We start from the raw sequence: 267,610 nt of genomic DNA on the forward strand, positions 1-267,610 counted from the left end.
TTTTTTTTTTTTTGGCTCTTTCAGAATCAACCTCATTGTGCCTCATTGGGCACCAGAACCGGCAGGCGGACGCCCCCTCCCAGGGCATGACCGGGCCTTTCCTCCAAGCTCCCCTTTGTTCCCTGGCCCTGGGGTGGTAGCTGCTGTCACCCTGTGTTACTTCAGTTCTCCAGTATCTGTTTAATTCCTTATACTAAATTGTGTTGAAATACTTAATGTGTAGACAATAGATATACTTGCACACATATGTATATATAAATGAACATATATACACATTTTTAGGTACTACATATATATTATATATATACTGCATATAAACAAATACTATGAGACAGATATTATCTGTATTATACAGAAGAAAATGAGTCTCAGGTGAGAAAAACTCCACAATATCATATAGCTCGTAAATGGAAAAACTGGGATTTGAATCCAAATATCACTGAATCCGTAATCTATATTTTTTCCACCATACCCTTAAAGTTGTTTGGACCTCAAAATCCGTTTTCCTCAACAGTGTCCTACATTACAGCTCAATCCCTATGCTAGTCCACAAACCTCTTCTTACCTCACAATGTAAATAAAATCTAACACTGATCTGTTTTTTGGTGATTAATCTGTAGTTTACAGAAAACTATAGGGAAAGCATACACATCCCTAATCTCAAGATACTTGTCATTCATTTGTTCAATTAATAAGATTTAATGCCTTGTGTTGCCTGGCAAATGTGCTGGGCTCATAATAGTAAGCAAAACAGACCCAGACCTTCCTCCAAAAGGCTTACAGTCTAGTGAAAGTGACAGTCTTTAGTTAAATAATCATACAGAGGAGAGGGATCTGGGCATGTCATACAGGGCTCTAGTATAGACTGGCTACATGATTACAGGACTGTTTCAAATGCTAGCCACCCCCACACACACACACACACCCACACCCACACTCAACCACTTGGCCTGTGCCCCTCTAAATGTCTGGGAAGGCATGCCCACTGTACATTTGTTTACCAGGAGGAGGCTGGTTCAAACCAAAGAGATCTTCAAGTGCTATCACAGCAGTAGACACACTAGAGCTAAGTAATGTTTCCTAAAAACCTTCCATTCTTTGGTAATTTAACTCCTCGCCTCCAACAAGACTTTCCCAGTAGCCTAAATGCACCCAATGACTACCTGACCCCTCTCTGCTTGCTACCACATGAAGAAGGAAGCACAAGACATGGCTGGACTGATCACAAGCAAATGGCCAGGAAGCTTTTTTAGGGGATGGTCTTCCAGAATTGCAGAAACGATAAATCTGAACAAACCAGAAGCTTGTGCACTTATCAGGGTTGGGAATCTGTAACCAAGAAGAGTTAACAAATAATTATGATTACTGAATCATTATATAGATGCCTTTTTACTTTCTAGTGTATTGTAAAATAGCCAAATATAAATATCTGAATCTACTGAGACTCCCTGAACTGTAACCCATATGCTTTAATCATTGAAAACGATTGTATCTTTACCCTATGACTTTAAAAGCCTCGTGATAACTCGTGATTGGACCCACTTGTACCCCCTTATCCTGTTTTTCAACTTCGAAGTCTTGTGATCACTAGACAGCCCCTTAATGTTTATTAATGAAGGAACTTGAGTCATCCCAGATTTAACCCACCCCAATTCCTAAGCTATCTTACTAGACAAACTTAGATCTAACCAAAATTGGCCGGCCTGACTTAAGCAATAGCTTAAACCTTAAACTGTAAGTGGTCTATACCTCATTATAATACTAAAAACATGCCCATCATCATATTAAGGCTGCCATTTTCTTACACATATTCCGTGACTGGCCATGTAATCAGTCTGTGCATGCTCAATAATTAGATCATCTCTAACCTTGTCATCTCGATCCATTGTGCTCATTATCCTAAAACCTACCCATCTTTTGACACTATAAAACTCTCAGAGTTACTATAATTCAGGGAGACAGATTTTAGGCCCACAGGACATCTGTTCTCCTTGCTTCATGCTTAGCAATAAACTCTTTCTCCCTTTGAAACCCCAAAGTCTCAGGAATTGGTCATTTGTGCACATTGGGCAGAGAACCCCTGCATTTGATCAGTAACAAATCTATCTGTTGCCCTACATGAGCACTACGTTTCTGAACTCCCTTTCTTGACTGCATTTTGTTAATTAGAAAACAAATTATTAGACAACTGTGTGGCAAAGAGAAAGACTTCACTGCAGTCAGGGTCCACTGATGAATGCTAAAGTTAGCAGGGGAAGCAGGATATTTGCATAGCCTCGAAGTACCACCCCCCAAATATTTATTAATTACTGTAATGGTTTGAACAGATGTCCAAAAATTCGATATTTCTCCCTTCAGGAGGTGGAATTAATTCCCCTTCCAAGGACTGTGGCTGGACTTACTGGCTGACTTCTAATGAATAGTGTGTGGAAAAGCGAAAATTGTACCTTTACAGTGACAAATGGCAGACAGCACCTTAACCAAGTGGTGAAGGTTAACATCACCAGTAATAACGTACCCCATGACATCAAGTAATGAGAAAAGCATCACCTGTGTGGTTTTCTTTCCCCAAATCCATAACCCCAGTCTAATCATGAGGAAATGTCAAATGAACCCGAATTGAGGGATATTCTACAAAATACCTGACCAGTACTTTTCAACCCTGCTTTTCCATGAAAAACAAGGACAGACTGAGAAACTGGCAAAAACTGGAGGAGCCTAAGGAGGGAAGACAACCAAATGCAAGGTGGGATCCTGGATCAGATCCTGGCACAGCAAAAGGATAGCCTGGAAAAACTGGTGAAATCCGGCTCAAGCCTGTAGTTTAGTTAAAAATGTTAATTTCTTAGTTTTGATAAGAATACCATGAGTATGTAAGATATTATCATTAGGGGAAGCTGGGTGACAGCTGTACAGGAACTCTCTGTACTGTTTTTACAACTCTCCGAGGAATCTAAGATTATTTCAAAATAAAAAGAAAAAAAAATCCACCGTAAGCTGGAAACCATTTCTACTTACACATATAGTACTTCTGCTGTTTAAGTGATAGGTAGTGGATTGTTACTTTTCCATTCAGGAGATTCATAAATTACTTTTACATTCACCAAATTAGCAACCTGGAGAGGAAAGGTTGATTGGTTACTGAGATTTGAACCTAATTCCTTAGCAGGCAGGCTCCCCTGGGGAAGATATAAGGTCTGAAGGAGGGGTGGGAAATGAGGGAGGGAAGGGGGAAGAGGCAGAGATTGCAAGGACTTAAGGAAGGGTGTTCTAGAAGGCGGGTCAAGGAGATGAAAGGAAGCCTTGGGGTGGGGGTGGGGGGTGAAGACCCAGAGCAAGAGGGAAAGAATGGGCTGTGGGAGATGAAGTTGGGGCAGGGAAGGTGGAAGTGCTCTGGGGGCTCTGAGGCCATGCTCAGCATCCTTAAAATCATTCGAGTGTGTTAAACAGATGGGTTTTTCTAAAGGATCCACTCTAACCATGGTATGGAGCCCGCCAGAATAAAAGAATGAACAAAAGCTGCAAAAGAACAAAGACTTTGTCTCTGTTCCCAGTGCTTAGAACAGTGCCTGGCACAAAACAGGTGATCGGAAAAGATCTGTTGAATAAGTGAATGAATGTATGAATGAATAGGTAGAATAGATTGGAGGAGGGCAAATGTCAGCATGGGGAGACCAGGTAGCAGACTTTTGAGGTAATCCAGGTAAGAGTTGATGGCTCTACAGCTTAAGGCAGGACTCACACGTGAAAGAAAGATTAAATACATGAGGGAAAGAGGTCTCCAGCCATAGTTAATTCTCCTGCATCCTGAACCATCTCCCATTGCCCCTCTTTTTCCTCAGCTGCCCCCAAACCTGCTCCTGCTCCTTCTCTCTCCTCCTGAAGTTCTCCAAGAATGTATTCGTTGCCGGTAGCAATAGGGAAACATGGTTTTATGTGTTTTCCTATGCTTCTAACTACCTCCTTACCACCTCCCCCACCCACACACTCTTTGATGGGCTGACATATTCAAAGGACTATGGTTAAAGAGTCATCACCACTGCAACATAAAACCAAGACTCAGGCCCATCTGGGGATTTCTAATGATAACAATAATTACCACCTATTCCAGGCATTGTACTCTTTTTTTTAAACAATGATTCTAAAGTATTACACGTTTTTGTAGAAAACATTTTGTGAAATGTTTTGCACTGTTGCTAATATTTTGCTTCCAGTTTTTCCCATGCATTTTTATGTGTATAATAAAAACTAGTTTCTTCTGTTTATATTTATTATAATTACTAATCTAGTTGGTCTTAATTTTGTCATCGCATTGTGTTTTCTATTTCCTATCCTTTTGTTTTTGTTTTATTTATTAATTTATTTATTTGATGGTGGCTAACATTTATTGAGTGCTAACATTTTTTTTTATCAGGCATCACTCTTCTTAGCACTTTAAATGGATTAGTTCATTCAAGCCTCAAGAGTGAGTGGGTGTTATTATTTTCTTCATTCTTGAGGAAAATAAGACTCAGGTGAGCCTGAGTCACAATACCAGCCCTGGACTGATGAGACCTGACCTTGTTTCATATACTTTGGATGGATTGTATAGTGTGTGAATAAAAGTGTTAAAAAAAAAAAAAAGTCCACTTTTCAAATAACACTAAACTGCTTTCCATGTCATGCAGGTACCTTATAATAAAGTATTTCCAATGCCTCCCTCCCATCCCTTGTTGTCATTCATTTTCATTTTCCACATGCTATAATCAGACATTGTATTGTTAGTTTTTATTTTCAGTTTAAACAAACAGTTCTATTTTCTATCAGTTAAGAAAAAGAAAAATTAAGATTTTTATTTTACCTTCATTTGTCCCTTCTCCAATGCTTTCTAAGTGGCAAGTACCTGAACTATATCATTTTCCTTCCACCTGAAGAAAATGTTTTAACATTCTCAGTTTTTTGCTTGTCTGAGAATGTCTTTATTTCTCCTTTATTTTTGAAGGTTAATTTCACTGGTTCAATCTTTTTTTTATTGTGTTTTTCCTCATCTTCCCTATCTTCTGTTGGACTAAGGAAGTTTTCTCTATTTTCTCATCTCTACTCTGATCATTTAAAAGTTAGAGATACTTTATTTCTGTTTTTTTCAGTGAATACATTTGTTTTTAACAAACACACTTAACTATCAAATTTTCTAACAAAATCTAAAATTATTCATCTAGATAATTAGATAATAAGGTCCTTTTATTCATGTAACATGTTACATGGTGCTCTTTTCTTTTAAAAAATGGTTATTATTGACCAGAACTTTACATTTACCCCCTTTTAAACACAAATGAAAGTTATTTTAATTTTACATTAATTAATAATTAAATTTACAAATATTTTTCTAATTTCTGTGCTCACCATTATTTCTTGTTTTGGATACCTTTTTTTCCTGATCACTTTTCCACTTGCTCAACTACAGCCTTTACTAGTTCCTTCATGAGAGTCAGTGGTAGTAAACTTTCTTATTTTATATATGTCTAAAAATGATCCTTGCCCATTCTTAAATGATCATTTCTCTGGCTATAAAATTCAAGAATATCAAATATTTTCCCTCAGGAGTTTGAAAATATTACCTTATTGTCTTCTGGCATCTGTTATCGCTAATGAGAAGGCTGCTTTCAATCTAATTAGTATTCTTTTGTGACTTGACTTTCGTCTGTAGAATCTTGCAAGAGTTCAATAGCTTAATGACTCTGTGTCTCTGCATAGATTTATCATTACTTATTCTGGCTGATATGCAAGTGCTCCTTTTATTTCCCTTTTTTATTTTATTTTTTTACATTTTTATTGTGAAATATAACATATATACACAAAAGTGATAACTTTCAAAGTATAATTTAACAAGTACTTATATAGGTAATTTCAAAGACTGTTATGGGTTACAGTTCCACAGTTTCAGTTGTTTCCTTATTGTGAAACATAACACATATACAGAAAGGTGATAACTTTCAAAGTAGAATTTAATGAGTAGCTATAGAGCAAATTTCAAGGAATGTTATGGGTTACAGGTCCACCATTTCAGTTACTTCCTTATAGCTATTCTAATACTCTGGCAACTAAAAAATAAATAAACAAAAATTTAAAAATTTATATAAAGATTCAGTATTCATAATCCTTGGTTAAATCTAATTTTGCCTGTTGCTACCTCTTCCTCTTGTTTAATCACTTTCTCGATCCTCATGAATGTCTAGGCAGTTGACTATCTTGTTTATATTGAAAAGGGGTGATGACATTATGGGAAAGGGGGACATAGCTGGGTGATGTTCTTGAAGAGGATGCTGCCTCTGGGTTTTGGGACTTATCTACCATAAGTTTCTGAAAAATAAACTTAGTGAAACTTTTATCGAGTCTCAGATAGGCAACCTAGGTATTCTTTAGGGTTTTCGGGACTACTGTTGATTTGGGCTTGTCCTACTGTGGCCATTTGGCATATCTAGCTGAAGCCTGCATAAGAGTAACCTCCAGGATAGCCTCTCGACTCTATTTGAAATCTCTTAGCCACTGAAACCTTATTTTGTTACCTTTCTTTTCCCCCTTTTGGTCAAGAAGACATTCTCAATCCCTCGACACCATGACGAGGCTTATTCCTAGAGTCCATGTCCCACGTCGCCAGGGAGATTCATTCTCCTGAGAGTAATGTCCCATGTTGGGGGGAGGGTGATGAATTTATTTGCAGAGTTGGGTTTAGAGAGAGAAAGGCCACATCTAAGTAATAAAAGAGGTTCTCTGGAAGTGACTCCCAGGCATAATTATAGGTAGGCTTAGCCTCCCCTTTATAGTTAAAAGTTTCACAAGAGCAAGCCTCAAGATCAAGGACTTGACTTATTAGGTAGGGGGTTCCTAATTTCACATAGCATATATTCTGTCCAAGAAAAACAATAAATATCTCACATTATCTTCACGTAGTTGTGTAATTATCATCACTCTCAACTATAAGCAATTATCATGACCCCAAAACACCCCAAAGTTCTTATTTATCCCTAGTATTTGTGTGGTATCAAGTGCCCTTTTGATATAAGCACTTATGTCTTCAATTCTGGAATATTCTCATATATAATCTCTTCAAAAATTGTTTCTTTGACACTCCTTTTGTTCTCTTATTCTGGAACTCTTCTTATATGTATGTTGAAGCCTGCCAATATATTATCGTCCACATATTTTTCATAATTTAAAAAATGTCTTTTTTCTGTGTTCTTTCCTGGATGAAATAGTACCATCTTTCAATTTGCTACAGTGTCCAGAATAGAATTTACTCTGTCAAAATTTCTTGTTCTTTTTAGATGGAAGCTGTTCCTTCATTTACCTCTTTTTGCGTGCCAAATACTGTTTTCATCAGACTGATTCATAAAATTCATTTTAAGTAAATTCAAGTTTGGATTATTCATTCGTATTTGCATTCTTTCTTAGTACTATATTTCATCACGGATTCTGGAATTGTGGTTTTCAGACTAATTTTGAATTTGTGAGTTTGGTTTTTTCCTTCTTCTTCAATGTATATGGTTTCCATAAACCCTAGTGGTTTTAAAGCTGCCTCTTCTTACCTTATTCTTCCCCAGCCCTCTAGAACTAGATCTTAAAGTGGTATTTTAATGTTCCTGGCTGGTGCTAGTAATATCCAATCACCAGGCCAGTTGGAAGCTTGATTCACCTCCAAGTTAGGGGTGAACTTAGATCTGCAACTTGTTAAAAGCCATGATCCCAGGGATTGATCCACATTCATTTTTTCAATGTCCTTTGCTAGACTGGTGGCAGGCTGGGGGTGGTCCTTTGACACTGGGTCAAAACTTTTGATTTCATACCCTCATTGCCACTACACCAATGCCCTGTGGGCCACTAACAGTTGCTTCTGGATCAGGAGCCCAATAGGCCTGTGATTTTGGCCCTTCTCATCACTCTGAATTTCTGTAGCATTTGGTCCACAGAACTGTTTGTTTAAGCTGGAATTTGTCTCTTTAGTTTTGCATTTTTTAGATTTATAACTACCATTGCTATGTTTTTAGAGCAAAGTGGGTGAATCATAGTTGATCTGAAGGCCTAAATGGCTTTACCACCTTCTCCACTGCCACAACTCTAGTTCCAGCCACCATCATTTCTTGCCTGTATGATTGCAGCCTCTTAACTGGTCCCTCTGCCTCTACTCTTTCTTCCCTCCAATTCATCCTTCCCACCACAGTCGGAAATAGTGCAATAAAACGTAATTCCACTCACATCACTATCCTACCTACAGTCTTTAAATGATTCCCTATTGCCACGATTATTAGCATAGATGGAGGAAATGACAGGCCCACCATGGACAAAGAAGTGCAAAATGCTGGCTTCTATTGCTTACAGGCCAAAGAACATTAACTAGTTCATGTCTGTAGATATTCACGACAGAAAAATTCCCAAAAGAATGAAAATATGTGTCTTCAATGGAATGACCTTAGGACAAGGAAATAAATCAGAAGGGTTTTCTGGATCCCATATAGAGCCAACAACTTCTTAGAACATGTAGCAGTCATTCAGAAACCAAAAACTAACGTGAAATTAGGAAGAATGGCTGGATCACAACAGAAGTCTTCAAACATCCATTCAATATTTGAATTTTTCCTACTTACAAGGCATTGAGGGGGAAAACAGAATGTGTAAGAAAAACATTCTACCTCCAAGGAGCTGCCAAGATAGTAGGCAAGGAGACCCACTTACAGTTAGTACCAAAATTATTTAAATATGTTATAAGCAAAATGGCATAACAGAAAGAAGAGTTCCTGGAAAGCTGATGTGATCAAGTAGAGCTTGTGGAGGACATGGTATCTGTACTGAATTTTAGCAGCATGATTTTGATATGTAGAGATGGTGTGAGAAGAAAAGTCTTTTAAATTATGTTCTTTCACATCAGTCAAAATTCCATCTTGAAGCCCAACCCTCCAAACCTGCCTCTCCACTAGTCCACCTACTATCCGCTTTAATGCCTGGAAACCAGTGTCAACTTGCCACTAACTAATGTGACTCTTAAGGCACAAAATCTGGGAGAACAGAATATTTTACATATTCTTTATTACGTCTAGCACTAGTATGCAGTAGTTAAATAATTATTATTTGTTTTTATTACCCTTGTCTTAAAGGGGGAAGTCTGCTTCACAGAGGTGTTAGTGAGCAATAGCTAATTAAAGCATCAGTCTAACCAAAATTGACACCATAGTAAATGCTTTTGGCCTTGTATTATGATGTCTTCATGGTGATGCGCCTGGATTCTATTATGATTACCGGAATTGCTTAGCCAGCTTCTCCAGCTGCCAATAAATTCTAGAATCTAAAAATTTCCAGTAGTCATTTGTGGGCTCAGCCAAGAGGGAGTCGTTTACATTCTCCCCTTCTGGCAATTCAACCTTAAATTTGGGTTTCAAGTCAAAGTGACAGACTCTACCCGGCTTCCATCCTAAATTTCGGACATCTACCGGCTCCATCTTCAAACAACGGAGGATTTCTGCCTGAAAAATGATCCGAGTTCTTAATCAGAAATGTACGTCAGACTGGTGGTTTGATGGGCTGAGCCCTCTACCATAAGTTTTACGCTTGGGAAGACGGTTGCTGCAAAGGAGAGGCTAGGCCTCCCTATATTTGTGCCTAAGAGTCTCCTCCTGAATGCCTCTTTGTTGCTCAGATGTGGCCCTCTCTCTCTGGCTAAGCCAACTTGAAAGGTGAAATCACTGCCTTCCCCCCTACGTGGGATCAGACACCCAGGGGAGTGAATCTCCCTGGCAACGCAGAATATGACTCCCGGGGAGGAATGTAGACCCGGCATCGTGGGACGGAGAACATCTTCTTGACCAAAAGGGGGATGTGAAAGGAAATGAAATAAGCTTCAGTGGCAGAGAGATTCCAAAACGAGCCGAGAGGTCACTCTGGAGGGCACTCTTACGCACACTTTAGACAACCCTTTTTAGGTTCTAAAGAATTGGGGTAGCTGGTGGTGGATACCTGAAACTATCAAACTACAACCCAGAACCCATGAATCTCGAAGACAGTTGTATAAAAATGTAGCTTATGAGGGGTGACAATGGGATTGGGAAAGCCATAAGGACCACACTCCACTTTGTCTAGTTTATGGATGGATGAGTAGAAAAATAGGGGAAGGAAACAAACAGACAAAAGTACCCAGTGTTCTTTTTTACTTCAATTGCTCTTTTTCACTCTAAAATTATTATTCTTGTTATTTTTGTGTGTGTGCTAATGAAGGTGTCAGGGATTGATTTAGGTGATGAATGTACAACTATGTAATGGTACTGTAAACAATCGAAAGTACGATTTGTTTTGTATGACTGCGTGGTATGTGAATATATCTCAATAAAATGATGATTAAAAAAAAAAAAGAGATTATACAAAAACCAATTCTTATGGGAACTACCAATACAATTTTGGTTCAGCAAAATGCCTCATTTTCAGAATTCTTCTGTATTCAAAGACATGAAGCTTAATAAAACTGTCAATAGCAACACAAAAAAAAAAAAAAAAAAAAAAAAGAAATGTACGTCAGAATCGTTGGAGGAGCCTTATAACAATATTCATTCCTCACCTGCACCCTGGCGAGTGGCATGGCTTTGTCATAGTTGAAAAAGCGCCCCAATTAGTCATGGTCCATTGCGCTCCAGGAGAGGGAGCTTGTACGCAGGGGTCAGAACGGCCCTTTCTATCACTCAGGGCCCACCAATCAGCCAAGGAATCATTTTCAGTAGCCTACCCTACCCCCCCTGAGCTTCGATGCGCAAGACATCCCTGCACTGCGATGACCCGGGCGCGCCTCCAATAGCTCGCGGCCAACCTCACCTGTACACCTGTGCGTCAACGCGGCGCCAGCCCGCCACGCGCCGTGGGCGGTGCCGACCGCGGGCCCCGCCCCCTGGAAGCCCGGCGCGGGACGGGGGGGGCCTGGGGTGTGGGGTGGGGTGGGGTGGGGTGGGGGCGGGACCGGGGTGGCCACGGCGAGGGGCGGAGTGTCGGCGGCGCCTCCGCCTTTCGCTTCCGAGAGCGCTTCCTTGGCCGCGGAGGACCCGGCCGAGGACCCGCCGGGCACGGCAGAGCCGCCGCCACCGGGAGTCTGGAGCTCCCGGAGGCCGAGGGACGCTGGGCGCGGCCGCCGGCAGCAGAACATGGCGCCGTGGACGTTCTGGCGCTGCTGCCAGCGTACGGTGGGCTGGGTGCCGGTACTCTTCATCGCCTTCGTGGTGGGCTGGTCCTACTACGCGTACGTGGTGGAACTGTGCGTGTGTGAGTACCCGGCGGCGCCGGCTACCGCGGCGGGGCGTGGGCCGGGGTCTGGACCACGACGGCGGAGGGGACCGTGGAGCCCGCGGAGCCGGCCGAGGGGCCGCTGGGTTAGCCAGGCTGGGCCTCCGAGGTCTGCGGCCGCCCCCTAGTCGCGGGCCTGCGCGCTTCAGGCAGCCGGGGTGGGTGCGAGTCTTGCCTCAGCGCGGGTCTGACGGGTGCTTGTCGTGGGGGTCGCCGAGACCTGCGCTCCCTGGGCTGTCTGAGGGCCCTTCCTTCTTCGCCCTCTTTGTTAGGCCCGCGCAGCTCGCGTGCAGGGCTGCGGGCCGCGACGCCCCTTCCCCGAGCCATCCCGCGTCCTCCGGGTGGCGGGGGTGGGATGGGGGTTGTCGCACGGCGGGACACAGACAGCTTCCTGGTTTCCGCTGTGGAGCCGTGACGTTCCTCATCTCTCATAAAGGACTGTGGAGAAAGATTTTTCTTCAAACGGGAGTAATCGAGCTTCGTAGAAAGTAGCGTTTTTTTGCTTTTGTTTATCTTTCAGAATAAAGAAATCTGTTCTTTATCGTTTTTTTTCTCGCGTCCGAACAGCGCAGAAAGGAACGTCTGTTACCGAAGAGCAGGCCGCCGTTGCGGGTGGAAAGTCAGTGTATCTTTTGGTGACCACTTCTGCCCAAGGGAGTTTAGCCATAGGGTACAAATCAGCACCCAGCCATGAATTTGGTTGGTTCTTGACCCCTGTTAAAGTTCATTACCTTCAAGTCTGAATCCATAATTTATGCCAAGTGTTGTTTTAAGACAGAATGGGTGAGACAATACATAGCCCCATTATCTTTTTCTTGGTTACTTACTAAGGCTTTCTCTTTGTACGAGATAGTTTCTTCCAAAAGGCAGCGGAAGAAGGGTCCCACGTAGCTCAGGCAAGAAAAATACCTGGCGCCCAGTAACTAGGCTTCCACTCATTTGAAGAAATCAATTGTTTATGATTAAGAGGCCCTCATTATGTCCGTCCATCCTCCATAACGTAATAGTTTTGCAAATTTATGTATAAAATCCCCCTCACTGGGAGTGACCATTGAAGACAGAGTTGGGTTTAAGTTAAAAGTGGTGGATCTGAGATAGTCAACTTACATAGATGATAAGCTGAGAACTAAAGATGAAGTGATTCGCGATATTGGTCCCTTGGTTTTAAATTAAACTGAAATCACCCTTTTATTTTTTCCCACAGGCTGATATTTAAACATATGAATTTAGTTATAGGTGGATTGACCACCTTTTCCTCTTTGGTCAAGAAACTTATTTTTGAGGAAAGTGCTAATTCAGCTTTACAGGGTTTCGGTCATTTGCAGCTGTTAGTAGATGTGTACCTCCTATTTGCCATGTAGAGATTCTTAGCGCTGAGGAGTGCCTTTATTTTCCTTCTGAGGAAATTATGTCTTGGGAGAGCTATGTGATTTTTCCAAGGATGGTTATGCCTTTGAACAGAAATATGTAGAGTGGAACTTTGACCCTACATCTCATACTTTGCTGTGTCTCCTTCATAACGTCTTCAAATTTAGAATGAGACAAAATCTATAATTTAACACCATCATTCAGCACACTGTCTTGACATAATTGATTCTGAAGTGTTTTATTGATTCCAGAAAAACCAGCTTTTATAAATTTTTCTCTATTGTGTTTCTGTTTTCTATTTTCTTTGATGTCTGGTCTTTATTATTTCCTTCTTTTCTTTACTTTGGATTTAATTTGCTCGTCTTCTAGTCTCTTAATGTGAAACCCTCTTTTTTTTCTTCTTCTTTTTTTTTTTTTTTTTTTGTACGTTCAGTCCTATAAACTTATTTCTAAGTACTGCTTTTGTCACATTATTTCATTTTGGATATGTTTTCATCATCGTTCCATTCAAAATATTTTCTGATTTTACTTTTGCTTTCTTCTTTGACCCATGGATTATTTAGAAGTATGTTATTTACTCTCCAGTAATTTGGGATTATCCGGAGATCTTTGTTATTAATGTCAAATTTAGTTCCATTGTGGTCAGAGAACCTATCTTGTATGAATCAAATCATTTTAAATATATGGAGACTTATGTTGTGGTCTATAATGAGGTCTCTCACGGCAGATGTTCCATGTGCACTTGAGAAAAATGTTTTCTGTATTCAGCAGTGTTATTTTGCTTTTGAGGTTAGACCATCAATCAGGTCAAGTTGGTTGATAAAGTTGTTTACGTTTTCAATACCCTTGCTGATTTTCTGTCTACTTGTTCTAGCAATTAACTATTGTGAGAGGTATGATTATAACTTTGGATTTGTCTATGTCTTCTTGCAGTTCTGTCATGTTTTTGCTTCATGTAATTTGCAGCTCTGTGATTAGGTATTTAAAACATTTATTATTGTTATGTCCTCTCAATGAATGGACCCCTGTAATATTATGAAATGACTTTCTGCATTCGCTGGTGATATTGTTTCCTCTGACATGTACATTGACATATATTAACATGGCCACTCACCTTTCATTTGATTAGTATTAGCATGGTATATCTTCTTTTGTCCTTATAGTTTTAACATGTTTATATTTAATGTGGGTTTCTTGCAAGGAACATACTATTGCTTTTTTTGCTTTCCTATCCAGTCTGAAAATCTCTGCCTTTTAATAGGGGTGTCTTAACTTGTTTACAGTGAATGTGATTATTGACATGGTTGGGTTTAACTCTATAGTCTTGCTATTTGTATTTGTCCCATCTGTTCTTTGTTCCATTTTCTCTCTTTTTCTGCCATCTTTTGGTTTACTTGATTATTTTTTATACTATTTATGATACTCTCTTTTCAGTATATCTGTGATAAAATATACAGAAAAGAGAGTTCCCATATACCACCTCACGCACATAGTTTTCCCTATTATTGATATTTTGCATTAGTATAGTACCTTTGTTACAATTGATGAAGCAATATTATTATAATTATACTATTATCTATATAGACCATAGTTTACATTAGGATTCACTGTTTGTATTGTACAGCCCTGTTTTTTATTTTAATTTTTATTTTAATAGTATATCTACCACCTAAAATTTCCCCTTTTAATAATATTCAAATATATAATTCAGTGATGTAATTGTGTTTACAATATTGTGCTGCCATCACCACCATCCATTACTAAACAGAAGCTCTCTACTGATTGAGCATTAACTACATTTCCTACTCCCACCCTGGCCCTGAGTAACCTGTATATTCTGGTTTCTGACTCTATGTATTTGCTAATTTTAGTTATTTCTTAGTGAGTTCATACAATATTTGTCCTTTTGTGCCTGGCTTATATCATTCAACATGATGTCTTCAAGGTTCATCTATGTTATCACATGTATCAGAATTTTGTTCTTTTTAGGGCTGAATAATATTCCATTGTATGTATATACCACAGTTTGTTTATCCATTCATCTGTTGATGAACACTTGGGTTGCTTCCATCTTTTGTCAACTGAGTAATGCCACTATGAACATCAGTGTGAAAATACTTGTTTAAGTCCCTGCTTTCAGTTTTTTTTTTGGTATATACCAAGAAATGGGATTGCCAGGTCATATGGTAATTCTGTACTTAATTTTCTGAGGACCAACCAAACTGTTTTCCATAGCAGCTGCACCATTTTACATTCCCACCAACAGTTAATGAATGTTCTTCTTTCTCTGCATCCTCTCTAACACTTGTTTTCTGTTTTGTTTTTTTTTTTTAATAGTAACCATTCTAGTGGGTGTGAAGTGGTGTCTCATTGTGGTTTTAATTTCCCTAATTGCTAACGATGTTGAACATCTTTTCATGTGCTGTTTGGCCATTTGCATATCTTTTTTGGAGAAATGTCTAATCAAGTCTTTTCCCCAATTTTAATTGGTTTCTTTGTCTTTTCAATATTGAGTTGCAGTTACATATCAAACCCTTATTGGATATGTGGTTTCCAAATATTTTCTCCATTCTGTAGGTTGTCTTTTTACTATCATGATGAAGTCCTTTGATATACACAAGTTTTAAAATTTGATGAATTCCTTTTTATGTATTTTTTTCTTTAGCTGCATGTGCTTTTAATATAAAGTCTAAGAAACCATTGCCTACTCCAAGGTCTTGAAGATGCTTCCCTGTGTTTTCTTCTGAATTTTGTAGTATTGATTCTTACATTCAGGTTTTTGATCCCTCTTGAGTTAACTTTTGTATGTTCTTTTGTATATAGGGATTCATATTCTTTTGCAGGGGGATATCTAGTTTTCCCAGCACCATTTGTTGAAGAGACTATTCTTTCTGCACTGAGTGGAGTTGGTGCTGTTGTCAAGAATCACTTGGCCATAGATGTGAGGGCTTATTTCTGAACTCTCAATTTGATTCCATTTGTCTATATGTTTTACTTTGTGCCAGTACCATACTGCTTTGATTACTGTAATTTTGTAATAACTTTGAAAACAAGGAAGTGTGAGTCCTCCAACTTTATTCTTCTTTTTCAAGATGGTTTTGGCTATTCGGGGCCTCTTACTTTTCCATATAAATTTGATATCAGTTTTTCCCTTTATGCAAAGAAGGTTGTTGAAATTTTGATTAGGATTGCATTGAATCTATAAATTGCTTGGGGTAGAATTGACATCCTAACAGTATTTAGTCTTCCAAGCCATTAACAAGAAATGCCCTTCTTATTTAGCTCTAGGAACTTTGTTGTGGATTTTTCAGAATTTTCTATATATAGGATCATGTGATCTGCGAATATGGAAAATTTTACTTCTTTCTCTCCAATTTGGATGTCTTTAATTTCTGTATCTTGCCTAATTGTTCTGACTAAAACTTCCAGTTCAGTGTTGAATAGCAGCGGTGAGAGTGGGTGTTCTAGTTTGCTAATGCTGCCAGAATGCAAAACACCAGAGATGGATTGGCTTTTATAAAAGGGGTTTATTTGGTTACACAGTTACAGTCTTAAGCCCATAAAGTGTCCAAGGTAACACATCAACAATCGGGTACCTTCACTGGAGGATGGCCAATGGTGTCCAGAAAACCTGTTAGCTGGGAAGGCATGTGGCTAGCGTCTGCTCCAAGTTCTGGTTTCAAAATGGCTTTCTCCCAGGACGTTCCTCTCTAGGCTGCAGTTCCTCAAAAATGTCACTCTTAGTTGCACTTGGGGTATTTGCCCTCTCTCAGCTTCTCCAGAGCAAGAGTCTGCTTTCAATGGCTGTCTTCAAAATGTCTCTCATCTGCGGCTCCTGTGCTTTCTTCAAAGTGTCCCTCTTGCCTGTAGCTCCTCTTCAAAACATCACTCACAGCTGCACTGAGTTCCCTCTGCCCGTCAGCTCATTTATATGGCTCCTAAATGACTGGTGCCATGCCTCCATGGAAATATCCAATCAGAGTCATCACCCACAGCTGGGTGGGGGGCATCTCTAAAGAAACACTCAAGGAAATCTAGTCAAAACTGATAAAAGTCTCCCCACACAAGATTACATCAAAGATAATGGCATTTGGGGGACACAATACATTCAAACTGGCACAGTGGGCTTCCTTGTCTTGTTCCCAATTGTTCAGGTTTCTAAAGCTACCATTATGCAAAATACCAGAAATGGATTGGCTTTTACAAAGGGGATTTTTTAGGTTACAGATTTACAGTTCTAAGGCTGTAAAAGTGTCCAAACGAAGGCATCAACAAGAGGATACCTTCACTGAAGAACAGCCAGTGGCGTCTGAAACACCTCTGTCAGCTGGGAAGGCATGTGGCTGGCATCTGCTGGTCCTTTGCTCCCTGGTTGTGTTTCAAAATGACTTTCTCCAGAATGTTTCTTGGCTTCTGTCTCTTAGGTTTTCTCAGTTTTCTGCTTGGTTCTCCTGGGGCATTTCTCTTTAAGCATCTCAGAGTCCTGTCTTAGCTTCTCTGGTGCAAACTCTGGGCTTAATCTCTTAGCTTAGCGTCTCCAAACATCTTCCTGACTGCGTCTGCAAGCGTCTGGGTCTGTGTCGGCTCTTATCTCCTTCCGGGGGCAAACTCTGGATTACATATCTTAGCTTCTCTCCAAAATGTGTCTCTCAGTTTCTCTGAGCTCCTTCTCTCTGTGAGCTCTCTAAAAGGACTCCGGTGATCTAATTAAGACCCACCCTGAATGGGCAGGTCACACCTCCCTGGAAATAATTGAATCAAAAGGTCTTACAGTTCGGTGAGTCACATCTCCATGGAAACATTCAGTCAAAAGGTCCCACCCCACAAGATTGGATTAAGGTCATGGCTCTTCTGAGGTCCATAACAGCTTCAAACTGGCACACTGATCTTAGAGGGAAAGTTTTCAGTCTTTCAACATTGAGTATGATGTTAGCTGTAGATTTCTCATATATGCCCTTCATCGTGTTGAAGAAGTTTTCTTCTAATCCTAATTTTCTAAGAGTTTTTATGAAGAAGAGGTGCTGGATTTTGTCAGATGCATTTTCTACATCAATTGAGACCATATTGATTTTTCTTTTATTTGGTTCTATCATTTTGGTGTATTACATTAATTTTCATTTGTGTGTGTGTGTGAGAAGTGATATCTCATTGTGTTTCTTTTTTAATTAGAAAAGTTATGGGTTTACAAAACAATCATGCATAAAATACGGAATTCCCATACATCACCACACCTCCAACACCTTGTATTGGTATGGAACATTTGTTACAATTGATGATAGCATTGTTTTATAATTGTACTATTTTTTTTAACAGTAGTTACCTTTGTTGCAATTGATGAAAGGTTATTAAAATTGTGCTGTTACCTTTCATTCATAATGTATATTAGGTGTATTTTTTACCATATACTACCCTATTATTATCACCTTGTATTAGTATTGTACTATTTGTATTCATGAGATACAACACTGTTAGTATTATATTCATGAAAAAACATTCCTATACTTGTACTATTAACTATAGGCCATCATCTACAGTAGGGTTCACTGTGTTGTACAGTCCTTTGCCTTATCTTTTAATTTTTATTCTAGTAATATATACATCCTAAAGTTTCTCCCTTTTAACCACATTCACCTCTAGAGTTCAGTGCTATTGATTACACCCGCAATAACGTGCTACCATCACCACCATCCATTTTCCACATAATGTTTTCAAAGTTCATCTATGTCGTTGCATGCATCAGGACTTTTTACAGCTGAATAATATTTCATTTTATGTATGTATCACATTTTGTTTATCTGTTCATCAGTTGATGGAAGCTTGGATGGTTTCCATCTTTTGGCAGTTGTGAGTAATCCCACTATGAACATTGGTGTGCAAATACCTGTTCGATTCCCTGCTTTCAGTTCTTCTGGGTATATACCTAGTAGTGGGATTGCCAGATCATGTGGTAATTCTATACCTAGCCTCCTGAGGAGCTACCAAATGACTGTACATTTTACACTCCCACCAGCAATGAATAAGTGTTCCTGTTTCTCCACATCCTCTCCAACACTTGTAGTTTTCTGTTTTTTTAATAGTAGCCATTCTGGTGGGTGTGAAATGGTGTCTCATTGTGGTTTTGATTTGCATTTCCCTAATAGTTAGTGAAGTTGAGTATCCTTTCATGTACTTTTTAGTCATTTGTGTTTCCTCTTTGGAGAAATGTCTATCTTTTGCCCATTTTTTGATTGGGTTTGTCTTTTTATTTGTTGAGTAGTAGGATTCATTTATATAGTCTGGATATTAAATCCTTATCAGCTATGCAGTTACCAAATATTTTCTTCCATTGAGTAGGCTATCTTTTCACTTTTGTGACAAATTCCTTTGATGCTCCAAAGTTTTTAATTTTGAAGAGGGGCCATTTATTTTATCTTTCCTTGCTTGTGTTTTGGGTGTAAAGTCTTAAGAAATCATTGCGTACCACAGCATCTTGAAGATGCTTCCCTACCTTTTTTTATGTGTGTGTGTGTGTATATATATATATATATATATATATATATATAGAGAGAGAGAGAGAGAGAGAGAGAGAGAGAGAGATTGTTCACATACCATACAACTATCCAAAGATCCAAAGTGTACAATCAGTTGCCCACGGCATCACCATACAGCTGTGCATCCATCAACACAATTAATTTTTTTTCAATTTTTAGAACATTTTCACTACTCCAGAAAAGAAATAAAGACAAAAAAAAAAAGGAAACTCAGATACTCCCATGCCCCTAACCATGCCCCCCTCCATTATTGATTCATAGTTTTGGTATAGTACATTTGTTACTGTTGATGAAAGAATGTTAAAATACTACTAACTGTAGTATATAGTTTGCAATAGGTATATATTTTTTCCCTATATGCCTCTCTATTATTAACTTCTAGTTATAGTGACATACATTTGTTATAGTTCATGAGAGAGATTTCTGATATTTGTATAGTTAATCATGGACATTATCCACCACAAGATTTCACTGTTTTATACATTCCCATCTTTTAACTGGCAACTTTCCTTCTGATGACATACGTGACTCTGAGCTTACCCTTTTCACCACCTTCACATACCTTTTAGCACTGTTAGTTATTCTCACAACATGCTACCATCACCCCGTCCATTTCCAAATGTTTAAGTTCACCCTAGTTGAACATTCTGAGCATAATAAGCAGCCGCTCCCCATTCTCTAGCTTCATTTCTATATCCTGGTAACATATTTCATGTCTATGAGTTTACGTATTATAATTAGTTCATATCAGTGAGACCCTGCAATATTTGCCTTTATGTGTCTGTCTTATTTCACTCAATATAGTATCCTCAAGGTTTCTTCATCATCCCATTTCTTTTAAGAAGGTTTTGTTCACACACCATACATTCCGTCCTAAGTAAACAATTGTTGGTTCCCTGTATAGTCACATATTTATGTATTGAGCACCATTGCCACTCTCTATATAAGGACTTCTCCGTTTCTTCCACAAAGACAGAGGAAGAGTCAAAGAAGGCAGAGAAGCAAAAGAAAAAGAGAAAGAGAGAAAAACAAACAAACAAACAAACAAAAAAACAAAACTTGATAGCCAGAAAGTGACAAAAAGAAAGATAGCATTAACCCAAAGTAGAATAAAGAGTCAGACAACAACACCAATGCCAGGAGTCCCATACCCTTCCCCTACTCCCAACTACCCCCATATGCATTAAGCTTTGGTATATTGCCTTTGTTATATTAAAGGAAACATAATACAGTGTCTGTGTTAATTATACTCTCTAGTTTGCATTGATTATATTTTCCCCCAATCTCATCCTGTTTTTAACACCTTGCAATGTTGACATTCATTTGTTCTACCTCACGTAAAAACATATTTGTACCTTTTATTATAATCGTTGAACAACGTAGGTTTCCCTGAGTTACACAGTCCCAGTCTTTATCATTCATCTTTTGTTATGGTGTCCCACATGGTCCCAGCCTTTGTCTTTCAACCATACTCACAGTCATCTTTGTTCAGTGTACTTACATTGCTGTACTACTATCTCCCAAAATTGTTTTCTGAACCTCTCACTCCTGTCTTTTCCTTTCTGTTTGCAGTGCTTCCTTTGGTGTTTCCTGTAGAGCAGGTATCTTGTTCACAAACTCTGTCGTCTGTTTGTCAGAGAGTATTTTAAGCTCTCCCTCATATCTGAAGGATAGTTTTGCCAGATACAGGATTCTTGTTTGGTGTTTTTTCTCTTTCAGTATCTTAAATATATCACCCCACTTCCTTGTTGCCTCCATGGATTCTATTGAGAAATCTGCACATAGTCTTATCAAGCTTTCTTTGTATGTGATAGATCACTTTTCTCTTGCTGTTTTCAGGATTCTCTCTTTATCTTTGATGTTTGATAATCTGATTATTAAGTGTCTTGGCGTAGGCCTATCCAGATCTATTCTGTTTGTGGTATGCTGCGCTTCTTGGATCCATAATTTTGTGTCTTTCATAAGAGAAGGGAAATTTTCATTGATTGTTTCCTCTATTATTGCTTCTGCCCCTTTTCCCTTCTCTTCTCCTTCTGGGACACCAGTGACATGTAAGTTCTTGCTTTTTGTTTTGTCCTCAAGTTCCCGGAGATGTTGTTCATATTTTTCCATCTTTTCTCTATCTGTTCTGTTGTGTGTAGGCTTTCAGGTGCCTTATTCTCTAGTTCCTGAGAGTTTTCTTCTCCTCTTGAGATCTGCTGTTGTATGTTTCCATTGTGTCTTTCATCTCTTGTATTGTGCCTTGCATTTCCATAGATACTCCCAGTTTGTTTTCCGAACTTTCAATTTCTACCTTATGTACGTCCAGTGTTTTCATTATACGGTTCAGCTCTTTTGCCGTATCTTCCCTAAACTTTTTGAATTGACTTATTATTAGTTGTTTCAATTCCTGTATCTCAGCTGAAGTGTAAGTTTGTTCCTTTGACTGGGCCATAACTTCATTTTTCTTAGTGTAGGTTGTAGTTTTCTGTTGTCTAAGCATAGTTTCCTTGGTTATCCCAATCAGGTTTTCCCAGACCAAAACGGGCTCAGGTCCCAGAAGGAAGAAATAGTCAGTATCCAGTTTCCCTGAGGGTGTGTCTTAGAAAATTGGTACACCCTTTGGGGCCTCAGGTCACTGTGCTTTTCTTCCCAGCAGGTGGCATCTGTCAGCAGATTTTATGCTATGATCTCGGGCATTCCTCCCAATTCAGGTTGGTGTATGATGAGTGGACAGTCACGTTTATCCCCCACAGTTATTCTGGATTATTTACTAGTTGTTTCTGGTTTTTTTTTAAGTTGTTCCAGGGGGGATTAACTAGCTTCCACTCCTTTCTATGCCACCATCTTAGGTCCTCTCCGCTTCCCTGCATTTTATTCTAGGAGTTTTATGGATCTGGTTCTTATATTTAGGTCTTTGATCCATTTTGAGTTAATTTTTATATAAGGTATGAGATAGGGATCCTCTTTCATTCTTTTGCATATGGATGTCCGGTTCTCTCAGTATTGCTTGTTGGAGAGACTATTCTTACACAGCTGAATGGACTTGACAGCCTTGTCAAAAATCTATTGGCCTTAAAGGGTAAAGGCCGAAAATGACTGTGTTTTAAAACTTCAGCTTCCATATGAGACCAAGGGAAGAGATGTTTATTTGGTGCAGGATCTATATTTTCTAAACAATATAACTTCTACAGTCAGTTTGTTCCAACACTGTAATTACATGGAACTTTGACTAGGAAGTGAGATGTGGTAGGTTTGTATTGGTTACAGTGAAATAGTAACACATCCCAAAGTAATTTGGGCAGAGAATAAAAATACATATGCAGGGCCCCCCTGAGGAGCTGGGGGAAAATGCAGAAGTGTTTTACTTCCTCACCTGGATTGTTGCTGATGTTCTCACAGACACTGAGGACTGATGATTTGGTATGCCAAGCCCTCTGTCTTGAGGCTTGTCCTTATGAAGCTTATTACTGCAAAGGAGAGGCTAAACCTGCTTATAATTGTGCCTAAGAGTCTCCCCCGAGTACCTCTTTCTTGCTCAGATCTGGCCTTCTCTCTAGCTAAGTCAACTCAGCAGGTGAACTCATTGCCCTCCCACTTATGTGGGACCTGACTCCCAGGGGTGTAAATTTCCCTCGCAGTGCTGTATATGATTCCCAGGGGTGAATCTGGACCTGGCATCATGGGATTGAGAATATCTTCTTGACCAAAAGGGGGATGTGAAATGAAACAAAATACAGCTTCAGTGGCTGAGAGATTTCAAATGGAGTTGAGAGGTCACTCTGGTGGACATTCTTATGCATTATATAGATAACCCTTTTTAGGTTTTAATGTGTTGAAATAGCTAGAAGTAAATACCTGAAATTATCAAACTCCAACCCGTAGCCTTGACTCTTGAAGATGATTGTATAGCAATGTAGCTTACAAGGGGTGACACTGTGATTGTGAAAACCTTGTGGATCACACCCCCTTTATACAGTGTATGGATGGATGAGTAGAAAAATGGGGACAAAAACAAAATGAAAAATAGAATGGGATGTGGGGGATGATTTGGGTGTTCTTTTTTACTTTTATTTTTTATTATTCTTTTGTAAGGAAAATGTTCAAAAATATTTTGGGGTGATGAATGCATAACTATATGATTGTACTAGAAACAGTTGATTGTACACCATGGATGATTGTATGATATGTGAATATATCTCAATAAAACTGAATTTAATTTAAAGAAAAGAGAAAAACAAAACAAAACAAATCAATTGGCCTTAGATGTGACGGTCTATTTCTGAACTCTCATTTTGAGTCCATTGGTCAGTAGATCTATCCTTATGCCAGTACCATGCTGTTTTGACCACTGTAGTTTTGTGATATGCTTTAAGTCAGAATGCGTGAAGCTCCAACTTTGTTCTTCTTTTTCAAGGGGTTATTCATGGGACCCCTTACCCTCTCAAACAAATTTGATAATCAGCTTTTCCATTTCTGCAAGTAGGCTGTTGGAATTTTGATTGGATTACATTCAATCTGTAAATGAATTTGGGTAGAATTGACATGTTAAGGATATTTACTCTTCCACTCCATGGACATGGAATGTCCTTCCATTTATTTAGGTCTTCTTGATTTCTTTTAGTAATGTTTGTAGTTTTCTGTGTAAATTGATTCCTAAGTATTTGATTCTTTTAATTGTTATTGTAAATGGAATTTTTTTCTTGATTTCCTCCTCAGATTGCTTATTACTAGTGTATAGAAACACTATTAATTTTTACATGTTGATCTTCTCAGTTTGCTGAACTTGTTTATTAGCTCTAGTATCTTTGTAGTAGACTTTTGGGGACTTTCTCTATATACGATCATGTCAATTTGGATGCCTTTCATTTCTTTTTCTTGCCTAACTGCTCTGGCCAAAGCTTCAGCACATTGTTGAATAACAGTGGTGACAGTGGGCATCCTTGTCTTGTTCCACATCTTAGAGGGAAAGCTTTCAGTCTTTTACCATTGAGTAAGATGTTAGCTGTGGGTTTTTTCATATATGCCTTTTATCATGTTGTTTCCTTCTACTCCTATTTTTTTAAAGTATTTTTATCAAGAAAAATGCTGGATTTTGTTAAATCTTTTCTCTGTATCAATGGAAATGATCATGTGGTTTTTTCACTTTCATTTTCTTAATGTGGTTTATTACATTAGTTGATTTTCTTTTGTTGAACCACTCTTGCATACCTAGGATAAATCCCACTTGATCATGGTGTATGATTCTTTTAATGTGCTGGATTCAATTTGTAAGTATTTTGTTGAGGAATTTTGCATCTATATGCATAATGGATATGGGCCTGTAATTTTCTTTTCTTGTATTTTTATCTGGCTTTGGTATTAGGGTGATGTTGGCTTCATAGAATGAGTGAAGAAGTGTTCCCTTCTCTTTAATTGTTTTGAAAAGTTTGAGTGGGATTGGAATTAATTCTTGGAATGTTTGGTAAAATTCACCAGTGAAGCCATCTGGTACTGGCTTTTCTTTATTGGTAGGCTTTTTTTTTTTTTTTTTAATCTTCATTTTATTGAGATATATTCATATACCATGCAGTCATACAAAACAAATCGTACATTCGATTGTTCACAGTACCATTACGTAGTTGTACATTCATCACCTAAATCAATCCCTGACACCTTCATTAGCACACACACAAAAATAACAAGAATAATAATTAAAGTAAAAAAGAGCAATTGAAGTAAAAAAGAACACTGGGTACCTTTGTCTGTTTGTTTGTCTCCTTCCCCTATTTTTCTACTCATCCATCCATAAACTAGACAAAGTGGAGTGTGGTCCTTATGGCTTTCCCAATCCCATTGTCACCCCTCATAAGCTACATTTTTATACAATTGTCTTCGAGATTCATGGGTTCTGGGTTGTAGTTTGATAGTTTCAGGTATCTACCACCAGCTACCCCAATTCTTTAGAACCTAAAAAGGGTTGTCTAAATTGTGCGTAAGAGTGCCCACCAGAGTGACCTCTCAGCTCCTTTTGGAATCTCTCTGCTACTGAAGCTTATTTCATTTCTTTTCACATCCCCCTTTTGGTCAAGAAGATGTTCTCCGTCCCACAATGCCAGGTCTACATTCCTCCCCAGGAGTCATATTCCACGTTGCCAGGGAGATTCACTCCCCTGGGTGTCTGATCCCACGTAGAGGGGCAGGGCAGTGATTTCACCTGCCAAGTTGGCTTAGCTAGAGAGAGAGGGCCACATCTGAGCAACAAAGAGGCATTTGGGAGGAGGCTCTTAGGCACAGTTATAGGGAGCCCTAGCCTCTCCTTTGCAGCAACCGTCTTCCCAAGGGTAAAACCTACGGTAGAGGGCTCAGCCCATCAAACCACCAGTTCCCTATGTCTGTGGTCATGTTAGCAACCATTGAGGTGGGGTAGGCCAATACCCCTGCATTCTCCACAGGCTCCTCAAGGGGGCACTACATATTTTTTTTCCTCTTTTTCTTTTATTTTTTTTTTTTAACCTTTTCTTCCTTTTTTAAATCAACTGTATGGAAAAAAAAATTATATTAAAAAAAAAACATACAAGAAAAGAACATTTCAAAGAGACCATAACAAGGGAGTAAGAAAAAGACAACTAACGTAAGATAACTGCTTTACTTCCAACCTGTTCCTACTTTACCCCAAGAAAGTTACATAATACAGCAACATTTCTGTGAACTTGTTCCTACTATATCCATCAGAAATTAACAGATCATAGTCATTTCTGGGCATCCCCAGAACGTTAAATAGCTTATCTGTTCTTCTTGGAATATTGTTCCCCCTTCCTTAATTGCTCTCTACTGCTAGTTCCCCTACATTCTACATTATAAACCATTTGTTTTACATTTTTCAAAGTTCACATTAGTGGTAGCATATAATATTTCTCTTTTTGTGCCTGGCTTATTTCACTCAGCATTATGTCTTCAAGGTTCATCCATGTTGTCATATGTTTCACGAGATCGTTCCTTCTTACTGACACGTAGTATTCCATCTTGTGTATATACCACATTTTATTTATCCACTCATCTGTTGAAGGACATTTGGGTTGTTTCCATCTCTTGGCAATTGTGAATAATGCTGCTATGAACACTGGCGTACAGATATCTGTTCGTGTCACTGCTTTCCGATCTTCCGGGTATATGCCGAGAAGTGCAATCGCTGGATCGAATGGTAGCTCTATATCTAGTTTTCTAAGGAACTGCCAGACTGACTTCCAGAGTGGCTGAACCATTATACAGTCCCACCAACAATGAATAAGAGTTCCAATTTCTCCACATCCCCTCCAGCATTTGTAGTTTCCTGTTTGTTTAATGGCAGCCATTCTAACCGGTGTTAGATGGTATCTCATTGTGGTTTTAATTTGCATCTCTCTAATAGCTAGTGAAGCTGAACATTTTTTCATGTGTTTCTTGGCCATTTGTATTTCCTCTTCAGAGAACTGTCTTTTCATATCTTTTGCCCATTTTATAATTGGGCTGGCTGTACTATTGTGATTGAGTTGTAGGATTTCTTTGTATATGCAAGATATCAGTCTTTTGTCAGATACATGGTTTCCAAAAATTTTTTCCCATTGAGTTGGCTGCCTCTTTACCTTTTTGAGAAATTCCTTTGAGGTGCAGAAACTTCTAAGCTTGAGGAGTTCCCATTTATCTATTTTCTCTTTTGTTGCTTGTGCTTTGGGTGTAAAGTCTAGGAAGTGGCCGCCTAATACAAGGTCTTGAAGATGTTTTCCTACATTATCTTCTAGGAGTTTTATGGTACTTTCTTTTATATTGAGATCTTTGGTCCATTTTGAGTTAATTTTTGTGTAGGGGGTGAGGTAGGGGTCCTCTTTCATTCTTTTGGATATGGATATCCAACTCTCCCAGCCCCATTTGTTGAAAAGACCATTATGACTCAGTTCAGTGACTTTGGGGGCCTTATCAAAGATCAGTCGGCCATAGATCTGAGGGTCTATCTCTGAATTCTCAATTCGATTCCATTGATCTATATGTCTATCTTTGTGCCAGTACCATGCTGTTTTGGCAACTGTGGCTTTATAATAAGCTTCAAAGTCAGGGAGTGTAAGTCCTCCCACTTCGTTTTTCTTTTTTAGAGTGTCTTTAGCAATTCGAGGCATCTTCCCTTTCCAAATAAATTTGATAACTAGCTTTTCCAAGTCTGCAAAGTAGGTTGTTGGAATTTTGATTGGGATTGCATTGAATCTGTAGATGAGTTTGGGTAGAATTGACATCTTAATGACATTTAGCCTTCCTATCCATGAACATGGAATATTTTTCCATCTTTTAAGGTCCCCTTCTATTTCTTTTAGTAGAGTTATGTAGTTTTCTTTGTATAGGTCTTTTACATCTTTGGTTAAGTTTATTCCTAGGTACTTGATTTTTTTAGTTGCTATTGAAAATGGTATCTTTTTCTTGAGTGTCTCTTCAGTTTGTTCATTTCTAGCATATAGAAACATTACTGACTTATGTGCATTAACCTTGTATCCCGCTACTTTGCTAAATTTGTTTATTAGCTCTAGTAGCTGTATTGTCGATTTCTCAGGGTTTTTCTAGATATAAGATCATATCGTCTGCAAACAATGACAGTTTTACTTCTTCTTTTCCAATTTGGATGCCTTTTATTTCTTTGTCTTGCCGGATTGCCCTGGCTAGCACTTCCAGCACAATGTTGAATAACAGTGGTGACAGCGGGCATCCTTGTCTTGTTCCTGATCTTAGAGGGAAGGCTTTCAGTCTCTCACCATTGAGTACTATGCTGGCTGTGGGTTTTTCATATATGCTCTTTATCATGTTGAGGAAGTTTCCTTCAATTCCTACCTTTTGAAGTGTTTTTATCAAAAAGGGATGTTGGATTTTGTCAAATGCTTTTTCAGCATCTATTGAGATGATCATTTGATTTTTCCCTTTTGAATTTTTAATGTGTTGTAATACATTGATTGATTTTCTTATGTTGAACCATCCTTGCATGCCTGGAATGAACCCCACTTGGTCATGGTGTATGATTTTTTTAATGTGTCTTTGGATTCGATTTGCAAGTATTTTGTTGAGGATTTTTGCATCTATATTCATTAGGGAGATTGGCCGGTAGTTTTCCTTTTTTGTAGCATCTTTGCCTGGTTTTCGTATTAGATTGATGTTAGCTTCATAAAATGAGTTAGGTAGTATTCCATTTTCTTCAATGTTTTGAAAGAGTTTGAGTAAGATTGGTGTCAGTTCTTTCTGGAAAGTTTGGTAGAATTCCCCTGTGAAGCCATCTGGCCCTGGGCATTTATTTGTGGGAAGATTTTTGATGACTGATTGGATCTCTTTGCTTGTGATGGGTTGATTGAGGTCTTCTATTTCTTCTCTGGTCAGTCTAGGTTGTTCATATGTTTCCAGGAAATTGTCCATTTCCTCTGCATTATCCAGTTTGTTGCCATACAGTTGTTCATAGTATCCTCTTATAATTTTTTTAATTTCTTCAGGATCTGCAGTTATGTCACCTTTTTCATTCATTATTTTGTTTATATGGGTCTTCTCTCTTTTTGATTTTGTCAGTCTAGCTAGGGGCTTGTCAATCTTGTTGATCTTCTCAAAGAACCAACTTTTGGTGATATTTATCCTCTCTATTGTTTTTTTGTTCTCTATGTCATTTATTTCTGCTTTAATCCTTGTTACTTCTTTTCTTCTACTTGGTTTAGGATTGGTTTGCTGTTCATTTTCTAGCTTCTTCAGGTGATCCATTAGTTCTTTGATTTTGGCTCTTTCTTCCTTTTTAATATGTGCGTTTAGTGCTATAAATTTCCCCTTTAGCACTGCTTTTGCTGCATCCCATAGGTTTTGGTATGTTGTGTTCTCATTTTCATTCGTCTCTATATATTTAGCAATTTCTCTTGCTATTTCTTCTTTAACCCACTGATTGGTTAGGAGTGTGTTGTTTAACCTCCAGGTATTTGTGAATTTTCTAAGTCTCTGATGGTTATTGACTTGTAATTGTATTCCATTGTGGTCAGAGAATGTGCTTTGAATAATTTCAATCTTTTTAAATTTACTGAGGCTTGTTTTATGTCCCAGCATATGATCTATTCTGGAGAACGTTCCGTGAGCACTAGAAAAGTATGTGTATCCTGGTGATTTGGGATGTAATGTCCTGTATATGTCTGTTAAATCTGATTCATTTATCAGATTGTTTAGGTTTTCAATTTCCTTATTGGTCCTCTGTCTGGTTGATCTATCTATAGGAGAGAGTGATGTGTGAAGTCTCCCACAATTATTGTGGAAACATCAATTGCTTCCTTTAGTTTTGCCAGTGTTTCTCTCATGTATTTTGTGGCACCTTGATTGGGTGCATAGACATTTACGATTGTTATTTCTTCTTGTTGAATTGCCCCTTTTATTAGTATGTAGGGGCCTTCTTTGTCTCTCAAAACATCCCTGCATTTAAAGTCTATTTTATCTGAGATTAATATTGCTACACCTGCTTTCTTTTGGCTGTAGCTTGCATGAAATATTTTTTTCCATCCTTCCACTTTCAATTTCTTTGTGTCCCTGTGTCTAAGATGAGTCTCTTGTATGCAACATATTTATGGTTCATTTTTTTTGATCCATTCTGCAAATCTATATCTTCTAATTGGGGAGTTTAATCCATTTACATTCAACGTTATAACCGTGAAGGCATTTCTTGAATCAGCCATCTTATCCTTTGGTTTATGTTTGTCATATATATTTTTCCCCTCTGTCTATTAATATCCTTTATTGTACCCATACCGAATCTCTTTAGTACTGAACCTTTCTCTAAGTCTCTCTGTCCTTTCTTTGTTTCTCTGTCTGTAGGGCTCCCTTTAGTATCTCCAGTAGGGCAGGTCTCTTGTTAGCAAATTCTCTCAGCATTTGTTTGTCTGTGAAGAATTTAAGCTCTGCCTCAAATTTGAAGGAGAGCTTTGATGGATAAAGTATTGTTGGTTGGAAATTTTTCTCACTCGTAATTTTAAATATATCGTGCCACTGCCTTCTCGCCTCCATGGTGGCTGCTGATTAGTCACTACTTAGTCTTATGCTGTTTCCTTTGTATGTGGTGAATTGCTTTTCTCTTGCTGCTTTCAGAACTTGCTCCTTCTCTTCGGTGTTTGACAGTGTGATCAGAATATGTCTAGGAGTGGGTTTATTTGGATTTATTCTACTTGGAGTTCGCTGAGCATTTATGATTTGTGTATTTATGTTGTTTAGAAGATTTGGGAAGTTTTCCCCAACAATTTCTTTGAATACTCTTCCTAGACCTTTACCCTTTTCTTCCCCTTCTGGAACACCAATGAGTCTTATATTCGGACGTTTTATATTATCTATCATATCCCTGAGGTCCGTTTCGATTTTTTCAATTTTTTTCCCCATTCTTTCTTTCATGCTTTCATTTTCCATTCTGTCATCTTCCAGGTCATTGATTCGTTGTTCAACTTCCTCTAGTCTTGTACTATGAGTGTCCAGAATCTTTTTAATTTTGTCAACAGTTTCTTTAATTTCCAGACGATCATCTATTTTTTTATTTAGTCTTGCAATGTCTTCTTTATGCTCTTCTAGGGTCTTCTTGATATCCTTTGTATTCTGTACTGTGGTCTCATTGTTCATCTTTAGTTCTTTGAGTAGCTGCTCTAGGTGCTGTGTCTCCTCTGATCTTTTGATTTGGGTGCTTGGGCTTGGGTTATCCATATCATCTGGTTTTTTTATATGCTTTATAATTTTCTGTTGTTTTTGGCCTCTTGGCATTTGCTGAACTTGATAGGGTTCTTTTAGGATGTGTAGACCAATTGAAGTCCTTATCTCTAATTTGTCAGATCTACAGCTTCGTGGAGTACACTTTCTCTAACTAACCAGCAGGTGGTGTCCATGAGCCACCTGTTCTCCACAAGCCAGTTCTCGCCTGCTTTGCCTTTGTGGTGAGTGGGGGAGTGAGGCTTGTGGGGTCCAATTGGTGTACGAAGCTTGCGTGTGTAGTTGGTGTTGCCCGCCCTGTATATGGGACATGTTTCTGGGCAGTCACGGAGTGGGGGTGGCTCTAACAATCAAATCTCCATGGTGATCCTGGAGTTTTAAACCTGCTGCAATAGTCTAATCCTTCAGTTCAGTCCTGCCACAGTTTGTCTCTGCCACTGACCCACAAGTCCTTGGTATTGGTGTATGGCTCCTGAGACTTGTGAGTGGTGCACCCCCTGGTCCTCTGTTGAGGGATGACTGTGCTATGTCACAGGTGAGTGCCGTCCCCCCAGGGCGGTTCTGGGCTGCTGGGCTGTGTAGGGAGGCTCCCAGTCTGCTCAAATAATGGCTGAATGGGGCTGTGTTAATTCACACTGCTCTACCTTCCCAACTCTGGGAGAATCAGCTGAGGTTGCAGGGAAGGCTAATGTCCACACCCAGTTTTGTGGTGTGTGCCTGTTATCTGAAGTACTTCCGTCACACTGGGTTGTCTGGGGCAGCTCTGGGCTATGGGGCTGGCGATGGGCAGGAGTGTTTCCTGTCCACCAGGATGATGGCTGTGAGCAGACACCCCCCTTTTCTTGGGAAGTTGTGGTGTTTAGTAAAATTTCTCAGCCACTGTATTATTGCCTTTTGTCTCAGAGCTCTCTTAGTTCTGCTCTTGTCTTGACCTGCCCAAATTGCAAGTCTTTGAAGCTTTCTGTATTGGGCTTCTTGGAGTAATTGTTTTAGAAAAAGAAAAAAGGATTAAAAAAAAAAAAAAAAAGGGCCCTCCTCACAGATCTAATGGGTTATTGAAATGCTAAGAGACAAAGCAATTAGGGCCATTAAGGAAAGGTCCACAGGGCAGAGAGATCAGCTTTTCTTCGGGATTTGCATATGAGCCTCAGGGCCTGAGCTCTGCCCTTCCCCTTTCTATGTTCACCAGAACTCCAAAAATCCTCCGCTTTTATTTTGGAGTTTTTCATGTTGTTTTTTTTCTATGCCTGTCTCCTCTCTGCTGGGCTGGCTGCTCTCAGATTCTCTGGTGTCTGGTCTCAGTCTATCTATGGTTGGAGTTTGGATCAGTAGAATGAGTTTCCGATAAGGGCTGCCACTGCAGTTCTCCCTTCTCCTTCCCGGAGCTGACAGCCCCTTCTCCCCCGGGACTGAGCCTGGCAGGGAGGGGCGCGGGTCCCCTGGCCGCAAAAACTTACAGATTTCGCTGATCTCAGCAGTTCCACGTTTTCATGAGTGTTGTATGAAGTATGCCCAAAGTCAGATTGCTCTGTGGTGCCCAGTCCACGCAGTTCCTGGCTTTCTACCTACTTTCCTGGAGGAATAACTAAAACATACAGCTCACCAGTCCGCCATCTTGCCCCGCCTCCCGGTAGGCTTTTGATTACTGATGAATCTCTTTACTAGTTAATGGTTTATTGAGATCTTCTATTTTTTCTTCAGTCAGTATAGGTAGTTTGTGTGTTTCTAGGAATTTGTCCATTTAATCTATGTTGTCTTATTTGTTGGCATACCAGTTGTTCATAGTATCCTCTTATCCTTTTTATCTCTTTGTAGTCTGTTCTCCCCTCATTTCTTTTTTTATTTCTTTAAATGCAGTTTTGTTGAGATATATTCATGTACCATATCATATAATCCATGCAGAGTATACATTCAGTGGCTCACAGTATCATCATATAGTTGTGCATTCATTGCCACAGTCAATTTTAGAACATTTTCATTACTCCAAAATAAAGAACGAAATAAAAATTAAAAAGAACACCCAAAACAACCCATATCCTTTACCTCCCCTATTATTTATATATATATATATATATATATATATATATATATATATATATTTTGTCTTTATTTTATTACTCATCTGCCCATACACTGGATAAAGGGAGTGTCAGTCACAAGGTTTTCACAATCACATGGTCACATGATAAAAGCTATATGTTGGTTATACAATCATCATCAAGAATCAGGTGTACTGGATTACAGTTCAACAGGTACAGGTATTTTCTTCTAGTTATTCTAATACACTAGAAACTAAAAAGGGATATCTATATAATACATAAGAGTAACCTCCAGAATTATCTCTTGATGCTATTTGAAATCTCTTAGCCATTGAAAGTTTATTTTTTTCATTTATTTTCCCCTTTTTGGTCAAGAAGACATTCTCAGTCCCATGATACCGGGTCCAGGCTTATCCATGGGAGTCATGTCTCACATTGCTAGGGAGATTTACACTCACTGGGAGTCACGTCCCATGTAGTGGGGAGGGTGAATTAATTTGCAGAGTTGGCTGAGAGAGAGAGGCCACATCTGAGCAACAAAAGTGGTTCTCTGGGGGTGACTCTTAGGCATAATTTTAAGTAGGCTTAGCTTCTCCTTTGCAGGAATAAGTTTTATAAGGGCAAATCCCGAGATTGGGGGCTTGACTTATTCAATTGGGAATACCTTATGCTTGTGAGAATATCAGGAATTTCCCAGGTGGGGAAGTTTAGTATTTCCTCATTTTTCTCCTGCCCCTCAAGGGGACTTTGCATGTACTTTTTTTATTTTCTGTCCAAAATACTCTGAAATGTATCAGGGTATTACATTAACCTGTACAGAGTAACAACTTCTCATTCCCTCTTCCAGGTTCCATGTAGTTATGTTGTTTAAATAAACTGACCATACATATTCAGGTAGATAGTGTGCTATAGAGAATGTAAGTTTTGTACCCAATAAACTCTCTTAAATAACAGTTAAAACTCAGAAATAGATGTGTCTGCTGTAAGAGCTTACAGTCTAGGAACCTTTACAGTAAGCCTTATTGAACATTTTGTACTCCTGCATCGTTGATTGCCACATTCTATCCCTGATAACCTATGCCTTCAAATTCCATTCTCAGCATTTGCTCATTATAGTCAGTTTATATTAGTGAGGCCTTACAATATTTGTCCTTTCATTTCTGGCTTATTTTACTCAACATAATGTCCTCAGGGTTCATTCACCTAGTTTCATACCTCACAACTTCATTCCTTCTTGCATCCACTCCCCCCTTCGTTTCTGATTCAGTTATTTGCATTCTCTTTCTCTTTTTATTTTTTGTCAGTCCAGCTGTGGGTTTGTCAATTTTATTGATCTTTTCAAAAGAACCAACTTTTGGTTTTGTTGATTTTCTCTATTTGGGGGGTGGGGACAGGTTACTAAATTTACTTTGTTTGAAGGTATATACAAATGAATGAACTTAGTATATTGATACAACTTACAGGAAAGTGAAAGGTAGACCCAACAAGAATGCATTGCCGTGGTGACCTCTGAAGTCTGCTTCGCGGCTCTAGGAAAGCCAGGCTAAGGTTAACTCTCATCATCGCTTTTTCCCTGGGTATCTTTGTCAGAGATTCACTTCCAAGCCAGATTCCTGGGCCCCAGTCTTGCAGAAGTTGGTTATGTAGCCACACAATTCTTTTATGGAGTTCACCTGTTCATTCAGGTCCTGTGTCTCACTGAAGTCATACAACTAGGGGTCATTTTTGTCAGTGGTCAGTTTTTGCAGCTTTTCCAGGTATAATGCATATTCCTTTGCTTTCAGCCTTTTCTCCCAGTTGTTGCATTCTGGTTTCTTGATATCCTGAAGGAAGATTCTGACACCTCCTTGGTTCTGCCACTTTCTAAGTTTCTCAATGTGTTCCCTCTTCTCATGAGATTGGGGAAGAAAATATTTGGCAAAGTTCTTCAGAGCCACATCATCATGAAGAAAGTAGTAAGACTTGGACTGGGAGACATAGGAGGTATAGGGCACCACATTGATCTGGCTGTTGATGGTGGCCTCCGAATCCTGGTTGTAGTTCTGGTGCACCTGAGAAGGAGACATGGTTGTCATGGCAAGCAACTGAGGAGAGTCAGTAGCAGTTGCTGTAGGGTGCTGGAGCAGTGGCAGAGTCTTTGGGGTTGTCCATGGGTGCTGTGAAGAGGTGGCAGAGGGCTGGCTCAGAGCAGCCAGCTGATGGGGGCGAGTGCTGGGTTCTGTTCAAGCAGTGTTGAAGCAGGAAACCACGGCCACTGTCTGCGAAGACGTCTCGTCTCTCTATTGTTTTTTTCTCTATATTGTGTATCTCCACTCTCATCTTTGTTATTTCCTTCCTCCTGTTTACTTTGGGTTTGGTTTGCTTTTCTTTGTCTAGATCCTCCAGTTGTGAGGTTAGGTCTCTGATTTGAGATCTTTCTTCTTTTTATTTTACTATTATTATTTAATTATTTTTTTGTTCTGAGATACAGTATTTAGAAACAGTTTGGCCTCTTGGGTCTTGTTTTTGGTTTTGTTTTAAACTTTTTATTAGGCCAGTTGTAGGTTTACAGAAACATCATGCAGGAAATACAGAGTTTCTGTATATCCACCTCTCACACACAGTTTTCCCCATTAATTAACGTTTTGCATTATTGTGGTACCTTTGTTACAGTTCATGAAACAGTATTATTATAATCACGCTATTGATTTTTTTTCATTACTCCAAAAAATAAAATAAAAATTTGAATAAAAAAGAATATCTAAAACATTCCATTCCCCTCTTCCCCCCATTGTTCATTTACTTTCTTTTTCACACTCATTCATTTCACTTTATCAAAAAATTAAAAAAGAAACAATAAAAAAACATTTCAAACAAAACCAAAACAAAGGAATAAGAAAAAACAAGTAACCTAAAATAACACATTGCTTCCAACATGTTCCTCCCCTACCCCAAGAAAATAAACAGACTATAACCCAACAAAGGAATAAGAAAAACAAATAACCTAAAATAACTACATTTTTGCAAACTTGTTCCTTTGATAGCCGCCAGAAATTAACAAACCATAGTTGTTCCTGAGCATTCCCATAACATTAAGTTTACCCTCCATAACTTATCCGTTCTTATTAGATTATCATTCCCCCTTCACTATTTGCTGTCTATTGCTTGGTCCCCTACATTCTACAATATAAACCATTTATTTTACATTTTTCACAGTGTTCACATTAGTGGTAACATACAATATTTTTCTTTCTTTGCCTGGTTTATTTTGCTCAGCATTACGTCTTCAAGGTTCAGCCATGTTGTCATATGTTTCACAACATCATTCCTTCTTACTGCTGCATGGTATTGCATCATGTGTATATACCACATTTTGTTTGTCCACTCATTTGTTGAAGGACATTTGGGTTGTTTCTATCTCTTGGCATTTGTGAATATTGCTGCTGTGAACATTGGCATGCAGATACCTGTTCGTGTCACTGCTTTCAGAGCTTCAGGATACATACCAAGAAGTGCAATTGCTGGATCAAAGGGTAACTGTATATCCAGTTTTCTAAGGAACTGCCAGATTGTCTTCCAGAGTGGCTGTACCATTATACAGTCCCACCAACAGTGAATAAGTGTCCCATCCTTTCCAGCATTTGTAGTTTCCTGTTTGTTTAATGGCAGCCATTCTAATTGGTGTGAGATGGTATCTCTTTGTGGTCTTAATTTGCATCTCCCTAATAGCTAGTGAAGCTGAACATTTTTTCATGTGTTTTTTTGGCCATTTTGTATTTCCTCTTTAGAGAACTGTCTTTTCATATCTTTTGCCCATTTTATAATTGGGCTGTCTGTACTATTGTCATTGAGATGTAAGATTTCTTTATATATGCAAAATATCAGTCTTTTGTCAGAATCATGGTTTCCAGGTATTTTTTCCCATTTAGCTGGCTGCCTCTTCACCTTTTTGACAAATTCCTTTGAGGTACAGAAGCTTTTAAGTTTGAGGAGTTCCCATTTCTTCACACTATTGATTTTTGCTAGCACATTGTTTATATTGTATACTTCTGTGGGTTTTGTGCCTGTATGTGTGGTAATTTATGTACAACCTAAAACTTCCCTTTTCAAATATGTCATTCAGTGGTTATTAATTATATACACAAAGTTGTGCCTCCATCCCCACCGTCCATTGCCAAAACTTCCATCACCGCAAGCAGAAACACTGTACCATTAACTCCCCTTTCTCCTCTCCTTCTTGGTCTCTGATAGCTTGTATTTTAGTTTCTGACTGAATATACTTATTTTACTAATTCATATAAATGAAATCATTCAGTATTTTCTTTTTTCTTTTTTAATGATAGCATTTAGAGCTATAAAATCTCCAACCACAACAGAATTAACCTAAAAATCAGTAACAGAGGGAAAGCTGGAAAATTCACAAAAATGTGGAAACTAAACAATTCACCCTTAAACAACCAGTGGATTGAAGAAGAAATAATAAGGGAAATAGAACAAAAGATACCAAAACTGATGGGATGTAGCAGCCTTTGCTGGGAAGGCAAATGTTCTATCCTTTTTTAAAAGTAATGTGTCAAAGTTTCCTATTATTAATGTAGAACCGTCTGTTTCTACCTCAAGTCTGTCAACATTTGCTTTATATATTTTGGGGCTCTGCCATTAGGGTTGTGTATGTATTTGTAATTGTTACATCTTTTTTTAAATTGACTCCTTTATCAGTATGTAGTATCCTTCTTTGCCCCTCATAACAGTTTTTCATTTAAAGTCTGTTTTGTCTGATATTAGTATAGGATAGCTAGCCCAGTTCTCATTTGTTTACTATTTACATGGTATATTTTTTTTTCCCCATCCTTTCCTTTTCAACCTACTTGCATCTTTGAATTTAAGGTGTGTCTCTTATAAACAGCATATAGTTGAGTCAAGTGTTTTTTAATCCATCCTGTCAATCTCTGCCCTTTGACTAGAGAGCTTAATCCAGTTATATTTAAAGTAAATGCTGATAATGCAGGACTTTCTTCTACCATTTTGCTATTTGGTCTTTCATATTTATTTATTTATTTTTTTGGTACCATTTTGAGTGCCTTCTCATTCTTTCTATATATATTTTTCATATTATTTTTTGTGGGTATCATGGGGCTTAAACTTAACATCCTAAATCGATAACAATCATGTTATTATACACATATAATATACCTATAATCTCTGTATCCCCTTTTTGTTGTACTTGTTACAAATCATATCAGTTGGATGTTCAAAACTATAGATTTATCATTACTTTTTATGTGTTTGTATTTTAGAACCTATAAGAAGTATTGTACTAAAAAATACAATGCCCAATAATTACCCAAATAGTTATCTTTACCAGAAGTCTTTATTTCCTTATGTCATTTGATCCACTGTCTAGTGTCCTTTCCTTTTAGTCAACATTACTCCCTTGAGCATTGCTTGTAGGGCAGGTTTAGTGGTGATGAGTGTCCTCAGCTTTTGTTTATCTGAGAATGCCTTAATCTCATTCCTCATTTTTGAAAGACAGTCTCCTGTCTATACAATTCTTGATTGATATTTCTTTTCTTTTGGCACGTTAAATATTTCATCTCTCTGCCTTCTTGCTTCCATGGTTTCTGATGGGAAGTCAGCACTCCCTTGTATATAACACCTTGCTTTTTTCTTGTAGTTTGAGAATTCTTTTCTTGCCCTTGGCAATTTGACTGTTTGACAACTGTGTGTCTGGGTGTGATCCTCTTTGAATGTATCCTGTTTTAGTTTCATTGGACTTCACTACCTCAGACCTCAGCTCTCCATTTGCCACTCTGCTTCAGCTGCACGGGCCTCCTTGCTTTTCATCTAAAGGTCATGCATGCTCCTCCAGAGGATCTTTGCTCTTTCTGTTCCATCTGCCTGGAAAGCTTTCTTCCCACATTTTTCCTGGCTGGCTCTCACTTCATGAAGGTTTCTGTTCAGTTATTTCTTAGAGAGACTTTCTTATCTTCCCTATATTAAAGTAAGTTCTTCCTCTTACACTCTGTCTCCTGACCCTTTCTTTTTCTTCATAGCTCTTAAACTAGTGCTTGACCTATAGTTTCTGTTTATGCTTCTGTCATGAGTACTATGTTCACCACTGTATTTCCAGACCCCAAACAGGGCCTAGTGAAATATGCACTTAATAAATATTTGTTAAGTGAATGAACTGATTGTTCCCATGCTTCTGAAGGGAATTGGACTGTTTTCATATCATGCATAACTCACAAGTATTTTTTAATATAGATATGCCCCTGAATTTATCTATTAATTAATTCATTGAAAAAACAATGGTGGCATACTTACAGTGCTCCAGGTGCTGTATTTTTTTAAATTCAGTTTTAATGAGGTATATTCACATACCATACAGTCATCCACAGTGTACAATCAGTTGTTCATAGTACCATCATATAGTTGTACATTCATCACCACAATTTTTTTTTTTAATTTTTATTGGGATTATTCAGATACCATACAATTATCCAAAGATCCAAAGTGTACAATCAGTTGCCCCTGGTACCCTCATACAGCTGTGCATCCATCACCGCACTGGATTTTTATTCAATTCTTAGAAGCTTTTCATTCCTCCAGACAAGAAATAAAGTGAGAGATGAAAAAAAGAAAGAAAGAAAAAAAAAAGAAAAGGAAACTCAAATCTTCCCATATCCCTAACCAACCCCCCTCAATTGTTGACTCATAGTGTTGGTGTAGTACATTTGTTACTGTTTATGAAAGAATGTTGAAATACTACTAACTGTAGTATATAGTTTACAATAGGTATATATTTCTTCCCTATATGCCCCTCTATTATTAACTTCTAGTTGTATTGTCGTATATTTGTTCTGGTTCATGGAAGAGTTTTCTAGTATTTGTACAGTTAATCATGGACATTGCCCACCATAGGATTCAGTTTTATACATTCCCATCTTTTGACCTCCAGCTTTCCTTCTGGTGACATATATGACTCTGAGCTTCCCCTTTCCACCTCATTCACGTGCCATTTGGCACTGTTAGTTATTTTCACATCTTGCTGCCAACACCTCTGTTCATTTCCAAACATTTAAGTTCATCCTGGTTGAACATTCTGCTCATACTAAGCAACCGTTCCCCATTCTTAAGCCTTGTCCTATATCTTGGTACCTTATATTTCATGTCTGTGAGTTGACATATTATAATTAGTTCTTATCAGTGAGACCCTGCAATATTTGTCCTTATGTGTCTGGCTTATTTCACTCAGTATATTGCCCTTGACCTTTTGTCATCAACCCATTTTTTTTTTTTTTTAAGATGGCTTTTTTCACACACCATACATTCCATCCTAAGTAAACCATCGATGGTTCTCTGTATGGTCACATATTTATGTGTTCACCACCTTCAGCACTATCTGTATAAGGGCATCTATGTTTCTTCTACAAGGCAGGAGGGAGAGTCAAAGAAAGTAGAGAGGCAAAAGAAAGACGAAAATAAATGACAGCTAGGAAGTAGCAAAAGGAAAAGTAACCTTAAATCAAAGTAGAGTAAAGAGTCAGACACCACCACCAATGTCAAGTGTCTAACATGCCTCCCCTATCCCCCCCCCTTATCTGCATTTACCTTGGTATATCGCCTTTGTTACATTAAAGGAAGCATAATACAATGATTCTGTTAGTTACAGTCTCTGGTTTACGTTGATTGCATCCCTCCCCCAATGCCTCCCCATTTTTAACACCTTGCAAGGTTGACATTTGCTTGTTCTCCCTCGTAAAAGAACATATTTGTACATTTTATCACAATTGTTGAGCACTCTAGATTTCACCAAGTTACACAGTCACAGTCTTTATCTTTCCTCCTATCTTCTAGTGGCTCACATGCTCCCAACCTTCCTCTCTCAACAGTATGCATAGTTATCTTTGTTCAGTGTACTTACATTGCTGTGCTACCATCTCCCAAAATTGTGTTCCAAACCATGCACTCCTGTCTTCTCCTATCACTTTGTAGTGCTCCCTTTAGTATTTCCTGTAGGGCAGGTGTTTTGTTCACAAAGTCTCTCATTGTCTGTCAGAAAATATTTTGAGCTCTCCCTTGTATTTGAAGGACAGCTTTGCTGGATATAGGATTCTTGGTTGGCGGCTTTTCTCTTTCAATGTCTTAAATATATCAGACCACTTCCTTCTTGCCTCCATGGTTTCTGCTGAGAGATCCGCACATAGTCTTATTAAGCTTTCTTTGTATGTGATGGATTGCTTTTCTCTTGCTGCTTTCAGGATTCTCTCTGTCTTTGACATTTCATAATCTGATTATTAAGTGTCTTGGTGTAGGCCTATTCAGATCTATTCTGTTTGGAGTATGCTGCGCTTCTTGGATCTGTAATTTTATGTCTTTCATAAGAGATGGGAAATTTTCATTGATTAATTCCTCTATTATTGCCTCTGTCCCTTTTCCCTTCTCTTCTCCTTCTGTGACAGCAATGATATGTACTTTCTTATACTTTGTTTCATCTTTAAGTTCCTGGAGACGTTGCTCATATTTTTTCAATCTTTTCTCCATCTGCTCCTTTGCATGTAGGCTTTCAGGTGTTTTGTTCTCCAGTTCTTGAGTGTTTTCTTCTGCCTCTTGAGATCTGCTGTTGTATGTTTCCATCGTGTCTTTTGTCTCTTGTGTTGTGCCTTTCATTTCCATAGATTCTACTGTTGTTTTTTTGAACTTCCGATTTCTGCCTTATGTATGCCCAGTGTTTTCTTTACAGCCTCTATCTCTTTTGCGAAATCTTCTCTAAACTTTTTGAATTGATTTAGCATTTGGTTGTTTAAATTCCTGTATCTCAGTTGAAGTGTACATTTGTTCCTTTGACTGGGCCATAGCTTCGTTTTTCTTAGTGTAGATTGTAGTTTTCTGTTGTCTAGGCATCTGACCTCCTAGGCCACCCCAGTCAGGTTTTCCTGGATGAGAACAGGCTCAAGTCACAGAAGGTGGAAATATTCAGTATCTGGTTTCCCTGATGGTTTTTCTTAGAGGTTTGATATACCTGTGCTTTTCTGCCTGGCAGGTGCACCTGTCAGCCTGTCACCAGCTATAAGAGGGTGTGGCCTGTGGTTCTCCTCCCCCAGGCTTTGGGGTCTGGTTCCGGAAAGGTGGGCAGTAGAGCTGGGCCTCTCCCTTTCCTCTTGGGAAGCTATGCCCCCTCCAGAGAGGTCATCTGCGTATCAATAAGTTCTTTGTTTCTCTGGCTCTGCTGATCAAAGTGTTTTGATTTTAAAATGGCTGAGGCTGTCTTTACTGCAAAGCCCTGTGGGGTGAAAATGGCTGAGGTTTTCTCCACAGAGAGAGAAAAGGACAGAAAAGCTCCCAGGTTCACCCGTCAGCCAGAGATAGCACCCGATCCTCTGGGCTCCCTGTCCTGAGACAGATATGTCCCCCGACTCTCCTAAGGTCAGTTGTCACCAAAAGCCTCTGTCTGCTTGTTGAGGATTTACTGTTTGTATTGAGCAGTTAACATTAAAACCCCAGTTGGAGCTGGGCTGAGACAGTGCTGCTCTCTAGCACCGTGAGGCTTCCATGAGGGAGGGGCTCTCGGCTCTCAGCGCGGGTCCACAGTTTTACTTACAGATTTTATGCTGCGATCTCGGGCATTCCTCTCAATTCAGGTTGGTGGATGATGAGTGGACAGTCACGTTTGTCTCCCCGCGGTTATTCCAGGTTATTTACTAGTTTTTTGGTCATTTATGAATTGTTCCAGGGGGTGCTAACAGTCTTCCACTCCTCTCTATGCCGCCATCTTCTGTTTTCTGTTGTCTAGGCATCTGACCTCCTAGGCCACCCCAATGAAATTTTTGAACATTTCATTACTCCAAAAAAAAAAAAAAGAATAAAAAATAAAAGTAAAAAAGAACACCCAAAACATCCCATCCCCTGTATTATTCATTTAATTTTTGTCTCCATTTTTCTACTCATCTTTCCATATACTGGATAAAGGGAGTGTGAGCCACAAGGTTTTCACAATCACACAGTCACACCGTGTAAGCTATGTAGTTATACAGTCATTTTCAAGAATCAAGGCTACTGGCTTGTAGTTCAGCAGTTTCAAGTATTTCCTTCTAGCTATTCCAATACACTAAAAATTAAAAAGTGGTATCTATATAATGCATAAGAATCTATATAATGCATAAGAATAACCTCCAGAGTGACCTCTTGACTCCATTTGAAACTTCTCAGCCACTGAAACTTGATTTTGTTTCATTTCTCTTCCCACTTTTGGTCCAGAAGGCTTTCTCAGTCCCATGTTGCCAGGGAGATTTACACCCCTGGGAATCCTGTCCCATGTAGGGGGGAGGGCAGTGAGTTCACCTGCCAAGTTGGCTTAGAGAGAGAGGCCACATCTGAGCAACAAAAGAGGTTCTCTGGGGGTGACTGTTAGGCACAATTATAAGTAGGCTTAGCCTCTTCTTTGCGGTAACAAACTTTGTAAGGGCAAGCCCCAAGATTAAGGGCTTGTCCAGGCACTGTGTTTGATGCTGAGAATTCAAAGATGTGTAAATGTCCATCATCAAATGCATTTTGGGCTTCATGCAGCCATCCCCGTCTTTAATATTTGTGTTGTTCATATGCATTTTATACGTTTTGAGAAAGCCTCTAGAATTAGATATGTAACTGTTTAGCCCAGTCTTTTCTATTTTTTTGTTTATTTTTAAGCATAGGTTCCTTTTTTCATGAGCCATCTATTTAAAATCTTTTAGAGTTAGATAACTGTTGACCTTTGGGAACAAGCATCATTGGTGGTGGAGCAGAGTATGGATGAGAGATCGGGATTGAAGGGACTGTACCTCTGATGAAAGGGCTGTTACCAGTAGATAAGAGGGATAATAGCTAATTCCTTCCACTTGCCTTTTGCTCCTCATAAGAAAAAGCTCAGCTGCCCGCTACAAATACATAGGAAAAGTCGTTTCATCTTTCCTCACTGCCTCTCCCTTTTTTTTGTTTTTGTTGTTGTTCCCATTAAGCAATAGCCTCTTTCCTTTTGAAACTTTCTGATTCCAAGAGCCAAGGTAGAACCCTAGGGTTTGGTTCATAGACTGGGAGTTGGGAATCACTTCCTTAGCACACCAGCTGATCTCTTCACCTAGTTTCTCCCTAGATCTACATAATTTCCATAACAACTAACCCTTTTTGATTTTCATTCTCCCTGTTTAGAGCCTAAAGCCTCAAAGTGCAACCTTGGGAGCAGGTGTTCCTTGTTTTGAGAAACAAAATTTTGGAACATAGGCTAACGATCAGATGATGCAGTCTAACAGTATGTGGAAGCTCTGAAAAAATGAAAGTTGGCAGATAATGTTTTAGTTTCCTCTGAGCAACATTGAAGGAGTCCAGAAAATGGTCATTATAATCCAAAATATTCATTGTGCACTTATTATGCACTAATTGTATTGTCATCTGTCTGTATTAATTTAATCCTCACAATAACTCTATGAAGGAGACACATAGTTTGTCCCCAACTTACACTCAAGAAATTGACTTGGATAATGATGACTGCCTCAATTCAGACCTTTTCACACATCCTCCTAAAAGCCATACAACTTAATAAGAGCAAATGAAAACTGCCAAAGCTCAGACCCTATGGTATAACTAGGACATAGAGAATTTTTAAAACTTCACTTTTTATGTGAGTGGGAAGGTAAACATCTGAAACTAGCTAAGAGTGCTCTAAAACTGCACCAGGGCTGAGAATGAGGAAGGAACTGTGTGGAAGAGTGTCAGGGTCTAGTGATGGTAGAACATAGGCATTGTCAACTAGGTTTATTCCCCAGGAGAGGACCCCACTTTTAGTGGGAAATGCCAAAAGTAGGTTTGGAATCTGGTAGATCAGAGCACTGGCGACTGGGGAGTCAAAAGAAAGGGCTTGGAAAATGTTTAGGATCAGGGGTGGCACTCTTGAGAAGGTACCCTTCTGGGGTAGAAGTTAAGATAGTATCAAAGAAATAGAGGATAAACAAAAAAGGCACTATCCAACTAGCAAAGAAACTGCTCCTCACGGAAGCAACGGAAGCAACAGAAGAAGACTGTCTGCAGAAGAAATAAGAAATCAAATAAGCTATCCAAATACCTCTTTCCCCCAAAAGACTACTTGCTAATGCCAGTCCATGAAAATCCCACATAAATCAGTATGAACAATGATTAAAACAACATCCATACAAATTTCCTTGATTAAAAACCGAGAGAAAAATGAGAATCAAGGATTTCAACAACTGAAAAGATGCCAATACAGACAAAGAAGCAATAGAGAAGAAACTATAATTCAATACCCTAACATAAATCAAATATAAATAGATAAGTAATTGCTGAGTAAAAGAACCTACCAATCACAAATTCAAAAATCTCAACAGAAATAGTAGAATGGGAACTGTCCAAATTCAGGGAAGAAATAGAAAATAAGACAACATCAGAAATGATGACTAAATTAAGAGATGCCCAAAAGGGAAGGGATACAACTGAAAGTACAGTGACGGGCAAAGAGGAAAAAATGAACAGGGCCAAGAAATTGAAATTAAGATAAAGGAAAAGGTAAAAGGGTTAGATGTAAAAGTGATGGATATTATAGACAGGGCGAGAAGATTCATTTCACCTTATTAATACATCCAGAAAGAAAGCTCATTCTTTCTATACATGCCAAAAAGATATTTGAAAAATTCAACATCCATTTCCTGATAAAAATACTTAATAAAAAAGCTGTAAATGAATGCATGTTTTTTAAACAAAACTGACAGGAGATATATGTGTATGTATACATATATGTATATGTGTATATTTTTGTATATGTATGTGTGTATATATGTATGTTAAGAAATCTATTATAAGAATTGGCTCATGTGACTAGGGGGGTTAGTGAGTCCAAATTCTGTAGGGCTGGCGACAGATTGGAAAAACTGATGAAGGCGATGTTGAATTCCCCAGGCAAAGCAGGCTGGCTTGTTGATTGTAGATGCAGTAGATGCAGTCAGCTGTAGATGTAATCAACTGATTAATGATATAAATCAAGCTCCAAATACCCTCACAGTAAAGAGAGGAGTGCTTGCTTGACCAAATAGCTGAACAACATAGCATTGCTAAGTTGACGCATGAAATTAACCATCACACCTGTGTTGATCCCTAGTGTTTTAGTGTCCTTGGCTGCTCAAGCAAATACCATGCAGTGGGTCAGCTTAAACAGCAGGAGTTTATTAGGTCATGGTTTTGAAACTAAAAGAAATTTCAAATCAAGGCATCATCAAGACAGTACTTTCTCCCTGAAGACTGTGGCGTTCTGGGGCTGATTGTCAGCAAATCTTGGTCCTTAGCTTCTCACATGGCAAGTCACATGGTGGTGTCTCCTGGTCTCTCCCTTCCCTTCCAGGATCCCTTGATGTTCAGCTTCTGGCTGCCCCCCCTGTGTCTTTCTCTTTGTCTGAATTTCTTTCCACTTATAAAGGACTCCAGTAATAGGATTAAGATCCATCTGATTGAGGTGGGTCACACCTTAACCGAAGTAACCTTATCAAAGGTGCCACTTAAAATGGATTCACACCCAGGAATGGATAAAGTTTAAGAACATGTTTTTCTGTTCCAACATACAGCTCCAAACCAGCACACTTAGTAAATCTCTTACACCCAAACTGTCTCAGCATTTGATTTCATAGAACCCAACTTGAGACAGTATCTTGCACCTTTTAGCACCTATTGCAGATTCTTGCCTGAAATAGTTGTGTTACTGTGCTGATTGCCAAATGATGATTTTCTAAATCCATCATTTCTTCTAAATTTATTAATTAGAATTCTGCTTTAAGGAAGAGCTTTTTCTCCTCTCCATTTATTTTTTTATTTATTTACTCATTCATTCATTTATTAAATCAGCACTTACTGATAGGTTCTTTTTCTATGGGTTATAATCTATCATTTATTTTCTTGCTCAAATTGTCCCACATTTGGCAAAGGAGCCCTCCTTCAATCTGGTGTCTATGTCTTTTTAACGAGACTCCATCATTTTTTTAGTACTACCTTATTATCTGGCCCAACAACATTTTTCATGCTCGTTTTTTACTTTCTGTGCCCCAGCCCTGGAATTGACCATTTCAAAATAAACCAAACCTAAATGTAAAAAAATGAAAAATATAAGTGGATGATCTTACAGCCAGAGAGTGAGGAAAGCTAACTATAACTCAGAATTGTCATGTCCGATGGGGGAAAAAAAGGATAAATGACACATACAGATAGTTCACAGGGGAGGGGGGGAAATAAGAAAATGGCTTTTAAATATATGAAAAGATGCTTACCTTCATTTATAAGATAAATGCAAAGTAAAATGGCTCTTAGATACCAAAAGTTTGAAAACACTTTGTTGGGTAGACTGCGGAGAAGCTGGCAACCTCATGCCTTGCTTGTAGGAGTGCGAAATAGTACAACCCCTATAATAGGGATTTTGGCAAAAGCTAAAAACGTGGCAGACAGATTTACTTTTTGGTCCAGTAATCTCACTACTAGGAATCTACACTGAAGGTAAAAGTTCGCAAGTTTGAAACAACTTACGAACAAGGTAATGCACTGCCACGTTGTCTGTAATAGCAAAAGATTGGGGGCATCCCAAATGCCTTATCAATAGAGGACTGATTGTGTAGCTGGAACACACACACAAAGGGATATTGTTCAATGGTTTAAAAAAAAAAACAATGGTTATCTATTTGAATTAGAAATATAAATATGAATATAAATGTATAATCCTACTTTCCACCTGCCCAAAGGGCCTAACGTTAACAAGGCACCACTCCTATGTGACCCCCCTTCTGCACCCCCAGCTGGGTGATATCAGAGAAGGTGAAGGCCTAGTCAGGAGCCTGGACTTTCATTCCTGCTGGGCAATAGTGAGGCACTTCTCCCCATTGCCAGCCAGCAGTTATGAGCCTTCTCCCCGTGGTGTTAGTGGAGGCCACTGGAGGCCATTTGGGGAGCAATAAAAAGGCATCCTTTCCCTTCATATCCAGGTTGTTTTAGCAGAAATCTAGTGAGGAGCCTGTGCGACTTCTCCCATCTGACAGTAACAAGGCATGGTATCAGAGAAGGTCTGCTAAAATTTTTTTTTTTTAACTTTTATTATGAATTTATTCAAACACATAAAGGAAAATATGGCATATATACATCAGTTTAAAGAATAATGATAATAATTCAGGGAGCATCCAAATATCAAACAGCCAAAATAAGCAATAGGACGTTACACAATTTTGACATTCCCTGCCCCAGTTGTACTTGACTGCCCCCAATGAGGCAGCCATCATTCTGAAATTATCATTTCTTTGCCTTTCTTTACCATTTAAACACATCATGTATGAAACTCTAAAGAGCATATTGTTTAATTTTACATGTTTTTTTCACATTTTTGTTTTTTTTATTGTTATCCAAATTTTATAGTGGTAAATTATAGTAATATAACCAGTAGGTACTGCCCCCTTGATATATGGAAATAAACCTTGAGATCCAAATGCTTTCACTTAAAAAATTTCTTTTATATAAACTGCTACTATAGTTGATTTTATAGATAATGTGCTATACATATCTAGAATATATATATTTTTTTTAATCTTCATTTTATTGAGATATATTCACATACCACACAGTCATACAAAACAAATCGTACTTTCGACTGTTTACAGTACCATTACATAGTGGTACATTCATCACCCAAATCAATCCCTGACACCTTCATTAGCACACACACAAAAATAACAAGAATAATAATTAGAGTGAAAAAGAGCAATTGAAGTAAAAAAGAACACTGGGTACCTTTGTCTGTTTGTTTCCTTCCCCTATTTTTCTACTCATCTATCCATAAACTAGACAAAGTGGAGTGTGGTCCTTATGGCTTTCCCAATCCCATTGTCACCCCTCATAAGCTACATTTTTACACAACTGTCTTCGAGATTCATGGGTTCTGGGTTGTAGTTTGATAGTTTCAGGTATCCACCACCAGCTACCCCAATTCTTTAGAACCTAAAAAGGGTTGTCTAAAGTGTGCATAAGAGTGCCCACCAGAGTGACCTTTCGGCTCCTTTTGGAATCTCTCTGCCACTGAAGCTTATTTCATTTCCTTTCACATCCCCCTTTTGGTCAAGAAGATGTTCTCCTTCCCACGATGCCAGGTCTACATTCCTCCCCGGGAGTCATATTCCACGTTGCCAGGGAGATTCACTCCCCTGGGTGTCTGATCCCACGTAGGGGGGAGGGCAGTGATTTCACCTTTCAAGTTGGCTTAGCTAGAGAGACAGGGCCACATCTGAGCAACAAAGAGGCATTCGGGAGGAGGCTCTTAGGCACAACCATAGTGCTAAAATATTTTAAGTAAGATTCAGTCTCATGATACAATAACCAATAAAATTGAAAATCATTTGACATGCCAAGAACTAGAAAAATCTCAGCTTGAATGATAAAAGACAATCAATGGATACTGACATAAGGTGACCCAGTGTTCAAATAAAATAGCAGTTTAAAATTTCCCCAATTTTGCAAAAGACATTAACCTATGGGTTCAAGAAACTGAGCAAACTCCAAACAGGATAAATACAAAAAAAATCTCTGCCAAGACACATACCAAACTTCTGAAAACTAAAGACAAAGGCAATATATTGACAGCAGTGAAAGAAAACACCTTACCAATAGGGGAAAAAACAATTAGAATAACAGTATATTTTTCATCAGAAATCATGGAAGCCAGAATGAAGTAACACAACATTTTTCAAATTCTAAAGAAAACAGCTTGGTATCCCAATCCTTTATCCAATGAAAATTATCCTCTCAGGGTTGAAAATCAGCAGTTTCAGATCCAGATAGCACATCCTCACATTACAAGCATCAAAAGAAATTATCCAGAAAGTGAAAGACAACCTACAGAATGGGAGAAAATAGTTGCAAATCATATATCAGATAAGGGCTTAATAGCCAGAGTATATAAATAACTTTTACAGTACAACAACCAAAGGACAAACAACTCAGTTTAAAAAATGGACAACGGACTTGAATAGACATGTCTCCACTGAAGATATAAAAATGGACAATAAGCATATGAAAAGATGCTCAACATCATCAGCCATTATGGAAATGCAAATCAAAACCACAATAAAATACCAGTTCACACCCACAAGATGGCTATTATTTTACAAGTGGAAAATAACAAGTGGATTTGGAGAAATTGGACCTGTAGTGCATTGTTGGTGGGAATGTGAAAGAGCACAGCCACTATGGAAAGCAATTTAGCGTTTCCTCAAATAGTTAAATATAAAATTACCAGAAGACCTGGCAATTCCACTTCTAGGAATCTACCCAAAGAAAGTGAAAACACAGTCTCAAACATTGTACGCTGGTGTTTATAGCACCTTTATTCACAATAGCCAAACAGTGGAAACAACCCAAGTGTCTGTCAACAAATGAATGGATAAAAAAAAAATGCATGCACACAATGGAATATTACTTGGTCATCAGAAAGAGTGAAGTTCTGAGACATGCTTAAGCATCGAAGAACCTTGAAAACATGCTCAGTGAAATAAGAAAGACAGTAAGAACAAAAATTTTGTGATACCACTTATAAGAGAACACTCGACATAGTTAATTCTCAGAGAGAGAAAGTAGATTAGAGGTTACCAGGGACTGGGAGAGGGTGGGTGAGTGTTTGAGGAAAAAATGTCACACATAAGCATTTAGTATGCTTAATAAATTTTGTGTTCTTGGTTTTGTCATTGAGTAGTTTAAAAAATACATTGGGGAGAACCTAAAATGGCGGCTAGGAGAGACAGGGCAAAAAAACACCTCCATGAAAAATACTAAATAAAAGCCAGAAAGTGACCCAGAACACCAGTTCCAGCGATGCACCAGCTGTACAAGGTCTGCTAAATCCCAGGGACCGTGCACTTGGTGAAACCAGGAGTCTGCATTCTGAAACGAGTGAGTAAGCTTGCTGAATATCTGGCAGCCACACTGCGGTGTGGGGAAACCGTGGGTCAGTGTTTGGAGGCGGACTAGTTCTTTTTTAAAAAACACAAAGGCAGCTGCAGATACGGCAGCGAAAATTGCACAGTGAAGTGCGGCAGGAACGAGCTGTGTGAACGCCTCAATAGCTGGCATGGAAGATAGCCTTTCGCACACCCGGTGCTAATTGTCTCGGAGCGAGGCAGGCAGAGGTGAACCAAAAGGGGAAACTAACCATGCCCCTTGCAGCCATCTTCCCCACGGGTTGGGAATACTCCTGCCCAGCACTGGAGCCACAGCCCAGAGCCACGCCAAAAAACCCAGTGTGACAGGAACTGTTTCCAGCAACACGCAGACACACTACAGTATCGGGCATGGACAGTAGCCTTTTGCGCAGCCACAGCTAATTGTCCCGGAGCTGGGAAGGCAGAGCTGTGTGAAAAGAGAGAAATTAACATGCCCCATTTGGCCATCCTCACAGCAGGCTGGGAACGCCCTACACAGCCCAGCAGCCCAGAACTTCTCTTGAGGGATGGCACGCACTTGTGATGCATAGCACAACCTTCCCTCAGCAGAGGCCCTAGAAGAGCACAGCTTGGAAGAGGGACCACTCGGAAATCCCAGGGAACATATGCCAATACGAAGGACTTGTGGGTCTGCAGCAGAGACAATCTGTGGCGAGACTGAAATGAAGGTTTAGACTCTTGCAACAGCCTTAAATCTCCGGGAACACCTGGGAGGTTTGATTATTAAAGCTGCCCTCCCTCCCTAACCGCTCAGACACACGCCCACGTTCAAGGTGGACAGCACCAACAACACACCCAAACTTGGTGCACCAATTGGACCCCACAAGAATCAGACCTCCATACACCACAGAGACAAAGTTGGGGAGAACTGACTTGAGGGGAATAGGTGACTCGCAGATGCCATCTGTAGGTTAGAGAAAGTGTACGCCACCAAGCTGTAAATCTGACAAATCAGAGATTAGTTGTTGAATAATCCTACATATCCTAAAAGAACCCCATCAAGTAAAGCAAATGCCAAGAGGCCAAAAACAACCAAACATTTTAAAGCACATGAAAAACCAGACAATATGGGTAACCCAAACCCAAACATCCAGATCAAAAGATCAGAGGAGACACAGTACTTGGAGCAATTAATCAAAGAACTAAAGACAAGCAACGAGAGCGTGGCACAGGATATAAAGGACATGAAGAAGACCCTAGAAGAGCATAAAGAAGAAATTGTAAGAGTAAATAAAAAAATAGATGATCTTATGGAAATGAAAGAAACTGTTGACCAAACTAAAAAGATTCTGGATACTCATAGCACATACTGGAGGAAGCTGAACAACGAATCAGTGACCTTGAGGACCACAGAATGGAAAATGAAAGAACAAAAGGAAGAATGGAGAAAAAAATTGAAAAAATAGAAACGGACATCAGGGATATGATAGGTAAAATAGAATGTCCAAATATAAGACTCATTGGTGTCCCAGAAGGGGAAGAGAAGGGTAGAGGTCTAGAAAGAGTATTCAAAGAAATTGTTGGAGAAAACTTCCCAAACCTTCTACACAATATAAATACACAAAGCATAAATGCCCAGCAAACTCCAAATAAAATAAATCCAGACAAACCCACTCCAAGAAATATTCTGATCAGACTCTCAAATACTGAAGAGAAGGAGCAAGTTCTGAAAGCGGCAAGAGAAAAGTAATTCACCATATACAAAGGAAACAACATAAGACTAAGTAGTGACTACTCAGCGGCCACCATGGAGGCAAGAAGGCAGTGGCATGACATATTTAAAATTCTGAGTGAGAAAAATTTCCAGCCAAGAATACTTTATCCAGCAAAGCTCTCCTTCAAATTTGAGGGAGAGCTTAAATTTTTCACAGACAAACAAATGCTGAGAGATTTTGCTAATAAAAGACCTGCCCTACTTCAGACACTAAAGGGAGCCCTACCGACAGAGAAACAAAGAAAGGAGAGAGAGATATAGAGAAAGGTTCGGTACTAAAGAGATTCAATATTGGTTCATTAAAAGATGATAAGAGAGAGAGAGGGAAAAAATATATCTAACAAACATAAACCAAAGGATAAGATGACTGATTCAAGAAATGCCTTCACAGTATTAATGTTGAATGTAAATGGATTAAACTCCCCAATTAAAAGATATAGATTGGCAGAATGGATCAAAAAATATGAACCATCAATATGTTGCATGCAAGAGACTCATCTTAGACACAGGGACACAAAGAAATTGAAAGTGAAAGAATGGAAAAAATATTTTATGCAAGCTACAGCCAAAAGAAAGTAGGAGTAGCAATATTAATTGCAGATAAAATAGACTTTAAATGCAAGGATGTTATGAGAGACAAAGAAGGCTACTACATACTAATAAAAGAGGCAATTCAACAAGACAAAATAACAGTCATAAATGTTTTTGCACTCTATCATGGTGCCACAAAATACATGAGACAAACACTGGCAAAACTAAAGGAAGCAGTGGGTGTTTCCACAATAATTGCGGGAGACTTCAACACATCACTCTCTCCTATAGATAGATCAACCAGACAGAAGACCAATAAGGAAATTGAGAACATAAACAGTCTGATAAATGAATTGGATTTAACAGACATGTATAGAACATTACATCCCAAATCACCAGGATACACATTCTTCTCTAGTGATCACGGAACTTTTTCCATAGTAGACCATATGCTGGGACATAAAACAAGCCTCAATAAATTTAAAAAAAAAATTGAAATTATTTAAAGCACATTCTCTGACCACAATGGAATACAATTAGAAGTCAATAACCATCAGAGACTTAGAAAATTCACAGACACCTGGAGGTTAAACAGCACACTCCTAAAATAAATGGTTTATAATGTAGAATATAGGGGAACTAGCGATAGAGAACAGTTAATGAAGGGGGAAAGATAACCCAATAAGAACAGATAAGCTATTGTGGGTAAATTTAACATTCTGGGAATGCCCAAGAATGACTATGGTTTGTTAATTTCTGATGGGAATGGTAGGAACAAGTTCACAGAAATGTTGCTATATTAGGTTATTTTCTTGGGGTAGAGTAGGAACATGTTGGAAGTAAAGTAGTTATTTTAGGTTAGTTGTCTTTTTCTTACTCCCTTGTTATGGTTTGTTTGAAATGTTTTTTTATTCTATATCTTTAAAAAAATTTTTTTTATATAGTTAATTTAAAAAAATGAAAAAAATACGCAGAGCCCCTTTGAGGAGCTGGTGGAGAATGCAGGGGTGTTGGGCTTCCCCACCCCTATGGTTGCTGATGTGCTCACAGACAGGGTACTGGTGGTTTGATGGGCTGAGCCCTCTACCACAGGACTTGCCCTTGGCAAGACTGTTCCTGCAAAGGAGAGGCTAAGCCTGCCTATAATTGTGCCTGAGAGCCTCCTCCCGAATTCCTCTTTGTTGCTCAGATGTGGCCCTCTCTCTCTAGCTAAGCCAACTTGAAAGGTGAAATCACTGCCCTCCTCCCTGCATGGGATCTGACACCAGGGAATTGAATCTTCCTGGCAACGTGGAATACTACTCCTGGGGAGGAATCTAGACCCAGCATCGTGGGATGGAGAACATCTTCTTGACTAAAGGGGGATGTGAAAGGAAATGAAATAAGCTTCAGTGGCAGAGAGATTCTAAAAGGAGCCGAGAGGTCACTCTGATGGGCGCTCTTATGCACAATATAGACAACCCTTTTAGGTTCTAATGAATTGGAATAGCTGGCAGTAAATACCTGAAACTATCAAACTACAACCCAGAACCCATGAATCTTGTAGACAACTGTATAAAAATGTAGTATATGAGGGGTGACAATGGGATTGGGAAAGCCATATGGACCACACTCCCTTCTGTCCAGTTTATGGATGGAGAAGTAGAAAAATGGGGGTGGAAGAAAAAAAAAAAAAGGAAGGCACCCAGTGTTCCTTTTTACTTTGGTGGTTCTTTTTCACTTTGGTTTTTATTCTTATTATTTTTGTGTGTGTGGTAATGAAAATGTCAAAAATTAATTTTGGTGCTGAATGCACAACTATATAATGGTACTGTAAACAATTGAATATACACTTTGTTTTGTATGACTGTGTGGTATGTGAATATATCTCAATAAAAATGAATTTAAAAAGTATATATTGGGAGCCTTGGCAAATGGAATAGTCTTGTCTCCCTCTGAGAGGTTCTGCTGATAGCCCAGTGTTGGCTGCTCCTAACCATGTCTTTGTCTCTGTAGATAATGGTTCAGTTAAGTACTGAGAGCTTGTTCCGTGCCATACACTGTTCTCAGTTCTGGTGAACCAATCATTTCTCCTACCTTTAAGAAAAATTCTAGACAGAATGACAGATTGTAAACCAGTAATTTTAAGTGTTGGGAATGTTACGAAAAGAAAGATGAAAGGTTCTGTGGGAATAGATACCAAGGAGAATTATTTAACCTGCCCTTGTGGTCTGTATAGTCCCTCTGGCACAAGCTTCTTACTGTAGATGGTTTATCCAGCTTTGTTGTCAGTATGGAACAGTTTTAGTGTTTTTGTTTGTTTGTTTGGTAATTACACAAATACCTTAGTGGAAAGTTGGAACAAGCAACAACAGAAACTGTTAGCCAGATGCCATTTTACATTGGAACTCTCCGCTGGGAGGAGTGTGCTAGTGCAGTATGCTATTAAATTTTCATTTTTGTCAGTAGGATTCTTAAAAATGGTACCAGTGTCATTTTTTTATGTTTGAGATGTTTATATTTTCTGTGTGTGACCTCCTTGTTCATATATACCTTGTCTATTTTTTGTTTGCTGTTTTTTTAATCTCTTATTAATATGTAAGTGCTTTTTAAATATTAGGGAACCTAGTTCTTAGTCTGTGATAAGAATTGTGAATATTTTTCCTAGTTTGTTGTTAGTCTTTTCACTTTAATCTAGTGATTTTTTCCAGTTATTTTATTTTTATTTTTTATGTAACTGAGTGTATCGCTCTTTCTTTTATGACTTTGAGTTTTATGTCATATTCTGAAAGAACCTACTCTGTTCCAAATTGTAGATATATTTTACATCCCCCTAGGTTCTTCTGGTACTTACATGGTTTTGGTTTGGGTTTGGGTTCTTGCATTTAAACCTTTGACACATTTGAAATTTATCCTGGGTGTCTATGTTGTAAGATATGGATCTAGTAGTTGCTCTTTTCTAACTAGCTATCCTTTTGTCCTAACACTATTGATTGGCTGTTTCCCACACTGATTTGAAATCTCATTTCTATGATACTGAATTCCCTTATGTATTTGGGTCCATTTTGGGTTTTCTGTTTTGTCTCACTGATCTATTCATGAGCCAGTACAACTATTTTAGTAATTGGAGCATTCATAATATTTTTAATGATATGCTTTAATATTTGGCAGTACTAGTCTACTTCATTATTCTTCTCTTTCATAATTTTCCTACTACTTCATGCAAGTTTGTTTTCACAAATTAACTTTAGAATCTGTCCAGTTAAAAAAATGTATCTTTTATGGGGATCACATTAAATTTCTAGATTAATTTAGGAAGAGTTGATATAATGATGACTGTATCCAGTGTCAATTCTACTTAAGTTAATCTCCTTCAAATTTTCTGTCCCTCAGAAGCATTAAAATGTTTCTCTTCATGCCCATTTCTTACATTTATTCCTAAGTATTTTATCTTTTTAGATGGCTTTATAAATAAAATCTTTTCCTGGGTTATAAGTTCTGCATAGTGGTTACATGTGTATCAGAAAGCTATTAATTTCTGTATATTCTGTATATTAGTTTTTGTACACCACCACTTCACGTCTCTTGTTTATAATAGCGTTTCAGTTGAAATTTTTGACTATCCGGGAATGCAGTCATATAATCCTGCACATATAATTTATATACAAAATATTTAATGGATATTTATTCACTGTTTTTTCTTCTATTCTAGTTACTATTTCTGGGAATGGAGAAAATGGTAAGGCACTTTTATTCTCAATTTAAAAAGAATACTTATGATGTCTTAATTGCAAAGCACATACTTTTTATTTATTTAGTGATGACTACATGTGTTTTTGTTTTTCAGAAAGAAAATACATATCTTTAAATTTTAAGTAATTTAAGACATGTAGTATTGGTTTTATTTCCATACATTCAATATATTCTTATTTGTGTTATTTCTATTAATTGAAACTACTATTTTTTGAAGCACCTAGTAAGCAAACTTCTTTGTATATTTATGTAACTATTTCTGCCTTTTATGTTCTTCAGAACCCTTTATAGTAGTAATTCAGAAGTTTTTATTATCAGTTGTAGCTTGAAGGAGTTGAGAAGGTGATTGTATTTCTTAGCAAAACCTTCCTACTAAATGGATTGAATTATTTATGCATTTTTGCTTTTTCATGATGTTCAAATTTTATTGATGCTTTTTGTTATACAGTTATTAAAAACAGCACCTTACTAATTACAGACATTTAATAAAATAACCAGACTGTAAATTGTTATTGTTAGTTCACTTTTAAAGGGAAAAAAAGTTTTTATGACTTGTCAAAGAGACTTTACCTAAAGGGAAAAATCATTTCTCAAAATTTCATCTAGATAAAAGAGAATTTTAGAAGTCCATTAATATCAAATTTCAAAAATGAAATTTGATTTGACTTACAAAAATTTAGGAGATTTCTAAAACAGTTGAACAGTTGGAAAGTATTAATGTTTATTGTTATTAATGGAGATAATTAGGCATTAAACATATAAATCTCAGTGGTAGTATAAATATAGACTTAGTATTGTTAGGCTTATTTTTCTTCCTTATTTTTCTTCCTAAAAATGTAGCTTATGAGAGGTGACAGTGTGACCGGGAAAGCCACGTGGACCACACTCCCCTTTGTCTAGTTTATGGATGGATAAGTAGAAAAATGGGGGAAGGAAAAAAAAAAGGCACCCAGTGTTCTTTTTTACTTTAATTGTTCTTTTTCACTTTTAATTTTTAATTATTATTTTTGTGTATGTGGTAATGAAAATGTCAAAAATTAATTTTGGTGCTGAATGCACAACTATATAATGGTACTGTAAACAATTGAATGTACGCTTTGTTTTGCATGACTGCATGGTATGTGAATGTATCTCAGAAAAATGAATTATAAAAAATAAAATAAAGCAGAGCTGTTTCCTATATGTTGAAAGCACAGATATAAAAAGCAGATTATTTCAGAAATTCTTGTAAAGGAATGTTTAATTTGTATCAAGTATCTCTTGGTGCTATTTTTACCATGTCTTTTAATCTTTTAAGTTTTTTGTCTTATTTTTTTTTTTTTACTTCAGTTACAGTCAGACTTTTTTATTTGTTAAGTACAGGTTTTTTTTTTTCTTTCAGCTTTGATTTAATTGCTTGGTTAACTAAGATTTTACATTATATGTTATTTGTAATCCATGGTTTATTGCATATATGTGTATATTTATATATATGAGCAGAAATTTGCCTGTTAGCAATCACATTAATTTGAACATAGTTAAAAGCAGTACCTTATATTATTCTCTGTTATTGTTTACTCAGTGTAATTTAATAATTACCGTTTGTTGAGTACTTACTATATTCCAGGCATTGTGCTAAGAGCTTTATTTTATTTTATTTATTTTCATTTAACTGAGAGTTAAGATTTTTTAAAGCAAATAATATACATTGTTTTTTGTTCTCATGGAGAACAGAATAGTCTAAAAAATCAAGTATTTCAAAAATAATATTCTAAGCGTATATTGTTTTATATTCTAGCCTTAGATAGCCAAGGTTATCATTTGCCTCCTACCTGTACAATAGGGATTACAAACATGTTTGAATATGGGGGTTGGACAAGAATATAAATAAGTGAAGTGAGCTAGGGGAAGACAATGTTGCAGATTCTATAAATGGCCTCCATGTAGGTGGGATTTAAAAAAGATAAAAAGATTTTACCTGAGACTTCAGCGAGTTTTCCGAGAACTGCAGGAAGAAGCTACATGAAGGCAAATAAAACAATGGTTCTCAAACTTTTTAGTCTCATGGCCCCCTTTACACTCTTAAAAATTGTTGGGGATCCCAAAGAGCTTTGGTTTATGTGGATTATTATATCCATTGATATTTACCATATTAAAAATTAAAACTGGTGTGAATAAAACTGTTAAAAATATTAAAACTGAAAAAAATTAAAAGATTAACTCATTTAAGAATAACAAAACCATGACATGTTAACATAAATAACATTTTTATGAAAAAAATTGTTTACTTTCCCAAAACAGAAAAAAAAGTAAAAAGTGACATTGTTTTATATTTTTAAATCTCTTTAGTGTCTAGCTTAATAGAAGACACTAGATTCAAATATCTGCTTCTGTCTTAGTCATCTACCTTCCAGGGAACTCCACTGTACACTTGGGAGAGAAATAAGAGTGAAAAAGGCAAATCCTATCCTAGTATTATTATCAAAAATGTTTTTCCCTTGTACCTGCGCTGGAAAGGCTGGGATCCTCAGACTACACTCTGAGAACTATTTAGATGAAGCTTTTAACAAACTATTATTTAAAGTTTATGCATTCTTTTAATAATCAGGCAAGTGCCAGGGATGCAAAAATTGCTGGTCCTTGTCTCAAGGAACTTAACAGTAAAGACAAACAGATAAATAAACAGGATGTGAAGGTTTGAAAATGTGATGTTGATATGTAGGGAATAAAGGAATACAGAAAAAGATTGATGAAAGAAGTTTAAGGACAGATTCCGAAGAACAAGTCAAAAGGAATACCATGTGGACAGCAGACGTAGCTCCATGCCCGGTCCTTGGCTCTGACCCTTGCTGGCATCTTTCCAGCTCTCAGTGGGGTGAGAGCTTTCCATAGAGGTCCACTCTGGTGCAGACCCATGTACAGTTTTTCATTTTTGTGGAAATGCTATGCCCATGGCATGGAGGCAAAAGGCTGATATGTAAAGATGATAGAATTATGGGTGATTTTAAGTAAATTTAAAATTTGCATTTTAAAATGAAATTTTCTAATAAATAGCATTTGCATTTTAAGTGCAAAATTGTATTTTAAAATACAATATTTTAATAGGAGGGTTTTAATGAAAATGAATAAAAAAGGGTGAATCATTGTATCAAATGCTGAGTGGTCAGGTAGATGGAATAAGGATTGAAATAGAATACTGGATTTAGTAATTAAAACATAATTGATTACCTTTGCTATAGCAGTGTTAAGTGCAAAACCAGATTATGAGGAAAGTAATTTTTTGGTAAGGAAATACAGGCCATGAGGGTATGCACCATTTCAGGAACTTTGGCCATGAAGGAAAGGAGAGATGATATGATACCTGATGAGAAAATTGGGTTGAAGGAGGTTTTTGTTTGTTTTGAAGAAAGGAGAGTTTTAAGCATTTTTGTAGGCTGAAGAGAAGGAGCCAGTGGAGAGGGAGTATAACATGCTAGGTGGTATAGGGGAGGAATAATTTTAATGGGGAACAGTATGCCAGAAAGGGGAAGGGAAGTGATAGGATCAAAAGCACCTGGAAAAGAACACTGTGCAGCAGAAGAGGAGAAGGAAAGCTAAATGAAAATGGAGAGAAGATTTAAGATATGGAAAGGGAATTTGGAAAAGTTCTACTGAAGTCAGCATTTCCTAAGAGAGAGGGATTCAAGATGGGATTAGAAATTTAAGAAGAGTAAGCAAGGGTAAGGCCTAAAGCAGCTTCTGTGGGAAATAAGGTAGGGATTCAACTAGAGATGAGTGAAAAGAATTGATAGACGAATTGAGCACCCAATTAAGGATGACCGGTATGAAATGTTAATGAGAAGAGGAAATTCTGGTAAGTGCCAGGTGCTGGGCTTTGTAAGAGAGGCGGTTCAGCCTGATCTTAAGATTTTTCTGCAACAATGCCCAGTGACTGCAGAAAATGGGGGGATTGGGAGAAGAGGTAGGATTTCCCCAGATCTGGGGGTTGGTAAAGTGCATGTTATAGAAGGTCAAGGGGAATCCAACATGATAGTCCAGTGGGTGGACCGTGGGGTTCAACATAGAGGGACCTGAGAGAATGGAAAATAGCAGATTTTGACAAGCCAGAATTTTCAGTGAGGGTGAAAAATCAATTTTATTGAAAGTGAAAACAGCAAAATTTGCAAAATAGGAGGAAGTTGTGTTTAGGATTTTATCTTGGCCTCAGATCTTGGCCCAAAAGTTGGATGTGACCATCAAGATGATGGTTAAAGCAGTGGGCAAAAATAGAGTTTTAGTTGCGATACAGTAGAAAAGGTAGCGGATTTTGATATCAAGTAGATATGGATTTGAATTCTGGCTCTGTCAGTTAGTAGCTAAGGTTCTTGGGCAAAATACTAACTTCTCTGAGCCTCAGTTTTTGCAGCTGTAAAATAAAAGAACTCCTTTCAGAATTAATGCAGAGTTAGAACTAAGGTATAGGTTATATATATCTTAAAGTAGACTTTCAGTAGAGGGGAGTGGTAGTTTTAGTAGCTATTATCCACAGTAGGTACCCTGAAGTCCCAGAGTTTCTGATGCGGTCAGAGTTATTTCCCAGGAATTCTGAAGCCAAGATGGAGGAGAAACTCTGAGCAATGCATTTTATTCTGGCCAGTGAGGTAGACTAGAAGCAAAAGAGCCCGGAGGCAAGGAGACCACTGGCTTTTGCAGTAATCCAGATGAGATAGGCAAGAATTTATGAACTATTGCACTGGCAGTGGAAATAAATGAGAAGTTCAATTTGAGGGAAATTTTAGAGGTAAAATTGGAGAACTTGGTGCTGATTAGATGTAAAATGCGGGGGTCACCTGACCCCTGGCTTCCTGTGTTGGCCGACTTTGTGGAGGGTGTTACTGTTCTGAGAGAAAAGGCAGTTGTTCCAAGAGTTTGGGACTTGCATAGATAAATATTTTGGGATCCAGTAAAGGCTTATCAATTTTTATCACTATTGTTTTACTTTAAGGAGAACTTTTTATAAAGCCAAAAATCTAAGGAAAAATAATCTCAGACCAAAGGAAGGCTAGTACTTTAAATTGAATATGTTAGTTTTATAAAAACTTCACTGCATTGTTCTCAGTGTTTCTCATTTCACTGCAGACCAGTCGTTAAATTTGGGAACATGGAATTAAGATGCCTGGGTGGAAATAATAATAATAATAATAATAATAATAATAATAATAATAGCCAACATTTATTGGGTGCTTATTGTGTACTAGGCACTATTCTAATTGTTTTGCATGTATTTGGTCATCAATATGAATCAACTAATTTTAATGAAACAAATTAGGTGCTTTGATTGAAGTATAAGCAAATTATTTGAAGAGTACAGTAAGAAAGGGTAATGAATTCTGAAAGTAATGGGGAAGGCTTTCATGGATGAAGTAACATTTGATCTGAACTTTAAAAATGCATAGAATTTCAAACTTTCATGTTTGCATGTGGTTTTCTTCAGTAGATTTATGGTGCTGCATTCCAAGCTGTGGATAGTTCTTTCTTCTTATGGAAACCCAACCCTTTTCTTTCAGATAGAAAAGCTACAGAACACAGCTGAAAGCTTTAAGTTAATATCATTGAGTTAACATTTGGAGATAAAGATATTGGAAAGTTACATTAATCTACTTGGGAAACAGTTATGACAGGGACCCAAAGGCGCTAGATTTTTTTCTTGTTAGCTTATGTTAGTGAGGATAAAATTTAGACACTTTTTCTGAAAAATACAGGAATTAAATTTTCCAAATTTACTCATTCATGGTGAGGGCAGACTTCTTTCTTTACTCTCAGTTTATAGTTCCTTTGATTTAATCTTCATAGTGGTGAATTCTTTTTTTTTTTTTTTTTTTTTTTGGCTTTTTCAATGGGGTTTTATTAGGTTATAAATGTACATTTCTAAGGCCATGAAATTGTCCACATTAAGGCATCAGGAGGAAGATACCTTCTCTGAGGAAAGGCTGCTGGCATCTGGGGATCCTCTGTCACATGGGAAGGCACATGGCAACATCTCCTGGTCTTTCTCTCCTGGTTCTGGTTTCAGTGGCTCTCTCCAAAATGTCTCTGTGTGTTCCTCTCTGAGCTTTCTGGACTTTTACTGTCTTGTATCTCCTCTTCAAGGAATCCAGTAAAGGAGTAAGACCCACCTTGAATGAGCTGGGTCACATCTCAATTGAAATAGTCTAACAGAAAGGTCCCACCCACAATAGGTCTGCCCCACAGGGGTGGATTAGAAGAACATGGCATTTCTGGGGGTACATAACAGCTTCAAACCAGCACCTGTAGCTATGTGAATTTAACCTTTTTGAGCCTTAGTAAAAGGCTTAGTAAAAATTATTATTGAAAGGGTATAATATCAAGTCTAGGCCTATGTTGAAAACTAAATAATAACCATTTATTAATGCTAATTCCTTCCATTCTAACTTCAGTTGAATTTACTTTCATTTTTTTTTGTACATATTGCTATGTCTTTTTTTTTATTATTAAATTCAGTTTTATTGAAATACATTCACACACCATACAATCATCCATGGTATACAATCAATTGTCCACAGTATGATAACATAGTTATGCGTTCTTCACCACAATCTGTCTGAACATTTCCTTACATCAGAAAGAACCAGAACAAGAATAAAAAATGAAAGTGAAAAAAGAACACCCAAATCATCCCCCCATCCCACCCCATTTGTCCTTTAGTTTTTATCCCTATTTTTCTCCTCATCCATACACTAGATAAAGGGGGTGTGATCCACAAGGTCTTCACAATCACATTGTCACCCCTTGTAAGCTACATTATTATATAATTGTCTTCAGGAGTCCAGACTGCTGGGTTGAAGTTTGGTAGTTTCAGGCATTTACTTCTAGCTATTCCAATACATTAAAACCTAAGAGGTGTTATCTATATAGTGCATAAGAATGTCCACCAGAGTGACCTCTCGACTCCATTTGAAATCTCTCAGCCATTGAAACTATTTCATCTCATTTTGCATCCCCCTTTTGGTCAAGAAGATACTCTCAGTCCCACAATGCCGGGTCCAGATTCATCCCCGGGAGTCATATTCTGCAATGCCAGGGAGATTTACACCCCTGGGAGTCAGGTCCCATGTAGGGGGGAGGGCAGCGAGGTGGCTCAGTTAGAGAGAGAGAGGGCCACATCTGAGCAACAAAGAGGTACTCGGGGAGACTCTTAGGCACAATTATATGCAAGTTTAGCCTCTCCTTTGCAGTAACGAGCTTCATAAGGGCATGTCCCATGATCGAGGGCTCAGCACATCAAACCGCCAGTCCCAATGTTTGTGACAACATCAACACCAGTCCAGGTGAGGAAGTCCAACACCTCCGCACCTTCCCCCAGATCCTCGGGGCTGGGGAGGGGGAGGCTGTAAATATATTTTTTATTATCTGCCCAAATTACTCTGGGATGTGTCACTATTTCACTCCAGCCCATACTAACCTGCCGTATCTCACTTCCTATTCAAAGTTCCATGCAATTGTGGTGTTTGAACAAACCGACTGTAGAGTTGTACCATTTAGAAAATTTAGATCCTGTACCAAATAGATATCTCTTCCCTTGGTCTCATATGGAAGTTGAAGTTTTAAAACACAGTCAGTTTCTACCTTTACCCATTGGACTGGCTTGCCCTGTTCTTAACGAGACCTGCTTCATTCATATCACTAATTGAAGTCTGGGCTCTTTTTCAGCTTTTTTTTTTTTTTTTTTTTTTAACAGTGGCTGTATGCACTAAAACTGACATTCATATCTGCCGAGCTCTAGCTCTGAGTTTCAGGTGTCTCAAAGATACACATTGTTCCAGAGGTGGTGAATTCTCTCTTAACTTTTAAATCGTATTTGAAATCTAACTTTTAGGGAGAGCTTGAAATTCAATTTGTGAAGGAAATGTTTTAATTTAAAAATAACCTCAGCAACTTAATAAATTCAAAACTTGCCTCAGGCTGCTGCAGTCTTTACTTATAAACGACACTGGTAATAAATGTAAGAACAGACCATTTCTTCATATGTAGTAATGTTATGTCATGGATCAAAAGGAGTTTATAAAACTTGATGTTTTCAGTAGGTATTAGTTAAATTTCTAATTGGATTAAGCCTCCTGAGCCTAAGTATTGTTTTTAATGTATTGCTTTTTCCTGTTTTCACCTGGATTCAATGAAATGTTTGTTTTTATTTACCAGGAAAGGCCGTTGTTTACCTTGTGGCTTTCCATCTGTTCTTTGTTATGTTTGTATGGTCCTATTGGATGACAATTTTCACATCTCCCGCTTCCCCCTCCAAAGAGGTAAATTTAATGCTGGTAAATTACCAAATGTTTTAACTGATTATGGAATTATTTTCCCTTGTGTTACCTTTGTTAAAACTTTGCATAATGCATTTGTTCTGTTTCCATTCATGAAATTGCTTGGTAACTGCACACTGTGAATGTGAACCATCAGCCTATTCTCAGGTGCAGTTTACTGATTTAGCATAGTAGAAAATTGATGACTGTGCCTATAATTAAGCTGTACTAATAGTTTTCTACTGTGCTATGTTTTCTTAAAATAAAGACATTTTATATTACTGGAGTAAAAAGTCTTTAAGGGGTAGAATTAGTAGGGTTTATTTTTTAAAAACGTGTTAAGAATCCTCTTAACATTTATATTTTCTCAAACCTGAACAGTTAGGCTGTAACTAAAGAAAATGTTTTGGTTGTGGGAAGCAAATTGTCTAGTCTCTTGCTTGTTACACCTTAATATAACAATGTTTCTTCTAATTGGAGATTTCACTTGGAAAAGAAAGTAGATAAACACTTATATGGAGCAAATGTTTTGCCTTCATATATAGACTGAATTTTTCCTTCACCTAAAATTTAGTATAGCAGTATGCCCAAGAATATAGTCTTGAGTTAGGATTGTTGGAGTTTGGTTTTCTGCTCTGAGACATTTCTTTATCTCTCTGAGCGTTGGTTTTCTCAAGTGAAAATGGAGCTCTCAGTAGGAACTACCTGTAGACTGTGAGAATTAAGTGAGATTTATCCATGTAAAGCTTTTAATATAGTGCCTGACATAATTAGCATTCAGATGTTCTGTGATGATGATATTATTTATTTTCATATTAAATCCATCAAAATTCATTAAAAACTATAAACCATAAGTCTTCTGTGGGTCTTTTTAATGAAGAACATCTATACATAAAAGCATACTTGTGCCCACTTGATGTATTTTCACAAACCAAACACCTTTGTAACCAGCATCCAGTTTAAGAAACAGAAGATTACTTTTACCCCATAAACCTCCTCCTGCTCTCTTCTAGTTAATTAATTATGAGAAATTACTGTCCTGCCTTCTAATAGCATAGATTAGTTTTGCCTGTTTTTGTATTTTATGTAAACAGAGTCATATAGTACATATGCTGTGTGTCCAGCTTCTTTAATTAACATTCTGTTTGGGAGATTTCTCCGTGTTGTTGGGTATAGTGTAGATCACTCATTCTTGTTATTGTTTAGTATTCAGTTGTTGTATATACCACAACTTATTTACTGGTCTACTATCGATGGGCGTTTGCATAGCTTTCAGTTTAGGGCTATTACAAATACGGCTGCTGTTACATTCTAGGGCATGTCTTTGGGGAAAGCAAGTGTATCCGGTTCTTTTGGGTTGATGCCTGCTGGTGGGATTGCTGAATCGTATATGTACATTCACCATTAGTATGGAACGCCAAACAGTCTTTTGCCTGTTTTTCCTGTTGGGTGCTTTTTGTTTTGAGGGGTAAGGTAAACCACAAATCAAACATAATGTTTCTTCAAGTATATTTTTCAGATGTTTGGTAATAACTAATCAATACCCTTAAATTTATGTTACACAGCATTTCTTAATCTTTAAGTTGAAAGAGAGCTAATTAATCGATTACTAGTAGTGATGGCTACATGGCACATGTAAGAGTAAATAATTCTCTTTATAGTGAATAAAAAATAGAATAAGAAAAAAATTGGTAATACTTTTGTAACACAGTATAGATAAGAAATATATGTACAAGTGCTTAGAAGAATGCCTGGCATATAATAAATGCCATCTAAATGTTTGTTTTGTTTTAGATTGTTGTTTTTGGCATGTTGCATCTGTTCGGCATTCAGTCCAGGGCTTATGCTTTTATATCTGCTCCACTCTTCACTGTCCCCTGTTCCTGTGATCTCAACTGACTGCCCAAGCCTGTACCTGGCACCATTCCTTTGGCACACTCCACTTACCCTGACATGGCATCTTGTATTGTAATCACATGTTTACTACTATGCATTCATTACCTTACTCAGTTGTAAATTCTGTGAGGCAGGGGTTAATTTTAATGTGGTTCCCTCTGTATCCCTGTTTTTCTCCCTCCAATATCTGGTACCCACTGGGGGTTTAATAACTATTGAGTTCATCAAGGGCTTCCTACCAGCTAAGCTGCAATAACAAGAATAGAAAGTTAAGGTTCTAGGTGAGCTTACACTTTGCTGACTGTATTACTTACTGTATCTAAGTAATTACAGAGCTGAGCGATAGTTACTGTTGTAACTGTGCTAAAAGGACTCTAAGCACAGAGGTTAAAGCAACACTTGGGGACCAAATCTAGAGGGCTTCAATGAATCTAAAGAGCAAAAACTCTAAATTTCAGGCAAACTAAGTAAAAACCTAAATAGAGGTTCATTCCCCCCCCCCCATTCTTTCAGTCAGCAAATATTCATTGAATATCTACTGTAAATCAGAGTCTGTTAGACTCTAGGAATAAAAAGAAGACAAACATGGTCTTTACATTTTTAGGGAGGAGACAGATGATAAACAAGTTAACAACAAAAATAATTTTTAATCTTGGTACCCACTAGAGAAAGCACATGGTGATAATGGTAGAGCTTAACAGAGTAAAGGCTACTTTAGATAGTATCGTCAAAGGAATCTTCTCTGAGGAAATGACATTGCTAAGACTTTCTAAATATCTCTTCCACTAAATTATAAGCTTTTCTTGAAGAAAGAACCTTTGCTTACTGCTGTATCCCCTTTGTGTAGAATCTGACATCATATATAATAGGCAGATTGAGAAATATTTGAATGAATGGTGAGAAGAAGACAGCCCTGGGCTTCTCTTGTTACCAGACACTTTCTTTCTGAAAAATAAAATTTGGTTCTATCACTTCTCAGATTATGGTCATTCATGGGTTGTCAGTCAGCCACAAGATGAAGATTATACTCATTAGCATGATACATAAGACTTTTTATGAACTACAGTGTTACACTAACTTCATCTGCATTGCTTCCTTCATGAAATTTTGAATATACCATATTCTTTTCACATCTTTGTGCTTTTCATATGTTGTTCTCTTTGCCAAGATTCTCTTTCCCTCTTTGTTTTCCTGGAAAATTCCTGTTTATCTTTCAAAACCTGGCTTAGGAACAACCTCCTCTAAGAAACTTTCATTGGCAACTATACCCCCTCCCAAGAGAGCTTTTATTATATCTTGCAATGTATTGTCAATGTTGTGTTTACTACCCTGGTTTGTAATTTGTAATTATTTGCATGGCTAACATTCCTATTAAACTGTAGTTATGTACTTTCTGAAGGCAAGGTCTCTGTTTTTATAAATCGTCTTTGAATCCCTGGTATCTGTGACAGTGGCTAACATTTTGGCATTTCATGGTTTGAATTCTAATTCAGTATTTTTTAATGAAAAATAGATTTTAGTATTAATTTCATTGATCTATTTTATGATTTTTGTTCATTCCTCATCTAAATTCTGATGTCTCTTGAAATTTTCATTTGGTTTAAGCTTTCCATAATTGATAACCTTAGTTCTTAAAGAAAAATAATGATTTTAAGTAGAAATAGTAGGATCAGACTGAGTTCTGGAACACTACTGAGAGCTAGGAATAGTACAATCCTGGGAAATCTGTTTACATTTTACGAGGAGACTAAAATTTGATCAGAACATCTTCTATCCAAATGTATATTCAGTGTCATACCATGTGATTTTTATACTCTGTGGTGTAAGTTACAGAGCCAGTTTCTGCTTAATGTGAGGGAAGAACTTTCTGACAAGTTAAAATTCTTTCAAGATAGAATGGGCCATCTTGTGAAGCAGGAAAATTCTTTGTCTCCAAAGAATTCGAGAAGGGGTGGATCTGTCAGGAGTGTTGCAGTGAAGAGTGGGAATGTAGTAGGGAGGTTAAATAAGTGACCTCTGACATCTCTTCCAACTCCAAGATTGTGTGAATCTTTTCCAACTTCTCTCTGTCCTGTTTACTTGTTTTTGTTGCTTCTTGTCCCTTAAAAGTAATTGGGGATTTCTTTTTTTTTTTTTCTTTTAATTTTATTAGAGAAGTTTTGGGTTTACAGAACAATCATGCATAAAATACAGGAGTCCCGTACCCCACCCCACCATCAACACCTTGCATTGATGTGGAACATTCGTTACAGTTGAATTTGGGAATTTCTTGTGCCATCAGGATCTGATTGTGGGAGCCTAGCCTTTAGCTGGGTAATACAAATATATCCTCTTCTACTAACTAGAAGGATCAGGTTAGATTAACAGCCTGTAAACAACAAGAGCATTTATCAACGTTAACAGTATAGAGGAAAACATGCTAGGCTATTTTAATATCAGTACTGCCAGTAATTATGCAATCATGGAAATTCCCTAGCTTATTAGAACTCAGAGCTTCTTTCTGCCATGCCAAGCTTTGTTGGTAACACAATAGACTATATTGTTATGCTAATACTGTTATTGATAATGAGGCAGCAAGAGTATGTGAAGTTTTGGTATTTGATAGATGGCAGGTACTCCTTAAATATGAAAAATAAAATTCCAGGTTTGATTCCTTAGGCCTTTTCAAGCAGCACCATAAAGATAAATAGAAAGTGAGAAAAAGTATCATTAAAATAGGAAACATGATCAAGACCGAGTCTCAAGTCACTTTAGTTAAGGAAAAAATTCTGCAAAATGAAGACTAATAAAAACTTAAAGCTCCTGGTTACATGACATCAAGGCATGGCCCCGAGGGCCTGTGAGAAACCAGGATGACATAGGGAAAGAACAACCAAACAAGTACCTTTGTAGGGAGATGCTACTAACAGAAACTAGCCAGAGACAAGCCACCTGGTGGGAACAAACACTAAGAAATAGAAACTGCAAACAACTCCATAAAGGTGCTCTCCTGGAGAAAAGGAGACTGTGCTCCTTGACAATCCTTGATAATTCTGGAAAAGGTAATCCTGTTGGCTAGCTTTTTAAAAGCTAAAACAGAATAGTTAAAGAATGACCTGGTGACCTCATTGAGACATTTGGCCAGAAAATACTTGGATCACATGTCTGTGATTTATCCTTATTACCTAGAAGCATGTGAATCTTTAGACAGTCTTTCAAAAATTAAAAATTTCTTGACAGCTTTCAGACACCAGAGTTTTTGCTAATAACAAGTATATATTAAGGTTTTTTTGGTGGAGGAATTTAATTTTACTGTGCAGTGAAACAAAGATGCAAAAATATTTAGTCCGTGTGGAGAACAAATATTTTTAAATCTGTCACAGGTATGTAGTTTTTATTAAAATATGGTTGATTTAACATCTTAAAATTTAAGAAGTTTGAAGACAAGTTTTGTCTTAAAACAAAATATTTTTGGTTATTTATTTTGTTCAGGATAAAACTGCTTTTCTGAGCATGGTAGTAAATAATCATTGGATAAAAAAAGTTAATAGTTCTCTCTCCTTTTACAGTTCTACCTGTGCAGTGCTGAAAAGGAACGTTATGAAAAGGAATTCAGTCAAGAAAGACAGCAAGAAATTTTGAGACGAGCTGCAAGGGACTTACCTATTTATACCACATCAGCTTCAAGGAGTAAGAAAAACAAATCTTAAGCTTACCTCTCCAAAGGATTTTTAAAATTTGTTCATTTCTGCCATGATATAAGCATGGTTTAACTATTAAATGGATATGATTGCCATAAATAACATCTGCTCTTGTCTTCTGCATCTTCTGTGGTAGTTTAAATGTAGATGTTTAGCAAACCATCATTTGGAAATTCTGGTTTGAATTTGAATATTGTGTGTTATCAATGATTAATAAAATTTATACTTAATGTGCTGACTCAGAATGGACAGAAACAAAAGACAAAAAGGGGAAGGAAAGTGTTCAAGGTCATAGTACTAAAATTCAAAGAGCTAGGATTTGAATCAGGTGTGTCTAGCTCAAAGCTCTTGTTGTTTTCCACTGAGATACATTCCTATAACAGTAACTTCCTTTTCTCAGCTTATATTCTTATGATCCAGATGAGCCTGTGAGTAGCCAAGTGGCTAACATTAATTGGTTCAAATACCAGCTAACAGTTATTCTGTTCTAAGTGTTTTATGTGTATGAACTCATTGAAACTTCACTGTTGTCTGTATTTTACAGATGAGGAAACTGAGGCACAGAAAGGTTAAATAACTTGTTCAAAGTCATCCAGGTGTTATGTGCAAAAGCAGGGATTTAAATCCTGGTGCTCTGCTCTATGCTTCTGAACTCTGAGGAAACAAAGGAGGAACTTTACCTTTGTATAACGATGTATAAATTGTGTTTTAAGAAAATGCAAAGTTTTTACAAGATTTTAGAAGGGGATATTTAACCTACTTTAAAGGTTTTATGCACTTAATGCTGTACTTTTTGCATAACTATTATGATATATAGTATATGAAAATATGCACTGCAGTCAAACAGCCCAAGTCAAAGCCCAGCTTTTCCACTTACTAGTACGGAGCCCTTGGACAAGTCACTAAAGCCTTTAAGCCCTGGTTTCCTTGTTTTAAAATAAGGATAATAATATCTACCTCTCAGAGTTAGTGAAGTATTAAATGAGATGATATATGTAAGACACTTAGTGGTACACAAGAATAAATTTTCAGTGAAAGGTAGCTATCATCATTAATCTTAAATAATCCTTTTTTATATTTAATTATGGCAGGTCTAGTTTACAATAATTGTTAGCAGTTGTAATTCTGTAGATTAGGTGTTTTAACTTGAGGTCTAAGATTTTAGAGAATTTATGAACCCTTGAGATTATGTGCCAGATTTTGGGTATATATGTAGTTTGGGTATATGAAGTAGCCTTTTCATGGCAAAATCATCAAATCAGTACATGTGCCCCCAAAAGTTAAGAGCCACTGATGTAAAAACTTTACTATATTACTACTTTTCATTCATTATAATGGTTTTCCTCTAACCTGAGTAATGCCTATTGTCTACTGAGTGAGTAGCTTACACTAGAGAGCACATTACCCCTGATTATTTAATCCTTATAACAACACTGAGTGAGACAGGTCCTATGCTTGTCTGCATTTAGAGATGAAGTGAGGTTTTGTCACTTGCCCAGAGTCACCGAGTGGCCTTGTCTCCTGACTGCAGGCTGAGCCAGTGCTCTTGAGCACAATTTTATATGACGTTGCTGCTGTTTAAAGTTCCAGACTTTGGGGGCTTTTTCCTTTACTTCTTTTTTTCTTATTACAGAAGTAATACTCAATTCTTTTAAGAAAGTTAGAGAAATAAGGAATATAGAATGTGGATCATCATATAACAGAGATTATATAACAGAAATAACTGAGCTGCCGTCAGAACAAAGGGGATTGTGAATGAATGTGTTCTGGATGTTCTCCATAATGTCTGTTAATACATGTTCTCATTTTCCTGTTTTTTTCTCCTTCAACCATTTTCCCCATCACAGAGCCTGACTTTATTTTTCCTTATAAATAATAATGATAGTTATTATTTTCATAATGATAACTGCATTGTTGAGAATCTGATAGGTTCCAGGAGATTGATTTTTAATTCTCACAATAATCCTTTAAGCTTGTCATTATTTGCTTAACAGATGAGGAAACTGAGGCTTTTAGAAAGTTAAGTTCTGACCCAAGGTCACAAGGCCCTAAGTGGAAGAAACATTACCTGATGACAGAGTCCTGCTGTTGCCAGGACCATGCGCTGTCAGTGCTCCTCTACAAACTGACTTGGTTTCAGTGTCTCTGACATTTAGATTAAGCTGCATTTTCATCCTTTCTTTCATTCATATAGAGATTGCTGACCTTTTTCTTCTCCATTGTGCTCTTAAAGTCTTCTTTCCCCATGTAATACATTTCTTCCCTCTGCTTTCAGGTATATTTCAAAGTAATCTCTTAAAAACAACAGCAAAATCTTGGGTCTGATGCTGTTGTAACTACCATTCTATTTTTCTCTTCTTGTAAGTGGTCTGTACCCAGTGTCTCCTTTCCCTCCCAGCCTTCCAGGCAGCTTCCAGATGGCTAGTTTCCATTCTCCCTAAGCAAATTCAGTGGCTTTTGTCATTCTAACTTCTTAAGAAGCTTCTTTCTCTTTGTGCTTTGCTCTTCTTCTGGTTCTGTTTTTGTGTCCTTAAGTGATTCTTCTTCCTACTTTTTTTTTTTTTTCTTTTTTTTTTTAATGATATTCTATTTCTTAACATTCCACAAGGGTGCCTTGCCTCCTCTTTTGTACTGTTTCTTCATCTGGATTTTAATCATGCTGTTGTACTACTGCAGTGTTGTGATCAAGTGTACTGTGTTATCAAGTAATTTTTTCCTCAGTAGTTTTCAGGATGAGTTACCTTTTCTTTATATGAATTAGAATAGATTCAGGGATATTCATAAGAACACTCAGTTGCATTCCAAAGCCCTTCTTTGGGTATAAGGCAACAGGTACAGTTACAGCTGGCACACAAGGCTCCGTCTTCACAGAGCAGCTGGTAATCTTAACAGTACTATGGATATACATGATTCCTACTGTTTTAGAGGAAGAAAAGCTTCAAAGCACCTAGTAAATATCAAGGCTTCTTCACTCATCTTGATATGCGACCTTCGATTCAACATCTCTGGCTCTCACTAGAGAGCTCCATTCTTGTATTTCTAGCTTCCAAAGGCTAGCTGTACTTGAATGACCTTTTATCCAAACCTTCAAACTCAAAACAAAACTGGATTTACCAATTCAAAACTTAATAACTTAATAACATGAGAATGAATGTATGAATTCAGTTCTCCAGAAGCCTGCAATTATGAGAGCACCAAGACAACAGTAGCAGCATACATTAGAATTTAGTGGGAAGCGGAGTTCAGAGTTTGGTTTCAAATATGTATTCTCAACTTCGCTATTTGTCTTGGAGGGTGGAGTTGGGGGGTTGAAATGTTGCTTTTTTTTTTTTTTTTTTTTAATAAAGCTACTTTAGAATTTCAAAACCAAAACGCCATAGGGTGTTATAAAGTTTAGCTACATTCATTTTGATATTTTACTAAAGCATAGTGATATTATTAGGGAAAAAAAAACGCTCGACTTGAGACTTAATTAGTGCTGAGTTCTGCTGCTGAACTAGGGGTCTGACTTTGTACAGGTCATTTATTTGCTTTGGGTCTACTTTTTCAACCAAATCATTCATGAACTACATTTCTAAGTTTCTCTTTATATCTCTTGATATTTTGATTTGAAATGCTCTCCAGTGCATTTTGATATTTCTTAAATTATTAGTTGTTTATAAAAGAAATGAAAGCAAGTTATGGTCAAAATAGTTAAGCTTCTATATCCTTCAACAGCTTCCTTTTCCTTCTTCAATGTAGCCATCAGATATTGTGAAAAATGTCAGTTGATTAAACCTGATCGTACGCACCACTGCTCAGCATGTGACTTGTAAGTATTACTCGTTTGATCTCATTTAAACCTAACCTAGCATTGGAAGTTATTGATGGGAGAATGGAAGGGGAAGGAACATTCTTTATGCTTTATAGTTAACAAAAACATCCTTTTCCATTATTAGTTATGCAGAAGGAGCTAACAAAAATATTTATATAAGCTAGAATATACCTAAAAGTAATCTTTGGTAACACTTCCTGTACCAATTTACAAAATTTTCTTCAACTCTAAATATGCTTCCTATACTTATGCTTAATGTAACATTAATGAGTAAGTAGTAATAATCCCTTTGAAAAAGATAATTTTGTTTCTTGGATTAAAAGGACAATAATGACAATTTTGGTGTTTTATTATTAATGTTAATGTTAAAACTAACAAACCACAAAAGAAATTTTATTTTTTTTTTCAATTACTGTCTGCAACATTTTTCCCAGAAAAATTTGAAAGGATTTACTCCTTGTGTACAGGTGAGAAGGCATGTGTTGAAGGAAAGGTCCCTAGCTTGAGAATCCCAACTAATCCTTAATTGTTAATCAGTCAAGGTACTTAACCTTCTGGGTATTAGTTTATTCTTTTGTTATATTATTGAGATATCTGTGGTCTAAATTTATACAAATATAGAATACATATACTTGGGATGTATTTTTTTTCTGATTATAAAACTATAGTGGTGCTTATCTGTTAGTGAAATTTTCTAAATTATATGGGAAAATAACCATCAATGTTCATATTTTGACATACTTGCATTTAGTGTTTTATTTTTATGACCTGCACGTGTTTAAAATAACACAAAGATCATCTATATTGTATTTTATATCCCTCAGCCAATTTGTAATATGAGCTACCTAGTGTACCAAGTGCTGTGCACCAAATCTGTATGTGCAGATGTCACTGGATATGGGCCAAGGCATCTCTCTATGCTCTGCTGAACGCCCAGGGAAAAAATTGTTATCTGTTACCTACAAAAGTACTTATGGAAACACTAGAAATTATCTCTAACCTAATGTTTATTGGGTTGGATCTCTAAAATGTATTTGTGAAGGGAAAAATTTAAGTCAAATAAAAGAAAAATATGAGAAGTTAGAATTATGGGAATTTTTCTACATGAATTTTCTTATGCTTATTTCTTTCTTAGATGTATTCTTAAGATGGATCATCACTGTCCATGGTATGTATTAAAAATAGAGGAAATTGCATATGGAAGTTGAGAGGACGGAAGGAAAGAATTTAATGATTTAACTCAGTTTTTCTAAATTTTGAAGGTCAATGTTTCATTGATACTAACTTTGCTCTCTCTATATATAGTCATGTATGTGTCTGTATACATATTTATATAACATGTTTGTCTTTTAAAAATATATTCTTATGTTATTAACACAAATAATGATTTATTTAAGAATTAATGTTTAAATTCCAAGTAAATCTCATCAATTTTTCCTTATAGAATATATCAGAAACACACATACATAATTAAGACATTTCTCCCTTTTACTTCTCAAATGACCGTTTGCAAGTAATGATGATTTGTCTCATTTTTACAGTGTGGCTTTCTTTGTTCTTCTAGGGTGAATAATTGTGTGGGATTTTCTAATTACAAATTCTTCCTGCTGTTTTTATTGTATTCCCTATTATATTGCCTTTTCGTGACTACAACAGTTTTACAGTACTTTATAAAATTTTGGACGGTAAGCCTTTTTTTCTGTCTTCAAATAATATATTTGAGACTTATAAAGATGTTATAGACCTAAAGAATTACTTCATTCTTTATTGCAAGAAGATATGCTTTATTCTAATCTTAGTCGTTAGAATTTATAATAAATCAGAGGGTAGACAGGGCTATAATTTATCTTCATATGCACATGTTTATTTGTAAATAAATATATATGAAACAGGATTTAGGGAGCTTCTCTCTTAGTTATCCAAATTGTTTCAGCCACACTTTAATAATAGATACATCAGTTTTAGGGAAGTAATTGCTTTTCCTTGAATCAGTGAGACTTATTTCAGTTTCACAGTAACAAAAGTGAGAGCCCTAGCCCACCACTAAATCTGTTGCCTGTCTCTATAGATTTTTACAGCATTGTGTTTAAATCAAATGATTAAAATAGCTCAAATGTCCATCAATGGGGACTGGTTAAACTACGATATATCTATTACAAAGGAATGCTATGCAGCCTTAAGAATAGTGAGGAAGCTCTTTATGAGAAATGATGTGAAATAATTTTCAGGCTCTTGTTTTCATGTGATATAAGGTGCAAAAGAATACATATAGTGTGCTACTATTTCTATAAAAAATAATATACAAGTGTATATTTGTATATTATCTCTGAAAAATTGTGTAATTTTCTCTGGAAGAATGCATTAAAAGTGTTCTGATAGTGGTTGCCTCTGGGGAGGGCAATTGTGTAGTCAGGGAGACATGCTTTTTACAGTTATCCTTTGAATGTGTATACCATGCACAAATATTAATTTACTCAAAATAGGTAATATAGTTTTTTTTTAATTTTAATATGGAAGTATATACTTTAGAAAAAATACTACTAAAATTGTAAGTAATTGCTTCTTGGGAGTGGGACAGAGAACTGCTGTTTTACATTAATATCTTTTGGTACTATTTTATCTGTGCATTTTGACAAAATTTAAAAATAATTTTAAAATAAATGAAAACTTTCCATCCCTTCATTTAAACTCTTAAGTTTCAAGATATTATTCAAAACTGATTTTTTTCCCACCCCTCTTCTCTCTCCTTATTCTACCCCCTGCAGCCCCTTAACTGTAGGCACAGCTCTTGGCCTCTCCATTATTTGCTCTCATGTGTTTTGGGGTGACACCCTGTCCTCCTAGGACACACACCCACTGTTCTTAGTTCTTGCTCTGACACTTGCTAAGCCCCAGCCCCCAGTTTCTAGGTGTTAAGCCACTGGACACAATGAAGGCATCATAACAATCTACATGTCTAAAACCAGCCTCGTTTTTTCTCTCTACTGTTCCTGTTTATCTGATTTAATGGGAACAAAATCTATACAAATCTGTCAGTGGCCAGGCTAGAAAATTAATGGCATCTTTGAGTTATTGTTATTTCCTTAGGAAACTTAGGTCTAGAATCAGGGGTGGTATACTAGAAAATAAATGAGGGCTTTGTTTACACACAGACAGTACAAGCTTCACGTGAGCAGTTTGTCTCTGTTGTTCATTGATGCATCCCAGCACCTAAAATACTGCCTGGCACACAGTAGGCTTTCAGTAAATATTTGTTGAATGAAGGAATAACCATGATCAATATACTTATCCCTTAGATTCTTTGTTTCTTCATCTTTAAAATTTGGAGTAATACCTTCCTCATAGGATTGATAGGAAGATTAAATGTAATAGTATACACACGTGATACCTGGAAAGCATTTAGTAGAAGTTTTTGTTTCTGATTTTTTCCAATTCAGTGTGCCTCAAATAATTCCTGGTCTTAATATTACAGACCTGATTTCGGCCCTTCAAAACCTAATTTTCTCCGCCTTTTTTCTCAACCTTAAGTGTATTATCTCCCAATTTATAAGCAAAACATATTTTATTTTACTAATGTTTAAGAGCGTACACTTACCAGCTATTGGCATGTCTTTTTTGGGGGGAACTTCCTATTTGTGTTCTTTGCCCATTTTTTTCCTAGTTTTTATTTGTGTGTATTAAGAATTTTTGTTATATTAAAGATATTAATCTTTATCCTTCACCTTGGAGTAGATGAAGGTTTCTTAAATTTATTTTTTAAGAAATTTAATTTTTAAGATTTCTTAAATAGGATAGAGGAATCAATCAAAAACCCTGCACACATGGAGCTTACATTCTATTAAATGAAGGATCAATAAATCGGACTTCCTAAAATCAAGAACTTCTTTTTATCAGAAGGCGACTTTTAGAGTGAAAAGGCAGACTGAAAGGAGATATTTTGCACTAAATACATCTAATGAAGGACTCATATCCGGAATACATAAAGAACTCGTGATGATATTAATCCTTTTTTTGTCCTAGATTGCAAATATTTTTTCCATATTTCCTGTTTATATCTCCTAACCCTATTTTGTTTTGTTTTTATCAAATAAAAGTTTCACATTTTTAAAGCTAGCTGGGGTTTTTTTTCATTTATGATTTTTTTCTTTAGTCTGTTCACTGTAAATTTACACAAATATTCACTGTGTAAATTTACACAAATGTTTTCTTCTGATACTTTTGGTTTTGTTTTTAAATTTACATTTTTTATTTTGAAGGGCTTATTATTGTGGTAAAAATACTTTTACTCTTCCTAAAAACCCTGTGACGCGAGATATTATTCTAATTTTCAGAACTGGAAACAGAATGAAAAAGTTATATAACATATCCAAGGTCATGTACTTAATACTATAGGAAGCTAGAATTTAAATTTCAGTCTGTCTATTCCAGTATCTAGGGACTACCACCATAACTTGCTACTTATATTTGTAGTTGGGAAGAACCTAATTAAAGCCCCAAGTCATCAAGCGCAATTGCTTTAGAAGGATTTTCATTATGATTTCATTAGATTTTAAATGTTTGGGTATTTAAAACCAGGGGGTGATGCTAGCACTTACAGTGCCTTTGTTCATGTTAAAAAAAGAACACCCTACCTCTGTGTTACCACTGCCTCATGAATTGGGGCTTCTGTTGTCCCCCTTAACTGGGCACCTTTTTCAGTTTAGTACCTACTTAACCAGACTCAGTGTCCCTATTTAAAAGAAAAGGATTCAGTGCCAAGAGAATGAAGTACAAATTATAGAATTTCATATTTTGTTTCTCAGAAACTTCAGCATTGTTGTAATTGTGTGTAATGATATATTAATCAAAGGATAACTATTCTTTAACGTTTTTAGATTTATTATGAGTAAAGAAACACTGGTAAACTTAAATCTACAGTTTTCTTCATTTGTTCAACAAATATTTATTGAGCACCTACTGTGTAATTGGCAGTGTCTAGGCACTTGGGATATATCAGCAAATGAGAGTCCTGTTTTTGTAGAGCCTACTTTTGAGCAGGGAGAGATAAATAATAAATAAGTAAATTATATTGTATGTTACAAAGCAAATGCTATTAAAAAAAAGAGAGAAGGGTAGGGGGGTTGGCAAGTGTGTGGGGGCAGATATAGCAGGGGCATGTTGCAGTGTTCAAGGGAGTGATCAGGGTAGACTTCAGTAAGGTGAGATTGGAGCAAAAACTTGAAGATGGTGAGGGAGTTAGTGAAATCTGGGAGAAGAGCACTTCCGGCAGAGAACATCTCAACTTCAGAGCAGAAGCCCAAAGGCAGGCAAGTCCCTGGCACAGTTGAGTAGCAGCAAGGAGACTTGTGTGGCTGGAGCAGAATGAACAGGGGAGACTAGTGAGAGGCCCAAGAGGTGGCCACACAGCATCGGGTTTTGGAGATTGTTGTAAGGACTTTGGCTTTTCCTCCAAGTGAAATAGGGAGCTATGGGGGGTTTCTGAGTAGAGGACTGACATGATCTGACTTAAAAGGTTAGCTCTGATTGCTGAGTTGAGAATGGATTGTAGAGGAAAAGTGAAAACAAAGTCTTATTTATATGTTAGAAGACTGTTGGAGTAATCCCACCTTGAACCAAGGTGGTAGCAATAAAGATGGTAAGAAACAGTGATATCTAGTTTTGGAAACTATTAATCAGAAGTTTAAAAGAAAAATCTGCTTGCTAAAAATTTTATTTTTATTCTTTCCCAGACACACATCTCAGTTTTAAAAACTGAGTGGAAAAGTATGTATTTAAAGGGTACCTGAAATATGCTTGAAAGAGCTTAATGTTATTGTCTATTTTCTTTTTCATATTCTTTGAGAAAGTATTTTAGATGGCGTTTAGAGAGGAACAGCTCAGTGTTTCTTCAAAACACAATTTATAAATCTAGTGTTTTGAATAACTTTGAATAAAATTTGGTTTCTTAATACATTGTCTCTGTTTGCACAAGCTTTGCCGCAGGAAATCTGCAGAGAGTTGTCCAAAGGTAAAATACATTATTGCCCTGGCATTCTTTTGTGACATTTCTGGTGACTATGTATAATAGTAATTTGCTTCACAAAGATGGGAGATATAAAAAATCTATTGTTGTGTTTAAAAAGTATTGCATTTACTCTGGGAGAGAAAAGAAAAAATGTCAGAATAATCTAATGCTTTCTTTTCACCTGTAAAGACTTTTTAAATCAAGCTGTACGGCCTCATGTTCTTATGGTGTAGGTGATTTGGCTATTCAGTTTTATTGACTGATTGTATTTATTTTTATGGTTTTATTTTAAGAGCTAACACTTAAAGGCTTTGTCCTCCAACTGTTAATAGATACTAATTTCTTTTAAGGTTAAGACTTTGCTTCTTTTGAAATGCACATAGCCACAGAAGAGATGACAGAATAAACAAACTGTTTTCATTCAGTAGTACCTTATGGTAAATTTCTCAAAATTGCACTTACCTACAAAGGCTCTTTAGAAATGTGTCAAAAGGAGAACAAGGTAGTAATTAAAGAAGCATTAGGGCACAGGGGCACCTTTGCAGTGATGTTCAGAAAATTGAGATTAGAAAAGCACAGAAATATGTATATCACAATTAGTTTCTGGTTAGCGCCATATATAATAAAAATAAGCCCAATACGTTGGCACAGATGAGTGAAAACTCTCATATATACTGAATGTTGACAAAAGCTCTTAAACATGCATAAAATGCAAAGAAAATTGTTGGCTGTAAGTATCCATCTTTTTCTTTCATTACTGAAAGTATTGCTAAAATGCTTTACAGCAGTTTTTAAAATGACTCTGTCTGACCTCTTATGTAATCAGGCTCCCTTGATAATACCAATTCTCTGCTTTAACAGTTACTGCTTTTGGATATATCTAATTTCATTATTCTTCATATCTGCCAAATTTTTTGGTGGATTCAGTAATCTTTGGGAAGAACTAAACGATAAGAGTGTATTTTAGAGATTGACTTTATCCTCAAAATTAATTTTTTTCTTTCCTCAGAATGAATTGTCAGATACACGTGCAAAATTCCACGTACTTTTTCTTTTCTTTGTGTCTGCAATGTTCTTCATCAGCGTCCTGTCACTTTTCAGCTATCACTGCTGGCTGGTTGGAAAAAATCGAACAACAATAGGTTAGTAGGTTAAAATAAATGATAACTATTTAGGAAAGTGAGCACAAATGAATATAAAATCTAGAGAAGGACAGTTTTCTCACTGAATATTTCTCTCATTTTAAAATCCTTAATTTTATGTTATCTATTTAGCTAAAACATCAACATTATATTTCAAATATGTACTTTGCTTTTTTCCTCAGTTTGATTACACAGTTGACCAGCCTGTGGTACATGACGGAAGCTAAGCATTAGTGCCTTTGACGTGTTCATTCATTCCCATCTTTGTGTCAGTTGTCAGTGAAATTTTGGTGTTGTATCACTGGTATCAGCCTTTATTTTCTTTTTTGCTCATTTTTAAAATAAAAATTTAAGGAAGAAGCAGTAAGGTATTCAAATAATTGGACAAACAGTTCCTGTACAAAGGTCGTGGCATTGCTCAAACTGAACCATTGGCATGCTATCAGCACCACTGTCCTATAATTGAAATTTTAATGTATTGGCTAATGTATGAAGATACAAATTAGGGATTTGTCACTGTAATGTTTTTAAGAAAGCTAAAGCCCACCTGCCATCTGCCAGGGGTTTGGAAGATGCAGTTTTTAATACAGAAAGATGAAAACCTCTTGGGCAAACTTTAAAATACATTCATATTTGGATAATTTTAATCTTAATTTGTTACTAAGGCATGTAAATTATGATGGGCTTCCAATCTAAGGGTTTCTCTGCTCTTTCTTGCCCAGCTCACCCTTTCACTGTTGAACACTCTTCCAATTCCATTGTGCCTTCATCTCTTCTCAGTGTAAATTAACTTCCTTGTATCTATTAACTAATTTTTTATCCTTTTCACAGAATACCCTACCATCTCTTTACCTTTAATCAGAGATTATAATAAAGGCAGCCTATGTGCTGCCTATAAGGTGATCAGCCCCTTAGACCTCCCACAAAATTTGAAATCTGAGAGATTTCACATGAAAAACTTGATTTCCTCTTTCCAAAATGGGTAATTCTGGTAATGATTGGCCTGTTTCCCCTTGTGGCATTAGTAACTTGGAGCTAAGTAGTAGTCAGCTGCTTTAAATGGGGCTTGGAATACTTTAATTTGCCACAGTTTCCACCAAGCCTGCTTTATTTGTTTCTTGCCCAACCCCTGCAGTATTTGAGAAACGGGCATCTCTTGGGAAATAATATTTTTCAAGCTTTTTTGCCAGTGACCGCAGTAAGAACCACATTTTATATTGTGATTTAGTATATGCTCACAAATGTAGAAAACTATATAAATAAAATAAGCAAAAATTTCACAAAACAGCATTAACCTCTACTATGCATTGTACTCTGGTATTTATTGTTTTAGTTTTTTAAAAAGAAATGCTGGTTGCAAGACAATAAATTGACTTTACAGCCTATAATGGGATTTTGCCCCACACTTTGAAAAAATACTGCCCTAATACTTCACTTCCTTAACAGCATCATCCCCCCTACTCCTGGTCTTCACTAGTTCTCCACTGCTCTTCTGTCCTTTGAGGGTTAGTTTATTCTGCTGTGTCACCTCTCCTGCTTCATAATTGTCGCCTACCAACCTTGAGATCATTTCCCCACATTTACAGAGAAAACCTAGTTTCTATATTCTCACTCAGACCCATCATCCCAGACGGACAAGCTGGTCACTGATTCTGGCAGCCTTTACCTTCCCTCTATTTCAATAAAGGATTCCCCTAATCACACATTGGGCCTTTTAATCACTTGGAACTGAAGACCCTCTGAAATCTTAAACTTGAATGTTCTATTTTCTGACCACAATCTTCTGCACTTTAAGCCCTCCCTTTTCTTGCTTTTTTAATATCGCTGAGTCCTTCATTCTCTAACACTTTTCTCCCAAGTTTTTATTTAATTTTCATTTCTTACCATTTTCAATTCTAGATCCTATGAAAATTACTTAAGCATTCTTGATGGCACCCTCAACTCTTCTGTCCCTAGGCTTTCTCCCACAAGCTATGATTTGATTCAGTCCAGCCATCCACTTTCTCTAACTGTTCAGGAGGACTATTAAAAGTTTGTGAAGGAAATCTCACTTGCATGGAGCTTGTTACAACTACAGGTTTCATGTCTCTGATCTCATTTAGACTCTTAACTTTACTTGGCAGTCATGCTCCATGTTTCTGATCAGATTCCTCACGTATTACCCATAGTACTTATTCCAGATTTTCACCATTCTCCCTAATCTATTTACCCACTTTGTGAGTCCTTCCTCTTAGAAAAACTAGAAACAATCACAAGTAAACTCTCATCTTCCTAAATTTATAACCCCCCACAAACATTTCTACTTTTATAGTCATCACTGTCACCCTCCGTCTAACTTCTGAGGAAAAGTGGTCTTTCTTGGTCTCTAAAGTTATTCTTTAGAACTGTCCTAGATGTCTTCCATCAATTTTTACCTTTCTGTATCAACGGTCTCTTCTAATGCCCTGACTTCTTATCCTTAGCTTATAAAACATGCTGAAATGCATTCTCTTTTTTAAAAGAGAAAGATAACCTTCCTTGCAAAATCTGTATCTTTCTCTAGTCCCCTCTCTACTTCCCTTAACAACCAACCTTGAAATAATATCTATAATCACCATCTGGTTTCTCACCTTTTATTCATAGTTCAAGCTCATGCTCAAGTGTCACTTTCTCAGTATTTTACCTTTCCTTACCAATAACCCCAATACACACATATACTCCTATCCAGACAAAGTTCTATTCTTTTATCTCTGTGATCTCAGTGTACTTTGACTATTCTTAAACTTATTGCACTGTATTTTTTTAGAATATCTTAAAAAAAAAAAAGAAAACCCAAGTAAGATGTTACATTGAACACACTTTACTAGATTTTCAATAATATTAGACGACTATTTTGACAGTCATTTTATAAGGTTGATGAAATATTCAGAGGTGATATATTTTCCCAAATAAGTTTCAGAAATTTATCTTTTAATTGCTACAAATATATTGTTTTGTGGAAATTGTTTTTATAATTTCTGATATCAAGATGTAAAGCAAGGAAACCGATAACTTTCCATCTCTCCTCTGACTCTGAAATAGATTAACTGGTTTACTTGCGATTTTTTTTACTAATAGAATCATTCCGTGCACCCACATTTTCATATGGACCTGATGGAAATGGTTTCTCTCTTGGATACAGTAAAAATTGGAGACAAGTCTTTGGTGATGAAAAGAAATATTGGCTACTTCCAGTATTTTCAAGGTAATTTATTTATGAGTTCAGTTTTCAAAAATTATGGTATGTCTTTCTCTCTCTGATGAAGTGCCTTAAGATTGAGACTGTAATATACAATGAAGTTCCTATTGGCCTTGATCAAATGTTAAATATATTTTATTCCTTTACATTCGTTATTAACTTGGGTAAAGGAGAATATGAGTATATGTTTAAATAGAAAGTAGAAAAAAGATGATTCATAAAAAAGTAAGAATTATTCTTTTTCCTTCAAAATGAAAATAAGAGGCGGGGCAAGATGGCGGACTGGTGAGCTGTATGTTTTAGTTACTCCTCCAGGAAAGTAGGTAGAAAGCCAGGAACTGCGTGGACTGGACACCACAGAGCAATCTGACTTTGGGCACACTTCATACAACACTCATGAAAACGTGGAACTGCTGAGATCAGCGAAATCTGTAAGTTTTTGTGGCCAGGGGACCCACGCCCCTCCCTGCCAGGCTCAGTCCCGTGGGAGGAGGGGCTGTCAGCTCCGGGAAGGAGAAGGGAGAACTGCAGTGGCAGCCCTTATCGGAAACTCATTCTACTGATCCAAACTCCAACCATAGATAGACTGAGACCAGACACCAGAGAATCTGAGAGCAGCCAGCCCAGCAGAAAGGAGACAGGCATAGAAAAAAACAGCACGAAAAACTCCAAAATAAAAGCGGAGGATTTTTGGAGTTCTGGTGAACATAGAAAGGGGAAGGGCAGAGCTCAGGCCCTGAGGCTCATATGCAGATCCCGAAGAAAAGCTGATCTCTCTGCCCTGTGGACCTTTCCTTAATGGCCCTAATTGCTTTGTCTCTTAGCATTTCAATAACCCATTAGATCTCTGAGGAGGGCCTTTTTTTTTTAATCCTTTTTTCTTTTTCTAAAACAATTACTTTAAGAAACCCAATACAGAAAGCTTCAAAGACTTGCAATTTGGGCAGGTCAAGACAAGAGCAGAACTAAGAGAGCTCTGAGACAAAAGGCAATAATCCAGTGGCTGAGAAAATTCACTAAACACCACAACTTCCCAAGAAAAGGGGGGTGTCTGCTCACAGCCATCATCCTGGTGGACAGGAAACACTCCTGCCCGTCACCAGCCCCATAGCCCAGAGCTGCCCCAGACAACCCAGTGTGACGGAAGTACTTCAGATAACAGGCACACACCACAAAACTGGGTGTGGACATTAGCCTTCCCTGCAACCTCAGCTGATTGTCCCAGAGTTGGGAAGGTGGAGCAGTGTGAATTAACAAAGCCCCATTCAGCCATCATTTCAGCAGACTGGGAGCCTCCCTACACAGCCCAGCAGCCCAGAACTGCCCTGGGGGGACGGCACTCACCTGTGACATAGCACAGTCATCCCTCAACAGAGGACCCGGGGTGCACGGCCTGGAAGAGGGGCCCACTTGCAAGTCCCAGGAGCCATACACTAATACCAAGGACTTGTGGGTCAGTGGCAGAGACAAACTGTGGCAGGACTGAACTGAAGGATTAGACTATTGCAGCAGCTTTAAAACTCTAGGATCACCAGGGAGATTTGATTGTTAGAGCCACCCCCCCTCCCTGACTGCCCAGAAACACACCCCATATACAGGGCGGGCAACACCAACTACACACGCAAGCTTGGTACACCAATCGGACCCCACAAGACTCACTCCCCCACTCACCAAAAAGGCTAAGCAGGGGAGAACTGGCTTGTGGAGAACAAGTGGCTCGTGGACACCACCTGCTGGTTAGTTAGAGAAAGTGTACTCCAGGAAGCTGTAGATCTGATAAATTAGAGATAAGGACTTCAATTGGTCTATAAATCCTAAAAGAACCCTATCAAGTTCAGCAAATGCCAAGAGGCCAAAAACAACAGAAAATTATAAAGCATATGAAAAAACCAGACGATATGGATAACCCAAGCCCAAGCACCCAAATCAAAAGATCAGAAGAGACACAGCACCTAGAGCAGCTACTCAAAGAACTAAAGATGAACAATGAGACCATAGTACGGGAGACAAAGGAAATCAAGAAGACCCTAGAAGAGCATAAAGAAGACATTGCAAGACTAAATAAAAAAATGGATGATCTTATGGAAATTAAAGAAACTGTTGACCAAATTAAAAAGATTCTGGACACTCATAGTACAAGACTAGAGGAAGTTGAACAACGAATCAGTGACCTGGAAGATGACAGAATGGAAAATGAAAGCATGAAAGAAAGAATAGGGAAAAAAATTGAAAAAATCGAAATGGACCTCAGGGATATGATAGGTAATATGAAACGTCCGAATATAAGACTCATTGGTGTTCCAGAAGGGGAAGAAAAGGGTAAAGGTCTAGAAAGAGTATTCAAAGAAATTGCTGGGGAAAACTTCCCAAATCTTCTAAACAACATAAATACACAAATCATAAATGCTCAGCGAACTCCAAGTAGAATAAATCCAAATAAACCCACTCCGAGACATATTCTGATCACACTGTCAAACACAGAAGAGAAGGAGCAAGTTCTGACAGCAGCAAGAGAAAAGCAATTCACCACATACAAAGGAAACAGCATAAGACTAAGTAGTGACTACTCAGCAGCCACCATGGAGGCGAGAAGGCAGTGGCACAATATATTTAAAATTCTGAGTGAGAAAAATTTGCACCCAAGAATACTTTATCCAGCAAAGCTCTCTTTCAAATTTGAGGGAGAGCTTAAATTTTTCACAGACAAACAAATGCTGAGAGAATTTGCTAACAAGAGACCTGCCCTACTGGAGATACTAAAGGGAGCCTTACAGACAGAGAAACAAAGAAAGGACAGAGAGACTTGGAGAAAGGTTCAGTACTAAAGAGATTCGGTATGGGTACAATAAAGGATATTAATACAGAGAGGGGAAAAATATGACAAACATAAACCAAAGGATAAGATGGCTGATTCAAGAAATGCCTTCACGGTTATAACGTTGAATGTAAATGGATTAAACTCCCCAATTAAAAGATATAGATTCGCAGAATAGATCAAAAAAAATGAACCATCAATATGTTGCATACAAGAGACTCATCTTAGACACAGGGACACAAAGAAACTGAAAGTGAAAGGATGGAAAAAAATATTTCATGCAAGCTACAGCCAAAAGAAAGCAGGTGTAGCAATATTAATCTCAGATAAAATAGACTTTAAATGCAGGGATGTTTTGAGAGACAAAGAAGGCCACTACATACTAATAAAAGGGGCAATTCAACAAGAAGAAATAACAATCGTAAATGTCTATGCACCCAATCAAAGTGCCACAAAATACATGAGAGAAACACTGGCAAAACTAAAGGAAGCAATTGATGTTTCCACAATAATTGTGGGAGACTTCAACACATCACTCTCTCCTATAGATAGATCAACTAGACAGAAGACCAATAAGGAAATTGAAAACCTAAACAATCTGATAAATGAATTAGATTTAACAGACATATACAGGACATTACATCCCAAATCATCAGGATACACATACTTTTCTAGTGCTCATGGAACTTTCTCCAGAATAGATCATATACTGGGACATAAAACAAGCCTCAGTAAATTTAAAAAGATTGAAATTATTCAAAGCACATTCTCTGACCACAATGGAATACAATTAGAAGTCAATAACCATCAGAGACTTAGAAAATTCACAAATACTTGGAGGTTAAACAACACACTCCTAAACAATCAGTGGGTTAAAGAAGAAATAGCAAGAGAAATTGCTAAATATATAGAGACGAATGAAAATGAGAACACAACATACCAAAACCTATGGGATGCAGCAAAAGCAGTGCTAAGGGGGAAATTTATAGCACTAAATGCATATATTAAAAAGGAAGAAAAAGCCAAAATCAAAGAACTAATGGATCAACTGAAGAAGCTAGAAAATGAACAGCAAACCAATCCTAAACCAAGTACAAGAAAAGAAATAACAAGGATTAAAGCAGAAATAAATGACATAGAGAACAAAAAAACAATAGAGAGGATAAATATCACCAAAAGTTGGTTCTTTGAGAAGATCAACAAGATTGACAAGCCCCTAGCTAGACAGACAAAATCAAAAAGAGAGAAGACCCATATAAACAAAATAATGAATGAAAAAGGTGACATAACTGCAGATCCTGAAGAAATTAAAAAAATTATAAGAGGATACTATGAACAACTGTATGGCAACAAACTGGATAATGTAGAGGAAATGGACAATTTCCTGGAAACATATGAACAACCTAGACTGACCAGAGAAGAAATAGAAGACCTCAATCAACCCATCACAAGCAAAGAGATCCAATCAGACATCAAAAATCTTCCCACAAATAAATGCCCAGGGCCAGATGGCTTCATGGGGGAATTCTACCAAACTTTCCAGAAAGAACTGACACGAATCTTACTCAAACTCTTTCAGAACATTGAAGAAAATGGAACACTACCTAACTCATTTCATGAAGCTAACATCAATCTAATACCAAAACCAGGCAAAGATGCTACAAAAAAGGAAAACTACCGGCCAATCTCCCTAATGAATATAGATGCAAAAATCCTCAACAAAATACTTGCAAATCGAATCCAAAGACACATTAAAAAAATCATACACCATGACCAAGTGGGGTTCATTCCAGGCATGCAAGGATGGTTCAACATAAGAAAGACAATCAATGTATTACAACACATTAAAAACTCGAAAGGGAAAAATCAATTGATCATCTCAATAGATGCTGAAAAAGCATTCGACAAAATCCAACATCCCTTTTTGATAAAAACACTTCAAAAGGTAGGAATTGAAGGAAACTTCCACAACATGATAAAGAGCATATATGAAAAACCCACAGCCAGCATAGTACTCAATGGTGAGAGACTGAAAGCCTTCCCTCTAAGATCAGGAACAAGACAAGGATGCCCGCTGTCACCACTGTTATTCAACATTGTGCTGGAAGTGCTAGCCAGGGCAATCCGGCAAGACAAAGAAATAAAAGGCATCCAAATTGGAAAAGAAGAAGTAAAACTGTCATTGTTTGCAGATGATATGATCTTATATCTAGAAAACCCTGAGAAATCGACGATACACCTACTAGAGCTAATAAACAAATTTAGCAAAGTAGCAGGATACAAGATTAATGCAGATAAGTCAGTAATGTTTCTATATGCTAGAAATGAACAAACTGAAGAGACACTCAAGAAAAAGATACCATTTTCAATAGCAACTAAAAAAATCAAGTACCTAGGAATAAACTTAACCAAAGATGTAAAAGACCTATACAAAGAAAACTACATAACTCTACTAAAAGAAATAGAAGGGGACCTTAAAAGATGGAAAAATATTCCATGTTCATGGATAGGAAGACTAAATGTCATTAAGATGTCAATTCTACCCAAACTCATCTACAGATTCAATGCAATCCCAATCAAAATTCCAACAACCTACTTTGCAGACTTGGAAAAGCTAGTTATCAAATTTATTTGGAAAGGGAAGATGCCTCGAATTGCTAAAGACACTCTAAAAAAGAAAAACGAAGTGGGAGGACTTACACTCCCTGACTTTGAAGCTTATTATAAAGCCACAGTTGCCAAAACAGCATGGTACTGGCACAAAGATAGACATATAGATCAATGGAATCGAATTGAGAATTCAGAGATAGACCCTCAGATCTATGGCCAACTGATCTTTGATAAGGCCCCCAAAGTCACTGAACTGAGCCATAATGGTCTTTTCAACAAATGGGGCTGGGAGAGTTGGATATCCATATCCAAAAGAATGAAAGAGGACCCCTACCTCACCCCCTACACAAAAATTAACTCAAAATGGACCAAAGATCTCAATATAAAAGAAAGTACCATGAAACTCCTAGAAGATAATGTAGGAAAACATCTTCAAGACCTTGTATTAGGCGGCCACTTCCTAGACTTTACACCCAAAGCACAAGCAACAAAAGAGAAAATAGATAAATGGGAACTCCTCAAGCTTAGAAGTTTCTGCACCTCAAAGGAATTTCTCAAAAAGGTAAAGAGGCAGCCAACTCCATGGGAAAAAATTTTTGGAAACCATGTATCTGACAAAAGACTGATATCTTGCATATATAAAGAAATCCTACAACTCAATGACAATAGTACAGACAGCCCAATTATAAAATGGGCAAAAGATATGAAAAGACAGTTCTCTGAAGAGGAAATACAAATGGCCAAGAAACACATGAAAAAATGTTCAGCTTCACTAGCTATTAGAGAGATGCAAATTAAGACCACAATGAGATACCATCTAACACCGATTAGAATGGCTGCCATTAAACAAACAGGAAACTACAAATGCTGGAGGGGATGTGGAGAAATTGGAACTCTTATTCATTGTTGGTGGGACTGTATAATGGTTCAGCCACTCTGGAAGTCAGTCTGGCAGTTCCTTAGAAAACTAGATACAGAGTTACCATTCGATCCAGTGATTGCACTTCTCAGTATATACCCGGAAGGTCAGAAAGCAGTGACACGAACAGATATCTGCATGCCAATGTTCATAGCAGCATTATTCACAATTGCCAAGAGATGGAAACAACCCAAATGTCCTTCAACAGATGAGTGGATAAATAAAATGTGGTATATACACACGATGGAATACTACGCGGCAGTAAGAAGGAACGATCTCGTGAAACATATGACAACATGGATGAACCTTGAAGACATAATGCTGAGCGAAATAAGCCAGGCACAAAAAGAGAAATATTATATGCTACCACTAATGTGAACTTTGAAAAATATAAAACCCAATGGTTTATAATGTAGAATGTAGGGGAACTAGCAATAGAGAGCAATTAAGGAAGGGGGAACAGTGGTCCAGGAGGAACAGATAGGCTGTTTGGCGTTCTGGGGATGCCCAGGAATGACTATGGTCTGTTAATTTCTGATGGATATAGTAGGAACAAGTTCACAGAAATGTTGCTATATTAGGTAACTTTCTTGGGGTAAAGTAGGAACATGTTGGAAGTTAAGCAGTTATCTTAGGTTAGTTGTCTTTTTCTTACTCCCTTGTTATGGTCTCTTTGAAATGTTCTTTTATTGTATGTTTGTTTTCTTTTTAACTTTTTTTTCATACAGTTGATTTAAAAAAGAAGGGAAAGTTAAAAAAAAAAAAAAAAGAAAAACAAGGAAAAAAAGATGTAGTGCCCCCTTGAGGAGCCTGTGGAGAATGCAGGGGTATTTGCCTACCCCACCTCCATGGTTGCTAACATGACCACAGATATAGAGGAGTGGTGGTTTGATGGGTTGAGCCCTCTACCATAGGTTTTACCCTTGGGAAGATGGTTGCTGCAAAGGAGAGGCTAGGCCTCCCTATAATTGTGCCTAAGAGCCTCCTCCCGAATGCCTCTTTGTTGCTCAGATGTGGCCCTCTCTCTCTGGCTAAGCCAACTTGAAAGGTGAAATCACTGCCCTCCCCCCTACGTGGGATCAGACACCCAGGGGAGTGAATCTCCCTGGCAACGTGGAATATGACTCCCGGGGAGGAATGTAGACCCAGCATCGTGGGATGGAGACCATCTTCTTGACCAAAAGGGGGATGTGAAAGGAAATGAAATAAGCTTCAGTGGCAGAGAGATTCCAAAAGGAGCCGAGAGGTCACTCTGGTGGGCACTCTTACACACACTTTAGACAACCCTTTTTAGGTTCCAAAGAATTGGGGTAGCTGGTGGTGGATACCTGAAACTATCAAACTACAACCCAGAACCCATGAATCTTGAAGACAGTTGTATAAAAATGTAGCTTATGAGGGGTGACAATGGGATTGGGAAAGCCATAAGGACCACACTCCACTTTGTCTAGTTTATGGATGGATGAGTAGAAAAATAGGGGAAGGAAACAAACAGACAAAGGTACCCAGTGTTCTTTTTTGCTTCAATTGCTCTTTTTCACTCTAATTATTATTCTTGTTATTTTTGTGTGTGTGCTAATGAAGGTGTCAGGGATGGATTTAGGTGATGAATGTACAACTATGTAATGGTACTGTGAACAATCGAAAGTGCAATTTGTTTTGTATGACTGCTTGGTATGTGAATATATATCAATAAAATGAAGATAAAAAATGAAAATAAATTGTTTGAAGTAGAGGGTCATATGAAATTATACTTATAGCCATACCTTCAAAGATTCCATCACAATAGTGAACTATGGATTCTGTTGTGTTTTAAATCAAAGAAGACCCAATATATTTACAATTTTTACCTCAAATCTAAATAGATTTTATGCTCAACATGATGCATAATATCCTTTTCTCCCCAATTCCCAGCCATTTTACCCATCTTTATACAAAAGTCATTTTAGGGAAGGGAGAAACATTTGAAATTCAAGTGACATATTTGTAAGAGTTAGGGTTTTTTTTTTTCCCCCTCAATTAAGTGAATTGCCTATTTTTGTCTGAAAATGACTGAAATTTGTCTTCATTTTTGGAAAACGTCTTTACTGGGTCTAGAATTGTAGCTTCCCTGTCTTTTGGCTTGCTTTTTTTTCTGGATAAAAGATTGCTGCACTCTTGTCTTTGTTACTGTATATGTAGTGTGGGTTTTTTTTGTTTTGTTTTGTTTTGTTTTTTTCTGGCTGCTTTTAAGGTTTTCTCTTTAACCCTAGTTTCTTGCAATTTGATTATGGTGTACCTTATAGTTTTCTTCATGTTTCTCGTGCTTGGGGTTGATTGATCTTGATCTGTGGTTTTATAGCTTTCATCAAATTTGGAAATTTTTTAACCTTTTTTTTTTCTTCAAATATTTCTTCTGTCCTCTCCTCCATCCCTGTTATTGCAGAGGCTCCAATTGAAGTCCTCCCCCAGCTCACTGATGTGCTGTTCATTTTTTGTTTAGTGTTTTTTTTTAATGTTTCATTTTGGATAGAACCTATTGTTTTATCTTCAAGTTTATGATTTCCTTCTGTGTACGCTATCCAATGTCCAATTTATTACAAAGTTTTTCCACTGTGGTTGTAACAGAATGTTTTCAAGAATATTTTCCTAGACATGGAATTTGAAGTTCACAGGTTTGTTTGTTTTCCTTTCTTTAAAGATATTCCATTATCTTCTGGGTTGTATTATTTCTGACAAGAAGTCATTCTTACCTTCATTCCACTCTTTGTAATATTCCTTTATTCCCCCTGGATCCTTTTAAGATTTGATCTTTATCATTGGTTTTAGGCAGTTGGATTTGATGTCCCTTGGCATGGTTTTTATCTTGCCTGTGGTTCATTTGGCTTCTTGGATCTGTGAGTTTATAGTTTTCATCAAATTTGAATAATTTTCATCTATTATGTCTTCAAAATATTTTCTGCCTACTCCCCCTACCCTACCCAGCCTCCACCTGCCCCAGGCTTTTCTGAAACTCTGAAGTACATATGCTGGATTGCTTAATAGTCTTTGCTATGCTGTCCCAAGCCCCAACCCTTGTCTTTTTTCTCTCTTTGCTTCAACATGGACAGTTCCTGATGCTATATTTACAAGTTCACTGAATTTTTTTCTGCAGTGTCTCATCTGCTGTCAAACCTATCTAGTAAGTTTTTCATTTCAGATATTATATTTTTCAATTCTAAAATTTCAATTTGTTTATATATATGTCTAGTGCTCTTTTCATTATTTTCAGTTTTCCTTTAAAACTCCCTGTTTGCTAGTTTTCAGTCCTTTTTGGTTCTTTTTATTGGGTGATTTTTCCCTAGATATGCATCACATTTTTCTGCTACTTTTCTTGTCTAATAATTTTTTGTTGGATGCTGTGTATTTTGAATGCTACTTTGCTCAGTAACTGGATTTTGTCATCTTCCTTTAAAGAAAGTTTAATTTTGTTTTGACAGTTAACTTAATTGTGTTTCATCTTGGTCTTTTTGAGGCTTGTGTTAAGCTTTGTTAGGATGGGTTATAATAGCCTTTGCTCTAGGGCTACTTGACTAAGATGTGGAGCCTGCTGGGATCTCTACCAAATCCCAGTGGTCAGTGAGATCTCCCCACTCTGGCTGGTCAAATTTGAATGCCTTTCACTTCTTTGGGAGTGCTGTGAATTGTTCAATTTATGTGTCCCAGTTGCTCTTTTCCCAGATTCGAATTTTTAGCTTCGCATTCCTCAGAAGACTCAGATACACCACTGTGCAGATGTCTCTAGTCCTTTCTCTGCATATCTCCCTCTTCTTCAGCTCCACTCTGTGGATTCAGGCCACCACAGCCTCCCCAAACACCCATCTCTGTCACCTCAGTTCAGTGAGCTTACCATGCTCTGCTTGGTTTTGCCTCCTGGTACTAACATCCTGGCAGAAAGGTAGAGCTCATTAGGTTTCTCTTCTTTCAGAGATTGCAGTCCTGTGCTGCCTGATTTGTAAACAGTTGTTTTATATGCTGTTCAGTTTTCTAGTTGTTTTACAGTAGAAGTTCAAGATTGCCAGTTATTCTAGGCTGGAAGTGAAAGTCCCTGATGTAAACGTTTTGATATTTTTAGAATGTGAAAGTAAGATGTGACTATACTCATTTTAGATTGTAAGCTTCTTAGGGCAGAGATTTTCTTCTTTTTTTCACTGTTGTATCACTAATGCTTCACACAGTGCCTAGAATATAGTAAATTCAGTAAATATTTGCTTAATCTTGAATTTTGATTCCAGCTTTAATGATGTCTTAAATGATTGTGATCAGCAAGTCATTTCTCCCAGTATATGAATACTTATGTTTGAGATACTGTACTAGGCATCATAATCTTACTAGTCATGTAAAACATTGTTTTTAAATACTATGTAAAGCATATTATTAGAACAAGATAATTCTTCTGCCCTTGCAAAGAGGATTTGCCATCCAAAGAAAATTATAAAAGAAAAGGGCTTGTTTTTTCAATGGAGGCAAATAAACCCTCCAAATTCTGAATCTTAGGAATTATTCTCTGAAATGACAAGTTATGGTAAGTTTTTTATCACACTTCTGAAAAATGGGTGTCAAATGTGACCAGTTTGATTTAACTTAATATGACTTTTTTTTTTTCATTATATAGCTTGGGTGATGGTTGCAGTTTTCCAACTCGCCTTGTTGGGATGGACCCAGAACAAGCTTCTGTTACAAGCCAAAACGAATATGCCAGAAGGTGTGCTTTTTGTCATTAACTTTTTCAGTATTTATTATAAATCAAACTATATATGTGTAATACATATATATGAATGAAATAAGGTAAATATAATAGCAAGTCAATAAACCAGTATAGATAGTGAAAGAAAAATTCTATTTAAATTTTTTGTTAATTTAGGATTAATATGTATATGAGCCTAATATGCTTTGGATGACCATATCATCCAAACCAGAAAACTTTGAAGCATAGGAAAGAGAATGCTTGCTATTAATAGTTGAACCAGGACAATCATGTAAAACTAGAAATATCTGGCCAACTGGGAAGCATGGTTACTCTAAATATGCTGCATCTTCCTAGAAACTAAGGTTATTTCAAGAACTGATTATTAGTTTACCTCAGTTATGTCTTTGATAAGGAATTTGTCATTTTATCTGGTAAATCTTGATAAACAGATTTTAACTTCAGTGTCAAAATAATATTAATGAGGATTCAAAACACAAATATAATTTTTTTTCTCAGTTCATCTTAGGGGAAATTTTCTCATAGTATTTGCATGGTAAGCAAACTGTTTCATAAATTCTGAGAAATAGTTCATATTAAATGAAATTTTAAAGAAGTTAGAGATACTTCTGTCAAAGTGAAACAGTTGAAATGTATTTATTACAAAAGTGGTGGGAGAGAAGGGATTACAGATTCCAAGCTAGCATATTTATATTGGAAAAGGATAGGCCTTAGAATTTAGAATCTAGAACCTAAGACCTTAGAGCTCTCACATTTATTATGATTCTGAGCAAGACACAAACTATCTGAGCCTCAAATTCTACCTCTATAGATTCACATACCTCCAAGGTTTATGTGAAGATTGAGATTATGTATAAAAGCACCTAGCACAGGGGCTGGCCCATATTAAGTACAGCACAAAAACTAGTTCCCTTTAGCCTGTCTTTCTTCCTTTCCTCCTGCTGTGGATCTCTTAGCTAGAAAAATAAGTCTACAGTAAATCACTAAATCATTTTTTCCCCTTAGATCTAAACTGCAGAGGTAGAAAGCAGAAAACTTGGGAAATGACAGGTAATTTTTTTGTACTGGCCACAGATGTAGATCCTCACCTGTCCTTGTTATACCTTATGGCTCTTGATTAACATATGCTAAAAGCATTTCAGACTGGCCTTGAAGCTTTTTTTCTTTTGTCTAACTGTTTTCATTGTCAGCACTGGAGTTCAGATGCTTGGTTCTAGAGGGCCAATTAAATGGGGGTTGGGGGACTTATTTTTCTTTTGAAGATAGAATTTTTTCCAAGTGCTGAGATCTTGGATTGCCCTCACATATTTAGGAAAAGGAATACTAATTTGCTGCTTATTAATTTATTAAGAATCCTTAATTGAGCATTAAGCTATTTACTAAATTACTTGCTCTTCTTTTCAGTGTTGGATCAAATCAAACCTTTCCTGTCAAACCACTTAGTGAATCAAAAAACCGATTATTGGACAGTGAATCTCATTGGACAGAGAATGGATCTGAAGAAGGCAGCATCAGATCAGGTAATACTTCTAATCTGAAAACATTTCTTCATATGTGCAATGAAAATTACCAGTTTAATAAATACAGAAAAATCAAAATGTGATATTTTAAAATACTAAAATATGTGGAACTTTTTCATAAAATATTTTTTATCTGGGGTGTTAGTGTTTATTAGTAGCTTTTGCAGGGGAGAGGTTGAGTGAAGAAGGTGTATTAGTGGCTCCTATGTTTTTTTTTGGTTGGATTCAGCAAAAGCTTTTGTGTGTTACCCAGTCACGTATTTCTTTACTTCTGAGTTGTAGAAAGTTCTTTTAGCATTGGATATTCCAAATAATGTTTTAAACAAGATTATTCTTTAGGGTCCCAGCTTGTGCTTAGTTGGAAATACGTTTTTGAAAACCATTGTACACTTTGCTGTCTTAGTTAAAAAAAAAAAAAGGTGCACTGAATTTGTTTTAACCTTTTCTTGATTACTGTTGATCAATCATTTCATGAATTGTGGATGCAGAATAGAGTAGCTAGTAATACAGAAGTGAGCTTTTGAATCAGACCTGGGTTTATAATCCAACCAGTGTGTCTGATTAATAGATAACAGCATAAAGAGTGGCCATGGTAGTCTTAATAATATAATGCACAATAATATAATGCACAATAATAATTTTGCATTGTAGAAAAATGGGACATTCAGATCAGTTAGTACTAACTCTAGGATATACCCTAAAAGTTGCTGTGAAAACTTTTTATCTTTTCTTGCCTTTTTCCCCTTGTTCATTGTGACTTTTAAAAGCATTCAAAACATTGTTTTAAATTAGTATCATTAGGATCTTCATAGGATCATTAGATCCCTTGTATGAGATCAATGGAAAAAGTCATTTTGTGGGCTTCTTAATTATTGCTGCTTAAAGTCTTTAAAACCAATGAGCATTTCCCAAGGACAAGTCTAAAACCAGACTTTGCCTCTTGAAGGTGCTTTACTTCCTTTGAGGTTCTATAAGAAGACAAATAGTTGGCAGGCTTCAGCCTTTTTTAGTGCTACATAATATAATCATAAATCCTAATAATTATAAATTTTGCCATTTAGTCAGAAACTTAATCTTGTTTTTGTCATGTCATATATAATTATGTGCTTACAGGGACAAATAACCATGTTACAGTGGCAATAGAAAATTGAGTACCACTTGTTCATAACTAACCATTTGAATAAGAGCAAGGTAAGACAGTATAAAGGTAATTTCTTTGAACAAATGCAGTTTATTTGCATATTTCATAGTCTCTTAAAACAATTTGCAGTTCAGTTTTTTTTTTTTTTGTTTTTTACTCTTCGATTATATCAGCAAAACTCAGGCAGCTCAGGAGAGACTGGAGGGTAGATTAACATCTGTCTATAACTAATAAAAATTATTTAGGATTGGTATGTGGTCATCTAACATTTTGATCCAGAGAAGAGTGACTAAAATTAAAAGCTGGGGAAAAAGCAAACAAAAAAAAAAACACAATTAGTTCATTAATGTTATTTAATTTGTAAAAGATATGGCAAGAGCAATTTACTGTGGCCAGGTATATTGATTAGCTTTTCTTTATATGTGTGCCGAGCAGTAACAGCAGAGGAAATTAGTTTAAATAACAGTAGAAACCATTCCAGATAGATAATTTGATAATTTTAAGCAATTTATAAACAGTAGTATAAGCAGTGAGAATAATGTACAATACTTAAATTGAACTGGAAAGGATGTAGTGAACTCTCTCCAGATTCTTAAAAATAAAGAAGACAACTATTTGTAAGCCAGGAGCTAAGTTGAATGGCCTAATGCATCTTGTTCAGCTATTAGGTTATTTGATAGTCTACTTAAATAGCATGCATTGGTTATCTCTTGCTGAGTAACAAATCATCACAATCTTAGCAACTTAAGACAACATTCATTTATTATTTCAGTGTCTGGGGGTCAGGAGTTAAGTTTTTTCAAAAGACTCTCATCTGGAGTCTCAACTAGTTGAGCAGGTTTCATCACTTGAGTATTGGTTGGCAGCTTCAGCACCCACAACCAAGACAGAGTCAAAACACAAGCATTCCGCCTGGGCGGAGTGGGCTAGCATCTGAGGAGGAGTAGCAGGACATGATACGATCTTGTGTAGCGGTCATTGCTGCAGGGAGCGGTGGCTGTGGTATGGCAGCTATCCCACACACGGGTCCTGAGCCCTGGTTTTACATTTCTTCTGCACATGGGCTGAATAATTTGTGGTTGTTGAGAATCCTCACCTAAAGTTTTTGTAACAGTTGCTGGTTGGGTACTTCCCCACATCCTATAGTGGTTTTAGAACCAAGTGCTTATAAAATATCTCACATGATGGCCAAGTTAAAAGTTAACTTTTAAAAGTTAAAAGTTAGTTAATAATCTGCCTCTTTTTAATTGCTCTCTTGATTGCTTTAGGGAAAGAACATGATAACTCCTTATTTATTGCTTATAAAATTCTTTATTATTCTTATATTAGTAGTATTTAAGTGTTCATTTCCTATGATTATAGAAGCAGCATTATAGCTTAGCCCACAGAACCATTGATACATCTTAATTTCAGAAATACAGAATCAAGTTTTAGCCAGTAACTTCAATTGTTTCTGTTTTTATAGGATTATAAAAACGCATTATGAACTGATATTTTCAGTTTCATTTGGAAGAAAGTGATCAATGAAATGAAGTAATGAGAGTATAAAAGAAGATATATTTTTTAACAAAGGAAGCCTTTGTACAAATTGCTGGATCCACAGAAGGACTACTCCAGAGCAGGAAGATGCCTTAATCTTAAATGTCCATGTGTGCAGCATTGACTTACAGCTACAAAAGTGACTTAATTTTACTTTGGAAATAATACTTACCTTTTATGAAATGGTATAACATGAGCGCTCAATCACGTTTTACACAGCATATGTATTTTTTTTACCTGAGTTACATTATTAGCGGTTTTTTTAGTGTCCATATAAATTTTCACTCCAAAATCACAAGCTAAAAAGTTGTCTTAAGTGAAGTATATCTGCGGCAGTATGGTGGACGTGAATAATAATATCTGAATCTATTGCTTGTACTAGTATAAGGAAAAAAGAAAATAACTCCTTTTTTTAATTGGGTGTTTGCTAATTTATAATTACTGTTTTATACTCAACATTTTTAATAAAGTTTTTTTTATTGTTGACTATAACACTCAGAAGGATTCATATATCTAAATATAATCATTTAAACCATAGAATACATTTGTATAATTCATTGAAGGCTTAGTTATATGTAATAATACAGCCATGTAGTGTAGTGGATGCCCAAGGCTTAAAGGAAACTTGGCAATATAGGAAATATTTTGTGTTCTCTTTGCTTTTTAATTACTTTTCTGTTGAACTTTCAGTCCCAGAAAGTGCCCATATAAGTATCCTCAGGGTAGAATGTAATGTGCTGCTGAGTTGGGTCTTTCAAATTTCAGTTAAGATAATTACTGAAAATTACTCTGAAACTTTTTACAGTAATCCTGTAACAGCTTAAACAGTGGCTTAAAACTGTAATTTGAACTAGGGAAAGCACGGTTTAGAATGATACTGCTCTCAGGACAGAAATTCTAATCAGAGTCATTTAAATACTCCCCAGTCCCTGAGAAGTCAGATTCTACTCTTAAAGCAAACTTTTAAATTTGAGTTCCTCTAACAGCATCCCCTTTCTGCCCTTTTTCCTTTTAAAATCTAGTTTAAGTGACAGGAATTGTTGCATTAATTCTAAAGAAAAGTACGGTATCCTATAAAAGACAAACAATATAGAAACATTGCTCCTCATTTATAGTGTTTGGTCAAACACACAGAAACCAAAATGATTGTTTCCAGTAGATGAGTAGAGATAAACCTTGACCATTAAGCATGTGCATAAGTGTCAAAGGCTGTAGTTTACTGGCCTGTCAAAGAAGCGGGGGTGGGGTGGGGTGGGATAGTACTATGAATGAGTGAGACTGGATGGCTTCTAACATTCTGTGATTCCTAATTTTCCAAAGCAACTTTACTTTTACTCATCCAACAAAATTCTTAGAGTACCTCTATATGCCAGTCAGTATACTAGGCATAGCTCTAAAATTTCCTAATGTAGCATAAATTTTAGTTACTGTTCCAGGTTTACAATTTATAAGATTTGTCTACTTCCACTGGCCATAGTAATATCAGATTTTAAAATGAAGTGACTTTTTCCCCCTTTGAACTAATGTAATGAGTTAGCTCTGAAAATATAGTTTGGAATACTACAATATTTTATTTATAAGACAATAAAGTTAAAATAAAGGTAGATTTATTTCAACTAAATAAATTGAATTTATTTCAACTTTAAAATAAAGTTTTATTTATTTAAATAAATAAATAAAACTTCTACCTTTATTTCAACTTCACAGTCTTATTAATCTGAGTCTAGAAAACTTATGAGAGTTAGGGGATGTCAATTACCAACCAAAAACATCACTTCAGTGATGTTTGGCAGTTTGCATATTATAAAGAAGTAGTAAATGTATAAGCTTACTTGGTGACATCAGATTTCCTTCTGGTACTTTTTGCATGTATTTCTTCATTTAGATGAAAGGATCTGTATGCAACTGGATAACAACTGAAGAAACATAATTTCCCCCTTTAACCTATTCAGGCCCTTTTGTGATAGTGTCATCCTCCTCTATGCTTTTAATTTTTGTTATTTAACTTCATCTTTAATAGCACAGTAAACACTGAAGAATTTTTCAATTTTAGTCTTTTACTTTAGTTACCTTTGATTTAATTTACAACCAGCATTTTGTTGCATTCTAAGTAATATTTGGCTGAATTTATTCCTACATATTTGTGACCATTCAGCAGGGGTCTATAGGTAGTATGAGAATCAGGGAGGCTGCCTCTTTGGAATTTCAACTGATGTTTATTATTGCTATTAACTATTTGGGGAAAAAAGGTCAAAATGAAGCCCTGTCAAAATTTATCTTTTGTCTTTCAAACGCTTGAACATTTATAATGATAATTAAGGAAAATCAAGTTAAATTTCAGGTATTGCCACTGCCATTAAAAACAAATTAGATAGGATTCTTGTTTTACCCAGGTTCGGATTCACTTGAATATTCAGTACCTGAGGCATCTGACCAGTATCACTATGCCAAACCAAAGAGCAGCTACAGTATATTAAAACAAACATGTTTACAAAGTTCAGATTCATCTTTTACATAAGAATGATTTTTTTACAAATTTTTTTACATATTTAGTGTTTATGATCCAATGTTTCATAAGTGAGGTTAGCTATAAAGTTAGTTTAAAAATCAAATATGCAATGTTTACTTGAAGTTATTTCTTGTAGAAAGCAGATTTCAACTATATGGGAGTGTGTAAATTAAAGATTGTCAGATATGAAATTTTCATTCAGTAATCTTTAAAGCAAATGTATTTCAGGGTTTATTGTTAGGATCTGCATAACTTGGGCATTGAATAGACAGTGATTTACAAATATGTTCTGCTGATATTTTGTTCTAGGATTAGCACTGCTATCAATGGAAAGTATTTTGTAACTAATCTGTTATTAAGAAGTTAATCATATTTTTGCATTTCAGCCAAAATAAAGACCATATGTAATAATCTGTTAGATACAAGTAATATGTAAATCTGAAATCCATGTGTTTATATGATCTAAACTGTATTTTCTAATTTAAATTAAAAATACACTATAGATTTAGAAAGATCCATATTTTTCTAATGACTTCACTTTATATTATTTTGTTGTATTGCATTAAAAAACAAGGAATTGTATTTGCATTAAGAATTAAGAAAGTTAATGGGTCAAGTCTGTTATATTTGTACATGGATGCAGATAAGTATGCCCATTTAAAAGAAAGGATGGACACTATTTTAAAGTAATCTTTAATGTGCTTTTATGAAAACAAATTTGAAATACAGTTTACTTTGGTTGTCTGTGCTTATCAACTACCATAAGCCATGTATTTATTTCTAATAATTATTACCCTGGACCATGACTTAATGTTGATTCTTTGCTTTGTCTTTTCAATGGCTTAACCTACATTAACATGAAATGGAACATTTTAAGACTTTTTTTTCTCCAAAAATCATAATGAGTTATTTTATTAATTATTTTATTAATAAAAAATAAAGATGAAGTCCTGTATTTGAGCAGTTTGTTATAAAGTAATATTTACTAAATGAGAGAATAAATAATATTTTGATCAACTTGAAAATCAGGTAAAATAGCATTTAGTTACAGAAACAGATTTGGCTAATAAATTGGAGTATTATTTGGGCACAACAAAACTATTGTTTACCGGGCCAGAACTATAAATTACATTACTCAAGAAGAGTTTAACTTACTTTTACTGAAGGTAATTTTCAGTTTAGAATTCACTTTAGGATCTTTAGTACCTTTGAGTCACTGTACTGGTTGGTGAACTATTAAGATGTTGAATAACAGATTTTATCTTTCTTACATGGCATCTGTATTCCAATTCCCTTCCAAAAGGGTAAATTTTTAATAATAAGACTGCTGAGTAAAACAAGAAGGCTCTGAGGTAGAGCTGTGATTTGCTGTGATTGCCAGTTTTCAGATCAATAAAATTTCAGAATATTTGCAGAGACCAATTACAGGCAGAGCACCTCTCTCCCTCTCTCTCTCTCTCTCTCTCTCTCTCTCTCTCTCTCTCTCTCTCTCTCTCTCTCTGTCTGATTCAGGACATTGTGTCTGGAGTGGGACGGGAAGTACATACCTAATTGACAGAGTGGCATTTTGGCACCAAAAGAGTAGAATAAATTAAATTACATTGGCCTTTTCTCATTTCTCATTGACTGGCTGTCCATAACTTCTCTGGCAAATTGAAGAGTACTGTTGGCTTCTTACGGGTTTTACTTACTCTTGTCCTCAAGAACCTAGAAGAATGAGAACTAACATTTAATTTCTTCTGTGGCAGGTGTTTATGGATGTTTTAACCATCCTGTGAAGTAATCCTCACTGTCTTTGACCCCTCCATATCAATGCCTTCCACCTCATAGAGAGGATTTAAGTGATGTTTCTACTCCCTGTATTCTTCCGCATCTGTTCTTCAGCCAAGAACGTCTCCTCCCTGCCCATTCTCCACTTAAGGTAACTCTTTTCATCCAGGTCTCCCAACTCAAGTAAAGTTCTTCTGCACACTTTCCCGTAGGCCGTTTTAACATCTGTGCCACTGAGAGCACTGTACCTCCATTACCACTTTCATGTCAACACATCAATGATAAATTCTTGAGGACTGTTTTTTGCTGGGGTTTTGTGTTTTTTGTTGTTTTTTTGTTTTTATTAATCACCCACAAAATGAACCCTGAGGCTCAGAAAAGAACTGGTGTGATGAATTTAATGCCCATCAGGTTTTTTTTCTATTATGTTTTTAAAAATCTCAATGAAAGAAAAGTGGGCATATAGTATATAAATTATCCTAAACTTGTAAAAGATTAGTCAAACAATCTTTTGCACATTTTTGGTGCCATCTCTTTGGAGGGCTATTTAGCAATATCTGCCAGGTTTTCAAATGCCCATATTCTTTGATTCATCAGTGCTACTTTAGGAAATTATAGATTTGACTGTATAAATGTGTGAAGTAACAAAAGACTAGAAATAACATAAATGTCCCATATACATGTAAGGTGGCATATGCAATTGAATATCTAAAAAGATGCACAGGGAATTATTAATAGGGTTGCCTCCAGAGAAGAAAACTAAAAGTAATAGCTTATATTTCACTGTATGCCTTTTGATACTATTTTATTTTCTTACCATGGACATGGATTAACTTTAAAAAAAGAAAAAAAGGTCCCTTAGGCATTCTGGATCAGTAAGGGAAAGAAATTATTTGCTGTATGATATTGGACCACTGTGCTAGCTATTTGGGAATAAATAAAGCTGCCTCTATCCTTCACATCCTACATCAAAACAAATTCCGGATGGCTCACAGACTTAAATACTAAAAAATGAAAACAGAAAAGTACTGGAAGAAAACATGCATAAGAATTTTACGATGAGTTAAAAAGGTGTTCTCAAGCAGGCATAATGCTACTAATAAAGGAAAACAGATTTGAGTACATGAACATTTAAAAAGAAAACTAGCACTAATAGGAAAAAATGGAAATGGATCAAGAAGATGAAATTCACAAAAGAAATAAGAATGATCAATATACAGCATGTAAAAAGATGTTAGCTTCATTAGTAAACAAAGAAATACAAATGAAAACCTCAATGTGTTGTTTGCTTTGGATACACAATAACCAGTGTTGATGACTGTATAGACTTAAGAAGCATTTTTGATGGCAGTGTAAAATGTAACCTCAGTTAAAAAAAAAAGCAATCTGTCAATATGTATCAAGTTTTCACTGTACATAGCCTCTGACCTTACTGTTAAGAATTTATAGTTATATGCATGTAAGGCCAGTTGTTCAAGAGGTTTTTTTAAAAGTAGTAAATAAGGAAGAACAATGTCCATGTTACTCTATTCCAGAAACTACAGTGAAGCCTTAATTTAAAGAAGGTTTTATATACCATAGTCATAAAAATTAAAGTATCTCCATGGGAAATATCTTGAAGACATTATGTGAAAACTCAAATTGCTGAAATCTGCATGTATAATAATCCCACGTATGATTTTAAAATTACATACTGTGAACATGTATGTTCAGACTCAGCTTGTTTGTTGAACTCCTGCTCCAGCTGATGCAGTGAGTGCTGACAGCAGCCCTGGGGATCCCTGTACCGAAGTAGCGAGGAAAGCTCCCTGTGGATGAGAGAGCCTGAGATGGGAGCGGGCTGCAGGCATCCTAAGTGTAGGGAGCAAGAAATGTTGGCTTATTTATAATTTTTTTCATTTGACCAGCTAGGAAGTGACCATTGTCCATTTGGAAGATTTACCAGCTAAGAGCATGTAATATGGAAAGCTGCTATAAGCTTTTCCCTCGGCCTGTTAAAATAATCTTCAAATCCTTCTTTACAATGTGTAGCCTTTCTGCATGCAAAGAAGTTGTCCGAGGATGCTAGAAGTACAGTTATAAAACTACTTGTTTTGGCTAAAATTCAGTGGCAAGAAACATCATGTTCTGGAAGTAGCTTTTGGAATTGCAAGTTTTACATCACTTCTCAGACTCATGTTCATGTTCGTTCTGCATGGTGGAGTGGGGGGAGGACAAACGGCAGTGAGGGAAGGGAAAGCTTCCACGTCAGAGTATGCACATTAGAACCATTATTTCACTTGTCTGCACCTGTGTATGTAGTCAGTGACCAAACTTAGGTCCTCAGTTAAGACATTGAGCCTTCCTAGATGTGTGGAAGTGCTCATCATATAGTAAAAGTAAATGTTTTTAAATAATACATGGTGTTACTATTTTTAATATTCTTAGAAAGTTTGCCTTTCAGAAATAGAAATGTTAAACCATTCTTTGAACAATAACATATTTATCTGTACTTTTCACTGGATAGATAAAGAGAAGGGAATTATGCACTTTATTTAACAATGCTATATATATGATAGAAAAGTGTAAGTTCTAATTATATATGACAAATACAGAGTTAGTAAATGCATTTTTACACAATTTGATTAAATTCATATGGAAGACTTTTAAATATTACTTTTAGAAATGAAATTCTTAATCTACCTCTATCACATTGATAGGAAAACAAGAAAGTGAAAAGGGAAGGATTCTATGCCAAAACGATCATCTTTAGGAGGCACTTTCAAATATAACCATTTTTGCAGACTTGAACTTTATTCCAAACATCTGTGTATGTAGTGAACGTTTTAGGTCCATATTTTAACATCTTCTAAATGTTCTGAAGTGTCAGATGTTTGTTACAAATAGTAAAATAGCATGTTTTTTAACACTTTTTTTGTTGTTAAATTCAAAACTTAATATCTTTGGTAGTGTTTATAAGGAAACCTATCTCCTGGAAATGATGTTATTAATGCATTTCATTGAGCTGTATCACATTTATGAACCTTTTACTAATGAAGTTAGACAAGGAGGTACAAAAGGAATGTTTCTATGCTGGTCTTTCTCTTTTTAGAAAACACTCCAGATTTCCATATATGCATTTTTTAACATGACTCTCTTTTCAGTGAATGAAATTAAGTTCGTTGTTTTGAAACACCTTACTTAGACTGACTAAATGTTTTGAGGTGATGACACATGATAAAGCAGAGCTAATAGAATAACGTGTTTTGTACGTATCTTTTTGTTAAAATGAGTTACTTTTACCATATTTAAGAAGTACACATTCAGTACTGACTGATCATTGGTTAGTGAATGAGGGGCAAATCAATACAAGGGTAGAGTTTTATGCAGATATGTTCATACTTACAGCTGCAGATCAATACCATTCATCTAGGCTTGCATTTTATGTGGCTGTATTTTATAAATACATTGGTAAACAAGTAAATGGAAAATTTCCTTTCTTGCTAATATTTTAGTAGTATAGGTCAAATAATGAATTGTCTTGGAAGCTTTCATTTATACACTGTGCTTTATTGAATAGTGTCTTGTTTTATTCTGAATAGTAAGAGACTAAAGGTTGCACAGAAAGTACAGAGAATTCCCATATGCTCCCTTCCACCACCCCCATCCCCACAGTCTCTCCTGTTACTAACATTTCGTGTGTCTTATATTTGGAGTCATGCAGTATGTTGCTTTTTCAGATTGGCTTCTTCCCTTAGCAATATGCATTTAAGGCTCCTCCATGTCTTTTCATATCTTGCTAGAACATTTCTTTTTATCCATTGTACAGATGTACCACAGTTTATCCATTTACCTATTAAATAGAAGGACAGCTTGGCTACTTCCAGTTTTTGACAATTATGAATAAAGCAGCTGTTAACATTCATGTGCAAGTTTCTGTGTGAACATGAGTTTTCAACTCATTTGAGTAAATCTCTGAGTGTGATTGCTGGACTGTATGGTAAGCCTGTGTTTTGCTTTGTAAGAAACTGTCACAGTTTTCCACAGTGACTATCATTTTGCAAAAAGTTTTTCTGAATTCTCAAAGTGTCTGTTAGGAATCTGTAAGAATAGCCATGCAGTTATTACCTTCCTTTTTAAAATAATTAAATCCTGTCAGCACAGCAGTGAGCTCAGTAAAATTCCTGTGGTATCAAGCACAAATATAGAAGGAACATCTGGGGAATTGGCAGAGTAGGGAGCTCCAGGACTCAGTCCTTCCACCAAAAATAGCAATTAAAGAGACAGCAACCATCTGCAATAACTGGTCTGGGGCTCTGAAGGCTCAAGGCAGAGCAGAAGGAAGAGGCTACCAAACTACAGTAAAGAACAGTGGGTTGATCTCTTTGTGTGGCGCCTCCTGGTGCTTATCCTCCACTGTCATGGCAGGCTGCTTTGGGGCCCATTCCCTGGCTAGATCACTGAAGACAAAAGGGGACATAAAAATCCTCTTCCCCAAGAACAGGGGTGGGCACAGCGGATCACTGATCATGGCTTTGGATTAGTGAATTCAGATTGCTGGGTGTCAGCTCTGAGCTAGTGTTTCAACCCACCCTGAACAAAGGTAGCAGCAGCCATTGTTTCAACCCTGCTCTGGACAGAGGCAGAGGAGATGGAGATATAAAGCCACAGTGCTTCCTCTGAGCTCTGGGGAATGGGTAGTTTAAGGGCTGCATTTGCTGGGCAGGCCAGGAAAGCACAAATTTTGGGGAGCCATTAAAGAGGCTTTTCTTGACTTTCCAGATACCCTCCCCAGGGCACTTTGGAGCTGTCTATGTGAACTTCATGGGTCCCAGACCCTGTTTTGCCTGGGAAATACTAACTTGGGAAAGTCCTCTCCTTGGTGACCCTCCTCCCAGAATTTACCCTCCATGCAAAAGCAGCTAGAGACAATGAAAGTGCATAAAAAATATAGAGGGAAAACAGAAACAAGCAAAACAGTTTAAGATTCTCGGAAAAGGAATAAGGGAAAGGAAGCTTTCGCCTGGAGATGAAACAGTTGAACAAAAAGTGCCATCTTAAAAATTGTACCACATATTCAGGGCAAAAATCAGACGAACTGAAAAAAAAAATGTATTCAAAAGGTCTAAAATAACGCTGATTAAGCATCAAAGAAGAAACTTATCATAGCCAATCAGCAATAAAACCCTAAGCAAGAAAAAAAAACTGACATTCAAGAGTAAATATTTGACTAAATATCACCAAAAAATTACAAGCCATATTTGCCCAAATATTAGCAAAAAATTACAAGCCATACTAAGAAATGGGAAGATATGGCCCATTGAAGGGAACAAATTGAAACTCAGAGGAGACACAGAATTTGTAGCAACTAATCAAAGATGTTCAGACAAATCTCCTAAATCAATTCAAGGAGATGAATGAAAATACAGCTAAAGAGATAAAGGATATTAGAAAGACAATGTGTGAGCATAAAAAAGAATTTGAAATATAAAAAGCAGCAGAAATTATGGGGATGAAAGGGACAATAGAAGAGATTAAAAAATACGCTAGAGGCATAAAGCAATAGATTTGAACAGGCAGAAGAAAGAATCAGCAGACTAGAAGATAGGACAATCAGAATCTTACAGACAGAAGAACAGATAAAGAAAAGAATGGAAACAATTGAGCATTGTCAGGGATTTGAATGACAGCAGGAAGCACACAAACATATGTGTCATGGGTGTCCCAAAGATGGGAAAAGGGGCAGAAATAATGGCTGAAAATTCCCAAAATCTTATGAAAGACAGAAATATACATGTACATGAAGTGCAGTGTATTCTAAACAGAATAAATCCTGGACCTACTCCAAGACACTTAATAGTTAGAATGTAAAGTGCCAAAAATCAAATTCTGAAAGCAGCAAGAGAAAAGTGATTTGTCATATCCAAGGGAACCACAATAAGACTGTCCATTTCTCATAGAAACCATTGGGGTGAGAAGGCAGTGGTGTGATATATTTAAGGTACTGAAAGAGAAAAGCTATCAGCCCCAAATTCTTTATCCAGCAAAACTGTCCTTTGAAAATGAGGGAGAGATAGAGATCTAAGATGGCAGATTAGGAGAGAGAGAGCAAAATACTTCTCCTTGGAAAATCCTAGATAGATGACAGAAAGTCCTCCAGAATAGCAGTTGCAGGGTTCTGCTGGCTGGACAAGGTCCACTACATCCACAGTGACTGTGCATTTGATGAAACCAAGAGTCTGCGTTCAGAATCAAGTGAGTGTTTGAGGATGCTGGGGAGGTGGCAGCCGAGCCGCTCTGCAGTGGGGACAAACCTGGGACAGGCATGTAGAGGCAGGTTGGTTTGAAAACCCAGGAAGCAGCTGCGGATCCAGCAGAGAGAACCGCACAGTTGAGCACGGTGGGGAGGGCCTTCCATGCCCCGGGAACCCACCTCAGTATCTGGTGTGGATGCTAGCCTTTTGCACACCTGTAGCTAATTGTCCCGGAGACCGGAATGGGCCACTGCAGCAGGCAGAGGTCCGCAGAAGTGGGAAGTTACCATGTCACATACAGCCATATTTTCAGCAGGCTGGGAGACACCCCTTCACAGCGCTGTGGCCGAGAGCTTCCCTTGGGGATTCCGCTTGCCTGTGACGTTGCAGCCTTCCTCCACAGAGGCCCACAAAGTGCATAGCTTAGAGGCAGGATCCTGCACGGAAGTGCCACAAACCCTACACGAATCCCAGGGACTTGTGGGTCTGCGGCAGAGAGAGACTGTGGGGAATCTGAGCTGAAGGGTTGGACTCATGCAACAGCTCCAGGTAAGTGCACTCCACCAAGTTGTAGCTCTGTCAAATTATAGGTAATTGTTCAGATAAGCCTGTATATCCTAAAAGAACCCTATCAAAATAAGCAAATGCTAAGAGTACAAAAACAACTGAAAATTCTAAAGCATATTAAGAAACCAGAATATATGGATAACCCAAAACACCCAAATCAAAAAACCAGAGGAGACACAGTAGTTGGAGCACATAATCAAAGAAGTAATCACAAACAACAAGATCATGGTTCAGGATATAAAGGACATCAAGAAAACCCTGGAAGAGCATAAAGAAAATGAGGGAGACTGTAAAATATTCACCGATAAGCAGAAACTGAAAGAGTTCAACAAGAGACCTGCCCAACAAGAAATACTAAAGGGAGTTCTGCAGGCTGAAAGGAAAAGACAGAAGAGAGAGGTTTAGAGGAGAGTGTAAAATGAAGATTATCAGTAAGGATAACTACAAGGGTAAAAAGAGACCAAAATAAGTTATGACATATAAAACCAAAGGATAAAATAGTTGAAGTACTGCCTATATAGTAATGTCATTGAATGTTAAACGGATTAAATGCCCCAATCAAAAGAAACAGATTGGCAGAATGGATAAAAAAATTTTTTTAAAGTATGATCTGTCTATTTGTTGTCTACAAGAGACTCTCCTTAAACCCAAGGACACAGATTGAAAGTGAAAGGTTGGAAAAAGATATTCCATACAAACTAACCAAAAAGAGCTGGGGTAACTATATGTGATGGTTAGGTTCATGTGTCAACTTGGAAAGGTGATGGTACCCAGGTGTCTGGTGAAGCAAGCACTGGCCTAACTGTTACTGCAAGGACGTTTCTGGGTGGTTAATAAACCAAAAGGCTGGTTTATTAAATCATCTGTCAATTGGCTGCAGCTGTGATTGATTATATCAATGAAGGGCGTGTCTTCCACAATGAGAGAATGCAGTCAGCTGGGTGTAATCCAATTAGTTGAAGTCTTTTAAGTGAGACAAATAGAGGGCCTTCATTTCTTCTTCAGCTAGCCAGCAAACCATTTCCTGAGGAGTTCATTGAACACCTGTATTGGAGTTGCCAGTTCGCTGCCTGATGAGTTCATTGAACCTTCATTGGAGTTGCCAGTTTGCTGCCTGCCCTCTGGAATTTGGACTTATGCATCCCCACAGTTGTGTGAGACACTTTTATAAAATTTTATGTTTAGATAGCTCTTGTTGATTCTGTTTCCCTAGAGAATGCTAACTAATACACTATACTAATATCAGACAAAATAGACTTTAAATGCAAAACTGTTATAAAAGACAAAGGACACAGTATATTAATAGAAGGGCAAATTCACCAAGAAGAAAAAGGAATTATAAATATTTATGCACCTAACCAAGGTGCCACAGAATACATGAGGGAAACACTGGCAAAACTGAAGGAAGAAATAGATGTCTGTACAATAATAGTTGGGAGACTTCAATACACCACTCATCAGTAGATAGAACATCTAGACAGAGGATCAGTAAGGAAATAGAGAACTTGAATAATGGGATAAATGAACTAGACCTAACAAACATATACAGAACATTGCACCCCAAAACAGCAGGATATACATTCTTCTCAAGCGTGCATGGGTTACTCTCCAGGATAGGCCACATATTGGGTCACAAAACAAGTGTCAATACATTTTAAAAGATTGAAATCCTACAGAGCACTTTCTCTGACCATAAGGGAATGAAGCTGGAAATGAACAACGAGGACGACTGGAAAATTCACAAACATATGAAAGATAAACAACACATTCTTAAACATTCAGTGGGTCAAAGAAGAAATTGCAAGGGAAATCAGTACATATCTTGAGATAAAGGAAAACAGGAACACAGTGCAGTGAAGGCAGTGCTGAGAAGAAAATACATGGCCATAAATGGTTATAATAAAAAAGAAGAAAGAGCTAAAATTAGACACCTAACCATGCACCTGGAAGAACTAAAAAAAGAACAGCAAACAAATCCCAGAGAAAGCAGAAGGAAAGGAAAACAAAGACTAGAACAGAAATAAATGAAATTGAAAATTTGAAAACAGAATTAAGAAAATCAAAAGTTGGTTCTTTGAGTAGTTCAATATAGTTGACAAACCCTTATCTAGATTGACAAGAAAAAAAGAGGATGCAAATGAATAAAATCATAAATGAGGGGGTGAATACTACTGACTCCCCAGAAATTAAAAGAATCGTAAGAGGATACTATGAACAACCGTATGCCAAGAAATTAGACAACTTAGATGCAATGGACAAATTCCTAGAAACACACGAACAACTTACACTGACTCTAGAAGAAAGAAGATCTCAAGTAAAGAGATTGAATTAGTCACTAAAAACCTCCCAAAAAGGAAAAGCCCAGGACCAGATGGCTTTATGGGTGAATTCTTCCAGTCATTCCAAGAAGAATTCATAACAATCCTGCTCAAACTCTTCAAAAAAATTGAAGAGGAGGGAACACTAATTCCATGAGGCCAACATCACTTTATTACGAAAGCTGGATAAAGATACTACAAGAAAAGAAAATCACAGACCAATTTCTCTTATTAATATAGATGAAAAAATCCTTAACAAAATACTTGCAAATCAAATACAATAGCACATTAAAAGAAGTGTATACCATGATCAAGTAGGTTTTATTCCAGGTATGCAAAGGTGGTTCAACGCAAGAAAATCTAATGTGATACACTACATTAACAAAATGAAGCAGAAAAGGCAGATGTTCATCTCGATTGATGCAGAGAAGGCATTTGACAAAATCTAGCATCCTTTCTTGAAAAAAACACTTCAAAAAATAAGAGTAGAAGGAAACTTCCTCAACGTGATAAAAGGAATATATGAAGAACCCACAGCTAACATCATACTCGATGGTAAAAGAACGTTTTCCCTCAAAGATCTGGAACAAGACAAGAATGCCCACTGTCACCACTGTTACTCAACATTTGCTGGAAGTTTTGACCAGAGCAGTTAGGCGAGAGAAAGAAATAAGAGGCATGCATATTGGAAAGGAAGAAGTAAAACTTTCACTATTTGCAGATGATGGGATCCTATATAGAGAAAAGTCCCAAAAAATCTGCAACAAAGATACTGACCTAATAAATGAATTCACCACTGTGGTGGGATGCAAGATCAACATGCAAAACTCAGTAGTGTCAGTAGTGTTTCTGTATACTAGTGTTCTAGTTTGCTAATGCTTCCAGAATGCAAAACACCAGAGATGGATTGGCTTTTATAAAAGGGGGTTTATTTGGTTACACAGTTACAGTCTTAAGGCCATAAAGTGTCCAAGGTAACACATCAGCAATCGGGTACCTTCACTGGAGGATGGCCAATGGTGTCTGGAAAACCTGTTAGCTGGGAAGGCATGTGGCTGGTGTCTGCTCCAAAGTTCTGGTTTCAAAATGGCTTTCTCCCAGGACGTTCCTCTCTAGGCTGCAGTTCTTCAAAAATGTCAGTCTTAGTTACATTTGGGATATTTGTCCTCTCTCAGCTTCTCTGGAGCAACAGTCTGCTTTCAACGGCTGTCTTCAATCTGTCTCTCATCTGCAGCTCCTATGCTTTCCTCAAAGTGTCCCTCTTGGCTGTAGCTCCTCTTCAAAACATCACTCACAACTGCACTGTGTTCCCTCTGCCAGTCAGCTCATTTATATGGGTCCAATGATCAAGGCCCACCCTTATGGGTGGGGCCATGCCTCCATGGAAATATCTCATCAGAGTTATCACCTACAGTTGGGTGGAGCGCATTTCCATGCAAATCTAATCAGCACCAAAACGTCTGCCCCACAAGACTGCATCAAAGAATATGGCTTTTTCTGGGAGACATGATACATTCAAGCCTGCACAACTAGTAATGAACAAATCTGAGGACAAAATCAAGAAAAGAGTTCTATTTACAATAGCAACTAAAAATAATCAAATACCTGGGAATAAATTTAAGGATGTAAAGGACTTCTACACAGAAAACTACAAAACATTGCTAAAAGAGATTAAAAAAAAAAACAAAACAGTAAATTGAAGGAGGTTTCATGTTCATGGATTGGAAGAATAAATATCATTAAGATGTCAATTCTGCCCAAATTGATTTACCGATTCAATGCAATCCCAATCAGAATTACAACAGACTACTTTGCAGAAACAGAAAAGCCAATTGACAAATTTATTTGGAAGGGTAAGGGACACTGAATAACCAAAAACTTCTTTAAAAAGAATGAAGTGGAGAACTCACACATCTTGAGTTATATTATTATATGTATATAATATTAAATTATATTTAAATATATAATTATATATATATATTTATAATATATAAATATATATAATATTAAAAGCATATTATAATGCCACAGTGGACACGATAGCATGGTACTGACATAAGGATAGATTTATTGACCAATGGAATAAAACTGAGCATTCAGAAATAGACCCTTACTTCTATGGCCAGTTGATTTTTGACAGTGCCGCCAAGTCTGCTCAGCTGGGTAAGAACAGTCTCTTCAACAAGTGATGTTGGGAGAACTGGATATCCATATTCAAAAGAATGAAAGAGGACCATATCTCATGCAAAAATTAAGTCATAATAGATCAAAGACAAATATAAGAACTATCAAACTACCTTTTGGAAATGTAGGGAAGCATTTTCAAGATGTTGTGGTAGGCAGTGGCTTCTTTGACTTTATACCCAAAGCACAAGCAACAAAGGAAAAAATAGATAAATGGGACTGCATCAAAATTTTAAATTTTGGGGTGTGTACGGACTTCATCATGAAAGTAAAAAGACAGCCTACAGAACGCAAGAAAATATTTAGAAACCTCATATCTGATAAGGGTTTAACATCCAGAATGTATATTGAATCCTACAACTCAACAACAAAAATAACTGCAATTAAAAATCAGCAAAAGACATTATTCGAATAGACATTTCTTGAAAGATTGAGAAGGGAGGGGCAAGATGGCAACATAGAGAGGTGTGGAATTCAGTTGGTCCTCTAGAGCAACTAATAAACAAGTAGGAACAACTAGTAAATAGTCTGGAACAACTGCTGGGGGACAACCGTGACTGTCCACACATCATACATCAGCCTGGAATGGGTAGAATGACTGAGATCACGGCATAAAATCTGTAAGTAAAAACTGCAGAACTGCTCTGGGAGCCCCCTCACCCCATGGCAGGCTGAGCTGCAAGACCTTGCTGTGGGAGAAAGCAGCAGTCCCAGAGTAAGTGAATATAGCTTAACCTAGCTCCAACTGGGGTTTTAATTAACAAATTTGGACTACTGAATACAGGCTACAAACATAGACAGATTCCTAACAAGCAGCAAAGTACCCTGAGGTTGCTCCCAGTGGAGAGGAAGTGGGGCTGACAGAAAAAAAAAAAAAATACAGAGGCTTTTGGAGACCATTGACCTTAGATCTTAGAGAGCCAGAAGGCACTGTGTCCTGGAAAGGGAGCCCAGGAGACCAGTTGCTGTCTCTGGCTGATAGGTGAAACTGGGGGGCCATGGACTGGCTCTGAAAAATGACTTTCTGTCCCCCTTTTTTCCCATCTCAATCTGAGTGGCTCAGTGGAGAAAGCCTCAGCTATTTTCACTTCACAGCACCCTGACCCATACAGGGGTGGAGTTAACAGAGTCAGAGAGACAAAAGAGTAATTCAGATGCAGAAGATAACTCCCTAGGGGGTGTATCTTCCCTAAGAGGAGGGAGGTGGGGCCCAGCTTAAGTGCCTACCCTCCCTTCAGGCCTTCAGAACTCAGAACCCAGGGCCCAGGGTCGGGGGGGAGGGGACAGTCAAACCACAAACAACATAAGCTGAGAACTAAAGGGACCACACCTCTTTACACCAGTGGTGGTGACAGGCTTACAGGCGCCACATGCTGGGCAGGTTAGGAAAAGCATAGTGGCTAGAGGCCTCACAGGAAAGTCTGTCAATCTAAGATACACCCTCAGGGAAACCTGAAACTGAATATTTTGAGACCTGAGCCTGTTCTGGTCTGGGAAAGTCTGATTGGGGTAATCAAGGAAACCAGATGCCTAGACAATGGAGAACCACAAATCATACCAGGAAAAACGAAGATATTGCCCAGTCAAAGGAACAAACTTACGCTTCAACTGAGACACAGGAATTGAAACAACTAATGCTAAATCAATTCAAAAAGCCTAGGGAAGATGTGGCAAAAGAGATGAAGGATATAAAGAAAACACTGGGCCAACATAAGGAAGAAATTGAAAGTTTGCAAAAACAACTGGCAGAATATATGGAAATGAAAGGCACAATGCAAGGGATGAGTAACACAATGGAGACATACAACAGCAGATTTCAAGAGGCACATTTCAAGAGGCAGAAGAAAACATTCAGGAACTGGAAAACAAGACACCTGAAATCCTATACACAAAAGAACAGATAGGGAAAAAAAACTGGAAAAATATGAGCAACTTCTCAGGGAATTGAATGACAACATTAAGCACATGAATGTATGTGTCATGGGGGTCCCGGAAGGAGAAGAGAAGGGAAAAGGGGCAGAAGCAATAATAGAGGAAATAATCAATGACAATTTCCCATCTTTTATGAAAGACATAAAATTACAGATCCAAGAAGCACAGCGTACCCCAAACAGAATAGATCTGAATAGACCTACACCAAGACACTTAATAATCAGATTATCAAATGTCAAAGATAAAGAGAGAATCCTGAAAGCAGCAAGAGAAAAGCAATCCATCACATACAAGGGCAGCTTGATAAGACTGTGTGCAGATTTCTCAGTAGAAACCCTGAAGGCAAGAAGACAGTGGTGTGATATATTTAAGATACTGAAAGAGAAAATCCACCAACCAAGAATTTTATGTTTGGCAAATCTGTCCTTCAAATATGAGGGAGAGTTTAAAATATTCTCTGATAAACAGACAATGAGAGAGTTTGTGAACAAGATGCCTGTGCTACAGGAAATACTAAAGGGAACACTACAGACAGATAGGAAAAGACAGGAGTGAGAGGTTTGGAGCACAATTTTGGGTGATGGTAGCACAGTAATGTAAGTACACTGAACAAAGAGACTGTGAATATGGTCAAAAGAGGAAGGTTAGGGGCATGTGGGACACAAGAAGGAGAGAGGGAAAATAAAGACTGGGACTATATAACTTAGTGAAACCTAGAGTGTTCAACAATTGTGATAAAAGGTACAAGTATGTTTTTACATGAGGGAGAGCAAATGAATGCCAACCTTGGAAGGTGTTAAAAATGGGGTGGTATTGGGGAAAAAAAATCAATGCAAACTAGAGACTATAGTTAACAGAAGCATTGTTTTATGCTTCCTCTGATGTAACAAAGCTTGTATACCAAAGCTAAATGCCTGTAAGAGGGGGTTATAAGGGAGTGGTATGAGACTCTTGGCATTGGTGATGTTGTCTGACTCTTTTATTGTACTTTATCTTTTCTTTTGTTGCTTTTTAGCTATTTATTCTTTTTTCTTTTTGTTCTTTTGTCTCTCTACCTTTTTTTGACTCTTCTTCTCTTTGTGGAAGTAATGGAAATGTCCTTATATGGATAGTGGTGGTGCTGGTAAATGCATAACTATGTGATTATACAGAGAACCATTGATTGTTTACTTAGGATGAAATGTATGGTGTGTGAACAAAACTGTCTTAAAAAAAAAAAACAGGTGATGAGTGAACCTTGAAGGCATTATATGGAGTGAAATAAGTCAGACACAAAACAACAAATATTGTATGGTCTCACTGATATGAACTACTTTTAATATGCAAATGCATAGACATGAAAATATAGGTTACCTGGATATAGAACAAGGCTGAAGAATGGGGAGTGGTTGCTTATTATGAGCAGAATGTTTAGGTTGAACTTAAGCGTTTGGAAATGGACAGAGGTGATGGTAGCATGTTATTGTGAGAATATCTAACAGTGCTGAGTATTGTGTGAATGTGGTGAAAAGGGGAAGTTTAGAGTCATGTATGTCACCAAAAAGAAAGTTGGTGGTTAAAATATGGGACTGTATAAAATAGTGAATTTTGTGGTGGGCAATGTCTGTGATTAACTGTACAAATATTAGAATTCTGTTTCATGAACGAGAACAAATATATGACACTGTAACTAGAAGTCAATAATAGGTATATAGGGAAAAAATATACCTATTGCAAACTATGTACTACAGTTAGCAGTAGTTGAACATTCTTTCATCAATAGTAACAAATATACTATACCACTACTATGAGTCAGTAATGGAGGGGGGTATGGGAGGATTTGAGTTTTCTTTTTTATTTTTATTTCTTTCTTTGAGTAATGAAAATGTTCTAAAAATTGAAAAAAATTAATTGTGATGACTGCACAGCTATGTTGTGGTCCCATGAGCAACTGATTTTACACTTTGGATGATTGTATGGTATGTGAATAATCTCAATAAGATTGAACTTTAAAAAAAAAAAAAGCAGATGAGAAGATGCTCAACATCATTAGCCATTAGGGAAATGCAAATCAAAACCACAATGAGTTACCATTTCACACCCACTAGTATGGCTACTATTTTAAAAACAGAAAATAAATGTTGGAGAGAATGTGGGGAAATAGAAACATTTGTTCATTGTTGGTAGGAATGTGAAACTGTGCCCCCCCCTGTGGAAAACAATTTGGCAGTCCCTCAGAAAGTATAGAATTACCTGGTCATCTCACCAGGTATATATCCAAAAGAATTGAAAGCAGAGATTTAAACAGATATTTTACACCAGTGTTCATAGCAGCATTCTTCACAATTGTGAAAAGATTCAATCAACCCAAAAGATGAATGGATAAATAAAATGTGACATATACATACAATGGAACATTATTCAACCATAAAAGCAAATTGTTTTGATACATGTGACAGCATGGATGAACCTTGAAGATATATTGTGTGAAATAAGCTAGCAGAAAAGAACAAATATTGTATGATCCCACTGATATGCAATAATTAGAATAAGCAAATTCATAGAGTCAGAAATAGAATACAAATTACCAGGAGCTGCAATGGGGGTAAGGAAAGGAGAGTTGATGTGTAACTGGTATAGAATTTCTGTTTGGATTGATAGAAAAGTTTTGGTAATGGATGGTGGTAATGGCACTGTTACAGTGTGGTGGGTGTAGTTAATACCACTGAATTATATATTTGAATGTGGTTGAAAGGGGAATTTTTAGGTTGTATATATTTTACTAGAATAAAAAATTGAAAAAAAAAAAACCCTATAGAACTGTACAACACAGTGAACCTAAAGTAAACTAGGGACTACTGTTAATAGTGTAATTATAATAATAGTATTTCATCAGTTGTTAGGTACATTAATGCAACGTGTCAACATGGAAAACTGTATGTGAGGGTGTGTATATGGGAACTGTGTGTTTTCTGCATGATTTTCCTGTAAATCTACAACTTCTTTAATTAAGGCAAAACAAAATACCACAATTAGATACTATAATCCAATCACTCTAAAGGCTAAAATTAAAGATGTTGATGAATGTCAAGAATTGAACAAAGATGCAGGCAAATAGTAACCCTGATACAATTCTGGTAGGAATGTAAAGTGCTTTAAAACCACTTTGGAAAAAAATGGCAGTTTATTTTAGCAATTTTAGTGATGTATAGTTGACAGGGAATAGAGTGCATGGATTTAAAATGTGCATTTTTATCACTTTTGAAATATGCATACAGCTGTGAAATCATCACCACAGTCATGGTATTGAACATATATACCCATCACCTACAAAAGTTTTCTCATGCTATTTTTTCATCCCTCTTTCCTGCCCCTCCCTGTATACCACCCACAAATTCAGGTAACCACTGCTCTGTGTCTGTCACTATAGATTAGTTTGCATTTTCTAGAATTTTATATGAATGTAATGATACATTATATATTCTCTTTTTGGTCTCATTTCTTTGACACAACATACTTATTTTTAGATTCAACCTTGCTATGTGTATCAATAGGTCATTTTTATTTTTGAATAATAAATTCCTTTGTATGGACGTAACAGTATTTATCTATTCATCAGATGATTGACTTGAGTTGTTTCTAGTGCTTGACTATTACATAAAACTGATAGAAGATCAAACCAGCCACAACATTCCCTTATGCCTAATCCAGAGGAAGGATTAGAGAGGTAGGGCTCTTCAATTCTCTGTAAATTGAGAGAGGTAAGGAAGCTGCAGAAGAAAAGTTCAAAGCTAGCAGAGATTGCTTTCCTAAGGTTTAAGAAAAGAAGCAAAGTGCAAGATGAAGCAGCAGGTGCTGATGTAGATGCTGCAGCCAGTTATCCAGAAGATCTAGGTAAGATAATTGAGGAAGGTGGCTACACTAAACAGCAGATTTTCAGTGTAGACAAAACGACCTCTGTTGGAGTTTTTATCAGGATTGGATGTTGGATTTTGTTAAATGCTTTTCTTCCATCTACTTTTTCCTCTAGCTCCTTTTAAGTTTTTTTAGTTTGTGACTGGTTTTAAACAGTTTGATTATGATGTGGTTGGTGTAGTAATAGTCACATTTCTTACACTTCGTTGATACATAGGTTTATAGTTTTCCTCACATTTTGAGATCTTTTGTCATTATCTCTTCAAAACTTTTTCTGTACCTCACCCTCTCTTCTCCTTTGCTGTCTTCAATTACAGGTATATTAGACCACATGAAGTTGTGCCATAGCTCTCCAATTTACTGTTCATTTTCTTTATCTTTTTTATTTTGTACAATTTGTATTCCTGTCTTCAAGTTTATGAATCTTTCCTTCTGCCATTTCTAATCAGCTGTTGATTCTAAGCAGCATATTTTTCATCTCACACATTGTTTTCATTTTATTTCAATTTATATCTGACGAAGGGTATGTATCCAAAATATATAAAGAACTTTTAACACTTGATAATTTAAAAAGACAAACCAACCAATAAAAAAATGTCCATCAACAGTTACATAGATAAATGCTGTCATATATTCCTACAATGAACTACTACCTGGAAGAAAAAAAAAGGAATAACTTCTGTTACACATGCTGAGACAAGGCAGATACAAAAATTAAGAAAGTCTTATCCAGTATATATGGACATCTAAAAGTGACATCTATCGTGCCAGAAGGAAATCAGTCATTGCCTGTGACTAGGTTTCTTTGTCCTTTGGGGTGAGGATGGTGGTGAGGGTGAGTGGAGGTATGATTAACTGGAAAAAGCACACAAGGGGACAAGGAAACCTTCAGTGATGGAAATAAATACTCTATACCTGGATTGTGGTAAAGGGTGCATGCCCATATATATATTATACATATATATGTCATATTTCATTGAAATGTACAAGATAATGAACAAATTATTGATACCTAAATAAGGTTGATTTAAAAATCTGTTGCAGCATTTTTAGTTGTTTTCTATAGTGTTCTAGTTTGCTAATGCTGCCAGAATGCAAAACACCAGAAATGGATTGGGTTTTTTAAAAGGGGGTTTATTTGGTTCCACAGTTACAGTCTTAAAGCCATAAAGTGTCCAAGGTAATGCATCAGCAATCGGGTACCTTCACTGGAGGATGGCCAATGGTATCCGGAAAACCTCTGTTAGCTGGGAAGGCACGTGGCTGGCTTCTGTTCCAGAGTTCTGGTTTCAAAATGGCTTTCTCCCAGGACGTTCCTCTCTAGGCCACAGCAACTCAAAAATGTCACTCTTAGTTGCTCTTGGGGTGTTTGTCCTCTCTTAGCTTCTCTGGAGCAAGAGTCTGCTTTCAACAGCCGTATTCAAACTCTCTCTCATCTGCAGCTCCTCTCTTAGCTTCTGTGCATTCTTCAAAGTGTCCCTCTTGGCTATAACGCCTCTTCAAAATGTCACTCACAGGTGCAGTGAGTTCCTTCTGTTTGTCAGCTCATTTATATAGCTCTAGTGATTTAATTCAGACCCACCCTGAATGGGTGAGCCAACACCTCCATGGAAATTATCCAATCAGAGTCATCACCTACAGTTGGGTGGAGCAGATCTCCATGGAAACACTCAAAGAATTACAATCTAATTAACACTGATAGGTCTGCCCACACAAGAGTACATCAAAGATAATGGCTTTTGGGGGGACAAAATACATTCAAACTGGCACATATAGGTAGCCCTTGGTTGCCATATTCCAGGAATGGAAGTTCCAGCATAATTTTTTCATTTCTTTTATTATAATACTAGTATAGTACAATAATTCCTGATTTGTTAATTTTAAATGTTATCTACGAATTTCCCATTGTCGTATTCTGACTTAACTCTCCCATACAACCACCGCATCTCAGTATAACAATCATAATTTTTAAAGTCAAATCAATACAGTAGTGTTTACATTATTAAGACCATGCAAGTATTGTTCAGTGCCTGCAAAGTAGAGCACTACTATCAGTTTCTTTGTTATACAACATATTGTGTTTCCTCCTTTTAATAATTGCCTTTTTTCATCTGCCTGGTTTTCTATATGCCAAGATTTTTACCGAAAGCTGTACATTTCTGCCATATGTCTATCGATATTCTCCATAAGCTCAAACCGATTAATTCTGCTCTTTTCCAGGAGACCTTCCTTTCTGAGTTCTTCATCCTCCTGCTTCAATCTGGGCCTCCTGATTTTAGGTCAGTTCAAAACAGTTCTGTTGCCTCTACCTTCACTGCCATCGCATATTCTTAAATTACATGCCTTTACTCTAGCTTTACTGGAGTTCATCATCCAGGGGCCTCCTATTTGAGCTTTTTGGGAGGTTCTTTGTCTCCCTTTTACAAACATTTAGATTCTAACATTCTTTCTTTCTTTCAGATATTTCTCTATCCACCTCCTCCCCCGCAAAAAAAGTCATTGAAATCTCTTACCTATTTTTTCTCTATCCTTCTTGAGGGTTAATAATTTTAAAAATCTTTTGTGTTAACTCACCAAGGTTTTGGGTGAGAGAAGAGATAAACCCATTGTTCAACTCTTCATTTTAAATTGCAATCCCAGCTTGGCATTTGAAAGGAGGGACACATTCTTTACTTTAACAAAGGAAAGAAGATGAGAATATAAACTGTGTATTTTGTGCTGGGAAGCTGAAAGGTTAACATCTGTGGGCTTCAGTTTTATCAGTGAAATAAACAGAAGGCTGGATCACTAGCTGAGAGTGACAATGGGGAGGGCATGTAGATAGATTTCCCAAAAGAGAAAATTTAAGAGTTATCTTACTGAATAGAAAATGACACCAACCAAAGAAACACAGCAAGATTGCTGGACAGTATTGAATTCACATTGGGTTTTGTAGTCATGAATTTAAAGAGAAACTAACAATCCTAGCTGTGTGATTTTCTCCAGCAATATTCAGCAGTTTGGTTAGTTTCAAACAAGGAAAGGCAAATAGTAGAGTTCATCAAGGGGATTTTCCAGTGAATACATTGGAGAGAGGCATAGGCACTGAGTGTGATTGTATTATCCTAATTAAATCATAAGTACCTTCCATTCAAACACAGAAGCCAGAAAATTAGGACTTAACAGGTAATCTCTTAACACCTTTCCACCACCAAAATTCAGTTCTTAACTGGATTACTGCAGTAGCCACTTTGGCTATTTCCAGTCTCTTCCTCCACCATGCCATCTTCGATAACACTTTCAATTACTCCACTAATTAAATGTTTTTGCAAAACTCCCCATTACTTACAAGGTCAAATGCAAACTTCTTAAAATGGCCTTTCATGTTCTAGTCTCTGCCTGTCTCCAGCCTCATCCTCTGACACTTCTCTTTCCCACTTCAGGTACCCAACATTACAACTACACTATAAACCACTAGCAATTCCCTTAACAATCACTAGACAGTTCCTCGAACCTGAACTAATTTCTGCCACCCCCTTACTTGCTAGGCAAACTAAAATTTACTCACAGATCACCTCTGCAACTTTTTCTGACTGGCCAGACAAGGCTGACAAATAATCCTTTTCTTGGACTCCCATTATACCTTATACTTATCTCCATGAAGTCACTCATGCTGTATTTTATCCCAGGAGAGAGTAAAACTTGAGGTTAGAGACCTTAGCATCTGCTCTGACTCAGACCTTAGCAACAGACCCTAGTGAGAGATTTAAGTTACCAATTAGATGAAACAGCTCCAGAAGCTGAATTACAGATAGAGGTTGGGGACACTACATGATATACAGATTGGCACAGATATGATTTACTGTATGTGTGATTATGAACACCTCTGCATGGTAATAAGCCTGTGCAAAAACCGATGGCTGGAGAGTTTCAAAGAGAAAATCCAAATGTTTCAACAGCATTGTTTTGGCAGAGTGACTAAAATAAAACCATAAGACTTTAGTAGCTAGGTGCTATATTAAAATTAATGTAGTCTATAAACAAACAGCCCTGATGGTGGAAATGTTGCTTATATATCTATCTGAGGTCTGATTTCTCATCTGTAAAGTGGGGATAATACCTACTTCACAAGATTGTTTAAAAATTAAGCAAGATCAGTTGACATTAAAATGCCTGTCTTACAAATACTAAGTATCTTCCATTTCTTCAGACCTGAGGTTTTATCTTTGGCATCATTTTGCTTCTCAAATGTCTTCTGAGCTTCAGGTTAATCATTATTAACATTTCTTCAAACTCTAAAATCAAAGGAAGTTTCTGATCCATATAGAGAGCAGAGTGATAGGAAGTAATTGTGATTTTAAGCAAGTACCCTAGGCTCTTCATCTTTCTCCTAAACATCATTAGCTATCACCATTTCCAGGGATGAAAATAGAAGTGTAGTTATTAAATTGCCCATATGCACCTTGACTTTAGAATTCTGAGCAATGAAAAGCATTTAGCAAATATTTATATGCCCCCAAGAATGACATATTAAGAAGATAGTTCTGTTGAACATTCAACTGTCAAATACCCTTATGTATTAGGCACTGTTAAGTGCAATAAATAAAAAAAATTAATGTGCCTGGCCCACAGCCTACACATACTAATTAAGATGTGAGTCATGTAATGAAGAAAACATGGTAATTTTTTAAATGACCTTTTTTTTTCTTTTGTGAAGAACACTTGATGATGCAAATGAAATTGGCACATTCATAGTCTTGGAGATTGTACCTTTCTGGAAAGCCATTGGATCTTTAAATACTATAGCTATTGGCTGCCCAGTAGGGTACAAATTTCTGCTTATCTATATTTCAATGTATTTTTTAAAAGTGTATGTATATAAAAACAGACTAAAAACAATATATATATAAGAATTATCTCTGAGTAATGGAACTCAGTTCTTTTTTGTTCTGTGTATTTTCCAAATTTTCTATTTAACATGTACAGCATTTTTGGATTATACTGCAATTGAATCCAAGTCCCTCTTCTTATTGGTAGTATTACTTTGCACAAGTTCTTTAATTTGTTTTCTCATGTATACAGTCAAAATAGTTCCAACGTCATAAGGTTGTTACATGTGGTAATACATGTAATGTGTTTTTTTTAAAAAAAAAAAAAAACTTCATTGGTGAATTGTACGTTTGTGAGTTGTTGTGAGTTGTGTTTCAAGCTGTTTTAAAAAATATACCTTCATGTATAAAGTTCTGATAATACCTTTTACTTCATTTAATTGGTCACTTGTAGTCAAATACCACCACCACTACCCCACCAAAAAAAACTGCTATTTCCATTTGAGTTCAGACATTTATTCTTGTTTGTAAGCAAACAAAATGTTGCATGATAACGCCTCATAAGCACAGACCCCAAACTATGCATAATTTGTAGCGTTACTGCAACTTCCCTCTAAATATGTTTTCTATCATGTGACGCAGGAAATTCCTGGCGTTTTCCCATCAAACTAAAGAAGAAACACAGCATCACAGACTTTAAAGTATTAAGGAGTTTAGGATCCCAAGTATTCTACATGTAGAACACGTTCCAAAGGCTCACGTTTTTCTAGAGGCTGCAGTTCTTCGTTTCCAGGACCAGGTAAAGAGAGGGCAGCCCTGTCATCTGTAAAAATGACAATGGTGGCACAGGGTTAGGACCATTTCTTGCTGATATTGAGATGACTGAGCTGGTCTGCAACAAATCTATGCGAGGGAAACTTGGAAGTGCTGGCTGCCTTGATGGCTTCGAAGTCCTGAACCCTGCGGACCGCGGCGTGGCCATACTCCTGCTCCGCAGTGAGGTAGGGCATGCTCAGCCAGTAGTGGTTCTCCGCTTCGATCTCCAGGCGACGGATCATCTTCTCCTTGGCATGGAAAGACACGGTCCGCGGCCGCCGGTGCTTCCCGATCCACTGGTTTCCAGGAATGCGATTGCGGCATAGGAGCGCGGTCAGGAACATGGTGCCTGCGGGGAAGAAAGGACAGAGCCGGGATCGACCCAGTGGCGCGCACAGTCAGGAGGAGCAAGCAGCAACGCGCGAAGCCGGCGCCCGGGACGGCGCACAGCCGCCGCAGAGGAAACGAGGAACCCAGAAAGGTTGACAGGCGGAGAAAGTATATACCAAAGTACGTACACCAACTCCCCAGCGTCGCTCCTCCAAGCCGACTGCCGCCGGTGCGACACCGGAAACACGTCCTCTCTCGGGGCTTCTGCGTCGCTTTTCGCGAGAGTTTCTGCTCTCGCGAGAAGGAACTCGGGAGTCCGCGGAACCAATGAGCTCTGACGGCGAGAGTTTCAAACCCGCGGCGGACGGCGGCTTTGAGCGGGTTTCCTGGCGTCTGTGTTTCTTCTCCGCTGTGCGGCTCCGCTGGGGCCCCGGGGATGGATCCAGTCCGCAGCTTCTACGCGAAGCTGCGGTCTCTGGCCGTCACCCTAGATAGCGAGACGGCCAGGTTGCAGCTAGCGCTGAGCGGAGAAGAAACCGGTGAGGGACGGCGGGGCCCGGGGGTTTGGCGGGGGGGGCGCCATCCACGGCAGACCGCGCTGGGGGGGGGTGTGCGGGTTAGAAAGGCATTAAAAATTAAATTGAACACTCCCAAAATGGTTGTTTACAACAGTGAAAGTGCTTCGAAAGACATGGGGGAGGGGCGTGCATATCAAAAGACACATTCAACGTTTCTCTAACACAGCTCAGAAGAGCTGCAGGTACCGCCTCTTGGTTATTTAATCTTATGACCCCTTCAGGTGGGACTCAGTTTTTAGTTCCATACAGAGAAACAGTTCTGCCCTCAAGTAATGAAAGTAGCACTTTTATTATGTTCCGAAAAAAGCGGCACATTTGAATAAAAAATTAATTAAGGACAGCTTGAGTTCATAATGCATACACCAAATGATACATGATATGCTTTCAAGTCACATCTCGTGTGTTTGTCGATCAAAAATAGTGTAAGCAAAAGCAATTTCTTTTAAAAAGCATCTATATCACATTGTTCTTTGCATGTACAGTGACTTTGATCTCACCTAAATGGTCCACAGTTAAACTTTTGTAATTTTCAGTACACTTTTGTAACTTTCCCAAACCATATTGCCAACCCAAACAATAATATTCATTACTGAGCATTGCTTTCATAAATAAACCAAAATTCACTGTCACTAACCTCCCGTCACTAGTCTCCTTTGTATTAGAGATTTTTAAAAGCTGTTGCAAGAATATTACAGATTTCGAGATTGTGACATAATTGTAGTGTTCCTGACAGTATTGCACCCTGCAGACACAGCCCTTTTTTTACTTCAATTATAGTATAAATAATTGTCCAACGAGGTAAAAATGCATATTTCTGTGGCTATAAAAAGTATGCACACTGTAAGAAATTTGAGATACACAAAAGTAGAAAGAAAAAAAATAAATATTCCCCACAAACCTACCATCAGAAGACACCAATGTTAATATTTTAGTATTCATAAGAATTTAAGGTTTTTTGTTGCATTTTTATTTAATTTTGTTTTCATAGTTGACCATATAAAATTGCATTATTATTTTTGGGTTCTTGATATATATGCTAAATTGCTTTCCACAAAGCTTGTGCTAATTTACCTTCTTACCAACATATTACCTGTGTGCACAAACTATGTTTTCTTTTGGTTTTACAATAGAAAGTTGGAATCCAGTTCTTCAGAGAAGTTCACTTTTTATGAACGTGGTAATGAATCATTAAATTGGTTGACTTTTTATCTCTAACATCTTAATTGAGATATAATTTATATACCATAAAATTCACCCATTTTAAGTATAAAATTCAATGTTTTTTAGTGTACTCACAAGAGTTGTGCAACCCTCTCACAGTCTAAGTTTATAAGATTTTCATCACCCTAAAAGATCCCTGTTCCCATTAGCAGTCACTCCTCATAACCCCCTCCCTCCCTCACCCAACCATCCCAGTTATAGGCAAACACTAATCTACTTTCTGTTTCTGTAGATTTGCCTATACTGGGCCTGTCATATAAATGGAATCTTCCAATATATAGTCTTTTGTGATTGGCTTCTTTCACTTATGTTTTCAAAGTTCATCCATGTCATAGCATGTATTAGTACTTCATTCCTTTTTATTGCTGGATGGTTTTCCAATATGCAAATATATTGTATTTTGTTTATCATTTAATGGGCATTTGTATTGCTTCCACTTGGGGGCTATTATAATAATGCTGTTTTGAACATTTGTGTACAAGTTTTTGCATGAATCTGTTTTCAGTTCTCTTGGGTTTACATCTAGAAGTGGACTTGCTGGGTCACACAGTAACTCTATGTATAACTTTTAAGGACCTGCCAAACTGATTTCCAAAATGGCTGTACAATTTTAATTCCCACAAGCAATGAACAAGGGTTCCAATTTCCCCACATCCTCATAGACATTATTCTCTGTCCTTTTGATAATAGCCATCCTAGTGGGTATGAAGCGGTATTTCATTGTGAGTTTTTTGTTTTGTTTTGTTTTGTTTTGTTTTAATTGAGATTTTTCACATACCATACAACTATCCAAAGATCCAAAGTGTACAATCAGTTGTTCATGATAGCCTCATACAGCTCTGCATCCACCATCACAATTTTTTTTTCAATTTTTTGAACATTTTCATTACTCCAGAAAAGAAATAAAGACAAAAAAAAGAGGAAACTCAAATCCTCCCATACCCCTAACCACCCCCGCCTCCATTATTGATTCATAGTTTTGGTATAGTACCCAATGTATTCAGCACCATCGCCACTATCTATATAAGGACATCTCCATTTCTTCCACAAAGAAGGAGGAAGAGTCAAAGAAGTTAGAGAGTCAAAAGAAAAAGAAGAAAGGGGGGAAAAAAAAACATGACAGCTAGAAAGCACCAAAAGGAAAGATAGTATTAACCTAAAGTAGAATAAAGAATCAGACAATATCACCAATACCAAGAATACCATACTCTTCCCCTATTCCCCACCCCTCCCAGCCCATAGGCATCTAGCTTTGGTATATTGCCTTTGTTATATTAAAGGAAGAAGAATACAATGTTTCTGTTAATTATAGTCTCTAGTTTTATTGATTGTATTTTCCCCCCAATCCTACCCTATTTTTAACACCTTGCGATGTTGACATTCATTTGTTATACCTCATGTAAAAACATATTTGTACCTTTTATTATAATTGTTGTGCACCCTAGGTTTCACTGAGTTATACAGTCCCAGTCTTTATCTTTCCTCTCCTCTTTCCTTCTGGTGTCCCACATGCTCCTAACCTTCCTCTTTCAAGCATGTTCACAGTCATCTTTGTTCTTACATTGCTGTGCTATTATCTCCTAAAATTGTTTTCCAAACCTCTCACTCCTGTCTTTTCCTTTCTGTCTGCAGTGCTTCCTTTAGTGTTTCCTGTAGAGCAGGTATCTTGTTCACAAACTCTGTCATTGTCAGAGAATATTTTGAACTCTCCCTCATAGCTGAAGGACAGTTTTGCCGGATATAGGATTCTTGGTTGGTGTTTTTTCTCTTTCAGTATCTTAAATATATCACCCCACTTTCTTCTTGTCTTCATGGTTTCTATTGAGAAATCCGCACATAGTCTTATCAAGCTTCCCTTTTATGTGATGGATGGCTTTTCTCTTGCTGCTTTCCGGATTCTTTGTCTTTGACATTTGATAATATGATTATTAACTGTCTTGGCGTAGGCCTATTCAGATCTATTCTGTTTGGGGTAAGCTGCACTTCTTGGATCTGTAATTTTATGTCTTTCTTAAGAGATGGTATATTTTCATTGATTATTTCCTCTATTATTGCTTTTGCCCCTTTTCCCTTCTCTTCTGGGACACCAATGACATGTACATTCCTGCATTTCATTTTGTCCTTAAGTTCCTGGAAACGTTGCTCATATTTTTCCATTCTTTCCTCTATCTGTTCTTTTGTGTGTAGGCTTTCAGGTGCCTTGTTCTCCAGATCCTGAGTGTTTTCTTCTGCCTCTTGAGATCTGCGGTTGTATGTTTCCATTGTGTCTTTCACCTCTTGTGTTGTGCCTTTCATTCCCATAGATTCTGCCAGTTGTTTTTTGAACTTTCGATTTCTACCTTATGTTTGCCCAGTGTTTCCATTATATGCTTCATCTCTTTTGCCATATCTTCCCTAAACTTTTTGAATTGATTTAGCATTAGTTGTTTCAATTCCTGTATCTCAGTTGAAGTGTAAGTTTGTTCCTTTGACTGGGCCATAACTTTGTTTTTCTTAGTATAGGTTGTAGTTTTCGGTTGTCTAGGCATCTGGTTTCCTTGGTTACCCCAATCAGGTTTTCCCAGACCAGAATGGGCTCAGGTCTTGAAAGGAGGGAATAGTTTCTGGTTTCCCTGAGGGTGTCTTAGAAGATTGATACACCCTGTGAGGCCTCAAGTCACTGTGCTTTTCTGCCCAGCAGGTGGTGCCAGTCAGCCTGTAACTCCAGACTGGTGTAAGGAGGTGTGGCCCATGGCTGTTTTCCCCCAGGCTCTGGGGTCTGTTTCTGAATGGAAGGCCAATAGTAGAGCTGGGCCCCGCCTCTTTCCTCTTAGGGAAGATACCCCTCCTAGGGAGAGGTCATTAGCATTTGAATGATCTCTGCCTGTGTTATCTCCACCCTTGTCTGGGTCTCAGAGTGCTGGGAACTGAAAATGGCTGAGGCTTTCTCACTGAGCCAAAAAAGGGACAGAAAGCCCCCTTCAGGGCCAGTCCACAGCCACCCTCCAGCTCTCCAAGGTCAGTTGTCACCCAGAGCCTCTCTCTGCTTGTTGGGGATTCGTAGCCTGTATCGAGCAGTCCACATTTGTTAATTAAAACCCTAGTTGGAGTTCAGCTGAGCTATATTTGCTTACTCGGAGAGTGCTGCTCTCTAGCACCGCGAGGCTTTGCAGTTCAGGCCATGCGGGGAGGGGTCTCCTAGCTTGGATCTGCAGTTTTTACTTTCAGATTTTATGCTGCAATCTCAGGCATTCTTCTCAATTCAGGCTGGGGTATGATGAGTGGACAGTCACATTTGTCCCCTGCAGTTTTTCCAGATTATTTGCTAGTTGTTCCTGGTGGTTATTTGTTCCAGGGGGACAAACTAGCTTCCACCCCTCTGGATGCCTCCATCTTCTCCCGTCTCTTCTCACTGGGGTTTTGATTTTCATTTTCCTAATGAAAATTTGCTGACTTTTAACAGGTGAAAGGAGAAGGAGCTCTTCAAAGGAGGCGTGTTTTGGAAAACAGAATTGTAATTCTTTTTAAAACTGCTTTTACATTATATATATGACCAACTGATTAATGACAGAGGTGTCACGTGTCTTTTCAATAAGTGATAACAGGTCAATTGAATATTCATATGGAAAAAATTAATAGGTCTTGAGCCCTACTTCATGCCGCACACTTTTCCAGATAGATTGTAGCTATAAATGCAAAAGACAAAACAATAAAACTTTTTGAAGAAAACATGAGAGTATTTTCATTGGCAAAAATTTTTTAAATAGGAACAAGAAAGTATTCACTCCCCCTGCCCCAAATAAAAGTGCTCACCATAAAGGAAAAATTGATAAATAGGACTACATTAAAATTAAAGACTTAAGTCTATCAAAAGGCACAATTAAGAGAATGAAAAGGCAAATCATAGTGTGGTAGAAGAGATTGCAACATATAAATCTGACAAAAGGCTTGTATCCAGAATTTATAGAGTACTGAAGGCAGACAAGCAATAGAGAAAAGTCTTAAATTGGCATTTCAAAAGAGGATCTTCAGATGGCCATTAAGCATATGAAAAGGCATGAGATCAAATTCATTAGTTATCAGAGAAATGCAAATTAAATCCCAATGGTGTAGAGTTACACACCCAACAAGATAGCTCAAATGTAAAAGAAAATACCAGGTATTGACAAAGATGCTGAACAAATAGAATCATACACTGCTTGGTGGGTATGTAAATTGGTACCACCACTTTTGAAAACCATCTGGCAATAGTTGTTAAAGCTGAATAAACATAGGCAAAACCTGTTTTAGAGCTCCACCATCCAGAAATGTGAATATTTGGGCACCAAAAGACATGTACAAGAAGGTTCAAAGCAAGAATATTCAGAACGTTCCCAAACTAGACACAAACCAAAGTCCATCAAAAATGTAATGGATAAATAAATTAGGTGTAATCACAAGGTGCAATAATATTATATGGTAATGGGAATGAACGGATTAGACTGGATGAACGTGGAGTAGTGTCACAAACATAATGTTGAATGAACAAAGCCAGTGACAAGAGAATACATTGTATGATTCTATTACATAAAGTCTATAAACGGGGAATAGATGCATGATGTTAGAAATCAAAGTATTGGTTATTCTTGGGGAAAGGAGCATACATGAGGGGTTTCTGGAGTTCCAGTAATGCTGTTTCTTGAATTGAGTGCTGGTTATGCAGGTATATTCACTTTGTTAAGTTCATCAAGCTAAATACTTACGATTTGGTACTTTTCTTTCTGTATGATATGGTTCAATAAAAGTTTACATTTAAAAGAACGACCTTAACACTTTTAGCCAATGACAAAATATAAATTATAAATGAATATCTAGAAGGATTTTACAATTCCGAGAAACTATAGTAAATTATATTTTCTATTTTTCCTTCTTTTTTTCCTCGTATTCATTGCACTTTTTTCCTTTCAATATTCATGTTGAAGACTTGGAAGATTACCCAATGAGAATTTTACATGACCTGCATTCAGAAGTCCAGACTCTAAAGGTACCACTCCTACAAAATTAATTTATCATTTTTCTGTGGCATGTAATTTTTATTAATTTAAATATACTTAATCAAATTAAGTACAATAAGAGAAATTGTAATGTAACTTCTTTCCTACTCAAAGGATGATGTTAATATTCTTCTTGATAAAGCAAGTTTGGAAAGTCAAGAAAGCATTGGTTTCATAAAGGCAACCAAAGCACTAATGAAAAAAAATGCAATGGATATCATGAAAATAAGAGAGTTTTTCCAGAAGTATGGATATAATCCACGTGCCAAGGAAAATCCAGGTTTGAATAACTCATTTTATGGCATTTGTTTTAGTATTTTTTAAAAAAAGGCAACATAATTAAGTAAGATACCCATAGGCTTGTTATGGTTTCAAGTTCTGGCTCTGCCATTTTTGACTATCATTCAGTAAATATTTATTCAGTGCTCACCCTATGCTGGATGCCATGCTGATCAGTGGTGCAATGTAAAGAAGACAGTCCTTGCTCTCCTTTCCAAAATACCAGACGAAAACTAACTCAATGTCAGAGGGAGGAATTTTTTGAGCTATTTGAAAAGAAAGTATGATAATCTGTGTGACTTTGGATAGGTAGTTTGTAGTCAACTTCGCCAGTAAATAGTTGAGTGACCTTAGGCATACTTTTTAATTTTCCTTGTTCCCTGTTAACTCTGTAGAATGAGAGATTTTAGTTACATAATTGATAAAGTCCTTTTTAAAATAAAGGTTAGTATAGCAAAGTAGTTTAGAATGTGAAGCCAAACTACCTGGGTTCAAATCTCAATTCCACCACTTATTATTGTTTCTGGCAAGTTACTTAACCTTGTGCCTTAGTTTCTCATCTGTAAAGTAGGGTTATTTGATAGTTTCTACCTCTTGAGGTTGTGAAAGGATTAAGCGCGATAAAATTTGCTTAGAAGAGTGCTTGGTATGTAATAGTCACCCATCATTATGTTATGCCCTTAGCTGTGAATGACTAATTTCAATATACCTCAGTGTCTTCATTTCTTTTATGAGAATGATCTCTGTACATAAATAAAACATTAATTATATCAACAAATATTTTACTTATTTATTAATGTGTGTGTGCAAGGCATAGTCCACATGGTATAATAGAAAGAATGCATTTGGCTTTGGTGTGAAAGAACCATGGATCTAGATTCTGGTTCCACCAGTTACTACCTGTGTGGCTTTGGATAATTCCTCTAAATTGCTTTTCCACACTTCTAAAATGGGGATAATAATATCTCCCTATAGGGGAGTGATAATGGTGATGATTTTATTTTTTTAAGGTTTCAGTGACAGCCTGTGATAATACAATAGTAGATTTTTGATTGCTGTTAATTCTATGCATTCCTTAGAATTCCTTAGAATTAACAGAGTTCCTGAAAGTTAATTCTAAGGAATGCTTAGAATTTTTGCATTGTGTTTTCGCACAATGCGAAAACAGGACTCGATGAACCAGCAGCTCTTCTAAGGGTCAAAAACTGAAGTAAAAGTACAAAACCGATCAATGGTTGAGAAACTACGTATCTTTTAAATGCTCTCCCATTATTTCTCTCAGCTAGGCTTTTGATACAGGTTATTCCAGACTGACTTAGCATAAAAACTTATCTTTGTCTAAGAGTCTTTTGTTTTTAACTTAGGTATCTAAAAGTTAAAAATCTGAAATAATAGTATTATACTTTGTATTAAATCTAGAGCACAGTTAACACCACACTGTAATGTCATCAAAATAATAAACTAGTTTCAGAATATATTAGGAAATAAGACCATGGTGTAAATCACATTCCCTCCAAGGAAGTTAGGAATTTGGACTTTCATTTGTGAACATTGATTTTTCATCTTTTAACACGTTAGTTTATCTTTCTGCTCTACTGTTTCATAAAATTTGTAATGCATAGACAAGAGATACATGTCAGAAATTTACCAAAGGAACCATTGAAATAAAATATTTACAGATTAAGGAAAGAATCAAACTTTTGTTGACCTGGGAAATTTTAAATGGAGCTATTTTATGTAGTTTTAGTGCATTTAAGTACTTGAGATTTCTTGTGATGTTTGACCAAAATGTTACCTCTTTGATTTTTCTTCCCAGTGGATGAGCAAGAAGTCATTAACTCTAACCCAGAGTTGGCTAAATGCAAAAATCTTCAAACGCCTGATATGAAGGATGATCTGTCTGACTCTACTGTTCCAAGCAGTTCTGTTTCCGATACGCCTCCACGTAGTCCACAACTTTCTGATTTTGGACTTGAGCGTTACATGATATCCCAGTTTCTACCAAACCATTCACAGGTAGTGAATAACTATCAGGAAGAGCCAAAAATTTTAACTCCACCTACCAAACAGTCACCAACTAAAGTACTAAAAACTCCAAAATGTGCACTAAAGATGGATGATTTTGAGTGCATAACTCCTAAATTAGAACACTTCGGTATTTCTGAATATACTATGTGTTTAAATGAAGATTATACAATGGGGCTTAAAAATGTGAAGCATAATAAAAGGTAAGCAATTTTCTTAAGGCTCTTGCATGCTACATTATGGAAAAAAGCATTTTATGTAACTTTCTAGAACTTTTGCATTTAATCATAAATGCAAATGACAAAATTAGAAACTAAAGGCTAAATTTTTTATTATTTAAACTATAAAAAAGTGCTATATGATGTAGTGCTGGGAATTTGAAAACTTCTGATAAATGAACACAACACAAATGATAAAAATTGATTTGAAGTAAAAACCTGGATAGACCAATAATCAAAGTAAAAACTGAAAAACTTAACAAATAGCTCCAAAAGCTATGGGTCCAGATATTTTTCTAGATGGATCCTTTCATAACTTTAGAGAGCATACAAGTTTCATGTTGTATGTTATTTTTCTAAAACTAGAAAAAGAAAGAACACTTTTCAGTTTAGTTTATGAAGTTGATATAACTTTGATACAAAACCTGACAAGGCACACAGAAGGAAACTATGACCCAATCTAATTTTTGAGTACAGATGTAAAAATCCTAATTAAAATACTCAAAGTTGAATTCAATAGTGTATTGAATGTATAATAGACAACTTCCAAGTTATGCTTATCCCAAAAATAAAGGATATTTACTATTTGGGATTCAATAAGGAAAAAAGATTCAATTACAAGATTCAATAAGGAAAAAAAGGTAGGATAATCTCAATAAGCCAGTAAGGAATATGATAAAATTTTGACCCCCATTCTTTAAAATGCTTTGTCAAACTGTAAATAGAAGGATTCTTCCCCAACAAGATAAAGAATATGGACATCTAACTTAATCCTAATAATGAAGCTTTCTGTCACCAATATATATTCTTGACGCTCTGGCCAATGTAATGAGATATAAATACAAATAGGAAGTGTTTCTGTTTTGTGTTTCTAGGTTAATTTCATACGTAGGTAACTCTAGGAAACCAAATGAGAAACTTCTAGAAATAATAAAAGTTCAAGGAAGTGACTGATATAAAATATATTCTATATAGTTATATAAGATAACTCAAATAATATGCTTTCCTATATTTCATTAATAATTAACTGGTAAATATAATGCAAAGAAATCCATTTAAATTGCAACAAAAAAATAAAATACTTGTCTAATTTAGGTGAAAGACCTTTATAATGAAAACCATATAACATCTCTGAGTTATATAAAGGGGCAGTTAGGATGAAGAAAGATATTATATTCCTGAATAGAATGACTGAATATTGTTAAGATATTTAATCATATTAAATCAATTTATAGATTTCATACAGTCATAAACAAAGCTTCCATAGAATTTTTTTTAAGGTTGAGAAAGAAGGATGTTTAGCAAAATTCTAAAATTTATCTAGAAGAATAAAAAGTGAAATTAGCTGAGAAAGTAAAATTGCATAATGAGCCTTTCGCATAATTAGACATCTTAGCAATATTCAGTCATTCCATGCAGGAATATAGAATAGAACATGAAAAAGATAACAAAGATGTAAAGGAAACAAACCAAGAAAACACCGCAACAAACATGACAAGTGTTATATCCTTATAACCACTGTCATACACATACTAGTAAGGAAACACTAACACTCCAAAAGCTAGCTAGGCAATAGACATGAATAGACAACTCACAAATGTTAAATGAGTGACTAGTAAATATGACCAAATGCAATTTTGTCTATTAAAATAGTACAAGGTTTTATTTGTATAACTATTACAAGAGTACAAGGAGATGGGTAAGTTCACATATTGCTGCTGGTAATGTTTCATGAAAAGGGCCGATTTTTAAATGTTCAAAACTTTTATCTAGTCATTGCATTTTTAGGAAGACTGGACAAACATTTGACACAGTAGTATTTATTATAGCCTTACGTAATAGAGGGAGATTGGAAATAACCAAAATATCCTATGTTAGTGAACTAGTTAAATTATGGTATGACATCAGAGTTGGAAATCAGTAAAAAAGATGGATAGATTTAACTACTTATAATATTTAAACTACTGTATCACAAGGTAGTTAACAACTACAAAGCAGGAAAATATTTTATAATGTGATAAAACAAATGTGCAATATATACATACATACACACACACACATATTACATATAAATTAAAATATACATAATATTTTCAAAACTCATACACAATTGGGGAAAGACAAATACTCCAATTTTTAAAATGAGCAAAATGTCCAATAAGCATATTTACAAGTAATCCTCACAAGTAATCAAAGAAATTCAATTAAAAAATCAGTACCATTTTTCATCTATCCAAATACATGTGTTCAATGCCTAGGTTTTAATTAGGCTTATTAATCGTAAGAGAAATAGTATCAAAAAAGACAGGTAATATTCAGTGTTGATTAGGACATGAGAAAATAAACTTTTATAATGTTGGTGGGTATTGGTGAATCTCTCTGTAGGGCAAGTTTGTAGTGCATGTAAAAGTCTATGATATTTTACTTGTAAAAATGAATTTAAGACAAATAATCAGAAAATGTGTGGTGATTTTTCTATAACACTATGATTTCATTTATATGAAGTTCAAAAATCCATAAAAAATGTATTGTTTACAAGTACTTAGATAAGTAAAGTACCAAGCATATCTAGGAAGGAATTAATCTCTAAAGGGGCACAAGGAGCACTTAGTTGGGAAGGTTACATAGAGGATTACAGAGATATCGGTAGTATTCCATTAAGCTGGATAGTGGCCTTATAGGTGTTCATTTTATTTATTATTTTTAAACTTTAAACATATACATTCTTGGTATGTGTGACATAGTTTACACACACTTTTTTTTTAATTAGTTTTATTGAGATATAGTCACATAATATATAATCCATCCAAGGTGTACAATCCATGGTGTTTCGTATAATCACAGTTGTGCATTCATCACCACAATCAATTTTAGAACATTTTCATTATTCCAAAAAGAAAAACTCTATACCCCTTAGCAATCACCTCTCCATCCCTCTTTCCTTTTCCAGCCCTACATAATCGCTAATCTAATTCTGTCTCTATAAATTTATTTATATTTATAGAATACTAAAATATTTCTATTAACTGTAGTCCATAGTTTACATTAGGTACACACACACTTTTAAAAAAAAGTTTATACAGGATGTTAAGGACAGCCTGATTCCAATTCAAAACTGGAAACATTCTTAGTGAAAATCAATCCTGAGCCACTATCTAGTATTTAGTGCTGTTCCTGTTTATAGCTGTATTCCGGAGATATGGGTAATGGGCTAGAGCAAAGCTTAATAAGATGACAGGATGGGTCGTCTTAGTCTAAAAAATGGCAGGTTCTTAATCTGTGTCTGTGTACTGGTTGTCACATTCCACTTTGTGATTTCAAAGTTATGAACTATACAGTTCCTGTATTGGAATTTATGAGTTGAACATGTGGCTTTTCATTAAATAAAGAGTCTTAACCCACTTGTAAGTCAAGGTCATCAAGAGAAAATGAAAAGAAAAAAAGAGAGCGAGAAAATGGTTCTGAACCTCTTTTGAGTCATGGATATTAAAAAATAAATAAATAAATAGGATTTGTTCCATGGGACTTCTGTTCCATTGAAGCAGAACTTAATGCTAGTCTAAACTTGATGCTATATAGTAAGATTAAATTGTTCCCAGAGGTTTAAATTAACTGGCTTTTATTTTAACTTACAACTTCCCTGTGAATCATGCCAGCGAGGAAGCCATAGAAAGAAAAGCAATGACCAGTGATCATTTCTTACCCACTCCTGGCCCCATAATCCAGCAGTTGGGAAAAAATGGTAAGTGTAAAAATCAAGTTACTTCTCAGCTATACTCTTTCTAGACTGTGTATACAAAAATGGATCTGTCACCTTAGACATCCTAATAGCCTTCTCAATTTGTAACATATCTTTCTTGAATTATATTTAGTCCCATTCCATTCAGGTTCAGCATCATTTTGTATAAGAGAAAGAATTTTCTGGCATGTTTTGAACACTCTTCTTGATTATGTTCAAGATTGGTAAGCTTGTTTGTTTGATTCTAGCATTTTAACTGAAAACATGTAAATATATATTCATTCACCAATCATTTGATATAGAGCCAGTAGTGCCTGTTTTTTTTTTTAGTTTTACTTAGCCTATCAGAGTTCTAATCATCTTTCTTACATAAATCACAACCAAAATACATCATCTACCATTTCAGATTTTGCTTTGTAAAAATAGTTCAAGAACTTAAAAGAAAATTCTCATGCAGTGTTTTCATATTGTTGTGCAAGCAAACATGAAAACATTGGTTTTCCTGAAAATACCATGTAAAAATCGTCAAGTTTTAGAATTTCTTTGAATAATTTTTTTTTTAATAATTGGCTTATCTACACCAAATTTATCAGCAGATTTTTTTAAGTAACTTGTCTATCAGGTCTTTCCAAAGATTTTGACATATTTTCAGAGAAGTAATTCTCTTTTTGTACTAATTTCACTTTCATAATATTTAATTATGTAGTAACAAGTAATGTTGGCATAAGTGGGTTTGAAAAAATGTACCTGACTTCTGTTAAGCTTACTTAAAAGCTCAGCTTATAAAAAAGCGTGATTATATTACAGAGTAACCTATTTGTTTTTTAAAAAGAGTAAATAGTATCACCAGCTCATACCATATTCAGAAATCAATTCCCAATGGATTATAAACTTTTTAGAAGATGATATAGCTGAATATCTTTATGACTTCTGAAGTGAGAAAAAAATAGCTTACTAACTGAAATCCTTGAATGTACCATAGGTAGTATATTTTATGGAGGGAATAGAGAGCTTAGGTTTATTAAGTAATAGTGATTTGGTTAAGTGAAGGATTGTTAAGAGAACTTCTATTGTATTTTAATTTGACTCTGTTTTTATTCCACAAAAGTGCCATTGTTACAATTTTTATAGTCCGTACTTATTAACATTTAGAAATTTGTTTACCGATTTCTATCTTTTCATTCTGTTTACCATTGCTTCTTATCATTGCTTCTTATTCTTCTGCTCATTCCTTCTGGATTCAATTTCCTTCTTGTTGAAGTAGTTCTTTCAGAGACATTATTTCTAGTTTGTGAAAAGTAGTATCTAGTTTTAAATGTCTGACAACATTCTCTTTTTTCCTGTTCTCATTTTTGAATAATTTAGCTGCATCTAGACCACTAGATTGACAGTTTTCCTTCAGTATTTAAAAAAAAGTATTCCACTGTATTCTGGTATCTATTGCTGCTGATGAACAGAGTGCTATTAGTCTGATTAGCTTTCCTTTCTAGATAGTCTTGTCTTTTCTTTCTGGGAGTCTATAAGATTTTTGCCTTTATCTTTGATATTTTACATTTCTCAAACAATCTACATACTTGTATATTTGTCTTTACATATTATGTTTAGACTTTGGAATATTTTTTCAAACTAAGGACTCATTCAGCAATTCTAGAAGAGACTCTGGCATTATATCTTTTTAAATATTGCCTCTCTCCTCTTTCCTCAATTTTTTTCCCCTGAAATTCCTGGAAGATATATTTTAGAACTCATCATTCTCTCCTAAATCTCTGAAATTCCCTTTCATATTTTCTTTCTTTTAATTTTTTATGCTGTTTGTCAATCTGATCATTTTTCTAACATGTTTACTTTTTTTCTCTTTGAATTTTTTTTAGCATGCTTTGATGATATTCTTTTATATACAGATATCAAATGTCTGTATATGCACATGTCTGTCTCTAGGTTCTCTCTTTTGTTCCAATAATCAATTTTTCCATCCCTGGCCATTGCTACAGGATTTTTAATTACCATAGCTTTAGAGTAAGTTCTGACATCTTAGAGGGTAAGGAACCTCCTCCTCCTCTTCCTTCTTCAGAAGTTTGATAATTTCCTCCATAAAAGTCTTAAATAGTTTTTAATAGGTGGATTTGTAGGTATCTTGTCTTCTTTGTTGCTGTTATGGCAAATGATACCTTTTTTCAAATTATATTTTAATTGTTTTTGCTTATACCAGAACTATTCATTTTTGTACATCGACACTTTACTTTGCAAACTTGCTGAACTTTTATTAGTGCTAACTATAATTATATATGTGAATAATGACAGTTTAAATTAACGCACTGTAGTTAAATTTTTTCAGCTATTAAAAAGAAAATGCACAAATTATATTGACAAAGCTTATAACTTAAAAGTTGAAATCTTCATTTCAGCCTTATTTTCACATCTTTATGTTTATGCCATTGTATGTGTCTTCCAGATGCCAAGTATACAAATTCACCCTTGGCCCCTACATTCTGCACTCCTGGTTTGAAAATTCCTTCTACAAAGAACAATACAGCTTTGGTAAATTTCCATAAAAGTGAAAATTAGAAGTGTTCTCCTAATGACTTCCAGACTCTGAAACAGTCTATTTTCCAAACTTAGACTAATGCTATGTATACATTTCTGAAGGGTAATTTAGAAGGTTATATCAAGAGCTTTAACCTTGTTTTCATACCCTTTAACCTTGTCTCAGAATTTATTCTAAGGCAAACTGGGACAAAGATTTATGTACAAGGAAATTTGTTAACAGTGGTACTTATAAAAGCAAAACAGTGGAAACAATCTAAATGTCAAATGAGAGAAATAGTGAAATACCTTAAGATCTGGTGTTAAGTAACCATCATGTTTTGAAAAATAGATGGAAACATAAAAAGAATGTTTTCAAGAAATATTTAATGATATGAAAAATTGTTCATTATATGCTTTGTTTTATAAAGGAGTATGTAAAACTACAGCATTAATCCAATTTTTTATTTGTATGTGTGTGCACATACACATATGCACAGTCATATATTTTAAGGGAAAAAAGTTATCTCTGAGTGATAGATTTAATGGTAGACTTTTATGCTTTTTTTTCCCTCCAAATTTTTCCTACTAACAAATTTACTATATTCAGAACCCTATCCCTTTTTAAAAGTCTGTATGAACACTTAATACAACCATTACTGTAAACCCAGGCTGTCCAATAGAACTTTCTACAATGGTAGAAATGTTCCTTAATCTGCACTGTCCAGTATGGTAGTCACTAACCACATGTAGCTATCAAGCACTTAAAATGTGGCTAATGCATCTAAGGAACTGAATTTTAAATTTTATTTAATTTTTAATTAATTTAAAGTTAAAGTAGCCCCACATGGCTAGTGGCTATAATGTTAGTGCAGCTGTAGACCCAGTGCTGTATTATCAATTGAAGTATTAGGTAATCTGCCTGCTGATACTTGCCTTTTCCAATTCATCCACTCCTTACGTTTTTCCATTAGTGTGAAACACACTATACTGACATGACTCCCCTAGCCTTTCTTCCTGTTCTGATCCTAGGGAGATGTTTGGTAAATTTAGTGTGAATCAATTGTATGCTAAGTTTTCCTCAGATCTGAGCTGCTTCCTTTTGGGAGTGAGCCTGCCTGCTGAGGGCATGTGGTAACACTTTGCTTATCCATGCTTTGGCACTTATCAGCCCAGTTTAATATTGTCTAAGACTGTGTGGGTGAGTCCATCTAAATCTGGGATTCAGTCAAGAAGTCCATTTAGTTTTCCCATTAAGCTCTAACTCAGCCTTTATTAGAAATTAAGATGGCATTTTGGACTCCACGTGCCATTTCTTTGTTTTCTCAATTTTGTTTAGAACTTCATCAGGGAAGAAGGGTGTCATTTTGGGACCTACTTAAAGACCCCAACCAAACTAACAATTGAAGGTGTATTTTTATTTGCTAGATTATTTTATACCACCATAATATAATGATTTATTTTTATTCAATAGGAATCTACAAATTATCCATTATCAAAAACAAATAGTTCATCGAATGATTTGGAAATGAAAGATTGTACTTCATTAGTTTTAAATTCAGAGAAGTGCTTTGAAGATCTTTTGGACCCCTTTTCTCCTAAAATTTCTTCTTATGAGAATCTGCTCAAAACACCTACACCTCCAGAAGTAACTACAATTCCAGAAGATATTATCCAGGTTATTATTCCAGGCTATTTTCTTTTTTTTTCTAATATATTCTTTTCAAAATTAGATATTTATATTAAAGAACCAAAACTGCATTTAAACTGTTATTTACCGTCTGGCTAATGTGCTGGTTTGGGTATCAAGAAGATCCAAATTCTGGGCTCTGTTAGGCCCTTCTAAAACCACCTGGCTACGGCTCTTCTGTGCTAAGTAAAAGTTAGTAACCTTGTCATATTTTTAGTGATGTTTTGCCTCACGAAGTATTTTCTCTTTACCTTTAACTTCATGTTCTGAAATATACGTATTTCTTATAACATTTCTAATAGATGTTCAACTGCAGTTGCCATACTGGCATTTCTTCCATTGGAGCTGTTGCTGGCAACATGAGAAATGTTATTTTCCTAAACTTCTTCAGAAGAAGGGATCAAGAAAACTTGTAACATTGTTTCTTGAGCTTAAGACTTCTTAAACCCCAGTTTGAGAAACACTGATTCATGTTCTTAGAATCTCTGATTCTTTATTATATCATTTACCACTAGTCTACTACTGATTTGTAACTGTCAATCAACTAAATAACCAGTCTGATTCTTTGAGAGCCCCCCTTTTAATAGAAGTTGTGGTGTTTGGAAATTACTGCTTACGAAAATGGAATTCTTGATAACAGTCTAGAAATTCTCCTAGCTTACGGACAGTGATGAGAAGGATAAAGCCACTTGGGGAAATACCCAGATGCCATTAATACTGACTCATCCTAAGATACCAGTGAAGTACTTGTTATCCTCTTTCTGTATTTTCTGCTTTTCTGGGAATTATAATAAATTAGGTGAGGCAGGAGCATCTTCTCTCTTGATAAGGAATCATACAAAAGTTTCCACTTCCCCTTGGTTGACTCTTTTCTCCTTACTTATTCTAAGTGAAAGGAAAGAAATTTTGTATTTCATGTATCATTTTTTATGTATGAAAAAATATTGCTGATATTTCAGATTCTTCTTTTATAATCTTTACAGCTGACCAGCTTTCTTTTGAGCATTTATTTCGGATCTTTTCTATATATATGTTTTCCCAAACATGTTTGTAAAGGTGTAATTTGTTCTTAGGGATGTATTGCTCCTTAACTTTAGTTAGAGTGCATTTTAGAAGGCTTTAGATATCTAAGTTAAATTTCTAATATCTCCATCTTTTCTTCATTGAATGTATGTGCTGCTAAAAAATTCTTAGTGTTTGTATATAACCTATTTCCTCAGTCTTTTCATGGAGTTTCTTGAAATTTTTCTAACACCTTCCAAATGTATGTTATGATGTTCATATAACTTGGTAAAAAGAGATTTGCTTTTTGTTTTAGATTTTGTCAAAATACAATTCAAACCTAGCTACTCCAGTGGCAGTGAAAGCAGTGCCACCGAGCAAAGTCTTTCTTACTAAATATGAAGGACAGAACATTCAAGATGTTTCCAACAAAGAAAACTGGTAAAAGTGAGTACACTACCATGCTAAATAAAGTGTGTTATTTGAGGCAGATGTTAAAATTCAACATTTTACTGTTAGCAGAACATTTTTAATTGACATTTGCCAGCTTAGGTTAATAGCCCACCTTAATTTTTTATATAGAACGTGTGAACCCTGTATCTCAGCCCTCCAAACTATCAAGTTTGATGATATCATTGGGAATTTATTCCCAACTATTTTATAAGTGTAAAAATACATAGGAACAGTATTGTGCCATCAGTTTTATGGATGGCTTTTAATCATATTTAACTGGTATTTTTTTATTTGTATGTTTGTGTTTGCAGAAATTCTAGTGGATCCATTTACTATAGAAACTGAAGGAGATAAAGCCAAAATAGGTCTTCTTTTCTTATTCACATTCCTCTACTTCTCCCTTTTTAAAAACCAATACATTTTAACAGAGAATGTGGAACTGTCAAAACATTTTTATTATGTTTTGATAATAAACTTATCAAAGTTTGACAATTTGCATTTTATTAAGTTTGACTTGGTTTAACCTCATTCTTGTTGAGATCTCATTCAGCTTTTAAGGATTATTACTTTTTCAATGATGTCAAATTCACGTTGCTTTATCTAACAGAATAGTTTAAATTATATCAGAAAGCAGGACAATTACATCCAGTCTAGCACATGTGACCTTTTCATGGCTATCTTCAGCTGGACTTCTCCTGATTCTAGCTGTCTGCCTTTCATCTACTCTCATGACTATCTCAATGTCTTATACACCTTTTATTTCAACAAAGCTCTTTGAGACTGTTGATTTTCCAAGTGATAGAAACAAAGCTTAAGCCAATTTAGGAGAAGAAACGCATTTACAGGCCTAGATAACCAAACTGTGGTAGGCCTCAGTCAATTGGAATCGAGTATTCATGTGTTGTCAAAATGTGTTTCTTTTTTCCTTCCAGCTTTTCTGCATGTTTCATTCTCTCAAATCATCTTCTTTCACCACATGGCTGCCAGCATCTCCCAAGTTCACCACCACCTTGATCATCCAACAGACTGAGCCTCATTCCCTCTGGTTCCAAATTCAGAAATCTCAGGGAGGGGTTCTGATTGACTCATCTTAGGCCCGATGCCCTTTCTTGGACACTCAACTGTGGCCAGAGGAGGTCGAATACTATATACCTTTAATGCTACCTGATAATTTCAAATTGCCCTTTTAGATCAAGCCTAAAATCTTTCTGATTTAAGTATAATTGGAAAAGTAACTAATTATAAGTTCAGGAAAGTGCTGTTAGAGAATGTTTCAAATTACAACCAATAGGAAAATAATGACCTGGCTTCATGTGGAGACCAGTTAAAATTGGAGAAGAAACAATTGACAAGCAAGTATCATGACAAGGTGCTTCAAAGGCTCAAGACAGGCTTTGGGAAATTTGGTGCAGTAAAGATTACCCTCATTTATGACTGTTCCTTGAAAGACAAATGTGAAGTGACAACCTGTCATATTTTTTATGCTCATAATTTTGTCAGAAAATATTCACCAAAACAAATTAACCACTTGATTTATTCTTTGTTCTAGGAGTGGGTAGTTATAATTTAATTTTTATTAAATATGAGGTTAAAGAAATTATTTAAGATATTTAATTTTCAGGGTAAAGCTCTAGTTGATCTTTGTATGTTAACGATTCCCAAAATTTGAATCAACTTTTCTTTCACTCTTTACCATAAGATACATGTATTTAAATCCACAAAATTGGATGAGTTTGCTTAAGGAAGGAGTGTATTCCTGGAGTTCTCCAATCTATAGAAGACAAAAATAGGAAAAGAAGATTTTGAGAAGAGGTCAGTGAAGCAGGAAAATATTTCAAGGAGAATGGATCAACTTTACTTTTTCAAATGTTGCTGAGAATTCAAGTAAAAAGAGGCCCGTGACGTGATGTTATTGACAACCTTGACAAGATTAATTTTGGTAGAGTACTGAGGACAGAAGTATGGAGAACACTGAAAACAGACATAAAAACAGTGGATTCAGATAGCTCCTTCAGTGAGTTTTGCTAAAGAGAAAAGAAATGGTGCAGCAGCTAAAGGGGAACATGGAATCAGAATTTTTTTTTTAAGGTAAATAAAGAATATTGTATTAAGCATTTCTCATTGTCTGCTAGGTATCTCCACTTGTTTTGTGATGGCCCCTCAAATTCACTTTATCCAAAGTTTCTTACCTTGTCCCTTAACACTTTCCTCCCATGATCCTACTTTCCATTACTAGAACTATGATATTTCCAGTTTATCAAGCTTCAAACCTTGGGATCTTCCAAGCACATCTGTCCCTTCCTTAAAACCCTCCAGGGTCTTCTCATTTCTCTAAGATCCTTAATATGGCCTCTGTAATCTGAGCCCAGTTTGTTTCTCCAAATCTCATGTCAGGTCTCCCTCTTGCAACCTGTACTCTAACCACACAGGCCAGCTTTCCATTTCACTTTCCTACCTCAGGGCCTCACACCAAACTCTGCCTAGAATACTTTTTCCCCACCCACTCTTTGCTTAGCCAACTGTTTCTCTCATTCTCATGCAGCAAACAACTGACGTTATTGTCTTCCCATCATCTACTCCTTCAAAGAAAAACAATACTCTTACTTTGCTTTAAGAATTTATACCCCCAGCTCTAGGCTCTGCCAAGCAGCATCAAAATCCCGACAACACTGATCACTGACGGGCAAGTGAAGTCCTCCTGTCTTCCCAGCATAAGAGGTCCTTCCTCTCCATTCCTTCTCAGCACCCTATTTTCTCTTCCTTAATGGCACTTGGTAGAATTTGTAGTATTTATTTGGGTGTATATTTAATGTTTGTCCCCCCACTGGACCATATACTCAAAGAATGCTCACAAAATATTTATTGAATGAATTAATAATATTGGTTACTGAAATCCTACTATGTGCTAGGCACAGTTCTAAAATGCTTTGCATTTATTAACTCATTTATTCTTAGAATAACTTACGAGGTAGTTACCATCATCCCCATTTTTCAGATGAGGAAATTGCAGCTTTAATGATTAACTTTCCTCTCCCATGTCCCATTTTTTACCCCAATCTTGTTGGCTGCCAAGCCCTACTGATGGTCTCGGGGAACACATTCCCTCCCTCTACCTTCTCTGCTACTACCCCAATTCTCATCTGAATTGCTGCAGTAGCCTGACATTCACACCTCCTTACCCTGAATGCTAACCAAAATTAGTACATAATAAGTGCTCTTTTGATTGTAAGTTGTAAATCCAACCCCTCTTACGAGCTGCGCAAGCTCAAATGGTACCTACCTTCAGGAAACCTTTCACTATCCTTTCTTATAGTAATATGCTCATCAGTCGCAATTTACCTGTTACCGTTCTCGGGACACTTAATCCATCTTTTTATTATCAATATTTACACATTCTTTTCCTCTTTCTGTGGAAAGACCTGTATCTGTGTCAGACATAATCTTTGTATTCCCACCCAGCATGGTAGCTGGGACATAAGACAGGCACTCATTAAATATATTTGGAATACTGTAAATTCTCTGAGAGGTTCCAACACTTACCATCTTCAGAATTTACAGATTTAAAAAATCCCTTGAGAAGGTTACCTTCATTCACAATTTAAATTGCTTTTATTGCATCAAATGCTATCTCTGAAATTTTCTTAGGAGATGGGACACCATTGGCCTACTAGCCCAAGGCACAAACTGAAGGGAATAGAAATGCCTTCTTTCTTAATAGCTAACAGAATGTATCAACACACAGTATCTAGCAGGAACACCTCCAAGCACCACTTCACTGACCACCCAACAATTTCATGAGGTAGGTATACAATTACACCTTTCTACAGTAAATTCTCCATAACAGTCCCAGGCTAATGATTTGTGCCTTTAAAATTACATTTTAGTATTTAAATTGCTTTTCAGGTTTTGCTTATTCCCCCATGACTTGGTCTTCATAAAATAGGTGCCCAGTGACAGTTAACCCCAGAATAAACATACTTTCTTCAAACTTGTTCCGTTACAAACTTGAAGAAATTATAGCTACTGGCAAAAACAACTTGTATCTAAACAAGAAAATACAAATCAGAACAAGCAAACCTCATATGGCTGCTCTTATCACACTAAAATTGGAAACTACAACTGTATCATTTTTTAAAAGTTTTTGGTTTATATTAAAACTGAATAAAACCGGTCCACATACTCTGGATGACTGTACTTAGGCAGATATTTATAACTGCAGGAGAGCAGTTTCAGTAGAACAATGTGGGTGAAAGCCAGATGGCAGTGAGTTGAAGATAAAAGAAACCATGAAAGAACAATTTTTTGAAACATTTCCACTAATCCTCTACTGTGGGCTACCTAGGTTCATATGCTCCAACCTTGAGCCTTTATTAAGCCTAGGCTTCAACCTGGGCTAACCTTGTAACCAACCTAGGCCTCAATCTCATCTGTAAGATGTAACTCGACAGTAGCTGTAGCTCAACTGTGGAGGTTAAATGAGATAATTCTTGGTAAAGCTATTCCTTAGCACAGTATATGACAGTTAAGCACTCAGATTTTATACCTATTATGGTACGCTTCTGTTGGGTTTTGGGGGGTTGCCCTCTTGGTTTCACAAAAACCAAGTTTGAAATTTGTATTTGGAATAAAAAAAAACAGGTTCAGTTTTTATTTAACAGGAGCACTTCAGAGAATTTTAAACTTAACCAACAGTTTCATCTCTCTCTCTCTCACACACACACAGACATGCACAAATTGGTATCTAAAACATTACCTGAGCCAATGAGTATTATGGGTATAACAAATTGGTAGCTAAAACATTACCTGAGCCAATGAGTATTATGGGTATAACACTGTCAGTAATTTTTTGTACTTAATGCCCTAAAATGTATGTATAAACAACCTTGAGACTTCCTATTGAGGGTCTGGTAAATAAATGAAAATACTAAATATACACCATAAAAAACTGAAAAGCTAGTATAGGAGATGCCATGTGCTATATAATTAACATTTTCCAAAGGGAAATTTTCAATTCCAAAATGCATTGTGAGCAAGTAAGTCAGAGTAAATACTAAAGCACCTAGCATGAGGCCACCATGACCATTTGTATTTTGTATTTTGTATTTTGTATTTGACGAAACAGCTCAGCTATCCAAAGTCATACTTAACCAAACGAGGTAAATCAGGACTAAATACACATCTTTTGAGTCTTAGCATTATATGCAAAAAACTCATTAGGTATTTTATTACTACTTTGGTGGTAGATTGAAATCTTTAAAAGAAAACTCCATGTTGGAACGATGCAAAGGACGGAATTCAATAAATCAGCCAAACTACTTTATTCTAAACTGGTGGGAGGATGATATGGAATTACCAAACCCTTGTGTTAAAGAGTTTACAACATATGAGAAATTGGCTTATCAAGGTCTTTTATTTAGTTCTAATCTTCAACTGATCTGTACAGGACATTCCATTTTTTTCTACAAATATGAAGGTAATCATGACTCTTCTTCAAAATATTAGGTTCAAATTAATTTTATGGCACAGAATTCAATTTTATCTTACATGAATGAATAAATAATCTAGGGGCTTGGGGTAAACTAGAGGGTAGAAGAGAAGAGTCCAGCTTGTCTCTGCCACTTGTTAACTTCCTTTGCAACAGATACCAATTCAACAAAATCATCCGATTTTAAATGGCTGCTTCTGTATGTACAAAATAAAACTAATGCAATTTTATACTTGGAATATCACTGCTACTATGTATTTTTTTCCTTTTGTAACATTTTCAATTTTGTATTTTTAATAGACTAAAGTATTAGGCTACTCTGAGGAATTACTATTAGCTTCCACCTAGTACATACAGCCATACTCTATAATAAACAGGATGTAATAGTGCCATGGAAGATACAGTTCCAGTTTTTACTGAACTCCAACTTACAACTAGTAGCTAATATTGTTTCTTGCATGTTGAGCACTATCCTAAGCCCTTTACAATTATTTAATCTTCACAACCCTATGGGATATTGTTTCTATTTTACAAATTATAAAAAAAAAATTTTTAAAGAACTGATTCAAGTAACTTGTCTAACTTTGCAGAGCTAGTGGTATACTAAGGATTTAAATTTTAGCCCCACTCAGTGGTATTAACCACTATGCTATACTGCCTCTCAAATGGGACAGTTTATGCAATCTCAAATTTAAATACACACCAGGTCCCAGCACATAGCAGAATGTTTTAAATATCCCCTTCTTACTCAACCTAGCCACATCTGTGGCTCTTCTCACTTGGTGTTAATTAAAAATTATTCTTTCATCCCTGCCTCCATTTTCAGATCTTCAAGGTAAACCTTTCAACCCTTACCCTAAATTCTCACCCTGGTTTCCTTTATGTTGATTCCTACCTTCAAAATGCCTTATTTTCCCATTTTAAAATGTACAAAGCCCCCATGACACCTGTCCTTACCCTGAGATCTAAGGCAGGCCAATCTCCTCACAACAGCTTTTCCAACTTGCCAAAGCTCACACTATCCTGAAATGTCTGTTGCCTTTAAATGCTATACCTTGTTCACACACACTGGTCCTTTTCCTAACTGCCTATAATAGTTTATACCACAAACTAGCCCTTAGTTTTATACAGTCCCATGGCTTTCTTGTGCCCCTTTGGGGCTTAAACACATCCTCCCACCACTTAGCATAAAACCCCAAATATTCACTAGATTAAACCCTATTCCCATTTCTCCATTAACTTTCAGACTCAGGCTTATTAAACACATATATTTAACAATACAGTTTTACACAGAAAGCTAAGAGCACTTTTCTTCATATTTTACAGAAGGGCGTGAAACAATATGGACCTTCTATTAATATTCACACCATAGCACAGTTAAATTGAACCTAAATAGATGTATTACAATGTGCTTAACAGTTTAAAGGCTTAATGGCAATAATCAGGGGAGGAAAAGAATGTGTCATTTTATTTTACATAACTGACTGAAAAATACATTCAAGAAATACTAAATAAAACTTTAATATGGTCTCATGCGCCCAGAAGGAGGTGGTGCCCGATTTGGAGGGGTGATCGCTATGTCCAAATAATCTCCTATTTGGAACTTCTGCGACTGCAGGGTCATGGAATCATCAGTCCCCTTTCTGCCAGACATGGTGCTGCCAATCTCCTTTACTCTGTAGAAAGGGAAACCAACGGTTAAGGGATCACAAATCAATAGAACTTAGTTTCTACCTACAAAGTGAATAAGGGGATGGATTTGCTCCATCTTCTACTTACAGAAGAATTTAAAAATCTAGGTACTATATTAAGCTAGACCAGATATTAAGATAAAAATTAATAGATCTTCTCCCCGCTAAAGAGATTCATAAAAGGGGTTTATCCCTATCAGTTAAAACATACCAAAAACAAATTGAGATGATAGGAATTAAAAGATACCTACCGATAGCCAGGTCTTTTAAGATCAGTAAAAACAATTGCAAAATTGAAGTGTGTGCCCTTCTTTCTGGCTTCTGGGTAAACTTCTTTTACTAAACTAGTCAGTTCTTTCAAGGTTGCATCCATCCTAAATATTTTTTAAAAAGACATTTAAATATGATTAATCAGCAATAAAATAGCAAATGAGTTCATAACTCTGCCAGGGTTTCATCTTAAAGGAGCTAAAAATACTATTTAGCCCCAAATACTCCTCTTGCCAGCCTCTCTGTCTGACATTTTGATGAATTAAGTCAGATTCTTAACACTAAAAGGGACTTCAGAATATATATGCTATCTTCTGTTGCTGTGTAACATCTTATAGCCAGTGATTTACATAAGGGTAACTAATCCAGTTTAATTCAAGTACTTAGTATAACTGTACTTCATTTTATCTAAGACAAATACTTCCCCACATTTTAACAATGTCTGAAACTGTAATACATCTTAGAATTCACATACTAAAGAAGTGTTTTCATAAACTTGTATAGTTTTTTTTTTCTTTCTTAGATGGAAACTTAGTAGTTTCAGAACAGATGGAATCCTAGACTCAAGGAAATACATGCAACTTTTTCAAGACAAAAGCACAGATTCCTTTCACCTTGATGTTTCTCCCCCTGCAAATATTTATATTGTGATCTTTTTATTGTAGTTATGTACAGACACACAACTCAAACTTTCCAATTTTTACCACTTTCAAGTGTAAAATTCAGTGGTGTTAATAACACTTGTGCAACCATCACCAATATCCATTATCCAGATTTTCATCACCTCAAACAGAACTGTGCAGCCATTAATAACTCCCCATTCTCCTCAAGCCAATCCCTGGTAACCTGTACTATACTACCTGTCTCTATCAATTTGCTTATTTTAGGTATTTCATATAAGTGAGATCATACAATATTTGTCTTTTCAAACCCACTAAGAAGTACAATTTCCAGGTCATATGGTAATATTAGGCCATCAATTTCTGGTTTCTTTGAAACCAGGAGTTCAGTTCTCAGTTTATCTCTCTCTGCTCACATTTTACTATAAGCTATAAGGAGAAGCCAGGGTACATCCTCCACACGTAGTCTGGAGATCTCCTCAGCTAAGTATTCCAGGTTGTCACTTTCAAATTCTTTCCATCTGACACCAGGACTCAATTTTGCCAAATTCTCTGCCACTTTAATACAAGGATCACCTTCCCTCCAGTTCGCAATACATTCATCATTTCTGTTCAAGGCCTCATCAGAAGTATCTTTAGAGTCCATATTGCCACAAACAGTCTCTTCTAAGCAGTTTAGGCCTTTTCTATCAAGCTCCTCACAGTTCTTACAGAATCTTCCCCTTATCCATTTAAAAAGCCATTCCAACATGTTTGGTATTTGCAAATTCAGCAGCAAAAGCACCCCACTCCTGGTACCAAAATCTGTTCTAGTTTTCTAAAGCTGCCAGAATGCAAAACACCAGAAATGGACTGGCTTTTATAAAGGGGATTTATTTGGTTACACAGCTACAGTCTTAAGGCCATAAAGTGTCCAAGGTAACACATCAGCAATCGGGTACCTTCACTGGAGGATGGCCAATGGTGTCCAGAAAACCTCTGTTAGCTGGGAAGGCATGTGGCTGGTGTCTACTCCAAACTTCTGGTTTCAAAATGGCTTTCTCCCAGGACATTCCTCTCTAGGCTGCAGTTCCTCAAAAATGTCACTCTTAGTTGCACTCGGAATATCTGTCCTCTCTCAGCTTCTCTGGAGCAAGAGTCTGCTTTCAACAGCCATCTTCAAACTGTCTCTCATCTGCAGCTCCTGTGCTTTCTTCAAAGTTTCCCTCTTGGCTACAGCTCCTCTTCAAAATGTCACTCATAGCTGCAGTGAGTTCCTTCTGTTTGTCTAACTTTCTAAGAAACCACCAAACTGATTTCCATTTTACAATCCCACCAACAATGTATTGGAGTCCAATTTCTCCACTTCTTCACAAATACTTGTGATTTCATTTTTTCAATAAGCCTCCTAGTGGGTGTGAAGTGGTATCTCATTATGGTTGTGCATTCCCCTGATGCCTGATGATGTTGAACATCTTTTCATGTGCTCATCAACCATTTGTGTATCTTCTTTGGAGAAATGTTGTATATCTTCTTTGGAGAAATTTGGATTCAGGTCCTTCACCCATTTTTAAATTCGGTTATTTGTCTTTTTGTTGTTGAGTTATAGCAGTTTTTATATACTGTGGATATTAAGTCCTTATCAGATATATGATTAACATTCTCCCATTCTGTAGGCTTTCCACTTTTTTGATAATGTCCTTTCCCTTACAAAAGTTTCTAATTTTTAATGTGATATATTAAAAAAAAATTATTGACATAAAAAAATGTCAAATACAGAAAATGTTAATACCAAATACATAAATATAAAAATATATTTTAAAGACATATCACTGATATATTTGGGGCCAGTCCAGCCATCAGAGACATCTAAATATCACTAATGTGTCCGAATCTCTTGTCCTCTATGCCACACCCCTGATTCACACCATCATCTCCTGTCTGAATTGCAGCCTCCTACTTGCGTTCCTGGCTCTTTACCCCACTCCTTCTGATCCACTCTCCTCAAGGCAGCCAGAATCTTTTTAAAATGCAAATCTTATCCGTTTCCTCCCCTGGTTCTTCACTGACATTAGAAGAAAGTCCTAACTGACCAGACTTGTAAGTCAAGCAGGGTCTGACCCTTGTTTGTCCAACTCCAATCTCTACCCTTCCAGCTCCATCCCTACCCCACTCTACCTTCCAGCTACACTGAATTCTTTCAATTATCCAGTATGCTATGCTCTCACACCCCTGGGCTTCACATCTGCTATTCCATGCACCAAGAAAAACTTGCCTCTGTCTTTCACTTGCTAAATCCTATTCAGAGGTCAGATTTCAGCCTAGATAACTCTTCATCCTGAAAGTGTCCCTTGGCCTCATAGCCTTGGCTACCTGTCCCTCCTGGGTTTTCTGGTAGCTCCTGGAGAGCTTTTTACACTGCATGATCACTGCTTGTTTAATGTTCCATTTTCTCCAACAGACTGTAAGCTCCACGAGGAGAGGGACCATGTCTGTCTGTGTCACCACATGCTTCTCAGCAAAGTATAGTGCTTGACACTTAGGAGATATTCAATAACGGTTTGTTGAATGAATGAATGGATAGTTTGTTGAATGAATGAAGGGATAGATGGATAAATGAATATTTTAAGTTGAGAAGGGACTGAGGTTTGTGGTGGGCTTTGAATCCTCAAAGCCCTTTACCACAACAAAGAATTATTAAACAATTTTGAGTAAAAAGTGTGACAAAAGAAGGGCTGATGAAACTGATATTCAAGAGAAGGAACAGATATAATTTGTTTTCTAGGAAGGAAAGGTAGAGGCAAAAGAAATCAGTCTAGTGATTTCTTAAGGAGGGATTTGTCACAAATCAGCATTCTTTGGGTGGGTTTTGGGAAGGCTGACTAACAGATTCTGCATGCTTTTCACATTGTCTAAGGGAGGGACTACTGATCAAGTGACTCTAATTTCATCATCTTGCTATCACTTCCCTGCAAATATCTGAACCTAGAACTTAATATAGACCTCTGAGCTAATATACTACAATCTGGAAAAATCTTTTAAAATATAAGCATCTTGGAAATTATAATAACCATAACCTAGTATAAATTTTTACACTGTGTTCCTCCATGACAACTGAGAAAATGACATGGATGGTTTGCAACTTAAAATAGCATCATCTGTAGGGTGCTGTAAAATAGCACAAGGACATAGGTCAAGCGACAAATGGTAATTCCCAATTTATAATACCAAGCAAGGAATGTAACATCAAAGGGGTCATTTAATTTAACTCTATAGCCTACTTACAACCCCCACCCCAACCCCAATGTCATTCTCAAGGAAATCCATGGCTTTAACTACACGATAAAACTATACAGAATGAAATCGTCTTCCATTCTCTACTGCAACCAAATCTTTCTCAATATCCCAATTAAAGACTATTGTCTTCCCCTAAACATGCCCTCCCTCGTATAGCCCTTCGAAGATACCATGAGTCACTTAGCTGTCCAGGCTGTCATCTGGACTACATACACAGTCCTGCTGTCTCTACTTCCAAAATATGGCTCAACTATGTATCTCTTTCCATCTCACCACCACTGCTGCATTTCAATCTCTCCTTTAACCATCTATAAATTGCCTTTAACTCATTTCCCTGCCACAGTTTTTTTTTTAAGATACTGTATGTTATAAATGATACCTGCTCATTATTTAGAGAGAAAAAAAAAAACATATGCATTTGGTCAATAAATTATACCCCAAATCTCACCATCTAGAAATAACCAGTTTAACACATCACTTTAAACATATTTTTATGCACATACCAAGCATACCATACATGCTGAGACTAGAAACTAAACACATACAATTCATGATTTTAACACTGTACATATTTAATTAAGTTTAATTTTACTTGAATTTAACATTAAGAAAAACCTAAAGCAAAACTGAAGGTATTATAAAATTTCAAATAAAAATTCACATTGTCACCCTTCTCACCTTCTAATTTCATAGCTTGTTTTACTTTGTCAGAACTAATGTTCTATTGTGCAACCCCGGTTATTTTAAATTTTTCCCACTGATTTCCAACACTGGCGTAAGTCTGAAGCCAGACAGATTGTTTTTTTTTTTAATCTTTCTTAGAGGTGACTTTTTGGCCTAATATTCTGATGTCACTTATTCTAAATCAATCATTCCCTAGTTCACAGTGTATGTTATGATGTTTCGATTTCTTTCTTCCTTTAATAAAATTTTCTGTATCGCCACCCCACACGTAACTAGCTTGTGGAACTTGGTTCACAGATTTTATCAGTTCTGACAGTGTGAGCTGTGCACAGCTGCCAACTTTCTGAAACCTGTCCTTCCAGATCAACCATCTGAGTGCCAAGTGTTGCTTCTTAACCACTAATCCAAAGCCTGAGGATATGGGAGGAGAATGCAAAGAGTGTTCCAATGGGGCTGGGTGACTATGATGATCAGCCTGATGTATCAACTTGGCTAAGGCAAGTCCCCAATTATTCAATCAAACATTAACCAAACACTAATCTAGGTGTTCCTTTGAGTTATTTTGTAGTTGTCATTAAGGTCCATAATCAGTTGACCTAAAGTGAGGGAGAGGAGCCTAAATAGTGGGCCTGTTTTAGTCAAGTGAAAGGCCTTAAGAGCAGAGCTTAAGCTTCCCTAAAAAAGAAATTCTTCCTGTGGACTGTAGCACAGCTCATGCCAAACAGTTCCAGCCTGGCTACCCTACGGACCTGGGACTTGCCTAGCCAGTCCCCACAAGCACATAAGCAAATTCCTTATAGTATATTTATTGATATCATCTACCAAGGGTTTTGTTTCTCTGGCACCAGTAGTGGTTCTCTAGGAACAGAACTATAAGGATGGATTGGTGCTGGGTTTTCTGGAAATGGTTCTCTAAACTGATTAGATTTAAAGATTTTAATGACTATTTCCAAGTAGTTATAGAAGGTGAGCTTCTGCGTGACCATGATATACCGTGGGATATTTAATCAAACTAAAGAGTTTAATGGGATTGGCTGGTTGCTCCTACCTAAGCTGGAGAAAGTGGGGAAAGAAAAAGATGAGCTCAAGGCCTATTTTCAGCTCCAGCGATACACAAATAATCTGAAAGAAACCCTTGTGTGAGTCTCATACTATGTGGAACTGAATTGCAAGAAAAATTGAATTCTGAATCTTACATTGACTGGGAAGGAATGGGATCCTGAAAACTGGAATGAGGACATATGGGCAGATCCCGATGAAGCTGTGGATATCAAACCCCTAAATTCTGATTTTTCTTTGCCATCAACAGCAACCTTTCCACCCCTCTCAAAAGTTAGCTCTGCTTTGCCTAAGAACATGTAATGGCCTCCCCTGACATCTTGCTTACAAGACACTGCCGATTCTTCCCTCACAATCTATCCCCACCACCCCTCTTTGCTTCTAGAACTATAACCAGACTCAAGACCCAGAGGCCTTAAAAGGTGAGGTACTAGGTGTGACCCATGGGGTATGCTACATATTGAAAGAAATGCATGATTTTTCAATTCACACAGACTTCTGGGGAATGTCTGTGGGAAAGGGAACCTAGTGGAAGGAATATGAAATTGAATCAGGCCAAATTTATTGACATCAGTCCACTGAGCAGATTCTGGATTCAATGTTGAGTCTTGAAGGGTTAGAAAGGGCTCTGTTGTGGGTTGAACATCTTTTGTAGATGTTTCAAGTCCATAGTAAGTTGCCTTAACCTAGCCAATCAACTGAATTGTCCCATACAATTTGGGTGGGCCTGATTCAATTAGCTGAAAGGCCTTGAGGGCAGAGGCTGTAGTCAGCAGCTTCAGCTGTGCCCAAGTTCCAGGCTGCCATTCTTGACGACCTACTCCATGGATTTTGGACCTGCCTAATCAGCCCCCACTACTGGTTTTGTTTCTCCAGTTGAACCCTGATTGATACAGTGACCTTGAGAGCTCTCTTCCAATAACCTATTGAATGACCATCCAAATGCAGGATGCATTCTACTCCTAGGGCATTTGGCTTGTTCCCCAAACTCCACAATGACTTGTACTTTGGCAAGCTCAGTCTGCCTCTGTGGAGTTCCTCTGCACTTAACTCTTCTAAGGGCTGCCTAGTTTGTCAGTCTACTTTTCCAAATTGGAGAATGTTTAAGAAAATTCTCAAGAACTGTTAACTAATCTCCCCTCATACTCTTCCAGGAATGGAGCATGGCTCTGGGTCACCCCCATACCAATCATCCATTCTTCAGAATCTTTGTCTTCTTTTGTCACCATCATTTTGAAGCATGATCTTTCTTTGTTTAGTTGCAGTGTATGATTTGGGACAGGATTTTTTTTTTTTTTTTTTTTTTTTTCTTGATTGGGAAAAGGTCTGTGGTAAAACGTCAGGGGCAGTACCTTCTTTATTTCATACCCCTAGGGTCTAAGCACAGCACCTGGCAAACAGTAGGAACTCTAGTTGGAAGAAATACATACTTTAATCTCTGAACACAAGTTTTTATCAATTCATTACTGAACTATTCTTTATAAGTTAATCAACCTTTCTGGAGCTTTTACCCTTTGAGTAATTTATGTTGAACTAGAATCATAGCACTACATAAACACAACAAGCACTTCCAAGTAGACCCTATTACTGAACAATTCTTCTTTATAAATTAATCAACCTTTCTGGAACTTTTACCCTTGGAGTAGTTTATGCTGAACTAGAATCATACCACTACATAAACCCAACCAGCACCTTCAAGTAGACAAATAAGGTCCCAATCTTCAAAGAACTGAGTCCTTGTATACTTGGCTTACAGTTCACCCTTATAAACCTTTCACTGTCAGTAAAAAGTCACTATGGTGTGAAACCAAGAAGTTATATGCAGCACTAAAGACAAGCATGCACTATGTGATGGACCTAGTCAGATTTGGGGATAGGAAAATTACACAAGAGATAAAGATTCAGAAGCCAGTCTTCACTAAATACACATACCCAAAGCTTTCCCACTAGGCTCTAGATCAGAAGTCACTTGTTTTCTGTTGGTGATTTTTTTTTTCTGGTGATATGGCACTCAAACCTTAATATTACATGGAAATGCACTTGGTGGATGACAAATATCAGTCAACAGCATCACTCTCCCTTACCATGTTATTCTATTAACATTTACAAGACCACCACATTTTAATTATTTACACATCATTCTTAAACCAGGGAGGCATAATAGTGACAGCAATCTTGGATCTGTCAATTCTTACCAATCCAAAGTTTCCGGATTAATTATAAAAGATGGGCCAATACGCTCCTACCTAACAGCTAACTTTAGGTAACTTTCCAAGAGCTGTCCTCGAAGGCCCCAAGTGGAAGGGAGAGGGTGAAATTAAGGAGAATAGCTCTTCGCTAGGAAAGGGAATTAGTTAATGCTGCAGGTATCCGACGGGGGGCCTTAACCCATGTCACCACCCCCGTCGCGCAGCCCCCTCACCAAGTGTAGATCTGCAGCTCGCTGGAGGGCACGTTTCCGCGGGAGAACTCATCCATCCGGTGGTGGCGGCCGTTATTGGTGGTGAAGACCCGCAGCAGCAGTGGGCATGTCTGACAAAAAGGGGAGGAAGGGAAAGACATAAGTTAGAGAAGGCGGCTGCGAGCCCCAGATCCCTCCCAAGCCGCTGCAAAGGGCCAAACCCCGCGACTGAGCGCGCACAGGCCGCCGCCCTCCGCCCCGTGGGCTCCTACCCCCATTCCCTCTCCGGGACCCCTCGTCGAGACCCCAGGGGCGCTGGGCCCTCACCTTCTCCCGGTCGATTGGCTTCTCGGGTTCCTTCTTAATCTCCTCTTGGGTAACGCGCGACTCTACCGCCATCTTTCTCCTACGGCCCGCGAGACGCTCGCTCTGACCTCCGACCCCCGCGGCCAGCATGAGCACGGAGTCTCTCGCGAGGAGAAGCGCGCAGATTTTATAAAGAGCCAGGGGGCGGGGCCGAGCGTCCCTGCGCAGGCGCACGTCCTTGTGGGGACCGTGAGGAGCTGCATCTGGGCGCGCCTGCGTGTGGCGTCTTCGGTGAAACGGGTAGCTGGTGGGTTTTGGGGCGGCTGTTTCGAGCCTGTAGGAAGCGGCACTCGTGCGCCGACGACTGTCTCTTCGTTGTCCGTGGCAAGTTTAAGCGGGCATTTCACACGTGATAATGAAAAGCTTAATGGACACAAAATGTTTAATAGCGTTACAGGCGGTCAGTGTATACTCGCTGAAGTAGTAAGCAAAAGTATTCCTTTATCTGTGAAAAATCGACTTCTTTCTGATAAAAGAATAGTGAGGTATGAAACAAACCCACATAAATGGACCCCTGAGATATGACAGAAGAGGCACCGCAAAGCAGAGGGGAAGGAAGGAACGTCCTTTCGGTAGGTGGCGGTGGAACAATTAGGGATACTATTGGGGGGGGAAGTGAACTGGACTCTTACCGCGCTGTACACAAAAAACAATTTCAGGTGGTTTAAAGACCTAAATGCGAATGGCAAAACTGGAACTTTGGGGGGATAACATTGTAAAATTTCTTCATGACCTTTACATAGGGATATATTATTTAAAAAACACCAATCCTAAAAGATTAATTTGTTTAGAGTAAAGGAATTTGACCTCCAAAATACACCATAAAGACAGAAAAACATAAACCATGAAATGAGGGAGGATATCTATAGCATTATTGCTAAAAGCTAGTATCCAAAATATATAAAGAAGTCCTAAAGAAAAAGACAAATTACCCAATAAGAAAATGGGTAAAGTAATTGAGCAGATGCTTTAAAAATGAAGAAATTCAAATGTCCAATAAATATAATAGGTGCTCAAACTTATTAGTATTCAGGGAAATGCATTAAATGTCCAGTGATGGGTTTTGTTTTAAAAACTGCACCCACCAGATGGGCAAATTTAAAATTCCAGCTGTTGGTAATAATGCAGACTGATGAGAACTCATACACTGCTAATGAGAGTGTGAACTGGTAAAGCACTTTAGGTTCTCTATTTCTTTATTGATCCTCGGTCTAGATGTTCTATCGAAGGGAGTGGTTTGTTGAAGTCTCCCACTATTACAGTAGAGTCCTCTTTTCCTCCCTTCAGTTTTGCCAGTGTTTGCCAGTGATGTACTTTGGAGCACCTTGATTAGGTGCATAAATGTTTATGATTGTTATTTGTTTTTGGAGAATTGGCCCTTTTGTTAATATATAGTATCCTTCTTTGTCTCTTAAAACATTTTTGCATTTAAAGTCTATTTTGTCTGCTACTTTGTTTGTTTTGGTTATTGCTGGGTGGAATATCTTTTTCCACCCTTCACTTTTCAATCTGTTTTTTCTTGGAGTCTAAAATGATTCTCTTCCAAACAGCATACAGATGAATGATATTTTGTTATCCTTTCTGGCAATCTGTGTCTTTTGATTGAGGAGTTTAATCCATTAACGTTCAGTGTTATTACTGTTAAAGCTGTCCTTCAACCTTTTTATCCTTTAGGCTTTTATTTGTAAAATCTAGTATTTTTCTCTTTTTATTCTTTTCAGTTACCCTTACGGATAATCATTTCTATGCTCTCCTCCAATCCTCTCTCTCCTTTTTTTTTTTTCTTTTTTTTCAGCCAGCAGAATTCCCTTTAGTATTTCTTTCAGAGCAGATCTCTTGCTAAAATAATTCTTTCTGCTTCTGTTTCTATTTTCTATTTATTCTTTCAGATCCTTCTGTATGCTTTTCTACTGTCTTCTTGTTATCCTTTATCTCTTTAACCATCTTGTTGACATTATTTAGAAGATTTGTTTGAATGTCTTTGATTAGTTGTTCCAAATTCTGTGACTCCTGCAACTTTTTAATTTGATCACTTGGCTTGACCATATCTTCTTGTTTCTTCATGTGCCTTGTGATTTTATGCTGGTTTCTGAGCATCTGATTATCCGGATAAGATTACTTTGAAAGTTGGTTTCCCTCCCTTGGCTGAGATTTGTTTTGTTTTTTTGCATTCATGTTGAAGGTCTCCTTTGGCACTTGGTTTGTCAGTAATTCCCAGACAAACCGGGGCCAGGATCTCGCACAGGAGCTGCAGCCCATTTCGGGAGGTTCTTCCATGGTTGGCAGGAAAGCAGCTTGCCAGACTGCATTTCCCCAGTCTTCCCAGCAGATGGCGCTCCTGGCCCACCTAATTCTCACAACAACACCTTTCCCTGTCTGCAGCAGCCCCCTGGGCAGGGTCCAGACGGGGTCAAGGTCTAGTGCAAGGCAGGGGGCCCCAGAGGGTCACCCTCTCTGGCCAATTGTTAGCTCAGCTTCTCCTTTTCCCCAGGAGAGGGCCTTCCTGTCTCTCCCAGGTCCAGATGTGCTGGAAGCTGCTGGCCCTGGAGTTGGGAGATGGGTGCTATGTACCACGGCGAAGACTCCGTTTGTGGCTACAATGGAGCTGGTGGTTCCCAGACTCCCACATGGAAATAATCCAGGCTGTGGGACTGAGACGGTCAATTTCACCGGCCAGCAGCTGGCCCAGGAGTGCACTGCATTTCACTGACCAGCAAGACCCAGGCCAGTGCGCAGTTGCCGGCCTTGGAAGTGGGGGGAGGGGGCCTGGATTCTCAATGGAGCTTCCTGCCTCCATTCCTCACCCCACCGTTCCACTTGTGAAAGCGGCAGAGCCATTAGCGCCTTGGTAACTTGTGGCCGAAAGGGTCAAGGCTGTGGGAACCAGAGGGTCTCCCTCACCGATCAGCTGTCAGATCAGCAGTGCGTTGCATCTTCCTCTCCTCCCGAGGGGAGGGCCTCCCCATCTCCTCCCAGATCCAGACCTGAAGCAGCCGGCCTTGGGGGTAGGGGGTGAACACCGAGAACTACAGCGGGGGTCTCTGTATGTGGATATAAGGATCTGCTGACTCCCGGACTCCCACGTAGAAAGACTAGGCTGCGGGACTGGGAGGGCTAATTTCACCGGTCGTTGGCCAAACCAGGATTGCTTTGCTTTCCAGCAGTCTGTTTTGGCTGGTGCACAGCTCGGCCTCATGGGTGGTTGCATTTGAGTTCACTCACCCATATTTCTCAGTCCTGGTTTCTCTGCCTTTTCGTCCAGCTCTTCCATATATGTTGCAGGGGTCCTTCTCTGGTCACCCGAGCCCTGGAACCGCTGCTTTGGACAGTTTTTGCCTGTTCTGTGGTTGTTTTTTAGGAGGAGCGAGTCCTGCCTGAATTATTCCACCATCTTCCCTGAAGTCGGTACACCCACTTTAGAAAGTGGTTTAGGGTTATTTAGTACAGCTAAAGATATGTATGCTACAGATTTCTAATAATTCCACTCCTTGATATATACCCTAGAAAAAATCTTGCTCACATATATCTAAAGATGTTACAAGAGTGTTCTTAGCAGCATCGTTCATGATAACAAAAAGCTGAAAGCAACCCAAGTGCCCATCAATGCTAGAATATATAAAGGCACTGTGGCATATTCATACACTGGAACAAAGGTTAACAAACTACAGCTACAAGAAACAACAGGAATCTCAAAAACGTAATGAGTGAAAGAAGACAAATATGAAAAAATACGTACCATCTGAAATTATATTTATAATGTTCATAAGCAGGCAATATTAAACTATATTGTTCGGGGATGCATTCCCAGGTGATAAAACCATATAAAGAAAAGTGGAAAAGTAATTGCCACAAATATCAAAATGGTAATTACCTTTGAGGGAAGAAGGGGATTTTGATCAGGGAGGGGCAAATGCGGTACTTCTGTTTTTTTGACCTAGGTAATGGTTACACAGGTGTTTGACTTTAAAATTATTCCTATAACTGTATATGTTTTTCTTTATGCATTCTTCTGTGTGAATGCTATATCTTGCTATTTTTTAAAATGCCCCCGAAGGAAAAAAGTATACCTACAAATCAATAAGAAAAGGAACAATCCATTTAAACGATGGGCCAAAAAACCCCACAGGAAAATGTGTAAGTGTTGGACTTCCTCACCTGGATTGTTGCTGATGTTCTCACAGACACTGAGGATGGATGGTTTGGTATGCCAAGCCCTCTATCTTGGGGCTTAACCTTATGAAGCTCATTACTGCATAGGAGAGGCTAAACCTGCTTGTAATTGTGCCTAATAGTCTCCCCCTGAGTACCTCTTCGTTGCTCAGATGTGGTCCTCTCTCTCTAGCTAGGCCAGCTTGGCAGGTGAATTCGCTGCTCTCCACCCTACATGGGACCTGACTCCCAGGGGTGTGAATCTCCCTGGAAAATGCGGGATATGACTCCTGGGAATGAATCTGGATCCCGCATCGTGGGACTGAGAACATCTTGACCAAAAGGGGGATGTGAAATGAAACAAAATAAAGTTTCAGTGGCTGAGAGATTTCAAATGGAGTCAAGAGGTCAGTCTGGTGGACATTCTTACACACTATATAGATAAAACTTTTTAGGTTTTCATGTATTGGAATAGCTAGAAGTAAATGCCTGAAACTATTAAACTCCAACCCAGTAGCCTGAACTCTTGAAGACAATTGTATAACAATGTAGCTTACAAGGGGTGACAGTATGATTGTGAAAACCTTGTGGATCACACTGCCTTTACCCAGTGTATGGATGGATGAGTAGAAAAATGGGGACAAAAACTAAATGAAAAATAGGGTGGGGTTGGGGGGGTGATTTGGGTGGTCTTTTTTACTTTTATTTTTTATTCTTATTCTGATTCTAAGGAAAATGTTCAAAAATAGATTGTGGTGATGAATGCACAGCTATATGATGGTACTGTGAACAGTTGATTGTACACCATGGATGGAACAGTTGATTGTACACCATGGATGATTGTATGGTATGTGAATATAACTCAATAAAACTGAATTTTAAAAAAACCCACAAATTATGAGTAAACATGTGAAAAGATGCCCAACCTCGTGAGTCATTATAGAAATACAAATTTAAATCACGTGATACCATTTCACTCTACCAGATTGGCCAAATGTAAAAATCTGACAACCAAGTGCTGGCAAGGATGTGGCTCAAAGGAAACTGTTGCCATCACTTTGGAAAACTGGTATTACCTAGAAAGATTAGATATGTGCACATCTTAAGACCTGGCTATTCCACTCATAGGTGTGTATCCCCAGAGAATCTTGTATATGCACACCAGCTACATCTTGAATAATGTTCTAATATCTTTATTCATGACAACTGGAAATAACCCAAGTGTCTACCAAGAGTATATTCATGAAATAGAATACTGTGAAGACTTGAAAGTGAATGAAGGAAATACTTTTTTTAAAAAAGGTAGAATAAAAAGAGGCAAGTCACAGAAAATTACATACAATAAGATTCAATTTATGCAAAGCTCCAAAAAAAGAAAAACCAAAAATTTCTAATGTTTTGGGAAAAAAACACGAGCGTAAAACTATAAATAGAAGCAAGGGAATGATAAACACAAAATGCAAGAGAGTGTTACCTCTGGGGAAGCTGTGTTGATGCAATTTTTGAGGGGCTTTCAGGGAACTTCTGCTCTCACCAGGAAGGGTGTGGTTTTTCATTCTTTAAACTGTAGCTATACATTTGAGATACTCTGTTGTATGTATGATTTAGATCACTGTTAAAAAAAATTGTGCTTAGGATGGAACCTGGCACACAGTCAATGTTCAATTAAAAAAGAAAAAGATATTAAAATTTCCTCCTCAATTCTACGATTCTAATATTAAATCTTTTCCAAAACCTCCAGAGTATAAAAATGAAGACACACGAGGGCACCCTAAATCAATCAATCAAAGGGAAAACATAGAAACTATGAAAATAAAGAACCTCACAACCGTTCATTGGCAAAGTTGGTAAAGTTTCATTTCTTAGATAAAAGCCCTCATTCTGGACCTTTCCAAATAACCAAGTCTCTTCAAATTGGACTTTCCCAATACCTTGAGGCAGCGAAACTGCGCTATATTTTAAAATAGTTGGGGGAGCTTTTCAGCATCTCTTAATTCTCCTGCTTGGCCTTGTAGAGCCAGTTCTGAACACAATTGTAATATTTAAGTATATTCATACTTTCTGTTCTTCTCTTTCTTTTTCTATTTGTAATATATTAAGTGTGTGCATCCTTTCTTATAATACAGCAAGTAATCCAAAATGATACTCATTTTAAAGGAGTTTTAATAAAAGATGATTTTAAAACAGACAAGGTAAATTGTTCTAAAATGATTAAAGAATGAGTCACCTTTAACTACTGACATAGTATTTAATATAATAACAATTGACTTTCCTCATTTAGAAGACACTTTCCTAAGGTCTAATGAAAACTTACCAAGGTGAAAATAAGGATGAAAACAGAATTTATTATTGGTTATAAAATGAATGATAACTGCAAATGGAAAAAAAATACAAATTTATTAGCAAACATGCTCAAAGATATAGGTCCAGAAATGTTCACTACAGCATTTCCTGTTAATAACTGACAATTGGAAACAATCTAAATGATGATGAATAATGGGTCAGCCAATATAATAGTAAACTACCTTATACAAAGAATGAGATAGATTTATTTATGCTGACATGGAAAGATGGCCCTTTTATTCTGTTAAGTGAAATAAGCCAATTCTGAGCAGTATGCATTTTAAGATCCTAGTCTACTAAAGAAAGTGAGAGTGACTTTATATGAGGTATCAGTTCTGACATGGTTGCACAGCAAATAACAGAAACCCAGAGACAATGGCTTAACCAAAACGGATTTATATTCCTCACAGAACAAGATTGGTGGAGGAAGGTGATGGTAAATGATCCATGGGCTCTGCCAGGCCTTCAGAGACAGGCCAATTCAGTCTTTCCACTTTGCCATCCTTAGCTCTGGCCTCAGGTCCTCAGGCATCACATCTCTGCGCCCCAGCCCGCATTTGGCAGTGTGTGTGAAAGGCTAAAGCCCCTCGCCCATGGAGCACCTCCTTTTATCAGAACCCTGCCCAGTAGATGGCTGATCGTTTTCTGATTACATCACATGGATGCAAGAGAGGCTCAGGGGGCAAAAATTTGTTTTTAATTCATTTTACTGAGATATATCCACATACCACGCAGTCATACAAAACAAGTCGTACATTCGATTGTTCACTGTACCATTACATAGTTGTACATTCATCACCAAAATCAATCCCTGACACCTTCATTAGCACACACACAAAAATAACAAGAATAATAATTAAAGTGAAAAAGAGCAATTAAAGTAAAAAAGAACACTGGGTGCCTTTGTTTGTTTGTTTGTTTGTTTCCCCCATTTTTCTACTCCTCCATCCATAAACTAGACTAGGGGAGTGTGGTCCTTATGGCTTTCCCAATCACATTGTCACCCCTCATAAACTACATTTTTATACAATCGTCTTCAAGATTCATGGGTTCTGGGTTGTAGTTTGGTAGTTTCAGGTATCTTACCACCAGCTACCCCAATTCATTAGAACCTAAAAAGGGTTGTCTGTACTGTGTGTAAGAGTGCCCACCAGAGTGACATCTCAGCTCCTTTTGGAATCTCTCTGCCACTGAAGCTTATTTCATTTCCTTTCACTTCCCCCTTCTGGTCAAGAAGATGTTCTCTATCAGGGGGCAATATTTTTAAATAGGCACATTGCAACTTTTCAAAAAAGTGTTTGTTACTAAGGAAAAGTTGAAGAATGGATGATGGTTAGGCAATCGGTGTCTGCCATGGTATATGTTAATTTTCATATGCTGAGAGAAAACTAGTTAATTATGAAGAATGAGGGAAGTGCTTTCAGTTTACTTTGTATGCTCTGATATTCTTAAGCATTTTTAAAAATAAGAATTCTCTTTAGCATATCTGAGAATGTCTTAATTTGTCCCTCATTTTTGACACGCAGGTTTGCTGGATATAGATAGAATTCTTGGTCAGCAGGTTGTTGCTTTCGGCTCTTCAGATATTTCCTCCCACTGCCTTCTTGCCTCCATGCTTTCCAATGAGAAATTGGCATTGAATCTTATTGAGGTTCCTTGTACCTGACATGTTGCTTCTCTCTAGCAGCTTTCAGAATTCTCTATGTTTGACATTTGACAGTTGGATTATAACATGCTGCAATGTTGATCGATTTTGGTTTATCTTGTTTAGAGTTGATTGTGCATCTTAGATGTGTCTATCATGTCTTCTGTTAAATTTGGGGAGTTTTCAGTCATTATTTCTTTGACTATTCTCTGCCCCTTTTTCTCTTTCTTCTACCACACTGCATATATTGGTACACTAGATGGTGTCCCACAGGTCCCTCAGACTCTGTTGATTTTTCTTAACTCTTCTTTCTGCTACTCAGACTGGGTGATTTCAATTGTCTTATCTTCCTGTTCACTGATTCTTTGTTCTGCCAGCTCCAATCTGCTGTTGAACCCCTCTAGGGAATTTTTAGTTTCTGTAACTGTGGTTGTCAGCTGTGTGTTGTTCCTTTTCATAATGTCCATCTCTGTATTGATATTCTCTTTGTGTTCCTCTATCATTTTCTTGATTTCCTATAGTTCTTAATCCATGTTTTCCTTTAGCTCTTTGAGCATATTTTTTTTGCCTTTTTTTTTAATTTTTTTTCTTTTTATATTCATTTTATTGAGGTATATTCACACACCACGCAGTCATAAAACAAATCGTACATTTGATTGTTCACAGCACCACCACATAGTTGACATTCATCACCAAAATCAATCCCCGACACTTTCGTTACCACACACACAAAAATAACAAGAATAATAATTAAAGTGAAAAAGAGCAATTAAAGTAAAAAAGAACACTGGGTGCCTTTGTTTGTTTCCTTCTCCTATTTTTCTACTCATCCATCCATAAGCCAGACAAAGGGGAGTGTGGTGCTTATGGCTTTCCCAATCCCATTGTCACCCCTCATAAGCTACATTTTCACACAATCGTCTTCAAGATTCATGGGTTCCGGGTTGTAATTTGATAGCTTCAGGTATCCACCACCAGCTACCCCAATTCATTAGAACCCAAAAAGGGTTGTCTATATTGTGCGTAAGAGTGCCCACCAGAGTGACCTCTCGGCTCCTTTTGGAATCTCTCTGCCACTGAAGCTTATTTCATTTTCTTTCCTTTCCTACTTTTGGTCAAGAAGATGTTCTCCATCCCACGACGCCGGGTCTACATTCCTCCCTGGGAGTCATATTGCATGTTGCCAGGGAGATTCACTCCCCTGGGTGTCCGATCCCACGCGGGGGGAGGACAGTGATTTCACCTTTCAGTTTGGCTTAGCTAGAGAGAGAGGGCCACATCTGAGCAACAAAGAGGCATTCGGGAGGAGGCTCTTAGGCACAATTACAGGGAGGCCTAGCCTCTCCTTTGCAGCAACAGTCTTCCCAAGGGCAAGTCCTGTGGTAGAGGGCTCAACCCATCAAATCACCAGTCCTGTATGTCTGTGAGCACATTACCAGCCATCGAGGTGGGGCAGGCCAATACCCCTGCATTATCCACCAGCTCCTCAAGGGGGCTCTGCATATTTTTTCCTTGCTTTTTTTTTTTTTTTTAACTTTTTTTTTAAATCAACTGTATAAAAAATTTTAAAAAAATACAATAAAAGAACATTTCAAAGAGACCATAACAAGAGAGTAAGAAAAAGACAACTAACCTAAGATAACTACTTGACTTCCAGCATGTTCCTACTCTACCCCAAGAAAGTAACCTAATATAGCAACATTTCTGTGAACTTGTTCTTACTATACCCATCAGAAATTAACAGACCATAGTCATTCCTGGGCATTCCCAGAACGTTAAATTTACCCACAATAGCTTATCTGTTCTTATTGGATTATCTTTTCCCCTTCCTTAATTGCTCTGTATCGCTAATTCCCCTGCATTCTACATTATAAACCATTTATTGTACACTTTTCAAAGTTCGTATTAGTGGTGCATGTAATATTTCTCTTTTTGTGCCTGATGTATTTCGCTCAGCATTATGTCTTCAAGGTTCATCCATGTTGTCATGTTTCATGACATCGTTCTTTCTTACTGCTGCGTAATATTCCATCGTGTGTATACACCACATTTTATTTATCCACTCATCTGTTGAAGGACATTTGGGCTGTTTCCATCTCTTGGCAATTGTTAATAGTCCTGCTATGAACATTGGCATTCAGATATCTGTTCGTGTCACTGCTTTCCGATCTTCCAGATATATACCGAGAAGTGCAATCGCTGGATCGAAGGGTAACTCTATAGTTTTCTAAGGAACTGCCAGACTGACTTCCAGAGTGGCTGAACCATTATACAGTCCCACCAACAATGAATAAGAGTTCCAATTTCCCCACATCCCCTCCAGCATTTGTAGTTTCCTGTTTGTTTAATGGCAGCCATTCTAATTGGTGTGAGATGGTATCTCATTGTGGTCTTAATTTGCATCTCTCTAATAGCTAGTGAAGCTGAACATTTTTTCATGTGTTTCTTGGCCATTTGTATTTCCTCTTCAGAGAACTGTCTTTTCATATCTTTTGCCCATTTTACAATTGGGTTGTCTGTACTATTGTCATTGAGTTGTAGGATTTCTTTATATATGCAAGATGCAAGATATTGCTCCAGGTACTGTGTCTCCTCTGATCTTTTGATTTGGGTGCTTGGGCTTTGGTTATCCATGTCATCTGGTTTTTTCATATGCTTTAAAATTTCCTGTTGTTTTTGGCCTCTTGGCATTTGCTTAGCTTGATAGCGTTCTTTTAGGATTTGTAGACCAATTGAAATCCTTATCTCTAATTTGTCACATCTACAGCTTCGTGGAGTACACTTCCTCTAACTAACCAACAGGTGGCATCCACGAGCTACCTGTTCCCCTCAAGCCAGTTCTCACCTGCTTTGTCTTTGTGGTGAGTGGGAGAGTGAGTCCTGTGGGGTCCAATTGGTGTACCAAGCTTGCGTGTGTAGTTGGTGTTGCCCACCCTGTATATGGGGCATCTGTCTGGGTGGTCAGGGAGGGGGGGGTGGCTCTAACAATCAAATCTCCCTGGTGTTCCTGGAGTTTTAAAGCTGCTGCAATAGTCTAATCCTCCAGTTCAGTCCTGCCACAGTTTTCTCTGCTGCTGACCCACAAGTCCTTGGTATCAGCATATGGCTCCTGAGACTTGTGAGTGGGTCCCTCTTCCAGGCCGTGCACCCCCAGGTCCTCTGTTGAGGGATGACTGTGCTATGTCACAGGTGAGTGCTGTTCCCCCAGGGTGGTTCTGGGCTGCAGGGCTGTGTAGGGAGGCTCCCAGTCTGCTGAAAGGATGGCTGAATGGGGCGTGTTAATTCACACTGCTCCGCCTTCCCAACTCTGGGACAACCAGCTGTGGGTTCAGGGAAGGCTAATGTCCGCATCTGATTTTGTGGTGTGTGCTTGTTATTGGAAGCACTTCCATCACCCTGGGTTGTCTGGGGCAGCTCTGGGCTATGGGGCGGTGACGGGCAGGAGTGTACCCTGTCCACCAGGATGATGGCTGTGAGAGGATGCCCCCCTTTTCTTGGGAAGTTGTGGTGTTTAGTGAATTTTCTCAGCCACTGGATTACTGCCTTTTGTCTCACAGCTCTCTTAGTTCTGCTCTTGTCTTGACCTGCCCAAATTGCAAGTCTTTGAGGCTTTGTGTATTGGGCTTCTTAGAGTAATTGTTTTAGAAAAAGAAAAAAAGATTTAAAAAAAAAAAAAAGGGCCCTCCTTGCAGATCTAATGGGTTATTGAAATGCTAAGAGACAAAGCAATTAGGGCCATTAAGGAAAGGTCCAGAGGGCAGAGAGATCAGTTTTTCTTCCGGATTTGCATATGAGCCTCAGGGCCTGAGCTCTGCCCTTCCCCTTTCTATGTTCACCAGAACTCCAAAAAGCCTCTGCTTTTATTTTTGGGTTTTTCTTGCTGTTTTTGCTATCCCTATCTCCTTTCCACTGGGCTGGCTGCTCCCAGATTCTCTAGTGTCTGGTCTCAGTCTATCTATGATTGGAGTTTGGATCAGTAGAATGAGTTTCCGATAAGAGCTGCCACTGCAGTTCTCCCTCCTCATTCCCAGCGCTGACAGCCCCTCCTCCCACAGGACTGAGCCTGGCAGGGAGGGGCGTGGGTCCCCTGGCCGCATAAACTTACAGATTTTGCTGATCTCAGCAGTTCCACGTATTCATGAGTGTTGTATGAAGTATGCCCAAAGTCAAATTGCTCAGTGGTGTACAGTCCACGCAGTTCCTGGCTTTCTACCTACTTCCCTGGAGGAGTAACTAAAACATACACCTCACCACTCCACCATCTTGCCCGCCTCTCTCTTTGAGCATATTTAAGATATTTTTGAAAAGTTTTTCTGGTATGTCCCAGATCTGATCCTCCTCATTGATGGTTTCTAATGCTTTAATGTTTTCCTTTTGTTGAGCCATTGCTTCCTGTTTCTTTGTATGTTTTGTAATCTTTTGTTGAAACCTGGACATTTTGATATTTTAATTTATTATCACTTGAATGTAAACTCTGAGGACTCTGTTCCTTGAGCTCATATCCAGCTAATGTTATGACAGAGCTTTTCTTGAATGTCAGGAGCTAAGAAAGAAGAAGGCGGAGGAAGAGAAGGAGGAGGAAAAAACACCTTTCCCAGTCTTTGCAGATTCACCTCTACCAGGGTTTATCCATATAATGAATTTAGAGAATAGCCTAAGTATTGGGGCTTCTCTGATGCTTTTTGTGCCTGCGTCTTGTCCTGGGCTTGCACATGTGGCCTCAGGATGTTCCCTATTAACAAGGATAGGAATATCTCCTCTTTCCTAGGAAACAGTTTGCTTAGGGTCCCAGGCACTGCACTGTATGCCCTATAGCCAGCAGTTCCTTATCCCAGACAGCCACTTAACTGCTCACATAGCGTTCTTTAGGAGACCTCTGTGAGCTGCCTTCTCCATGCTGGTCAAGTTCTGGGATTGTGAGCCTGCAATGTATGTCCTGGTTTAATCCCTCAAGCTGGTCACTCTGGCCCAGTCAAATTGGGCCAGACACGTATGCTCCCAGGATGTGCGTGAGGGTTACTCCCTCTAGAACCTGGCCCAGGTACCAGCACGAAGAGTGTGAGCCAGCTCCACACTGAGCCAGTGAGGAGATGGAGGAGGTGACAGCCAGGGGACCGCAAGATCCTACTGCTTTTAAAATACCTTATTCTTGATTTGGCACTCACCCTGTTACTGCAATCCTTAAGTCTTTTCTGGAGCTTTGGGAGAGATGTTTCTGCCAGGTCTCACTTGTTGTTCATAGCTTCTGTGAAGGGATGGAGCCCTGAAGCTTATTGCTCTGCCATCTTGATCAGGCAGGGCTTATTCAGTCTCATGTAAGTTTTGTTTTGTTCTTCTTTCAACCACCTCAATTAACTAAATTCTATTTAGTGCCTGATCTGGTTCCTGATAATATGTTATCTAGTAAAACATGTTAGCCTAAGACAGTTTACTAAATGGTGCCTGAGTAGTCTTCTACAACCTGAAGAAGCCAATGCATTAATTTACTAAGGGAGAACCTTAGGCCTGGAGATTTTAAGGTCCATTAAAAACAGATTCAATATTATTCATTAGAATCACATGGTGAAGCACACTAAATTTTTTTTGTTTCTCCCAGCAGTCTAACAAACCAAGATTTCCAAAATTTAAAAATTAAGAAGAAATGTTGCCAGTATTTGAAACTGGAATTCATTAATATGGATTATCATTTCTCTATAAAAATATATTTTCTTGAGTGCTGCAAATTTTTTAGGTGGTCAATATATTAATAAAATTATTATGTAACAAGAAAATTTTGCTGACTAAATACTATTTTCCGTTCATTTTTAACATAGAACCACATAGGTTTGATTGTTATATTATTTATCCTCAATTTAAACAAAAATTCCTTTCTACCAAGTGGGAAATCACAAGTCAGAATAGAATGGTTCTTTAAAATTATTTAGGTATCAGACAAAAATGTGTGTTAAGAAAGATCAAATTTTATATAAATGATACAAAAAATACTGAAATAGAAATAGCATTTTCCATATTTTTACAAGAAGTTTCAGTTTTATAAGGAATAAAAAATAAAAATAATTCAAATAATTCAGTATTCATGTGATGAATCAACTTTCTTTACTGGATTTCACAAAATATAATTTAAATATTTCATTGAATAAATGTGAAATTAACTTCTAGTACGTACCACAATTCTGCTTGTGGTATTCAGACAAGATTTGCCCAGTAGTAAAATTAGGTATGTTTACTATGATTCACATTTATTTTTAAAATTACATATCTTAAACATTATTTTCTGTTCGTATAATCATAATAGCATCTGCGTTTTATTTATTAAATGACACGCAATTATAAATGCATTATCTACACTCACCAAAATTAAAAATCTGATGTCATTGAACAAAAGTAATCCTTTGCTTTAATATAAAGTCTCCATTATCATTTTTTTTGCAATTAAGCATTTGATGTGAGATTTTTCCTACCTTGTAGTAGTAGGAGCACAAAATCAGAGCTGATAGTTTGGATGATTTTTAGGATTTATCTGCTTTTGTGAAAAAAAAAAAAAAAAACAGGAGTAGATGGAATGATTTTGGACAAAGTTCTAAAAGGTATATGTTCTAGTTTGCTAATGCTGCAGAATGCAAAACACCAGAGATGGACTGGCTTTTATAAAAAGGGGGTTTATTTGGCTATACAGTTACAGTCTTAAGGCCATAAAGTGTCCAAGGTAACACATCAGTAATCAGGTACCTTCACTGGAGGATGGCCAATGGCGTCCGGAAAACCTCTGTTAGCTGGGAAGGCACGTGGCTGGTGTCTGCTCCAAAGTTCTGGTTTCAAAATGGCTTTCTCCCAGGACGTTCCTCTCTAGCAAGCTTGCTCCTCTTCAAAACGTCACTCACAGCTGCACTCTCTTTCCTCTCCTTGAGCCAGCTCATTTATATGGCTCCACTGATCAAGGCCCACCCCGAATGGGTGGGGCCACGCCTCCACAGAAATATCCCATCAGTTATCGTCCACAGTTGGGTGGGGCGCATCTCCATGCAAACAACCTAATTCAAATGTTCCAACTTAATCCCCACTATTATGTCTGCCCCACAAGATTGCACCAAAGAATATGGCTTTTTTCTGGGGGACATAATACATTCAAACCAGCACAGTATAGTTCTTTCAAGTTTGGTTAAGGAAAAGGAAATTTGCTGTAAAGAAACAGGCATAAAACTAGAGAAGTGAGACAACTCCTTTCTTTCATCTTCTGTATCCAACCTATCAGCAAACCATGTTGATTCTGCCTCCTATTTTCAAATCCATCCACTTCTTTCCATAACCAGTCTTCATTTTAATCTAATAAATGGGTAGTTCTCAAAACACACAGCTTTGTACAGTGTGTATTGTTTTTATAGACATTGCAATGAATGGGTTTGGTTCTTAGCTGTTTTCCTAAGTTTTCATTTTGAAGGAAAAGTAAGATTTTTTTTTAAAAGTCTATGAAGTATAGTAGGGTGGAAAAGATATCAGATTTTTTTCCCATAAAGGTATTAAAAAATAATGAAATAGAGATCCCACAGTGTCTCTTCTCCCATGGAGGCCAAATCCTCAGGTCAGGATGGGTAGATGGCAGCTCTGAAGGCCCCACTTCCAGTTGGAGAGAGAGAGAAATTTGTTCTGAGGGCAAGCCTGCTTCCCTCCCCTGTAGATTTCAGATTCAAAATTTCAACAGCAGCCCAGTCTCAGGGATTCAGCCAGAGGGACAGGAAGGGGTGTACCCTGCAGCGGGCACCCAAACCCGACTTTTCTGACCCATAGTGACACAGACCACCCAGGAAACATCTTGCAGTTCAGTTCCCCAGACCCTGGTGCTCCTTCCACAGTGAAGATTGGGCTTTGTTCCTTCAAGATCCACCAGGGAAGCACCCACAGCTCTCGACATTCTGCATGATTGAAAACCCAGAGGAAGATAGTTGTCAGCTGAGCTATTGACAGTGCAGCCACTGGGTTTAGTGAACTTGAAAGATGTAGTTGTAGACTTCACCCAGGAAGAAGGGTTCCTGCTGGACACATATCAGAGAAAGTTGTTCATAGATGTGATGCTGGAGAATATCAGTCATCTGGTCTCAGTGGGGCATCTGATCTTCAAGTCAGATGTACCTTCCCACTTGGAGCAACAAGAGGAACTGTGGAGAGAAGGAATTGGATTTTTCCAATCCCAGAATTCAGGCAGGGAAAGTTTTATTAAAAAACAAGAAATGGTATCCACACAGTACAACTACAGGAAAGACATGTCTCCCATTATGTCATTGAGGCAGAATTCTCATATTAAAAAGAATGGCATATGTAGTGAATTGCAAGAAGATTTTACTAACAGATCCAGAGTGACTCAACAGGTGTTAACTCACAGTGGAAAGAAATCCCACCTCAGCAATCTTGTTGGAAAAGACCTCAGTGACCAGTCATCTCTTAATAAACAAAAGCTAATAGACACAAAAATATATCATATGAAGGTCATGTAATTGGTAAATCCTTTATTGAAAGCTCTGTCCTTACACCTTGCGGTGAAACTCACATTAGAGAGAAACCATATGAATGCCATCTATGTGGGAAAGCTTTCATGCTATATTCTGCCAAGAGACAGCATGAGAGAACTCACATTGGAGAGAAATGATATGAATGTCACCTATTTGGGAAAGCCTTCATCTATTATTCTGTGTTTAGGAAACATGAGATGATTCACACTGGAGAGAAGCCCTATGAATGTCATCTATGTGGGAAAACCTTTGCTAAGGCTTCTAACATGAGAAAATATGAAAAAATTCACACTGGAGAGAAACCATATGAATGCCATCTATGTGGGAAAGCCTTCTGTCTTCTTTTCTTAGACTACATGAGAGAACTCAGGGTGGAAAGAAACCATATGAATGCCATCTATGTGAGAAAGCCTTCACTTGTTATTCTAGCCTAAGAGAACATAAAAAAATCTCACACTGGAGAAAAGCCATATGAATGCCATGTATGTGGAAGAGCCTTCACTCAGTTTTCTACCCTGAGACAACACAATAAAATTCACACTGGAGAGAGAACATTTGAATGCCACCTGTGTGGGAAAGCCTTTAATCAATGTTCTGCCCTGAAATGACATGAGAAAATGCAGTGGATAGTGAGCCTATGAATATCACCTTTGTGGGAAAGCTTTCATTTTAATCTACCTTTAGAAAACTTGGGAAAATTCAATCTGCAGAAATACCATAAGAATATCTTGTATGTGGGGAAACCTTAGTTTATTTCTGTAAACTTAGCATGAGCAGAAACCAAACTGAAGAGAAACCCTATGAATGCCATACATGTGAAAGGCTTCAGTCAATATTCTTAACTTAGATAACATGAGCTAACTCACACTAAAAAGGACTTTTATGTGGATGAGATTTCAGCCCTTGAGTAAACCTTTAAAAATATCAGAAACCACACACACTGGAAAAAAAAAAAAAAAAAACAACTAATCAATCAGGTAGAGCTTTTAGTCATCCTAACTAATGCATCAATATAAGCCAAATTGAACTGAGAGGATCAGTGTAAATGTCATCTATATATAAAAGCATTTAGTATATGGTAATGTGACAAGGGGAAGGCTTACATAAAGTTTCGTAGATTGTAAGATCTTACAGCAGTCACATTTATTCATGAATTGTAACAGTTATTTCTCAGTTTTGAGATGCTGAGCTGTTTGTGTGTGATGTGGTCAGTCTCTGGAGCTTTAGGTGAGTGTGTGGCACCTGGGACTCAGAACCAGGGTTCTGCAGCTGTTAGTGTTGGCATTGCCCCATGAATCAACTGTTACAGAGGTTAAAAATGAGACCAGACCTTGATTGGAGATATGAATGAAATGGACTTGGTTGAGATTGGGGTAAATCAGACTAAAGGGGAGAGGATGATATTAACTGTGTTTTAAAACTTTGGGTTCTGTGTGGGACCAAAGGAAGATATGGTTATATGGTGCAAAATCTGTATTTTCTGTAGCATAGCATATAATTTAACTTGTATGGTCGGTTTACTCAAATGCCATAATTACATGGAACCTTGACTAGAGAGTAAGATATTGTTGTTTGTACAGGTTAGCATGAAGCCCTGATACAACCCAGAGTAATTTGGGCAGAGAATAAAAGGTATTTGCAATGACCCCTTGAGGGACTGTGGAAAAATGTAGAAATATTAAACTTCCCCAGCCGGGGAATTCCTGATATTCTCACAAGCATTGCAGACCACCTTAGTAGACTGAGCCCTTGTTCTTGGGACTTGCCCTTATAAAGCTTGTTACTGCAAAGGAGAGGCTAAGCCTACTCACAATTGTGCCTAACAGTCATCCCCAGAGGGCCTCTTTGATCAGAGGTGGCTGTCTCTCTAAGCCAACTCAGCAGGTAAACTCACTGCCCTCCTCCCTAGGTGGGTCATGACTTGCAAGGGTATAAATCTCCCTGACAATGTGGAATGTTACTCCTGGGGATGAACCTGGACCCTGCATTGTATGATTGAGAAAGCCTTCTGTACCAAAAGGAGGAAGAGAATTGAAACAAAATAAAGTTTCAGTGGCTGAGAGATTTCAAATGGAGTTGAGAGGTAATTCTGGAGGTAACTCATATGCATTATATAGATATCCCTTTTTAGTTTTTAGTTGGTTAGAATAGTTAAAAGGAAATATCTAAAACTGTTGAATTGTAATCCAATATCCTTGATTCTTGAAGGTGATCATATAATTATATTGCTTATATGGTATGACCGTGTGATTGTGAAAACCTTGTGGCTCACACTCCCGATACCCAGCATATGGACAAATGCATAGTAAAATGGGGATAAAACGTAAATGAATAATATGGAGAAGAGGGTATGGGGCATTTTGGGTGTTCTTTTTACATTTATTTTTATTCTTGTTTTTGTTTTTTGGAGTAATGATTATGTTCAAAAATTGATTGTGATGAATGCACAAGTATGATGACACTGTGAACAATTGTTTTATACTTTGGATAATTGTATGTTATGTGAATATATTTCAATTAAAAATTTAAAAAAGGAAATGAAGGGGGAAGAGGGGTATGGGATGCTTTGAGTGTTCTCTTTTACTTTTATTTTTATTCTTCATTTTTATTTTTTGGAGTAATGAATATGTTCAAAAATTGATTGTGGTGTTGAAAGCACAACTAGGTAATGAAACTGTGAGCAATTTTTGTACACCTTGGATGATGGTATGGTGTAACTATATTTCAATAAAATTACATTAAACATTAAAAAATATTTTAACATCAAGTCTTAATGAAATTTTTAGCCCACAAACCTGCCTAAGGATCTTAGATATACCTGCCCCTTCAATTTCGTTGAAACCTTAGGTCAGAGCTGGAACCCAGCATTCTGAATTTCCTAATCAAAAGCCATGATCAGGAGGACTTCTGGGAAGATGGCAGAATAGGTGAACCAGAGCAAATTTCTCTTCCTTGAAAGAAACTAGAGAAAAGGCAGAAAACAAGCAGGACAGTGGTTTTAGGGTATGAGGAGCCACAGAGGGACCTCTACAATACATGGCGGGGACTTGGATGAAAAATTGGAGAAATTGCATCTCAAAGAACAGGTAAGTTTATTCAGCTAGGACTACTGCAGGGGGCTGGCAGCAGGGAGATGGCTGCCGAGCAGAGGAGGGAATAGCTCTCCACTCTTGTGCACCAATCTCAGCAATTAGCTGGGGAGATAGTGATAGCCGGATAAGTAGAAAATACTCCATATAAACTGTAGCTGGAAAATGCTTAGTATAGTCTTCAGTAGCCAATAGGAGAAAAAGCTGTTTATTAAGATCACTTCATTCAAGCAGCCTTGAGTTATTCTGACCATGAAAAGCCTTTGTTAAAATAACTTGTTGTTCTAATCTCAACAACAAAAAAACTTGTTCTCTGCTCCTAGGAACTTTCCCAGCATTGCCCACAGGAGAAAACCAGGATATGGTTTGATAAAGAACTGGCTTTTTGAAAAACAAATCTGAATGAGGGGAGGACTTCAGGACTTCAAGATAACAAGAAGATGCTGACAAAACAGCTTTCTCCTATTTCCCACCCCCCTTTTCTGCTTTCTTCTGGCTTCTGGCCATTTCTTTGTTTGGAATTATAAAAGCCCAACCAATTCTTCTCACTTGGAAATGGATTTGAAAGGTTTTTCTTTCCTCCAGTTTTTCTGTTTGATGCAGGATCAGGCGGGCCTGACTACCTGGGACCATGTTTTCTACTGGTAACAATAGTCCTCAGCTGCATGGCCAGGAGCACCCATGAGGGAAACTGGGAAACAGTGGGGCTGTGTTGACCACATTTACTCTCCTTCCACGGAAGCCCATTATGTGCATGGGCGAGAGGTGTGGACAGGCGTGGGCACCACAGGGAAGCACCAGGAGCCCTTTCCACACCCCAGAGGCTCGCTGGCACATGGCGGGCAAGGAGTGGGGCACGTTTGAGCTGGAGAGTGAGATACACAGCTCCACAGGCCGAGAGTGATCCACTCAGAGGTCCAGGAATCACCAGACCTACAGTGCCCTTAAGCAGACTCCCTGCTGAATGACACAGGGCCCATACTGCACTCCCAGGGCTGGCAGTCCCTAGTGCACATGGAGAACTGGTGCACTGATTGGATTTCCACCTGGTTTGGACCTCACCCAGCACACAGGCGCAGTTGGGGGAGAGCTGGCTTAGGGATCAGAGGTGGCTCGAGGTCACCAGCTACTGGGAAGATAGGGAAAGCAAGTAGAAGAAAGCAAAGATTAAAGCAGAAATAAGTGATCTGAAAAACAAAAAAGCAAGAGAGAATAAATAAAAACAAAAGCTTATTCTCTAAGATCAACAAAATTGAAAAACCCTTAGCTAGACTGACAAAGTCAAAAAAGAGAGAAGACCCAAATAAACAAAATCAGAAATGGTGGTGGGGAAGGCATTACTGTGGATCCTGAAGAAATTTTAAAAATCATAAAAAGATACTATGAAAGCTGTAACCCAACAAACTAGACCACTTAGAGGAAATGGGTAATTTCCTGGAAACACATGAACAACCAGGACTGACCTGAGAAGAAACAGAAGACCTCAACAAACCAGTCACAAGTAAAGAGATCTAATCAGTCATCAAAAATATTCCTACAAATAAAAGCCCGGGGCCAGATTGCTTCACAGGGGAATTTACCAAACTTTCCAAAAAGAACTGACTCTATTCCTGATCAAACTCTTTCAAAAAACTTGAAGAAAATGAACACTACCTAAACTTATTTTATGAAGTAACATCAGTCTAATACTAAAAGCAGATAAATACTTCAAGAAAGGAAAACTATATGCCAATCTCTCTAATGAATATAGATGCAAAATTTCTCAATAAAATACTTGCAAATTGAATCCAAAGACACATTAAAAGAATCATACATCACTACCAAGTGGGGTTCATTCCTGGCATGTAAGGGTGGTTCAACATAAGAAAATCGATCAATGTAATACAACACGTTAACAAATCAAAAGGTAAAAATCAAATGATCATCTCAATAGATGCTGAAAAAGCATTTGACAAAATTCAGCATTCCTTTTTAATAAAACACTTCAAAAGGTAGGAATTGAAGGAAACTTCCTCAATATGATAACATATATGAAAAACACGCAGCCAACATAGTACTCAAATGGTGAGAGACTGAAAGCCTTCCCCCTAAGAGCAGGAATGAGACAAGAATGCCCATCGTCACCACTATTATTCAGCATTGTGCCTCCCAATCAGAGCCAGACCCAGACTGGAGTTAGGCAGGGGTCCCTAAAAGGCATGTGGTAAAGCAAGACCATGGCTGGTTCAACCACATTTTGTTTTCCACTCATCTGTTGAAGGAAAGTTGGATTGTTTCCATCTCTTCCAGTTGTGAACAGTGCCACTATGAACACTGGAATGCAAATGTCTGTTCATGTCACTGCTTTCAGATCTTCTGGAGATATACTGAGAAGTGAAACTGCTGGATTGTAGGGCAACTTGATATCTAGTTTTCTGAGGAACCGCCAAACTGTCCCCCAGAGTGGTTGTACCATTATACATTCCCACCAGCAATGAATAAGAATTCCAATTTCTCTACATCCTCTCCAGCATTTATAGTTTCCTTTTTGTTTAATGGCAGCCATTCTTATTGGTGTGAGGTAATATCTCATTGTGGTTTTGATTTGTATTTCCCTAATAGCTTGTGAAGATGAACATTTTTTCATGTGCTTTTTAGCCATTTGTATTTCTTCTTCAGAAAAATGTCTATTCATATCTGTGACAGTTAGGATGTATTATGTCCCCCAAAATGACATGTTTTTTAATGCAGTCTTGTGGGGCTGATGTGTTAGTGTTGATTAGGTTGGAAACTTTTGGCTAGGTTGTTTCCATGGAGATGTAACCCACCCAACTTTGGGTGATAATTCGAATTGGATTATTTCCATGGAGGTGTGGCCCCACCCATCTAGCATGGGTCTTGATTTAAGCACTGGAGTCCTTTAAAATTGCTGGCACAAACCCAGATTTTAGCTGGCTTAGCTCAGAGATGCTTGGAGTTGTGGACCCCTGATGTTGGCTGCACTTGAGACAGACATTTTGAAGATGGCCTTTGAAAGCTGACGCTGACATTTTGGAGAACACCTTTTTAAAATGCAACATGGGAGCAAGCAGACACCAGCCACATACCTTCCCAGCTAACAGAGGTTTTCCAGATGCCAGTGGCCTTTCTCCGGAGAAGGTACCCTATTGTTGATGCCTTACCATGGACACTTTATGGCCTTAAGACTGTAACTTTGAAACCAAATAAACCTCCTTTATACAAGCCAATCCATTTCTGGTGTTTTGCAAAATGGCAGCATTAGCAAACTGGAACAATATTTTTTGCCCCTTTTATAATTGAGTAGTTCTTTTTTTGTTGAGTTGTAGGATTTCTTTATATATGTTGCATATCAGTCTCTTATCAGATACACGGTTTCCAAATATTTTCTCCCAGCAAGAAAACAAGGAACTCAGTCCTAAAACAACAAGGAACTGGATTGTACACACACAGAAAAGAGCCTGGAAGGGGAATCCTCCCCAGGCTTCCAATAAGAGCCCATCTGGCCAGCATGTTGATTTCAGCCTGGTGAAAACCTGGAGAGAGGAAGCAGCTAAGCCCTCCCAGGCTCCTGACCCACAGAACATGATATAATGTTGGGTTGTTCTAAACCTCTAAGTTTGTGGCAATTTGTACAGCAACAATAGAAAACTAATGAAGGAGAAGTCAGTGTAAAGGAACTACAGCAAAGGGTCCCTGGCATGTTGCAGGACCATCGAGGAGACCAGGTGTTCTGGTTTGCTAATACTGCCATTATGCAAAATACCAGAAATGGATTGGCTTTTATAAAGGGTTTTTTTTTTGGGTACAAAGTTATGGTCTGAAGGCCATGAAAATGTTCAATTTAAGGTATCAACACAAGTATACCTTCACCAAAGGAAGGTCAATGGCATCCAGAAAACCTCTGTTAGCTGGGAAGGCACATTGCTGGCATCTGCTTGCTCCCAGGTTGAGTTTCAAAATTGTGTTCTCCAAATGTCACTGTCAGCTTTCAACAGCCGTCTTCAAAATGTGTCTTCCAGCTGCAGCTGCTCTGAGGTCCTTCTGTTTGTGAACTCTTTTATAGGACTCCAGTGATCAAATCAAGACCCACTCTGAATAGGCCAGGTCTGTATCTCCATGGAAATTATCCAATCAAGCATTTCACTCACAGGCGATTGAGTCACATCTCTATGGAAGCATTCAATCAAAGGATTCCAACCTAATCAACATGAATACATCTGCCCCCACAAGATTGCATCAAAGAACATGGCTTTTGGGGGGATAGAATACATCCAAACCAGCACACTGGGTTTGGCTGGAGAGCAGAGAGCAAGAAAGAGAGTAGTAGGAGAAAAGATCAAAGGAGTCAGGGACTGAGTAGATTGAGACACTTGTAGCCACAGTAAGGACTTTGGCTCTTACTCTAAAAGAAATTGGGAGCTATTTCAGTGCTTCTAGAGGAAAGAATGATCTCAATACATTGTAGAAGGATTGCTCTTGCTGCATGTTAAGAATAGATAATAGCGGGCAAATACAGGGGCAGGAAAACCAAGTTAGGGGACAATTGCAGCAAGCAGAAAAACACACGTTTTCTATTGAAAAAAAGTGTGTGGATGAAATAATATCCACCTGATTAACTTCTGTTAGGTTTTTCTTTTAATATTCATTTTTTTAATCTTCATTTTACTGAGATATATTCACATACCACGCAGTCATACAAAACAAATCGTACATTCGATTGTTCACAGTACCATTACATAGTTGTACATTCATCACCTAAATCAATCCCTGACACCTTCATTAGCACACACACAAAAATAACAAGAATAATAATTAAAGTGGAAAAGAGCAATTAAAGTAAAAAAGAACACTGGGTGCCTTTGTCTTTTTGTTTGTTTGTTTGTTTCCCCTATTTTTCTACTCATCCATCCATAAACTAGACAAAGGGGAGTGTGGTCCATATGGCTTTCCCAATCCCATTGTTACCCCTCATAAGCTACATTTTTATACAATTGTCTTCAAGATTCATGGGTTCTGGGTTGTAGTTTGATAGTTTCAGGTGTCTACCACCAGCTACCCCAATTCATTAGAACCTGAAAAGGGTTGTCTATATTGTGCTTAAGAGTGCCCACCAGAGTGACCTCTCGGCTCCTTTTGGAATCTCTCTGCCACTGAAGTTTATTTCATTTCCATTCACTTCCCCCTTTTGGTCAAGAAGATGTTCTCTGTCCCACGATTCCGGGTCTACATTCCTCCCCGGGAGTCATATTCCATGTTGCCGGGGAGATTCACTCCCCTGGATGTCTGATCCCACATAGGGGGGAGGGCAGTGATTTCACCTTTCAAGTTGGCTTAGGTAGAGAGAGAGGACCACATCTGAGCAACAAAGAGGCATTCGGGAGGAGGCTCTTAGGCACAATTATAGGCTAGGCCTCTCCTTTGCAGCAACAGTCTTCCCAAGGGCAAATCCTGTGGTAGAGGGCTCAACCCGTCAGACCACCAGTCCCCTATGTCTGTGGACATGTTAGCAACCATCGCTGTGGGGCAGGCCAATACCCCTGCATTCTCCACCAGCTCCTCAAGGGGGCTCTACATATTTTTTTCCTTGTTGTTTTTTTTTTTAAATCAACTGTATGAAAAATAAAAAAAAAATTTAAAAATTTAAAAAAAAATACAATAAAAGAACATTTCAAAGAGACCATAACAAGGGAGTAAGAAAAAGACAACTAACCTAAGATAACTCCTTTACTTCCAACATGTTCCTACTCTACCCCAAGAAAGTAACCTGATACAGCAACATTTCTGTGAACTTGTTCCTACTATACCCATCAGAAATTAACAGACCATAGTCATTCCTGGGCAGTCCCAGAACATTAAATTTACCCACGATAGCTTATCTGTTCTTATTGGATTATTATTCCCCCTTCCTTAATTGCTTTCTATCACTAGTTCCCCTACATTCTACATTATAAACCATTTGTTTTACATTTTTCAAAGTTCACATTAGTGGTAGCATATAATATTTGTCTTTTTGTGCCTGGCTTATTTTGCTCAGCATTATGTCTTCAAGGTTCATCCATGTTGTCATATGTTTCACGACATCGTTCCTTCTTACTGCCGTGTAGTATTCCATCGTGTGTATATACCACATTTTATTTATCCATTCATCTGTTGAAGGACATTTGGGTTGTTTCCATCTCTTGGCAACTGTGAGTAATGCTGCTATGAACATTGGCGTGCAGATATCTGTTCGTGTCACTGCTTTCCGATCTTCCAGATATATACCGAGAAGTGCAATCGCTGGATTGAAGGATAACTCTATATCTAGTTTTCTAAGGAACTGCCAGACTGACTTCCAGAGTGGCTAAACCATTATACAGTCCCACCAACAATGAATAAGAGTTCCAATTTCTCCACATCCCCTCCAGCATTTGTTTAATGGCAGCCATTCTAATTGGTGTGAGATGGTATCTCATTGTGGTCTTAATTTGCATCTCTCTAATAGCTAGTGAAGCTGAACATTTTTTCATGTGTTTCTTGGCCATTTGTATTTCCTCTTCAGAGAACTGTCTTTTCATGTCTTTTGCCCATTTTATAATTGGGCCGTCTGAACTATTGTCATTGAGTTGTAGGATTTCTTTATATATGCAAGATATCAGTCTTTTGTCAGATACATGGTTTCCAAAAATTTTTTCCCATTGAGTTGGCTGCCTCTTTACCTTTTTGAGAAATTCCTTTGAGGTACAGAAACTTCAAGCTTGAGGAGTTCCCATTTATCTATTTTTTCTTTTGTTGCTTGTGCTTTGGGTATAAAGTCTAGGAAGTGGCCGCCTAATACAAGGTCTTAAAGATGTTTCCCTACATTATCTTCTAGGACTTTTATGGTACTTTATTTTTTATTGAGATCTTTGATCCATTTTGAGTTAATTTTTGTGTAGGGGGTGAGGTAGGGGTCCTCTTTCATTCTTTTGGATATGGATATTCAACTCTCCCAGCCCCATTTGTTGAAAAGACCATTATGACCCAGTTCAGTGACTTTGGGGGCCTTATCAAAGATCAGTCGGCCATAGATCTGAGGGTCTATCTCTGAATTCTCAATTCAGTTCCATTGATCTATATGTCTGTCTTTGTGCCAGTACCATGCTGTTTTGACAACTGTGGCTTTATAATAAGCTTCAAAGTCAGGGAGTGTAAATCCTCCCATTTCGTTTTTCTTTTTTAGGGTGTCTTTAGCAATTCAAGGCATCTTCCCTTTCCAAATAAATTTGATAACTAGCTTTTCCAAGTCTGCAAAGTAGGTTGTTGGAATTTTGATTGGGATTGCATTGAATCTGTAGATGAGTTTGGGTAGAATTCACATCTTAATGACATTTAGCCTTCCTATCCATGAACATGGAATATTTTTCCATCTTTTATGGTCCCCTTCTATTTCTTTTAGTAAAGTTATATTGTTTTCTTTGTATAGGTCTTTTACATCTTTGGTTAAGTTTATTCCTAGGTACTTGATTTTTTTAGTTGCTATTGGAAATGGTATCTTTTTCTTGGGTGTCTCTTCAGTTTGTTCATTTCTAGCATATAGAAACATTATTGACTTATGTGCATTAATCTTGTATCCCGCTACTTTGCTAAATTTGTTTATTAGCTCTTAGTAGCTGTATCATCTATTTCTCGGGGTTTTCCAGATATAAGATCATATCGTCTGCAAACAATGACAGTTTTACTTCTTCCTTTCCAATTTGGATGCCTTTTATTTCTTTGTCTTGCCAGATTGCCCTGGCTAGCACTTCCAGCACAATATTGAATAACAGTGGTGATAGCGGGCATCCTTGTCTTGTTCCTGATCTTAGAGGGAAGGCTTTCAGTCTCACCATTGAGTGCTATGCTGGTTGTGGGTTTTTCATATATGCTCTTTATCATATTGAGGAAGTTTCCTTCAATTCCTACCTTTTGAAGTGTTTTTATCAAAAAGGGATGTTTGATTTTGTCGAATGCTTTTTCAGCATCTATTGAGATGATCATTTGATTTTTCCTTTTTGATTTGTTGATGTGTTGTAATACATTGATTTTCTTATGTTGACCTATCCTTGCATGCCTGGAATGAACCCCATTTGGTGATGGTGTATGATTTTTTTAATGTGTCTTTGGATTCAATTTGCAAGTATTTTGTTGAGGATTTTTGCATCTATATTCATTAGGGAGATTGGCCTGTAGTTTTCCTTTTTTGTAGCATCTTTGCCTGGTTTTGGTATTAGATTGATGTTAGCTTCATAAAATGAGTTAGGTAGTGTTCCATTTTCTTCGATGTTTTGAAAGAGTTTAAGTAAGATTGGTGTCAGTTCTTTTTGGAAAGTTTGGTAGAATTCCCCTGTGAAGCCATCTGGCCCTAAGCATTTATTTGTGGGAAGCTTTTTGATGACTGATTGGATCTCTTTGCTTGTGATTGGTTGGTTGAGGTCTTCTGTTTCTTCTCTAGTCAGTCTAGAGAAGATTGACCAGATTGATCTTGTATTGATACTTGTTGAAGTTGGGTGACAGTAACATTGGATTCTTTATGCCCTTCCTCCTATTTCAGCATAAGTTTAAAAATTTCCATAATTGAAAATATTTTTTAAAGTGGGTGAGTGTGTGTTTACAATGACATTTAAAAAAATCTAAAAGGACATATACATAAAACAATAGTTGTCTCCAGGGGTTGGGATTTAAAGGAGGACTTTTACTTTTTTTCATTATTCAATCTTTCATCTTGATCTTATATTATCAGCGAAAATAATAAAGGCATTTCAGTTTGAGGAAAAAAGAAAGAGAAAGAAAGAAAGAAGCCAAAGAGTTAAGTGGTTGCTTCTGAGTGGTAAGATTATGGGTGATACTTCCCCCATTGTCACTTTTTTCTGTAATTTCCAAGTTTCATACTGTGGACTTACATTACTTTGTTCAGGTGAAAAGTTTAAAGTGTTTTTTTAAATCAGAAAACTATTCAAATTAGTGGGGAAAAAAATCTGTGTTCTTATAACTATCAAGTGATGGTGATAAAGGAATGATTCTGAAAAGATAGAGAGGATTCCAATTATAACCAAGTTGGAGGTTAGGCTGAGGAGATTGTGGGTTTTCCCAGTGACCCTAGACTATAGTCAAGGACTTAAATGACTCAGTCAGAATGTTTGTTTGTTTTTTAACTGTTTGAAATTTAAAACAAGGGCAATAGGTCTTTTAAGTGCCAGGTAGTCATTGTCTTTAAATTGTAAATGCACCCTTTTAGTCTCTGAGGAGAGGTTACATCATCCCTGTTCAGGGGAGGGGAAGACTAGTTAGCTCTTTGTTTAAATGGTGCCAAGCAAATCACTATATATCCTTGGAATGGGTAAGCCATTCTAATTAAAATTCAAATCCAAAAGCTATGGGAAAAAAAAAAAAAAAACATTGGTAACATCTACTACATTAAAAAAATAATGAAACCCACCATTAGCAAAATAAAAATTCAAATGACAAACCAGGGGATAAAAAAATGGAAACTATACCATAGACAGAAGCCTTTTCTAACATATAAAGGGTTCTTAGAAATATATAACAAAAAGAGAGTCCAAACAAAAAAAAATGGAACAAGTTACCAAAAAAAAGAAGTACGAATGGTCTTGAACATATAAAAAGATGCTCAACTTCTCTCATATAAGAGAATTGTAAATTAAAACTTAACTGAAAGGAGTGACTTCAGCAAAATGGTTGAGTAGGTATCTCCAAACTCTTGTTCTTCCACAGAAACATCAAAAAATAAGCAGAAACCATCAGAAACAACTTTGCCAGAACTCTGGAAAACAAAGGTTTACAGCAAATAAGTGAATGCTCAGTCAAGAAGAAGAAATTTTAAAATCTGCAGGAAAGCTTTGTGGCATTATTACTTGTCCTTGTCCCACTGCTCCCAGCTCACAGCAGTCTTGAGGTGTGCAGCCCAAGTGCCTGGGTGGGACACTGGTTTCTGGTTCTAGAGGGGGCAGAGCATTTCTTATTCACAAATAACTGTGTTTTTCTATTCTAACCTGTCTGGAGGCTATCTGAAAGGGCCGACTCAAAGCTTTCATAACTGTTTCACCTAATTCCAAACCTGTGTAAAAGCAGCAGGTACTACTCAAAAGCATTGCAAACAAAAAAGGCAAACAAAAACCCCACAATCACCTGGGGCAAAAGATTGAGGTTTGAGACATATGATAGACTGACTAATGCCTGAGGAGAAAAGCCAGCTAGGGAGTTTCTTTGGGAAATTAGGATGCACAAAGCTGCTGTGTAAACTGGGGAATTTGGGAATTTACTCATATTACTAAAATCAAAAATGAAAGAGGAGATATTCCTACTGACTTTGCAGAAATGAAAAGGATTATAAGAGAATACTGTGCTAACAAATTGGTTAACCAAGATGAAATGGGCAAATACCTAGAGGAGAAGAACAGAAACTACCAAAACTGAATCAAAAAGAAATAGAAAATATAAATAGGCCTGTAGCTGAGAAGTTAAGATTTAGGGGATGATTATGATTACTGAATCATTACATAGATATTCTGTTTTACTCTCTGGTAGAGTAGACAGAGGGAAATACCTGAAATTGCTGAACTGTAATCCAGATGCCTTGATCTCTGATAATGGTTGTATAACTAAATAGCATGTATCTTGTGATCTTGTGTTTGTAAATACCTTATGTCTGACCCTCACTTGTATCCCTTTACCCAGTTTTTCAACTTTTAGAGTCTTATGATCACTAAAAACAGCTTCTAATGCTTATAATGAAAGGCTTTGAGTTAACCCAGAACTAACCCACCCCAATTCCAAAGCTATCTTGATAAACAGATCTAGATCTAACCAAAATTGGACCACTTGACATGCACAACAGCTTAAACTTTATAAGTGACCTATACCTAATTATAATACTAAAAGTTCTGCCCATCATCATATTAAGGCCACTATTTTCTTACATTCTGTGATTAAGCATGTAATCATTTGGTATGTGCTCAATAATTAGATCATCTCTATTCTCATTATCTCAGGACATTGTGGTCTTTATCCTAAAACCTGCCGATCATTTGATACTATAAAACTATCCAAGTTACTGCAGTTCAGGGAGACAGATTTTTAGGCTGAAAGGCCATCTGATCTCCTGCTTCATGCCTAGCAATAAACTTTTTCTCTCTTTGAAACCCCAGGGCCTCGGGAATTGGTCAGTTGAGAACATAGGGCAGAGAACCTGCTGCTTTTGAGTGGTATCAATTTGGCGACCCAGATGGGACCAAGGTTCCTAAGAAGGAGGCCGACTGCCTGAAGTTCTGGAGCCCCAGCAGGACAGGTAAACAGGTAATCAAGCCTCTTGTGACTGCTAGATTCTTTTAGTCTAGAGTCTCAGCAACCAGTTTTTTCTCTGTTGTGCCAGTACTGCAGACCCTTGGCACCTTAAAAAGTTTCAAAGAGAAGGAATAAAGTCCTGAAACATGCAGCAACATGGATGAACCTTGAGGACATAATGCTGAGTGAAATAAGTAAGACACAAAAGAACAAATGTATGATTTCACTAATGTGAACTAACTAGAATATGTAAACTGTAGTCATAAAACTTAGAATACAGGTTACCAAGAAATAGAATGAGGATAGAGACTGGGGAGAGGTTGCCTAATATGTATAGAATTTTTAACAAGGTTGAACTTAAATGCTTGGAAATGGATAGAGGTGAGTGTTGCTTGTTATTGGGAGTATAAGTAATAGTGCTGAATTGTAGGTGAATATGGTTGAAAAGGGTTATTTAGAGTCATGTATGTCACCAGAATGAAAGCTAGAGGTTAAAATATGGGATTGAATAACACAGTGAACATTGTGATAGATGTTGTTTTTGATTAACACTACAAATATAAATAAGTTCTTTCAAGAATTAGTACAAATGTACAATACTTGTACAAAGAGTTAATTATAGAATGGTTTATGGGGAAAATGTTCCAGTTGCAAACTACAGAATACAGTTAACAGTAATCTCTTAATATTCTTTCATCAGCAGTGACAAATGTACCACATCAGTACTAGGGGTCAATAATAGGGGTGGAGCCCAGAGAACCTCATTTGTTGCTCAGATGTGGCCTCTCCCTCTAAGCCAACTCTGCAGGTAAACTCACTGCCCTCTCCCCTACATGGGACAGGACTCCCAAGTGTGTAAACCTCCCTGGCAATGTGGGACATGATTCCTGGGGAAGAGCATGGGCCTGACATCATAGGATTGAGAAAGCCTTCTGGACCAAAAGGAGGAAGAGAAATGAAACAAAATAAAGTTTCAGTGGCTGAGAGGTTTCAAATGGAGTCAAGAGGTCTTCTGGAGGTTATTCTTATACATGATAAAGATAGCCCTTTTTAGTTTTTAGTGCATTAGAATACCTAGGAGGAAATACTTGAAACAGTTGAACTGCAACCCAGTATCCTTGATTCTTTTCATTTTTTGTAATTTTTATTGTAGAATATAACATATGCATTAAAGTGATAACTTCCAAAGTGCAATTTAACAAGTAGTTAGAGAACAAATTTCAAAGAATATTAGATTACAATCCCACAGTTGCAGTTGTTTCCTTATTATGAAATATACCATATGTACAAAAAAGGTAATATCTTTCAAAGTATGATTTAACAAGTAGATAAATAGGAAATTTCCAAAGTTATTATGAGTTATAGTACCATAGTTTCAGTTATTTCCCTATTGTGAAATAAAACATATATACAAAAAGTTATAGCTTTCAAATTACAATTTAATGAGTAGCTATAGAACAAATTTCAAAGGATGTTATGGGTTACAGTTCCATTCCATTTCTTTCCTTCTAACTATTCTAATACCCTAGCAACTGAGAAAAAGAAAATTATATAAAGATTCAGTATTTGTAATCCTTTAAATTCCATCTTTTCTGTTGCTACCTCTTCCTCTAGTTGAATCACTTTCCCAATATTTGGGGATGTCTAGGCAGTGACAATCCTAACCTGTTCATGTTGAAAAGGGGTGTCAAATTCATGAGCAAAGGGGACACATCTGGTTGATGTTCTTGAAGAGGCTATTGCTTCTGGGTTTGGGGACTTAGCTGGCATAGGAGCACTCTGAAGAATTTACATTTCTGACAGATAAACTTAGTGAATGCAACTTTTATAGAGTCAGATAGGGATTTCAGTATTCTTTAATGTTTTCTGGACTATTGTTGACTTGGGCTTTTCATATTGTGGTCATTTGCCATATGTAGATGAAGCTTGCATAGGAGTAACATCCAGGACAACCTCTTGACTCTATTTGAATTCCCTTAGCTAGTAAAACCTTATTTTGTTGCCTTTCTTTGCCCCCTTTTGGTAAAAAAAGGCATTCTTAACCCCTCAAAGCCAGGGTCAGGCTCATTCCTGGAACCCATGTCCCATGTCACCAGGAGGGCTCATTCATCTTGGGGGTCCTGTCCCATGTCAGGGTGAGGGTGATGAATATATTTGCAGAGTTAGGCTTAGAGAAAGTCCACATTTGAGCAAGAAAAGAGGTTCTCTGGTGATGACTCCTAGGCATAATTACAGATGGGCTCAGCCTCCTCTTTACAGCCATAAGGTTCATCCAAGCAAGCCTCAATATCAAGGGCTTGACGACTCAAAGCATCTTGTAGCTCTTGTCAGCCCTTAATTATTTGTCCCTGCTAATTGTGTAATACTAGTATGGTATTCCTATTAATTATAGTCCCTAGTATTCAATGTGAAGATTTTTCCCATATACCCTTCTGTTGTCAACTTTCTATGCTACTGTCTTACCTTACAAGTATATCATGGAAGTATCTATCTATGTTTGTGGTGCTGATCTGTGGGAAACATGCCTTTAAACAACCCCTTTCATTCCTATTTGCCTTCAATACAGCTCTGAGACTTATAATCCTATGAACAAACAATTTTCACCTCTATCCATTAACATACCTTTGAATTCACCATCATTAACATACCTGAGTGTATTAGATTATCATTCCCTTCACTAGCTACTGTCTGTCATTAGGTCCCCAGTAGTCTTATAAGGCATTGATTTTACATTGTTCAGAGGGTTCCTAGAAGTGGTAACATGCAATATCTCTCCTTTTGTGTCTGAGTTATTTCACTCAGAATTGTATCTTCAAGGTTCATCCATGTTGCAATATGTTTCAAGACCTTGTTGCTTCTTACTACTGCATAGTATTTCATCATATGGATATACCACATTTTGTTTATCCACTCATCTGTTGAAGGACACTTGGATTGTTTCCATCTCTTGGCAATTGTGAACAATGCTTCTGTGAACACCAGTGTACAAATGTCTGTTCATGTCACTGCTTTCAAATCTTCTAGGTATATACTGAGAAGTGGAATTGCCAGATCAATATCTAGTTTTCTGAGAAACTACCAAACTGTCTTCCAGAGTGGCTGTACCATTATACAGTCCCACCAGCAATAAATAAGAGTTCCAATTTCTCCACGTCCTTTCCAGGATTTGTAGTTTCCTGTTTGTTTGATGACAGCCATTTTTATTGATGTGAGATAGTGTCTCATTGTGGTCTTGATTTGCATCTCCCTAATAGCTAGTTCAGATGAACCTTTTTTTCCTGTGTATTTTAGCCATTTTGTATTTCCTCTTTGGAGAAATGTCTTTTCATATCTTTTGCCCATTTGATAATTGGGCTGTTTGTAGTATTGTCATTGAGTTATAGGATTTATATATGCAAGATATTAGTCTCTTCTCAGATACATGGTTTCCAAGTATTTTCTCCCATTGAGTTGGCTGCCTCTTCACCTTTTTGGCAAATTCCTTTGAGGTACAGAAGCTTTTGATTTTGAGGAGTTCCCATTTATCTATTTTTTCTTTCATTGCTTGTGCTTTGGGCATAAGGTCGAAGAAGCAACCTCCTATTACTAGGTCTTGAAGATGTTTCCCTACATTATCTCTTAGAAGTTTTATGGTACTGTCTCTTTTATTGAGATCTTTGCTCCACTTTGAGTTAATTTTTGTTTAGGGTGTGAGGTAGGAGTCCTCCTTCATTCTTTTTGTTATGGCTATCCAGTTCTTCTAGCCCTATTTGTTGAAGAGACTGTTCTGTCCCAGTTCAGTGGATTTGGGGACCTTATCAAAAATCCATCAACCATATATCTGGGGTCTATTTCTGAACTCTCAGTTCAATTCTGTTGATGAATATGTCTATCTTTATGCCAGTCTCATGCTGTTTTGACCACTGTAGCTTTATAGTAGGCTTCAAAGTCTGGAAGTTTAAGTCCTCCCACTTCATTCTTCTTTTTTAGGATGTTTTTTTGGCAATTCAAGGCCCATTTCCCTTCCAAATAAACTTGATAACTAACTTTTCCAAGTCTACAAAGTTGGTTTTGGAAATTGGATTGGGATTGCATTGAATCTGTAGATCAGTTTGGGTAGAATTGACACCTTAACCATATTTAGTCTTTCTGTTCATGATCATGGAATATTTTTCCACCTATTTAGGTCCTTTTTTATTTCTTTAAGTTAGATTTGTAGTTTTCTGTGTAGATGTCTTTTATATCCTTGGTTAAGTTTGTTCCTAGGTACTTGATTTTTTTAGTTGCTATCATGAATGGAATTTTTTTTTTTTATTGCCTCTTCCTTTAGGTCCTTACTAGTGTATAGGAACATTACCGACTTATGTGCATTAATCTTTTTTTTTTTTTTCAGAAAAATAGCATATTTTTATTAACTGTCTCTATAAAAATTTTTTCTACAGCATACTTGTTTCCTCTTCATATGATAACTTTATCATTTTTTGGAGAGATTCAAAAATTAAACCGGTATTTGATTGAAATTTACCTTGTATTGTTGATAATTTAGGAAAGTTTCTTTCAGGTTCACAACTGATTATTGGTAAGGAAATTAAATTTTTAGGAATCTTTTGAAATTTTTGAATCTCTCCATGAAATTTCAGAGATGAACCATAAGATTTCAGGGCATTTCAAGTTTTCTTATGCCGATTAACTGTAATACTCTTCAAACTGACCACACACATTAACCAGTTTGGCTTTGCTGTGGTCGTTGTGGATTGTGTTTATTTTTCTATGCAATTTTTGAGATAGAATCACATAACATACATTCAAAGTGTACAATCAGTTGTTCACAGTGATTTCATATAGTTGTGCTTTCATCACCACAATCAATCTTTTGAACATTTTCATTACTCAAAAAAATAAAAATTAAAATAAAAAAGAACATCCAGAGCATCCCGTTTCCCTCCTCCTGCCCATTGTTCATTTACTTTTGTTAAATATGCAGTTTTATTGAGATACATTCACACACCCTACAGTTATTCACAGAGTACAGTCATTCACAGCATCATTAAACGTATGTGCATTCATCACCAGAATCAACTTTTGAACCTTGTCCTTACTCCAAAATAAAGATAAAAGCAAAAAAGAACACCTAAATCTTTCCATCCCCTCCATCCCACCCTTTTCTTCATCTAATATTTATTCCCATTTTTCCACTCATCTGTCCATACACTGGATAAAGGGAGTGCGAGCCACAAGGTTTTCGCATTCACACAGTCACACAGTGCAAGTTACATAGTTATAAATTTGTCTTCAAGAATCGAGGTCTCTGGGTTGCAGTTCAACAGCTTCAGGTATTTCCCTCTACCCATTCCAACACATTAAAGGCTAAAAGGTGATATCTACATAAGTGCATAGGAATACCCTCCAGAGTGACCTCTCAACTCCATTCTTCTTAGGTACTGGAACCTTATTTTGTTTCATCTCTCTTTCCCCTTTTGGTCAAGAAGATCCTCTCAAGCCCACAGTGCTGGGACCAGGCTCATCCCCAGGAGTCATTTCCCACATTGCCAGGGGTATTTACACCCCTCAGTGTCATATCCCACATAGGAGGGAGGGTAGTGAGTTCACCTGCCAAGTGGACTTAGAGAGAGAGAGGGGTCCACATCTCAGCAACAAAGAGACTGTCTTGGGGGGGACTCCTAGGCACAATTATAAGTAGGCTTAGCCTCTCCCTTGCAGCAACTAGCCTCACAAGGGAAAGCCCCCAGAGAGAGGGCTCAGCCCAGTAAATTGGCAGTACTCAATGTTTGTGGGAAAATCAGCAATCACCCAGGTGGGGAAGTCCAATATTTCCACGTTTCTCCCTAGTTCCTTGGGGGGGCCCGCAAATACATTTTTACTCCCTGCCCATATCACTCTGGGATGTTTCAGGATTTCACCCCAGGCTGTACAAACTCACCAAGTCCCACTTCCCATTCACAGCTCCAAGTACCTATGTGCATTTATCTTATATCCCACCATTCTGCTGAAGTATGCTCAAGTAGTTTTGTGGTCAAATTCTCTGGATATTTCAAATATAAGTTCATATCATCTGCAAATTATGACAGTTTTACTTCTTCTTTTCCAATTTGGTTACCTTTTATATCTTTATCTTGGCAAATTGCTCTGGCTAAAACTTGTAGCACAACGCTGAATAATAGAGGTGACAGTGGGCATCATTGTCTTGTTGCTGATCTTAGGGGGAAGGCTCTCATCCTCTCCCCATTGAGTACTATGCTGGCTGTGCATTTTTCACATATGCCCTTTATCATATTGAGGAAGTTTCCTTCAATTCCTACCTTTTGAAGGTTTTTTTTTTTTAATCAAAAAGTGATGTTGAATTTTGTCGAATGCTTTTTCAGTGTCTATCAAAATGATCATTTTTTTCTCCTTTTATTTGTTAATGTGTTGAATTACATTAATTGATATTCTTATGTTGAACCAACCTTGCATGCCAGGAATGAACCCCACTTGGTCGTGGTGTATAATTCTTTTAATGTGTCTTTGGATTCGATTTGTAAGTATTTTGTTTAGGATTTTTACATCTATATTCGTTAGGGAGATTGGCCTGTAGTTTTCCTTTTTTGTAGTGTCTTTATCTGGTTTTAGTATCAGAGTGATATTAGCTTCATAAAATGAGTTAGGTAGTGTTCCTTTTTCTTCATTTTCTTGATAGAATTTGAGCAGGAATGGTGTCAATTCTTTCTGGAAAGTTTGGGAAAGTTCCGCTTGAAGCCATCTGGCCCTGGGCATTAATTTGTAGGTAGATTTTTGAAGACTGATTGGATCTCTTTGCTTGTGATTGGTTTGTTGAGGTCTTCTATTTCTTCTTGAGTAAGTCTAGGTTGTCCATGTGTTTCCAGGAAATTGTCTATTTCCTCTAAATTGTCTAGCTTGTTAGCATATGGTTGTTCATAGTATCCTCTTTATCCACTCATCTGTTGAGGGACATTTGGATTGTTTCCATCTCTTGGCAATTGTGAATAATGCAGCTATGAACACTGGCATGTAGATATCTGTTTGCGTCACTGCTTTCAGATCTGGATATATACCGAGAAGTGCAATTGCTGGATGAAAGGGTAACTCTATATCTAGTTTTCTAAGGAACTGCCAGACTGTCTTCCAGAGTGGCTGAACCATTATTACAGTCCCACCAACAATGAATAAGAGTTCCAATTTCATAGTATCCTCTTATGATTTTTTTTTTTTTTAATTTCATTGGATCTGTAGTAAGTATCCTCTTCTCATTCCTGATTCTATTTATTTGGTCTTCTCTCTTTTTTACTTTGTCAGTCTAGCTAAGGATCTGTCAATCTTGTTGATCTTCTCAAAGAACCAACTTTTGTTTTATTTATTCTTGCTATTGATTTTTGTTGTTGTTCTCCAGCTCATTTATTTCTGCTTTATTCTTTGTTACTTCTTTTTGTCTACTTGCTTTAGGGTTATTTTGCTGATCATTCTCTAGTCTCTTCAGTTTTTCAGTTAGATCTTTGGTTTTAGCTCTTTTTTTTTTTTTTTTTTTTTTTTGATGTATGCATTTAGAGCTATAAATTTCCCTCTCAGCACCACTCTCACTGCATCCCACAGGTTTTGTTTTTTTTTTCATTTTTGTTGTTGTGAACTTTAACACATATATATATATATAACAATGATAACATTCAACATATGATTTCACAAGTAGCTAGAGAGCAAAACTCAAAGAATGTCATGGGTCACAGTTCCACAACTTCAGCCATTTCCATTATTGTAAAATATAACATACAGAAAGGTGTCATCTCTCGATGTACAGCTCAACAAGCAGTCCCCACAGGTTTTAATATGTTGTGTTCTCATTTTCATTCATCTCTAGATATTTACCAATTTCTCTTGCAATTTCTTCTTTGACCTACTGATTGTTTGGGAGTGTGTTGTTTAACCTCAATATGTTTGTGAAAGATCTGGTTCTTTGGTGGTTATTGATTTCTAGTTGCATTCCACTGTGGTCAGAGAATGTGCTTTGAATAATTTTAGTCTTTTTAAATTTATTAAGACTTATTTTGTGCCCCAGTACATGATCTATCCTGGAAAACGTTCCATGGGCATTAGAGAAGAATGTATATCCTGGTATTTGGGCTGTAGTGATCTATATATGTCTATTAAGTCTAATTCATTTATCCTATTGATTAGGTTCTCAATTTCCTTATTGGTCCTCTGTCTAGTTGTTCTATCTATAGAAGAGTGGTGTATTGAAGTCTGCCACTATTATTGTAGACATGTCTATTGCACCCTTCAGTTTAGCCGATGTTTGTCTAATGTATTTTGGAGCTCCTTGATTGGGTGCATGAACATTTTACATTGTTATTTCTTCTTGGTGAATTATCCTTTTTATTAATATATAGTGTCCTTCTTTATCTCCTATGATATCTTTGCATTTAAAGTCTATCTTGTCTGATATTAGTATTGCTACCCCAGCTTTCTTCTGATTGCAATTTGTATGGAATATTTTTTTTCATGCTCTCACTTTCAGTCTCTTTGTGTCACAGGGTCTGAGGTGAATCTCTTGTAAACAGCAAATCACTAGGTCATATTTTTTAATCCATCCTACTGGTCTGTATCTTTTAATTGGAGAGTTTAATCCATTCACATTCAAAGCTATTACTGTGAAGGAAATTCTTGAACCAGCCATCTTCTCCTTTGGTTTTTAGTTGTTAGGTCTATTTTTTTCCCTCTCTCTTTTTTTTCCATTAAGTTACCCTTGCTAATAACTCTTTAGTTCTGTGCTCTTTTCCAGACCTCTCTCTCTGTTCTTTTTTTCTCAGCTGGTAGAGCTCACTTTAGTATTTTTTGTGGGACAGGTCTCTTGTTAACAAATTCTCTCAGTGTTTGTTTGTCTGTGAAAATTTTAAACTCTCCCTCAATTTTGAAGGAGAGCTTTGCTGGATAAAGAATTCTTCGCTGGCAATTTTTCTCTTTCAGAATCTGAAATATGTCATACCACTGCCTTCTTGCCTCCATGGTGCACACTGAGTAGTCAGTAGCTAGTCTTATGTTGTTTCCCTTGTATGTGGTGAATAGCTTCTCTCTTGCTGCTTTCAGAAGTCTCTCCTCTTCAGCATTTGACAATCTGATCAGCATATGTCTTGGAGTAGGGTTATTTGGATTTATTCTTTTTGGAGTCCTTTTGGCATCTTTAATTTGCATATTTATGTCATTTAGAAGGGTTGGGAAGTTTTCCCCAACAATTTCTTCAAGCACTCTTCCTAACCCTTTACTTTTCTCTTCCCCTCCAGAACACCAGTGATTCTTATATTTGTGTGCTTCATATTGTCCATCATTTCCCTGCGCTCCATTTCAATTTTTTTAAATTTTTTCACCATTCATTCTTTTGTCCTTTCACTTTCCATCACATTATCTTTGAGGTTACTAATTCATTCCTCTACTTCTTCAAATCTGGTGTTACGTGTGTCAAGAATATTTTAAATGTGATCAACAGTATCTTTTATTTCCACAAGATCTATTTTTTTTTATTTACGCTTGCAAATTCTTCTTTATGCTCTTCTAGGGTCTTCTTCGTGTCCTTTATATCCTGAGCCATATATCGATATTTGTGTGTACTTCTTTGATTAATTGCTCCAAATTTTGTGTGTCTTCTGGCTTTTTAATTTGTTTGTTTGGCTTGTCCATATCTTTTATATCCTTCAAGTGCTTTTTGTAATTTTCTGCTGGCTGTGGGGCATTTGCTTGTCTTGATAGGGTTTTTGGGGAAGTGCAGAATTAATTGAATATTTATATATAATTTGGTTTGCTAGAGTGCACTTTCCCAATACTATGAGCAGGTGGTGCTCTTGAGGCACAGCTTGATGGAGTGCAGTTTCTCTAACCTACCAGCAGGTAGTGCTCTCAAGTAGGTCTTCCCCGAGTTTCTCCAGTGTGGTGGGTGGAATCCAAACCCAGTGGGGAGCTAATCAGTGTACCTGTTCTCCATGCACTTTGGGAAATCCCAGTCCTGGGCTGCAACGTGGGCCCCAAGTAGGTAGGCAGGGGGCCTTATCAAGGGCACCCCACAGGAGGGACTTGGGCCCTGCCTGCTGGTTCTCTGCCTGTCTTGCACCTACAAGTCTCTGGGCTGTGAGAGGGGCTCCCAATCCTCTCCCTTCCCTGCTTCTTGCTGTTGCACACCTCCCCCCCTGGACTTCCATTGGGGGAGAGCAGTTGCCATCTACTGGGTTCCTTCATGGGAGCTCCCTGCTGTCTCACTGTGGAGGATCACCCCCCCAGCAAACTGTTAAGGTAGGTGAACCACTGCTCACTCCCTTGCCCAGTGGCGGTTTTGCTGCTGCCAGCCTGGGGGAGGGGGCCAGATGCAGAACACACTGTTCCCTCCAGCTACTATTTCTCCTCTGTTTTTTTTCAGGTGCGCCTTCCACATACTGTGGGGGACTCTCTATGGCCGGTCACACCCTGAAACCAAGTCCCTGGTGTCCTCTGGCCCCTTTCTAGTTGCTTTCTTGGAGGAGGTGAAGCCCGTTCTGCCTTACCTACTCCACTGTCTTCCCAGAAGTCCCAGTATCCTTGATTCTCGAAGGCAATCATTTAACTATATTTACATGATGTGACCATGTGATTATGAAAACCTTGTGGCTCACACTCCCTTTATCCAGTGTATGGACAAATGAATAGAAAAATGGGGACAAAAAATAAATGAATAATGGGGGGGGAGTATGAGATGTTTTGGGTGTTCTTTTTTACTTTTATTTTTATTCTTAATCTTACTTATTTTTTTTGGAGTAATGAATATGTTCAAAATTTATTGTGATGAATGCACAATTGTATGATGATACTGTGAATAATTGTACACTTTGGATCATTGTATGGTGTGTAAATATATCTCAATAAAATTGCATTAAAAACAACGGGTAGGGGACAAGGGGTATGAGGTGTTTGGGGTTTTCTTTTTTATGCCTGTTTGTTATTTGCTTTTTGGAGTAATGAATATGGTCTAAAATTGAGTGTGATGATTGCACGACTAGGTGATGATATTGTGAAAATTGATTGTATACTTTTGATGGATTATATAGTATTTGAATGTATCTCATTAAAACTTGCAGTTAAAAAAAAAGCTTCAAAGAGAGAAACATTTCCAGTTCCAAGTCCAGGCATTGCACTGGGTGAATGGATCATCGAGGTAGAGGTAGGTCAGGAAGTCAGTATGGTGGTTTGAGTCCCATGGACCTGACTTTGAGGCCTAGGCACCACTTCCAGACTGATTCCTCATTTTCTTTGACCTCTACACCTTTCTGTTTTCTGGGTATCATTCTACACAGTGTTCAAGACCCTGAGCAGAGATTGTCTGTTGAGTATTCTCCTGGAAAATAAGTAATTCAATAATTAATTGGTATTTAATTAAATTAAGTAAGAGTATCTTGCCTGTTTAACTGTTAATTGGTGTTAACTTAGTTATAGTAAGTGTTTAATGTATGTTTAATTGTTAATTGGTGTGTTTGGTCTAGTGTTATTCATTGGTATATTACTTAATGTATAGTAAGTGTTAACTGTTTAAATTTGTTAGTTGGTTTGTTACTGCATTTATATTGTTCAAGTGTTCCTAATTGGTTACTGATTATGGAAATTATTTAAAATGGGAAATTTTAATTCTAACAGCATTCCTGAATATAGCCCTGTTCCAGTTTGCTAAAGCTACCAGAATGCAAAATACCACAAATGGATTGGCTTTTATAAAGGGGATTTATTAGGTTACAAATTTACAGTTCTAAGACCATAAAAATGTTCAAACTAAGACATCAACAAGAGGATACCTTCACTGAAGAAAGACCCATGGCATCCAGAACACCTCTGTCAGCTCAGAAAGCATGTGGCTGGCATCTGCTGGTCCTTTGCTCCCAGGTTGCATTGCTTTCAGCTTTTGATTCCAGTGGCCTTCTCTTTAAGCATCTGTGGATTCTCACTTAGCTTCTCTGGGACAAACCCTGGGCTTCATCTCCTAGCTTAGCATTTCCAAATGTCTTTCTGTCTGTATCTCCAAGCAGCTGGGTCTGTGTTGGCTCTGATTTCAATGACTGTCTTCAAAATGTCTCTGGGCAAAAAAAAAAAAAATATATATCTGGGCATTTTCTCTCTAGGTATCTCTAAGCTCTCTTCAAAATACATCTGCCTTTTATCCTCTCATAGGGAATGCCAGTAAACTAATTAAGACCTACCTTGAATAGGTGGGGGTCACATCTCCTTGGAAAAAGCCTAATCAAAAGGTCCCACCCACAAGTCTGGGTCAAAGAACAAGGATCTTTTAAGGTACATAACAGATTCAAACCAGCACAAGCCCTTTGCACTATATTTTGAAAAGTTGGAAAAATTTTATTTATGAGCCTATGGAAAAAACAACAAAATTAGTTTACTTCTGTAACACAGTCCGGCATCAATATGATTTCAAATCAGGAGAGAAATGGCCTGAGAATTTTCTATAGAAAGAACACTATTAACATTAGGGTTGTTCTGCAAGAGAGAGCAGAAATGATATAAGATGGTGTATATTCAATCCTTCTTTATCCCTCTCAAAAGTATATTTTTGTGTTTTTCTGTTTTTTAGTGTAACTAACTCTCAATTTGTGTCTGTCTGCTTGTTCAGTGTACATTATCATACCTCCAGATAGTAACAGCAAATTAACAAAAAATTCTTAAAAGAGCTCTATTTGAATTGCGTAAAGATAAATAAGGGGTATGAGAGAAAAAGAAAAAATAAACTCTCTAGGTGCTAGGGTTCAAAACCTTAATTTTTGTAATTACTGTAAACAAACTGGACATTGGAAAGACACTGCCCTCTGAAATTTCCCAAAGGCAGCTACAGCTGCCTCAGGAAATAGCAAAGATTTTTCCAGTTGTCCAGGTCACAGCTTTAGGTGAACTAGATCTAATAACTGGAAACAATTAAAAGAGGGGCATAGGAATGCTCATCCACACTAAGGCAACCTTCGGGGTCCTAAATCCCACTGCCCTCATGTAAAACTTTTACAACCAATTTCAACAGACCCAGCCTCATTCTTTCTCACCTATCCCTGCCCTCAGGGCCTAAACAGCTAAAGCAGCTAGAAGGGCTGGGTGCATAAAGATGGGGGAGGTGTACTGGGCCTGGAGATTAGAAATGGTGAACACAGAAGAAATGCTCTGAAGTAGTCGATGTTTGTTCTGAAAGAATTTCTCACTTAAAATTATTTTTTTCCAATAAAACCTTTGCAGTAGTCACTGTAGTAAACAAATCATTATTAAAATATAAATAGCCTTGGAATAGGAGTAATTGAATAAGATCTAATTGCCAAATTTCAGAAAGTAAAAGAAAATGTCCTTGAGAACTACAGAAAAGTTTCCTAGATTTGTGCCTGAGAACTTGATAGTCAATGTACTTTTTTATAAATTCAGTTTTATTAAGATATATTCATATACCATACAATTATCCATGGTATACAATTAACTGTTCACAGTACCATCATATAGTTGTGCATTCATCACCCCAATCTATTTTTGAACATTTTCCTTACACCAGAAAGAATCAGAATAAGAATAAAAAATAAAAATAAAAAAGAACACCCAAATCATCCCCCCATCCCACCCTATTTTTTTTAGTTTTTGTCCCCATTCATCTACTCATCCATCCATACACTGGATAAAGGGAGTGCAATCCACAAGATTTTCACAATCGCACTGTCACCCCTTGTAATATACATTGTTATACAATCGTCTTCAAGAGTCAAGGCTACTGGGTTGGAGTTTGGTAGTTTCAGATATTTACTTCTAACTATTCCAGTACAATAAAACTTAAAAAGTGTTATCTATATAGTGCATAAGAATGTCCACCAGAGTGACCTCTCAACTCCATTTGAAATCTCTCAGCGACTAAAGCTTTATTTTATTTCATTTCACATCCCCCTTTTGGTCAAGGAGATGTTCTCAATCCCATGAGGCCAGGTCCAGATTCATCCCCGAGAGTCATATCCTGCGTTGCCAGGGAGATTTACACCCCTAGGAGTCAGGTCCCACATAGAGGGGTGGGCAGTGAGATCACCTGCCAAGGTGGCTTAGAGAGAGAGGGCCACATCTGAACAAAAAAGAGGCACTTGGGGGAGACTCTTAGGCACAATTATAAGCAGGTTTAGCCTCTCCTTTGCAGTAATAAGCTTCATAGGGGCAAGCCCCAAGACTGAGGGCTCACTGTGTCAAGCTGTCAGTTCCCAGTGTTTGTGAGAACATCAGCAATAATCCAGGTGAGGAAGTCCAACACCTCTGCATCCTCCCCCAGCTCTTCAGGAAGGCCCCGAATATGTATTTTTGTTCTCTGCCCACATTACTTTGGGATGTTTTGCTATTTCACTCTAACCTATACAGACCTGTCATATCTCACTTGCTATTCAAAGTTCCATGTAATTGTAGTGTTTGAACAAACTGACTGTAGAAGTTATATTGTTTAGAAAATATGGATACTACACCGAATAAACATTTCTTCCCTTGTGTGCTGGTTTGAATGTATTATGTCCCCCACAAAAAGCCATATTCTTTGATGCAGTCTTGTGGGGCACACATGTTGATGGGGATTAGGTTGGAACATTTGGATTGGGTTGTTTGCATGGAAATGCACCCCACCCAACTGTAGGTGATAGCTCTGAGGAGATATTTCCATGGAGGCATGGCCCCACCCATTCAGGGTGGGCCTTGACCAGTGGAGCCATATAAATGAACTGACAAACACAAGGAACTCAGTGCAGCTGTGAGTGACATATTGAAAAGGAGCTACAGCCAAGAGGGACACTTTGAAGAAAGCACAGGAGCTGCAGATGAGAGACATTTTGAAGACGGCCGTTGGAAGCAGACTCTTGCTCTGGAGAATCTAAGAGAGGACAAATACCCCAAGTGCAACTGAGAGTGACATTTTTGAGGAACTGCAGCCTAGAGAGGAACGTCCTGGGAGAAAGCCATTTTGAAACCAGAACTTTGGAGCAGATGCCAGCCATGTGCGTTCCCAGCTAACAGAGTTTTTCTGGACACCATTGGCCATCCTCTAGTGAAGGTACCCGATTGCCAATGTGTTACCTTGGACACTTTATGGCCTTAAGACTGTAACTGTGTAACCAAATAGACCCCCTTTTATAAAAGCCGATCCATTTCTGGTGTTTTGCATTCCAGCAGCATTAGCAAACTAGAACACCTTGGTATCACATGGAAGTTGAAGTTTTAACACAGTCAGTTTCAACATTTACCCTTTGGCCCAATTTGCCCTAGTCTTAACAAGATCTGCTTCATTCATATCTCTAATTGAAGTCGGGGCTCTTTTTCAGCTTTTTTTTTTTTTTTTTTAACAATTGCTGTGTGCATTAGTCAATGTACTTTTGAGGTGGTTGAAAGTTTGGGGATATTATGAAAACAAAGAGTTTTTTTTTTTCAACCTCCAATAGAAGGAATATAAAAAGCAAATACAGCCACACACACACACACACACAAATTGCAGTGAAAAAGTCTGGTCCTATTAATACTGAACAAAAGTGGTGAGTTCTCTGCCCAATGCACTAACAGCCAATCCATGACACCTGGGTTTTAAAGAGAGCACGCATTTAATGCTACAGGTGAAGCAGAAGATCAGATGACCTATTTGGCCCCCAAATCTGTCTCGCTGAGTCTAAGGAGTTCAGGATTTTTATGGATTACAATAGCAAGTATAAACAGGGCTGAGATAGGCTAGAAAAAAACACTACAACAACAGCCATGAACAGGGCTGAGACTAGTTGAGTTTCAGTAATTTGGGGTATTAGCTTCTGCCCATCAGCAATATAGAAAGAAAAAAAAATTCTGTAGAGTGAATCAGTAATCATGATTGTTTGTTAATTCTTAATTTCTCAGTTACAGTCTTCCTGTTTTTTTGATGATTTTTTGATCAAACAAATACTATTTGATTCTATTTAGGTATGTTCTCCCTAAATTTATACAAGTTTACCAATAAAATAAGCTAATGGTTAAAAAAATGTTAGTTTGTGTTTAATGAAATTAAGGTATTATTTTGACAAACTTTATTCTAAAAGTAATTATATTTTGTAAGAGGTCTAAAGATAGTATCAATGATCTTTTCATAACATAAAATATACAAGATGTGCTTTGTTAAAGAAAAGGGTGTAGTTTTATCCTCAAGAATGTGTAGGACAAGCCTGAATTAATACTGAAATGTGTAGAAGGTTTGTGAAAGTGAATTTTTTTTTTTGTAGTCATTGCTGACTAAAATTTATTTAAGGGAGTATGGTTTATCCTTAAATAAAATGGCTAGTTTTAATATGTAAAACAAGACCTGGATAGATATGGAAAGTTGTGGATGTTTTGTGAAAGTGAATTTTGTCTGTCCTAGTCAATCCTGACCAAAAATTTTGTAGGCTTGTTTAAAATATTTTTTAAAGAGCTTTTGTGTCAAACTGTGTATTCATATAGAACTGGAGTTTTCTCTCTGTTAAAACTTCATTCAAAGTTTTTCTTAACCATCTGAGTACTCTGTCTAGAAGACAAAGATTTTATATCTTATCAGAATAATATCCTGGTTGATGTTTATGTTGACCTTATTATCCTTTGTTTCAGAAGACAAGTCTTCTCACTTTCAATGGAAAACTCTTGTAACTGTTTAAAGGAAAACTGTTACAAAGGATTTGTTCTTTCACGTTGTAAATGGGATGTGCTAAAATAGTTAAACATGTTACATGGGAAGTGTTTGGGAAGTATTACAATAATTAAAAGGGATTTTCTATCCTTCTATTAGCTAAATTTTTATTGGTGAAGTGTTATTCATGTATTTAGAGATTGTATAAAATTCCTAAAGACTTGACAGTGTTCTCACTGTACATTTTATATCCTAATACTGATCTGCATGATGTTAAACAATAGTATGATGTTGTTAGTCATGGTTTTATTATTCTTAGAAAAAGGTCATGGAAACAACCAAATTTACTTGTCAGTTACATTAATTTGCTTTAATGCTTCTCTAAAAGTACATGTGATCAGCTATAAGTCAGAATAAGTCAGAACTTCATCTTCAACAAAAAAAGGACTTTAAAAGAGAAGGAAGGCAAGTATATAAATTATGTTCTATATACCCTGTTAAATGTGTAAATGTGAGACAGGACAAAATTTCTGCTATGGTTTGTGGTTGGTGATCCCAATATAAGTCAACTGTCAACTGTCAAATGTTTTTATTTTTGAAAATAGCTTCATTTAGAAAATACTTATAAGAAAATTAGGGTCTAGACTGTAAGCTCTTATAGCAGTCACATTTACTCCTGAGCTTTAACTGTTATTTCTAAATTCTAAGATAGTTTGCTCTTTCTGTATAATCTGAAAATCCCCTGGAACTTTGGTATCTGGCTGACCCCTGAGACTCAGAGTTAGAGTTCTCCAGCTCTGAAGTCAGCATTACTCCATACAGCAACTATTAAAGAAGCTGAAAAAAAAAAAACGATTATTTAGAGATGTGAATGAATCTGATCTGGTTAGGACTAAGGTAAGTCAGAATACAGGATAAAAAATGACATTGTCTGTTTTTTAAAACTTTAATTTCTGTTTGAGAACAAAGGAAGCCATGTTTATTTTGTCCAAAATTTAAATTTTATGTACCACACTATCTGATTTAACCTGTCTGATCAGTTTATTTAAGCAATAAAATTACATGGAACCTAGAATAGGGAATGTGACTTTGTTATTCTGTACAGGTTACTCTAATACCCTGATACATTCCAGAGTATTTCAGGCATAAAATTAAAAAGTATTTGCAAAGCCCCTGAGGGACTAGAGAAAAAATGTGGAAGTAGTAAACTGCCCCACCTGAGGAATTCCTGCTATTCTCTTAAGCAATAGGGCCTCCCAATTTAATAAGCCAAGCCCTTGATCTTAAGGCTTGCCTTTATAAAACTTATTTCTGTAATGGAGTAGCTAACCCAATTTATAATTAATGCCTAAGAGTCACCCCCAGAGAACCTCTTTTGTTGCTTAGACATGGTCTCTCTCTGTAAACCAAACTGTGCATTTAAACTCACTACCTTCCCCTCTACATGGGACATGACTTCCAGGAATCTGAGTCTCCCTAGCAATATAGGACATGACACCCAGGGATGAGACCAGCCCTGGCCTTATGGGAATGACAATGTTTTCTTGACTAGAAGGGAGGAAAAAAGTAAAATAAAGTGTCAGTTGCAGTGATGGTTAGATTCATGTGTTAACTTGGCCAAGTGATGGTGCCCAGTTGTCAGGTCAAGCAAACACTGGCCTAAATGTTACTGCTGGAACATTTTGTGACAGGTTAATAAACCAGAAGGCTGGTTTATTAAATCATCAGTCAGTTGCACTGTGGCTGATTACATCTACAATCAATTAAGGGAGTGTCTTCTGCAATGAGAGAATACAATCATTTGGATTTAATCCAATCAGTTGAAGACTTTTAAGGGAATAGAAAGTACTTGCACTTCTTCTTCAGCTAGCCAGACTTTCCTGGGGAATTCATCAAAGATGAATTGTAGTTGCCAGCTCGCAACCTGCTGTATGGAATTTGGACTTGTGCATCCTGCACTACAGAATTTGGACTTGTGCATCTCCACAGTTGTGTGAGACACTTTAATAAATCTCATATTTATGGATAGCTCCTCTTAGTTCTGTTTTCCTAGAGAATCCTAATACAGCTTGGTACCAGGAATGGTTCTTGAGAAACAGAATCTTAAAATTGGCTTTTACAATGGGTTTTCTACTGTGATTCAATTCAAAGGCACTAGTGAATCTATTTCCAATAATCAAAATGGCACTGACAGTCCATAGCATGAGTTGGCTATAGAAGTATTCAAGATATCAACTTTTGATTGTCCTATTCATACTCTTGTATGAAGCAAGGCTCTGGGTGGCAGTGTTTTTGACATATAAAGAGAGTTTTGTGGAGTCAAGAGGTGTAATGATGTTGGCTGGCTGTTCTTAGATATGCTGAATACAGTTATAACAGAAAGGGACAAGCTGAAGGCTTCAAATTTGCAACTTAAACACCATATGAAAGATATAAAGGTTTCTATGTGTGCCCTGAAAGAAAATTTTATTTCCTGTGGCCACAGACTTGAGATCTCTGAAAACCAGACCCAGAGTCTCATTGTGTGAGTAACAGATTTACAATGCAAACTAAAATCTCAGCCTCACAGGGTGTCTGCTGTTTAAGTAAAGGCACTTATTGGAAAAGAATGGGATCCTGAAAATTGGGATGGGGACATATGGGTTGATAATGATGGCAGTGGGGACACTGGAACTCTGGATTCTGCTGAGTCTTTGCTAGATATGCCTGTAATGGTCTGCCCTGAGGAAATGCCCGCCCCTCCAGCCTGAGGTAATAGCCACCCAATCTGCAGCCTGCCCTGAAGAGACAGCTACCCAACCTCTAGCCTACCCTGGGAAAACAGCTTCCTGACCACCAGTCTGCCCTGAGGAACCTGCCATCAAACCTCCACCTAAAGAGAGTAACCCTTCAGTACCTGCTAAACCTGTAATTACCTCCCCTGGGGAAAGAGCCCTCACTCCTCTCTGGAGAGATTAATCCCATTTCACCAGGTGAAACTGCAATGGAATGCCCTGAGGTAATTGACTTGAAGGATACTTCTAATACTTTTCATGACCCACCCCCACCAAAACTCCTTTCTTCAAGGCCTATAACTAAAGTTCCAACAGGCCCCAAAAGTTGAGGTAAAAGTGAGACCCATGAAGAACTACATTATACTTCTAAAGAACTGCATGAGTTGTCCAATTTATATAGATAGAAATCAGGGAAATATTTGTGGGAATGAATATTAAGGGTGTGGGATAATGGTGGAAGGAATATTAAGTTGGATCAGGCTGAATTTATTGATATGGGCCTGCTAAGCAGAGATTCTGCATTCAGTGTTGTAGCTCAAGGGGTTAGAAAGGACATTAACAGTTTGTTTGGGTGGTTGGCTGAAACATGGATTAAAAGGTGGCTGACATTACCTGAGGTTGAAATGCCACAACTGCCCTGGTATAATGTAGAGGAGGGGATCCAAAGGCTTAGGGATTGCAATGTTAGAGTGGATTTATCATGGAAGATCTGCTCACACACCCAGGAATGTCCAGGACACCTTTTACCAGGACCGTGAGGAATAAATTTGTGAGACTAGCTCCATCATGCCTGAAGAGCTCTGTAGTTGCCCTTCTCTGTAGGTCAGATATTACCATGGAAACTCCTGTCACTGAGCTGGAATCCTTAAACACAACAGGGATAATCCGATCCTGAGTTGGCAAAAGCCATGTGGCAGCAGTTAATTGCCAAAGACAAGGTGGGTGTGGCTACCATAATGCACAGCAGGCTCAAAGTAGCAGTCAAAATAATCTGAATCTCAGAGACTTATGGTGTTGACTAGTAGATCATGGAGTACCTAGAAGTAAAATAGATGGACAGTCTACTAAATTCTTGTTAGATTTGTATAAGCAGAAGAATTCTAGGTCAAGTGAACAAAAGCCTAACTTGAATTACAAAAACAGAGTGTCACAGCCCCTTAATCAATTCCCAAAATTGAGAGTTTGTGACCCAGAGCCCCTTGAATGAGGGGTAGGCTCAGTATCCAAGGGGAAGGACCCTGTTATGGTGCCACAAATTTATACAATTAATATTCCTCCTAGCTTTCCCCAAGGGGACCTATGGCCTTTTACAAGGGTAACTGTGCAATGGGGAAAAGGAAGTGATCAGATATTTTAGGGATTATTAGACACTGGCTCAGAGGTGACATTAATACCAGGAGACCCAAAACATCATTCTGGTCTATCAATCAGACTAGGGGCTTATGGAGGTCAGGTGATTGATGGAGTTTTAGCTCAGGTCCATCTCACAGTGGGTCCAGTGGGTCCAGTGGGTCCAGTGGGTCCCTGGGCCCATTCTGTGGTTATTTCCCCAGTTCTGGAATGCATGATTAGAATAGACATACTCAGCAAGTGGCAGAATCCCCACATTGGTTCCCTGACAAGTGGAGTGAGGGCTTTTATGGTAGGAAAGGCCAAGTGGAAGCCACTGAAACTGCCCCTGCCTAGCAAAATAGTAAATCAGAAGCAATACCAGATTCCTGGAGGGATTGCAGAAATTAATGTTATTCTTAAGGATTTGAAGCATGCAGGCGTGGCAATTCCCACCACATTCCCATTCAAATCTCCTATTTGGCCTGTGCAGAAAACAGATGGGTCTTGGAGGATGACAGTAGATTACTGTGAACTTAACCAGGTAGTGACTCCAATTGCAGCTGCTGTTCCTGATTTAGTATTTCTTGAGCAAATCATCACATCCCCTGGTACCTGGTATGCAGCTATTGATTTGGCAAATGCTTTTTTTCTCAATAGCTGTTAACAAGGACCACCAGAAACAATTTGATTTCAGCTGGTAAGGCCAGCAGTATACCTTCACTGTCCTACCTTAGGAGTATATCAACTCTCTAGCCCTATGTGATAATCTTGTCTGCAGGGAACTTTATTTCTCCCTCCCACAAGACATCACACAGGTCCATTATATTGATGATATCATGTTTTGGACCTCATGAACAAGAAGCAGCAACTACTCTAGACTTATTGGTAAGACATTTGCATGTCAGAGGATAGGAGGTGAATCCAACAAAAATACCGGGGACATCCACCTCAGTAAAATTTCTAGTTGTCCAGTGGTGTGGGGCATGTTGAGATATCTCTTCTAAGGTGAAGGATAAGCTGTTACATTTGGCCCTTTCTATTACCAAAAAAGAGGCACAACACCTAAATGGCATCCTTGGATTTTGGAGTCAACATATTCCTCATTTGGCTGTACTACTCTGGCCCACTTACTAAGTGATCAGAAAAGCTTCTGATTTTGAGTGGGGACCGGAGCAAGATGAGGCTCTGCAACAGGTCCAGGCTGCTGTGCAAGCTGCTCTGCCATTTTGGACCATATGATCCAGCTGACCCAGTGGTGCTGGAAGTGTCAGTGGTAAATAGAGATGCTGTTTGGAGACTTTGGCAGGCTCCTATAGGAGAATCACAATGCAGGCCCTTAGGATTTTGGAGTAAAGCCTTACTATCCTCTGCAGATAACTATTATTCTTTTGAGAAACAGCTTTTGGCCTGCCATTGGGCCTTAGTAGAGACAGAATGCTTAACCATGGGCCACCAAGTTACCATGAGACCTGAGTTGACTGTCATGAGCTGGGTGTTGTCTGACCCACAAAGCCATAAAGTTGGGCATGCACAGCAGCATTCCATCATAAAATGGAAATGGCATATTCAACATAGGGCTCGAGCAGTTCCTGAAGGCACAAGTAAGTTACATGAGGAAATAGCCCAAATGCCCATGGCCCCCATTCCTGCCACATTGCCTTCTCTTTCCCAGCCCACAGCTATGGCATCTTGGGGTGTTCCTTACAATCAGTTGACTGAGGAAGAGAAAACTCGGTCCTGGTTTACAGATGGTTTTGCATGATAGCAGGTACCACTCTAAAGTGGACAGCTGCAGCACTACAGCCCCTATCTGGGAAGTCCTGGAAGGACAGTGGTGAGGGCAATTCCTCCCAGTGTGTGGAACTTTGAGCAGTGCACTTGGTTGTTCATTTTGCTTGGAAGGAGAACTGGCCAGAGGTGGTTTGTATACTGGTTAATGGGCTGTTGGTAATCATTTGGCTGGATGGTTAGGGACTTGGAAGGAACATGATTGGAAAATTGGTGACAAAGAAGTCTGGGGAAGAAGTATGCGGAGAGACCTTTCTGAGTGGGCAAAAAAAAAACATTAAGATGACCTCAGCAGGGGAAGATTTTAGTAAGTGGATAAGATGACCCTTCTGTGGATACCAGTCAACCTCTTTCCCCAGCTGCTCCTGTCCTTGCCCAATGGGCTCATGAACAAAGTGGTCATGGCAGTAGGGGTGGCAGTTATGCATGGGCTCAGCAACATGGACTTCTCCTCACCAAGGCTGATCTGGCCACAGTCACTGCTGAGTGCCCAATCTGCCAGCAGCAGAAACCCACACTCAGTCCCCAGTATGGTGGCAGGCTGATTACATTGGACCAATTGCATCATGGAAGGGGCAGCAATTTGTTCTAATTGGAATAGACATATACTCCAGATATGGGTTTGCCTTCCCTCCACTCAATGCTTCTGCCAAAACTACCATCCGTGGACTTACAGAATGCCTTATCCACCATCATGGTATTCCACACAGCATTGCTTTTGATCAAGGAACCAACTTCACAGCAAATGAAGTGCAGGAATGGGCACATGCTGATAGAATTCCCTGGTCTTACCATGTTCCCTATCATCCAGAGGCAATTCAGTTGATAGAGCAGTGCCAACTGGGTGGCAGTATCTTGCAGGGCTGAGGTAGTATTCTTCAGGAGGCTGTGTATGCTCTGAATCAGTGTCCACTCTATGGTGCTGCTTCTCCTATAACTAGGGTTCACAGGTCCAGGAATCAGGGGGTGGAAATGAGATGGTACCACTCACTATCACCCCTAGTGATCTACTAGGAAAATGTTTGCTTCCTGTCCCTGCAACCTGAAGCTCTGCTGGTCTACAAGTCTTCGTTCCAAAAGAAGGAATGTGCCTACCAGGATACATGATTCCATTGAACTGGAAGTTAAGACTGCCACCTGGCCACTTTGGGCTGCTTATGCCTCTGAATCAACAGGCAAGGAAGGGGATTACTGTACTGGTTGGAGTGATTGATCCTGACTATCAAGGGGAAATAGGACTGCAACTACACAGTGGAGGTAAAGAAGAGTTTTCCTGGAAAACAGGTCATCCCCTAGGGATCATGGTAACTAATAACCATGCCCTGTTATTAAACTCAATGGAAAACTACAGTAACCCAATACAAGCAGGACTACCAATGGCCGAGAAACTTCAGGAATGAAGGTTTGGGTCACCTAACCAGGCAGGGAACCACAGCCAGCTAAAGTGCTTGCTGAGGGTAAAGGGAAAATGGAATGGATAATGAAGAAGGTAGTGATAAATATGAACTATGACCCCATGACCAATTACAGAAATGAGGACTGTGATGGTATGAATATTTCCTCTTGTTTTGTTATGAGTATGCTTGTATTTGTACATAAAGCAAATATCTTTTTTTTCCCTCTATCTTATCCCCTTATATGACATAAGTTGTATTGTTCATTTCATAGTATTTACATTACAGGATATCAAGTTTAAGAGTGAATATTACTTGTGCTGGTTTGAATCTATTATGTCCCCCACAAAAGCCAAGTTCTTTTTTTTTTTTTTTAATTTAATTTAGTTTAATTTTTTTTAATTCAGTTTTATTGAAATATATTCACAGACCATACAGTCATCCATGGTATACAATCAACTGTTCACAGTATGATTATATAGTTATGCGTTCATCACCACAATCTATTACTGAACATTTTCCTTACATCAGAAAAAATCAGAATAAGAATAAAAAATAAAAGTGAAAAGAGAATACCCAAACCATCCCCCCATCCCACCCTATTTGTCATTTAGTTTTTACTCCCATTTTTCTACTGATTTTTTTTCAATTTTTTAACTTTGTTTATCAAAAAATTAAAAACAAACAGGCAAACAACAACCAAAAAAACCCCACAACATTTCAAACAAAGCAATGGATTAAGGAAAGCAAATAACCTAAAATAACTACTTTGCTTCCAATATGTTCCTACCATACCCCAAGAAAATTAATAAACCATGTCCAAACAGAGGAGTAAGAAAAACAAATAATCTAAAATAACTACATTGCTTCCAACATGTTCCTACGATACCCCAAGAAAATTAACAACCCCTAAGAAAACAAAGGAATAAGAGAAAAAAAAAAACCTAAAATAACTCTCTTGCTTCCAACATGATCTTACTATATCCAAGAAAGTTTACAAACCATAATCATTCCTGAGCATTCCCATAACATTGAGATTACCCTCCATAGTTTATCTGTTCTTATTAGATTATCATTCCCCCTCCACTAATTGGTATCTCTAGGTCCCCTACATTCTACAGTATAAAACGTACATTTTTCACAGAATTCACATTAGTGGTAACATACAATATCTCTCTTTTTGTGCCTGGCTTATTTTGCTCAGCATTATGTCTTTTTTTTTTTTTTTTTTTAATCTTCATTTTATTGAGATATATTCATATACCACGCAGTCATACAAAACAAATCGTACTTTCGATTGTTCACAGTACCATTACATAGTTGTACATTCATCACCCAAATCAATCCCTGACACCTTCATTAGCACACACACAAGAATAACAAGAATAATAATTAGAGTGAAAAAGAGCAATTGAAGTAAAAAAGAACACTGGGTACCTTTGTCTGTTTGTTTCCTTCCCCTATTTTTCTACTCATCCATCCATAAACTAGACGAAGTGGAGTGTGGTCCTTATGGCTTTCCCAATCCCCTTGTCACCCCTCATAAGCTACATTTTTATACAACTGTCTTCGAGATTCATGGGTTCTGGGTTGTAGTTTGATAGTTTCAGGTATCCACCACCAGCTACCCCAATTCTTTAGAACCTAAAAAGGGTTGTCTAAAGTGTGTGTAAGAGTGCCCACCAGAGTGACCTCTCGGCTCCTTTTGGATTCTCTCTGCCACTGAAGCTTATTTCATTTCCTTTCACATCCCCCTTTTGGTCAAGAAGATGTTCTCCGTCCCACGATGCCGGGTCTACATTCCTCCCCGGGAGTCGTATTCCACGTTGCCAGGGAGATTCACTCCCCTGGGTGTCTGATCCCACGTAGGGGGGAGGGCAGTGATTTCACCTTTCAAGTTGGCTTAGCTAGAGAGACAGGGCCACATCTGAGCAACAAAGAGGCATTCGGGAGGAGGCTCTTAGGCACAACCATAGGGAGGCCTAGCCTCTCCTTTGCAGCAACCGTCTTCCCAAGGGTAAAACCTGTGGTAGAGGGCTCAACCCATCAAACCACCAGTCCCCTATGTCTGTGGTCATGTTACCAACCATGGAGGTGGGGTAGGCCAATACCCCTGCATTCTCCACAGGCTCCTCAAGGGGGCACTACATATTTTTTTTTTTCCTTTTTTTTTTTTTTTAACTTTCCCTTCTTTTTTAAATCAACTGTATGAAAAAAAAGTTAAAAAGAAAACAAACATACAATAAAAGAACATTTCAAAGAGACCATAACAAGGGAGTAAGAAAAAGACAACTAACCTAAGATAACTGCTTAACTTCCAACATGTTCCTACTTTACCCCAAGAAAGTTACCTAATATAGCAACATTTCTGTGAACTTCCTCCTACTATATCCATCAGAAACTAACAGACCATAGTCATTCCTGGGCATCCCCAGAACGCCAAACAGCCTATCTGTTCCTCCTGGACCACTGTTCCCCCTTCCTTAATTGCTCTCTACTGCTAGTTCCCCTACATTCTACATTATAAACCATTTGTTTTACATTTTTCAAAGTTCACATTAGTGGTAGCATATAATATTTCTCTTTTTGTGCCTGGCTTATTTCGCTTAGCATTATGTCCTCAAGGTTCATCCATGTTGTCATATGTTTCACGAGATCGTTCCTTCTTACTGCCGCGTAGTATTCCATCGTGTGTATATACCACACTTTATTTATCCACTCATCTGTTGAAGGACATTTGGGTTGTTTCCATCTCTTGGCAATTGTGAATAATGCTGCTATGAACATTGGCGTGCAGATATCTGTTCGTGTCACTGCTTTCCGATCTTCCGGGTATATACCGAGAAGTGCAATCGCTGGATCGAATGGTAACTCTATATCTAGTTTTCTAAGGAACTGTCAGACTGACTTCCAGAGTGGCTGAACCATTATACAGTCCCACCAACAGTGAATAAGAGTTCCAATTTCTCCACATCCCCTCCAGCATTTGTAGTTTCCTGTTTGTTTAATGGCAGCCATTCTAACCGGTGTTAGATGGTATCTCATTGTGGTCTTAATTTGCATCTCTCTAACAGCTAGTGAAGCTGAACATTTTTTCATGTGTTTCTTGGCCATTTGTATTTCCTCTTCAGAGAACTGTCTTTTCATATCTTTTGCCCATTTTATAATTGGGCCGACTGTACTATTGTCATTGAGTTGTAGGATTTCTTTATATATGCAAGATATCAGTCTTTTGTCAGATACATGGTTTCCAAAAATTTTTTCCCATTGAGTTGGCTGCCTCTTTACCTTTTTGAGAAATTCCTTTGAGGTGCAGAAACTTCTAAGCTTGAGGAGTTCCCATTTATCTATTTTCTCTTTTGTTGCTTGTGCTTTGGGTGTAAAGTCTAGGAAGTGGACGCCTAATACAAGGTCTTGAAGATGTTTTCCTACATTATCTTCTAGGAGTTTTATGGTACTTTCTTTTATATTGAGATCTTTGGTCCATTTTGAGTTAATTTTTGTGTAGGGGGTGAGGTAGGGGTCCTCTTTCATTCTTTTGGATATGGATATCCAACTCTCCCAGCCCCATTTGTTGAAAAGACCATTATGACTCAGTTCAGTGACTTTCGGGGCCTTATCAAAGATCAGTCGGCCATAGATCTGAGGGTCTGTCTCCGAATTCTCAATTCGATTCCATTGATCTATATGTCTATCTTTGTGCCAGTACCATGCTGTTTTGGCAACTGTGGCTTTATAATAAGCTTCAAAGTCAGGGAGTGTAAGTCCTCCCACTTCGTTTTTCTTTTTTAGAGTGTCTTTAGCAATTCGAGGCATCTTCCCTTTCCAAATAAATTTGATAACTAGCTTTTCCAAGTCTGCAAAGTAGGTTGTTGGAATTTTGATTGGGATTGCATTGAATCTGTAGATGAGTTTGGGTAGAATTGACATCTTAATGACATTTAGCCTTCCTATCCATGAACATGGAATATTTTTCCATCTTTTAAGGTCCCCTTCTATTTCTTTTAGTAGAGTTATGTAGTTTTCTTTGTATAGGTCTTTTACATCTTTGGTTAAGTTTATTCCTAGGTACTTGATTTTTTTAGTTGCTATTGAAAATGGTATCTTTTTCTTGAGTGTCTCTTCAGTTTGTTCATTTCTAGCATATAGAAACATTACTGACTTATGTGCATTAACCTTGTATCCCGCTACTTTGCTAAATTTGTTTATTAGCTCTAGTAGCTGTATCGTCGATTTCTCAGGGTTTTCTAGATATAAGATCATATCATCTGCAAACAATGACAGTTTTACTTCTTCTTTTCCAATTTGGATGCCTTTTATTTCTTTGTCTTGCCGGATTGCCCTGGCTAGCACTTCCAGCACAATGTTGAATAACAGTGGTGATAGCGGGCATCCTTGTCTTGTTCCTGATCTTAGAGGGAAGGCTTTCAGTCTCTCACCATTGAGTACTATGCTGGCTGTGGGTTTTTCATATATGCTCTTTATCATGTTGAGGAAGTTTCCTTCAATTCCTACCTTTTGAAGTGTTTTTATCAAAAAGGGATGTTGGATTTTGTCAAATGCTTTTTCAGCCTCTATTGAGATGATCAATTGATTTTTCCCTTTTGACTTGTTAATGTGTTGTAATACATTGATTGATTTTCTTATGTTGAACCATCCTTGCATGCCTGGAATAAACCCCACTTGGTCATGGTGTATGATTTTTTTAATGTGTCTTTGGATTCGATTTGCAAGTATTTTGTTGAGGATTTTTGCATCTATATTCATTAGGGAGATTGGCCGGTAGTTTTCCTTTTTTGTAACATCTTTGCCTGGTTTTGGTATTAGATTGATGTTAGCTTCATGAAATGAGTTAGGTAGTGTTCCATTTTCTTCAATGTTTTGAAAGAGTTTGAGTAAGATTGGTGTCAGTTCTTTCTGGAAAGTTTCATAGAATTCCCCTGTGAAGCCATCTGGCCCTGGGCATTTATTTGTGGGAAGATTTTTGATGACTGATTGGATCTCTTTGCTTGTGATGGGTTGGTTGAGGTCTTCTATTTCTTCTCTCTTCAGTCTAGGTTGTTCATATGTTTCCAGGAAATTGTCCATTTCCTCTACATTATCCAGTTTGTTGCCATACAGTTGTTCATAGTATCCTCTTATAATTTTTTTAATTTCTTCAGGATCTGCAGTTATGTCACCTTTTTCATTCATTATTTTGTTTCTATGGGTCTTCTCTCTTTTTGATTTTGTCAGTCTAGCTAGGGGCTTGTCAATCTTGTTGATCTTCTCAAAGAACCAACTTTTGGTGATATTTATCCTCTCTATTGTTTTTTTGTTCTCTATGTCATTTATTTCTGCTTTAATCCTTGTTATTTCTTTTCTTCTACTTGGTTTAGGATTGGTTTGCTGTTCATTTTCTAGCTTCTTCAGTTGATCCATTAGTTCTTTGATTTTGGCTCTTTCTTCCTTTTTAATATATGCGTTTAGTGCTATAAATTTCCCCCTTAGCACTGCTTTTGCTGCATCCCATAGGTTTTGGTATGTTGTGTTCTCATTTTCATTCGTCTCTATATATTTAGCAATTTCTCTTGCTATTTCTTCTTTAACCCACTGATTGTTTAGGAGTGTGTTGTTTAACCTCCAGGTATTTGTGAATTTTCTAAGTCTCTGATGGTTATTGACTTCTAATTGTATTCCATTGTGGTCAGAGAATGTGCTTTGAATAATTTCAATCTTTTTAAATTTATTGAGGCTTGTTTTATGTCCCAGCATATGATCTATTCTGGAGAAGGTTCCATGAGCACTAGAAAAGTATGTGTATCCTGGTGATTTGGGATGTAATGTCCTGTATATGTCTGTTAAATCGAATTCATTTATCAGATTGTTTAGGTTTTCAATTTCCTTATTGGTCTTCTGTCTGGTTGATCTATCTATAGGAGAGAGTGATGTGTTGAAGTCTCCCACAATTATTGTGGAAACATCAATTGCTTCCTTTAGTTTTGCCAGTGTTTCTCTCATGTATTTTGTGGCACCTTGATTGGGTGCATAGACATTTACGATTGTTATTTCTTCTTGCTGAATTGCCCCTTTTATTAGTATGTAGTGGCCTTCTTTGTCTCTCAAAACATCCCTGCATTTGAAGTCTATTTTATCTGAGATTAATATTGCTACACCTGCTTTCTTTTGGCTGTAGCTTGCATGAAATATTTTTTTCCATCCTTTCACTTTCAGTTTCTTTGTGTCCCTGTGTCTAAGATGAGTCTCTTGTATGCAACATATTGATGGTTCATTTTTTTGATCCATTCTGCGAATCTATATCTTTTAATTGGGGAGTTTAATCCATTTACATTCAACGTTATAACCGTGAAGGCATTTCTTGAATCAGCCATCTTATCCTTTGGTTTATGTTTGTCATATTTTTCCCCTCTGTCTATTAATATCCTTTATTGTACCCATACCGAATCTCTTTAGTATTGAACCTTTCTCTAAGTCTCTCTGTCCTTTCTTTGTTTCTCTGTCTGTATGGCTCCCTTTAGTATCTCCAGTAGGGCAGGTCTCTTGTTAGCAAATTCTCTCAGCATTTGTTTGTCTGTGAAAAATTTAAGCTCTCCCTCAAATTTGAAGGAGAGCTTTGCTGGATAAAGTATTCTTGGCTGGAAATTTTTCTCACTCAGAATTTTAAATATATCGTGCCACTGCCTTCTCGCCTCCATGGTGGCTGCTGAGTAGTCACTACTTAGTCTTATGCTGTTTCCTTTGTATGTGGTGAATTGCTTTTCTCTTGCTGCTTTCAGAACTTGTTCCTTCTCTTCTGTGTTTGATAGTGTGATCAGTATATGTCTCGGAGTGGGTTTATTTGGATTTATTCTATTTGGAGTTCGCTGAGCATTTATGATTTGTGTATTTATGTTGTTTAGAAGATTTGGGAAGTTTTCCCCAACAATTTCTTTGAATACTCTTCCTAGACCTTTACCCTTTTCTTCCCCTTCTGGGACACCAATGAGTCTTATATTTGGACGTTTCATATTATCTATCATATCCCTGAGGTCCATTTCGATTTTTTCAATTTTTTTCCCCATTCTTTTTTTTATGCTTTCATTTTCCATTCTGTCATCTTCCAGGTCACTGATTCGTTGTTCAACTTCCTCTAGTCTTGTACTATGAGTGTCCAGAATCTTTTTAATTTGGTCAACAGTTTCTTTAATTTCCATAAGATCATCCATTTTTTTATTTAGTCTTGCAATGTCTTCTTTATGCTCTTCTAGGGTCTTCTTGATTTCCTTTATCTCCCGTACTATGGTCTCATGGTTCATCTTTAGTTCTTTGAGTAGCTGCTCTAGGTGCTGTGTCTCTTCTGGTCTTTTGATTTGGGTGCTTGGGCTTGGGTTATCCATATCGTCTGGTTTTTTCATATGCTTTATAATTTTCTGTTGTTTTTGGCCTCTTGGCATTTGCTGAACTTGATAGGGTTCTTTTAGGATTTGTAGACCAATTGAAGTCCTTATCTCTAATTTATCAGATCTACAGCTTTGTGGAGTACACTTTCTCTAACTAACCAGCAGGTGGCGTCCACGAGCCACCTGTTCTCCACAAGCCAGTTCTCCCCTGCTTAGCCTTTTTGGTGAGTGGGGGAGTGAGTCTTGTGGGGTCCAATTGGTGTACCAAGCTTGCGTGTGTAGTTGGTGTTGCCTGCCCTGTATATGGGGCGTGTTTCTGGCAGTCGGGGGGGGGGGTGGCTCTAACAATCAAATCTCCCTGGTGATCCTAGAGTTTTAAAGCTGCTGCAATAGTCTAATCCTTCAGTTCAGTCCTGCCACAGTTTGTCTCTGCTGCTGACCCACAAGTCCTTGGTATTGGCGTTTGGCTCCTGAGACTTGCAAGCGGGCCCCTCTTCCAGGCCGTGCACCCCGGGTCCTCTGTTGAGGGATGACTGTGCTGTGTCACAGGTGAGTGCCGTCCCCCCGGGGCAGTTCTGGGCTGCTGGGCTGTGTAGGGAGGCTCCCAGTCTGCTGAAATGATGGCTGAATGGGGCTTTGTTAATTCACACTGCTCTACCTTCCCAACTCTGGGACAATCAGCTGAGGTTGCAGGGAAGGCTAATGTCCACGCCCAGTTTTGTGGTGTGTGCCTGTTATTTGAAGCACTTCCGTCACACTGGGTTGTCTGGGGCAGTTCTGGGCTATGGGGCTGGCGATGGGCAGGAGTGTTTCCTGTCCACCAGGATGATGGCTGTGAGCGGTCACCCCCCTTTTCTTGGGAAGTTGTGGTGTTTAGTGAATTTTCTCAGCCACTGGATTATTGCGTTTTGTTTCAGAGCTCTCCTAGTTCTGCTCTTGACTTGACCTGCCCAAATAGCAAGTCTTTGAAGCTTTCTGTATTGGGCTTCTTAGAGTAATTGTTTTAGAAAAAGAAAAAAGGATTAAAAAAAAAAAAAAAAAAAAAAAAAACGGGCCCTCCTCAGAGATCTAATGGGTTATTGAAATGCTAAGAGACAAAGCAACCAGGGCCATTAAGGAAAGGTCCACAGGGCAGAGAGAGCAGCTTTTCTTCAGGATTTGCATATGCGCCTCAGGGCCCTTCCCCTTTCTATGTTCACCAGAACTCCAAAAATCCTCCGCTTTTATTTTGGAGTTTTTCGTGTTGTTTTTTTTGTATGCCTGTCTCCTCTCTGCTGGGCTGGCTGCTCTCAGATTCTCTGGTGTCTGGTCTCAGTCTATCTATGCCTGGAGTTTGAATCAGTAGAATGAGTTTCCGATAAGGGCTGCCACTGCAGTTCTGCCTTCTCCTTCCCGGAGCTGACAGCCCCTCCTCCCCCGGGACTGAGCCTGGCAGGGAGGGGCGCGGGTCCCCTGGCTGCAAAAACTTACAGATTTCGCTGATCTCAGCAGTTCCACGTTTTCATGAGTGTTGTATGAAGTATGCCCAAAGTCAGATTGCTCTGTGGTGTCCAGTCCGCGCAGTTCTTGGCTTTCTACCTACTTTCCTGGAGGAGTAACTAAAACATACAGCTCACCAGTCTGCCATCTTGCCCCGCCTCCAAGTTCTTTTTATCCAATCTTGTGAGTGTGGATTTATTATGGGTGGGATCTTTTGACTAGGCTTTTTCCATGGAGATGTGACCCACCCAACTCTGGGTGAGAACTTTGATTAGATTATTTACCTGGAGGTGTGACCCCATCCATTCAGAGGGGTCTTGATTACTTTACTGGAGTCCTTACGAGAGCTCAGTGGCTGACACAGACCCAGGTGCTTGGAGATGCAGGTATAAAGAAGTTTGGGGATGTTAAGCTAAGAGATGAAGCCCAGAGTTTGCTTGGAGAAGTTAAGAGAGGACTCTTGTATACTTGGAGAGAAACACACTGGGGGAACAAGCAAGGATGCACAGGAGCTGAGAGAGAAGCTAACAAAGAAGCCCAGAGGCATTTTGGAGAAAGTCATTTTGAAACCAGAACCCGGGAGTAAAGGACCAGTAGATGCTAGCCACATGCCTTCCCAGCTGACAGAGGTGTTCCAGATGCCATCGTCATTTCTTCAGGGGAGGCACCTTCTTATTGATGCCTTAGTTTGGACACTTTTATGGCCTTAGAACTGTAAATTTGTGATCTAATAAATCCCCTTTATAAAAGTCAATCCATTTCTGGTATTCTGCCTAATGGCAACTTTGGCAAACTGTAACAATACCCAAGAACTTGCACCCTATTCTGGAGAGATTTAGTGCATTTCTGGTTGTATGCAGGCAGCTAATTATTGTTAGGGAAAACATATGTCTGTTATTGTGTTTATTTAGAGATTAAGTTTGGTTTAAGGTGATGTGTATAGCTCCCAGGTTGACAGGAGTGGACTGTGATGGTTACATTCATATGTCAACTTGGCCAGGTGATGGTGCCCAGGTGTCTGGTCAAGCAAGCACTAACTTAACCATTACTGCAAGGACATTTTTGTCTGATTAGTACACCAGAAGGCTGGTTTATTAAATCATCGGTCAATTCATTGCATCTGCCGCTGATTACATCTACAGTCAACTAGGAGACTGTCTTCTGCAATGAGAGAATACAATCAGTTGAATGTAATCCAATCAATTGAAGACTGTTAAAGGGAGAAGAGAGAACTTTCACTCTTTCAGCCTACCAGCCTCTCCTAAGGAGTTCATCAAAGACCTTCATCAGAGTTGCCAGTCCATGACCTGCCCTACAGAATTTGGATTTGTGCATCCTGCCATATAGAATTTGGACTTGGGCATCTCCACAGATGCATGAGACACTTTTATAAATCTCATATTTACAGATATCTCCTGTTGCTTCTGTTTCCCTAGAGAACACTGACTAATACAGTGGCTAAGAGATTTCAAATAGAGTCAAGAGGTCATTCTGGAGGTCACTCTTAGGCAACATTCAGCCAGATATTACATTACTGCCACAGTATGCCAAGCCCCAACCAATAGCATTCTTGAAAACTATAAAGAATACCCTGGGCTCTGTCTAAGACTATTTAAAGTTTTACTTATTAAGTCTATTTTTCAGAGACTTAAAGCCCCCAGATTGTTCCTATGCCAGATTAGCTCTGAATCCCAGATGTACCAGTCTCTCTGAGAACAAACACCAGTTTCGTTCCTCTACCCCATAATGTTGATGCCTTTTTTCAGCATGAAGAATTTAGAATGGTCACTACCCATATATCCCTCAATATTGAGAGAATAATAAATGAGAGGGAAGAGTTTTAACCAAGAAGTTAGTAATTAGGGCTGTTTATGCTCACTGAATCATTACATAGATATTTCTTTTTACTTAGAATAGACAGAGGAAAATCACTGAGATTACTGAACTGTAATCCAGGTGCTTTGATCTCCGATAATGGTTGTATAACTAAATAGCCTTTATCTTGTGATCTTGTGATTGTAAAAATCTTGTGACTGACCCTCACTTGTACCCCTTTATCTCATTTTTCAACTTTAGAGTCTTATGATCACTAAATACAGCCCCTAATTTTTTTTGTTTTTTCCACCAGCAATTTTATTGATATATATTCACATACCATACAATCATCCACAGTCAGTTGTTCACAGTATCATCACATAGTTGTTCCTTGATCACTACAATCAGTCCTTGAACACATTCATTACTCCAAATGAACAAACAAACAAAAATAAAAATAAAAGTAAAAAAGAATATCCATTCCCCCTATAACATTTTTAATTAAAGGCCTTAAGTCAGCCCGGAACTAACCCACCCCAATTCTAAAGCTATCTTGATAAATGAAGCTGGACCTAACCAAAATAGGCCCACTTGACATGTGCAATAGCTTGAACATTAACCTATGAGTGACCTATACTCATTATAATATTAAAAATTACACTCATCATCATGTTAAAGCCTCCATCTACTTACATACATTCTGTGACCAAGCATGTAATCAATCAGCACATGCTCACTAATTCAGAGAACCCACTGCTTTTGATTTGGTATCAGAATGGGTAAGCCATTCTATTTATAACTCAAATCCAAAAGCAAAAATTTTTTTTTTAATTGGCAATTTCCTCTACATTAAAAATAAATAATTAAATAAATAAACCCACCAATAACAAAGTAAAAATACAAATGACAAGCCAGGAAAAAAAAGTGGAAACTCTACCATAGATACAGGCCTTTTCTAACTTACAAAGAATTCTTAGAAATATATGACAAAAGGAGAATCAGAAAAAAACGGGCAAAGGATATGAAAGACCGGTTACCGAAAAAGAAGTACAAATGGTCCATGACCATATAAAAAGATGCTCAACCTCTCTCATATAGAGAAATGTTAAATTAAAACTTAACTGAAAGGAGTGACTTTAGTGAAATGGTTGAGTAGGTGTCTCCAAACTCTTGTCCTTCCACAGAAACATGAAAAACAAGCAGAAACCATCATAAACAGCTTTGCCAGAACTCTGGAAAACAGTCAAAGGTTTACAGCAAATAAGTGAATGTACAGTCAAGAAAAAAGAAAATTTTAAATCTGCAGGAAAGCTTTGCGGCATTATTACTTGTCCTTGTCCCACCACTCCCCAGCTCACAGCAGTCTTGCAGTGTGCAGCCCAAGTGCCCAGGTGGGACACTGGTTTCTGGTTCTACAGGGAGCAGAACACACCTTACTCACAAATTATTGTGTTTTCTATTCTGACCTGTCTGGAGGCTATCCAAAAGGGCTGACTGAAAGCATTCATAAATATTTCACCTAATTCTGAGCCTACTCAGAGTAGAAAAGCAGCGCATATTACTCAAAAGCATTGCAAGGCCAACAAAAAACCTACAATCACCTGGGACAAAAGATTGAGGGTTGAGACATATGATAGACCACCTAATGCCTGGGAAGAAAACCCAGGGAGAGAGTTGTTCTGGGAAATTAGAACAATCAAAACTGCTTGTGTATACTGGGGAATTTGAGAATTTACTCAACTTATTAAAATCAAAAATGAAAGAGGAAACATTGCTACTGACTTTGCAGAAAGAAGTAAGATTATAAGAGAATACTGTGCTAGCAAATTGGTTAACCAAGATTAAATGGATAAATTCCTAGAGGCACAGAAACTAGCAAAACTGACTCAAAAAGAAATAGAAAATATGAATAGACCTATAACAAGTAAGGAGATTGAATCAGCAATCAAAAACCTCCCCAAACAGAAAAGTCTGGAACCAGATGGCTCCCCTGGTGAATTCTAGCAAACGTTTAAAGAAGAATTAACGTCATTCCTTCTTAAACTCTTCCAAAAGATTGAAAAGGAGGGAACACTAACTATCTCATTCTATTATATTTTTAAATGAAAAAAGCAAGTGGCAGAATATTGTAGATAAGTGTGCTGCTTTTTTTTTGTAAAAAAGAAAAGGGGAAGAGGATAAGAAGGTATATGTATTTTTTTTATATGTATGAATGTAGGAAAGAAGCATGGGGAACTAATAAAAATAGTTACCTACAGAGGCTGTACATCTTGTTTTGTTGCCTTTCGTGGCAACATGAAAATGAAACCACTCCAGCAAATAATAAGTACATTTAAAAACAAACAAGTGGAGCTCAGGCAAGATGGCGGCATAGAGAGGAGTGGAAGCTAAGTAGTCCCCCAGGAACAACTACAAAAAATTAGAAACAACTAGTAAATAATCCAGAATAACTGTGGGGAGACAAACGAGACCATCCACTCATCATACACCAACCTGAATTGGGAGGAATGCCCGAGAACACAGCATAAAATCTGGACCTGAGCCTGATTTGGATAACCAAGGAAACCATGCCTAGACAACAGAAAATTACAACCTACACTAAGAAAAACAAAGTTATGGCCCAGTCAAAGGAACAAACGTACACTTCAAATGAGATACAGGAATTTAAACAACTAATGCTAAATCAATTCAAAAAGTTTAGAGAAGCTATTGTAAAAGAGATAGAGGCTGTAAAGGAAGCACTGGGTATGTATACGGCAGAAATCAAAAGTTCAAAAAAACAACTAGTAGAATCTATGGAAATGAAAGGCACAACACAAGAGTTGAAAGACACAATGGAAACATACAACAGCAGATCTCAAGAGGCAGAAGAAAATACTCAGGAACTGGAGAACAAAACACCTGAAAGCCTACACGCATAGGAGCAGATGGAGAAAAGAATGAAAAAAATGAGCAACATCTCTGGGAACTCAAGGATGAAACAAAGTACAATAATATACATATCATTGGTGTCCCAGAAGGAGAAGAGAAGGGAAAGGGGGCAGAAGCAATAACAGATGAAATAATTAATGAAAATTTCCCATCTCTTATGAAAGACATGAAATTACAGATTCAAGAAGTGCAGCGTAATCCAAACAGAAGAGATCTGAATAGGCCTATGCCAAGACACTTAATAATCAGATTATCAAATGTCAAAGACAAAGAGAGAATCCTGAAAGCAGCAAGAGAAAAGCAATCCATTACATACAAAGGAAGCTTAATAAGACTTTGTGTAGATCTCTCAGCAGAAACCATGGAGGCAAGAAGGAAGTGGTGTGATATATTTAAGATACTGAAAGAGAAAAACCACCAACCAAGAATCCTGTATCCAGCAAAGCTGTCCTTCAAATATGAGGGAGAGCTCAAAATATTTTCTGACAGACAATGAGAGTCTTTGTGAACAAGACACCTGTCCTACAGGAAATACTAAAGGGAGCACTACAGGGTGATAGAAGACAGGAGTGCATGGTCTGGAACACAATTTTGGGACATGGTAGCACAACAATGTAAGTACACTGAACAAAGGTAACTATGAATACAGTTGAGAGAGGAAGGTGGGGAGCATGTGAGACACCACAAGAAAGGAGGAAAGATAACGACTGGGACTGTGTAACTTGGTGAAATCTAGAGTATTCAACAATTGTGATAAAATGTACAAATATGTTCTTTTACGAGGGAGAACAAGCAAATGTCAACCTTGCAAGGTGTTAAAAATGGGGAGGCATTGAGGGAGGGATGCAATCAGCATAAACTAGAGAGTGTAACTAATAGTATCATTGTATTATGCTTCCTTTAATGTAACAAAGGTGATTTACCAAGGTGAATGCAGATAAGAGGGGGGATAGGGGAGGCATGTTAGAAACTTGACATTGGTGGTATTTTCTGATTCTTTATTCTACTTTGATTTAAGGTTATTTTTCCTTTTGCTGCTTCCTAGCTGTCATTTTTTTTCCTCTTTCTTTTGCCTCTCTACCTTCTTTGACTCTCCCTCCTGCCTTGTGGAAGAAATGTAGATGCTCTTATATAGATAGTGGTGAAGGTGGTGAACACATAAATGTATGACTATGCAGAGAACCATCGATTATTTACTTGGGTTGGAATGTATGGTGAGTGAACAAAACCATATTAAAAAAAAAATGGGTTGATGACAAAACCTCGAGGGCAATACGCTGAGTGAAATAAGCCAGACACATTAGGACAATTATTGCAGGGTCTCACTGATAGGAACTAATTATAATATGTAAACTCATAGACATGAAATATAAGGCACCAAGATATAGGACGTGGCTTAAGAATGGGGAGTGGTTGCTTAGTATGAGCAGAATGTTCAACTAGGACGAACTTAAATGATGGGAAATAAACAGAGGTGTAGGTAACAAGATGTGAGAATAACTAACAGTGCTGAATGCCATGTGAATGAGGTGGAAACAGGTAGCTCAGAGTCATATATGTCACCAGAAGGAAAGTTGGAGGTCAAAAGATGGGAATGTATAAAACTGAATCCTATGGTGGGCAATGTCCATGATCAACTGTACAAATACTAGAAATCACTTCCATGAACCAGAACAAATGTATGACAATACAATTAGAAGTTAATAATAGAGGGGCATATAGGGAAGAACTATATACCTATTACAAACTATATACTACAGTTAGTAGTATTTCAACATTTTTTCATAAACAGTAACAAATGTACTATATCAATACTACAAGTCAACAATTGAGGGGGGTTGGTTAGGGATAGGGGAGGATTAGAGTTTCCTTTTCTTTTTTTCTTTTTTCATCTTTCACTTTATTTCTTGTCTGGAGTAATGAAAAGTTTCTTAAAATTGAACAGAAATTAAGTGTGATGGATGCACAACTGTATGAGGGTACCCAGGGGCAAGTGATTGTACACTTTGGATCTTTGGATAATTGTATGGTATCTGAATAATGTCAATAAAAATGAAAAAAATAAAAAAAAAATAAAAATAATAAAAAATAAAAAAACAAAACAAGTAAGTAAGCAATATGATGTCCACTGAGTGAACTGAGATTATACTTGGGATTTAGCAGTTTATCTCAAGTGGATATATTTGTGCATTTAAATCACCTCACACTTGAAGGACTCCTGTATATTAGAGGAAACAAGAATTCCAGAGGATGTGGAAGGAACACAAAATTAGAAAAGCTTTACTTTTCCAATTTTGCCTGTGTTTCTGGTCCCAGTTTAGTTCCTCTCTCTGTTTTATATTCAAGTGAACAAATAAAAGCTTTTATTTTTGTTGCTCTGAAAATAGCAGTTTTTTAACTGGTCCCCTGGAAAGATGTATGAGGCAGCTTCAAATTCAGGAAGGACAGTGACTCCTATAGTAAAATGTATCTGACTCTGTTTACATAATTGGTTTGCATAACTTATCAGTACAGATAAATCATACTTTGAACAATGCTTAAATTTTGATGTGGGCATTTATTGCTACAAAAAATTCCGATGACAACAAAATGTTTTTGTGATTTTTTTTTTAATTCTTTTAAATACATCTAAATATATTTGTTCACATTTTGGGAAAAAAAAAAAAAAAAAAAAATCCCTTCTGGTTTGCTAAAGCTGCCAGAATGCAAAATACCAGAAATGGATTGGCTTTTATAAATGGATTGGCTTTTAATAAATGGATTTATTAGGTTACAAATTTACAGTTCTAAGGCCATAAAAGTGGCCAAACTAAGGCATCAACAAGAGGATACCTTCACTGAAGAAAGGCCGATGCTATACAGAACACCTCTGTTAGCTGGGAAGGCATGCAGCTGGCGCCTGCTGGTCCTTTGCTCCTGGGATGCATTGCTTTCCACTTCTAATTCCAGTGGCCTTCTCTTTAAGCATCTGTGGGTTCTCACTTAGCTTCTCCAGGGAAAACTGTGGGCTTCATCTCTTAGCTTACCAACTCCAAATGTCTGGTTTCAATGGCTATCTTCAAAATGTCTCTGGGCGTTTTCTTTCTAAGCATCTCTCTTTCCTCATGTACCCATAGAATCTTGAGTGACAACATTTTCACCTTTCAAACTATATTCTAATTACTTGTTATCAAGTCTGCCTTGCTAGCCCAACTTAACACATGTTCTTTCTTTCCTTTCTTTCTCCTAGACTGTAGGGTTTGTATTATTTTTCCTTGTGTCCCAGGGTCTAGTTGGTGCCTGAGATCTAACATTACACAAATGTTGGATGAAACCATGTATGAATGAATGAATGCATGACTAATGAATCAGTCATAACTAACACATGCAAGAATATATGGAAAAATAAATCTAAAGCAAGGGGATTGTTTTAGGTAAGTCTTGGATTAGACTTCTACAGGAAACAGATAGAAAATTTCCAAAACTGGATCTGCATTACAGGTTTCATGTACCCAGAGCCCGTCATTGCTAAGGCCACAATGGTATCATAATCTTACAAATATAATCATCTCAAATGGGATTGACTATGAAATTCCACTTTAGTATTGAATTTACTGCAAAAGGTACAGTCATTTCTTGGACAGTGCTTAAAAGGACAGTTAAAAGGGACAAGCAGTAATCACAGATATTCAGTATTATCAAGCTGTGTCCTTGACTTCAGTCCACCTTTGCTCCCCAAGGCCTGCTGTGGATATTATGCAAGGCTGGAATTCTATGGCAGCAAAAGTGAGTTCTCAGCCACAGTGGAGCCACTGCTGGGTGGGAGGGGTCCCTGTCCCCCAACAGGATGTTCACTGAATAATTGCCATTCCTGGCGCAGGGGTCCCAACAGGTCAGCACTGAGTTCAGTGACATGTCAGATAGAGGAAATGCTAAGCCTAGAGTTTTCCAGATCTGTGATCTATGATAAATACCACACTGAATTCCCATGCTTTTGCTTTCCAAATCAGGTAATGTAAACATGAGAGTTTTAGTCCTTTTAATTTTGCTTCCATTTTCCTTTCTTCCAAAAACAGTTTGTGTTGAGTTAAATGATAATAAATATTGTGTTTGTGATTCCTATATAAATATCATTTTACATTCTTGATTATGTTAGTTATCTTTATTATAAGAAAATGAAAAGTTAAATAACTGGTAAAAATGAGAAAAAAGACACCCAGTAAGGATGATTAATAAACAGCATAATTTCTCAGAGTTACTGTAGCTATCAGTTCACACCTTCATCCTTTCTCACCAAGACAGAGAGACAAAAGGGAAAGGCTTGGGTTTGGGCATCAGCTAGGCCTGGGTTTGAACGGCAGCTTCCCCCCTTGTTGGCTGCCTTCTTTGAACTGGAGTTCTTCCACCCATAAAATCGGGATGATAAAAACCCACAGAATGGTAGGGAAGATGAAGGGCATGAAGTTTGTGAGAACAGCTGTCACAGACACTGAATGATCAAGTATATTCATCAGTCAATCACTGCTAATTCTCCTCTCCTCGCACCCTTCCCTTCCTCACTGGGGCACTCAGTAGCATCCTCACCAACTCCCTGGTACTTCAACTTATCTCTCTTCCACCCACTCTACAAACAGTGCTCCTCTGACCTTAAATGTTAATGTGCATATGAAAAGGGGGTTAGCTGGGGCTGGAGCTGGGTCTGAGAATCTTTGAGCTCCCACCTAATGTGATGCTGCAGGTCAAGGGCAATGTTCTGAGCAGCAAGCTCCACCTGGGCAATGACTTGGACCTACACTACATTTCTGTCAGTTCCAGCCTCAGCCTGGAACAGGCGCCTAAAGCTTCCTGCATGGAGGGGACACTCCAAAGCACACGTGCTGCTCAGTCTCCTTGAGTGTTCCCATCTGGCTCCCAGAATCTCCTGGCTACCCAAGTGTAAAGTTCGTTGTCTCACTTTCATCGTGCCCTGGGTTTTGAATGTGATGCCTGACCTCCTGCCCACAGTTACAACCTTGGCTCTGGTTAACAATGATTTTGGTTTTCACACTAACGACGTTTCCCCTTGGCTACCGTCCCTCACCCCTCCGCGCGGATAGGAGCCAGGCATTTTCCGAAGGGGAATTCAGTCAATTGCTTGTGCCGAGATGACCTCGCCTCTGCTTTAGCTTTCTCTTTCAGAGAAGGCCAGCGTGCGGGGTGATTGCTGGTTTCCTCCCGCGGCGCCCTTTGTCGCAGCAGGGATGGATCTGGACCACGGACTCCTCCCCCAGCTCGGGCTGCATCTGCAAGCTGCTCGGGTTTGCTCTCAGTGGCGTTTACAACCCAGTTGTGCAGACTGCGGCGTGGTTTTAGGTACTTCTCTCCTGGTGATACTTCTCTTTTTCTTTGGGATAAGAGGAAGCATAATAAAATGATGAGCTTGGGGCCAAGTGCCCGGATTTAATCATGCGTCTGCCTTTAACTAGCTGGGTGACCGTGGGGAGAGCCCCAAGAGCTGCTAAGAGAGTTAAATTAAATGAGTTAGTATTTGCAAAGCACTTAGAACAGTGCCTGGCACTTAGTAAGGGCTTGAAAGTGCCTTGTTTGTTAGAAGAGTGGTGGGAGTTGGGATTTGGGAGTTGGGATTTGGGTACTTGTGTGAGGGCAGTTTTGTGACATATGGTTTTCAGGGCTGGTTTTGATTGGTTATCGGTTGTAACATTGTGGTTGTTGAATAAAAAAGACCCGCTAACTTGTAGGGTGTCAGTTGGCCAAAGCAGCGGGATTTGGAAGTGCAGAATAAAATCCCCGCGTACGCAACAGAAAAAGCCGCAGCTCGCGCTTGAGCGCACTGCTCTGCACGGCGCTTGTGAACGCCACTCCCCTTAGAGTCCTCATCAATCAATGTGGGTGTTGTGACAACATTCCCAGAGAGGGCAGTAGAGTGTCTGCAGGAAAGCTCGCCGTTTTGGGGATGACGAACCGGGCTGCGTGGGCCAGTGAGGAGCCTGCAGGAGCGCTGGGGTGGAGTAAACGCCCTGGGGGAGAAGCTCCGGGAGGATGGAGGGAGCTGTAGGTCTGGGGCTCCCAGGGCTGCTGTGTGAGGAGGCCCACGTGCTTGGGAAGCCTGCCCGTCTGTACGTGCCGGCCCTGGGGGCGTCTCTCAAAGTGCTTGGCATTTCTAGAGCCTGCTTTCACAAGGCTGCTGCTTGCTGTCTGCTGTGAATGAATCAGGAAGACTCTAAGTCCCTCTGACTACCTACAGACTGGCGCATTGTAGCCATGACTATATCCAAGTGTAATTTGAGGTGTGCTCTCGCATTCCTGCACTTTACCACCTTTGTCAGCCTTCTCTTGTGAGGACCCTTTCTTCTGGAGACCAGTTAAAAGGTGTTCTTCTCGTTCTATACCTTTACAGATCTGTTGCCATTAGATTCCACTAGGTTCTGGGGTTCTGTTTGTTTTTTAGAACATGTAACAAAAATAAACTGTGTAAGACATCATTTCTTCATGTTCTAAATCAAATTGGAAACAGAACTTTAAAATTTCTAAACAATATTTCTTTATTTTCTAAGTAAAAGCATATCCTTAGATATATTTGAGGATATATTCAGAAAGAAATTTAGAGTCTGGTTGCATTTATTAGTAAGCATCCCAATTGCTACACTTAGCAAACTAGCAAGTGGAAAAAAAAATTGCCTTATTAATTTAAAAGAGTAGTTTTCAGAAACATACAGAAATATCATATTTAATGGCAAAACAGTAGAAGCCCTCAAAGTCAGAAACAAGATGAGGATGCTTTTGATAATTTCTTTATAGTGAGAGTACATTGTACTGGAAGTTCTAGCTAATGCAATAAGATAAGAAAAATAAATGAGGTATATATTTTGGAAATGAAGAGCCAAAACTGTGATTATTTGCCAATGACATGATAATCTACATTGAAGATTCAAGAAAATCAAGTGACAAAATACTAATACTCATAAGAGGACTCAACAAGATAAACACCTCAATAGAAAAACGAACAAAAGATTTTAATAAACACTTTGTAAAAGAAGATAGTCAAATTATCAGTCAACACATGAAAAGATGCCCCAACATAATTAGTCATCAGTGAAATGCAAATTAAAATAACTACACACAAACAGCAATGAGATACCACTATGCACTTATTAGAATGACTAAAATCCAGAATGCTAACAACTTCAATGCTGATGAGGATGAGGGGAAATAAGGATTCTCGTTCACTGCAGGTTGAAATGCAAAATGTTCCAGTCACTTTGGAAGACAATCTGGCGATTTCTTACAAAGCTACACATAGGCTTACCATATAATCCAGCAATCACGCTCCTAGTGATTTAACCAAATGAATTGAAAACTATGTCCACTCAAAAACCTGCACATGAATGATTATAACAGCTTTATTCATAATTGCCCCAAATTGGAAGTAACCAAGATGCCCTTCAACAGGTGAATGGATAAACAAACTGTGATACATCCATGCATTAGAAAGACAAATAACTCAATTTTTTAAAAATGGACAACAGACTTGAATAGGCATTTCTCCAAAGAAGATATACAAATGGCTAATAAGTCCATGAAAAGATTCTCAACATATTGGTCATCAGGCAATTGCAAATCAAAACCACAGTGAGATACCTCTTCACACGCATAAGATAGCTGTTATTAAAAAAACAGAAAATAAGTCTTGGCAAGGATGCTAGAAATTGGAACCCTAGAACATTGTTAGTGGCATTATAAAATAATGTGGTCACTGTGGAAATCAGTTTGGCAGTTCCTCAGAAAGTTGAATACAGAATTACCACATGACCTGGCAATCTCACTTCTTGGTATGTACATACCCAAAAGAATTGAAAGCAGGGACTCAAACAGATATTTGTACACCAATGATCATAGCAACATTATTCACAATAGCCGAAAGATTGAAGCAATCCAAGTGTCCATAAACAGACGAATGGATAAACAAAGTGTGGTATATGCATAGAATGGAATATTACTAGCTGCAAAAAGGAATGAAGTTTTGAAACAAGCTACAACATGGATGAATCCCAAAGACATCATGTTGAGTGAAATAAACCAGATATAAAGAAACAAATATTGTATGATCTCACTTGGGTGAAATACCTAGAATAAGCAAATTTCATACAGACAGATAATAGTTTACTGGTTACCAGGGGAAGGGGGAATTATTGCTTAATGGGTGCAGAGTTTCTGTTTGAGGTGATGAAAACTTTGTGGCGATAGATGGTAGCACAATATTGTGAATGTAATTAATACTTCAGAATTATACATTTGAAAGTGGTTAAAATGGGAAATTTTGAGTTGTATATATGTCACTATAATAACAAATTAAAAAAAAAAAGAGCTATCAAGTCGTGAAAAGACTTGTAGGAAACGTAAATGCATATTGCTGAGTGAAAGAAGCCAGTCTGAAAAGGCTACATGTTGTATGATCCCAAGTATCTGACATTCTGGAAAAGGCAAAACCATAGAGACAGTGAAAAGATCAGTGGTTTTCAGGGGCTCAAGGGCAAAGGTGGAGAGGGTACACAGGAACTCTCTGTACTTTCTGCATAATTTTTCTGACCACTTTGGAAAACAGTTTGGCAATTTCTTATCAAGTTTTTTTTTTTTTTTTTTTAAATAAGGCTTCCACTTCTAGGTATGTACCCAAGAGAAATAGAAATATGTGTCTACACAAAGATTGTTACATGGATGTCCATGACCCCAAATTAGAGAGACCCTTAGTGTTTATCAATAGGTGACTTGATAAACAAATTGTGGCCTATTCATACAGTGGAATATACTTAGGAATAAAAGGAACAAACTACAACATAGACAAACTCAAAAATATTTTGCTGAGTAAGAAAAAGAAACCAGAAACAAAAGAATGCATATCATTTGATTTCATTTATAAGAAATTCTAGAAACAGTACGACTGGTCTCTAATGACAGAAGGCAGATGAATGGTTGCCTGGGTCTGGGGGTATCATGTTACCTGCAAAGGGAGTTCTATGAAATGTTTTGATGTGATCAAAATACTCCTTATCTGAATTGAACTGTACACTTAAAACGGGTACATTTATGGTGTATATTATACCTCAATAAAGTTGATTTTTAAGAATTTCTTATTAGCTGCTTATATTGGGTATTCATGTCCTTTAAATTTTTTTCCCCTTTGCCTTTTCTTTTACTTTGTTTTTACTTATTAAATAGAAGGTGCTCTTTTATAAGGGTACCCCAGATATAACCCCTATTGATCCACCTACCTTGTGGACTCTCCTTCTTGATGCTGCCCTGCTCTCTTTACAGTTACATCTGGCCCCGGAGTCTTGACTTGACCCCTTTTGTCAAACTCACTATTGCTTCCTGGACTTGATGTTGGTATTTGCTCACTTTGGATTCACTTGGCTCTCCCTTAACAAAGCTACACACTTCAGGCTTTCCCTCTTTAGCTTAGGCGAGGTCAGATACCTTGTTCTCATCTGCTTGCAATCCAGCCACTGCTCCAGTTTGCCAATCCTATGAAGGCCTGGCCAGCTGGTCCCATGGATTCATATGTCTACTGGATGGACGGGGCACACTTTTCTGGAGCTGGCTGGGTGCCATGGGAGGGGGCAAGAGGTTAGGGAGGGCTTGCTGGTGAAGAAGATGCTTAAAAAATTCATCTGCTGAAAGATACGTGGGTTGTTTCCATCTTCCAGCTATTATGAATAAGGCTGCCATGAACATTTGTGTCCAAGTATCTGTTAGAGTCCCTGTTTTCAATTCTTTTGTGTATGTACCTGGAGTGGGATTGCTAGGTCATACAGTAGCTCTACATTTAACTTTCTGAAGAACTGCCAAACTGTTTTCCACAGCAGGTATACCATTTTACATTCCCACCAGCAATGCACAAGGATTCCAATTTCTCCATACTTGTTAATTCTACTATACTTGTTACTATTGGTCTTTTTGATTATAGCCCTCCTAGTGGGTGGTATTTTATTGCTGTTTTGAGCATGTTTTCATATGCTTATTGGCCATTTGAATATCTTCTTTGGAGAAATGTCTGTTTGAGTCCTTTGCCTATTTAAAAAAAATTTTTTTTCTTTCCTTTTCTTGTTGAGTTGTAGGGATGATTTCTGTTTTAAATGGTTTGAGTTTGGGGTGGGCAGCAAGTGGCATTGAATGTGGCATGGAATAACACAGAAGACCAGAGCGATCAGGCCAGAGGCATGGGGATTACCTGCACAGAGGTAGTAGTTAATACTATGGGAATGGATAAACTGGCAAAAGGAGGTGCAGGGATGAAGGCAGTGGAGGGAGGGAGGCAAGACACCTTCCAGTGAGCCTTTGAATTAATCAAAATTCTTAGAGATTATACAGTGAAACCACTCCATTTTACAGATGAGTAAACTGAGGCCCAATAAGTTAAAGACTTTGTCCAAAGTCTCCACTAGTTAATAATTGGCTTGACATGAAGATTTTAGTCTCCTCCCTTTGCATCAAATCATTCTTATCAGAAAACCCAGCTGCTGCTTCATGTTCATTTTATCCTTAGCTTCTTGAGTAATTTCAACAGACACATGCTCCAAGTTCCAATCTGACTGCCAGCTAACCTCAATTCCTTTTTAGATAAGTTGTCAAGAATATTTGCTTCTGTAAAATGCTTCAAGTTTTATCCTAATTCCATTTAACTACCAGAATGAACTAGGAACAAATGTATATAAAGCAATATAATAAACCAGATACAGCCAGACTTCCCAGAGAAAATAATTTTCTACTACTGAAACATAACATAAAATAATACAGTCTCTGGATGCTTAAGGAAATTAATGTGCCAGCTACTCAAGAAAAAAAAATGTATTTGTAAGATTTCAGTTTCCCTTATTCACCTCTAAGTTTTACCTCTTTAAGTCTCGGACATCAAAATTGTTATTTCTAGCTATGCTAATAATCATTGAAATTGGAATATTTCTGTCGGGTTGCAAACTATCCTCTACCTCTTTTCTCTGGGCTAGATGTACATGCATCCTAGTGACACTAATTGAAAACAACCTTATTATTTAAACTGAAAGTCTTGAAAAACAGAACATGAATACTTTTTTCAGTCAAAGCTGCTGAAATAGTAAATTTCACTCAGATTCATTATTTTCCATTTCTATGCTATACTTGGTTGTTTAAAAGCAGTTAATAGAAAGATTGAGTTCCTGTCAACATCAGAGGAGAGAGATGCCAATCATAAACAGCTACTGAAACCAATGTATGACTGAACTTCTCTCACTGAGTGAATCATCCAAAATGTTCTGATGGTGCCTGGATTGTGTTGGTGATCTCTTCTTGAAACTTCAAACAACCTGGGGTATTTGAAAATGAAGAGTGTGAAACAGTGGATGAACTAATAATAGTTCACATGTGATAGTAATTGGCCCATAAGGGACCAAGAATTAATAATTCGGTTCCTGGGTTTTAACTACTATAGAGTACCAAATTGTAGCTGTGCTCAACCAGTCCCCATGTCATTTATAAGACTACATACAGAAGTAGCCCACAAAACAAACAAATAACCACACCCCTTAAAACCATCTGGAGACCAAAGAGTTTTTTAAGGTTTACTGTTTTAGTTTCCTAGGCTGCTTAAAGCAAATACCATGGAATGGTTTGACTTGAACAATGGGTATGTATTAGCTTAAATTTTGAGGCTGAGAAAATGTCCAAATCAAGGCATCATCAAGGTGATGCTTTCTTCCCTAAGACTAGCTGCCGGTGATCCTTGGCTCCTCTGTCACATGGTGACATCTGCTGGTCTCTCCCTTCTCTTCTGGGTTTCATTGATTCAGCTTCTTGCTTCCGTGGCTTTCTCTGTGTCTGCATTTCATTCTCTTATAAAGGACTTTAGTAAGAGGATTAAAACCTGATCTGATTTAGGTAGGCCGCACACACCTAATTGAAGTAGCCTTATCAAAAGGTCCTATCTACAATGGATTTATGTACACAGGAATGGACTAAATTTAAGAACCCATTCTTCTGGGGTACATACAGCTTCAAACCACCATAGGCATCTTAGAGGTTAAACACATACATGTCTCTTCAGTTGGGTTCTATGGAGATGATCATTATTTGCCCAAAGCACATAGTATTTCTCATTCAGTCGATGCTTAAGTAAATTGCTGAGAATTTACTGAGAATTACTCAGAAGAGTATATAAAGGCATCTTAAAGCAGAAGGAGTATTTTATTATATGTAGTGAACTCTGGGCCCAGATGGCGTAGGCAGCTCCCCTGGTGACTTCTTCCATACATACAGGGAAGGAATAAGACCAACTCTCCACAAACAATTCTTCTTCACAACTAAGTATATGAGGCTGGCATGACCCTGGTACCAAAACCAGACAAAGACCTTACTGTATGTATGTCATACGTGTGTATACATACATAGATATATGAATATATATGCATACATACATATTTCATAGGAAGTCTCCTTTTTAATCTTCATAGTCATCCATTACAAGCCAAGGAGACAATGTTCCTTGGATGCACTGTTACCCCTTTAGCCTTGATCCCTGAGGGTACGTGAGGATGAAAGCCTAACACTAGGAAAGCAGGGTGCTCCTGGCTGTGACACCTAGAAATTCCACCAACTTCAGGACCTCGTCTCTGACCTGGGTGGCCACCATGAGAAAAAGGAAAACATTCCTCAAGCCACAATGAACTGAAAGGTTGAAACATCTTAAAGGGGGCCTATTAAGGATAAAAATATGCCATTTTGTGAGAAGCAAAATAAACACAACCACAAGCTTCATTAGACGGCCCATGTGAGTCACCCAGACTTCAAAAAAATGTTAAAAGTTGGTAAATCTGGTATCTGAAAAGTGGTATATTGTAGTGCTCTGTATAGTTTTTGTAGTATGTTTGAGGCAACACCAGACACAAGGTAAGAAGGCAGGAAACAGTTGTCAAGGAGGCGAGAGGTGATAGAGAGCTGAACGAGAATGGAGACGAGGGTGACCATACAGTTAGCAGGACCCGCTGTGCCTGGGACCATCCCGGATTACACTGTGGTCCTGTCTTGCCATTTGGCCGCGGCTCCCGTTCTTTCTCAAATGTGTCCTGGTTTGGAAGTGTCAACAGTGGCAGTGGAGGTAGAGAGAAGGCAAGTGGGATTGGAAGCTTTTTTAAGACCTAGAATTAATAGGACTTGGGGACTGCTTGGATGTTGAGGTGAGGGGAAGGGACAAGGCAAGAAGACCCCAGGTGTGTGGCGTGGACCCCCAGGTGGAGGGATGGTAGGGAGTCTCAGAAGAGCTCCAATACCAAAGTCTCTTCAGGGCTTAACCAGCAGGAGGATGAGTAGAAATTGATGCTGGAGGGTGAGAGTGAGTTTCCCAGCAACAGAACAGCAGGTGTAAAAGCCAGAAACAGGAAGCAGAGTGTCACCTATAGGAACAAGTTCAAATAGTTTGCTATAATGGGGATGGAGGGGTTTCTTGGGTGAAAAGGAACAGAAGGAATGTACAGGTGATCTGGGCCCAGGGAACGCGAGTAGGAAACCCTCCACCTGCCCAGGAGCCTCCCTTGTAGCTCACTGCAGCTCGGTGATTTCTAGTTCTAATCACGGTGTTCCCTGCAGAAAACGATCCGGTGGCTTACTAACCATCTTAAACAGTCAGTGACATTGACTGTCATCAAGTCTCAAATAGTAACTACTTTTGGTGTTCTATTTTTAAAAAATTTTTATTTTGAAATAATTCCAAGCCTACAGGAAAGTTGCAAACATAATACAGAGAACGTCAATATGCCCACTACCCAGATACCCAGATTTGTTCTATCATTCTATATCTATCTATCTATCTATCTATCTATCTATCTATCTATCTATCCTTTCTTTCATCTATCTCATATAAACTTTTGATAGTAGGTTGCATATTTCATGCTCCTTGAACATTTAATACTTTCATGTACATTTCCTAAGAACAAGGATATTCAGTTATATAATCATATTAAGTACAATTATCAAGTTCAAGAAGTTTAGATGGATATAAAGCATGCAGTCTATATTCCATTTTTTTCAATTGTCCAATAATATACTTTTGGGCATTTTCTTCTCCATTATTAGATCCAGTCGGGATCATGTATTGCTTCATTCAATTGTCATTGTCTCTTTAGTTTCTCTCTTTTTAAAAATTTGTGGTAACATATACACAGCCTAAAAGTTCCCATTGCAACCTCTCCCAAGCATGCAATTCAGGGGTATTAATCATACTCACAGTGTTGTGCTATCATCTATTACCAAAACTTTTCCTTCACCCCAAAAAGAAATCCTGTACCCATTATGCATTAACCCCCTGGTACCCTTCCTCTACTTCCTGTCTCTATGAATTTGCATTTGGTTAAATAAATTAGGGAATATCCACAAAATGGAGCACTATGCAAAAAGCTAAAAATAATTTGGCAGATCTATATTGATTGACATGGAGACATATTTGTGATCTGCTTTTAAGTTAAAAAACAAAAGAGAACAAAAAACATGGAAACTGGGAGGAGCACAAAGGAGCCTGCTGGGGCACTGGAAATGTTTATTGTCTGATCCAGGTGGTGAGTACACAGGTGCACGCATATGTCAAAGTTCACCGGGCTGTGCATCAAGATTCATGCACTTCACTGTGTATACATTTTGCCTTAATACAGAAGAAAGGTGGAAAAAATAAAAGAAAGAAGAGCTTAGGAGCAAGTATGAGCTCACCCAAAAATAATCATACCAACCAACCAACCACATAACATAATCCTACATATGATAGGAACGCACTTTTTTTTTTAATATACCGTTCTGGAAGACTATTTATTTACCAAATATTAAGAGTGATTCTCTCTTAAGAGTCTATCTCTCTCTCTACCCCCTCTCTACCCCTCCCCACTCGCCCATCTCCCTCCCCCCCAACACACACCCAGTTCCGGATACTGTTTGAAGACCAGGGTCATGGAGCGCCTGATCGCTGGCCTAGCTCCCCTCGGCCCTGCAGTCTGTTCCCCGCCAGGCATCCGGAGTGAACCCTGGTTTGCAGGCGAGGTGCCCCCGCCGTCCCCGCCCCGCTTTCTCCTTTCCCAGGACTGAGCGTCCTGCTGTTTCTTGGATTCGTGGGCCTTTTCCTCCCACGCATTCGCGGGTCTCGTCCCCCGCCTCCCTTCAAGCCTCTCCGCGTTGTCGCCCAGGGAAGCCTCTCCTGGCCGCCCAGCTGGACCCTCGCGGCGCTCACCAGCTGCCCGCTCCCAGCACCCGTCACCTCCGCCGCCCGATCGCACCTGCCCCGCCCCGCCTCCCCGGGTGCCGGCTCCCCGCGCGTCCCGGGCCCGCGCAGCACCTGCCCGAGTCGGTCAGGAGGGGCAGAAGGGGTAAATCAATGAGGAATAGAAGAAATCTCTGCGTGATGGGAGCACTGGTAATATTCTCTTTCTCCCTTGGACTTTTCCATTTTTCTGGAATGTTTTACAATGAGCATACATTACCAATAAAAAAAAATTTAATGAATGAAGATATTTCTTTAAAAAAGAAAAATGATTCATTTCTAAAAGTAAAATGTCAGACGTGTGTAGAACTGTGTTTCTATGAGTGAGGGAAGGACGCTTGGAAACATGAAACTTCAACAAGTTTTCTGGGGGGTCCTGATTGCCCTAAGCTCAAAGATCGCCCAAGAAGGTTTAGATCCCAGATTCAGGACTGTGTGTCAATGGATCACGTCTTTTCTGTAGATGCTTTTTCATTTGTTTTAATTCTCCACCACTGAAACCTTCCTGCAGAACGATTATTCCTTCATTCTCTGAACCAGAGACCTCTTGACCAAAACCCAGGAGGAGCCCGGCCACCTCCCAGAGGAGACCCTTCCTCTCCCTAGCGCCCTCTAGACGGCCGGGTAAGTGGGAGGCTGCCTCAGCCACCACGCGCTCCCTCCGCAGCAGCCAGCAGCTGCCTCTGCAAGTGCTACTTTCAGAGTCTTTTTCTTTTTTTTTCAAGCTTGTTTTTATATCATGTTTGTTCTAGTTTGCTAATGCTGCAGAATGCAAAACACCAGAGATGGACTGGCTTTTATAAAAAGGGGGTTTATTTGGCTATACAGTTACAGTCTTAAGGCCATAAAGTGTCCAAGGTAACACATCAGTAATCGGGTACCTTCACTGGAGGATGGCAAATGGCGTCCGGAAAACCTCTGTTAGCTGGGAAGGCACGTGGCTGGCGTCTGCTCCAAAGTTCTGGTTTCAAAATGGCTTTCTCCCAGGATGTTCCTCTCTAGCAAGCTTGCTCCTCTTCAAAACGTCACTCACAGCTGCACTCCGTTCAGTCTCTTTGAGTCAGCATGTTTTATATGGCTCCACTGATCAAGGCCCACCCTGAATGGGTGGGGTCACACCTCCATGGGAGTATCCCACCAAAGTCACCACCCATAGCTGGGTGGGGCACATCTCCATGCAAACAACCTAATTCAAACGTTCCAACTTAATCCCCACTATTCTGTCTGCCCCACAAGATTGCATCAAAGAATACGGCTTTTTCTGGGGGACATAATACATTCAAACTGGCACAATGTTGTTAAATGAAATGCAACTTCCTTCTAGGCAGAATGGAAAGAATACTCCGTTTGTTTGTTTTTTCAATATCAGAAAACCTACCATTTCTTCTGGCAATAATGCAGCTATAGACATGCTTTAGTGAGTTCAACACCATTTTCCCCTGTTCTTTTTATGTTCGTTTTGTCCTGTGGTGATTCCACTACTTTTTCCTGTACGATCTATGAATCTAGGCCTGTTGAGTACTGTGTGAAAATAGCGGGGCTTCCTCTGAATCTTCCCCCCAGCTTGGTTTGCCTGTCGCAGCCGCTGACTCTTCCGCCTGCCTGCGGGGCTAATGGCGGATGGGGCAGGTGCCACGCGGGAATGTCACCGCCCTTTTCCACACTCCCTGATCCTAATAGACGGGCGAACTTTGCACAGGCGGTGGGGGTGACACAAAATGTATAGAAATGGAAGATCAGCTAAAATTGGAGTAGATGCTAGAACCTGCTGGCAGGCTTTGCAAAATAAGCCCACCACGCTTTGTTGGAGGATGATAAGAGTCCTAGGTTGAGGAATCGTGTACATCCCAGAGACCAGCTGAGACGGGAACACAGGAGGTGTGGGTCAAGTCTACTCGGGTGCTTTAACCCTCCCGGATCTAGGCAACCCCAGGGCCTAGGTTTTCTGGCAAAGTCCTTTGTTTACGTATTTTCTCCATTTTATTTATTATTTCATTAATAACGGTCAGTTTTTCAGGAGTAGCGTCATGTACAACAACAGCTTTCGTTGGGTTCTCTGAGCCAGGTAGTACACTCAGCACCGTATGCTAATTGTTTCAAGGGATGCTCCCCCAAACCTTAGGAGGTAAATACTGCTATTTTCCCCCATTTTAACTCGGATGGGGAAACTTAAGCCTGGAGAGTTTCAGTGACTTCTTGCATCTCTCCAGCACCTAAGTGGGAGAGCAAGGATACAGATAAAGTTGTCTCACTCTGGGGCCTGGGGTGCTGAGGGTTTTTCATGCTTTCTCTCTTTTAATACTCACAGACGCTTTAGGAGGTGCTTTGCATTTCTTCTCTCGGTGAGGAAGCTGAGGCTCAGCAAATTACCCAGGATCACACAAGCCGGTTTGAAACCGAGCCCGCGATCCAGCTTCCTTAGGATGTTGACAGGGTTTTACCTTTCCAGGAGGGAAAGTTGACCAACTGACATTGTGTGGGTTTTTTTGTTTGTTTGTTTGTTTTCATTTAAAAGATGCTCTCATTTTCAAGAAAATATACTTAATACTTCATATATATAAACGTATATATGCACATGCATTTTTATATATATACATACAGACGTTAAAGTTCATTGAGTTGTGTGCACGAGATTATATATATTTTATATATTCTATAATATAAATATATGATATATTATAGAATATATAAAATATATAAACTCAGATGTCTGTCTTGAAGTTTTCAATACATTCACATGTCCTTATTAATATACATTTTAGACACAGAAAATTGGATTTGGATGCAGATCCACTTATTTATTAAATCGACAACTATTGCTATGTCTCACTCCTTAGGTCTAGGATCTGCTCAGTGCTGGATGATACACTGGGCGCCCCCAGACTTTGATGTTAAATGAAATTGGGGTGGTTCCCCAGCTCCCCTACTTCCCTTATCTGTGCAACTTTGCATACATAGCCTGGCTTCTGGCTCAGCACCTCCCTTGCAGACCGTGACAAAGGTTAAATGCCATACTAGGTGCAAAGTGCTTGGTTCCTAATAAGTGCCCCAAAAAACATAAATTTTACAGTAATTGTTTAAATATATCAAATGTTGATGGTATTCATTTATACCCCAAATGAGGAAGCATGGATTTATTTTTTAACTACCAAATGCAATCTTTTAAAAATTTATCTCAACTTTTAACATTTTGCCACTTTTGTTATGTCATTCTATCTATTTATCTATCTACTTTTCTATTTTTTAAACATTTGAGAGTAGGTTGCATACAACATGCTCCTTGAACATTTAATATTTCCATGTATATTTCCTAAGAATGATATTCATTTATGTAACCACATTAAGGACAGTTGTCAAGTTCAAGAAATTTAGCATTGATATAAAGCATTCCATCTATACCAATCTTTTCAGTTGTCCTTTTGGGCATTTTCTCCTCCATCATTAGATCCAGTCCAGAATCATGTATTACAGCATTTAATTGTCATTGTCTCTTTAGTATCCCTCTCTTTTTAATTGTGGAAACATATATGCAACATTAAATTTCCCATCTCAGCCACTCTCAAGCATGCAGTCTAGTGGCATTAACTGCATTTGCAGTATTGTGCTACCCTCACCACATCCATTACCAAGACTTTCTTGTCACCCCAAACAGAAACCTTACATCCATTATGCACTAACTCTCATTTGACCCCCCCCACCTTCTTCCCTGGTAACCTGTACTCTACTTTCTGTCTCTATGAATTTGCATGTTCTAATTATTTCATATACATGAGATCATACAGTATTTGCCATTTTGGTCTGGCATATTTCACTCAACATAACATCTTCAAGGTTCATCCATGTTGTAGCATGGATCTGAACTTCATTCCTTTTTACAGCTGAATAATATTCCGTTACATGTATGCACTACATTTTGTTTATCCATTCATCTGTTGATGGACTTTTGGGGGCTCCCACCTTTTGATTATTGTGAATAAAGCTGCTATGAACATTGGTGTGATCAATTTTTAATACTGATTACATGTTGAAATAATATTTTGCATTAAATAAAATATATTACTAAAATTAATTTCACCTGTTCTTCCTTTTTTCAGTGTGACTAACTGGAAAAATTTTAATGACATATGTGATTTCATTATATTTCTATTGGATAGTGCTTTTCTAGAAATCTTTTCAATAAAATACTTGCATTACAACTTGCAAGTTAAAAAGAAGAATGCACTGGTCTGAAGGGAAATTGGCCTAGTCATTTTAAAGAAATCAGGGTGTACAGAGTAGAAAAGAGGTTGGCTGTTAGTGAGATGGCGAGGGGGGCGGGGGGGCGGGATGGGGACACAGGAAGGCCAGAATCCAGCACATACAGGCAATCTCATGAGGGCAAGTGCTATGGTACCTGTAATTTACTTTAAAATACTGCAGGTTAACCTGTGTGATATCACATGTGCCAATTGGTTTAAAATTTAATTCCAAGAATGCCTAGATAACAATACGCAATCAGCAATAAAACACTGCTCATCAATAAAAGAAATGAATTACTGATACACCCAATAGCATGGCTGAATCTGAAATGCATATTGCTAAGTGAAAGAAGCAAGACTGAAGGCTATAGACTATGATTCCATTCGTGTGACATTCAGGACAAGATAAAACTATAAGGGTAGAAAACAGATGAGTGGGTGACAAGGTCTGGAAGTGAAGTAGAGGGGATGTGTATACTACAAAAAGGTACAGGGGATGTTTGGATGATGGAAAATTCTATCTGTTGTGATTGTGGTGCCTAACTGTATGTATTTGTCCAAACTCGTAGAATGAATTTTACAGTATGTAAATTATGCTGTTAAAAAAAAAAAAAAGACTGCACAGTCCACATTTTGCTGCTGCATGTAGTTTTTACCTCAAAATTTCCATAAACAAATATTGGAATCTAGTTAATAATAAGCAGGCTGAAGAGTTGAGGAGTAAGCATGTACTGGTGCCTGCAACTTACTTTGAAATGTATTAAAAAATAAGGTGGATGGATGGACAGAGGAACAGATGAATAGATCGATACATGGTAAATACAGAAAAATGTTCATTGTGAAACTGAGGCAGTTCTCAAAGTGATCTAGAGGAACCAACAGCATCGACATCCCCAGGAAACCATTTGTGGGCCACACCTACTGAGTCAGAGACTCTGCGAGTGGGACCCAGCAACCTGTTTTTGCTTTTTTTAATTCAGTTTTATTGAGATATATGAATATGAGAGAATATTGATATATGTGAATATCATACAATCATCCATGGTGTACAATCAACTGTTCACAGTACCATCATATAGTTATGCATTCATCACCCCAATCTATTTTTTGAACATTTTCCATATACCAGAAAAAGTAAAAATAAGAATAAAAAATAAAAGTAAAAAAGAACACCCAAATCATCCCCCACATCCCTATTTTTCATTTAGGTTTTGTCCCCATTTTTCTACTCATCCTTCCATACACTGGATAAAGGGAGTGCAATCCACAAGGTTTTCACAATCACACTGTCACCCCTTGTAAGCTACATAGTTATGCAATCGTCTTCAAGAGTCAAGGCCACTGGGTTGCAGTTTGATGGTTTCAGGTATTTACTTCTAGCTATTCCAATACATTAAAACTTAAAAAGGGTTATCTATATAGTGTGTAAGAATGTCCACCAGAGTGACCTCTCGACTCCAGCCACTGAAATCTCTCAGCCGCTGAAACTTTATTTTCTTTCATTTCTCATCCCCCTTTTGGTCAAGAAAATGTTCTCAATCCCACGATGTCAGGTCCAGATTCATCCTTGGGAGTCATATCCTGTGTTGCCAGGGAGATTTACACTCCTGGGAGTCAGGTCTCATGTAGGGAGGTGGGCAGTGAGTTCACCCAACGAGTTGGGTTAGTTGGAGAGTGTGTCAGTTTGATGTATTGTGTCCCCCAGAACGCCATTATCTTTGATGTAATCTTGTGTCGGCAGATGTATCAGTGTTGATTAGATTGTAATTCTTTGAGTGTTTCCGTGGAGATGTGCCCCACCCAACTGTGGGTGATGACTCAGATTGGATAATTTTCATGGAGGTGTTACCCCACCAATTCAGGGTGGATCTAAATCAAATCACTGGAGCCATATAAATGAGCTGACAAACAGAAGGAACTCGGTGCAGCTGAGAGTGACATTGTGAAGAGGAGCTACAGCGAAGAGGGACTCTTTGAAGAATTTTGCACAGAAGATGAGGGAGTAGCTGCAGATGAGAGACAGTTTGAAGACGGCTGTTGAAAGCAGACTTTTGCTTCACAGAAGCTAAGAGAGGACAAACACCCCAAGAACAACTAAGAGTGACATTTTTGAGGAACTGAAGCCTAGAGAGGAACATCCTGGGAGAAAGCCATTTTGAAACTAGAACTTGGAGCAGACACCGGCCACGTGCCTTCCCAGCTAACAGAGGTTTTCTGGACAACATTGGCCATCCTCCAGTGAAGGTACCTGATTGTTGATGACTTACCTTGGACACTTTATCACCTTGACTGTAACTGTGTAACCAAATAACCCCCCTTTTATAAAAGCCGATCCATCTGGTGTTTTGCATTCCGGCAGCATTAGCAAACTAGAGCAGAGAGAGAGGGCCACATCTGAGCAACAAAGACACTCGAGGAGACTCTTAGGCACAATTATAAGCAGGTTTAGCCTCTCCTTGCGGTAACCAGCTTCATAAGGGCAAGCTCCAGGATAGAGGGCTCGGCATACCAAACTATCAGTCCTCAAAGTTTGTGAGAACATCAGCAACAATCCAGGTGAAGAAAGCCAATACTTCCTCATTTTCCCCCAGCTCCTCAGGGGGCCCTGCATATATATTTTTATTCTCTGTCCAGATTACTTTGGGATGTGTCACTATTTCATACTAAACTGTACAAACCTATGAGGTCTCACTTCCTATTCAGAGTTCCATGTAATTATGGCATTTGAACAAACTGTATGAGTTAAATTGTTTGGGAAATATAGATCTTGCACCAACTGAACAAGGGTGATCTCACATGGAATTTGAAGTTTTAAAAAGCAGTCAGTATTGCCCTTTACACTTTGGCCTAATTTGCCCTAGTCCTAACCACATCTGCTTCATTCATGTCTCTAACTGAAGTCTAGATGGTTTTCCAGCTTTTCTAGCAGCCCAGCAACCCATTTTTAACAAGCTCTTCAGGTGACTCTGATGCACAGTAAAATTTAAGAACCACTGACATAGATGCTAGTATTTTGGTGTTCTTTGTACAATTCTTTCGAGTTTTCTGTATGTTTGAAAATTTTCATAATAAAATGTTGGGACAGAGAGAAGAGTGTATAGTCCAGTAGTCAGTCATCTGGCTTTACATTGGAAAGGACCACCCTCTGCAGACAGCTGGCAGTCTTTCCACTATCTGGTGTCCATCAACCACCTAGGCTTTTCTAGTAAGCATAAGGGATACCAAAAATGGGTTTCATTGGTAAAAATAGCATCTTGTTAGTTAGCATGATAAATGCCAGAAATGAGCTTCCATTGGTGTAAGAATTCCGGAAGGCTGAGTCTGAGGCTGCTCCTAATTGGTCCAGGTCCCAGCCTTTGCATCCCAGGAATGTTGCTGCATCTGACACCAAGAACCTTTTATCAGGGGAATGGTCAGAACACGTAGAGGGACAGAGAGCTGCGACTCCTTCGAGCTTACAGAACAGGTTGTATGAACCGTTGTGTGCTTGCTTTGCAAATAAGGTCTGTCTAATGAAATCTCTGCCTGTGTGTCTGGATTTGGTCTGACACTTGCTTCCCCTGTAAACTGGTGTGAGACATAGGAGAGTAGCCAACCATTGCCACATTTGGGGGCAGCTGCCATTACCTACCAAAGCGAATGTAGGAGCCACGTGTGATCAATTCACTCAGATCAGTTATAAGAACAGGGGAGAGAGTATTTTATTTCCATGCAGTTTTGGAAAATTCATGTGGTTGCCTTACCAGAAGTTCAGTTTGTTTTTTTTGTTTGTTTGTTTTTTTTACCTCTAGTGCTGTTAAAATTCCTTCTTAAGCCTTCACTGTAGAAATGGACAGTTTCTGGACTTTCTTTGATTTCTGGCTGAGCTTAATTATAGCCTTCTTTGGTTAACCAGACTTTTCCTTTTTCCCAAAATCTTGAAAAAATTTTTGAAAAAGTTTTTTTGAAATATATTTTTCAAAATTTTGAAAAAGAGTGAACCAGAAAATTCATTCCATGCGAAAGAAAATCTAAGGACTTGGCATACAATGTGATCACTCCCAACATTTAATTCTACCTGAAGCCTTTTACCAGGCTGCCCTTTTTGCAGAGTCCAGGAAATTTTACCAAGAAATTTGTGGATAGAATTGAAAGGGTTCATGAACTCTGATGGGGAAAAGCTCCATTTTTATTTTCCCCAACTTCTAGCTGAACTTTAGCATTTCCTGTGATTATAAATGTAAATAGCCTATCCCAGCAGCATTAGTAGCACCTGTGACTTTGTCGCCACTAAAAATCAGAGATATTTCCATATCACATTACAATGGTCCTAGTTATCTTGAAGTATCTTTACAGTCATCCTGACTTCAAAATTATGGTAGTCATTTGACATGCCACCAGGTCTTATTGCATGGTTACAGAAACACACAAATTACTATAGAACAAAATTCTTTAAATAGTGGATAGATGCATTTCAATATAATTGGTTTCCTTCATATTTTATTTTATGTATTAAAAAAAATGCTCTTAGAAGTGGTTCCCAGGCTTCCATGGCTGAAAAAAAAAAAAAAATTCAGAAACCCTGCTTGGCCAGACTGAAAGATGTTCAAGTAAAATTTATTTCTGAATCATAGAAAGGTACAGCCAAAACCAGGGACTTCAACAATTGTTTCAAATTCAAAGGAGCTGGAAGTGGGGGGTGGGGGAGTGCATAACGACAGAAAACAACACTTGCTTAAGAAATCAGAACAGAAGAGGAGGCATCTGTCCCGGTTCTTTTTGCCACTTCCTTCAACATTCCACAGTGCCTCCCATCTGGGCCTGGGGAGCTGCTAGTACTTAGTTGTCACGGTGATATCCTTTGCTATTGAAAATAATAACTCTCAAATTCCTCACTTTTGGTATGAGCCTCAGTATTTCAGTGGCACCAAAGCAAAAATAGATTTATTGCATATGTATTGCATAGTTTTCAGTGAAGCTCAACCTTGGCCCGTCACAGAGAAATGCATGATGAACTACTGCTGCTTCCCTGGCTGGTAAATCAAACTGAAAGCTTTTCCAAGCTCAGGATGAATACAGTGGGGGTGGGGTGGGGGTGCGGGAGAGATGGAAGGGAGGAAGGGAAGGAGGGAGGGAGGGAGGAAGGTTGGAACCAAGGAAAGAAGGAAGGAAGGAAGGAAGGACTCTGTTGACTTTATTAAAGGGACTTTTAATTAGAGGTGCTTACAGATGAACACCTCTGGTGAAGTTTAAGGGCATTTAATTGTAGTATATGTAGTGAATTGTACAATGAAGTCAGGTCTGGATTTGAAACCTGGTTTCTCCACTTGGTAGCTATGAGACTTTAGGCAAATTAAAATCTATGCACCTCATTTTGAGTGAAGTACACCAGAAACAAAGGCAAACACTGTAATACCTCACCAATATGGACTAACTACAACGTGTAAACTCAGAATTAAGCCTTAGAGCACAGCCTAACAGGGGAACGCTTATTGTAACGGTCCCTAGATTGTAAGCTCTTACAGCAGTCCCGAATCGTAATGGCTGTCTCTAGATACCAAGATGCTGAACCCTTTGTGTATAATCTGATCAATCCCTGGAACTTTGGTTATCTGTGTGACACCTGAATCTCAGAGCTAGAACTCAGCAGATATGAATGTCATTATTAGCACATATAGCAATGTTAAAAAAAGCTGAAAAAGTGTCCAGACTTCAACTAGAGAGATGAATGAAGAACATGTGGTTAGGACTAGGGCAAACTGGGCCAAAGGGTAAAGGACAATACTGACTGCATTTTAAAACCTCAAATTCCATGTGAGACCAAGGGAAGAGATGTTTAGTTGATGCAGGATCAATATTTCCTAAACAATTTAACTTGTACAGCTTGTTCAAATACCATAATTACATGGAACTTTGAATAGGAAGTGAGACCTGGTAGGTTTGCATAGGTTAGTGTGAAATAGTGACACATCCCAAAGTAATCTGGGCAGAGAATAAAAATATATATGCAAGGCCCCCCTGAGGAGCTGGGGGGAAATGCAGAAGTATTGGACTTCCTCACCTGGACTGATGCTCGTGTTCTCACAAACATTGAGGACTGGTGGTTTGATGTGCCGAGCCGTCTATCATGAGACTTGCCCTTATGGTGCTCATTACTGCAAAGGAGAGGCTAAACCTGCTTATAATTGTGCCTAAGAGTCTCCCCCTGAGTACCTCTTTGTTGCTCAGATGTGGCCCTCTCTCTCTCTAACTGAGCCATCTCAACAGGTGAACTCGCTGCCCTCCCCACTACGTGGGACCTGACTCCCAGGGTTATAAATCTCCCTGGCAATGCAGGATATGACTCCTGGGGATGTATCTGGACCCGGCATCATGGGATTGAGAATATTTTCTGGACCAAAAGGGGGATGCGAAATGAAACAAAATAAAGTTTCAGTGGCTGAGAGATTCCAAATGGAGCCGAGAGGTTACTCTGGTGGACACTCTTATGCACTACATAGATAACCCGTTTTAGGTTTTAATGCATTGGAATAGCTAAAAGTAAATACCTGAAACTATCAAACTGCAACCCAGTAGCTTTGACTCTTGAAGATGATTGTATAGCATTGTTGCTTATAGGTGGTGACAGTGTGATTGTGAGAGCCTTGGGGATTGCACTCCCTTTATCCACTGTATGGATGGATAAGTAGAAAAATGGGAACAAAAAACTAAATGAAAAATAGGGTGGAAGGGATGATTTGGGTGTTCTTTTTTATATTTATTTTTTATTCTTATTTTCACTTTTTCTGGTACAAGGACAATGTTCAAAAAATAGATTGGGGTGATGAATGCACAACTATATGATGGTACTGCGAACAATTGCAACTTTGGATGATTGTATGGTATGTGAATATATCTCAATAAAATTGAATTTAAAAAAAGTCTCTGCACCTCATTTATCTCTTCTGTCAAATGGGATTTCAAAGAGTAGCTGTCTCACAAGGTTGCTCTGATGATTCAATGAAGAAAGTCCTCCAGGGGTGTTTTGTTCACCGGGGGTGTGTGTATGTCTGGGGGTGAGGGAGGCAAATAAAATGGGGACTCCAATGCACAGACCCTCTGAATAAGAACCTCTGGAGATGGAGCCCCAAGCACTGCAACTATTAAAGCCCCCAGCTGACTTTCTTACCTCAGCAGGGTCGTTCACTGTTACAATTAAACGTAAAAGTTACCACTCAAGTGGCGTTCCCAGCCCCTTTCTGCCACTTCAACTCCCTGAACCTGTTAAGGAGAGAGAAGATGAAAAAGCTGGAGCCTAGAAGTTGAGGGGCTCCAGGAGGACGGGCTGGCTGGGGGGCACTAGCACAGGCCTCCCCCACCTCCAGCTCCCCCAGCACTGAAACCCCACTGAAACCGCCCCCTTTTTTTTTTAATGATCACAAGGGCAACATTTGCTTATTAGAGAACGATGAGAGAATAGAGGTAAGCAAAAAGAAAAATGCATTTTAAAAACATTCCTATTATGTCTCCTATTCCCCGATCCCTCTATGCTCCTTTGGCTGTCATGGCTGCCCGTTGTCCAGATGTCCTGTGTCTAAACTTGGTGGTTTTATTTCACAGTGTCCTGCGTAACTTTTAGCCTTATTTAACTATGTCTTCGAATAATTTGTAATACAGGAGTTTTTTTTCTGCCACATTCATTTCACATAATGTGCCTAGCTTTCCTCTTTTTCATATTTCATTTTAGTACAAAACCAAATGAATTCAATTCAGCAACAATAATGGAGTGTCTACAAACAGTTTGAAAGGTACTGCGCAACCATTTTAGTTATTTTTAGAGAAAAATCCGATTTGCTAAGATGCTTTATATGATTAATGTACTTCCTTACAAAGGGAAAAGTAAAAATCAATAACGGCTGCATGAGCCAGAGGAATTTTAAAAACTGTCCAGAACCCTCCACTCAGAAGTGGTTTGAAAATCAAGGTTCTGAGCCCCCTTCTGGAGATGGTGGATGAGGAAATGGAAGTAAGTTTGTACCTGGGCTTCAAATATCTCCTCACACTTTCCATCAGTAAGGGAGTTAATTTGAGCCAACAAACTTCAGTTTCAAAACAGAATGGCCACACAGGAATCCTTCCAATGAGTCATTTGCAACTCACTTCAGACTCCTGTAATATCAGCTTTCCTCCAGACAGCAGATAGAGATCCATCAAACTCTGGGAATCGGAGTTTGAATGGCCAAAGGAGAAATTTTATTTGGGTGCTGGGAGCACCATGTGGGACAGCTCAGCTTATAAAGCCCTTCGCTGCCCCTGCTTCCCCCTGCCTGCCCCCTACTCAGGCCCAGATACCTTAAAGAGACACTTGCCTACCATGAGGCCAGAAAAGATTGTCAGCCAAAATGGGTTATTGTGAGAGGACTGATGTAAAGATTAAAGGGAAATGATGTTTGCAAAGCCTTTAGCATGGTGATGGCCTAAAATAATAAATTATTATCAACCTTGTCATCGTCATTATCATCATCATCACCTACGCCATTCCACCTTTTGGCATAGGTGTGGTGGGTTTTTAAATATTTATTTCTCCCCAGAAAAGGAGAGATAACTGTGAGAACTTTCATCACTATAATTCTATGGTATTCTCTGACACCATTAAGTAACATTCCCTTTCATTAACCAGACAAGAATGTTGTTAGATAAAACGTAAATGATCTGGTTAAGAACAAGCAACATGGGGTTGAAATGAACAAACTACTGAGGCCTGAGTATTTTAAACTGTGGTCCTTAGACGTCCTTTAAAAGAATCACCAAGGAAACTTGTTTAAAATGAACTTTCCCAACTGTGCAAGATAATCCTGGAACATCTTGTCATACAGGAAAGAAGCTATTCAATAGAACTCAGGAGCCAATATGAAGAAGCCTGCACTGGTCAAAAACGGAGACATATGAGGATAAAGATGTTGTTCTGGTTGGGTTCATGTGTCAACTTGGCCAGGTAATGGTGTCCACTTGTTGGTCAGGCAAGCACTGGCCTAATTTAAACTGCAAGGACATTTTGTGGACTTAAATCATCAGTAAGTTGACTGCATTAATAACTGATCACATCTACAATCAACTGAGGAGATTCCTTCAGCAACAAGAAACATTTCATCCAATCATTTGAAGGCTTTAAAAGGAGAAATAGTTCATCATCAGAAGACAGAACTTTCATCTCTAATTCAGTCGGCCAGCTTCTCCTGGGAAATTTGTCAAAAACCTTCATTGGAGTCCCCAGCTTGCAGCCTGCCCTCTGGAATTTGGGCTCGTGTATCTCCCCAGTTGCGTGAAACAATTTTATAACATCTCATAATATTTACAGGTATCTCCTATTGGTTCTGTTTCCCTAGAGAACCCTGACTAAATCAGATGTTAATGGATTGAAACACATATGTTTAAATCCAAATGTTCAAATGATACCAGAAACAAAGAAAGAAAAACCTAAGGATCACTTTCACAGGATGCTAAGGAATCAACTTATTATTCTGGGTACTGGTAAAATAAAGGGAAAGAATCAAGCATTTATTCTCCCTCTCCTGATAGAACTGAACCTCAGCATAACCAAGTAGTGGGTGCAAGGAAGTTGCTCTTTATAGAAAAATTCTAATTAACAAATGGAGATGGGATGATGGAACAGCACCCTTATGCTACCCCCAATTAATTAATTAGCACCAACATTCTGACATAACACAAGGAGAAACAACGAGCCACTATGTTCCTCCTGATGGAGGTGCATCACTGCCATCTAGCCAAAAGTCAAACTTCAATCTGATTAGGCAGCTAGAGCCACCCACCAATTTACAGGAAATAAAGGAGATATAGGAACATGTTAAACAACACCTCAGGAATGCAATCAGCAAAATCTAAACTGTGGGAAACTCCACAGGACAAGCAGTCTGTTTTCATCAATGAATACATTTCAAGGGGGAAAAAAAGAGAATTGTTGGGCAAAACTATAGCTTAAAAGGAACTAGTTCCTAAAAGGAACTGAAGGCATATTGGCCTATTGAAATCATGGCCTTTATTATGACCCTATTTCAAACAGACAACAAAAAATATTTTTAAAGAGACAATTAGAAATTTCAACATTAATGATATTTGATGACATTAGGGGTTTATTGTTAGCTTCTTTAGGTATGATAATATTATGATTATTTTTCAATTGAGATGTGCGGGATACTGATCACGTGCTTCGACTTGGCGGGCCTGGGCTGGGGGACCTGATCAGCCCCTGGGGAGGGTGGTGGGCACGGGCGACAGCGCCCTCCACTGCCCCCCAGGCCTGGGAAAGTGAGGCCGGAGGCAGGCCCCATTTCCTCACCCAAAATACCACCGTAGGGGAGGCTTGCCGGAGGGAACCGCCTTTTCCCCACCCCCTTATCTTGCCCCTGACACTCCCCATTGCCAGAGCAACTCCCCCACCGTCAGTGCGCATGCGCAGTTACCAGAATAACTCCCGCCCCTTGTCTATCAACCTCCGCCCCCTCTCTGAACCAATCCAAGCCTTCGACCTCTATAGCTACCCCGCCCTCTAATCGCCCAATATAAGCTTGTGTTCTCGCCTAATAAAGCTCTCTTGGTTTCATCATCCCTCAAAGTACCGTGTCCTGCCTGTTCCTTCTCGCCGCCCTCCACACCTTGCACGCCCCCCCGCCGGGGACCTGGCCAAATCCCCCGCCTCGCCTTCGCCTCCGGGAAAGAGCCCCCGCCGCCGGTACCTTCAGAGCAAGCCTGGGAGCCTAGGATTTAGCTACCGGCCGCCACCCCCCCCCCCCAGACGAATCAACTGCGACCGCAGAGATGTAATTCATGTACCATAAAATTCATGATTTTAAAGTGTATAATTCAGTGGTTTTTGGTATATTCACAAAGTTGTGCACTCATCACCATCATCTTAATTCTAGAATGTTTTCATGACCCCAAAAGAAACCCCATCCCCATTAGCAGTCACTCCCTATACCACTGCCCCCATACCCTAGCAAACACTAATCTATTTTCTGTCACTATGAATTTGCCTATTTTGGCCATTTCATATAAATGGAATCATACAATATGTAGCCTTTCGTGTCTGACTTCTTTCATTTAGCATGTTTTCAAGATTCATCCATATTGCAGCACGTACCAAAAACTTCATTCCAAATCCATGGAAGTACACCACACACACAATGAACCCTAAGTTAAACCATTGACTATGGTTAATGGTAAAATTATACAAATTTGCTATCATCAATTACAACAAATGCCGCATGTCAATGCCAGGTGTTAATAATAGGATGGTATATGGGAAACCTGTATTTTCTGCATGATTGTTTTGTAAAACCACAACTTCTCTAATAAAGAGAAAACAAACAAACAAAAAATATCTTCATTCCTTTTTATGGCAGGATAATGTTCCATTGAATGGATATATTACATTTGTTTATCCATTTATCTGTTGATGGACATTTCGGCTGTTTCCATTTTTTGGCTATTATGAATAATGCTGCTGTGAACATTTGTGTACAACTTTTTGTACACACATATGTTTTCAATTCTTTTGGGTATATACCCAGGAGTTAATTGCTGGGTCATTTGGTAATTCTATATTTAATTTATTGAAGAGCTGCCAAACTGTTTCCCACACCAGCTGTTCAAGTCCTTTGCCCATTTTTTAATTGGGTTATTTGTCTTTTTATTGTTGTGTTGTAAGAGTTCCCTAAATATTCTGAATACAAGACCCTTACTGGATATATGGTTTACAAATACTTTCTCCATTTTGGGGGTTGTCTTTTCACATTTTTCACAGTGTCCTTTGGTGTGCAAGTTTTTAATTTTAAATGCAGTCCAATTTGTCTATTCTTTTGTTGCTTGTGCTTTTGGTGCAATATCAAAGAAACTGTTGCCTGATCCATGGTCATGAAGATTTACACCTATGTTTTCTTCTAAGAGTTTTATAGTTCTGGCTCTTATATTCACCCTGTAGATCTTTGATCCATTTTGAGTCTAGTTTTTTACATGATGTGTGGTCAAAATTCATACCTTTGAATTTAGATACCCAGTTGTTCCAGCACCATTTGTTTGGAAGACTAGTTTTTTCCACTGAATTGTAGGGGCACCTTATCAAAGATAAATTGACAACACAAAGACAAATAACCCAATTTTTTAAAATGGGCAAAGGACCTGAATAGACATTTCTCCAAAAAAGCTATACAAATGGCCAATAAGCATATGAAGAGATGCTCAACATCATTGGCCATCAGGGAATCAAAACCAGAATGAGATATACCACTTCACACTCACTAGGATGGTTATTATTTAAAAGACAGAAAGTAAGAGCTGACAGGAATGCACAGAAATTGGAACACTTGTACATTGTTGGTTGCATTGTAAACTGATGCAGCCATTGTGGAAATCAGTTTGGCGGTTCCTCAGAAAGCTGCACACAGAGTTACCACATGACATGGCAGTTCCACTTCTTGGTATATGTCCAAGAGAATTGACAACAGGGACTCAAGCAGATACTTGTACAACAACGTTTGTAGCAGCATCTTTTACAATAGCCAAAACATGGAAGCATCCCACATGGATAAACAAATTATGGAATATGCACACAATGGAATATTACTCAGCCATTAAAAGGAATGAAGTTCTGAAACAAGCTACAACGTGGATGAACTTTGAAGACATCGTGTTGACTGAAATAATCCAAGGCAAATTTTGTATGAACCTAGAATACAAATTTCATACAGACAATAGTAGATTACAGGTTAACAGGGGCTAGGAGGGGGAAGGGTTGGGGCAGTTATTGCTTTATGGGTGCAGTTTCTGTTTGAGGTGATGCAAAAGTTGGGATAATGGATGTTCATGATGGTAACCTAATATTGTGAATATAATTTAAGCCCTGAATTGTGCACTTGAAAATTAAGAAAATGGGAAATGTTCAGTTGTATATGTTACAACAATAAAAAACTTTTCCAAAAATCTATTAATGATAGTGATGAACTCTCAATTCTGCTGAGCTACAAGTCTGTACTTATGCTGTACCACACTGTCTTGATTACTGTAGCTTTCTAGTAGGTTTTGATATTGGGAAGTGTGAGTCCTCCAACTTTGTTTTCTTTTTCAAGGACCCCTTGTAATTCCATATGAATTTGAGGATCAGCATTTCCATCTCTGCAAAAAAATCTGTTGGAATTTTGATAGGAATTGTAGCGAATCAGTAGATCAATTGGGGGAGTATTGTCATCTTAATAATAAGTCTTCCAATCCATGAACATGGGATGTTTTTACATTTATTTAGTTCTTCTTTAATTTCTTTCAACAATATTTTGCATTTTCAATGTACAAGTCTTGCATTTCTTGGTTAAATTTAGTCCTAAGCATCCTTTTGATGCTATCACAAATGGAATTGTTTTCTTAATTTCACTTTCAGATTGTTCATTACTAAAGTATAGAAATATAATTGACTTTTTATATTTATATACCTGCTACTCTGCTGAACTCATTTATTGGCACTAATAGAACTTTTGTGTGGATTCTTTAGGATTTGTATATATGAAGTCATACATTCTACAAAAAGAGGAAATTTTATTTCTTCTTTTCTAATCTGGGTGGGTTGTGTGTGTGGGTTTTTTAGAGAATCCTTAATCTTTAGCAATAAATACTGAAACAGTTACAGGAAAAATAAAATGCAAAATGTCTGGGATTTGCTTCTGAATAATGTATGTGAGTGACAGGGTGTGTAGGTGAAACAAAATAGGCTGTGAGTTGATAATTATTAAAACTGGGTGATAAGTAAGAAGGAGCTCATTATACTAACCTTTTTACTTTGTGGATGTTTTTAAAATTCCATAATAAAAATCAAAATGAACATGCCTGGAGCCATTACAGATATTTGCATTCAGAATATCTGGGATAAAAGATGAAGGAATCTACTTTTTAAACAAACTCCCCAGACTATCCCTACAAACAATATCCTTTGAGGATTTCTGTCCATATGAATGAATGGAGCTTCTCTCATCCCAGCTCTGGTGCTTGGCCAAACCCAGGCCTGTGTTAGAGAAGCTATGATGAAGGATAAATACCTGTTGATTCAGCACAGTGTTGCTATATTTCGTCTTATTTTATATTTTGGTTACTTGGGAGGGTTACATTTCCCCCCCAAAAATGTTACAAATCAAAGCATAATTGGTTGAATCCAAGTTTTTAAAAATGAATATTCCACTTGTTTATACCTTTTGTCTTACACTATCAAATAGCACCTTTTTTAAGAATAAATTGTTTTCAAATCAAATGTTAACTGAGCAGAGTCATGGAAACCAATTTCTTTGCTTTTTACATGAGAATAATTTAGTGGTTCAATGAAAGCAGATTTTATCTAAGAATACAGTAAAAAAAAAATGTATTTCTGCCCTCTGGAGTTTGGGAGTAAAATTATAGCTCTCCAAGCCTAATTTTTTGTTGCTATTTTTAAACGCCCTGCCTTCGAGCCCATGGACCTGTTTAAATCCATTCACGCTGCCCCCAGGAGATACCTTCTGACAGTTAAGCTTGTACCTTTTTTGTGTTTCTCTACAGCTCCCCCCATTTGGACTTCAGATTCCAACCGAGCCTCTGCATTTCCGTTTGATGCCCTCTGAGCATTTAAGCCCACAGTTTGTTAGTACATTACTTTGAGTCTCTCGTTGTTATGTTGCTCCAGAAAAAGCCTCCTGTTATTATTTCCCTTCTGTGGGCAGACTTAGCCATCAGATGCTACTTGGGAAGCAGAGGCCAAGTCTATTTTGTTGATTCTCTTCACAGTCCTTGGCACAAGAGCACTCAATAAATGTCCTTGGCTGAAATCTAGGCCTACCTAATCTTATTAAGTATTACACCTAGAGACACTAAGTATTATATTCTTATAGGATTCAGCCACTGTGTGCTGAAGTGTTTAGTAAGACCCTCCAGACAAATGGCTGACTTGTTACCCACGCATTTCCCAAACCGATGCTTAGCGTTTAGAAAGGGAGTGATGAATTCAGCTGCAAATATGAAATTTGCTTTCGGCTGAGCAGACAAGTGCTTGTTTTTCACACAAACGAAAGCTCATACGTCAGTGTTTTGTCAGTTGAACTTTTTGGTATAACTCGTGTGTCATGGTTTCATTGCAAATTAATGTCCAGCCCTGCCAGGGAATTTTCAGGGCTGAGACCCTTGTACTGGTGTTTGTCCTTGGTCGGCCCATTTGGCATTTGCGATAATGCCTGCTGGATGGAAGAGCTGTTTCCTCAAAGTGAAAGAGCAAATTCCTTGGAGCATTCCTCACGGTGTGAGGAATTGCTTCTCTCAAGGAAGGAATTGAAATTATTTGACTGGCTCTTTTCACCCATAGACTCAATTTCCTGACATTCTGAGGGGCTTTCGGTGACACGTTTCACTGGGCAGGTGAAGTGACTAACCAAGGTGTTGCCACCCCTGCTGGACCGTGGTAAGAGAGGCTGCTGCACACCTGCCTCATTTCCAGCAGAGAACGATGGTGGGGTGGGTGTGTGTGTGTGTATCTTGACAAAGGGTAAGGCCTGACCTTGATCAGTTTGACTAGTTACGTGATTAATATAAGAAGAACAAACCTAGAGTATATACACACAATGGAACATTATTCGGCCGTAAAAAGGGATGAAGTTTTGCTACATACTACAACAGGGATGAACCTTGAAAATGTTATGCTGCGTAAAATAAGCCAGACACAAAAGGACAGATACTGTATGAGTCCACTTAAATGAAATATCTAGAATAAGCAAACTGATAGTCACAGAAAGTACATTAGAGGTTACCAGGGGCCAGACGTGGGGAAATGGGGAGTTATTGCTTAAAGGGTTCGGAATTTCTGTTTGGGTTGATGAAAAAATTTTGGTAATGGATTGTGGTGAAAATAGCACAACATTGTGAATGTAATTAACACCACTGAAGAGTACACTTAAAAATGGTTAAAATGGCAAATTTTTTGTTGAATATAAAATATTTTTAAAAACCTACGAAAGATGATGAAGTGGTGCTGTAATACCAGGTGGTGACGACAAGCTCAAAGTCATCTTCTGAGTGCCAGTCTAACCTGAAAATCCTGTGTTTCTTCTCTGTGCCAGATAGTGTTAAAGAAAAACTAAGATTTATCCCTGAGCCAGGACCCCACTTTACAGAGATCCTCTTTAACACATTGCTCTACTCTTGCCAAACAAAATACTTGTCAGGCCTCAAAATGGCTTAAAATTAATTCCACAGCTGGCAATTGGGATGTTCGACTTGTGGTGTTTCCTCCTAAGGTTAGGGAAATTCCATTCAAAGTCCCCAAATTCTTTGAGTTTTTCCGGCATGTACAGCATGGAGGGTTTAATGTCACTAAATAGTTTTATAAAAAACAATTCAATATCTATAGGATGTTGGTCACCACCGGGCCTAACTTTTTTGGATTTTCTGTTCACAGTTCCAAAGAAGGTAGAGCTGTGGGCTGTGATTGGCAGCACATGGTGCTATTACCTTCTGTAGAAATGTATTTCCCTCCCCAAACTTGACGTTATTGGCTTGATTCATTAGCCTGGAAACTCAGGGAAAAATTATTGGCTTTATCATCCCTTCTAGGATGTTTTTTTCATTCTGTTGATATTTGGTAAGCTCCAGCTCTCCAACCTTTTCCTTTGATAAAATAGTTATTCAGCAAACAGCTACTACAATGCCAGAGACTTCACATACATTGCCTCATCCGATTCTCACAACACCATGAGGTAGATGTGAATCCCTGCTTTGCAAATGAGGAAACCAAGGCTCTGAAAAGTTTTAAGAAAGTTGTCCAGGTTAGTACAACCAGCCAGTTATGTTGGCTTCAAAGCCAGGGTCCTTCCCAGGCACAGGGCTGCCTCACGCACCACAGTCAGAGGGCTGCAGGGAAGGCTCCCTGAAGAGGTGACGGAACAGGGGTGAAAAAGATTTCGACAGCTGGAAATGAGGAAAGAGGAAGGTGTTTTGAGATCAGTGCAATGGGCTCGTTCAGGGGAGGAAAGTAACAAGCATGGAGAAAAGCATTAACTATAAAAACCATGTGGGATCCACAGCACCCTGCATCTGTGCCTCACACATAGTAGGTGCTCAATAAATATTTATTGCATGGATGAATGTTGAACGAAGTGTGAGAGTTCAGTCTTCTCTTTCTTTCTGTCTCTCTGTCTCCTTCTCTCTCTCTCTTTCACACACACACACACACACACACACACACACACACACACACACACACACATTTCAGATAAGGACATGGAGGTTCCAACAGATTCATCCTATCATTTGCCTGAGTCTCGTGGTGCCCAAGCAGTGGGACAGAGCTTTGAACTCGGACTTCCCGTAGAACATGGATGCCTTAACACCACACAGGGAAATGGTGTTGGCAAGCACACAGACACAGCCTCTCAGAGTGGAGCACGTATGTGGTTATGTGGATTCCTTCATTCCTTGATGGTGCCAAGT

The 267,610-nt window shown here is 38.0% G+C and overlaps 4 protein-coding genes and 1 long non-coding RNA gene across 16 annotated transcripts; 3 read left to right on the plus strand and 2 right to left on the minus strand.

Moving 5' to 3' along the window:
• The first annotated feature begins 10,986 nt into the window (after positions 1-10,986).
• ZDHHC20 (zinc finger DHHC-type palmitoyltransferase 20) lies at positions 10,987-101,406 on the plus strand. Of its 9 annotated transcripts, none has more exons than XM_037800360.1 (13): positions 10,987-11,271; positions 56,823-56,849; positions 65,042-65,145; positions 70,587-70,707; positions 74,436-74,529; positions 75,668-75,700; positions 76,097-76,217; positions 81,546-81,678; positions 84,839-84,901; positions 95,873-95,962; positions 96,971-97,015; positions 97,370-97,485; positions 100,092-101,406. In XM_037800360.1, the coding sequence occupies exons 1-13, from the start codon at positions 11,154-11,156 to the stop codon at positions 100,110-100,112; spliced, it is 1,086 nt and encodes a 361-aa protein (XP_037656288.1). In that variant the 5' UTR covers positions 10,987-11,153; the 3' UTR covers positions 100,113-101,406. The 9 variants fall into 9 exon arrangements, with proteins under 9 accessions (XP_037656288.1, XP_037656286.1, XP_037656287.1 ...); XM_037800358.1 differs by lacking the exon at positions 100,092-101,406 and adding an exon at positions 98,599-98,669; XM_037800359.1 differs by lacking the exon at positions 96,971-97,015 and having other exon boundaries at positions 84,775-84,901.
• A 14-nt stretch (positions 101,407-101,420) lies between these two features.
• On the plus strand, positions 101,421-148,587 carry SKA3 (spindle and kinetochore associated complex subunit 3). Of its 3 annotated transcripts, XM_037800353.1 has the most exons (10): positions 101,421-104,595; positions 123,793-123,851; positions 134,266-134,327; positions 134,452-134,617; positions 136,433-136,844; positions 140,516-140,601; positions 143,051-143,136; positions 144,596-144,799; positions 146,130-146,260; positions 147,199-148,587. In XM_037800353.1, exons 1-9 carry the CDS (start codon positions 104,519-104,521, stop codon positions 146,256-146,258), a joined length of 1,281 nt encoding a protein of 426 aa, XP_037656281.1. In that variant the 5' UTR covers positions 101,421-104,518; the 3' UTR covers positions 146,259-146,260; positions 147,199-148,587. The 3 variants fall into 3 exon arrangements, with proteins under 3 accessions (XP_037656281.1, XP_037656283.1, XP_037656282.1); XM_037800355.1 differs by lacking the exon at positions 123,793-123,851 and having other exon boundaries at positions 147,199-148,586; XM_037800354.1 differs by lacking the exons at positions 101,421-104,595; positions 123,793-123,851 and adding an exon at positions 126,427-128,065.
• On the minus strand, positions 126,875-127,810 carry MRPL57 (mitochondrial ribosomal protein L57). 2 transcript variants are annotated; one of them, XM_037800368.1, is made up of 2 exons: positions 127,715-127,810; positions 126,875-127,545 (listed from the first exon to the last, which is right to left on the minus strand). In XM_037800368.1, exon 2 carries the CDS (start codon positions 127,538-127,540, stop codon positions 127,232-127,234), a length of 309 nt encoding a protein of 102 aa, XP_037656296.1. In that variant the 5' UTR covers positions 127,541-127,545; positions 127,715-127,810; the 3' UTR covers positions 126,875-127,231. The 2 variants fall into 2 exon arrangements, with proteins under 2 accessions (XP_037656296.1, XP_037656295.1); XM_037800367.1 differs by having other exon boundaries at positions 127,703-127,763.
• Positions 148,588-151,461: 2,874 nt separating the features above from the next.
• On the minus strand, positions 151,462-162,214 carry SAP18 (Sin3A associated protein 18). The gene is made up of 4 exons (XM_037800366.1): positions 162,080-162,214; positions 161,774-161,883; positions 153,694-153,816; positions 151,462-153,427 (listed from the first exon to the last, which is right to left on the minus strand). The coding sequence occupies exons 1-4, from the start codon at positions 162,206-162,208 to the stop codon at positions 153,271-153,273; spliced, it is 519 nt and encodes a 172-aa protein (XP_037656294.1). The 5' UTR covers positions 162,209-162,214; the 3' UTR covers positions 151,462-153,270.
• Positions 162,215-162,358: 144 nt separating this feature from the next.
• Positions 162,359-203,857, plus strand: LOC119507203. Its single transcript, XR_005211164.1, has 3 exons — positions 162,359-162,690; positions 193,014-193,161; positions 203,543-203,857. It is a non-coding gene; the product is annotated as an uncharacterized LOC119507203 (long non-coding RNA).
• Positions 203,858-267,610: the final 63,753 nt, after the last annotated feature.

The sequence above is a fragment of the Choloepus didactylus genome, chromosome 12 (genome assembly GCF_015220235.1).
Source record: "Choloepus didactylus isolate mChoDid1 chromosome 12, mChoDid1.pri, whole genome shotgun sequence".
NCBI classification, from domain to species: Eukaryota; Metazoa; Chordata; class Mammalia; order Pilosa; family Megalonychidae; genus Choloepus; species Choloepus didactylus.

What these genes read in the sequence shown, in the direction of transcription:
- MRPL57 (XM_037800368.1), bottom strand. Translation starts at nt 127,540, where the DNA reads ATGTTCCTGACCGCGCTCCTATGCCGCAATCGCATTCCTGGAAACCAG.
- SKA3 (XM_037800353.1), top strand. Translation starts at nt 104,519, where the DNA reads ATGTTTCTACTCCCTGTATTCTTCCGCATCTGTTCTTCAGCCAAGAAC. An exon ending in ACGTGCCAAGGAAAATCCAG is followed by an intron (nt 134,618 to 136,432) that starts GTTTGAATAACT and finishes TTTTCTTCCCAG; the next exon opens with TGGATGAGCAAGAAGTCATT. An exon ending in CCAGCAGTTGGGAAAAAATG is followed by an intron (nt 140,602 to 143,050) that starts GTAAGTGTAAAA and finishes TGTGTCTTCCAG; the next exon opens with ATGCCAAGTATACAAATTCA.
- SAP18 (XM_037800366.1), bottom strand. Translation starts at nt 162,208, where the DNA reads ATGCTGGCCGCGGGGGTCGGAGGTCAGAGCGAGCGTCTCGCGGGCCGT. An exon ending in AGCCAATCGACCGGGAGAAG is followed by an intron (nt 161,884 to 162,079) that starts GTGAGGGCCCAG and finishes CCTTTTTGTCAG; the next exon opens with ACATGCCCACTGCTGCTGCG. An exon ending in CTTAAAAGACCTGGCTATCG is followed by an intron (nt 153,428 to 153,693) that starts GTAGGTATCTTT and finishes CCCTTTCTACAG; the next exon opens with AGTAAAGGAGATTGGCAGCA.
- ZDHHC20 (XM_037800356.1), top strand. Translation starts at nt 11,154, where the DNA reads ATGGCGCCGTGGACGTTCTGGCGCTGCTGCCAGCGTACGGTGGGCTGG. An exon ending in TACCACATCAGCTTCAAGGA is followed by an intron (nt 70,708 to 74,435) that starts GTAAGAAAAACA and finishes ATCCTTCAACAG; the next exon opens with CTTCCTTTTCCTTCTTCAAT. An exon ending in AGAAGGCAGCATCAGATCAG is followed by an intron (nt 97,486 to 98,598) that starts GTAATACTTCTA and finishes ATGTGCTTACAG; the next exon opens with GGACAAATAACCATGTTACA.